Genomic DNA, 288,358 nt, shown 5'->3' on the forward strand with positions numbered 1-288,358 from the left:
GTTCTTTCTGTCCAATACAAGATGAGAACACAGCGCCGACAAAGTGGCCTCTCGCTCGCATAATCAACACGCATCCTGGCGCCGATGGCCAGGTTCGAATTGTCACGGTACGCACCGCAAAATCGATTTACACGCGACTAGTCGTTAAGAATGTCCCGCTGCCAATTGACGACTTCGCCGAAAGCACTAAAAGTTAATTACAAGAAAAAACAATATTATGAACCCAGAAATAGGTTAAGTTAATTTTGTCCCTCGCCCGGCGAAGAGGACGAAATGTTTAAAATTTAAAAACTTATCGTACAAAACCTTTCTAGCGTAATGCAATATTAATTTTCGCCTGTTACGGTTTGGGATTCTAACTGCAGCCAAACTGTTCGAGTAAACAGTTCTGGCAACTCTTATTTAAGCACGCACTCGATATAATAATTAATACCAGAACGTTTTAGAAGCCGGGAACGTTTCATAACCCTATGCCTTTGTCCTCTACGAAAAAGAAGCTTGACAACGGCTGACGCTTCCGGAGTCTGTCGCAATCAGGACCTTAGAGAGAAAACGTTAACTCCTAAGTTCCGTTTGTTAAAGTAACAATCGCGCGCCGCTGCTTTCTTAATAGTTTTATACGCGTACCATCGCGCTACGTATTCGCGAGCTTTCGCGAAACCTCCAAGGAATCAGTGTAACAGCGTGCTATCGCTACTTTTCCACTTGGTTTACCGTTTGCATGCGACGGCACCGAGTTTGTATAAGAACTGAAGTAATAAATAGTTGAGTGTGTTTGTTTTGTTTTCAAAAAGTGATTTTTAACTTGAGTGCTACTTTCCTTTTCCCACTGCTACTGCATTCTTGAACACCCTGTGTGCTTACTTCCCCGTGTAACATCAATACCCTGTGCCCTAGGTCATACAGACACACACAAAGTGATCCAAAACTTAATACTGTACATCTATTTGGGTTATAATAAGAAGTAAGCGCGAGTATCTGGGAGTACACAAAGAATGAGAACGATTGCAGGAAATGACCGGACATAAACGCAGCAATATGACATTACATAACATATTTTATTACTTTTTTAATTAAATTGTCATTTATTTTATTTTATTTGCTTGTTGAAGTATTCACAATACAACAAATATTTGATGGTGTCATTATCTTAAACCCACCCCCATAAATTTTTTTTTTTGGTGCTGAAATATCTGGAAAAATGGTTTTGTATGTAGAATTTAAAGTTTCTTTTTTTATTTTCAGAAAATTCTTGTTTTGTGTATGATATTTTTTTTTTAACTTGAACGTTTCATTAGTCATTGTTGTTATATCTTCTTTACATTCGGTAACTTGCGACTCATACATATTTAGTTCTGCGACGAGACACTGTAAAAAAAGTAAACATTTGTTTATTTATTACAAAATTGTTAAGCATTTGAGAACAAAAAATTTTTTATGTAGATAAAATTTTAAAACTATTTTTTTATAGTTTTTGAATTGTTCTTTGTAACTTTGAGTAAAAAATTTTTAATATTTTACATTAATTATAGCAGATTATATAGTAATGCAATTTACGTGAAAGCGGTTGAAAGTGAATTGCACACATCGAAAATTTTTAATTAACGTTACTAAATCTATTCTTTATATAAATAATATTGTTTACGCGTGTGAACAATGTGCGAGTCACGACCCAAGAGAATATTCATCGGTACCGATCAACGTTAATCGTCGCCGTGTTCGAAAGTTATAGAAATTTGCATCAAAGGTTGAGCGAAGTTTAAAGAGCAAGATGCCGAGGAAATTCTTCTAATAAAACATAAGGTTTTTTTAAAACAGATCACGTCCCGGAGTAGGGTGGCATTGAGTATATTTATTGATATGTTCTATGCCTTCAACATTCTACCCTAAGATTGAATAAAGAAGTCGCTTCGGCACCACTAGATACCAAAGTATTTTCACGCTGTCATGAGCGATTATATAACTAAAAGAAGCATTATATATGCAGATTGCGAAAGAGCTTTTAGAGAAAGAGCATTGTGCCGCGGGGTGCCCCAGGGTTCCGTTCTAGTTAAATTTAAATTATTGTTTTTTCGCTAAAACTATCGCTAGAACTTACTTAGAACTATAGATCTTTCAAAATCATTTTGATACTGTGACGGAAGCTGTCACAGGACAAAGTGATACGCTGCGTGAAGTTGGCGTCTCACTTTGCACTATGTGATTTTTTGGTTTTAAAGGCTAAAACTATTTGTATAAACTTTATAGAACTCTAGAATGATCAAAAAGGAACTCAAAACTCTCAATAGTTTGTAAGTTTCCAGTAAATGATATGACAATTTCACACACACTAAGACCTTTTCTATGGAACCTGGGGTACACGCGGTACTCAATACTGCTCTATCCTCCGGCTGCCACGTTATCTGATATGCAGATGACATAGTAGTTTTAGTTTAGGAGCACAGCTGGGCGGTGGCACAGGTGAAAGAAGAAGTTGCCGCACAAGCCATACTCATGGCGATCTAAAAGACGGCACTCACTGTGATGGCAGAAAAAACGGAGGCCTTGGTTCCATTGCAAGGTCACGTGTCGGCCGCCGCAAACAATTATTGACACTGCCTGAGTTAAGCTTGGGTCCACAGTCAAATATCTGGGGCTACTTCTGAATGGACAATAAACCTACAGCGATCATTTTCGGCAATCTTTTACCGTGTTAAGAAAAGTGCTAATACCCTAAGAAGAATTCTCCCCAACTTAGGTGGACCAAATCAGGTGGCTAAACGCCTACATGCTGGCACAGTGCGAGCCGTCGCTATGTACAGTGCACCCGTATGAGCAAATGATCTGGCAGCTAGTAAAAAGAGCTGTGCTTTTCTTGAAAAGACTTTTTATCCCGCGGTTATCAGGTCAATTAGGTCGTACCGCACCGTGCCACGGCGGCGGCAACAGTTTCATAGGTATTCCTCAGCTTAATCTTACGACTTGTACCTTTGTCCAATTTCGGGTTATAGATGAAAAGAGCGGCGTTTAGCAAACTATAGAAATGAAGATTCGGGTTAAACGTCTTCACCGAAAGACAGTCGAGAAATGGAGAAGAATGAATGGTAATTATGCACTTTAGGGGAGCAAGCCTCGATTACCTTGACCTTGACATATGTTGTCAAGGACACTCTCCTGAGTGACCTTGAAGAAGTTTTAGCCGTCGCTCGTTTTTTATTAAAAAGTTATAAACAATCAAAGTTTGGAAAATATTAGTGTTATTTGCAGTACAGTGACGGGTATAAGTAACGGGTATAAATTAATAAATGTCTTTTAAAGAAGCAAATTGTTGAGATATTAGAGTTAGTTTTTATTATTTCGTTATTTAAAAAAGCAAATTGTTATTACTTAATATAGTAGAAAAATATATCAGTTATTTTTAGTTTATTGCAGGCTCAATAGATAAAGTACTTTCAGACAGGGGATATAATGTTGCCATTATTTCAAAGAATTTGCATATTGGTTGGCGATACACATACTTACGTTCGAATATAAATTCTGCTAAATAATGTACATAATGATATTCGCGAGTTTCATATTTTGGTACTCCATGCCGAATATCACGCCATAAATGTTCAATGTTTTGAGTGTGAGCGCCTGTATCAGGATCCACAAAATTTTCACTTTGATTTACAACAAAATGTTCATAGTTATAATCCTTTAAGTTGCTGTATGATCTCCAGCAGTCACTACAAATAATACTACCCGGTGCAATAAAACTTAAAATGCAAAGAAATCAAACTGCCGCAGATATACAAAAAAAAAATTCTTTGCATTTTAAGTTTTACGTGGTTTAATAACTGTCCAAGCGTATCACGATTTACACATCAATTACAATGGGGTGGGTTAAGTTAGTTTTAACAATCGTGAGGTCCCCCGCAGGGGGGCCGAACCTCCTGTCTGCCATTTTTTATTATGGAGAAAATTATAAATTTAAAAAAGTATCGGTCAAGTGTCTGTGAATATAATAAATACCTTTATTAAACTTAAAATTGGAAAACGAAAGTTTAATAAAGGTATTTATTATATTCACAGACGCTTGACTGGAACTTTATTAAATTTATAATTTTCTCCATAATAAAAAATGGCAGACAGGAAGTTCGCCCCCCCTGCGGGGGCCTCACGATTGTTAAAACTAACCTAACCCACCCCATTGTAATTGATGTGTGAATTCTGATACGCTTGGACAGTTATTAACTCACGTAAAACTTAAAATGCAAATAAATCAAACTGCCGCAGATACACAAAAAAAACATTCTAAATAATAAAAACTAACTCTAATATCTCAACAATTTGCTTCTTTAAAAGACATTTATTAATTTTATACCCGTTATTTATACCCGTCACTGTACTGCAAATAACACTAATATTTTCCAAACTTTGATTGTTTATAACTTTTTAATAAAAAACGAGCGACGGCTAAAACTTCTTCAAGGTCACTCAGGAGGGTGTCCTTGACAACATATGTCAAAGTCAAGGTAGTCTGGGCTTGCTCCCCTAAAGTGCATAATTACCTTAGCCGGAAAGGAGACAAATACTCTGTCCATGTGACGCAAGTGCTGATTGGACACGGAATCTTTTCGTGTACCTGCGTCGCATTGAAAGGAAAGAATCGAAAGGCTGGCATCATTGCGGTGCTCGGCGTGACGACAGCCAGCATATTCTGGAGTAATGTCCGATGTGGGACAAAAAGCGGGCGTCTCTTATCAAAAAAGTGGAACCCAACCTCTCTTTTCCAGCAGTAGTACAAGCTACGTTAAAAGATAAAGAAAAATGGGAAGGTTTCTCTCAATTTTGTGACCGCGTCATGAGGCAAAAAGAGAATGTTGAGCGGGGAAAACAAGTACAGATCACTTTGTCTTTTCCTCTTCCTTTGCTTCTCGCCGTTACGATAACAAACAAAATCGGTAAAGACATGGTTTCGTCTACTCTATCTTTATAAAAAGCGGGAGGAAGACCCGTTACCAGGACGCATACACGAAGCATGGCTGGAGCAGTAAGAGGAAGATATTTGTTGTAAGAACAAGATTTTTAAAAATAGGCGCGCATCGAGCGCCCGGTCAGCCGGCACTGGATATTGATTGATATGAATTTTCCAGCACTCGGAAAAACATAAAAGAAGCTCGGTTTTGCGAGCTTCTCGACGTTCAGTTTTCTTGCACGAATTTGTGACGGAGCGGAGCTCGCATTACGCTTTTCTAATTATATCAGCTTATAAAATATAGTTATTGTTGTTAATAGACAAAAGTTATATCTAATATATATATATTCGCGGTCTCTAGTGCGGGGATAGTGGTGTGCCCGACGGGCCGTGATATTCACGTCTTCACGGCGTTTGTTAATACCCGAAACATCGTGGTATCACATCTTTTCGCCTATACGGCTTTGGAAGCGCGCTGTAAGGCCGCATTGCAATTATTCATTTTCCTGAAACGATACCGTCCGAACGGACTTTTCCTGGTGCCACGTCTTTTAGACAATTGTTGCTGAACAACGGCCAGCATTGCATAGAATTCAGGGTCATACCAGCATTGACCGTAGCCGCTAATTTCCCAGATTTATTTCAGCGTACATTTGCATATTTACGCACGAGTAAGGACAAAAATATTGACGGAAAGAAAGGCGCTAATTTATTTAATTAATAATTTCCGTTATTCTATAGGTTGTGAGTACGCTCATTATTATATTTTTTCCTTCGTGTTTCTTTAACATAATTGTATTAATACTTTATTCTTTTCAGTTTTTGCATGAAATTAATATCGAGATTTGGAAACCCCGAATAAGAGCCAGAGATGACGCTGGAATTATTTACAATAAATCTACAGTTAATTATTCATACATTGGTCCTAATTATTTACTATAAAACTACAGTTAATTATTCAAACAATATTTATCTTTTTTCTTTCCGGTTACTCATGCTGCTATAGCGGCAAATAAAAAAGCAAATCAGCCCATACCTGCGGGCAAAACCTAGTGTCGAATTTAAGATAAAGGACAAGCAAGCCCCTTCCTTTTTTCACGTCTTTGGTGCTTCTGCCTGCTCGGTAAGCGGAAATATATTTCTGGACTTCAACTCGCTAAGATGATGCCAACGGGTGAAAAAACGAAAGTGCCTTAATAACCGCTCGCGATTCTGCAGTGCGCGAAAGCCTCGCCTTCCCACCTGACGCAAGAGAGTGGCAAAAAGCAAGTGGCTGGAGAACCAATCTCTGCACACTTCTAGAGATGGAGTCATGACTAAATGACCTGTTGAGAATGTCGGTCCTTATAAAAAACAGGCGCTGCCACTCTTAGTACAATGGGCGACAGTATGGGGAGCCTATCCAAATTGAGTAGGTCGGTTTCGGGGCCGGGGAAAGTAATGTGTTCCCTTGCTCGCGATTCCTTGCTTCCCCATTGAAGTCCAAAACGCCATGCAACCCAATAGTAAAGTTTTAGCGAATAGTGGGTAAGCAAAAAGTCGTAAAATTTGAATCCCGCATAACCCTCTCTCTTTGCCAAGAAAGAAAGTATGCGTAAATGCAATTTCCCACTAAAAAAAAAGCTTTCCACAAAAGTCTAAACTTTTTGTTTGATGTTTTTCATTATCCACACCTGTACAGTTTCCCAAAAGTTTGTAATGTTTCAAGCGTAACTACGTCTCTTTCCTCTTCCCTCCATCCTACTACATCTGGGCAAATTTGTGTTTACGCTTGTACAGTGTCGAGCGAGTTAACAACTTTTCAAGCGTTTCGAGAATCACGCATATCAATATGTAACAATCGCCTCGTTTTCTTGGACATCGTTTAGTGAACGACCGGCGCCGTCTATCGAATAGCGCGGGTCCGACAAATGGGGTAGAGAAAAGTCGCGTGCGGAGAACAAAATAACTGACGTACGTGTTGCTTACAAACCTAGTTTTATTATTAAGATATTGTTACGCCCGGTATACGGAGCAGCGTGAAGCTGCCGGCCTACTCCGAGGTTTCGGTTCCCCGTTGCTAGGGAAACGAAGACGATTGTTTATTATTATTAAAATGACAGTTCTGCCCGTGACTTAATTCGGTGCGGATGTATTTGGTTAAGTCTAATTAAAACCCTTGTCTTTCCTTTTTCTAAATCCGTCTGCTTCTCTTTCGCGGAGCTCGAGCGCCGCGAGTGTGAGTGAGTGTGAGTGTGAGAAAGAGACGCGAACGCGGAGACGTTCGCCGACCCGTTCCCGGCGTAACAATATGTTCAAAAGTAACACAGCGTAAACGCGACGTCGGTTATATAAACATGACTCTAAATCTACGCTATTTACAAAGAAAATGCGACGCAAACGCTACACAAAATTTACAAATTTGGTTTTGAATTTGCACTTTATATGTATTGTGTTTATATACAATCGAACCGGAATTCTGTCGCGGGCCGCGAGGTACGTCGGCTGGGCACGCATGTGTGCGCACAGCACGGTAGATATTGCGTCTGAGACCGATCAGGGCCTAGCGCGTTTCTGCGTTGGCGGTGTACGAGACGCAGGACTCGATGAAAGATTGAATAGAATTAGATGCACGTTCGGGGTGGTCACCAGGAATTTTTTGGCAGAGACCGGAAACACCCAGTCCTGAAAATCACCCGTGAAAAAAAAAACGGTCTCAAGAGAGACAAACTCCCTTTAAAAGGTTTGTCACGACCCGAAAACCTTTATTCGGTAGCCAAGAACGCTAGGCCGAGGTACGTTTAGCCCCGCGATGCAGAGATACCTGAAGTCGATCAGCAGAAAGAGTCCAGAACGCGGCCAAGAATGGATGGCAAAGGCTTAAAACTCTGAACCCTGGTTATTGCCTTTCCTGAGAGTCTTTGGAGAGTGAGCTCCGGTGGCAGAGTAGTATATTGATCGATAAACGTCACTTGAAACGGACTACGAGAAACGATCTCAAGATCTCCAGTGCTCGCCTTTTTATATAAAAAAAGAGACAGTGTGGTACTCGAGTCAGTGTAGTGTAGTGAGTTTTTCTCTTAGATGGTGGCGGCGGGTATCGTAGCGCGCGTTACTGATCTAGGACAAACCACGCTTGCCGTCATCTGTTAGCGCTCGTTTACCTTCGAGTGCTTTTGGTCGGACCCAATTACGGATTTAGCCGCAGCGACGACTCGCTTGCTCATCGCCGGACTTCTTTTTTAATGTTTAAAAGAAGATACGGGGCATCTTATACCCAGTTGTTCTTCCGGACAGAAAGCCGGTTCTCGGCAGTCGGTCGTCGCCGTGTCGATCGCAGAATAATTCGCGGATTGTTACAATTTATATTTTAGAAACATGTTATATACATTATTATGTTATATACATAATATACATTATTAAAATTTAAAATTTGCCGAGTAATTAAATTAAAAAAAAATTAATATGGCGACAACAATTCCTGTAAAACTCTTTTATTTTGCACGAATGGCAACTTTTTGGAAGCGGGGTAATTAGAAGATACAATGTTCTACTGTTTATAAAAAAAAAGCTATGGTGAGCGTAAGATTTTTTCAATGTAATAATCTATTGATTTATAATAAATTTTTTAACTTTAAATTTTAATCAATAAACAAAATTTTGTATAAATTGAGCTCTTTCCACAATTTTCAACAAATGAAAAAAATTCTGCTTTACATCATAACCCTTTTCTTTATAAACAAGTAAAAAATATTTTTCTGATTAGTCCCGCGTTCAGAATGTTGTCATCTGTACAAAAAAAAGTTTCACAGAAATTGTTGTAGACACTATATTAATTTTTTTATATTTTTCCTTCTCGGTAAATTTTAAGATTTAATAATGTATAACTTGTTTCTAAAATTAAATTAATGTAACGCGATTGTTTATTTAAAAAAAAATGTATGAAAAGCCACTGATTTTGAAAATTGTCAGAATAGGCAAACCTCTTAAATAAACACGTGCAAGTGAGAGGAATGTAATATACTGCTAGAAAAACTACTTCTTCTATAGCGATCTTTCCATCGCACGTTTTGCAAAAAGATGGAACATCAAAACGCGTCTTCATTGAGCGGTTTGACACAAAATACGTTAGCTTTTGTACGTTAGCAGTCGTCGCAACAAAGAAAACGCTATATCTGAACGTTAGTGTACATCTTGTTTAACGCTAATACCGGCAATATTGTACATTTAAAGCTTTATAATTAAAAAAAAAGTTTTTAAAAAAAATTTGATTATAGTTTTTTGAAAAGCTATCACGACATGCTACAAAAATATGTAAAAATTAATAGGATGTATCTTTTAAAAATTTACGGTGATTTTCGTGTAACCTTCTAAAAATTCTTCAAGATCAAATCAATAATACCAACTTATGACACTCTCAAAACAACTTTTGTATGAAACATTTTTCTGTAAAATGATTTAATGTTTAGATATTCAACCGCTTTCAGTCGTTTCTATTTAACAACTTGTATGTGTAAAATAATTGTGAATATCATTTTTGTTTAAATTTCAGTTACACTACTTACATTTATTTTCTGTTTTCTTTTACGTAACAGATTTTGAATCTTGTTCATGTTAATTATTTCCAAATTTGGTTGTTTTGACAAAACATCACAAAGGTTAATGCATAATTTTTCAATTTCCTTTAGCTTTCTATCTTTATTAATCATGCCTGTAGACATTTTTAGAATTCGTTTTTGCAAAATGTCTGTCTTCTTAATAAGTTCAAACGTAGTAGGATCTGTACCCTGTCACAGAAAAAAACAACGGTTACAATAAACTAATTAATTAATATTACAATAGCATTTTAATTAATTGTTGTGTCGTAAACTTCACAATTTTTTTTTCGACACATAAGTAATAAAATACCGTGGAGAGTATAAAGTTGGTATTGTTTACCATTAAGCAAAAATTAAACTTTTATCGAAATTTTAAACTTTTGAAACTACCTGTCATTAATGAGTATCAATTTAGTAAGCGGGACTTTACGTATCTTTTCAAAAAGTTACTTGTAGAGATGTAGAATTTTAATAGGTTGGTTTAAGAAATTTTGAAATTGTATTTGTATGTATAACAATCACAATTTATTTTACTTAAAATATGTTACAATTAACAGTGTTTTGAAAAGTGACGACGATGATAACCCAAAAGTTTAATACAGCAAAAACGCGCGGCCGTAGAAAAACGCGTTGATGTTGATGACATCGCGATACTGTGAGACAAACGCGGCGTAGCAATTTGGATTTGGCTGACGTTGTGCAACTATTTTATCGTATAGCTTATGTGATTAATTTAAACATTTTTTATAAAAATGTTATTATTTTTTTGCTACGTAACCTACGAATGGAGATATCATAATGTAAAGTTTTTTCTAAAATTAAAATAAGATTAAGAAATGTCGTTAATATTGTCGTTTAGTCCAATGTACGATTTGCTTTTTTGCCAGCGCTTTTGCTTTTGGCGCTGATTTTTGTATTTGTCACTTTATGGCAGCAAAAAAACGCTCAATTTGCTTATAATTAACATCTATAAGCTCAAATATGTCATACATCAAAAATATTTTTTTATGATTATCGATCGATTCAGACTTACACGATTTACGTTGCGTGCAAAAATTTAACATTTTAGATTCTATATTGTTATATCTTAGCTTTAACTTTGTAGATAAAACGCAAAAAAAATTTATTTTACAAGTTATACCTAATTATTTCTATTAAACGGACTTAAAATTGAATCCAGCTTACAAGGAGAGGTTGTCAAGTGCCAACGGAGTTTTTGAATGAGCTTTGGTATGGTAGTTGACAATAAAAATATAAGATCACGTGTCGAAGATTAGGTGTAGATACGCAGTCGTTTTCGAAAAATCGAGGTTTAAAGTTGTCAGGAATAAAGCCTTGAATCAACGAACTCCCCTTTGTTAGTTATCTTAGATTTTGTTACCCGTGAGTCACGTATATCATTATTCGCGCTACGTGACTTCTCGGCCGTTCTTTTGCGATCTTATCCTTATTATCTATTCTATTGTTTCATTCCGTTCCGACCGCTCTACCGAGACGGATGTATTCTATTAAATAAAACTCATGTATTCACCAAGTTCCGCGGCTCTTTATTGACAGACCTTTCAACAAAAGTTTAGCAAGCGCGATATCTACCTAAAAGTTAGACACTTTTTCAACAGCGTTTGGTATGTTTGGTCTGCTGCTAAACTTTATGAGACAAAAGAGTTTTTCAGCAATGTCAACGCTGTTGCATTCCCTGAGAAATTAAAGAAGAAAAGGTGTGAAGATTGCGATGATAATAAACTAGCATTTATTCAATGTTCCCATTACCGTCAATTTTTATGTTTTAATTATTTTCATAATAAACTCTCACGCAAACGGCATATAAAGTTTATTCAGCAGTACTGGCAGAAAGATTGAGAAATAAAGTGGAAAAAAAAGTATTCTACCGGATAGCCAGGCGGACTTTAGAAAGAAAATGGGGACAATAGATTTATATTTTGATCAGATTTATATTTTGAATTACTTGATAAATAAGAAGATAAATGAGAAAGAAGGAAAAATGGTAGTAGCATTTATAGACAAGAAGACAGCGTTTGACTCGGTGGATAAGGATAAATTGGTAAAAGCAATGAGAAAAAGAGGAGTGAGGGAGGATCTTGTGGAAAAGTGTGAAAAGATTTTAGAAGAAACAGTAAGCAAGGTTAGAATTGGAAAAAAAAAAAGGTGAAAAATTTTGGACGGCAAAGGGAGTAAGGCAAAGTTGCCCTTTAAGCCCGAGTTTGTTCACACTGTTGATTGCGGATTTGAACGAGGAATTGAAAAAGGGAAAATGAGAAGAAGTAAGGTTAAAAGGGAAAAAATTTTATTCTTTGGCTTATGCAGACGACATTGCATTGGTGGCGGAGAATGAGGAGGTATGATAGGAATGCTGAAAAATTTAGAAAAATACACAGAAGAAAAGAGACTGGAAGTGAACGTGGAAAAGACAAAGACAATGAGGTATCGAAAAAAAGGGGAAAGATGGAAAAAGATATTTTGGAAATGGAAAGGAAAAGAAATAGAGAAAGTAAAAAGATTTAAGTATTTGGGATATACATATAGTGGCGAGTGGTGATCAGAAGGAACAAGTAAGAGATAGATGTAAGAGGGCGACGGCAGTAATGGGTAGAGTGTGGAGCATAGGAAAAAGAAGATTTGGAAATGATTGGTCCAGAAGGTTACGGCTTTTTAATAAACTAGTTTGATCGGTTGCGAGTTATAAGGTGAAAATTTGGGGATGAAAATAGAGAGAAAAATTAGAAAGATTGCAGAAAAGATTTTTGAGATAAGTTTTGGGGGTTAAAAAATATGTGCCGGGATATATAGTAAGGGAGGAGTTGCAGCGGGATAAGTTAAAAGAAATAACGGGAAGAAGGACATGGAGATATGAGAAAAGACTAAAGGTAGGTAAAGGGGAGGTACTGGCAAGATGGTGTTGGGAAGAGATGAAAGAAAAAGCGAAGGTAGAAAAAATAGAAGGAAAATGGGAAAAAGAAAGAAAGGAGTATTTTGCAGGATTGGGGTGAAAAGTGGAGGAAATAGAAGATAAAAAGGATAAAGGAGAAATGAGGGGAAAGAGATAATGAAAAGGGATAAAAGTTTGCAAGGGAAGATAGATGGAAGAAAATTGGGGAAGCAAAGTGTAATAAGATATATGCAAGGATAAAAGGAGAAGAAGTTTCAGAATATTTGAAAAAGAGATGGAAAGAGGAAAGAGGGCAGAGAATAGCCAGGTTTAGGTTAGGGGATGGTATGAGAGGAAATCTGTACTGAGATAAAGAGGATAATAGAAAATGCAGGATATGTGAAAGGGAAGCATGAAACGTGAGAGCATATCTGGTTAAGTTGTGTGAGCTGGGGGATGAAAAGGGTTGAAAAGAAGCGGTGGAAGACATTTTAAAGGAAGATGGGAAAGGTAAAAGTTGGTTAAGAAAGTTGGAAGAGGTAAGGGAAGGGGCGAGTATGTATGAATGTAGTAGTGAAAGTGATGTCAATGGTATCCCCAAAAATAGACCATAAAATGTGTACTTTAATAACAAATACTCTTCATAAAATTAATGAGATCAAATAAATGCGCTAAAAACCTGAAGAAAATAGAAATTATATTTAAACAAAATTAAAATTCCCCCCAAAAAGACTCCCCCAAAATAGAACATAAAATGTATACTTTAATAATAAATACTCTTTATAAAACTAATGAGATAATGTAAAGAAAAAAAAAAAACTTGGCGCTGCAAAACCAAATCTTTAAAATCTCAAATTATAAATTTGTTTTTTGCGTTATGCTATGCATCAGATTTGATTTCGCAGCGCAAAGATTTTTTGTTTTTTCTTTCTTTACATTACCACGTTATATCATTGGGACAAACCTAGGTCTATTTTTATACGATTTTACATGGTTTGTAATGTTTAAAATTTTCTAGATCCTTTAGGTTCTTGGCGCAATTATTTGATCTCATAACTTTAATAGAGAGTATTCAATATTACAGTACACATTTTATGTTTTTTTGGGGGGATCTAATTTTAAGGGTAATTTTATTCATTTTGTAATTATTTTAATTTCGCGCGCTTATACTTGGCGCTTTTTTATACCTTTTTCTTAAAAAAGGTAATTTTGGGGGGATTTCATTAATTTTGTAGTTGTAATATTTAACCGAAAAAAAGTAATTTTAATTGTTTAAACAAATTTTTTTGCAAAGGTCGATATCTATACAGTTGATAAATTAATTACCATCTAGCGGTGCGAAAATAATAACACACCACACACCTCCCTTTTTGAAATAACATAATATTTTAGGTTAATATACAGGGTGTCCCAGACCAACGTCACTTTTTTTTAATGGTAAGTAGAAGTCGTCGAAATAAGACGAAAAGTCTTATATCATTTTTTAAAATTTGCAACCGTTAACGAGATATCAATTAAAATGTAAACGTGTGCGAGCGACAAGAAACCGCAGACTGAGCAAGCGCGCGATAGACAGCGGCGAGTATCGCTTAAAAAGAATGGGCGCAACTAGCGCGTAACGAGCGAGACAAGGAGACAACGCGCGAGCGAGACGATGCGACGACACGCGAGCAAAATAAAGCAACAACGCGCGTTGTCTCTTTGTCTCGCTTGTTACGCGCTAGTTCCGCCTATTCTCTTTAAGCGATACTCGCCGCCGTCTATCGCGCGCTCGCTCAGTCTGCACTTTCTTGTCGCTCGCACACGTTTACATTTTAATTGATATCTCGTTAACGGTTGCGAATTTTGAAAAATGATATAAGACTTTTTGTCTTATTTCGACAAGTTCTACCTACCATAAAAAAAAAGTGACGTTGGTCTGGGACACCCTGTATATGTCATTATAACTATCACCAGAGTCGATAATAATAAAGTCAATAAATTTATCTGCGCCATCTAGCGATGCAAAAACGAAAGGGACATTTTTCGAGACGTAAAAATGACGACTGAGAATCTTAATAATTTTACTCTTGTAACCAAAATTAACATCGCGATATCTTTATTTATAGACAACGCAGCGAAATAATAAAAACACTTTTATTATATAAGTCGACCCTAATCTATACAATAAGCCTATTAAGAAAGCGATTGGTTGAGTCGTTATTGAGATCCGGTAATCTACGGATTTCTCAAAACGTCGTCTCGCGTATAAGAGGCACGGCAGTGTCTCGCTGCGCCTATACTTGGCGCGAGGCACTACTGTACCTCTTGATTGTATTTTACGTGCGTTATTTCTTTCGCGTATTTTTTTATATTTTGCGTGCGTTAATTCTTTCGCGTATTTCTTTTGTATTTTGCGTGCGTTATTTTTTTCGCGTATTTCCTTTATATTTTGTGTGCGTTAATTTTTTCGCGTATTTCTTTTTTTATTTAACGTGCGGTAATACGAGTGATGGTCAATTGTGTAATGCTTATGTTTCTTTGCTTGTGGCAGTCTGTCGGCGTAATTTTAATGCGCGTAACAGTTTTTTAATCGCTTGCACTTTTTTAGATTCCCCGTTCGCGTGGAGCTTTGTCGAGTTTTTTTTTTCTGCGAAATAGCTTTGTATTATTTTTACTTTTGCTTGCAAAAATACTTTGTTCAAACACGAGTACAGAGATTGGTGCGGCCGCATAATTGGTTTAATTATGCAAATTGGGTTACCCTGAATTTTGTATAAATGTCCATAAGAATAAATATATTTTTGTTAAATATTTGTTAAAAGAAAGTATTCACTAATATCATTCCTCTTCGATGAGTTCGTGAGATTCCTTCCCACACTCGAAATGGGGTTTCCGCTAAAGAATACATAAGTATCTATATTGTACAGAACTTAGTTATAAAACGACTAATTTAGCTGTTATCGAGATGTGAAAATCTACGAATTTTTCAAGCGGCGTTTTGCATAAAAAAAGTCGGTAGCACGTTTTGCGGCACATCATGTGCCTATACTTGGCGCGAGGCACTGTTGTGCCTCTTAATTTTTTCCCATATATTGTAAATTATTTTTTATTTCCTTGCAAAGTTAAATTCAAGTCATTGATATGTAAGAAAATATCGCCCGAAAATATATTTTAACAATATTAATCGTATTATAAAACAACTCAAAATAATCCATCTTAAATTTTGTATTTTAACTTTCAAAGAAATTCAAAATATTACTTACAAGTGTTACATCTACAACTCTATGGTTTATTTTCTCGTTACGCAATGACGTAGTAAGAGATAAAATAAAGAAATATGTAAACTATCAAACGTCAATTGAATAAAATTAAAAAACACAAACACTCGAGCTTTTCTAAACTCTTATCGAAAAATTAAAATTATCAAATATAAATCTGATCTGGCTACTTTGCAACTCGAATAAAAAGAAGCAAACATTTCAGTAAATGATTCCATATACAAATCTTGAAACCAAGAATAACCAGATCAATATCTATTTAACCATACAGTTTATTTAAAGACTAGAACAATACAGGCGCGCGCTGCGCGCGCGCATTAATTCAAGAAAATAGCAATTAAGTCGAACCTTGAAACATGCTTCAATATTAATTAATTGTGCGCGCGCAATGTTTTACTTCAAAAAACCAAACCTCAAAACCTCTTTTTTGACAGCTGACATTTTCTTTCGCTTGGCGAGAAGCAAGCCAAGCAAGAGAGAACCAATCAGCGCGAGTTTTAAACGGCAACAATAGATTCGAGATTTCGAGATTCAGCAAATTCAGACGTAAAACACCCTTTTTTAAATAGGAAAAAGCGTGACATGTTCTAAAATAATAAAAATTGAAATTTGAACTGTTACCTTACAATAAGGCATAATTTCTTTACAAATATAAAACAGATGAACCATAAAGATGAAATCTCAGAGCAATATTCTGGAAAGCTCAAACTATCTCGTCATGGACGAAACCTTTCTTTAAGATGATAATTGAAAGATACTAATACGCGATGTGTACGCTCTAATCGATCTTAGAGAAAGTGTAACCTTACCAATAATATTAATTAACTTTAAGATCCAGCAAGAATAAAATTAACCCTACTAATCAAAATGTAAGTTCTAAAAAAAATCAATGAAACGGCAAAAAATCATACAATTGAGATATAACAGTCGAAAAAAAAAGAATATGAAAAGATGTATGAATGGTGGATAAAGAAATGCTTTCTTTAGCAGCAGACTAATAACATGCGTGGATAGAATGGCATGTTTTTTAGTTTATTTAATATTCACCCCTACTTGTGTTAAAAAATTCATAATTTTTTGAATTTTTAATTTTACGATATTTTCTTGTTAATGATATAAATTATATACAGGGTGTCCGAAATATTATTAGCAATATTAAAACTGTGGGTAGAAAGTTAGATTTGGAGACGAAAAGTTTTTTACGAATTTGTAAAATTCGTAACCATTATTGAAAAAAAAATTAATTTGTCTAGCGCAAGAGCGACAAGGAAACTGCGCGTGAGTGAGCGCGACAGGCGAATGGTTAGGAATGGCGCCGTCGCCTGTCGCGCTCACTCACACGTGGCTTCCTTGTCGCTCTTGCGCTAGACAAATTAATTTTTTTTTCAATAATGGTTACGAATTTTACAAATTCGTAAAGGACTTTTCGTCTCCAAATCTGATTCTTTACTCACAGTTTTAATATTGCTAATAATATTTCGGACACCCTGTATATGTAAAATATATCTTCAAAAATTAAATCTTATTTTTTAATGTTTTTTATCTTTCTATGTCATTAGTAAATTTTTTAATTAAAAAATTCCTAATTCTTAAAAAATATACTTACTTCAAGTTTTCGCCATCTATGAATATTGAACGGAGTTTGAGTTTCTTCCTCAAGTGCAATAACTTTAAGCTTTTCTTTTATCAGATTCCGATTTAGATGAAAAGCTTCTTGACGTAAATTACTATTATTAAAAATATTTTTTGCTAGTAACATTTTTTCGGTTTTAAGTTTTTTTACTTCAAACTTCAGTAATCGAATATCTTCTTGTCTTTGACTGTACTGTATTTCTCCACATTGTAATGTTTTATTTAAGACCTACAACATACAAATACGTAAGTACATACAAAACATGCTATTTAGTTACATTCAATATACATTAAACTTTTTTATATAAAAAGTCCCATAATTTTTAATTATCTAATTACGTTTGTATTTTTTTTGTTGATTGTAAAATTAACGTTAAAACTATCAGTATTATTTTGATGCATTTATTACATGTATATGTAATAATTGTACAGGGTGTCTCACTTCTTATGACAAAGATTTTAGAGATAGGAAGAATTTACCAAGACAAATAAAAAAAAACTCTTACCCTGTTGGTAATGTGTAACTGTACAGTTTCTCATAATTCTCATGTAAATGTGGTTTGTTATCAGTGCCATCTACAATATTCTTTAGTTACTATTTACTCTTTTTGACTTCTTACTTTTTGTAAGAAAACCGTTGAGTGTACACTCGTGGTCAGAATGGTTGCAACACATGAAGTTGCAACAAGATTTTTAGAAACAGAAAATGCGAACCGCTACATTCGTTCATGTGCAATACATAGATATGACCAGATCTATGTATTGCACGTAAACGAATGTAGCGGTTCGCATTTTCTGTTTCTAAAAATCTTGTTGCAACTTCATGTGTTGCAACCATTCTGACCACGAGTGTACACGTGGTTGTTTCGAATAATAATAAAGTACTTTCTAAAGGATATTCTTTATAGTTACAATTTATTTAACAACGTCGTAAACCTACATACCCTATTGCAATCTTCACAATTACTACCGAAAAATTAATTTTTGAAAGTTTCACATTTTAGATTTCGTACCTTAATATCTTAATTGCTAAACTGTGTACAAAAAAAATATATATACCATTATTAATAAATTCCAATTCTAAGTAAACTGAATAAAAAAATTAAGGTCAATTTCAATGATAAAAAAAATCCGTTTCAAGAATGTTTTGTTATGTCATTTGTATAAAACTAACTTTATAAAAAATTTTTTTTTACAAAAATAGTGGTATAGAATAATTGCGTCAAGTCTAAAAAATTGTTTTAAGTACCGTAAAAATTGTTTTATAACTTTGTTTAATCAAGAGATGCGGTAGTGTTTTGAGTTAACTGTACACTGACTGGACAAGATAGGTATTACACCGTGGTACGGTGCGGTTGTGGGTCCGTTCGCCGCAAAGTTGCCACAGGAAAAGCCGGGTGTTGTTAAATAAAGACTTCCACAGAATCGCTGTTCACACTTGTTTATTCTCTTGCTTCCTTGATATAGTATTACAGATTACGAACATATACGCGTCGCGTGACTTTGTGTTAGGAAATGCCCGCGACGGCTTCCGTGTCGTCGCTCATATACTTCACCGAGCTGCAACTTCAGCGAGTTTTGGCCGCCGTGGTTAACCGAAGAGGTTCATCAACCGTGCGGACTTATTTTAATTGTCGCGTCAGTTGCCTATGGTACTTGTAAGTTCGTCGCCCTGTTTCGACATCGGGCGATAATCTCGAGGTCCTTGCCCGATTGCGAAAGTACCAGGGCGATTTTAGAAATTGTTTGCAACCAAAGCGCATTCTTGTGCTGCTTAGGTTACAACATAGGGTTCGTTCTACGGCAACAGCGACTAGCTTGCGTGAGCTAGTGTGGTGTGCATAAAGTTATACAACAAATCGCGTACGTGTGCTGCGGAGCGTTGCGAAGTTCGAGAGGACAAACTCGTGCAAATGAGAAAGTTATAGTACACTTCTAACAACGTTCGAACTGGATTAATTTTCTTCTTTTACTCTCTATAACGAATGGGTGCGTGTGAAAGAAGTATTGCACGTCTTTAGCAAGCAAACGCGCGTCTCTCGGTCTTCCCGTCGCTTTGCAGCGTTTCGTTGTGCGTCTTGATGTACACCATGCTAGCTCACGTACGTTAGCCGCCGTCGTCGCAGAACAAACGCTATTGCAGCCGATCAGTGTACGTGCAGCGAGACCGACAGCAAAATCATTCGTGTATTTTAGCGCTAATCGCCAATTTGGCGACAAGTAAGTTGATCGAACTCTAAATGGGTTTAATAGATAGATTTGAGTCAATTTTAATAACAAAAGTGTTTTTACATATATTATACATAGTTTATAAACTAAGATATGACGATCCAAAATCAAAAATATAAATTTTAAATTATGATACGACGTCGTTGTTATCATTACAGAAGAAAATTAAATAAATATATTTTTTTGTTTTTATGTTGTTAGATGATGCGGATCTAATGTGCATACGTAACAACTATGTGCAGTGATAAGCGTAATTAAAATCGGGGGAAAAATAAAAAATGTGTAAAAGTCTAACAGTAAATCAAGAATACAAGTAAAGAAAACGACCGTAAATTTTAACACAAATAACGGATTTGACGAGCAAATATTAATAACGTATAAGTTGATCAAGCTCTAACTGAGTCGAATGGAAAAATTGAAGTTAATTTGAAAACCGTACACCATTACTCGAGTGCAAAAAAGACTTTATTACAAACCTAATATAAAACATTTTTCAAAACAAATGAATAAATTCCGTACAAAAAATGTTTGCACAATAACAAAAAAAAAAACACAAAAAGAGAGGGATAGAAAAATTAAGGCAATTTTTAATGTCATTTAGTTTAATAGTTTAAAAATTAAGTTTTGCAATTGTTACATCCTTAAACTTCACATCTTTTTTCGACACAAATTTGATAAAATAGATACGGGGAAGTATACTGTTCGAGATGTGTCTAAGCACTCCTTGTGAGCACGATAATATTAATTTCGGCGTGTGAATTAATTTTGGTCGACAGCATGCTGCGAGAATTCGTGCTTTCACATCTGTTTTCAATTTCTTTGCCCGGCATTGTTGACGTCCTCGAGTCCTCGCTGTTCTGTTGCTAGGCGCGATGTACATGTACATTCCGTTATCGAGCTAGCCTTGTTTTCGCGGTTTTTCAGCGTCAACGAAATTAGCGGTCGAATTCGTGGAAACATTGAGAAGTTTCCCAATATAAAAGGCCCGGCTCTCGGAAGCCGGGAACTTAGTTGTCGAGCACTCAAGGCTTCATAGCATTCTATTTTCGTGCGGTTTTTTCCGAGATACATTCTCGTGCGTTAAATTGCTTTCGTCGCGTTGCTTGCGCGTGCTAACGATTGTGTGTATTATCATTTGGTACTTTTATATTAAAGCTATAGCATATTCAGAAATCTGCGTAACATTATTTCTTCCACGCGCTTTCATAAACAATACCATGTAACGGTTGGGTTTTGCCGTGCCGCGGAGGTTGCCGGATTGAGGCTCGCCGGAGCCTGAGTTCGTTGAGACGACGACAGACCGAGCGGTTGGTCGGGGTCTGGGCCGAGGTTGCTCGGGCTGGCCCGAGGGGCAGCGGTCGGGAGCGCCCGACCGCGGCAGTGCCGGCGACTAGTTGTCGCGCGGCGGATCCGTTGCCGGACGGGAGCGCCCGTCCGGGGGATCGCGTGAGGGTGCGAAGCGCCCTGGAGGTGGCGGCCGTCGGGAGCGCCCGACGGCGGCGATGCCGATGACTGTATGTCGTGCGGCAGGCTCTAGGCTTGGACGGGAGCGCCCGTCCAAGAGAACCAAAGGTGGCCCGGAATGATCCGGAGAGCGGCAGTCGGGAGCGCCCGACCGCGGCGGTGTCGTCGGCAGCGTGCCGTACGACGGATCCTACGGCCTGGACGGGAGCGCCCGTCCAGGGGATCTCGGTGTGGCACGGGGTGCCCTGGAAGCGGCGGCAGTCGAGAGCGCCCGACCGCGGCGGTGTCGTCGGCAGTATGCCGTACAATAGATCCTACAACCTGGACGGGAGCGCCCGTCCAGGGGATCTCGGTGGCCCGGCCTAGCCGGGGGCGCCGGCGGTATCCGGTCGCCTCGGTGGTGGAGCCTCGGGAGCGCCCGAGGTCTCCAGGAACCTGAAGCTTTACTCTGCCTTGGGAGCGCCCAAAGCAGCGGAAGACTCTCACCGGGAGCGCCCGGGGACGACTCGGGAGCGCCCGAGTCGGAGAGTACTAGAGAGGGCTTCGGGAGCGCCCGAAGCCTATCGGATCTGGAGGACTGGTGTTCGTGACGAGGAGTCGGAACGGACAAGGTACTTGGTCTGCCGCGAGCTCGGTTTATATAGTCGCCGAGATGAGAGTGGGGAAGTTCCCACTCTTACCTCGGCGGCGCGCGCCATCGTCGGGCCGGTGGTCGCCCGTCGAACCTTGCTTGGCGCGTTCGGTCCTGTTCGGGTCGGTGTTAGCCCTCAGGGACGGCGTCTGCCGTCTAGTGGCGGGGCCTAAGCCCTCGCCACAACCATATCTATTTGGAATCGAAAGAAAGCACTTCTAATCTTCCAGAAAAATAATTTTACAATCAGAAACATCTTGTTTTGCCAGATGTATACATAAAAAAAAGAGAAACTTGCAACAAATAATAAAGCAAAGGGCCCAACGAAAAACTAAACTGTAGAAAGTTTTCAAGATTAAAAAAAATAATTAAACTTTCAAGGCCCGGCAATGTTTCAAATAAATATTGAATGTCTGGCAGCAGGTTCTGAAAGAAAATAACTTTTAAGATCGCAATTGCGGCATAGATCTAAGCTTTAGAAAAACAAAAAAGGGGCGTGAGAGCCCCGCAATTAGAGACACAGACGGAAACAATAAAATTCAGGCAACAAATGTGACCTGCCGACAACAAAAAAGGGTCTCTAAACCATTTTTCTAATTTGTTAATAATGTTCTGGAAGGTTGGAAAGGCTGAAGCCATGTGGGGGAAGTCTCTTATAAACATTTGCTCTCAAACCAATAGATGTCAGGAACTCCTCACCAAAATTTAGAAACTATGGGCGAAAATTTAGAAATCTTAGAAAATCGGAGAAAGGATGAGGCGCGAGTGACCAATAATTGTGAAAAGGAAAAAGTGGAGAAACATGCTTAGCAAATGAGAATAGTTGTATAAAAAATGAGTTGTTACAAATTAAAAGTTACGCCGCGGGGATAGTGACGCGGTCGTGGCCGGTTAAATTAGAACGAAAAGGCGAATGTTAATCCCTTCGTACAAACTAATCACGCGGAGACACGCGGGAAGCACGTGGCCGGTAAATGAGATCCGCACTGAGTATTTCTATGAGTTGTCACTAAAGAGTTTTACTGAGGTTAAGATCTGTCCGTCTGAGTATATTTTAGAGTCCGCAATGAGTTTAAACTGAACGCACAATTATATTAATTATGAGGCCAAAACGCTGCGAAGTCCGGTGAGCTACTGAGCATGAGATTCAATACGCCTCGTGCTGCAGGATGATATCTTCCAGATGATTGTTGGCGTGTTGCACACGGCGAGGATGATCTGGATGAGTTGCACTAAAGACAAAGCGATGAGTGATCCGATGAGTGATGAGATGAGTAAGAGATCTGCGAAAAAGCACACTGCATTTCGATGCACACGAGGTGATGCTTGGCACAGCTGAAACGACAATGATAGGACTCAAGCCGGCAACGCCTTCGAGAATCGGAGGCAATAATCAAACGACGGATCGATATCGATCCGTCGCCGGCGATCGACCACGAGGTACTGCCCCGCGGCGGTAACAACAATAATTATCTAATCTTTTAACAATATTGATTTTTGAAAAATAAAAATTTGGTGATAGTCTTCCCCTTTTCCGAGGTTATAAAACCGCGTGTTTCGGCAGGACTCTCTCGCGTTGTTCTCGTACCTTTTGGTCGCAAACAAGTTATCGTTGTCGTGAGTGTAAAGTATCAAAAGAGTTAAAAGGAAGCCTGGGAAAAAAAGGAAAGGAGAATCAAGATCAACAAGTAGTAAGTCTCAGCATTCATTCATTCATTCATTCTTATTTGTTTGATTCCACTAAAAGAAAATATGTCAATTACTCTCAAATTAAATTTCGAGAAAAGTGAGAGGGTGCCATGCGCATATCGAATTTTCGGGATCTCATCGAAGTCCTCTGAGTTTTCTGGTAATTTGCTTTGCGTGGTTGACCTCCTCGTGATAAACGGTTGCGATAAGCTGCCAACACCTGGTGACTATCAGTAGCTTAAAACTCGAATGAGGCTCCATGCATTCAATTGAACTAAGAGAATTTTAGACGGACGGATTGAAGGTTCCGGAAGAAAGAGTGCAATAAGTTGCCGTTAAGCGATTCTCTTTTAAGAAATTTATATTTAAATCAAATTAATTTTTTTCAGTGGAATCTTTTAATAAAAGAACGATTAAGAAAAGCCAGGCGCGCCGAAATAAGAAGATCCGGGATCTGCGGGAGCTCATACGCACTTTTTTTTGTGCAGTTTTTGTTCGCGGCGCCGCCAGGGGAAGTTCCGATTGATACCAAAGCGAGAGGAAAGGTCATGGTCTCTACAGCCACCTGTTCCTCCCCCTTCTTCTATACTCGTAGAACTCGAAAATCTTGATTTATATGAGACTGCGCGGCCACAAACGCCACCGATTTGTAATTCTTCAGTTGAATTGACGGAGCCGGAGTCGGAGGAATTCCGCCCTATATCTCAGTCCAATACAACTGATCTTTCCCCTGTTCCTGAACAACATTTCCCGGAACCTATCCCTTCCCCCGCCCCAAGTGTCGAGTTTCTCGGGGAGCAAGAGAAGAAACCGAGAGTGATCATTGATTCTGTCCTCGAGCTCCTGCGGAGAACTTGCACTCCGTGGACGGATCCTGTTCCGGAAAGGGTGTACACTGTAGGCCCTGACCATTTTGATATTGATGAAATCAGAAAACATACGAGTCAGTCACCTCCTGATGCCAGATTTTTCATTTACTATCCTGGGATGGAAACCCCGTTCCTGGCTCCGGTTAGTTTAATTGACCTGGCGTTCCCAAGGTCATCGGTGAAACTTACAGAAATCATAGAAATAAATTTAGAATAAAACCAATTATGAATAAGTATATTAATATTTATTGTTAGCTTAAAGATAACCTTTTATACTCTAATTCATAAAGATTTGTTTTTTTTATATATTATACTTCAATTTACCCACTCTGGGAGCCACGAGACCTTGCCGTTGGTGAGTGTGCTTAGCCGAGAGGCCAGAGGGGATCGCGCCCGTCACCAACTAGTTTGGTGATGGACGGGATCCCGTCGCCTGCCTCACGGCGAGTAAAAGAGCCAACGGGGCGTACTCTGCTGTATCGGCTTAGTCCGCCCCGAGTGTGACTAAAGAGGAACCCTATAAACGGGCTCTTCTCTGTGCGTGGGACTCTCCGCGAGGAGAGTATGAATGAATGTGAAGACGTGGGGCGAGTTGTGCTACCAGTGACCAAAGAGTGGCTTACTCAAGCCAAGGTGTTCGGACCGTGCCGAGGGCTGCGTAGCGCAGGGGGAGCTGCGTCTTGAATGGTCACTCCTGGACACCATGCGAAATCCAGGAGTAAATAGTCAAGCCCCGGACAACGCGGTTCTGCCCGGGTAATACCGCGCTTCCGCGACACTCGTGAGAACTTTATGGAACCAATGGAACTGAACATTAATTTAAATAGCACCTTCCAGGGCGAGGCCTCTGAAGAGAGCCCTCGACCGGAAAAAAACCTTGGGGATGGGGCGGGACCCTCGGGGGACTGTCTTAAAACTAAAAATAAGCAAAGCGGGGCTGCAAAGCGCCGCTTGAAGAAGCAGCTGCAGGGGAGAAGGGGGGGCAGCAAGTGACTCCCCTGGATCAACCACAACTGCTCAGGAAGGGGGTGGTGGAGCCCGGTCTGAGTCGTGCAAACGGACCAGGTCGGACCACACGACTCCCAGTCCCAATGACTGTCAGGACAAGAGACCTAAAGTCACTAACCAAGGATCATATGCCCAGGCAGCCAGGGGAATGTCAGGTTAGCCTTCGTATTAGAGGGCTATCCTGACAAAAAATTGGGGGCTGAGGAGTGGTACACCGTGGTACGGTGCGGTTGTGGGTCCGTTTGCCGGAACGTTTGCCACACCAGAGAGGAGCCGGGTGTGGATGAATAAAATCTTTCTTTACAAATGTGATGCACTTTTTATTTTCCTGTTGATACAACTGATACGCGTTGCGTTACTTCTGATAAAAAGAATGCCCGCGACGGCTTCCGAGCCGTCGCTCATATACTCCGCCGAGTTGCAACCTCAGCGAGTTTCGGTCGCGGTGGTTGACCGGAGAGGTTCGTCAACCGCACGGGCTTATTCTAATTATTATATACAGGTTTATCGCCCTATTTCGACATCGGGCGATAATCCCCAAGGCTTTGCCCGATTGCGAAAGTACAGGGCGATTTCCGAAATGGTTTGCAACCAGAGCGCATTCTTCAAAATGCTGCTCAGGTTACAACAAGAGGTCGTCTGGATCAGAAGAGTGATCCAAAAGAGCATCTTCCAGCTTCCGGAGGGCACAAGGGTCCCGACCTTTTCCGGGTCATGGGAGAGAGACGGGCCCTCGTGTTCGCCTGCACCGACAAAAAGACCGGGAACTGGCTGAAAAGCCAGGCCTTGGGCTTCAAGTTGGAGGCGAGACCTCTGCGTGTGCTGCCGGCGGGGGAGCATCCAAAGCGCCACCGCCTGGTGATGCACGTAGAGAAGCCGGGACTGTCTGTCCAAGGAGCCTTGAGGCTCCTGGACAAACAGAACAAGGATCTCGGGGCCGGGAGGTAGCTCGTCACCCGGGGAAGCGAGAAGGGAGACGAAACAGGCTCCCATTTCGCTTACCTGGTGGGCGGGACATCGCTCGAGGCACTGAGAGCCTGTGGGTTTAAGCCTTCTGCGAGACGGGTCGGGCAACTGTAAAGCTGCTTGACAAGGACCGCAAGAAGGGTCCTGACGAGGAAGGAAAGACGGTTGGGGAGCTGGACCGGCTTAGAAGTGGCCGGGCTCGGCTTCTCAATAACCCAATTTAACTTGCACCACAGCAAAGGCGCCTCGGCGATCTTAGCCAGGAGCATGGCTATGGTGCAAACAGGTATAGCATTAATACAAGAGCCTTGGCTCATAAATAATGCTGTAAAAGGTTTGGGAGGATGTGGCAAATTATATTATGCCCGCTCAAGCACCAAGCCGAGAACTTGTATTTTGGTAAAAAGACTTAATGCAGTTTTAGTTCTACAGATCAGCGACGGAGACCAGACGGTGATACGAGTCGGACCTTGCATCATCGACGGGAGGACCAGGAAATTGTACATTGGGCCAGGTTTCATGCCCTACAACCTCCCGGAACCACCGCCGCAGAAAAGCGTGAGTAAACTGGTCGAAATGGCCAGGATTGAAAAATGCGAAATACTCTTGAGTTGTAACGCAAACTCCCATCAGTTAAGTTGGGGAAGCACGGATATCAACCCAAGGGGGGAAAATTTACATGAATTCATTGTTAGATCAGAGCTGATCATCCTTAACCGAGGCAATGACTTCACTTTCATGGACTCAAGGAGACAGGAAATTATCGATATGACGCTTTGCACGGGTGATCTGGCGGGCTTGGTGAGAGACTGGAGGGTCTTAAATGAACCTTCGGGATCGGACCACCGAAGCATACGCTACATTCTGCAAGCGGAAACGGAGATAACATGAGGAAGAACTCAAGGTAGACCAGGTGGGAGAACTACAGGGCGGAATTAACTGCCCGAGTAACCAGAATTTCAACCAGATTTCACACAAAAATAATTTAGACGAAGCAGCACAGAGCCTTGGGAAAGTAATAACCAAGGCTTATGAAAACAATTGCCTGGAGAGACAAAAGAGTGTAAGACTAGGGTCCCATAGTGAAACCAGGAGCTGGGAAAGCTCAGGTCGACCACAAGATGTCTCTTCAACAAGGCAAAAAATACTGGACAAGCTGCCCACTGGGAGAGCTTTAGGCAAGCTCAAAGGGAATACAGCAAAGCCATTATCAAAGCTAAGCGCAAAAGCTGGAAGGAATATTGTGAAAGTATCAAAGGAACAGCAGAGGCCTCGAGACTAAGCAAAATCCTTAGCAGGAATGATAAATCACATCTGCGCTGTATAAAGCTACCAAATGGCGAATTTACGGATAACGTTTAAAGCACATTAACACACTTAATGGAAGTCCACTTTTCGGGCTTCCAAACAAGTATATCAAAATAAGGCAGGCTGCACGGGAGAGAAGCCTAGAGACATCCACAAGCCCAGGGAATGGTCACTAGCAGCCAAGATCGTGTACCCTAAGGGAATAGAATGGGCAGTAAACTCATTCGGCCCTTATAAAGCAGCGGGACCAGACGGCATATTCTCGGCCCTATTACAAAAAGGTCCGGGGGTGCTGATGGGACCACTAACAAAAATACTCAGAGCTACTATAGCTCTGAGATATGTTCCAAAAGCATGGGGAGGAACTAGAATAGTTTTCATACCCAAGCTGGGGAGAATCGGGCACATAGTAGCCAAAGACTACAGACCCATCAGCTTGACTTCCTTTGTTTTAAAGACACTGGAGAGGCTAGTTGATGGATATCTGAAAAGAGGGCCATTGATCCAACACCCGCTAGCCTCCTGTCAATACGCCTACAGGGAGGGCAGGTCGACGGAAACGGCACTGCACCGACTAGTGAGGCGGATACAGGGACAGCTAGAGAATAAGGGCTACGCATTGGGAGTTTTCTTGGACATTGAGAAAGCTTTTGACAGCACCTCATATAAAGTGATACAAAAAGCACTGACCAAACATGGAATATCAGAAGCACTGATTGACTGGACTCAGAATATGCTTGCAAACAGGAGACTGAACGTTGAGCATGGGAGAGTATCAGTCCAAGGAACATTCACAAAAAAATGCCCACAGAGAGGAGTGCTTTCTTCACTGCTGTGGATCATTGTGGTAAATGAACTGCTGAGCAAACTAGAAGCAGCGGGAGTCCTCACCTATGGCTATGCAGACGACATAGCCATAATAGCAAGAGGGAAATTTCTACCGATCTTTGGGGAGCTTATAAAAAAAGCACTCAAGATCACACAAAACTGGTGTCAGGCTAAGGGACTGACGATTAATCCCGAGAAGACCTCAGCCATAATATTCACCAGAAAATACAAACCGAAACCCATCAGGTCTTTAAAACTGTGGGGAAAAGAATTAATCTTCGTAACTTCGGTGAAATACCTAAGAGTTTTACTAGATACGAAACTAAGCTGGAAACTTTATTTGGAGAACAAAAGGAAAAATTCTACACGGCCTTTTGGGCCTGTAGAAGGGCACTAGGAAAATCCTGGGGCCTCAAGCCGAGAGTGGCATTATGGTTGTACCAAGCCGTGCCATTACCCAGGCTTACATATGCAGCAGTGGTATGGTGGCCCAGAGTGGAAAAAGTGGAGACGAAGAATCTATTGAAGAGCTTACAGGGAAGTTACCTGAGGGCTGCAGTAGGGACTCAAAAAATGATACCCACGGCAGCGCTACAAGTGGCGCTGTGTATTTACCCTCTGGACCAGCTAATCATTCACAACGCCAGACAAACGGCATATAGACTGCACTGTTAGTGGAGGGATGCTGGGATTGGCCATACGGCGCTCGGCTTCCTGAACAGCCCTCCTTTCACGTATAAACAGGACAGAATCCCCAGGAAATACCAAGAAGGGAGAACCGCAGAGGTAATCATACTTTCCAGGGAACAATGGAGGAAATCAGATTTCCTGAACGGACTGGGACCTGATGTATGGTTTACAGGCGACTCGGAAAAGGATAACCGCCATGGAGCAGGAATTTATGGACCCACGAGGAAACATAGATCTAGCCTGCCTCTAGGAGATTACGCCACGGTTTTTCAAGCCGAGGTAAAAGCAATCGCCGAGTGCGTGCGAATACAGATTGTTGACGAAACCAGCAGCAAAAAAATATACATCTGCTTAGATAGCAGAGCAGCAATTAATGCCTTAGTAAAGCAAAGCACGGATTCGATGACGATCTGGAGCTGCATGAGGGCAATAAGCAAGCTGGGGGAGACTAATAAAGTCACCCTAGTATGGATTCCTGGACATCAGGGCATACATGGTAACGAGGTGGCTGACGAACTCGCCAAGCAGGGAACTTTAATGGAACCTGCAGGGCGGGACGTTTACGTCCCTTTTGTCATGGAAAAAAGAATAATCAGAGAGCTGCTTGAGAAAAGGTACCGGGAGTCGTGGAAAAACGAACCGGGATACCGGCAGGCAAAGCTCCTGATGAAACAACCCAAACCAGAGAGGACGAAAGAACTCCTGGCAATAAGCAGATAAAAAATGAGAATAGAGATCGGCCTATTAACAGGACACGGAACCCTCAGGGCGCATCTGCATAACCTAGGCATAGTGGAGCATTATAAGTGCAGGCTATGAGAGGAAGAAAACGATGACAGTATACACATTCTGTGTCACTGTCCAGTACTGGCAATTAAACGATATCTATCCTGGGGAAAAATGTTTACAGACCCGGAACAGCTCAAAGAAGCAAGGGTGAACAGTCTGATAAGCCTGGCAAACCATGCTGGGCTGAGGACAAAAATACACCCTTGATGAAACAGTGGGGAGTCACAAAGGATCCAAAGGATCTAGGTGACCAAAAAGGACTCACGCAGTCACACCCACTAAATTTAATACTACTACTACTTTAATTTAAATCAAGTAATTACTATTTTTATATTAAGACTTAACCTTTGTACCAACCTAGTTAATTAAATTGTTTTTTTATATTTTTATTTTTACTTATAATATTTTTTTTTATTAACCCCTCGAATCCATTCATGGCGAAAAATCATTTCCGGTTTTATCCCAGGGAATAAGAAATAATTTTCTTTCCTTAAAAAAACCAAAAATACGCGTTTAATTAAAATCTTGTGTGATTCAAACCCACCCCTAGCGCGTTAAACGCGCGACACTCCATCGATCGTGTCACGCAAGCATCAATCGTTACGTCTGTCCCGTTCCATTCTCCAAAATCTACCTGCTCTCAGTCCATTTCCTTGGCTTCCCGTGAGCAATGATTATCTTTCCATTAATATTTCCATTCTTGACGTAACACAATGTCAATTTTTTTTTCTTTTATTCTTTTATAGTTCTATGTGGTTTTAAAATGTTATAACTTTTTTAAAATTAGGGTAATTTTTTATGGGTTTCTTAGAGTTAAAACTTTTATTTGATAACACTATTTTTATAGTTAAAACTTTTTTTCAATAACAATAATATTGTATATAAGAAAATTTATTAAACACTTCTTTTATTGTTTTAATATATACCAATTTGTCCGCTGTGTGTACCCTTGATATCTTTATCATAATTTTTTTTCTTTTTTAAAGAAACTTTTTACGATTTATATATCCGTTATAACATTCACCAAACCATTTTTTTAATAAAAAATTATCATCAATTCTAAATTGTAAACAAAATAACAGTGCAAACGAGAAACTTTTATGCACTGAGCGTGAGAGAGCATAGAAACTTAAGCGAGAGCTTTTAGAAAAAGTATGATATCAAAAAATTAAAAAAAATCAGTTAGTAAATTAATTAGGTAATCAGATAGTAGGTCAGTCAGTAGGTCAATCAGCAGGTCAATCAGTGATGTAAAAACAATTTTGACTATAATATATATTCCGGAAAATATTTTTTATTAAATACTCTTCGTTATACAGAGTGTCTCAAAAAGTCTTGGGCCGACTTCGACACAGCGTCGATCGGGTTTCGCTGTTACGATTGCTTACAGCTGTAAAAATTATTAAAATTAAGCTCTGGCTTTTTTAACCAAATTTCAAACACAGTGTGATATACAGGGTGTCCCATAGTAAAGTATCGTAAATGCAGGAATAGGTAGGGCTTATCAAGACGAATAGAAAAGTCTTATACCATTTTGTAAAATTCTCAACCGTTATTGAGAAACAAATTTATTTGTCTAGCGCAAGAGCGACAAGGAAGGTACGCGTGAATGAGCGCGACAAGTGACAGTCCCATTTTTAGCTACTCGCCTATCGCGCTCACTCATGTGTGGCTTTCTTGTCGTTCTTGCGCTAGACAAATTAATTTTTTTCTTAACAACGGTTGAAAATTTTACAAAATGGTATAAAACTTTTCTATTCGTTTTGACAAGCCTTACCTACTCCTGCAATTACGATACTTTACTATGGGACACCCTGTATAGTGCGAATGATATCAAGCAGCTTGTAGAATTATATGTGCTGTACTGCGTGGAATACCTAAATCGCGTTTAATATTACGTAAACTAACATGAAGATTTATGTGTGTTATTGCTAAAACAGCAATATTTCGAGAATTGTCCAAGTTGAAATCATAATAAATTTGATGTTGACTAATTCTTCCTTGTCGACAATTTGTTTTAATTTGGCGAATTACTTTTAAAAAAGAATAATGCTGCGGATCTCAAAATCGCTTTGCATATAAATAATTGCAACACTCTACGATACAATCCTCGACTCTCACCCAAGATCAGTAAAATATTTACACATTCATTAGGTGGATAAATCATTTTAAACTAGTACTTAGAATGTAGATGTAAATGTTATAATAATTATTATTGTACTGTTGTATGAAAATACACTCTAATCACCAAAATGTTATTAACGTCCCGAAAAAAATGCCAATACATACACAAAGTAAACAAAATTAACTTTCTGAGTTTATTTTATGTTTTAATTAATTTTCTTTTATGTGTATTTCTGAATTAAAATCTGTAAAATAAAAATAGGAGATTTTATTTAAAAAATTATAACTTGACCTTTAATTATGCTCAACAATGACCTTAAGGTTAACTTATAGGTCACCATTATGTGGCTTCTTTTGAACTTTAATACTTTTATTTAATCTATTTTTGCCTCTTTATTTCCTGAAAAATTATTCAGCCGTTCTGTTTCAAATAAGACACCGTGTATATGGCACTGTTCGAAAACGAAATCACGCTCACGCATTAGGAGATCCAAGTAAGATTACTTTTTTATGCACTAGAGACAAAATAGAAGACAAAGAAATTATATCCTCTCACAGCAACTTGATTAAGCACGAACTTAGCGCAAAAAGTTTAATGTCCATGGCATCCCAACTCCTGAGAATAGATCATAAAAAGTAAAAAATAATTTTTATTACGGATTTAGATTTTACGCAAGAAATCATAAAACTTTTGTCTAAAACATTTTTTCAAAAAATGTTATTTTATGTCTTTAAAATTATCTACAAAATAAATTTTGAGAATATTTTAATAACTTAAGATGGCAATTTTCGAATAAATGTTTCAAGCAAAAGTAACTTACTTTTCGATGAAAAATAAAAATCTATAATAAAAAATTGGAGTTTTAATTTAAAAAATTGAAAGTAATTTTTGTGTAACCTTCAAACAACTATTCAAAGTCAAACCAATGATATTTTTTTTTCTTTCGAAATCGTGACATGTCTGTCAAAAACATTTTTTTGTATCTTTTTTAGGTTTTTTAAAATCAACTGTATAAATTAAAATGAGTCACCCTGTACATACCGTTTAATAATATTTATTAAATGATATATATTTATTAACTTAATTTAAAAAAAACGGTATTTAATTTACAGCAAAACGCAATTTGCCTGTTAAAAGATACACTGTGGCGTCTCATTCAGACTAAATGTGCGTATATGACAGATAAAATATACTTAGTTGAAACACTACCGTGTTTCATGGTGATATATGTAACGTAATTCCAAAATTTAAATGTATTAATAAAAAGTTGATCAGATTATTCAGTCATTGCTTTATCTTGATAAAAGTGTTTCCCTAAAAATACCTTAATAAATTTGTAATTTAAAAAGAAAAAAATTTTATCCGTTATTGTGTTAAGAGTTGGAGTTTTAATGTTAAATTTTAGAGTTATTCTAAATTTGCTAATTTACTAATTATATAAATTTGAATTACATATTTGAAATGTAAATAAATTTCAAAATAATTGAAAAAAATGTAAAATAAATGAGTTATAATTTAAAAATAAAGTATCAATAAATGTAACAAAATATATTGTGACTGATATGATAATCAAACCTTTATCCTACTGTAATGAAGTCCAAGTTCATCATTTCTTCGGACTAGTTGTGCACCAAGTATGTCACGCTCGTTCATAACTTTATCAATATCTTTCTTCTGACGCTCAATATCTACATCCGCTTGTTGTACAATCTGCTGAAGGTTCTTTTCTTCTTTCTTTGCTTCTTCAATTTGTTGCCTCAAATTATAGATCTCTGTGCGAGAAGCTCGTAAGTCAATATTGAGTTCTTCTTTTTCCTTCTCAATTTTCCCTAATACTAAGAAAAACATTTTTTTAATGTATTATAAATTTTAATTAATTTCTGAATTATTTTAATATTTTTTAATGACTTGTTATAATCAAACATTATGTTAACAAAGTAAATCAATACCAGATTTAACTAGTTGGAATCTGAAATCTTTAAAATACTGAACAACTTTTCATTGTTTTTTAAATTAATTTTAATTTATAAATTAATATGTAACATATATAGGGTATCTGACATAAGATGGAATTCCCAACATCTAGGAGTAAACAATGGAAATACAATTCCAAAAGTCATGTACCATATTACCAAATTCGTAATTGTTGTCGAGTAAAGAAATAAAATCTTTTAGCAAACTAGCGCAAAGAACACTATGAGTTGAGCGCAGTCAACGAGGTTAAGTGGAGCTTTAAGAAGAGATAAATGTAAGCGCCGCACGGTAACAATTGTAAAAGTATTTATAATAAAAGTCATGACATTAATTATTTATTATAAACACTTAATTAATTATTATAAATACTTTTATACTAAAATTGCACGTAATATTTCTTGCTTTTATAAAGTCTTCCATGTTCTTATTTGCACATTTTTCAAGTGAATATATTCACTTGAAAGAACATATACAGGGTGTCCCAGATCAGTGGACGATGCCGTAAATATAGGTAGATTTAATCGAATTAAAACGAAAAGTCCTTTACCATTTTAAAAAATTCTTAATAGTTTTCGAGAAAAAAATTAAAATATATTAAATGTATAAGCGTAAGAGCGACAAGAAAGCTGCGCGTGAGTGAGCGCGACAGGCGAATAACTAGAAATGGCACCGTCGTCTGTCGCGCTCACTCAGCCCACGCTTTCTCGTTACTCTTACGCGTACATAAATTAATTTTTTTCTTGAAAACTATTGAGAATTTTTCAAAATGGTACGGGACTTTTCGTTTTAATTCGATTAAATCTACCTATCATTTTCGGCATCGTCCACTGATCTAAGACACCTGTATGTTATCACGATATTTTTCTCTCCTGCTCGCGGAGGAAAGTCGCGAGCAAAAGAAACGGCCGGGCACGGACGGAAAATCCGCGCGCCGCCGTGACACGAGGGGAATGAAGGAAGGAGAGGTCGCGGTTCCTCAGCCGTATCCCGGCGCGGGACGGCGTGATCCCACAGCGATATGGTTTTGGGCGCCAGGCACGGGCCCAGCCGTGCCGATTTTATTCACGAATTAATTATCTTTTCCCCATAAAATAATAATGAACTCAAACTGCCGTCACGCGCGGGGGCTAGCTCATCCAAACGGAGAGGGGCGGGGTATAACGGGCGGAATTCTCGGACAGACGGAAACGACAGCACAAAATAATTTGTACGCGAACGAAACGATAAGTAGTTTTCAGTCCGTTTATTGCGCTCAACGGAATATAACAAATACGAAAAATAATAGATAAAAAAAAAGAACAAAAAGAAAATTGGAATCATAAGAGCGCTCGATCTTCGCTCGATCGCCTAGATCGTACTTTCGACTTAGAACAAATATTAAATCGCGAACGAGTACCTCACTTAGACCTCGTTTTCCCGGAATTCTCGCGTCGGCCCTGTCTGTTGTGGTGCCGGCCACGCGCCTCCCGTGCACGCGGCGTATTTTCGCGGGACACCGCAACACAAAAGAATTTACGCGTACGATCGCCCGTTGCAAACGAGATCGCGAAATTTCTGTCTCGGCCTCGGCCGCTGCCGAGGGGCTCTCTATGTGGACGCGACCACTAAAAACTCGCAAATATTATTATTGCACGGATCAAATAACCCGTCTCGTTATTCCCCACGGGGTCCTGCTGACGACATTCAGACGTTCGACGGTCGCCACTCACTAACGTTACGGCCTTGCCCCGTGACAATGATCCACAATCAAGCTATCGGGCCCGAGTGCCCGTTCAACGTAGCCGGGTGTCGTCTGAACCCGCGACTGTCTCCCCGAGAAGCGGAGGGCTTCACAAAATAATAATTCCGCAAGGCGGGTGGAAGATTTCACCGATGAAATGCCTCCTGGGCCTCGCACGGTCCTTGCTTTTGCGCTCTCGCTCGCTCTCTTTCCGTTGCTTGGTCGCTTGCTCTCACTCTCACGCTCGGGCTATTGTTCGCTTCTCGCTCTAAGTATCACCATCCACTTGGCTTGCGTGTCTACACGGAAGAGAGCGAGGACCGCGCGAATTTTCGGCACGAGGCCCTGCGTATCTCCACTCTCGTGTCTCGCGGATTTTTTCGCGCGCTACACTGCCGATTTCCCACGGGAGTAGCTGCCCTCATAGAACCCTATCGGTACTAACAGGTTGGCACGAGCTTCGGATAGTCCGCGGTCGCGTCAATTCCCCCGCAGGTTACTTTCGGCGCCGAGATGCGTAGACGGCTGGCCTCTTCCAAGGCTCTCGAGATGGGTGGCCTCCCATACCGGGCCCGTATCCGGTCATCTTCTAATCCGGACGTTTGCGCCTTCGCGTATAATCCGCTGCTCTCGTTCCTCCCCCGGCAAGGACGGCCCGTAGTCTCGATGATATACGGTAGCAACAGAATCAACCAAAGCGCGATCGTTAATTACCGCCTTGAACAATTAAAAATATACCCTCTGGAGATTTCCGCGACCCCTTTTCGCTCTCTTCGCTACCGCGATTCGTCCGGAGCCGCTGCGTTTTGTGACGTGAGTGGAGAGCTGCGATGAAGCAGCAAAAGCCGCCACGTCACAATGTTTATTTTAAAATGTTATATGACGTAATTTTTTATTCAAATCATTTAACATATCTATTTTTAAATACATATCTATTTTCCTTTTATTACTTCTATTATAAACATACATATAAATAAATGAATCAAATTAATATAATAATTCAATGTAAAGTTAACAAATAGTCAAAGTAATGTCAGCGAATAAAAATAAAACATAAGAATAAAACGTATATGTATAATTAATTGGCAAATATTCTTTCCTACATACTTTATCTACATGAAACTATAACGTGGAGATTGTGGCCCTAAGCCACTAAACTAGAAACTCAGACCCCGCGCCGCGACCACCACCGATCGCCCAGAGAAAATCGCGCGGCCACCGTCAATTACTTAGATATCGCGAGCCAGCCAACCACCCGCAGCGTGTAGCGCAAGCCACCGCGGCTAGTAACGTGGGCCGCCCAACCGCCCACACCGCGCACCGCCACCGACCGCTCGGGAGTGGGAGATCCCCCACTCTCGGGCCCACGGGTATATAAACCGCCTCGAGCGCGGACGAGGCACCTTTTCCTCGCTGGAGAGCACTCCAGCATCCGACCCTCCAGGTCTTGGGCGCTCCCGAGCCTGTCCTCGACCGGGCTCACCCGGCCTTCGATACCGCTACCTCCAGGACTCGGGCGCTTCCGAGCCTGTCCTCGACCGGGCTCACCCGGCCTTCGATACCGCTACCTCCAGGACTCGGGCGCTCCCGAGCCTGTCCTCGACCGGGCTCACCCGGTCTTCGATACCACTACCTCCAGGACTCGGGCGCTCCCGAGCCTGTCCTCGACCGGGCTCACCCGGTCTTCGATACCACTACCTCCAGGACTCGGGCGCTCCCGAGCCTGTCCTCGACCAGGCTCACCCGGCCTTCGATACCGCTACCTCCAGGACTCGAGCGCTCCCGAGCCTGTCCTCGACCGGGCTCACCCGGCTTTCGATACCGCTATTTCCGAGACTCGGGCGCTCCCGAGCCTTCCTTCATCCGGGCGCTCTCGGACCTCCCTCGCCACAGTCCGAACGGCCCACCCTGTACTTTGCGCCGCTGACTCGCGACCGCGGGGATTGTACGACCGCCACGGCCCGAACGGCCTACCTTGTACCCTGCGCCGCTGACTCGCGACCGCGAGGCTTGTCCGACCGACTCGGCCTGAACGGCTTACCATGTAACCGGCGCCGCCGACTCGCGACCGCGAAACCTGTCCAACCGTCACGGCCTGAGCGGCCTACCTTGTACATCGTACCGCCGACTCGCGACCGCGTATTCCTGTCCGAACGACACGACTCGGAGAACTTATTATACACACCACGTCGCCGACCCGTGACCGCGCCGTTCCGCCCGAATGATACGGCCCGGAGGGCTTGCACTACACGCTGCGCCGCCGCCTCACGACCGCGTAATTCCCTCCGGACACGGGGCCCATTTTGGACCACGCGCAGCCGGCTCGCGGCCGTGTACCGTCACCCACGGAACGTAGCGCCGATCGATCTGACACTTCGGCAACTAGCGTAATAGAGGCTGGTCGTGTACCGTTCCGCCGAGCGACTAGTAGTATTTTTGTTTGTTTTCTGCGTAACTTTAGCATTAGATTTACTTTGTGTTACAGGTTTATTTTGTGTTACCATTTATCTTTAAGTTTATAATAAAGTAGAGTTTACTTCCTTTTCACGTTTAATCACTTCTTACTCGTACCCCGGTTCCCGGCGAGCTTTCTACCGATAAAATTACCGCGTTACAAGATTTTATTTAAGAGTATTGTAGAATTTTTTGTTATTGACGGAAAAAAACGTTGAGCATTCAAGAATTCAGATTTTGATTAAACTTTGTACACATGTAAGAGTGGATATTAGGTAAATTAAAAGAACAAATATACAGGGTATCTCATATCTTATGACGCACCCTGGAGAAATAGGTAGGTCCAATTATTAGGGACAAGAAAGTCCCATACCATTTTTTAATTTGGGCGTTTATTTGCGAGAAATCAACGTTTTAAAATGTATTATATCTGACCGAGAGCGAGACGATGCGATAACGCGCGAGCGAGCGGTGCGGCGATACGCGAGGCGTGGTTAAAGACATCATGCGAGCGAGACAATGCGACGACGTACGACCGAAACGATGCGACGACGCGTGAGTGACACGATGCGACCGAAACGATACGTTTACGCGATTGTTTTAGTTATGATATTAGGCGCTTTGTTACAAAAGCAGCACAGATAATATTTATAATTTTAAATTGTTGTTTCTTTTAACAGTCGAGTGCTTCTTTGTACGAACGTGTTGCGAGACATTAAGTGCTTTCAATTTTATATTGAAAAATGCGGTATACAGCTAGTGAGTACACAGATATGTTAATCTGTTACGGGATGGCTCACGAAAACGCGTTAGAAGCAGCCCGTATTTATCGCGAAAGATTTCCCAACCGAGCCCATCCAACGGTTGGGACAATTTTAAGATGCGTTCGGCGTGCGCGAAATACGGGTTTTGTCAGTGTGCAGAGACAACAGTTAGTGCAATTTGATCGCGGTGTTCGTCGGAACATTAATCGTGAGGAAGCAATTCTAAACGAGTTCGAAAATGATCCGACGAATAGTGTGCGGCGCGTGGCTGAAAATGTGGGTGTATCAAGACAATTAGTGCACCGCGTGATACGAGAGGATGGATTGCATCCGTTTCACTACCAACGGGTGCAACATCTTCTCCCACGGGACCAGATGCAACGCGCAATCTTTTGTCAAGGTATTTATATTTTTTCATTTCTTAAAACTCATTGTTTTGACAAAATACATGAAAAAGCGAATAAAACGATCGACGCGCAAACTCTTTTGTTAAATCTAATTCGAGCAATTCGTTGTTTTATTATCAGAATCGTGAATCTTGCAAGTAATTTGATTGTTTTCATTTAATTTGAAAAAAACATTTAATCTTGTTAGACAAGCAGATCGATGTAAACGTTATGTACGTACACAATCGACGCGACAACATTTAGTTGACCTGCTTGACTCTAAATACGTTGAGAACGCGTATACATACATTTGTCTAACGTGTACATATGTATGTATACTTTGTTATAACTGATACTTATAATTAATTTAATTTCTCAATTAATAATAATTAATAATGTATGTTGACAGTCTTTTTAGCTCAATGTCGTCAAGATGAGACGTTTCCTAACAATATTTTATAGAGCGACGAGGCAATTTTTACTCCAAATGGAATTTTTAATTCTAAAAATTTCATTATGTGGCAACATCAAAATCCACACGCTGTTCGTCAGTGTGCCTTCCAATTTAGATGGAAGTTAAACGTCTGGGCAGGAATAATTGGCAATAGAGTAGTAAGTATTTTTCTTACATAAAAATTATAATAAAAAACCAAATTTTAAATATTTGTATTATTCATTTGCAGATTGGTCCGTACTTTTTGCCTCCGCGCCTCGATGGGGACAGATACGCGCAATTTTTGGAAAATCATCTTCCAATTTTGTTAGAGAAGCTTCCTCTACAAATGCGGCAAACGATGATTTTCCAGCACGACGGAGCACCACCGCATTATTCACGTCGCGCGCGAATAGTCTTGGATCGACACTTTCCGGATCGGTGGATAGGCCGAAATGGTCCAATTTTGTAGCCAGCAAGATCTCCAGATCTTAACGTCCTCGATTATTTTGTGTGGGGATACATAAAAAATCGAGTGGAGAATGTGCGCGATCGTAATGTAGAAGAGGTACGCGAAAACATCATAGCGGCCTTCAATACAATTACGCCGAACGTAGCACATCGCGCTACTCGTCAAATTATTCAAAGAGCACGATTATGCATTCAACAACAGGGCAACCATTTTGAGCAGCTAATGCACTAATTTTTAACAGTGGATTAGGCCTATTGGGGACACCACTAAAAAAAAACGCGCCAAGCTATCTACCTCGCGAGGTGGTGTGGAAACGATAGCGTTTTTATACCGCAATAATAGAATTTCCATAGTCGAAACAATTAAAAAATAATACTTTATTCATCAGGTTGCTTATCTATTAAAGTTATAGTAATAAAGACATTAAATCAAGTAAATAATCGCGAACACAAATAGAAAATAAACCCTACAATTTCCTTCGCGCATTGCTCGATGCTTGAATAGATAATATACATTAACGCGATAATAGCGTAAGCTGTGATTTCGGACGGCCAAACCTCTTCCCTCACCATGCGTCGTCGCTTCCCTTACCCGCGCACCGTCCTCCGACTCGCCTAAGAACCGAACCGCCCAATCTATGATTTTTGTAAAGTCGCGTGGGATGGGCCGTACTTCCAGCGTCTCGGTAGCTTTCAGCGGCGCGTTCTTACTCGCACGGGGGGCGTCAAATCTTTACATGTTATTTTCTCGGTTATTTACGCCTAACTTACAAAACCGTATAGGACTTTTCTACTTATTTTTCGAAGCCCAACCTACAGCTAAGAACTTTTTTATATCAACTGGGACACCCTGTATACCCGATGGCCCGAGAGAAGGAAAAACCCCCTCCCGCGCATTACGATAGCGGTGCGCGGTACGGGCGGCTGGTCGGCCTGTGTTACCGGCTGCGGGCGGGTGGCCGGCCCACGCTACACGTGGTAGAAACAAACTTAGATCCGCGCATTGTTTCTTTATGCCGAAAGATCTCGATTCGCGGCGCAGAACTGCTCCTTACTCTGTCTCGTTCGTGACCTCAGGCCACATAGGTTATGGGCCAAGGTCGCGCGTAAGGTACGGACGATAGCACGTGCTCAAACTTTCGCGAATGAGAGAAAGTGCAAAATGATAAACAAGAACGTAAAATTTAGAGATTTTGTCATCTGACCAATTCCAAGAACAAATCAAATCAATTTCACACTAACAAAAAATGTCGCATAATACTATAAATTTCACGCTCATTGAACTGCTGTCTAAAAATAACTACGACACGTGGAGGATTCAAGCAGAGGCGATACTCATCAAAAACAACACATGAGGATATGTTTTCAGAGAAATAATTAAACCTGAACTAGGATCGGCGACTTACCAAACATAACTCACGGAAGACCGTAAGGCAAAATCAGATATAATATTGTTACGTCCGGTATGGAGAACGGCGCGAAGCTCGCTGTCTTGGAGCGGCGCGAAGTCCGAGTTCGGCGACGTTCGGCATGAAGAGTTTTAACGTGAACATTCCGCGAGTTTTGAGTTAGCTGTCACCCGTTGCTAGGGGACAGCTTGTTGTTTTAAAAAAGAATTGTCAGTCTTACCCATGGCTTTGACGGGCGATGTATGTCAAGAGGCTAATTAATTAAATTCGTTTCTTTTGTAATATCTGAGTTTTCCTTACGGCGGGAGTGACGCGGAGTGTGAGAGTGAGAGGGAGCGCTGTAGCGGGGAACGATTGTAAGTGAGTGAGAGGCTGCTGCCTAAGTTTCGCCGTCGTGCGTAACAATATTATCTATTAGTCCCTCCGAATTAAAGCAGATAAAAGCATGTATGTATCAAAAAATGTTTAAAACAAACTAGAATCCATATACGTTTCCAAGGAGCCCGCCCGCAAAGCCACTCTCATCAAAAACTTAATGCTACGTAAGATGCCGGAAAACGGTGATATAAAAGATTATCTTAACAATATATTCGACACCATAGATAAGTTACAATCTATGAATGTAGAAGTGAACGACGATATGCTAGCCATAATTATTTCATACAGCCTACCTGACAGCTATAATACTTTTAGGTGCGCAATGGAATCGCGAGACAATTCACCAGACGCCGAAACATTGAAGATTAAGATAATCGAAGAGAGTGAGGAAAAAATGCGAAAGTCATCGGAAAACGAATCCGGCGCTTTATACGCCAAACACCAAGCACGTCGATCATCTCACTTCACCGGAAATAAATTCAACAAAAATAGCAAAAACGCATTATTCTCAAAACGAATAAAGTGCAATTATTGTAATGTTACGTCAAGAAGATTATATTTTTATTAAATGGTTAATTGAAGGAAATCCTCGGGAAAAGTATTCGTGGGTAAGGTAGAGAGATGACGTACCACCAAATTTTACGTGGGATTCGAGATTCGAATCCACGCTGTTTTACGCGCAGATTAAATTTTCTAGAATTTTGGATTCAGATTGAGCGCGTAAGTGGTTCCTTTTTAGAGAAAGGAAGTGAATCCTTATTTTCTGGGATAGAACCCAGGCGTGATTATTTGCTTATGGTGGATAATTAGGGTAATTATAAAATAATTAACTCATAATTTTAATAACACAAAATTAACAAATTTAATACTAAACATGATGTTTAAAATTACAAAAGAAAACTGATCGTTAAAGCAGGCAGAATTAACAATTTTTATTATTTAGCTGTTTCGTTTGAAATATAAAAATAAAATTAATGTTCTAGCAGAAAAAATCAAGTAGTAAGAGAACGGTTGTAATCTGATAAATAAGTATAAGTTTAACATTGCAAAGAAACGAGAGTATTTACAAAATGTGTGTGTGTGTGTGTGTGTGTGTGTGTGTGTGTGTGTGTGTGTGTGTGTGTGTGTGTGTGTGTGTGTGTGTGTGTGTGTGTGTGTGTGTGTGTGTGTGTGCGTGCGTGCGTGTGTGTGTGTGTGTGTAAATGTATAAACGTCTTCAGTCCAATGTGATCTCTTCGATCTCTGCCACCCTTACTGTGGATCTCGGGAAGACCAAGTCGATTAGTCGCATCGGGGCCAGGAAAGGAAATTTCACCCCGGAATAGTATATAAAAAAAATGAGAATCAGGAGCAGAACGAGCTGCCTGTCTCTTGATCTCTTCTGGCTCAAAATGGTCAGGGCCGATGGAGAAGGCTCTTTCCGGAACAGGATCTGTCCACGGAGTACAGGCCCTGCGTAGGAGCTCCAGGAGAGGGTCTCTAACCTCTCTTGGTTCCGGATGCTCCTCGAGAACTTCAATACTCGGGACGGGAGATGGAGGTTGATCGGGGAAGTCTACTTCTGGGAGAGAAATGGATTCATCTTCGCCCAGAGACTCGGCTTCCTCGGGTTTGAACGGAAAAGGAGGCGGTGAGAGAGGAGAGGAACAGGCTCGTGGCTCACCTCCGGGAAAACGTGGTTGAAACGACCGTAATTCTTGGCCGCGAATGTCGGGCCGGCCGGAGTGCCCGGATATGCTCGCCGGGCGGACAGGATTCGAGAGAGAATAAGTAGGTCCGAAAATACACGAGACGTGGTTTAACGATTAATTGATGGTTTATTCAATTAATAAGAACACTTTACAATAGAGCCATCTGTGACGAACGCGTGGTTGAGACGTCGCCGGACAGAACACGAATATAATAGAACGCTTGCGGTAACGCGGTAATTGGCGTGTGTATGTGCCGGATCGGTACGGCGGTGATCGATACGCGGATCTATGACGGGCGGGCCGTTACAAGTTTTCGGCAACCGCCTAGATAACGCCCTAACGGATCGCGGGGCTAGCGGCGCGAATATTCCCCAGTGTCGCGGGCCTGGGCGGAGCCTGATCGATGCACGCGACGCGGGACGCGGTGGTCGAACTAATTCGTATATCGCGACGCGAATGCGGGTTTTCGGATGTCGTGGAGAACGGAGCACCTGTTCGGTGTTGCAGTAGCCGAGAGTACTCGGCCGAGGCGGAGAGCTCTCCACCCCGGGTTTGTGCAACGGTGCGAAAGGATATTTCGCCTTGGCAAACCGAATGTAGATCCGGGATCGAGATCACTCGAAGGAGGCGAAGTGCGCTTCACCCCACGAGCCGGTCTTACGAATCGAGAATTGCTTTCGGCTGCTAGGAAGATTCCTATGCGGGCAAGCGTCAGGAGTGCCTGACCGAGGCGGAGTTCGCTCCACCCCGTTGTTCTGCTTGCTCCACGAGTCGGTCGGTCCGGATGTTCGCTGTGAGGCGAACGGAACGAGAACGGTGCGCGACTTTTCCGAATTCGCCTTTTTATCTAGAAAAGGCGACGTCCGGGGGTATTCTGGTACGTGGCGCCGGCCGCGGTATTCCGCGGTACCGTGCGCGTCGCGCTCGTTTGGACGAGCTCGGGGCCGCTCGTGTAAGTCCGTTCCGCGGGACTTTGCGCGTTACTCGATACTTGTACAATTATCGCGCCGATGATCGGTTTCTTCGGGAGCCCCCGCGCTCCCCTTCCTGTCCGAGAGGATGGTCGTCTCGGCCTCCGGTGGTTCTTCTCCGGGAACGATGCTTTTGCCGGGGCATCGTTACATGGTTCGGAGATGAGGGATGAATTCGGAGTATACGATGGAGTCGTGGGGCGGAATTGTTCCGATCCCGGCTCCGTGGACTGGTTTGAGAAATTAAGATCGCCGGCCGATGTTTCGAGTTGGATGTTATGAATTTCCTCGGGCGGGATATATCCGAATAAAGGCTCCGGGTCTAGGTGGATAGGCGACGGTGGCGGAGGGCCTGGACGTGGAGACCACGGTTTCTCTTTGTTGCGCGCAGGAGAAACAAACACCTCCTCGCTTGGCGCCGCCGCGAGCAGATATTGAATAAAGAAACGGCGAACCAACTCCCTCAGATTCCGTATCTGTTTATTTCTTCGCTCCCGGCTCTTCTTAATCGTTTTCTTATTATTGGATTCCACTAAAATTCATAATTTAATTTTAATTTTATTTGAACAGAATTTTACAAGATTAACAAAGAAAGGGGCGAAGGAGACTCGTCACCGACGATTTCTAAAGCTTTTGACCCGTCAATGAATGAATCCTCGTAGTTCATCTTTGGCGAGAATCGGTTGCCGATTCTTTAACTGTGGATAGTCGCCAAACTTCCAGCAATATTTTGCGGCGCAAACCACCGTAAATTACTGGTTATTCGACAGCGTATCTTAGCCGATATTCATAAGCAGGCATTCTTACTCATTCGATAGACCACAGGAACAAACGGACAGAATCAAAACTTCGGAACTCCGACTCGGACATTCCCTTCTCTCTTTGATTAAAATTAAAGAACAATTGATTTGAACAATAACATTTAGTGGAATTAATTTTCGCGACGATACATAATGAAACGTTGAGACTTACTTTTAGGTGTTACACCGCGAGGGTGCCGTGGGGTTCGTTCTCCGGAGAGAATTGTAGTCTTTTTCGGAATAAAATCGTCTTCTCGTCATATTGATTAATTTCTTTTATTTCCTTCTTCTTTTTACAGACTTACACTTGCACTAAATATTCGGTATTATATATTCCACGCGAGATACTTGTTAGCGACTGACTGTCCGGGCCGCGGCTGCCCCTGTATATCTCCTATTGTTGCTATGCCAAAATTCATAGCAATCAGCGGAATCGCGGGTGGCAACCGCGACTGTCCTCGGACTTCGCGTCCCAGCCGGAAATGCCGGGTTACCTTGATCGGCGGTATTCTGCCGATCAAGCTAAATGGTCGCGCGCGTGCGACATTCCGGCGTTATTCCCGAGCCTCTGTTGCTAAGGGCTCAGGATATAACATAGGAGATCTTCTCGATGCTTCTTCTGCAATCTTACACTAAGTAACACTCACGTTAATTTTAGTAAAACTTATGCGGCTGTAGCTGAGATGCAAGAGAGCGTGCTCCGCCAAAACACAAGATTTTATAAGCTCGGAAAAGGGGAGAGCTATTCCCGAATTTTCACTTTTCTGAAATTCTAATCTTTCATTTGCAGAGCTTGTTCTTCCACTTTTCCTATCTTAAAATTATTGGGCATTCGCACCCCATCCCTTCTCTATTTCTTAAACTTCTAAGTTTTCGCCCTTAGTTTCTAGATTTTGGTGAGGAGTTCCCGAGATCCATTGGTTTTTAGTAATAAGATATCTACGAAATACCCCCGCTTTAAGGAGTTATCCCTTCCGAGCCTTCCAGAAATTTATTATTATTTTTAAAGAGAGATGGTGGGGAAACTTCTACCATCCGTACGACGCATTGTTAACCTGACTTTATTGCCTTTGTCTGCACCACATACTTCGGTAATTACGGGCCTCTCGCGCCCTTGGTTTTTCTAAAGCTCAGGATCTATGCGCAATTACAATTTTAAAGAAAAGTTATTATTTCTTTTTTTATGATGGACAGGTTATCAGAGTTGAAATATTTATGAGCCCTTCAGGTTTTGATTTTTTGTATTATGTCTAGACAAATTCTTTTGTCTGATTTTCGTTGGCGCCCGTTTACAATTTGTTGCATGTTTTTTATGCTTTCAGGCAACAACTTGTCCCGGAATATGTTAGTGTTTTATGAATTGTTTTTCTGAAAGGTTCTGAAGTTTTTTTTTGTATTGCAATGGACTACGGTCTACCTCCCTCCTTAACTAAATTTTCTAATTTATGTCGAAAAAAAGAGACGCGGAGTCGGAGACGTAACAGTGAAAAGACTAGAAGCAAAGCGGTGGACTGTTATTATAACAAGAAACACACTGAACAGAAAGCAAATCATGCAGATGAAACGGCCCGATTGCAGGCAACGTGAACGACATCACAGGTTTGTGCTTAGACAGCGGGTGCACAGCTTATTTGTGTGGAGATAAAAATCTCTTTGTATACACGAGAGTCATCTCAAGTGGATTAAGGTTAGCCAACAACTCTTCTACCAACGTCAACACCGTGGGCAACGTAAAAATTACTGCTGCAGTACATGAGAATGACAAAAACATAAAGCTGACAAACACACTATACGTACCTGATTTGCGTACAAATTTACTTTCCGTGGCTAAAATCGTCGACAACGGACATGAAGTGTTGTTCAAGAAAGATAGGGCGATAGTAAATGATAATCGAAGTAATACTAAGATGATCGCAAAACGTATTAATAATCTCTTTTATCTACAGAAAGGTGCAAAAAAGGTCTGTATTGCAACCGATACTAAACTATCACAAACACAAGTGTGGCATAATAGAGAAGTCTATTTGAACACAAGAGACAAGACTTAATGAAGATAACACAAGCGGCGAATGGTTTTAAAATAAACGCAATTTAGCCATGGAACGATTGCGAGTTTTGCGCAGCCGGTAAACTAACCAGCAAACCCTTTTTTAAAGATAGTGATAGAACCAATGGAGTGTTAGACCTGATTTATACAGACGTCTGCGGTTTCATGAGGACGAGATCGGAAGGAAAAGCACTCTACTTCCTCACCTACATCGACGATTACTCACGATGGTGCTAGGTATGCTTCATGCAAAGTAAAAGCGAAGTAGCTCAAAAATTCAAAAAGTTCATACTATATACAGAGAAACAAACTGAACGAAAAATTAAAGCCATACAATCAGACAACGGAAAAGAGTTTTGCAATTCCGAGATGGACGATTTGTTCAAGAGATACGGAATTCGACGCTGCTTAACAGTACCTTATACGCTGGGACAAAACGGCTTAGCTGAGCAAAAAAATAGAACATTGGTCGAAGCGGCAAGATGCCCAATAATTCATTCGGGCTTACCAATATCTTTCTGGGCTAAAACGATATCAACGGCTAATTACATACGAAATAGATGCAGCACAAAAAGTTTGACTTCAGCTACTCTGTTCAAAATATGGACCGGACGTCGCTTTAATATCGTTCATCTAAAAACTTTCGAGTGCCAAGCCTTTATTCTAAACAAATCCCCTGGCAAAGGAAAATTCGATCCTAGAAGCATGAAAGAGACCTTCGTTGGATACTCGGAAACTTCAAAAGCTTACAGAGTTTGGATACAAAAGGACCGCAAAATATACGTTTCAAGTGATGTAAAATTTTTGGAAACCAACGTAAATGGACCGACAAGGGACACCACGATACTTGACTCCGACGCGGACCGCTCCACTACTGTGAGCAAACCTAAGAACACGACCATCTTGATAAACACTCAGATTAGACCAAATCGACCAGCAGACGAATCGACCGTCACACAATCCACTGAAAGCACGGCAAGTCAGTCTGTTACAGATGGAAAAGTCAGAAACAGTGGAACTACCAAAACGGGGTCCTGGATGGCTAAGAGGAGTCACCACAAAAACGCACATACCAACAAAGCAATACAATTTGAGGAGCAAGGAACAGACAGAAAGCGATGTTCATCGCGGAGATACAATGTCAGACGACGACATGGAATAGCACAAAGTCGGATACACCTTGATCGCAGACGAAATAAACTTCTTTCGGGCCATTACAGGGCCAAAGGCACACGAATGGAAAGACGCCAAATATAAAGAAACCAAGAATTTAGTTGGAAACTCGTCAACGAGCCCGGCGATAAAAATATCGGATGTCGCACTGTACTGCGAAACAAATATCGAAGCAACGGAGAACTAAAGAGACGAAAAGCTAGAGTCGTAGCGAAAGGGTACCTTCAACAACCGGAAATCGACTTTGTTGACACCTTCGCACCAGTAGCACGTTTAAGCTCACTGAGAACCTTGTTGGCAATGGCCGCACAACATAGAATATTCATCTCACAACTGGATATCACGGCAGCCTACTTACACGGGGAAATGGATATCCAAACGTTCATGAAATCACCGGAACTTCTTGAAGAAATGCTTGAGCGAATTCTAGAAAACGAAACCAACAATCTACGTAAAAAAGCAAGGACTATGCTGTCGGACTATCGCCAAGGACGTAGGACCTGCCTGTTAAATAAAGCAATTTACTGATTACGTCATGCCGGGAGACTGTGGCATTTTAAATTTAACAAAGCCCTAAAAAACGCAGGTCTGAATCGCACCAACGCTGATCTCAGTTGACGCATGCTAGACAAAACATTTAAAAGTTTATAATTACCCTTGAATTAAACACTTGTTAATTATTATTAATAATAATTTTTTTCCAATAACATAAGAAGTCTAATAATTCTCACTTGCAACGTCATTCTAGCTTTCTTTATTATTTAATAGATAAATAATGAAAGAAAACCGAATGACGTTACGAGTGATAATTATTAGACTTCTTAATGGAAAGACTTGTTAATGGAAAGAAATTATTATTAATAATAATGAACAAGTGCTTAATTCAAGAGTAATTATAAATGTTTAAATATTTTATGTAGCGTGCGTAAGAGGTCAGCTGAGATCGTCGCGGGTTTTTCACGTCTCATGCAGAGTTACGCCGTCCCTGCCTACTATGTATAACCGTCCGGTGTGTAGCTAGTTATTAAATGTAATAACTCAAAAACAAAACTTCGGAAAAATTATTCGAAGAGGAAAAATCTTCATAAAATTACCTGAACAACATGTCCTTTCACGGAAACTATAGTTGTTCTGAATCACCCTGTATAAACGGTTTATTAAAAAAAAAAATTAAAAAAAAAAGATTAACTGAGAAAGCAACGGCCCTGCCAAACAATACGTCTAGAACAAATAGCTCTAGCTTTCGTGGAGCTACTGATGGCGAACAATCTCACGAACATCAAATTATTTAATATAATTTCGGTCCGGGTTCTTTCTAGTTTACGAATGTCCCTAATTGTTTTGGCGCCGGCTACGCGTCTTCCGAACACGTGGCACGTCCGCGTACAATGAAACAACACAAAAATTACGCACAAACTGTCACAGGTCGTCGTCGATCTCACGCATCCTAACTACCAACCTCGGCCGCTGCCGAAAGCTCTCCGTGCGAGCGCGGACGATAATTCTTTTACAGGCGTAGCAAACAACACCAAAATTTTACACAATGCCAGCTTTTCGCAGGACTAGACTAGCCAAATTCGGACGCCCAAAAAATGTCACACATTAACTGTAATTACTCGCCTCGTGGCGAGTTACCAAAAATTATCGGGCCCGGATGCTCACTCAAAGCGGCTGGGCATCGCCCGGACGTGGGAGCCACCTCCCCAAGAAGCGGACGGCTGTACAAAATAGTTATTGTTGCAAAGCGGAAAGAAAAGCTCACCGAAATTTGTTCTTCCGAGTCTTTGCCCCCCTCTCTCTCTCTCTCTCTCTCTCTCTCTCTCTCTCTCTCTCTCTCTCTCTCTCTCTCTCTCTCTCTCTCTCTCCCTCTCCCCTCCCTCCCTCCCCTCTCTCTCCCCTCTCTCTCTCCCTCCCTCCCTCTCTCTCCCCTCTCTCCCTCCCTCCCTCTCTCCTCCCACCCCTCTTTCCCTCCCTCCCCTCTCTCCCCCTCTTACCCCTCTTCTTCTCCCCCTTTCTTCCTTTCTCTCTTTCTCTTTCTATCATTCGCTCGTTCTAGTCGCTTGCAAGATTCGTTTGCCTCGTTCGCACGCCAACACGGAAGAAAGCGAGGACCGCGCAAATTTTTGGCAAGAAACCCGGTTTATCCCCACCCACAGAGATTTTGCGAGTTTTCCGCGCGCGATGTCGCCGCTAGTTTTTCACGGGCGCAGCTTTCCTCGCGGGGCCCTATCACTAACCAGTCGATCGACACGGATTTCGTACGGTCGGTTGCGGATGTTTTTCCACGTTGCTTCCGTCGTAAATAAATCCCGACGACGTGGTTTGTCCGTGCGGGGTGGCTTTCCTTTCGTAGATCATCTCTAGCGCTTTCAAGACGGGTAGCCTCCCATCTCGTACATCCTTCTCACGTCGTTGTCCTCAGCGTAGTCAGCGTGTCGGCGCCTTCTCTCATGCGCTTTCTTATCCGGGTGTTTGAGACGGAACGGCGATGGTTTTATGCCGATGTATGGAAGGATGGTGCCAAACGATTTGGCTAAATAAATACATCTCGTCTCATGGGAATTGTACGTTCCGTTTTATTTCTCTCAATAATAACAGAGAGATTGGCGCGATCGTGATTCGTGAAATGATGGCCCGTCGTAGATGACCGCGCGCGGAGACCAAAACCGCCTTGTTTTACAAATAGCGTTTAAATTGTACCAAACTGATATTAGATTATCGCGAGAAACAAGACGTCTGATCTTAACCGCTTTCCGCTACATTTTATATTAGGAGTCCCCCCCCTTGTCGCACTCCTCATCTCGCCGCTGATTTGAATTTCGCGTTTTCTCAATGTTTCTGTAGAAGGTTATACGCGTCTTACAAACATGGATATTTATTTTTCGACGGGCATCGAGTCTCTGTCAGATGCTGCGTTAGCCTCTGTTTTTGTCTTTCAATTACATCGCTATTCGGTTTATAAATTTAACTCCGCGGTCGCCAACACCGGGTTTCATGTTTTCACGCTCCCCACCTTAGTGTGAATATCCTGTAGCACTTACCGATATACGATATCGATAAACATAATTCGCAATAATTAAACAACGGTTTTCAAACAAAAGCAACCTCCTAATACTCCTCTCCCCCGACCTCCCACTCTCCTAACTACGGCGGTCCGCCGGGTGCCGCTGCACCTTGTAACGGCCGCGGGGAGCTGCAACGAGGCAGCGAAAGCCGCCACGTCATAGTACAAAATAAGAAGTATTTAAAGGGTACTGACAGTGAACCATCTGTTCCAATATCCTTAGAGACACATTACATAATCTCTGAGATCTATCTTGAGGACTTTGAAACAAATAAAAACATTCACGACAGAGATAGTCAAGTAAGTCTTGAATAAAAATAATATATAATAATATATAAATATAAGAATAATTAAAGTTCGGTAACATAAATTTATATATTTGTTACAGAAATGCAGCAGTGGTCCAGATAATTCTGTTGAGTGTCAGGATGACGAATTACAATTGGACCCTGCTACTGGGTAAGATTTATTTAAAATAAGTTTTAAAATTTTATTGTAAATAGAATGTTTTTATTGTTTTTTTTATATTATTAAGAAAGTGACATTATTTGTTTGAGTACATTCATCTATCTGGAAAATATTACAGAACTATTGTTCTCTTTCAGCATTTCGGCAGAATATCAATTTGAAAACGAGCCAGGTCTCTCCACAAACCCTCAGGAGGGCCACTTTACGGCGCCATCTACGAACAGAACACCTCAGCCGATTAAAAAAAAAAAGAAATGACTGCCTAGAAAGAGGCCTTGTTCTCTTTTCAGAAGGAGCAACATCTAAAGACCATGGAATTCATGAAATTAGAATACAAAACAAAAACTGTGGGATTTTTAGCAGAACAAAATTTTAAAAAATTACATGAATTAATGGAAATACAAATTAAGTCGTTCCGTTTTTACAAGACAATCCGGGTTGAATTTCTAAGGATGGAATAGTTCAGGCATGAATCACATCTACTGACTGTTACGAATAAATATAGTAACAGCTAATTTCGATAAACTTCAGAGAGATGACATCTGTCAACAATATTCAATACAATTTGCTTAAAGTTTTCGCCAAGAACCTTGTTTCTTACTCTATTGAATATGGCAAATTTTGCACTAACTAAGCAGCATTTGCGGGAGGTTTTAGTTTTCTGCTTTAATTTGAAAAAAGGGCAGCGGAAGGGCATCGAATGATTGTGGAATTCCATTACGGGCGATTGGTGTAGATTACAATTAATTTATTTGAGTCGTGCACTAGAAGAAAAACGGTTGGAATACGAGCAACCACATGACAAGATTTTTCTTCTGCATGACAACGCTCGACCTCGCAAAAAGTGTAAAAAGATATTTAGAAACGCTTGAGTGGAATATTTTACCGCACCCGCCGTATTCTTCGGATATCGCTCCTTCTGATTACTGGTTGTTTCGAAGGATGCAACATGATCGGCTGGCCACCGGTTCACTTCTTTCAAAGAAATTGAAAATTGGTTCTTAACTTGGATCGTCTCAAAAGAAGACACATTTTATTACGATAAAATTCGAAAATTACTTGAGAGATAGGAAAATGTAGTATTCAATGATGGGCAATACTTTGATTAATCTATTCTGTTCTGAAAGTTCTGAAATAAATGCATTTTTACCACAAAAAGCGGACCAAACTAATTTGTACTCCCAATACATTCTCAGTAGAACCTTTGGAAATACACTTGAATGCAAAACTGAAATGGAAACTCCATTTAGAAAAAAAAAAAAATTCTATACTTTTCTATGAGCTTGTACAAAGCTGCTAAAAAACCTGAGACCTAAAGCCGAGTGTGTTACTGTAGATGTACAAAGCAATACTCCTACCTAGGCTAACTTGCACAGCAGTGGGTTGGTGGCCCAAAATAGGAAAAATAGAAGCAAAAATCCTAGTAAACAGCCTATCTTAGGTATGAAAGCTACCTAAAAGCTGTAGTAAGGATTTAAAAAACGAAACCTACGACGGCACTACGAATGACCCTGTGTTTTTGCCCTCTGTACTAATAAATCATATATAAAACCCAACTAACAGCGTACAGACTGTATTGTCAGGGGGAGTGATAGGATTCTGGATCCGGCCACGCAGCGGTCGAATTTCTGCAGTTTTTTTTTTACATACGTACAGAATAGAACGACAATATACCAGGAAGAGAGGATCGTAGATGTACTCATACCATTCAAGAACAATTAGAAAAACTCAGAATTCCTGAACAAAATGGGACCAGATGTCTAATTCATAAATGGCTCAGGAAAAGAAGACCGGTATGAGGAGGTCATTTATACACGTACGAGGAAACATAAATCAAGCCTGCTCCTTGAAGAGCTGACTAAAGTTTTTCAGGCCTACGTGACAGCAATCTCCAAATGCGCAAAAATACAAATTATTGAAAAGACCAGCAACAAATAATTTTTCTGTTTAGACAGTAGAGCAACAATTACTGTCCTTACAAAAACAGCACAGTTTATTACGATCTAGAGCGGCATAAAGCCTTGCTAGGAGTTACCAACAAGGTCACACTGGTACGGACTCCTGGATACTAGAAAATGTATGGCAATAAAATGGTGGACGAGCTTGTCAAGCTGAGAACCTTAGAGGACCCACCAGAGCAGCTAGTTAGGCGTTCTCTATGCCACAGGAAAAACAATTATTAGAGAGATGCTAGATAAAACTTACCGAGAATCGTTGAGTAACGAACTAAAATGTCGCTAAGCACAGCTTCTTATGAAACTACGTAAGCCAAGTGAAACAAAAGAACTTTTGGCAATAAATAGGAAAAATTCGAGAATAGAGATCAATTATCTCACAGAACATGGAATCCTCAAAGTACACTTATACAATTTTTATAAAGTTGAACACAAGAAGTGCAAACTACGCGAGTCAAAAAATAAAGACAGCATTCACATTTTGCGTCGCTGCTTTGTCTTAGCCGTCAAAAAATAATGATCTTGATATTGTAGGCATTATTAGTATTTAGCGACCGCGTTCGATAGAAGACGGCATGTGTACATCGGTACACATGTCTACATAACACCGCTGTTCGAGATGTTGTGACCGATCAGCCTAAATTATAAATATTAGTTCTTAGTCTTGAAGAGCGGTTGTTGACACAAGCGGCGAACGTTACAGGTAAGAATTAAAAGCGATTGGGCGATTGTAAAAAAACGGGGATATCGGGAGACCGGATAAAAAGGCCCACACCGGGAAAAACGGGGCTTTCTCTGTAAAGTTTCAAATAAAGCTACGTATCTTTGTGACACCCGCGCTTTCTCATTTTCCCGCCTACAATATAGAATATTCACTAATTATAATAATCTCAAAGGCGAATGTGAATAGTCTAATTAGTCTAGTAAATCATGTTTGGCTTAGACCAATTAACCACGTTTGGTAAACAGTCACAGATGATCTACAAATCTAGATGACTACAGAAAGTTTACTTCTTTATAATAACAATAGTATAAAATAGTTAAACCCATAAAAAACTGGTTTAAAAATTGTTTTAACATCTAAATTAAAAATGTCCTCTCTACAAAAATAATGGCATTTAATAATTCTTTCAACTCTAAAAAATCCATGCAAAACCACTTTAATTTTCTATACAAAAATTGTAATATTAAATATTTACGCCATGTTTAAGAAGTTCGTGCAAAGTTACTATTCTTAATGTTTATAGTGGTACGAAATAATTAATCCAAGTCTAATATGAAAATAGTGATATCAAATTGTTAAAAACTGCGCTCAAGTGCAGCGCCGAGTAATGACGAATCGATTGACGAATCGATTTTTGACGAATCTTTTGACATGGTCGCGCAGCGATCTTGCTGCTTTTTTTATGCCGGTTCCGGTACCGGCAATTATACGTTAAGGCTCACTTGTGACACATGTACGCAATATTAGTAATTGATATTGTGGTAATATAATTGAATTGCAACGAATAAGCTGTTCTTGTGACAATTCTCAACGACCAAAGGACAATTTGTTATTCTCAACAATTGAGAAACGATTCGGAATACAGATACAACCTCACGTCATCTCCTGCTTATCGTGAGGTTTGCCAGATCTCTTGGGTGACGAACATATTCGGACATCTTGCGCGACCTGCCACGAGATTTATATAATCTCGTGGCTTATTACATAAAACAACTCGACGCTCAGTTATGGACATGACATCTCACCTACAACTCATTTGAAGACTGAACAAAACATTTTAGTAACTTGAAGATTACGATCAGACAACACGTAACAGACGAGTGATAAATGCGTCACAGCTCTACATTTTTTTTTAACAAAAAGGATTGATTAATATTAAGAACAATTTCAGGTAGCGTTAAGATTCGCAGTGACCTCCACAAATATCTGTTCATGTATACAGTGTAAATAATGAAATAAAATAACTAAACTTTTGAACACAAATAATTGTGCCAAGTCTAAAAAAATGTTTTAAGATTTGTTTTAATACGTCTAAACAAACAATTCCTTTTTATAACATTAGTGATATCAAATAATTACATTAACGTTATAAAATCTATAAAAAATTACTTGTGTTTAAATGTAATTTCTTTTACAATTAAATGAGATAAATAAAATGTCAGTATATTGGTATGTGCATGATTTTGAAGCCACATAGAACTGAGAAAAAAGCTTGACTTTGCGAAACTAAATCTTAGAAATCTTAAACTATATATAATGCTAATAGCTTTAATCTTTTATTTTAAAAGAAAGAAAAAGTGGACAAAAGAAAAAAAAAAGATAAAGACGGAGAAAGAAAAAAAATTAAGACAATTATAATTTTTATGCAAAAATGTCCTCAGAGTTAGAGTCTATTTACATTAATGATTGCAGACATAAATAATGAGCTAGAAAAAGGAGAGTGGGGAGGTATAAAGGTAAAAGAAAAAAAGATATTTTTATTAGCGTATGCGGACGATGTAGCCGTTATTGCTGAGAATGAGCCGGAAAGATAGGACTGTTGAGAAATATGGAGAAGTATGTAAAAGAGAAAGGTTTAGAGATAAATATAGAAAAAACAAAGATTATGAGATGCAGGAAAGAAGAAGGAAGACAGAAAAAGATAACGTGGAAATAGAAAGGAAAAAAACTAAAAGAAATTAAAAGGTATAAGTATTTAAGATATATGTATAGTAACGGCAAACGGAGACCGGAGGGAACAGGTAAAAGAAAGGGTGAAAAAGGGAACAGCAATAATGAGACAAGTCTGGAGTATAGAGAAAAGGAAATTTGGAAAAGACTGTGGAAAAAGAAGATGGTTATTTGACAGACTAGTATGGACAGTGATTAGTTATGGTATTGAAATATGGGGTGGAAGAAAAGAGAAGAAATAGATAGAATACAAGAAAGATATTTGAGATGAATTCAGGGAGTAAAGAAGTTTATACCAGGATATATGGTAAGGGAGGAGATGCAAAGAGATAAACTAAAAGGGAAGACATGTGTAAAGGCATGGAAATATGAAAGAAAACTAGGGGAAGGAAGAGGAGGGAAGTTGGTAAGAAGATGTTGGGAAGAATTGAGGGAAAGAGTAAAGGAGGAAAAGTTGAAAGGAAAGTGGGAAATAGAAAGGAAGAAATGTTATAGAAATTTTGGGTGGACATTAAAAAAAATAGAAGAGAAGAGGGAAGAAGCGGAAATCAAAGGAGAAGATATGATGGAAAAGGAAAAAAATATGCAAAAAGAAAAAAGATAGAAGAAAATAAGAGAATCAAATTTTAATAAAGTATATGGTAGAATTAAAAAAGATGGGATACCGGAATATTTGAAAAAGGAGTGGAAAGGAAAAAGGTGGCAAAGGGTAGCGAGATTTAGATTAGAAGAGGAAACAAGAGGAAATAAATATTAGGAGAGTGAAGAGAAGAAAATATGTAGATTGTACATGGAGGAAATGGAGACGTGGAAGCAAATATGGGAAGGATGTATAGATTGGAGTTTGGTCAAAGGATGAGAGAAAATGACAGAAAAGGTTATATAGAAAATGGGGAGGGAGAGAGATGGATAATATAGAAGAAATAAAGAACAGAGCAATGGTGAATGAATGAGGAAATAAAAAGAAAAAAGAGAATGGAAAGAAATGAGCGGAAGCGGAAGTTCAGATTGAATGAATTGGAATAAATCTGAGAAAGGAATAGAGTGGAAGAATGAATGTCTGTTATGTCTTTTTCTCTCTCTCACGAGTATCGTTTTAATGGTAAATAAGATAAGTAGAATAAAGCTTTGTGTTAAATGATTACGTAATAGTTATAAATGAACCCGCCGCGGGGCAGCACCTCGTGGCCGATCGCTCCGGATTAATATCGATTCGGCCTTCGATTCTCGAAGGCGATTCCGGCTCGCGTGTCACTTTCTTCCAATCATAGTACAAAGTTTATCAAGTGTACCTCGGGTGCATCAAGTGTGCAGTGTGCTACTAATTTCTCATTAACTTTTATTCTTCGTGTGCGACTCATCGTGCTCACTTATCAACGACTAAAATCACCGTGTGCAATTCAAGAAAACTCACCGATCAGCACGCAGCATGTTAAACCTCGTGCTCAGTAGATCGGCAGCTTCCTACGTGCACGTCCCGTAACAATTAATAAAATTGTGCGTGTTAATCATTAGTCCGTTGTGAAGCAAGACACTTAAAAGTTGAAACTCATTTTGAAGAAACATTTTCTAACTCATTAGAGACACTCAGGGTGCGATTCATTATGCGTCCACGTGCGCGAGCACACGGTGCCCGCGTGACTCTCCCTCGTTGAAGGACTTGTCAACTGCCTTCTCGATCGTAACGGTCCGGCCACGCTTGCACTTACCATCTCGCGGCGTAAATAATTATTAAAGTAGATAATTATACAGCTTTGTATTGATTAATAGGTAAAAATGGGCTTTATGTTATGTTATGCGGCGTTTATTTTTTGTGTTGTGTTACGCCCTTAAACTCTACGTCTCTTTTTTTTCGTCACGTACTTAATAAATTAGACAAAAAAGGAAGTATATCATATTTTATTGAAGCACAAAGAGAGGATTTCGAGTCTTCCAGAAGAACAATTTTAAAACTAAAAAAATCCGGTACTGCTTATTGCGTGAAAACATAACAAATTGTAAACGGGCGCCAACGAGATTCAGACAAAAGAAACTTGTCTGGACATGACAAAAAATCGAACTTAAAGGCTCATAAATATTTCAAACTCTCATTAGAATGTCCACCGTAGGAAAGGGTTTTAAGAAGAAAAAATAACTTTTTTTAAAAATTGTAATTGCACCGTGGATCCTGAGCCTTAGAAAAACCAAGAGCGCAAGAGTCCTGTAATTACCGGAATGTGTTGTGCGGACGAAAGTAATAAAATTCAGGCAACACAATATAACATACCGATAGTAAAAGTTTTCTAACCGTTTTTTCTAAAAATGTTAACAACATTCTGGAAAGTTTGGAAGGGACGACTTGCTAAGGCGGAGCCTCTTATAAATGTTACGTCCACGCCCTTTTTAATTTCTTTCTTTCTAGAATATTCTGAATCCACAAAGATGACTAATAATAAATGAAAGATCAAGTGGATTGTTTTTAAGAAAAGAGTTTTTTTATCTATAACAACGGAAAATTCGGAAAAATGATTCAGACGGCCCTATGATAAGCGGTGCGCACGGAACCCGTAAACAACGCCCTTTTGAATTGTATAAAAAGCACGAGCGGGCGGAACGGGTATTCATTCTCAAAAAGTCTCTTGGCACCTGGCATTATTTTACCCGCGATTCGTGTGACTATTCCGAGTGCTCCGAACTGAAGGACGAACAAACCGATCCGCTAGCCGCTCAAACTAGCCGATCCACTAGTCGCTCAAACTCACCGATCCTCCGGACGCACTAATCCGCCGATCTCACAAATTCGCCAATCCGCCAGAAGGACGTTTAGACACCAAAACCATTTCGAAGCTTCATCCGTTTTTATTAAAAAACCGCCTAAGTAGTAAGTCCAACACTCATTTTCTCGAATTTCCGTTTACAGTTGTTAAATTAAATCGCTCATTTATAGTGAGCCAAACGCGACCACGCTCTTCCGCTGAGTCTAAAAACCATACGTCTGACTACGATTATTTACTCGTCGCGCTTAAAAAAAGGTTTCCTATGCTATGCGGCGGAAGCTACGATTGTAAAATTTGCTATCCCGAGCTTCGACTTTACGCAGATTATTGTGAGGCCCAAGGCCCGTCGTATTCTCCGACTCCGATCGAATCACCGAACCGCCTTCCTTCATTCAGCTCTCTTATTCCTCCACCGGTTCTTCTCCCGAGTTTTTTGCATTTTTTCTTTTCCCCTTTCTCTTTTCTGCCTAATTATCACTACTGACATTTCCTTGACCAAGTAGCAGACAAATATCCTTCTCTGCCTCAAGAAACCTCTAAACCTCAATCCTTTCCTCCTCCAGCCTTTAAATCAGAATACAGGATTTCCGATAACGATCCCGTCGTCTTTGTCTATCATCCCGAACATCCGATTCCTTTCATTCTTCCGGAATCTCACTTGGTCAAACTTTTATTCTCCTCCCGTTTCGTAGCGTCTTTGTGGATTCAAATTATAATATTATACTATTAATCAAATTTGTCAATAACTTTATTTCTCTTTGTAATCTTAAGGAAATATATTTGTTTTTGTTTTTTTTTATAAATCTGACTTCTCTAATTATTTTAGTTTTAAGTTGCACCGGCCCCATCCCTGATAACAAGTGATTCTTCTATCACCTTATTAAAATAAGTGGCCACCGGTCACGCAGCTTAAATAAGACGTCTTAATGTCTCTCGAGACATTAACTCTTATCGTAGCTTTTGGTGTGAACGGTATCTCGAGTACACTATTTGTAGCGTATCTCGAGATTTTAAGGTCAGTTACCCAGACCTGCCTCAACCTTTTCCTTCTATCTCTAATCATCAACGGCCTGGACGTAACATAAACATTTATTTTAAAAACCAATAGATATCGGGAACTCCTCACCAAAATTTAAAAAATAAGGGCGAAAACTTAGAAAATTAAAAAACAGAGAAGGGTGCGGCGCGAGTACCCAATAATTGTAAAAAAGAAAAAGTGGAGGAACAAAATCAGTAAATAAAATTTTAAATTTTTGAAAAATGAAAAATTCGGCAATAGTCCTTCCCTTTTTCGAGTTTATAAAATTTTGTGTTTCGGCGGAGCACGCTCTCTTGCTCCCCAGATCTTCTGACGTTCAAGTTTATTTTAAAACGAAATTGCGTGTGCCTGTTGTGTAAGACTTAAATAGAAAGAAATTAAGAAGACCCAAAGAAAGATCTTCCAAAAGTAAGTCTCAACGATTAATTATCTATTCTCGCGAGTTCCTGATTCCACTAAATTATTAACAATTTCAAAGTGTTTCCTTTAATATATTCGAGAAGAATGAAAAGGGATCGTCAGTGTCGGGATTTCGGAGTATCAATTATGTCCTCTGAACTTCGTGGTCATTTAATTCCGCAAAGTAAATTGCTGCCGAATATTGGTTGTAATATGCCGTCGAAAAACTGACGACTTTCTGTGGCTAAGAAGCAGTTTTGTCAGCCTTTCGTCATCGCGCGCTATCAGCAGAAGGCAGTAGGGTACGCGGCCACTTCCTTTTGCTATTTCGCTGACAAGACCGGAATTAATAATATAAAATGCACGAGCTCCAAAGCTCATGCAAGTCAGTTCGAGAGTATGAGGTAGCGACTCGTAACTCTATCGCCGAAACACACAGGAAGAATAAAACGCAAACTCACATATTAAACAATTGAGAGTTATTATTTATTATTCGCCGTCAACCTCTTACACCGATAAGTGTAAAACCCCGGAGGACGGACCCCGTGCACCGCTCCGGTGCAACAGTAACAAAATTTTTTAATTGACCAGCTGATCAATCAAACAATATGATTGGTCGACAAACACTGCCCCTCTTCTAATCACAACAAAGAGAAGGGGAAAAAAGAGGTATATAAGGACCACTAAACAACAAGCAAGCTCAGTATCAAAGCTTTTGCTCTGATGATGCGAACTGTAATGTTTACGAAACGTCGGCACAACGCTGTCTCTTAACGCGGCTCTCCTCCGGAAACCTTTATTGCTACAAGGTTAACGAAAACTTACTACAAATATTTGATTTACTAATTGTTCTTAAATTAAAATAAAACGTGATTTACTATTGATTAACTGATAGATGTTAATCTTGTAAAAAATGCGAATTGGTCGTCCGATTTTAACTCCTGAGTTATACAAGTATGATCTTCTAACGGTGGAACTAGTTCAACAACAGATACAACAGTGTTTTGGTCAATATAGAAACTCAACAATACGTAAAGTCTTGCAAAATCACGGGCTTTATATATTTGTTGTTTTTTCTGCGAAAGAAATGTGATTCAGTGATGTAATTTATGCCAAAAAAATTGTTTAAATATTTTATGAGAGCTTGCGGTGTCGTTTTTTCTGTATTAGTCACGAGTAGAATGCATTCTCTGAAACCGGGTGTTTCTTATCAGAATATGAGTTCCATAATTTTTACGAATGTGTCTGAAATAATTTGGAATTTACAAATCAAGAAATGAGTTAACTGTTTGAAAATATAATATAAACTTTCTATAATTGGCACTCAACATTTTTAGGATGGTAAAAACAGACCTGCAACGGTCAATGTCATTGTCACCACACTTGTAATGCGATAGCAATAAAATTTGCTCTGTTCGTGCCTAATTGCGCTAGGCGTCGGAAGATCCTACGGGAAGACCCTGCGCCTCGAAGTCTTTGTTTAAGAATATTAAAACTATGACTGCAATGTCCTGACCAACTCGCTAGTCAGTCGTCTTTCGGCAGCCGCTTCAAAAAGTACTCTCTCGCTTTCGAAATATATCAAGTCTTTTTATTCCTTGTGATAAAACCAGAATATTGCGTGGAAAAGCAATCGCGTGCTATCGCGTTAAGCTTCACAGAAGCATTTTGTTACTTTTTAAATAGTCGCGTGCAATCGTGTGCATTTAGATTATGTTTTAAACAATTATATCATATATTGTGCTAAATAAAAACCATCTATAACAAAAGTGAACTATAGTGTTGTGAAACATTCTTTTAATTCTCACTTCTTGTTCCAAACTATCCAAACGATTTCATTAAATTCAACACTAACGATACCCATTAGTTTTAAATTCTTTGCGTTTGCTCTTTATCAGAGTCAATAGGCGACTCATTACTTCTGTCGCATCTGCTTGGAGCAATAAAAAATTTTTCTAGCAGCAGCATGCAAAGAAAAAAATTAGTGAAGTGTGCTCTTTGTAAATAACCTGATTACGTGATCTTTCTAGAAAAAAATATTATGAAATCTGCAAGATGTACCACATTTGTAGTTTAATTTATTAACCGCAAAGAAGTATTTTTAATTTGATCACCATAAATTGTAGCAGTGGCTAACATCTTGTTATAACATTAATGTACTCAACCGTACAGAAATATTTCTCGTGTAAAAATTCATACAAAGTAACATCTTTATCTACTGACGCTGAAAGAATAAATCTTTTTTTCAAGAACTACATCTGTTTACATCAGTTTTCTTGCTTTCTTAAGCAGGTGGTCTCTCATCTCGAATAATTCTAGTCTATTTCTGAAATTTCTTCTCCAAATTTAGCCTTATACTTCGTTGAAAATTGAGGCCTTCTTTGTCCATTTCTAATTCTCCGCCTTGTTGCTACACATATACTCCGACGTTTCTTTCCACTACTACTTTGCATGTCAGCCGTCAATGTCGGGTTGGCGAAGAGTATCCGGAATTTAATTAATACAAAAATAATTTGATAAGATCCGAATGTAAACACAAATTTTAATCTTCTAAAGATTTTTGTTCTTAGCCCGAAAATCAGCAGTTTATTTGGTTCCCCACAGCCCCTTTTAACGGTCGCAAAGGACTGCCGCATAGCATCAAGAGTCATCTTGGTCACATCAAATACTAAAAAATTTTTACTAATGTATAAGTGCCAAAACTAAAAAAAAGAAAAAAATATTTATGCACTAGATGCCACATTTAACTCACATTACTCAGAAACATTCCATTAGTATTGTTGTTATAAATGCGTAATACCTATAAGTGCGTTATGTTAAAATAAAATACAAGGCTTTCTGTTTTTTTTGTTAATGATTGTACATTACCAATTCAACATATCGTTACTTTTTTCTAAGGAACAATCTTATCGCTCTTTTGTGTGTGTTAGTTAGTATAAAAATAGGAACTAATACTCACTACTGAATGGACTACCGAGCTGGTCAGTTGTCACATTTATTTCTTAATAAAATTATCAAATTATAACAATTGTAATCAATTAATTTGTTTGAACAAATCAGCCACAAAGTTGTAAAGCAGACATGAGTGGCAACGGCAAACATTATCTAATGCCATATGTCGCTTATCTATTGCTGTTCTTTTTTTTTAACAAATACCATTTGTTTATCGTCGCTGCCCATACGCAGCGTATAGCTTGCTTATCGTGCTTGACCATTTCTGCTTTATTTTTTACATAATACTTGTAATCGCCTATCGCGCTTATTTTACAGTTTTCATAATGCATATTTGCACAGACGTTAATTGATTACTTAAAAACAATGGGTCAACCACTACCAAAAAATGTACAGTGATTGCCGTTTTCGGCAATACGCTACATTATATTGCCATATTACTATTGTATTGCCAATATTGCTTGGTATTGCTCAGTATTGCTCGATATTGCTAGGTATTGCCAGGTATTATTAAGTATTGCCCGGTATTGCTCGATATTGAAAACGTATTTCTACTATAGTACATGTATACGTATTGTGACGTGGCAGCTTTCGCTATCTCGTTGCAGCTCTCCGCGGCCGTCACAAGGCGCAGCGGCGCCAGATGGACCGCCGTAGATAGGAGAGCGGAGAGAGATCGCGGAAACCTCCGAAAGGTCATTTTCGTGTTTACAATACGATATTTAACGGTCCCAATTTCTTGATTTATTGCTATCGTATGTCGTCAATGCTGCGGGGCGTTCTCATCATGCGGGAAGCGAGAAAAGCGTGGACCACAGACGAGGAAACAAATTTTTGGATGGCAAGACGAAAGGATAAGTGCCTGGAATGGGAGGCCACCCGTCCCGGGAGCATCAGAGGAAGCCCGCGACGAAAGAGAACCACACCACCACAACTCGTCGTCGGAGGTCGTCTGCAAAGGAATCTACGCGAGAGAAAATCGATAAAAGATTATCTCAAAATCCGCGCCGATCAATTAGTTATCGTTATCGTTAGGGCCCTGCGAGAGCAGTTGCACCCGTGGAAAATTAGTGGCGACATCACGCGCGGAAAATCCGCGAAACCCGTGGGTGGGAATAAGCCGGGTCTTCTGCCGAAATTTCGCGCGATTCTGGCTCTTTTCCGTAATAGCGGAAGAGAAGCGACCAAGCGAGAGCGAGAGACAGACGGGGAGTGCGAAAATCGCAGGAGGCCACGACAGCAAAATATCGGTGAGGTCTTCCTCCCGCCTTGCGGCTTTTCTTATTGAGTAAAGTCTTCCGCTTCTCGTGGAGGCGGTCACGTGCTCGGACGGAACCCGTCCACGTTGAAGAGGCACCCGGGTCCGATAGATCTTGGTGACTCGCCATGGAATGAGCGAGTAAAGAATTAACGAGTGGCTGTCGACGAGCGTCCGAGCGTCGCTGGCCGAGCCCCGCGGGGGACTGGCTTTAGTAAAATTAAAGATTATTTTGTATTACGCCCGTAGAGAGTCTACCGTCCAAGCTCGCACGGAGAGCTCTTGGCGGCGGCCGAGGTCGGGAATTAGGGTGTGGCAAGGGCATAAGCCTCGCCACTAAAGGGCGAAGACCCGCCCTGGACGACATAGGACCGTCCGCCAAAGCAATCCGGGCAAACATCGGCTCAGGCGGCGCCGGACACGCCGCATATAGTTTGCCGGACGACCACCGATCCGGCAATAGCGCGCGCCACCGAGTTGAGAGTGGAAGTTCCCCCACTCTCATCTCGGCGGTTATATAAGCCGAGCTCGCGGCAGAGCAAGTACCTTGTCCGGTTCCGATCCTCGACCCGAACACATCCTCCAGATCCTAAGGCTTTGGGCGCTCCCGAAGCCTCTCGCATACTCTCCGTCTTGGGCGTTCCCGAGTCGAACCCGGGCGCTCTCGGTGAGAGTTCCGCTGCCTTGAGCGCTCCTAAAGTAGAACATATCTCAGTTTCATGTGAACCTCGGGCGCTCCCGAGGTTTCGCTACCGGAGCGACCGGATACCGCCGGCGTTCCCGGAGACTCCGAGCCACTGAAATCCCCTGGACGAACGCTCTTGTCCGGCACTGGATCCGCCGCGCAACAGCCAGTCGCAGGCATCGCCGCGGTCGGGCGCTACCGACCACTGCTCTCCGAGTTATCCCGGATAACCTCGACTTCCCCGACGGGCGCTCCCGTCGGATCAAGCCATATCTAACGATGAACATTTAACTCGACGTTCTCTAGAGTCAGTTGGGCGCTCCCGACTGACTTACGATTCGACTCAAATACCGCCTCCTTTTCCAGGATCCCTGGTGTAGTGGCAATAAACGGTCTACCCTCTGCCCGGCCTAACTCTCGTAGCCCCTCGCGGTGTACCAGCTTGGGCTCCGCGCAAATCCTGGCTCCGGCGGGTCTAACTCCAGCAAACCCCCGCCACAGCAGGAAAGTTGCTACCGTTACAAGGGTTTGCGAGTTCGGTGACGACCGGCAACATTCTGCAGGATAATTCTTTGCGTTACGGTGTCCCGCGAGCACGAGCGGCGTGCTCGGGAGACGCGTTGTCGGTATCAAAACATTTAAAGCCGGCGAGCGATTTGACCCGTATCAGAATCGCCGTGAAAATAATTGTTCGAGAATCGATTTGTAGAAATCGGCTATTGATTAAGGCGATCAGACAAAGATCGACCTCACTTATTCTTTTCTGTCATTAATGTGCTTTTACCGTAATAAACGGCTTTGTTGTTAATGTTATTCGCGTCTCGTGTTAGATTTATTTGGTGTCGTCAATTTATCTGTTCGCCTGCGAATTCCATTCGCCTAATTCCGCTTCTTTCCGTTCGGTTAAGCTAGTCCCCACGCGCGACGGCTGCTAGACTTATTGATAAATCCCGAAAAGTAATTAATAATTTGCGTAGGATATTGGCACGGCAAGGCTCGTGCCTGACGCCCAGGCTTGATTTTGTAAGAATACGCCGTCTCGTGCCGGGATACGGCTGAGAAACCAAGACCTTTCCTCCCCCGCTACCCTCGTGTCGCGGCAGTACGTGAATCTTACATCCGCGCCCGGTCCTTTTATTCGCAGCTTTTTTCCGCGAGGAGAAAAGATACGAGACAGTATACTATACAAATTATTTTAATTTTTTTATTTAAAACATTAATATTATTAAAAACATTAAGTACATAACCACGCACAACGCAATTAAACTTTACAAGTTTAGAAACGTAACAATGAAAAAAACTTTTTTATTTCTGTTATTGAGGCATTATTTAATTTAGATGTTGATTTAATATTATCATATCCTGTATAGTTTAAAAGTAATTTTATATAACTTAGTAATTTGACTTGATAATACTTTTTATAATTTGCTCCATCTATCTCCGCCTATCTCGCTCTTAAGACGACTTTTTATTTAACGATTGCTTAATAACTGTTGGCTATTACTAAATTGTTTAAATAAAAGACGTCCTAAAAGAAAGATAGACGAACCATGAGAACTCTAGTGCAGTTTTCGTCGAGCTTTACTTCAAGAGCTGGAATCGTTAAAATTGTTTTGTGTTGAACACTCAGTTAAACGTTTCAGATTATAAAAATTGTTTAACTGTTATTAAAAATGTTGCACCGGAGCGGTGCACGGGGTCCGTCCTCCGAATATTACACGTTAACAGTGTATATAAGTGACGGCTCAATAAATAGATATTGCTATCGTTGGTTTTAAATATATGCGTTGCCTTTATTCCTCCTTTCAGACTTCGTGTATCGGTGATAGAGTTACAAGTCGCCAGCTCGTACTCTCGTACTGACTTGCACGAGCTTCGGAGCTCGTGCATTTTATATTATTAATTTCGGTCTTGTCAGCGAAATAGCAGAAATAAGTGGCCGCGTGCCCTACTGCCTTCTGCTGATAGCGGGCGATGACAAAAGGCTGACATGACTGCTTCTTAGACTCAGCAGATTCCAACGGTTTGGTTGACAGCAATCTGCTGAGTTGTATAAAAAATGTAGCGCACGCGGTGGTCAATAACCGGCGTGCGCTGACGGGTTACAACAACAACTAATAGTTACTAAGCAACTTGTCAAACAAAAGTCTTTTTAAGAGAGAAGGAGATAAGCGAAGAGGAATATAAAAAAAAGTAATCATATTGTTACGTCAGGAAAGGAAAATATTAAAGATAGTTTGATTACCGCTCATGGAAAGCCAAGGATGTGGGCCTGAGAGCAGGTAGAGTGAAACGAAGTGTTTAAGGAGTGACGCAACCACTGATATTTGCGAGACACGATCGACGGAGTGTCCCGCATACAACGCGCTAGGAACGGGTTTAAGTTGGTGGAGAGATTAAACAAGCGCGTATTTTTTTAGGGAAAGATTCTTTTTAGGAAAAAAAATTATTTCTTATTCCCTGGGATAGAACCAGAGGTGGTTTTTTGCAATGAATGGATTCAGGGATTAATTGCAAGAAAAGAGAAATATCAAATTTAAAAATAAAATGACAATTTAATGAATTAGATTAATACAAAATTATACTTAACATAGAAGTAATAAGAAAAAGATTCGAATAAATGCAAAAATAAAAAAACAATTTTTATTAAAAATAAAAAACTAAAAATAACGATTGATAATATGGATTTGAGAACATAGGTGTGTGTGTATGAATGTATATGTGTATGTAAAAAAAAAAAAAATAAAACGAGTTATTCTAAATCTATCTCTATAATCTCTGATATCCTGTAACGTTATATTTATTTGTAATTATTAGGTGTACAAATAAATTTCCACCGTTTTTTATAAAAAAAATTGGGCATTTGTTACAAAAAAACGGTACCTGTGTTTCAATCGAAGTATTATCCGTCGTTTAACATTACCCTTTACCATTTTTCAGGCAGCATACGAATACTGCGTCGGAAGAATTCTTCACTTTTTGAGTTTATTCACGAATCGATCCAGTTTTTCGTATCTTCATATGATGTGAAGTGCTGTTCAGACAAGCCATGCGCCATTGATCGAAACAAATGGAAATCAGATGGAGCAATTTCTGGCGAATATGGCGGGTGGAGTAAAACTTTCCTATTAAGTGTTTGCAGATAAGTATGTTCAGGCGTTAGTTCATGTGGAACCCAATGTCCTTGTTTCTGAAATATTTCCAATGATTTCAACCGATGTAAAACTGCTTGTTGAGTCACTTTTAATGTAAGTGCAAGTTTTTCTTGCCTTTGGCACGAATTTTCAATTAGTAATATTTCCAATTCCGCGTCGTCGTACACTTTCGGCCTTCCGCTACGTTCTTTGTCGTCGATGTTAAAATCACCATTCTTGAACTTCTGAAACCACTCACGACAACTTCTTTTACTTAAGGCAGCTTCATCGTATACTTCTATAAGTAATCGATGCGCCTCAGCTGCAGATTTCTTCAAATTGAAAAAATAAATTAATAGTTCTCGCAAATGACGCTTGTTTGGTTCAAAACTTGACATTTTTGCACACAAAAGAATATACTATTTTGATAAAAATTAACTATTATGTCAAGGTTAACTTGTTAACGGGTTTTCAACCTTACAACGACGTTATAAATAACAATTTTAACCGTAACTTAGTGGTGGCGCCAACTTTGATCAAACGGCGGAAATTGATTTGTACACCTAATAAAAATAATGTTTATTGTCACGAAGATATATTTTAGATTTAAAATGGAAATTGAAGATGTTATATTAAAATTACTAGAAAATTATTAAATTAAATTACCAAGTTATATAAAATTACATCTAAACTATACAGGATATGATAATATTATATCAATATCTAAATTAGATAATGTCTCAATAACAGAAATACAAAAGTTTGCGAAAGAAGATTTGACGAAATTTTTGAATAAAAACAAATTACAGGAAATATTTGGCATATACTTGTAAAGAGAATATGTGGACGTTGACGGTGTCCAGCCGGTGCTACAAGAGTTAAGGTCACAATTTAATAACAGAAAGGCAAACACTTGACAGTAAAAAGGAACAAACTAAATATATTTAACAAAAATATATAAGAAGTAACAAACAATAAGAAATAAAATAAAGAGCAAAATACAAATGATAAAGAAAAGTGATTCTCTCATTTGAGGAACCAAGAGCGGATCGTTATAGACCGCGTTGGACTTATCTGAATTCCGCAGGGGCGGAATGATGCTAATCGGCAGCAAACGCAAAAGGGCTCGCAATTCGCAAGTGGCCTGGCCAGGCTTGGGTACGCAGTGTTAGCACGGATGCACTCGACGCACAAACTAGTACGCGGTAACAAGACTAGCAAGTGTCGTGGAAGACGACAGCTCAGCGATGCGCTCGCTATGAAAATCGGAGGGACTCTGAGGGCTCGACTGATGCAATGAGCCTACAGAGCCGTTGTCTATAGAAAGTAAATCGGGAAAGTTTCGGGAGATTAGCCGTAATCAACCGGGGAAGTTCCGAGATATTAGTTGTTGTCGGGCGATGACCACGGAGTGACAAATGTTAGAAGAAAGGCCGCGGGATTAATATTTGTTTTCTCTTCCGGACGGCCGGCAACGTATGCGGTGGCGTCATCCGGCCTGTGACGTCGGAGGAATCCGCCACAAATATACTCTCTTTAAAATTGGCGCGTTAACTATACTCTGGGCGCGCGGCTACGATATCGGGCAAGCGCCACGTCAAGGAGATGATAAGAACAAAAGAGAGATGATACGGCAGAAACAAAAGTAATGTGAATCATTAACGAAGTTGCATACCCGACATAAGACGTTAAATAAGATGGATTAAAGAATGGATTAAAGAAAATTAATAATTGTCCTTAATTGTCGTTTTTTGTGTTTACAGGTAAATTGTAAACTTTGTATTTATTATAAATAGTAACTTTAGTAATTATATAATTCTTGTGTTTACAGAGAAACTAATTTGGGTTCAATTATTGTTCGCCACTCTTATTAAATCCAAATCCTAATATAAAACATTATATACTATCGAAATTTTTCACTTTTTAAAATTATTGATGGTCATAAGAAACTATTAATATATTTAAAAGAAATATGTGTCAAAAAGGTTGAAAAGATTTTTTTTTAATGTTCACAGTTTAGTGAGGAAAGTAGTATTTGATAGAAGTATTTGTAAAGAAATAACGAAAAAAGTCAAAAGAAAAGAAAATATCACGATTTACAAAAAGAAAAAAAAGATGTAGTTGAAATTAATAAAGAAAAAAGTAATATTGCTAAAGAACATGTAAAAAACTAAAAAGATCTAGATGTCATTTAAATACCCGCAGGCAACTGGCCGCGGGGCAATCACTCTGATTGTGAGATAAAGACGCTCAGCGACCGACGCGAACATCACATTTGTAACGTGAACTCGAGCGCGTGTTGAACGACGATACCGCGCGGAGACCAGGACGCGAATAAATAAGTATAGTGCGGAGTGTGGTGAAGGTGAAGCATCAACGAAATGTACGAAAACTATTAAACACTTTATTAAAAATCAAATTATATATATATATATATATATTTCTCTTCGCCCACTCGACCCCTTTCAACGGTCCCGAAGGACGGACCCCGTGCACCGGCCCCGGTGCAACAGATTAATAGATTAGTAGACAAAGAAAGTAATATAGCCGATGGAATAGTACGATTCCATATGGCACGCAATAATTTTTTTTAAATTATGGAGAAAATAGCTAGAAGAAAATAACTACAGCATAGACAAAAATTTTATATCTTCTAATGCTTACACATCTGTAGAGTTAAATGCACACGGATTATTAATATTAATTGAAAAATTGTGTAAAAATCTCGATGAAAATAAACAGTTCACAATTTGATTATGCAGCAGTCAACCATGTAAAAAAATTTTTAGACAAATAAGATCGATGACATCAACTTACTCAACAATAGTTAATTTCAACTTGTTGGGAATTTTAAGACGGTTAAATCGAGTGGAAATTTTAAATGAAATAAGTACTGATTTAAGTAAGTATAATTTATAATACTTTAATTAAATTGACAGATAATTATAAAAATTTATTTTACTTTAATAATATATATTTTTATTTTAAGAAGGTGCATTCCAATTTCCACAGAAAGAAAAAAACCGATTAGGAACCTCTCTGAATAAAAAATAAAATTATAATAGTATTCCGTCAGTAGAGGAAATTTTACATATTTTAAACATAGCTAAAAATAATGCAGTAAAATGTGCAATAGAATTAAATATAAATTTAAGTATAGAAATAATAAAGGAAAGTATTGAAACAGTTAACATTCGATATTTAATTGATAAAGGAGAAAATAAAAAAGAAATGGAAAATAACGATATTATTATAGATAAAAATAATAAAGATTTATTTGAAAATGCTAACAAACATTCCGACGACGATTTGGAAAATTTACAAAATAATATTTTAATATTCCAAAATCAAACTGAATTAAATTTCAAAGATTACGCAACTAATCGGACAGAAAATAATAAAGGTTCATTTTTAGATGTTAATGTTAATGGTAAAAAGTATGTTGTAAGAAAATCTTTACTTTGTTGTATCACAATAAAAATAATATATCTAGCGACAGATTACATCGAGTTCGAGGAATAAATGTAAATACCGAAATAAATGTCGCAAATATAAATAAAAAATCTGGTGAAGAATTCGGTAAAAAATTAAAACTAAACCTTGAAAAATATTATTGTGTTTATTATGACACAGAATGGTATATAGGAAGGATACTACATATTGAAAAAAACACATGTCAAATTAAATTTTTATATCCTAACTTACAAGGAGAGCCCAGACCCACTGGATCACCGATTTTCTTGAGATTCAGCCTGTATATTATATTAATACAAAAGTCTCCTATGTTATTCGTAGACGATGCACTTCTCAAGCATTTACGAAAAATCGCGATTTAAAGTTTTGCGTGTCCCTTTACTATCACTGCGTAAGAACGAATTTTCAAAGCACGGCGTAGTGCACAGAACTAGGCGACGAGCTAGAAGTCTGCACGTTGCCGGTTCGCGTCCCATTTTTCCATATTTTTTTTTTTTTTTTAATATATTTGTGTACGTTGCAATAAAATTTATAAATAAATAAGATATATAGATATAAGATATAGATATAAAATATAAAATCTATTAAATAAATGAAAATGTAATAAATAGATATAAATAGATTTTATATATCTTATTTATTTTAACATATCACCGAATTATAATACCGAGTTATACATAATATACATATATGTTCATAAACCGTTTATTAAAAAATTGTTATTTTTTCTATAAAAAAAACTCAAATATGTATTATAAAATGTATTTTTAGACGCACAAATTAAATTAATAATAAATTTTATTGCAACGTACAATAACATATTTAAAAAAAAAAAAAAAAATGGAAAAATGGGACGCGTACCGGCAACGTGCAGACTTCTAGCTTGACGCCTAGTTCTGTGCACTACGCCGTGCTTCGAAAATTTGTTCTTACGCAGTGATAGTAAAGGGACACGCAAAACTTTAAATCGCGATTTCTCGTAAATGCTTGAGAAGTGCATTGTCTACGAATAACATAGGAGACTTCTGTATCAATATAATATACAGGCTGAATCTCAAGAAAATCGGTGATCCAGTGGGTCTGGGCTCTCCTTGTTAGATGAGTTTAGATGGCCAAAAAAAAAAATGATATTCAAAAAGTTGACATAAAGTTTATATTATGTGGACCCATAACTTTAAATGGCGTTAATTCTTTCACAATTAATAAGCAAGAGCGTTCAAGAAGGCAAAAAAAATTTAAAAAGTTTAAAAATACTTAATTATTATTTTCTGTGTAAGCCTTCATAGTCTTAAGTATTCTTCTTATTATTATGTTTCCGTGTTTTTATAAAACTTGTATGTTTAATTACGTTGTACGTATTTATGTACATGTTTTTAACAAAGTGTTAATGTTTTGAATAAAATGGAGCGTACTGCCAAAAACGGTAATCACTGTAAAATTTTTTTTGTAATAATTGACACCTCAATTATATCAGTATCAAATTAGATGATGCCTCAATAACAGAAATAAAAAAAGCAGCATTGCTATTATTGCAAATTTATTGCTAATGTATTGCCACATATTGCACAGTATTGCTAATGATTGCCAAGTATTACCATACATTGCTACGTATTGCTAATGTATTGCCCGTATTACTAGTATTGCCCGTTTTATTGCTGTATTGCCGCAATGTATTTACAGAAAATATACAGTGATTGCCACCAGTGGTTGACCCCTCGCTTAAAAACTAATTCTTTGTGTACATCTGGTATTATTTTAAATTAACTTACAAAATTCTTCTTTAGCAAGACTAGCTTCTTTCATTGCAATGCTTTCTTTCAGTTGCTCAATCTGTTGATTTGTAATCTTTAACTTGCTTTTCAAATCTCGCACTTGTTCTTGTGCTTCAACCAAACTTTTATTACACAGATTTTGTTCTGCACGTGCCATTTCAAAAAAACTTTGATGCTGGCGGTATTTTGTTTGGGAGTCTGCCAAACGCTTTTTGTAATCAAATATCTCTCTTTGTTTGTGTTTGTTTTCGTATATATAAGTTTCTAGCTGTTAACAAATCATTAATTAAATTTGTCAAACGTATTATTTTTCAAAATTAGTCAAAAAATATAAGAACATTATAAATGAATATAAATAAACAGAAACAAAGATATTTATTTAAAAAATTAATCTGTAAATTTTAAATATATGTATGTTATTAAATATTTTATAGCGCACGTTTTAAACGCTTTATTTACTTTTATTTTAATTAATTATTAAATTTTCTACATTAAAATAATTAAAATGTTATACCTGAGATAAAAATTTAACAAAAAACAATATGCAAATGTTCCTTACCGATTTTAATAAACTTTGGATGAGCTTGTAGAACATAAGAAAATATTAAATTTATATTTTTTTATTAATTTATCTCAACGTTTAAGGCTCGAAAAAGTTTTTTGTTTGTTTTGCTAAATATTTTAAGAAAATAAGATAACATCGTGCTATATGTGCCACATCGTAGATAAGTTTTACGTTATTGCTTTTCAGTTAACGTATATGAAATTAGTCCCGATTCTTTTGAGAATTAGACAAGCGGATATAAAATATTGTTATGCTCGAGGTCGGATAGGCCACACTTTAAGGTCCACCGACGTCTCGATAGCTTCAAACGGCGCGATCATACTCGCACGAGAGCGTGAAATCTTCAAATATTTTTATCTCGATTATTAACCCCCAAATTCCAAATTTGTATAGGATTTTTCGATTTATCTTTGGAAGCTCAACCTACCATTAAAAACTTTTTACTTGATTGCGGATACCCTGTATAGTGAAACACAAGAGACAGAAAAAAAGGTGGAAATAGATGATAGAAAGAATAAGAACAGATGGAAACGTATTAAAAGTGGTAAATTTTGGGAAAAATAGGAAAAGAAAAATAAACAAAAATAAAAAAATAAAGGAATAGGACAGATACTTCAGAAAGAGGTTGGGTGGAGTGAAATAGACGGTGAACAGTGAGGGAGAAAGAAAGAGAATGAAAAAGAAGGGAAAATAAAGAAAAAAAAATAAAAAAAGTAATCAAAATATTAAAAAAAAGTAAAGCTCCAGGGGAAGATAAAATAAGAAAAGAGGTATGAAAATGAGGAAGAGAAGAGGTGAAGAACTGGCTGTGAAAAATATGTAACATAGTATAGGAAAAAGCGAGATCTCTGCGAAAATAGAAGGAAAAGGTTATAGTCCTTATAGTAAAGAAGAGAAGAGAAAAACAACGGAAAATTATAAGGGGGTCACTCTGACGTAAACGGCGTATAATATGTATGCGACGGTGCTCATAGAAAAGTTGAGAAAAAAGATGGAAAACTAGGGGATCTTGCCATCGAGTCAAATAGGATTTAGAAAAGGGATGAGAACAGTAAATTAAATATATGTATTGAACTACTTCCTTAACAAGAGAAGAGCAAAAAAAGTAAGTAAGTATGTAAATTAATAACTTTTGTGGACATGGTTGCGAAGTTTGACTCAGTAAACAGGGAGATACTGATTGAGGCAATAAAAGAGAGAGATAAGGGAGGATCTGGTGGTAAGGTACACAAAGTTGCTAAAAGAAACAGTAAGCAGGGTAAAGGTAGAAGAAAAGTAGAGAGAAAGATTTTGGACAGAAAAAGAGGTGAGACAAAGATGTTCACTAAACTTGACACTTTTCACACTGCTATTGGCGGATCTGAATAACTAGTTGGAAAAGAAAAAATAGGCAAAATAAGTTAAAAAAAAATGGCTTTGTTAGTGTATGCGAATGACGTGGAAGTGTTAACAAAAAATGAGGCAAAAATAGTAAATTTGCTGAAAAATTTCGAAAAATACGTAAAGAAAAAAAAATTAAAAGTAATCATGAAAAAGACAAAGGTGATAAAGTGTAGAAAAGAAGGGAGAGGACAGCAAAAAATTATTTGGAAATAGAAAGAAAAAACGCTGAAAAAGGTGAAAAGTTTTTAATACTTGGGGTATGTGCTGATGGAAAATGGGGACCAAAAGGAACAGATAAGAAGGGAACGGCGGTAAGTTGAGTTTGGGGGATTGGAAATTTGAAAAAGACTAGACGAGAAGAATTCCCCTCTCGTTGTGCGCCACCTTGTCATGGTGATAGGGTTTAAGGGATCGAATCATCGATCCGCTGGGGCAGTACCTGGGACTTAGTCCCGGGGAGGGCCCGGCGGGGAGGTTCGGTCCTACTAAGAGCGCACAGTATCCCCTGGCATTGCACTTCGAGTACACCACGTACTTGAGCTGGGGGGGAGGGGGTACAAAAAAACCCTCAGGGGCCACAAGAGCCGTCTCTTTATTAGGACGGAGTAGATCTGTGGTACGAGACTTGGCGTTCCGGAAGATTCCTGAGCCCGATGACCACTTTGCCGAGAGAAGCGGATTATTCCCTCCAAGGTGGTAAGGGAAGATAACCCGGAATTCAAATCCCAGTCGGCTGGGGTTGCAGAGGAAGTGGCTTTTCCACCATGCCACCCGGAGGGGGATTGGGTAGGGGGCTTCCCGTTCAAAGGAAGAAGATCCCTTCTCGAGGCATTGCACGCGGGTGCTCCCGCACCCGAAGGAAGGGATTACCTCTACTCGTTCCAGGACGTATGTAGTGCGTTTCCGGGCGGGTATGAGAATACGCACTGGAGTTGCACACCAGGGGTGTGACCCCACGGTACTGGGGGCGTAGGGTGTTTCGGCCTGCGGGCTGGACACCCCAGGGATGACGCAAGGGGTGTTCCGGGCCTCTCGGACGTTTCCAAGGCGAGGCCGGACACTCCGGGGAGGTTCGACCGCTACGGGGCCGCTCGGACGTATTCCGAGGCGGGGCCCGTGGCGTGTCTCTAAATAGAGTCGGCCAAGCTGGGGTCGTTAGGGTTGGTACCCCACCGCCCTAGGGGAGTAAACCCTAAACAAATCATTATAATGATTTTTTTTATGGGTAATGTCAGTAAAACAGCAGTTTGTTCTACCGTCTCAGGGGGGTCGAATCCTCAGGGACCGGCGAGAGATGGGTACCATCCCGGCCTCTCTCCCGTTGTCATTGTATGACGAGATACCAGCTGCTTGCTCCGCAAGGGCAGCTGTCGAATATACGTCTGCGAGGAAAGAAGATGTCGAGAACGTTGGAAGTAATTCCCCCACTCTCTCATTAAAGAGCGAGGCTAGGAGCGACTATGGCTCCTTTTACCAGCGACACTGATGGAGAATTCATGAAACTTCCTCGTGTCGTTGATATGAAAATTGTAAAGAAGGCGAAACCTGAGTTACCTGCTTCGAAGGGAAGAATAAAACCTTGGCTTAAAAGCAAGAAGAAGCAGATGTAGAACCAACCGGCTCCTTTTGTATACATTAGGCCTATTTTAAGATCTCCATTACCAACGCCACAAGATTCTTAGTCAACGGAAGCTGCTCCTACTCCCACGGTAACGGAGGATGATAAACAAAGATTCTCACGGTGGTCGTCGGACGCAGATATAAACAATCCGGATAATCTAAACAGGACAGACTCTTTAAATGCCTCTATTAAGACAAACGCGTCCGGTGCAGCCAAGCGCACCCGAAAACAAAATGAGAGGCAAACGAAGGCAGCACGGAAAATAACGCGAAGGAGTGATTTGTCCTCTTCTGAGGAAGATTTCGCTATCCTTGACATTCTCGATCCAGAGAAAAACAAAAAGAAACGGGGCCGCCCGATAACAACAGTCAAAGATGTGGCAATTTAGGCCATACAAGAGAAAACAAAGGAGCTTCAATCCCTTAAAAAGGAAATTGATGTAATAAAAAAGATTGCCGAGAGTGGTTACAACCCGGCAGATTTTAAGGGAAAAAAGCGTTCCGTAATGGCCGAAAAACTAGAGGAAGAATCCGCCGGCATGCCAGTTAGAGCATTAATTACGGATATATTGCAGTCCGCAATAAAGGTTAAAGAGGTAGCTCTAAAGTCGAGCAATCTGAAGGGCGGTTTTATCCGCTCCCTAAGAGAATCGGCACTTAAAATAGAAGTAGGAATAGACGCCATCTCCAAAAAGATCTTCCTGAAAACGACACAAGTGCGCAAGAGGTTGAAAAACTACGTTTAGAAATGCAGAACCTCAAAGAAGAACTGCGAAGAACCAAAGAGGCGGCCATTATGCCTTCTCCTCCATTTCCCTCTCCATTTAAAAGAGAAGAAAATTTAGCTGGCCAATCCATGGACATTGATACTGCGCCGAATGATTTCCTGTCGGTGATCCTCCCTCCGAGAGAAGAATGGCCGCCAGTGCTTAGACCAGCGATTCAAGGCAACCGCCGAGTTTTAACGGACGATGAGGATGATGAAATTGTGACGAGAAGCAATACCTCCTCTTTTCACACCACAAAAGCAGAAGCAAAGACGTAGAGAGCCTCATCGATGAAAATCCTTTTCTAAAATCATTAAGGCCCATATACAGGAAATGCTCAACACATTCAAAGAGCAGCTTATTTCCTTCGCCTCCCTCAGCGGGGCTCAGAAAAACGCCTTCGCCACGCCTACCCCGAAGGGCGACGCAGTGGGGCGCCTGGTTCCCGGGGAGGAAACACGAGAGGTTAGTGCCTTGAGGAAAAAGAAGGCTAGTGCGTCAAATAAGAGAGATGCCAGCACGTCTAGCAGGAAAGAACCTGCAAAAGAAAAGCTAGAGGGCCAGAGGCCTATAACCTCTGCTCTCACTTCTTCGAAACCAAGTAAAACTTGGTCATCGGGAAAAAAGGAGTTACCGCCGACCCAATCTGTGACCCCGTCAACCTCAAATAAGAAAGACGGGATCTCACAGCCCGCTGACACACCGTGGACTAAAGTCCTTGGCCGGAAAGCGGCTAAACAGACCGGGAAGAAGACGGCAAAACCCACTGCCTTCTCGACGCCTGACAACTCTAATAAACAGGCTTCTGGAGCTGGGAAAGTAAAGGGAAACAACAAAAAGACGCCACAAGTAAACACCCTTCCCTCCTCTAAAAAGAAGAGGAGGAGAAATAGAAAGCGCGCTCCTAGAACCTCTGCGGTGGTACTGTCGTGCCCTCAGAAAGATATGTCTGCAATCTTATTGAAAGCTAAGAGCAAAATCTCTTTGGCCGATATGGGCATACAAAATACGATTAAAACCCGTTTTACTGCAACGGGTGCGTGGCTTTTTGAAATTCCCGGAGGAGACAGTAGTCCACAGGCGGACGCCTTAGCCGCACAATTGGATACCCTACTTAAAAACCGGGAAGGAGTACGAGTGAGCCGCCCTGTAAAAACGGCCAAAATTCGTATACGTGGCCTGGGGCCTTCGTTATCCGTGGCAAGGTCACAAATGTCGTTGCCCAAAAAGGAGATATCTCTGTCGCTGAGATCCAGACTGGTGATATCAAAAGACTTCCAAGAGCAATGGAAAGTTTATGGATGCGAATCCCTCTCGTGGCTGTTAAAAAAGTCACAAAAAAGGTAATTATTAAAGTGAGTTAGACGCGGGCTAAAGTGGATCTGTTATATCCACGGCCCCTTAGATGCTACAAGTGTCTTGAAAAGGAACACGTAGCGAATAGATGACCGGAGCTCCAGGACAGATCTGGACGTTGCTATAGGTGTGGCAAACAGAGGCACTCTGCTAAGGGATGTACTGCCCCATCGAGATGCCCCATTTGCTCCGATCTAAAGAGGAAAGATAGCTATGTACTTGGCAGTTCTCAATGCACCACACAAGTGCGAAAAGGAAAAAGGGAAGCGCCGAGAGAGAAAAGAGTAAATCCACCCCTCTACCGCAGCGCACCAAGAAGCCTGTCGCGGACAAACGGATCAGCAAAGGTCAAATGGAGATCGATCCTCTGGAGGAAGGGCAAGTCGGTTACATGTAATGGTCTTACGCCTCTTACAGGCAAATGTGGGGCGCTCCCGAGGCGCACTAGATTTGCTTCTCCAAACAATGGCGGAGCAAGGCGTCACTTTTGCGGTGGTATCCGAGCCAAACAGTGTCCCGCGAGCCCTTCCTTGCTGGGTTGGCGATGTACTCGGCTCAGTGGCACTTTTCTGGAGGTGGATACCTGGTACTCCTCCATCATCCGACGACGGAATTCGATGAGTGACTTTTTTGCAAAAAAAATTGTTTAAACAATTGTTTAAACAATTAAAATGACTTTTTTTAACTTTTGAACAAAGTATCGGTAACCCCGAGTAGATAGCAACAATCGTTACTTGATAATTTGCGTTTTTGTAAAAGATATGAATTTGTTAATTAAAGATCTTTTACGAAAATGCTTGTTTTGATACTCGCTTTCCCACGGAAAGTCTTTCCGTCTCACCACGCGTTGGCCCCGCTTTCCCCCACCGCGCGACAGTAGTCGCGCGGAGCTTGCCCCCACTTTCTCTCCCTATCGCCCACGCACCCCGCTTCCCGCGCCCCCTTCTCCGCGCTTTTTGTTAAAACTTTGTTATGTTCTTACTCGGTAACTATTACGAATTTCGGAAAATGGTATTGGACTTTTCGACTTGTATTCTTCCCATCTATCCATGGTTTACGGGAAGGACACCTTATACCGGACACCCTGTATAAAGAGGCTAAAAAGGTTTTACGAGATGCCATTTGGAAGGCAAAAGAAAAGTTTTGGAAGGAGTTAATACAAGCACTCGACGAAGACCCATGGGGTCGTGCATATCAAATCGTGTGCAAATAACTAAGATCCATGGCGCCCCCTATAACCGAGGTGCTTAAACCTCGTTTTCTAGAAAAAGTGATTGATGCACTCTTTCCATCAGACATCCGCGAACAAGGTCAGGTCTGTTCAACAAGACTTCAGACAACACCAGATTGGATTGAGAATCTGGAAATAAATAAAGAAAAGCTTTTGTGCGCGGCTAAACGAGGTTTTAGGGGAAACACAGCCCCGGGCCCGGACGGCCTGACAAAAACCGTCTGGAAGCTTGCGCTGAGAAGTCTCCAGAAAAAATTAAGACGGCTGTTTAACAGCTGTCTTCAGCGTGGCACTTTCCTGTCGATCTGGAAGAGGGAAAAACTTGTCTTATTGCGGAAAAAAAACAAGACCAAGACTTCCTCTTCGGCCTATCGTCCAGTCTGTTTGCTGGACGAGGCGGGAAAACTCTTTGAAAGAGTAATAGTCAACCGCCTCGTCCAGCATCTGGAGGTTGAGGGACCAAACATTAGTTGTTCGCAGTTTGGCTTTAGAGCCGGCATGTCGACTGTAAATGCCATTATGAGAGTGAGATAATTTTCCAAGGAATACATCTCTGAGGGAGGGATTGCGCTTGCCACATCCATTGATGTATCAAATGCATTCAACTCCCTCTCTTGGGAGACCATCAGAGAAGCCCTCAGACGCCATTGTGTCCCTTTGTATCTCAAGGACACTTTGGAAAGCTATCTGTCTGATAGACGGATTATTTTCACGGATCATCAAGAAAAAATGGTAGAGAGAAAAATACAGCGTGGCGTACCCCAGGGTTCGGTTCTTGGACCGCTATTATGGAACGTGGGGTACGACGCTGTTCTCTCTTTGGCTCTCCCTCCCCACAGCGGTATAGTCTGCTATGCAGATGACACGCTAATCCTGTCGGGAGGGAGAAAATGGAAGGAAGCGCAAATTAGAGGAGAGATTGCGGCGGACTTGATCCTCCGGTCTATTTGTGGAATCGGCCTGCGCGTAGCTCCGGAAAAGACAGAAGCTATACTTCTGTCGGGTAAAGTTAGAGGTCTCCAACTATCTCCTTCCTCCATAATATTAGTGGGCACGGCAAGAGTTAAGGTGAATCAGATACTAAAGTACCTTGGACTAATACTGGACCGCGGGTGAACTTTTGGCCCACACTTTAAAGAAATTGCGTCCAAAGTAAAGGACAAATCTATTTCTCTTAGAGGAATTCTTCCTAATATTGAAGGCCCAGGCAGCGCAGCGAGGCGATTATATGCAAACACAGTTCGCTCGATCGCACTGTACGCTGCGCTTGTCTGGGCTAAAGACTTGGCCAAAAATAAGCAAGGCCAAAGGCAGTTGGAATTTGCCTTTCATTTAGTGGCGGTACGTACAACCAGAGCGTATAGGACCGTTGCCCGCTCGGCCGCGGCACTTCTGGCCTGCCTCTTGCCGATAGATATTACTGCTGTGGAGTTCCTTCATGTATTCGAGGACCTTCAAACCCTCAAGTCGAGAAGAATCGTGCCCACAGCAAGTATGAAGAAGCGCATTTGACAGCGCCACAGGACACAATCTATGGAAAGAGAGATTCGATGGAAGAGCTCGATGGAAAGAGAGATTCACCGGCTCATCCAACTTCGGACAACGCACACTGTCGGCCATCCTTCCAGTTATGGAAGTTTGAGTGGACCGGTGTGGATGGTAGAGCATTATCTCTTTTTGGACGACACAGATAATTACAGGCCATGAATGCTTCGCTTCTTATTTATATAGGATCAAGAAGGAGACATCCATAGTCTGTCACCACTGCGACGACAACCTTACGGACAACGCGCAGCATACCCTGGAAGTATGCGCGGCATGGGCTGATGAAAGGCGAGCATTAATTAACGTGGTGGGACACGACTTGTCCCTACCATGCATCATCAGGATTGCTGTAGATAAGGAGAAGGTATGGTCTGCTTTTATGACCTTCTGCGGCACGTTTATGCGCCGTAAAGAAGAGTCCAAAAGGGAGAGAAAGCGGCAGCCACAAACTGCCGGAACTCCAAATCATGGAGTACGTATGAGGGGTGGAATACGTGGTGGCGGTAGCGGTAGGGCTGTTCAAGTCGCTCAGACTCTACAGACTCCGCCCCCTGCCTCCGCTACAGTCTCCACTAGAGCACATAATGTGCAAATAACTACGCGGGTTCTGCGACCCCGCTCAGATTTGACGCTTTCCGTGCGAGTAAAAACGCGTTGTTTGAAGCTACCGAGACGTTGGTGAACCTAGAGGTGTGACTTATTTTATTCTATTTACAAAGATTTGGGTAATCTATGAATCTCTGTAAATAGAGTAGTGGTGTAGCTTATTCCACTCTATTTACAGAGATTCATAGATTACCCAAAATCTTTGTGAATAGAGTAATATAAACCACACCTCTAAGTCCACCAACGTCTCGGTAGTTTTAAACGACGCGTTTTTACTCGCACGGGGGGCGCCAAATCTTTAAATATTGTTTTCTCGGTTATTAACGCTTAATTTACAAATCCGTATAGGACTTTTCTACTTATTTTCGAAAGCTCAACCTACCATTAAAAATTTTTTTACATCAACACGGACACCCTGTATATTTTGCATATTGTAATATTATTTTTTATTGCGTAATATTTTCTACGTAATTTATTGAATATCTAACACATTTAATTTGATTTCCTTAAATTACAGAATTTAAATTTTTTTTATAATTAATATAATTTCAAAATAATAATTATCAAAAAATCGTTTTTGTGTTTATTATTATTTTTAATCTTTTGTAAATACTTTGTATTTTACCTGTTGTTGTAATTCTTGTACCGCCAAAGTATATCTATCCCTTTCCTTTACCACGACTTCCGTTTGTTTTCTCATATTGTCGATGGTTTGGGTCAGCGTATCCACTTCAAGTTCAATTTTTTTTTTATTACGTCCGCATAGGAACAACTCATGGCTTAAATGCTTGATTCGTTTAAGAGCTGTTTCTTTGTTACGAGCAATGGTATTTTTCTCTCGCAGTAGAATTTCAACACGTTGCTTATTCTCAAATTGTTCTTTACGACAAATTTCAGCATTGTGCTCAATATCTTTGATGTTGATAACAGCTTGCTTTAATTTGTGCTCCAACCCGGATCGTTCAGATTGTGCTTTTACTAATCGCTTATCTATTACATTGTTTCTATGTTCACATTTGGCATTATCTTCTTTTGTTCTGAAATATTTGTAATTATGACGTTATATGTAACAATTTTTTGTTATAATTAATTAATATTTTTAATATATTGTTATGCCCGGCTTGAAGCTTGTCGAGATTGACCTGAAGCTAGCGACCTTCGCACAAAGATTTTGCGAGGATTTCAAGAATCCATTAATCCTTTCTCCGTTGGTAGGGAGCGTGTGGTTGTTTTAAGAGACTCAGCTGTTAATTTATCGCGGGATTTTTATAGAAACTAACGTGTTTATCTGTTTACATTATTTTTGTCTAAATAAAGGTTTTTCTACATTTGCAATTTGTAAGTGAATTCTTTTTTACAACGCAAAGATTTTACGAGGAGTACTAGAAAAAGTGCAGTATAATGTGCGCAACTACAAGCCAGAGCTCAACAATATAAATTGCTCGTACCTATTAAGATCATATTTAATGTTTTTTATTGCCTTTTCTTTATCAGTAAGCTCCTTTTCTAATTTATTTATCTCATTTATTGCGTTATCCAGATCTGTTTGCAGATTAATTTTATTAAGTATAAGCTTGTTTATCTCTTTTTGCATTTTATTATCTGCTACTTTTTGGTCTCCTATTAAATTTTCTAATCTTGCTACGTTATTTGTTGTCGCCTTAATAGATGTTTTTGCAGCCTATATATAAAATGTATTTTATTATTTTTATTATGTTAAAATAATAAAACAAATATGGGACTAAAATAAAATTTGTTCAACGCAATTACATAGTATATTTTTAATGTCTTCGAAAAAATTATCAACAATAGTGTCCACTTACAAGATTAACAATGTAAAAATAATATTCCTATAATAATTACTTGTAAAATTATATCTACACATATTTTATTGCTGTGTAAATAATAGATTTCAAAGTTGTTACATAATAAATAATTACATATTTTTTTACAATAATTGGTACAAATGAAAAAAATTAGTAATTCTTATCAGTCATAATGAGACTTCTGTTTCTGGTTGTGAGTGTGATTGAGGTATGAATGTGATCGCTAAGAATAAAAAGAGTTTTAAGGAAAAAAAAACTGGGAAAGAATTAGTAGGAAGCAAAAGAAAAGAAAAAGAACAAAAGGTAAAAGAACAATTGAGAAAATAAGTGAAATAAAGGGATATGGAAAGGAGAAGGCAAGTAAACAAAGTAGGTTGGTGAGGTATGTAGGTGACAATAAAAAATTTAAGCATAAAACATAGATAGTATAGAAACGAAAAGAAATAGAGATTAGTGAAAAAAAAGTGGTGCTACGTGACAAGACAGGCGGGAGATCGATTCAGAGAAGAAACGAATAAGAAGATAAAGAAGGAAGGTAAAGAAAAAAATGATAAAATTGGAAAAGGTAAAAAAGTAAAAGAAAATGAGTGAGAAAAAAAGAAAAGCCGAAATGAGGAGAGAGAAAATGAAGTTAATGTGAAAGTTAAAGAAAGAGAGAATAAAAAAAGATAGGAAAACTGACGAATGCAGAAAGTCTCATAAGAAATAGATCAAATAATATGCCGATTATAGATTCTTTTAAGAGAAGAGCGAAGAAAAAGGAGAGGTAGATGAAAGAGAAAGGTTTAGAAAAGTCGGAAGTGTTCAAGTACAAAAATGGTGAGAACGCCGAAGAAATTAATGAGGACAGATAAAAAGAAAAGACAGGAGAAATAACGGGAAAAATGGTCAGAGATTATAAAAGAAATGAAAGCAGGATAAAGAGTAATTAGAAAAAAAGTAAATGATAAAGAACAAAAAGGAAAAGAGAAAATAGTTTGAAAATTTGAAAATAAGGTCAGAAAAAAAAAGAAGACGTTGATAAAGAAAGTAAAGAAACTGAAAAAAAGAGTAAAAAGATGTTGTGACAAAGTCACTAGCAAATTGACTACCGTTCGACCCCGCGCCGCGACCACCAGCAGACGACCCGAGATAGTCGCGCGGTTCTACGATAACGGTAACGCGGGCCGACCATGCGCCCGTGTCGCGCACCGGTACAGTTTGCTCGGGAAGGGATTTTCCCTCTCTCGAGCTATCGGGTATACAGAGTGTCTGTCTTGTGTAAAATCTTATACGGATAGGTACACTAAAAAAAATGTAGTTCTACGAACTAAATACATTTAGTAAAGTATAGATTTAGTTAATATAGCAAAACTTGATTAAATTTAATTATATTATTGCCTATATAACAATTTAAACGGTATTAATTGAACAAAATGGCTGAACAAAACCAGTTAATTGACGGAACTGTTTATTTTTGTTGCCTTTAACAAATCATAAGTTGAAATGCCTTTACACTTGTTTCAACAAACTAATAGTGGTAACTCAATTAATTTTGTTAAAATTATTAAATTTAGTGTTTATTTAAATTTAAGAATTTTGTTATATTACATAACAACGTTGTTAGACATTATATATAATATACAGGGTGTCTCACCCCATGTGTCGAATCCGTTAGGAATAGACAGAACTCGGGTAGACAAATAAGAAAGTCCCACACCATTTTGCAAAATTCTCAATAGTTATTGAGAAAAAAATTAATTTGTCTAGCGCAAGAGCAACAAGGAAGCTGCGGGCAAGTGAGCGTGACAGGCGAATGGCTAGGAATGGCGCCGTCGCCTGTCGCGCTCACTCACGCGTGGCTTCCTTATCGCTCTTGCGCTAGACAAATTAATTTTTTTCTCAATAACCATTGAGAATTTTGCAAAATGGTGTGGTTTTTTGTCTACCCGAGTTCTATCTATTCCTAACGGATTCGACACATGGGGTGAGACACCCTGTATGTGTATTCAAGATAACAAAATAATTTGTTAAATGGAGGTACATTAAGGTTAGATAGTAAATGTAAATTAAATTGGTTTGACGTGTGATATTCAGTAAATTGAACACATATGTATGTGTTCATAGTAATTCCGTCATCAAGGTATAATTTTTACTGCAACTAAATATTTTTTCAATATAACCAAATTATTTTGTTGAGTCTAGTAATGTTCATATACGTGTGCTAGCTTTATTGTGAAGTTTGACACACACCAAAGTTAGCTCACGTACGTTAGCCACCGTCGCTGCGATGCATTATGTACGTGTGAGCTAACTTCATGTATTGCTTGACGCACACCAACGTCAGCTCGTATACGCTAGCCACCGTTGCCGTAGTTATCTGTTCGGCAACGACGATTGTTTTTTGTCATCTCTATGTTGCCTATGTTTCACGAAACAACAAGAAGTTGCGCGTTTTAGTACACGTTCGCACATGTCTCACGTAAGAGACAAAAACTTAAATAAATTTTGTGGTATTTGTGGTTGCAGTAAATATAAAACTCGCATTAACATTTTAGCATACGTGACAGTGACCAATGACCAGTATGTGATATTTTATACAGTTGCGCAAAAAAAATTCCTCGAGTATACAGGGTGTCCCAGATCAGTGAACGATGCCGTAAATGATAGGTAGATTTAATCGAATCAAAGCAAAAAGTCCTTTATCATTTTGAAAAATTCTCAATAGTTTTCGAGAAAAAAATTAAAATATATTAAATGTATAAGCGTAAGAGCGATAAGAAAGCTGCGCGTGAGTGAGCGCGACAGGCGAATGACTAGAAATGGCACCGTCGTCTGTCACGCTCACTCAGCCCACGCTTCCTCGTCGCTCTTACGCGTACATAAATTAATTTTTTTTCTTGAAAACTATTGAGAATTTTTCAAAATGGTACAAGACTTTTCGTTTTAATTCGATTAAATCTACCTATCATTTTCCGCATCGTCCACTGATCCACTGATCTGGGACACCCTGTATAACAATGCATATATGAAAACAACTTTTTTTCAGTTCCTAATAAATTTTTACAAATACTTTACCTCAAGCTCTTTATTTTTTACAATTATTTCTTCTTCAAGCTTTTGCATTTCTGCTTCCGCTTTTTCACGCTTTTTCTTTTCTCGTAAAATATCATTCAACTGCATTTTAATAGTGCCTTGCATTTCAATAACTTGTTGTTTAATCTCATTGTTTTTCTTTTCAACTTCTTCTGCGTAAATAGATATGTTTTTTATACGTTGTCGCATAGTTTCCATTTCACCAATGAGTATTTCTTTTTCTTTCAGTAAATTCTCCCTCTTTTTAGTAACAGTAGTGCTATAATCATAACATTTTTGATAAGAATAATAATTAAAAAATTAATACAAATATTTTTAAGTACTATTTTTAAATATGTTACCTAATGAACATTATTTGTTGTGTTATAATCCGAAACCCATTACAACAGTAAGACAAAATAAGTAACACGGAATAAGATCTCGCAACATAATTAAAAAGAAGTCACTGTAAAAATTATTTTTGGGCGCGTGGATAATTTTGTAATAAAAACTCTTTATTTCACAAACACTGGTATATATATTTAACTTTGGTTTTACACACTCTTTATAAAATAACATAAAATAACATAAAAGAATATAGAACTGTATTTAAGGAGGTTTCAAAATGTGACACGTCTGTACCCGACGACGACTCTTTTTCAAGTGAGGTAGTCCCGATATTAGTTTTATCTTTGGGACAGAAAGGGGCTTCCCGGACCTTTGTCTTAAGAGGTTTATTCCCTTGCTTATCTAATTGACACAAAGTCACGTAGCGTATCCGGTCTACTAAGAATTATTTATTTGTAAATTGATTCAATCTTATTTAAAGTTAAATTTATAATTATTGTTTTAAAGCGCATATATTTTAACACTCCTCCTTAAATTTATACTTTAAAAAAAGAAAACGATTATATAATTTTTAACAAATTTCTAAATTTCTTAAACTTAGTACTACCAAGAGATTTAGTGAATATATCTGCCAAGTTATCATCCGTATTTATTTTAATAATATCAATTATTCCCTGACTATAGTTTTCATGTATGTAGTGTGAATGTACTTCTATATATTTAGAATTTTTAGTTAAATTTCCATATTTTGCTAATGCAATTGCTCCTGTGTTGTCTTCATAAATTTTTACTGGTTTATCTATAATTTCTCCTAAATCTCTTAGTAGATTTATTATAATTTTAATTTCGCTTACAATTTCTGATAACGCAACATATTCGGCGGCTGTGGATGATTTCGTTACACTTCCCTGTTTTCGGGATTTCCAATATATAGTATTGCCATAAAACTTAATCACATACCCAGTTGTGGATTTTCTATCCACTATGTCTCCAGCCCAATCAGCATCAACAAAACATTCAAGAGGTTCATATGTTATACCCTTTTCAAACGTTAGTTTCAGATTTTTTGTTTGGTATAAATATTTTAAAATTCTCAAGGCATATTTAAAGTGTGTTTCTGTATACGAATTTTGAAAGCGACTAAGATAATTAACGCTATAGCTTACATCAGCTCTTGTTCCGGTACTTATATACAGTAATGCTCCAATTATATTTCTATATTTAATACTTGTATTTACTGATTGTGCTGGTTCTAACTTTAAGTTTTGTTCCATTGGAGTTTGGAATGTTTTTGAGTTTTCTATATTATATCTTTTTGCAAGTGATTCTATATAATCAGATTGATCTAGAGTCATTTTATTATTATTTAAATCATATATAATATTTATTCCTAAGTACATTTTTATTTTTCCAAGATCTTTTACCATAAATTTTTTAGATAATTCTTCTTTAATTTGATTTATTTTAATTAAGTTTTTTTCCGCAAATTAGTAAATCATCCACAAACGCTATTAAGTATATCTTATCACTATTACAATTTAATATATAAAGACAATAATCATTGTTGCTTTTTTCAAATCCTAGTTTACTTAAGTAATTATTCAAGCACTCATACCATAATCTTGGGCTTTCTTTTAACCCATACAAAGCCTTATTTAGTTTGCATACATTTTCTGTTCCGTCTTCATAACCTTGTGGCTGCTTAATATATACTTCGGATTTGATATTACCATTTAAGAAAGCTGTTTCAACATCCATCTGAAATATAGATAATTTATTTTGACAACAATAGCTTAATAGAAGTTTTAATGTTTGTATCTTTGCAACGGGTGAATATATGTCTTCTAAGTTTTCTTCCTGTTCAAATCCTCGAACTACTAGCCTAGCCTTTTTAAATTATTTGGTTTTTTGTATATATCCATTTTACACTTAAAATTTTTTATTTGTTGGTGACGAAACTAAATTCCATGTTTTATTTTTCTTTAAACACTCTATTTCTTTATCCATGGCTTGTTTCCAGCCGTCTGCTTCCTTTGAGTTTATAGCATCATTATAATTGAGAGGACTGTCCGCACTTACATAATTTACATATACAAAATCTGTCGCAATATTGTCACCATATCTATCTGGTCTTTTCCTATTTCTTGATGATTTTCTTACTTCATTCTGTCTTTTAAAGCTTTGATTTAAATCCATTTCTTCATCGGAACTAATTATAATTGTGTCATTACCTAAATTATTATCTTCTTCTTCGCAAGCAACGTTATTCTCTTCATTACTAAATCCAATTAAATTTTCTTCATCTTCTATTATATCTACGTGTCTAGCAATTGTTATTTTATTATTTATTAAAACTCTGTATCCTACATTTTCGTATCCTAATAATAGACCAAGGTCTGCTTTACGGTCCCATTTTGAGTTACGCTTTTCTTCCGGTACCCTTACAAAGACTTTACTTCCATATAAACGCAAATTTTTAATGTCTGGTTTTATTCCCGTTAAAATTTCATAAGGTGTCTTTTTAATTTCTGTATTTGATAAGATTCTATTTTTCAAATATGATGCAGTTCTAACTATTTCAGGCCAAAATTTTTTACTTAAATTTGATTCAATTAACAAACATCTTGCCATATCCATTATGGTTCTATTATAACGCTCAGCTGTGCCATTTAATTGGTGAACATATGGTGGACACGGCTCTATTATGAATCCTTTATTTCTTGCAAAATTAAATATGTCTTTATTAATATATTCTTTTCCATTATCACATCTTAATTTTTTTATTTTTTTGCCAGTTAAATTTTCAATATTATTTACATAGTCAACGAAACAATCATATACTTGCGATTTAGATTTAATTGTATATATTCTTGCTGCTTTACTAAAGTCATCGATAAAAGTTAGAAAATATCTTTCTCCATTTATACCTATTGTCTGGTGAGGACCATTTAAATCAGAATGTATGATTTCTAATAAATTTTTGGCTTTTGTTCGTTGATTTTCAAAGGGAAGGTTATGCATTTTATTTTTAATACAGGTAGCGCATTTAAATTGATCAGATTCTAATTTTTCCGGAATTCCATTTACGTATTTGTTTTTACACATTTCCTCTAAATATTTAAAATTGACATGTCCTAGTATTCTATGTAGTCTTTCTTTTTGTGTGATAGCATTATTTACTCTTGATGTAATGTTTGATTCATTATTTATAAAAAAACTTTTCAATTTATACAATCCATTGTCTTTATATGCTACGGCAATTAATTTATTTTTTTTATTGTAAATTTTTGTTGTATATCCAGCTGCTATTACTGTAAAATTATTTGTTATTTTTGCTACACTTAGTAAATTTTTGTCCATTTCTTTTACATAATATACATTTGTAATTAATATTGGTACTTTTGATTCATGATTAATAAAGATTGTTTTAATATTTCCAATTTTTGTTGCCTTAATACATCTTCCGTCGCCTATTTTAACGTCTACCGGTTTTTGCAAAGTTACAAATTCATCAAAAAATGTATCATTATTTATAATATGATCGGTACAGCCGCTATCTGTCACCCAATTAATTTCTTTTTTGTTGCAAATATTTACTTCCGTATTCATAATTTCTATATTTTGCTTACCTTCGTTTATTTCGGTTTCGAAGACGCTTGATTCGCTGGTATTTGTTTCGCAATTACTGTCTCTATTAAAGTTTCTATTTTGATTATATCTTCTGATGGCTTGCATGATTCTTCTTCCTCTGGGGTTGTTTATCTGACGTGTATTAAAATATCCTCCTCTTCCTCTCGGAAAATATCCTTGAGTGTTGAAATTGTTTCCTCTGTAGTTGAAGCTGCCCCCTTCTTGTGGATACACTTGTTCTGTTGAATTCTGAGTTTTATAGCTTCCTTCCTATATTCTTTTTTTCTCCTTTAAAAGCACTTGATTTTGTCACATTCCTTCCTTGTTCAGTTTTATCGCGTATTTCCCACATCTTGATTTTGTTTTTGACAAATTCACATGTCTGGTCTTGCTCTCTTACTGCATCAATTAAGTCTCCCACATAACTTAACGACTCGGGTAACGTACGTAGCATATAATTCAATTTTTCCTTTTCTGTCACTGTGGCACCTGATGATTTTAGTTCATTTATTAATTTTTCAAAGTCTGTAAAATATGCACTTGAATCATCATAATCCATTAACTTTATTTTTTCCAGTCTATTTTGCACACAAATTTGTATCGCAGTAGATTCTCTGGAATACATTTCATCAAATTTTTTTAGTATATTGTAAGCCGTTTCTTCATTGCTCACAAATTCGAGCTGTTCATTTGATATGGCGCAATAAATGTAATTCATGGCTTTAAGATTACTTTCAGCCCATGTTGTAGAATTGTCAGACGATGGCATTGGTCTGATTGCCACCTCATCACATTTTTTCAATTTTAAATAAAGTAGTATCCGCTTCTTCCATAAATTGTAATCTTGTCCATTGAACTGTTGAATTTTAATTTCTTCAGCCATTTCTTCGTCTTCTTGTATTCCGAACTCAGTGTTTGATTTTTGTTGAATGTTGTTTTTAATTTTAACTATTTTTGTAATAGTTCCTTTGGTTATTTTTTTAATATCGTTCCAATCAACTTCGAAGCCAAGTTGCATTCACTTTTATTGTGGTAAACACCTTTTGATTTTCCAACCACGCTCTGCTACCATGTAAAAATTATTTTTGGGCGCGTGGATAATTTTGTAATAAAAACTCTTTATTTCACAAACACTGGTATATATATTTAACTTTGGTTTTACACACTCTTTATAAAATAACATAAAATAACATAAAAGAATATAGAACTGTATTTAAGGAGGTTTCAAAATGTGACACGTCTGTACCCGACGACGACTCTTTTTCAAGTGAGGTAGTCCCGATATTAGTTTTATCTTTGGGACAGAAAGGGGCTTCCCGGACCTTTGTCTTAAGAGGTTTATTCCCTTGCTTATCTAATTGACACAAAGTCACGTAGCGTATCCGGTCTACTAAGAATTATTTATTTGTAAATTGATTCAATCTTATTTAAAGTTAAATTTATAATTATTGTTTTAAAGCGCATATATTTTAACAGTCACATCACTAACCCACTTTAAATTGACAGAACTAATAAATAATTATCGTTAAAATAAAAGGTTGCGAGACCTTATTACCGAGAATAACAGATCATCGAGATTGCATTACCCCAGTAATCAAGTTACGACAATGTAATCCGCTGACGCCGAAAAAGCGCCTAAGTTAAATACCCGGGGATCGACAACAGCGGGCTGTTGCTAATCACCTCACGTACGTAACGTAAGATTTGTCGCGTGTCGATCAAAATACACACCTCGCTGAGACGAGGCAGCGTAATAATACAGTGTAGTGGAGAGTGGGCAGGTATCTACGATAAACTTAAGTGTATGAATAAAAGGAAGAATTATTATATTTTGAAAGAAGTACATTCTAATTTGGCCGCCCTTATCTTTTAAGTTCCCGAAAGCCCCGAAGGACGGACCCCATGCACCGGCCACTGTGCAACAAATTGGTGGCAACGGTGGGATCCGCCTTCCAGGACGAGCAAGGCCAATTACTCTTTCGCGCTCGGGATAATTACTTCTGCAACAAAGAAATTAAAGTTGTGACTAAACAAAGACATTATCTCCACAAATAATCAGTCCGGAGAGACTGAAAAAATCCAGCGCGTCAGCAATAAGCCCGACACCAGATACCCAGAGCAACGAAGCTACGACGCCAAGCCGCCAACGGAATTGCAAGAAAAACAACTAAACGGAGCGACTGAGAGGACAACAAGCAGCCAAGCAAAGCAACAAAGACAGCAACATAGCAGCCAACTACACACGTGCAACGAGAAGAAACCCGACACAACAAGCAGCGCTCAGCACATAGTCGGATGACTAACCATGAGAATCACTGCGTTATTGTAAGTTTTAATTGTATTGATTTTAAGCGATCTGTCCATGTCCAATATCAAACTTCTCAAGAAGAACAACTCTTGGGATTGGGGGATTGCTCAAAAAGCGGCTTTTGAGCTAGTTAAAGAACAGATCACCACTTCGCCTACACTCGCGTGCTCAGATTTTTCGGAACCGTTTGTATTGCAGACGGACGCGAATTCTGTTGGTCTCGGCGCCGTGTTGACGCAAAATATCGACAGTATCGAGCGGGTGATAGCTTTCGCGAGCCGTGCGTTATTGAACGCGGAAACGCGATATTTTACAATCGAGCAAGAGTGCCTCGCGGTTGTACGGGCGATTAAGAAGTTTTGTCTGTACTTAAAAAGGTGCTCTTTTCGTGTAATAACGGATTATAGCAGCTTCCGGTAGTTGTACAATTTGAAAAATCCGACAGGAAGATTAGCGCGATAAGCTTTAGAGCTTTTAGAGTACGATTACGTTGTAAAACATCGAAAGAACGCGATGCATCATGTACCGGAAGCACTTTTACGAATCTCGGAAAAAGACGGAGAACTTTGTGTTGTCGCGGTAGACGCAGATAAGTGGTACAATACAAAAAAAACAGAGGTCACAGAAAATCCACAGAAACATGACAGGTGGCAAATCGTGGACGGGGAATTATACTTTCGGAAACCCCGCGCGGAATTATCGCAAGCCGTAGCTGATCTCGACCAAAGGAAATGATAGTACCTCAGAAAGATCGAATCCGTTGCAAGCCGAACTTTTAGAAATTGAAAAAACGTACCGCCGAGTAGCGACACGATATTATTGGCCTCGAACGCACAAGGCGATTGTAGATACGTGCGCAGGTGTGATACTTGTCAGAAAACGAAGGTCAAACAAGATATACCGGCCGGATTGATAAGGCGACGCGTTATCGAAGCCCCGTGGACAGTAGTCGCCGCGGATATGATGGGACCGCTACTAACTAGTACATCCGATCACGCGTGCTTGCTCGTATTACAAGACCTTTTTACGAAATGGGTTGTGTACACTGACCGGCAATAATGGCCTGACGCACTGCGGCGACGGCAGCTAACGTGCGTGAGCTAGCGTGGTGTGCGTCAGGCCACACCGCGGAGCGCGTACGTGAGCCGTGGAGCGCCGAGAGAAGCGAGAGGACGAGGGAAAATTTGGTGGGAGGCGTTCTCATGCTCTATCCCGCTCGCGACCCATGCGTTTGAGAGAGAACGCATGAGTGGTCGCTAAAAAATTGTTATAAGCGCACCTTCGTTCTCTCGCTTGCATGCGTTCGTGTTTATACGGACGCGCAAGAATAGAAATAGGTCGCAAAAGTACGCTATTAATTCTAGCGTATACTTTAAAACATTTCGCGATAATGACAACCGAAATTGAATACCCGTGTTACTAATATTATTAAATATATAATTCTACGTTACATGTAATTTATTTTTGCAATAATTTTTTGACAAATATATAAATAATATATCGAGAAAGAACGCATGGGAGGACGGTGCGAAACTGTTAGAGGTGCATCTCCGATCTCTTGCTTGCACGCGTTCGTGTTTATACGGGCGCGCAGAGATAAAGATAGATCGCAAAAGTACGAATTATAGCGTATACTTTAAGATTTTCGCGACTAATGATAACCGAAATTAAATACCCGTGCTACTTATATTATAAATATATAATTCTACGTTGCGTGTAATTAATTTTCGTAATAATTTTTTGACAAATAAATAATGTCTTGAGAAAGACAATTTAAAATTCCGTTTTCTGTCTTGAGAAAGACAATTTGAAATAGCGTTGTTTTTAAAAATAAGAAGTTGCATTATGCACACAAAGCCGCCTAATTGTGTTACGTTCCTGTCGCGATTTTCATTTGTTATCGTCGAGAGTATGTTGTTTTTTCTTCGAGCATTACTTTTCGTGGTGTCGTAGCAGTGCGCGGATATATCATCAAATAGTTTTTTGCGAATTATGGCTCCAATCTTATGCTCTAAGATACGAGGTCACATCATCGGACAGTGGCAGGCCGGAAAATCAGTAGCAGAAATTGCTGCTGATATTCCGTGTTCCGTGCAAGCAGTTCGACGATGGATACGACGATACAATGAGGGCGGAGATCATGCTTTGCATGATCATGAAACGGCTGAGGACCTGTGAATAAACTCCTCTCCCGCTATCCCTCGTATCACTACGGAGGATGGATCCTAGATCCGCGCCCGGCCTTTAGCTTGCGGCTTTCCTCCGCGAAGAGGGGAGTTACGAAACAATATACAGGGTGTCCCAGTTGATGTAAAAAAATTCTTAGTTGTAGGTTGAGCTTCCGAAAATAAGTAGAAAAGTCCTATACGGTTTTGTAAGTTAGGCGTTAATAACCGAGAAAATAACATTTAAAGATTTGACGCCCCGCGTGCGAGCAAAAACGCGCCGTTTGAAGCTACCGAGACGTTAGTGGACCTAGAGGTGTGGCTTATCTTACTCTATTCGCAAAGAAATGAGTAATCTATGAATCTCTGGAAATAGAGTGGTGGTGTGGCCCATCCCACTCTATTTACAAAGATTCATAGATTACTCATTTCTTTGTGAATACAGTAAGATAAGCCACACCTCTAGGTCCACTAACGTCTCGGTCTTCAAACGGCGCGTTCTCGCACGCGGGGCGTCAAATCTTTAAATGTTATTTTCTCGGTTATTAACGCCTAACTTACAAAACCGTATAGGACTTTTCTACTTATTTTCGGAAGCCCAACCTACAACTAAGAACTTTTTTACATCAACTGGGACACCCTGTATACAGCGTGTCTCAGCCCATGTGTAAAATCCTATACAGATAGGTAGTTCTTGGGAAGATAAGTAAAAAAGTTCTTTAACGTTTTGAAAAATTCTCAATACTTATTGAGAAAAAAATTAATTTGTCTAGCGCAAGAGCGACAAGAAAGCTATACGTGAGTGAGCGCGATAGGCGACGGCGCCATTCCTAGCCATTCACCTGTCGCGCTCATTCACGCGCAGCTCCCTTGTCGCTCTTATACTTATACAATTTATACATTTTAATTTTTTTTCAATAACGGTTGAGAATTTTGCAAAATAGCACAGGACTTTTCTACTTGTCTCAATCAATTCTATCTATCCTTCCAGTATCCTTCGTTATGTCTGAGACACCCTGTATAGTAAATTTGTTGTTGTAATAAATGGTAGTTGGACAAGAGCAAGCTTTATAATAGTAGTTATTTATGTTTACGTAGAAATATTAGTTATAGAATTATGTGGTATGGAATTAAATAAAAAGAATAACCAAGATTGTAAGCAGAGCGGAGGTCCGCAAAATGTACTCATCTAGAGCATTTACATATACTACTACTTACGTGTTAGTGTTAATTTTATATTTTTAATAAAAAGTTTTTTTGAAAAATGTTGCACAAATATATAAATTAAAACAGTTCTCAAAACATATGTTTAATATATAATGTTTAACGTAAGTTTTTAAACTTGATGCAATTAACTTACTCTTTTTCCGATGCTAATTGTTTGTTTTTTTGCTCAACCTCTAAGTCCAATTTTGTAATATTTAGTTGCAGATTCTGAAGTATCTCTTGTGCATTTTGTTCACGCGCGTGTGCCACATCGCTCAATTTTGTTATTTTAGTTATTTCTTCTTTTAAATGAGTCATCTCATTCTCATAATTTTTTATTTTTTCTTTCATTTCTAACATTTTATGTGTATTCTCTACAATTTCGTTCTGAAAAAGTATATTTAATGTGTGTTTTAAAATAAATTTGTATATTAGTAAAAGGTAAAAAAAAGAAGTAAAAGACTAAATAAGTAAAGAAGAAAGAAGAAAAGGGATCAACGGCACTCAGGAGAGTAACCTTGACAACATATGTCAAGGTCATTGAAATTGCAGAGGATATCCTTTTTATGCATTATTACCGAAAAAGAGATTATTAGGAAAAAAAGAAAAAAAAAGGGAGAAAAAGATAGAAAAAAATAGGGAGAAAGGAAAAGAAAAGAGAGATAAAACGAAGGAAAAATAAGGAAAAGGGAAAAGGAAAGCGAAAGATAAAAGGAGAGAAGAAAAAAATAAGAATGGAAGGTAAAAGAAATACAGGAAAATAAAACGAAGAATAGAGTAGTCTGATAAAATTTGATCCCACCTTTAACAATGCGCATTGTCCTAATATTTCCTTTTCATTTTTGTGCGCCTTGTACAAGGATTCATAAAGCTTTGTATATTCGGCTTCAAAGGGAGCTAATGCCTCATTAGAATTCATTTCAGTTTTTATCTAGAAATAAAAGAAAAAGTTTCTGAGTTATTACAATTTTTGTGACATATTTTTCATGTTATGTCATGCCCGATAGGAAACAAATGAAATGGGACAGGGTAATTAAAATAATTTGTTTCTTGACAGTATAAGTGTACAACTGAGCCATATACATTAGAAAGACTCGCGTGAGGGTCAATGCCTTAAAGAAACATTGTAACGTTCGTTTGAACCGTGCAAACAGTGCTCCTTATTAAAGATAAAGAACGGATGTTCGTGTTATCTGGAATGGAGCCGGTAAAACTTTTGGCAAAGCAATAAAAATATTACAAGTCAGAAATTTATAAAAGAAATATAACAAAAATTTATTTAACCTATTATCTTTACAAATTATTGTATTCCGCTTATTAATTTTGTCACATGCTGACTGTTTGTAAAACTAGGTCGATTTTATTTTACATTTATTTTACGCTATTTACATGCACGGAAACAAGAGGAGGTCATTCAGATTTAATTAAAAATTACGCAAAATCACATTTTACAATGGAATGTTCGCCGCTCACACACTGTTCACGTGATGTTGCATGTGTCCGCCAAATACCGCACTGGATGTAAGCTCAGTGGATTCGAGAAGTACAATGAGTCCACAAATAAAAGAATACGAAATTGTATTAATCGCGTGTGAATCTATTATCTGAACTTGAGTCTATTCTGCCGCGAGTATCACTTAAATTCTTGGCATTCATGAGATGACAATGATGATGTACAGTTATTGACAGAAAGATTGCAACACTTGAAGTTAAGGACACGATTTTAGAAATAGAAATGCGATGCGAACCACTGCATTCGCTCAAACGGCACTTCATACATGTCAAGTTTTTTTTTTGTATGTATGAAGCGCTGCATGAGCAAATGCAGTGGTTCGCATAAAATTTCTATTAAAAAAATTTTGTCTTTAACTTCAAGTGTTGCAACCTTTCTGTCAATAACTGTACCTGTAATTTGTGCTGAGTTGCTTTTTCACAAGTTAAGAATGTCTTCAAATATAGCTGAGCAGCTTCCCTTGAGTCGTCTAAATATTCTGATGTAACATTTGAGTCACACAATCTGCGCACGTGTTACCACTTTGAGTGCCAACGTACAATTACCGGCACTGGAACCTGCATCGAGCGAGCGGAACACGGAAGCGCCGCTAATCGATCAACGGATTGATTAATAACAATAGGCGCTGTCGTGCACCCGCGAGGTGCTGCCGCTGGTGGGCGCGGTGCATTCAAACGCATTAATAAATACTGACATACATATGTCTTTTAAATTATTTGTTCATTAACAAATTAAACATCATGGAATGTAATAGAATTAAATACTAAATCTATTTTTAAATTCATATCTTAAAGAACAATAACAGGAATAAAGTTTGCTGTTACAAGCCAGTATAGACTAAAGTTAGCTATATGCACTTATCGATATTTACGTCGCTAGTTGGGACCGTCGTGAGTTGCTATATGAATTTATCGATTTTCATGCCATTCCTCCTTCATTAGCAACTCACGGTAAACCAAGTTTCTAACGGAGAACTTAGAGGTACCAATTTATAAAAGAGCAGTGGAATCGTCACGAACGATTCCCATCAATAACTATAGTAGTATCTGTTCACTCATCACAAAAGACAGAGTCATTTAAAGTTAGTTGTGCAGAGCGGTTTGAGATAAGTTTAGTTTAGTGAAAGCAATTTAAGTTGTTCCAGAAAAAAAAAAAAAAATAAGTTCTAAGTTAAACCGGAAACAAGGAATTATAATTAAAAGAAAATTTTTGACAAATTAGCAACCGAAAAGTTTTGAAAGGAAATTTAGAGTTAATTGTTTCCACTTAACATTAGAGTAACTTAACAACAAGTAACATTAGAGAAGTATCATACAGCGATTTTCCTGAAACTTGGCATACAAGTAGTTCATGGAAAACTATTAAACACGTATTTTTTTATATCGGCCCAAAAGCCGTTTAGAAGGTAGAAATCACTCTTATTGATTTTGAGGGTTCGTTTGACTATTTTATAGATTATTTTGCAGTTTGTCACCCTAATTATTCTTGAAGGACACAGTTTATCATCGTTTATTTTTCTTAAAACTTTGAGGATGGTGGGCCAAGTGTGCAGCGAAAATTTTTGTTAAGTAGTTTTTAAGTGATCGCGAAAAAAATGTAATTTTTCATTTATTATATAATTTAACATTTATTCTCTGACAAATAAGTAAATACCTGAGCGGGTCGCTAGGTAGCAACTAGGTTATTAGATTTTGCGCTAATAACTTCAGAACACTGAAAGGTTAAAGGCAAGGCTAAAAATCAATTTGTCACTCCGTCATATAATAGTTTACCAACCAGCATAGAGGGCATTTACAATTCTTTTTCATTGATTTATCTAATTCTGACTCGCTTTATGCGCTACGGTAAACTACTTTTATCAAGACTTGAATTTTTGTTTTTTAACAGCTGCGGTTTTATTTTTTATGATTTATAAATTTAAAGTATCTGCAAAGACAATGGCTCACATTCTGAGCTCACTTTTAGAGGCGCCTTTAGTTAAAAGCGCCTCTAAAAGTGGTTTTATAAAAGTGGTCGTATTCTGAGCTCACATTTAGAGGCACCTTTAAAAGTGACAGTCACTTTTAGCCTAAATGTGCGCTTTTATCTCGAAAAAGCTATTCTGAATCCACTTTTATAGCACATTTATAGACTTTCGCTAAAAGTGCCGCTAAATGTGGTCTGTAACACATTTATCGGCACTTTTAACGAAAATTCAATATGGCGGCACCCATGCGATTTGACAGGTGGACCCATATCGCGACTTAACTAATTAATGGCAACGTTAATCAATTAAATTTGTTCAAAAAAACTATATACGTGAAGTTTTTAGGAGTAAACGAAACTCCAAGTAGTAAAATTAATCGTATTGGAACAATTAAAAAAAATTTCAATTTTAAAAATGCGCGTTTGTATAAAAGGTGCCTTCAACCTATGGTGAGTGTCGTAAGATTAATTTCAATCATCTTAAGTTTGTTTTCAGTCGCTGCACTACTGAATTGATGCACACTAGTGCAATAAGTTGGAGTAAATCAAATATAATTTGTTTTATTCTAACTTACTGCACTAGTTACAGCGTGTAGCGACTAAAAATAAATTTTTTAATTACTTTAAACATGTTAACCGTGGATATTATTCACGAAATTAATTATGTGATCGAAGTTCGGGAAGTAAATGTAGTTCGTGATTGTGATCCGCGAGATTTTTGGAATAAAATAAACTCGTTTGAAAGAGTGACGGCAAACGTGACTTATTTTTTTGAATTTAACATTTAAAACTTTTTTTATGCCAAATAATATTATATGGCTAATATTCATAGTCCGTCCTTATTTTAAAGATTGTTTTAAGTACAGTTTTATTTGGTTTTAAACCAAATACAGAATCGTATCATCGTTTTAAGACATTGTTTAAAATAATTTTGAAATAAGTAACTATAAATACCAATCTACAGGGTGTCCTAGATCAGTGGACGATGCCGAAAATGATAGGTAGATTTAATCGAATTAAAACGAAAAGTCCTGTACTATTTTGAAAAATTCTCAATAGTTTTCAAGAAAAAAATTAATTTATGTACGCGTAAGAGCGACGAGGAAGCGTGGGCTGAGTGAGCGCGACAGACGACGGTGCCATTTCTAGTCATTTGCCTGTCGCGCTCACTCACGCGCAGCTTTCTTGTCGCTCTTACGCTTATACATTTAATATATTTTAATTTTTTTCTCGAAAACTATTAAGAATTTTTCAAAATGTAAAGGACTTTTTGTTTTAATTCGATTAAATCTACTTATCATTTACGGCATCGTCCACTGATCTGGGACACCCTGTATAATGAGATATTAATCCCAGTAAAATTTTAAGACAAACATACGCATGGTTCCAAAGTTTTAAAAAAATGAAAGTGATATTTTCTCATAATTCATCATTTTTCACATTTTTACAGGGATTAATATCGACCCATCATTTAAAAAATAAAAAAAAAACAAGAATTTTTGCCGTCACTCTTTATAATAAACGGAAAGTTTGACAGAAATATTGGTTAATTAAAGAAAATGTGCGTTTTTTGATCGCGTTAAAGAAAAAATAATTAACTGGTACACATAAATGTACCTATATCTTAAAAGCGCTTCTAAATGTGTGCTTAGAATACGGGCGACTTTAGCAGCGCGCCTTTAAAATTGTTCACACTTTTAGAGGCGCTTTTATAAAGGCGCCTCTAAAAGTGAGCTCAGAATGTAAGCCAATGTCGATTAATCCGAAAAACATTGTTCTTTTATTACAAAGAAATTTTAATTCTCCTAAATATGATGTGGATTCTGTTATTACAGACGAAGAAAAATATTTTGCAGCTAATTTGGAAAATTTAATTAAAGATGCTATAGATGCACAGATATATGTTGAAAGCATTGATACTTTGAGCTTTAATGAAGAAAGTGTATATCCTGAAGCAATTCCTTTAGAGGAGGTTTTTGAAAGTGATTTTGATGAATTAATAAAAGATTACAAGAAAATTATATTTGATATTGATATCGAGTATACAGGGTGATTCAGAACAAGTATATAGTCCCTGAAGGGACGTGTTCTTGAATCAAATCTGAAACGATTTTTTCTCTATGAAAATTTTATTTGAGGTCTAGTTTTCGAGTAAATTAATAAAATATTTAGCTACTTACCGGACGGATACAAGTGGTAGCCAGGGACGTACGTGACTTATCGTCAGAAAGCAAAGGGCCCCACGGTGACAAGCACTCGCGCATAACACTTTTAACATAAAATTGATAATAGATCTGACACTCGCGAATAAAATAATTGATACTATTAATTAATTACTACCGGTAATAATTATTTTTTTTATACATTAAATTTCTAAAAATTCAAAAAAATATGAAACTTTGTGTACATGTAGAGTAGTTCATCCGTGACACAAAACTATTTTTTGTTTGTGCTAAATTTCACTTTAAAGGGGTGAAACCACCCTTTACAAATAGAAGAGTTATTTGCTTTTTTCGATATAACTCAACAACTATTTAAAATATCAAAAAAAGGTTTATACAAAAGTTTTACAGTAAAAACAACTATATTTTACTGCAGTAACAGAATTAAATAAAAAAAATTTTTTAACAAAATTGTTTATAAAATTACAAAAAAATAATTTTTTTTTTAAATTTTATTATTGCAGTTAAACGGGGGTGTTTTTACCATAAAACTTTTGTATAAAACTTTTTTTGATATTTTCAATAGTTTCCGAGTTGTATGGAGGAAAGTGAAAAACCTCTACATATGAAAATACTTTATTTCCGTAAGAATTATTTTTGAGCCGCAGCTAAAAATTTTTAATTTATTTGTTACTCTATATGCGTAAAACTTCTCATTATAAGAACAATTTAATCAGGTCAATAAGCTCAATAATAATAATAAAATTTCCACCAAAAAAAGTTAGAGAATCTTTAAATATTCAACATTGTGAAACTTTGTGTGCAATAGTTTTTCTTTAATATAAAACTTTTTTGTTCCAGCTTCAATTCGAGTGACTGATTGTGAAATTGAAAGTAAATGTGAACTTTGCGCGATCTGTCAAATGACGAGAAATAACAATAAAAATGAAACGGAGTCAGGTTGTGTAGATAACCTTATCAAACTTTCCGATTAACTTGATGCGGATGTTTCTGATTTTTGACTACTTCAAACGTTTACATTCACTGTTTGTACATACGTTTCATAATTATACATTGTAAGAAATGTTCAAGTGTAAAACGGTAGATATGCTAAAAATTACAAATTATAATTAGTACAATAATGGTATTCTTCATAAAAATGTTTCAAACAGAAATATTCACCACACCATGCACAGCGTATAAAAACATCTATTCCACAAATTTTACATTTAATTATATGTTTTTCATTTTTAAAGTAACAGAAATCCACTAGATTTTGAAATTCTCTAGGATACGTTTCAACATATCCGCTTTTAAACCAAGCATATTAAAAAAATTTTTGAACCTAGGTGAAGAAAGCTGATGTATTGGTGATTGCAATTATATTATTTTGTTACGGGAATGCAAATTGACATCTCTCTCTTAGAAAATTACATTATCTGAAAATGTGCGTATAAAATTTTTCCAAATCCGGAATCCAAACACATCTAAATGTTGAATCATACCCGTCGTCAATTTTTAGAATGATTGCAAATTGTACTTCTTTTTCTTTTGGAATCAATTGCTGTAACTGGCTTGGACAGTGTCCCGTCCACGAGTCAAGTAGTAGCATGCTTTTACGACTAGTATTCGGTAGGTACACTTCGCTAAACCAAGTTTTAAAATGTTCAGATGTAAGTTTCCCTGATTTCGATGCTTGAATATAGATGTTAACTGGACGGAAAAGAGATTCTTCCACTCTTGGACCAAATGTTCCAGTAGATTCCTTTAAAACCAAGTATAATGGTGAAAGAAGACTTCCATTTGCTGAAATAATCGGCATTATAGTGTAACTGTGTTGTAGCGTAGCTTAATAGTACATAGTAGAGAATAAAGAAAATTCAAAGGGTAATAAATCGCGGGGAACAAAAGATCGCTCGAGCTCTTTGTGGCGTCTACGTAAACAGACTGAAAGACTGTCGCCATGATGACGGCATGCGATAATTGGGTAACAATAGCGCGGTAGGCGATAGCCGCACGACGAATTTGGCGCTGGCCACTATTGGTTTTTGGCATTTATTTGAAGATCAATCACGCGATTTTGACCGCCCACCAAGAACCCTGCGACGAAGTCTCAAGGAAGGGAACTTCACTTGCTCACTAAGAGTCGATCAAAGAAGACGTACTGTATTCTCAATAAAGAGTTAACGAAATCATAACGTGCTGTTAAACTTTTACGTTATTTCCACAAAACATTTTGGTGCCTCCTGTGAGGTCTAATTGACGACCTCACTATAAATTTCGATCGAGTCAGTGAATAATTGAGAAAGCAACCAATAAAACCGGCAAATTGGTCGGTGAATAAGTCGACGGACAATCTCCGAGAAGCTACAGACTAGCGAAAAAAGATTAGCGGCCTACAGAGATCCACGGTCATCGTCCTGGTAGGCAGAATATTCATCAGACTGGTTAAAAGACAGACGGGAAGTTCCGAGCACAATCGTCGAGACAATTTTGACACGGATCCGGACAAAGGCGAGACAAGGACCACGAGAAGGAAGTCAGCGGAATAAACACAATTCACCACCCAGACAATCATCAACGCAGATCAAAAATTTAAATTTATAAGCGGCGATTTATAAAACAAGTAAGAGCGTATCGTTCATTCATTAGTTGTTGCTTTTAAACACATCATGGCGGATCGGATTAAAATTCTTATACAAAAACGCACAGCATTAAAGACACAAATTACGACTATAACAAATTTAGTTGAAAAGAGTAAATTAGACCATACTAATTTAAAATTGCGTTTAACTCGCCTCACTGAATTGTATCACGCGTTTGAAGAACACCATAATGAATTAATGCTATTAGATTTGAATGATGAACATCAAACGGAATTCACAAATTTGCAAGAAAGATATTATGACATTGCTACCAAAATACATAATATGCTATCTCTCGCGAGTACATCAAGTATAAGTAGCATTAATAATGATAGTCGATCGATAGAATCACCAATATTAAGATCTAATAAGGAACGTCGTGTAAAACTTCCCGAGACACCGTTACCGATCTTCCACGGAAAATATGAAGAATGGTTAACATTTAAGAATAAATTTCGCGATTTAATTGACTCTCAATCAGATTTATCAGAATTAAGCAAATTAAATTATTTGAAAGCTTCATTAAAAGGTGAAGCGGCAAACAAAGTAAACATTTTTACGATTGACGGAACCAATTATTCCAAGGCATGGGAAATTTTAGAACGTGCGTACGGTGACAAACGCATCTTAGTTTCGCGACATTTATCTTTGCTAAGAAACATGCCTAACGTGGATAAAGAAAATTCGAGCAATCTATCAAAACTCGCAGATGAAACCCAGCAACACATTGCATCATTAAATGCATTAGGCGTATCTGTCGGTTCGGAGATGGTGGTCAATATTCTCGAATCTAAATTGCCAAGAACAATTCTTGACAAATGAGAAACGTCTCTTGAACGAGATCAATTTCCTTCACTCGACGAATTTTATGAATTTTTATATAAAACAGCAGTGTGTGTATCAAAGCGCGAAAGAAATCAATTGACAGACTTAGAACGGAATAAGGGAGAACCCGTGACAAAAAGAAGACGAATAAACAACTCTCATAACGCTTTCACAATAAATTCGTCGCGTAATTGTATTGCTTGCAAGAATAAAACACATCCCTTATATGTATGTGATAAATTCCAAGCATTATCAGTACCCAAACGCATTGAATTAGTAAAACGGGCTAAGGTTTGTTTTAATTGTTTTCGATCGCATTTAGGATTGCCATGTAAATCTGGTAATTGTACGGTTTGTCACAAAAAACATAACACGCTTTTACACTTAAACCACTCGCTTGCGATAGAAAATTCCGAAAAATCCGAACCTAAAACTTCTCAAACAATCAAATCAGCATGACTCGCGTCCAAGGCGGTAAAAACAATGAATCTCGCAACATCATCTATTAATTTTACACCACAATTGATTACTAGCGCATTAGTATACGTACTTGATAAAAAACGCAAATTTATAAAATGTCGTGCATTGATGGATACATGCTCTACTACTAATTTTATATCGCAATCTTTAGTAAAAAAATTAGATTCACATATTAATGCACAATCAATTCCAGTCACCATGATCAATAACACAAGTTCAGTATCCGAAGGTGTTGCACAAATTACTATACGCTCGATACATAACAATTTTCATAAAACATTAACTTGTCTTACTATCCCGACAATTACAGAAGCCATTCCATCAGATGTTTTTCCGCGAGATTCAATTACAATACCGCCAAATATTAAACTCGCCGATCCAGAATTCCATCTACCACGGTCGGTAGATTTATTAATTGGTTCGAGCGCGACTTTATCGATGTTATCTGTTGGACAGATTGATTTATCTAATGAAAATCACGATTTGTATCTCCAAAAGACTAGATTAGGATGGATCGTAGCCGGTAGTACAGAACCACGATCACCAAAGATGGCAGCGTTATGCCATTTAAGTACATTAGAATCACAATTAATGAAATTTTGGAATATTGAGGAAGTTTCGTCTCAATTACTAAAGTCAACAGAAGAAATAAAGTGCGAGAACCATTTTGTTGAAAATACCATTCGCGAAGATAGCGGTCGTTATACGGTCCGTCTTCCATTCCGCGCTCAGAATATTTCAATAGGCGATTCACGAACTGGTGCTATGAGACGTTTTTTAAATTTAGAACGTAAATTAGATCGAGATCCGGTATTAAAACAAGAATACACGCAAATTATCGAAGAATATAAGACCTTAAATCATGCGTCAGAAATTACCACAACTAACGACGACGGTTTTTATTTACCACATCACGCAGTGATTAAAGAAGGTAGTCATACTACTAAAATAAGAGTTGTCTTTGATGCATCCGCGAAATCGATTACAGGCATATCGTTAAATGATGTCCTTATGGTAGGCCCCACCATACAAGAAAAACTATTCATACATCTATTACGCTTTCGAACATACAATTACGTCATCACCGCCGACATAGAAAAAATGTATAGGCAAATATGGGTACACAAAGATGATCGCAAATATCAAAAAATTCTATGGCGCGAAAACGGAATAATAAAAACTTTGCAATTAAATACTCTTACATTTGGAATTTCTTCTTCTCCTTTTCTTGCTATTCGCACGGTACAAAAATTAGCAGAAGATGAAGCACACAATTACCCTCGAGCCGCGAACGCGTTAAAAAATCATTTATACGTGGATGATTTGCTTACCGGTGCGAATTCTATAACTGAAATTCGGAATATTAGAGACGAAATAATAACGTTATTAGATCAAGGAGGATTTAACATTCGACAATGGGCATCAAACGATAAGCGAGTAATCGATGATTTACCTGATAATGCTATACATGCCAATTTTACGATAACAAACGATAAATCATTAAAAACTCTGGGCGTTACATGGAATGCTCATAAAGACGAGATTTGTTACGTCGCACAGACAATTGACGATACTAATTAGTTTACGAAGAGAAATATATTATCTCAAATTGCAAGGATTTATGATCCATTGGGATTGATGGGTCCCGTGGTCCTGTATGCCAAATGTATAATGCAAGACATTTGGAAATGTAGGACACACTGGGATGAATCAGTACCACAAGCAATTTACACGAAATGGTTCAAATTTAGTAATCAGTTAAAAAATTTAAACGCAGTGTCATTTGATCGTAAATTATGGTTAAATAAATCTCGCGATATCCAAGTACATGGATTCTGCGATGCTAGCAATGCAGGATATGGCGCCTGTATTTATATACGATCTTTAGATACACATAATCTGATTGAGAGTAATTTAGTATGTGCTAAATCGCGGGTAGCCCCACTAAAGCCTATTACAATTCCGCGACTCGAACTGTGCGGAGCATTGTTGTTAGCAAAATTATATCATGAAATAAAGGATGCATTGGGCGTAACACCAAATCGTATAATTTTTTGGTGTGACTCAACTATTGTGTTACATTGGTTGAAAACATCTCCTCATGCGCTAAAGGTCTATGTCGCAAATAGAGTCGCGGAATTACAAGATCTTACAAATGCTATTGAATGGCGACACGTAAAAACCGAGGAAAATCCGGCGGACGCGGTGTCTAGGGGACAATTACCGTACACTTTCTTACAAAATAAATTATGGCGAACGGGACCATCATGGTTAAAGAAAGGCGAACAGTATTGGCCACACGAAAATCCAAGTATTCTTGAAATACCAGAATTAAAAGGAAACAGTTGTTTTTTGATAACATCTGTTGATATTAGTATGTTTGAAAAATATTCATCACATTCCAAATTGTGCAGAATTATGGCTTATTGCCTCCGATGGCGAAAGGGTAATAATTATACGGGTCAATTAACTATAGAGGAGATAAAAAGGGCAGAAATTCAAATAATCAAGGCCATTCAAACAAATAAATTTCCGAATGAATTAAAGGAATTAAAAAATAACCAGACAATAAAATCAAATAGAATTATTAATTTAAGTCCGTTCTTAGATCAAGATGGTTTAATCCGAGTTGGAGGAAGGCTTCCTTCATCAAATCTAAATTTTCAACAAAAATATCCAATTCTATTACCGAGTAAAAATCATCATACCGACCAAATTATTCGCGAAATACATGAAACCCGTTACCATACGGGCATACAAACAACTTTATATCATTTGAGACAGAAATTTTGGGTATTAGACGGTCGAAATCAGGTCCGTAAAATAATACGTTCATGCACGCGTTGTTTCCGTTTTGATGCCGCGACAATGAAATATAAAATGGGCAATCTTCCTCCAGCTCGTATAAAAGAAGCAATACCGTTTGAAAATACAGGCGTCGATTTTTGCGGTCCCTTTTTCATAAAAGAAAAGAAATTTCGTAACCGCAATAAAATAAAGGCATATGTATGTATATTCATTTGTATGGTTATAAAGGCAGTACATTTAGAAGTAGTAAGTGATCTTTCGACCGACAGTTTTCTCGCTGCTCTTAGGCGATTCGTAGCACGACGCGGAATTCCGAAACATATATATTCCGACAATGGAACTAATTTTGTAGGAGCTAACAATGAGTTAAGAGAAATCTATACGTTGCTTAATTCCGACAAACACAAGAATCTTGTTAACAATTATGCTAACAAGCATCATATAACATGGCATTTTATACCACCAATTGCGCCTCATTTCGGTGGACTTTGGGAGTCCACCGTAAAACAATTCAAACACTATTTCAAACGCGTTGTAGGTAATTGTTTACTTACATTTGAAGAATTAAGCACGTTTAGTACAGAAATAGAAGGAATTCTAAATTCACGCCCTATAACTACATTATCATCTGATCCGAACGATACGCTCGCTATAACTCCAGCACATTATTTAATCGGTAAACCATTAACAACTTTACCTGAAGAAAATTTACAATCTATTCCATCTAATCGATTATCAATTTGGCAACACATTTCCAAAATCCGACAGGATTTTTGGACACGGTGGCATTTAGAGTACCTAAATGAACTACAACATCGTGCTAAATGGAAAATTAACGATCAAGAGCCGAAAATTGGAATGATCGTCCTTATTAAAAACAAGAATACACCTTGTATGCAATGGTCACTAGGCAAAATTATTAAATTGTATACTGGAGAAGACAACATTACCAGGACAGTTGACGTCAAAACATCTACTGGTATTGTAAAACGAATAACTCGGTGTTTATGTCCTTTACCTATCTGGGAGTAAACCACGTAAGTAAAGGACAACAATCGAATTGCGTTAATTGTTAAGCTAAACTTGCTATGTGTTAATATTCTATATTTAAAATAAGTTTGTTGTATCTTTCACATGTACAATAATAGACATAAGTTACTCTATAACCGTTTATCTGTTGATCGTTGCTCTCTCAACGGGGGGAGTATGTAGCGTAGCTTAATAGTACATAGTAGAGAATAAAGAAAATTCAAAGGGTAATAAATCGCGGGGAACAAAAGATCGCTCGAGCTCTTTGTGGCGTCTATGTAAACAGACTGAAAGACTGTCGCCATGATGACGGCATGCGATAATTGGGTAACAATAGCGCGGTAGGCGATAGCCGCACGACGAATTTGGCGCTGGCCACTATTGGTTTTTGGTATTTATTTGAAGACCAATCACGCGATTTTGACCGCCCACCAAGAACCCTGCGACGAAGTCTCAAGGAAGGGAACTTCACTTGCTCACTAAGAGTCGATCAAAGAAGACGTACTGTATTCTCAATAAAGAGTTAACGAAATCATAACGTGCTGTTAAACCTTTACGTTATTTCCACAAAACATGTGTGTCGTAGCAGATACCGATTGAACCGTTGCTTCAACTGTTTTCATTTCTATTTTCGCTAATGTTCGCCCAGAATGTATTTCAAGGTTGAAGCCACTCTCATCTGCATTATAAATTTCTTCAACTCCAATAACTGGAATGCTAGATTTTACGTTTGAAATAAACGATTCTGCAATATCTCGTAGATTTTCTATACTTTCAAGCGTAACTCGCATTCTGAATGTTGTTATCTTACGGGAAACAATTCTATGTACATTCTTAAATTTCCAAATCCACCATTTACTTGTCTTAAATTCAGGTAAATCCACTTGATCCTTTGCTTTCAAGGCCCATAATCTTAAATTCATATCATGTATAATAGTTTTTCTATCACAAGCTTCTTCAAACTTTTGCAGTACATATTCCGTTATAAATGCAAATTTGTATGCATTTGTTCCACCATTTTCTATACTCATTTCCCATCTATGTAGCTGTTGTAACGATTTAACTTTGCGAAAACGGTTTTATACACTACTTAAAGTTCAACGTGTCTTTTTTCCGCTTTTTCAAAATTCAATAGCTTGTCTTTTGTAATGAAAACCGATCGTTTTACCTTTATCATCAATAATGCATTCTTCAGATTTAAATGTGTCTTCTTCTCTTTCTGCTGGTGTAATATACTCTACAACTTGTACATCGTACGGTTCTGATGGATCAGCGAAATCAAGCATGTAATTTCAAATGGAGTTAATGGTGTTTGTGTGATACTTGCAATTTGAAATGTCGTTGCTAACATATTAATTACGTTTGCAATTATGAATGATGTCATATTAAAGAAAATTCTATCCAGAAAAGATCACAAATTTTTCAATATAATAATGACAGATAGCTGTCTTAAGTGAAACTGGGAATAATATTTCCGACATATTTATACATATCAAGAGACGCAATAAAACTCATTTTTATTAAATAACTTGATATCATTTTTGTTTGCAATAATGTAATATTGTGTTATTCATGTGATAAATAAGGGAGTGAAAACATCCGCATCAAGTTATTCGGAAAGTTTGACAAGGTTATCGACATAACCAGACTCCGTTTCATTTTTATTGTTATTTCTCGTCATTCGACAGATCACGCAAATTTCACATTTACTTTCAACTTCATAATCAGTCACTCGAATTGAAGCACGAACAAAAAAGTTTTACATTAAAGATGAATTATTGCACACAAAGTTTCACCATGTTGAATATTTAAAGTTTCTCTAACTTTTTTTGATGGAAATTTTATTATTATTATTGAGCATATTACCCTGATTAAATTTTTGTTTTTATAATGAAAAGCTTTACGCATATAGAGTAACAAATAAATTAAAAAATTTTTATTTGCGGCTTAAAAATAATTTTTACGGAAATAAAGTACATATTTTTGTTACGTCTCCGACTCCGCGTCTCTTTTTTTCGACATATATTAGAATTTTAGTTAAGGGGAAGGTAGACCGTAGTCCATTGTAACACAAAAAAAAGGGAACTTTAGAGCCTTTCAGAAGATAATTCATAAGACATCAACATATTCCGGGACAATTTGTTGCGTAAAAGCATAAAAAACATGCAACAAATTATAAACGGGCGCCAACGAAAGTCAGACAAAGAATTTGTCTAGACATAATACAAAAAATCAAAACCTAAGAAGCTTATAAATATTTCAACTTTGATAACTTGTCCGTCACAGGAAAAGAAAAAAATACTTTTTCCTAAAATTGTAATTGCGTATAGATCCTGAGCTTTAGAAAAACCAAGGGCGCGAGAGGCCCGTAATTACCGGAGTATGTGGTGCAGACAAAGGCAATAAAGTCAGGTAACCATATGTCATATGGAAGGTAAAAGTTTCCCCACCATCTCTCGATGAAAATGATAGTAAAATTCTGGAAGGCTCGGAAGAGGTAACTCGTTGAAGCGGGGGTGCTTCGTATGCATATTATTTTCTTAAAACCAATGGATTTCGGGAACTCCTCAACAAAATTTAGAAACTAAGGGCGAAAACTTAGAAGTTTAAGAAATAGAAAAGGGATGAGGTGCGAATGCCCAATAATTTTAAGATAGGAAAAGTGGAGGAACAAGCTCTGCAAATGAAAGATTAGAATTTCGGAAAAGTGAAAATTCGGGAAAAGTCCTCCCCTTTTCCGAGCTTATAAAATCTTGTGCTTTGGCGGAGCTCTCTTGCATCTCAGCTACAACCGACTCAGTTTACTTGAAATTAACGTGAGTGTTAGAGTGTGCAAGACGAACCACCAGGTATCGAAGAAGCCGTTAGAAGATCTCTTACAAAGTAAGTTTCAACGTTTCAATATGTATCCCCGCGAAATACGATTCCACTAAATGTATTTTTCAAACGAATTGTTTTCTAAGTGTTATCAAAGAGAGAAAGAAATGTCCGAGTCGAGGTTCCGCGGTTTTGATTCTGTTCGGATTGTTCTTATAATCTGTTAAATGTGTGAGAATGCCTGTTACCAAATATCGACCAGGATACGCTGTCGAAATACCAGCAATTTTCTGTGGTTTTCGCCGCGAAATACTGTTGGAAGTTTGGCGACTGTCCACGGCTAAAGAATCGGCAAGCGATTCTCGCCAAAGATAGATTACGTGGATTCACTCATGGACGGGTCGAGGCCTTTGGAAATCGTCGGTGACGAATCTTCTTCACTCTATTTTTGTTAAACCTTCCAAAATTCTGTTCAATCAAATTAAAATAAATTATAAATTTTAGTGGAATCTCTAAATAAGAAAACTCTCAAGAAAAGCCGGGCGCGACGGAATAAGCAGATTAAAAATCTGAGGGAGCTGGTCCGCCGCTTCTTCATCCAGTACTTGCTCGCGGCGGCGCCAAGCGAAGAGGTGTTCGTCTCTCCCGCGCGCAACGAAGAGAGACCGTGGTCTCCTCGTCCGGGCCCTCCGCCACCGTCACCTATCCACGGCGATCCGGAACCGTTACACGGATATATCCCGGAAGAAGTGACCCTAAACGTCCCGACCGAAAATTCAACTTGCAAAATCAACTTTTCAAATCAGTCTACGGAGCCGGGATCGGAACAATTCCGCCCCACGACTCCTTCGTATACCCCGAATTCTTCCCTCATCTCCGAACCACGGTTTCCCGGAGGTGAGCCAAGAGCCTGCCCCTCTCCTCTCTCACCACCTCCTTTTCCATTCGAACCTGAGGAAGCCGACTCTCTGGGCGAAGATGAATCCATCTCTCTCCCAGGAGTAGACTTCCCCGATCAACCTCCATCTCCCGTCCCGAGTATTGAGATCCTCGAGGAGCATCCAGAACCGAGAGAGGTTATAGATCCTCTCCTGGAGCTCCTCCGCAGGGCCTGTACTCCGTGGACAGATCCTGTCCCGGAAAGGGCCTTCTCCATCGGCTCTGACCACTTTGAGCCGGAAGAGATCAGGAGTCAGGCAGTTCGGTCTGCTCCTGATTCTCATTTCTTCATATATTATCCCGGGGTGGAATTTCCTTTCCTGGCCCCGATGCGACTTATAGATCTTGTTTTTCCGAGATCCACAGCAAGGGTGGTGGAGATTGAGGAAGTAACATTAGACTGAATCATTATAACAAACACACACATACACACTCATGTACATATTGTAAATACTCACTCGACCTCCGTTATGTTAAATTTATACTTGTTCATCCGGCTTCAACCTTTTTCATACTACTTAATTTTTACTGTAAGAACTTTGACATTATTTTTATATCTAAAACGAGCTGACTAAAATTTTCTAAATTGTTTTACTGTCATTTTATGGATCAATTTTTTTTATTTGTAATTAGAGTCATTATATTTAGAATTAAATTATTAATTTTGCGTTACTTAAATCATGATTTAATTATTTCATTATTACCCTGAATTATCCTACTTAAGCGAACAATCACGCCTGGTTCTATCCCAGAGAATAAGGATTCATTTCCTTTCTCTAAAAAGAACCACTTACGCGCTCAATTGAAATCCGAGATATTAAAATAAATAATCTCCGCGTAAAATTGTGAAGATTCGAATCTCGAATCTCACGTAAATTCGGTGGTACGTCACTTTTCTACCTTACCGTCAAAGTCCATTCCCGAGGATTCCTTCCAATTAATTAATTAAACTAAATTAACCTTCTTGACGTAACATTTTCATATGTAGAGGTTTTTCACTTTTTTCTATACAACTCGGAAACTATTAAAGATATCAAAAAAAGTTTTATACAAAAGTTTTATGGTAGAAACACCTCCGTTTAACTGCAATAATAAAATTAAAAAAAAAATTTTTTTTTGTAATTTTATAAACAATTTTGTTAAAAATTTTTTTTTATTTAATTTTGTTACTGCAGTAAAATATAGTTGTTTTTACTGTAAAACTTTTGTATAAAACTTTTTTTGATATTTTAAATAGTTTTCGAGTTATATCAAAAAAAGCAAATAATCCTTCTATTTGTAAGGGGTGGTTTCACCCCATCAAAGTGAAATTTAGCACCAACAAAAAATAGTTTTGTGTTACGGCTGAACTACTCTACATGCACACAAAGTTTCATATTTTTTTGAATTTTCGGGTTGCCTAACCTTCCTTGTAAGAAACAATTGTCAAAGAAAAAATCATTACAAGCATTAAGCGAATTTATTTCTAAAGTAAAATTAAAGATTATGTTGGTAAGAGAAAACAATGTTTATAATTTCGATCAATCGAGGTTCAATTTAGAAACGCATACAGGTCGCACGCTTGCTTTAAAAAGGTCATTGAAAATCGAGTCTTTAGCGCAATGTTTGAATTCTTTAACGCACAGCTACGCTTTTCAACCAATCATTTCTGCCAACGAAGATTTAAAGTCTTCTTTATTTATAGTCCTATAAGAGACTAGTGGTAAATTTGGACCAATCATTGAAAAAACTTTGTACAAAGCAGACAATATTATCGTATTTGCATCAAAATCAGACAAGCTAACATCCCACCTTGCCATTAATTGGTTTACAAACGTTTTTTTACTAAACACTGGAGAAAATTCTGTCTTTTTGTTAGATTTCTGAACTGGCCGAATTGATCAAATTAATAAAACGTCCAAATTTTTACAATTCTTGCTGGAACTACTGGTTTAATTCAACCGCTGAATGTTTACTTTTTTAAACCTTGGAAGAATTTTTTAAAACAATTTTCGGATATTGTTATGCAGTATAACTATGATTTAAATTTACGTTTAAGAAATAACATTCTCAAAATACAGTTTTTAATTCATAACCAGTTTTCCTCCCACAGATTTAAGAATATTTTTCGATACGCTTGGTGAAAGTGTGGGTACATTGCAGAAAAACCCGACAAATACAAAGCTTCTACAGATTTCTGTTTAAAAAATTGCATTAGCACATGTGCAATAATATTGCAATAATTAAATGTGGTTGGTGTATGATATCAATGTGCATGCAGCACTTTTTGCTATAACAAACGTTAACTTTGCACATTATTGCACTAAATTTAAAGTGTAAGTCGAAACGTATCCCAACTTGTGAGAGGCAAGGGGACTGACGTTTAAAAAGCACCCCAATTTGTGAGAGGCAAAGGAAATCACGTTCAAAAAACACCTCAATTTGTTATATCTGCACGGACTTCTCGCTATATTATATCCGCTATTTTAAATTTATAAAAACGGGCTTCAAATTCGTTATCAGCGACCGCAAAAACCTTTAGAGTGCTTTCCGAAATGCGCATAGAGCACGTAGACTGCATGGAAAATCGTTCCGATTTGGTCAATGCGCGCATTGGTAGCGCTTTGGTAGCGCACAGAATTCCCCAGATTGTATTAACCATTCTGAATTTTTAGCATCTTTCTAACGCATTGACTGCTTCTAGTTTGACTTGAAACAGCTAATGTGTTTAATGCGTCTCATGCAATCTATGTGCTCTATGCGTATTTTGGAACGTGCCTTCGTCGATGAGGAGCCATTATTGATAACAAAAACATAAAAAAAAACATAAAAATTTTGGAACGTGCCCTCGGACGATCGAAAAGGACGACAATAACAGTGTATCATTCGAAAATCGAGTTCTCGTGGACACAGTACATCTCTACTGAATTAAGTACCAAAATTTTTAGATTTTTTCGCAACATTCTGTACATACGGTTTGTATAATTATACTAATGTGCTTGTATTTCTTTCTAGATTTCTACGCATTGCAGTCTTCAATATTAGTGAAGTAAGTCTCCGAATTAATCAACAGTGTCATCGATTGTTATATAGACAATAACTCAGTTATAAGAGTTTCCAGTTTTAATAGAAGAGACGAATAAAGTGCTCACTTTATTTCTAAACGAAGAAGAAATTGAGAAAGCAAACCAAGGTTATATTTATATAATTAATATTTCATGTATGAGTTGTATTATTTTACTTTAATGATTATTTTTATTTTTTATAGACTCAGCATATTTGCAATACCTTGTTAGAAAAGCACTAGAAAAAGATATAAACTCAATTTTTGAATAATAAACTGAATGATACACCGAATGATACATATATCGTCCTTTCAGATCGTCTGAAGGCTCCTATGTATTTGTTGACAATAATAACTCCTCATCGACTCATAGTATGCTTTCAAAACCGTTCCGAATTATTATAGTGCTTTATGCGCATGGACAAAACAAAACGGTTTTGAAGCGCTGCGCAGCAATAATGCAGTCTATGTGTTCTACGCGCATTTCGGAACGCACTTTTAGTTACCTAATTTTGCAACAATCTTAAAAATAATTTGTAAAATAATTGAACCAACCCTCAAAATCAATAAGGGTGATTTCTACCCTCTAAACCCCTTTTGCGCCAATATAAAAAAATACGTGTCTAATAGTTTTCCATGTACTAGTTGTATTCCAAGTTTCAGGAAAATCGCCGTATGACACTTCCGTAGTGTTACTTGTTAGTGAAAATAACTTATACATTTTTATTCTTGATATTTTCTAAATAAAATGTTATTCTGTGTTTAATTTAATTTATATTTATTTTTAAATTTGGTTTTGGCGCTAAATTTGTTTATTCTCAAATTTTGTTCCTTAATTTTTAAATAAAATTTTGTTTGTTTATTTAAGTTTAAATTTGTTTTGTTGTAACCCGTACCCCATTACAACAATTAAAGTAGAATGGATTAGGCTCTCACAACACAATTCGATTAAAGTCGCATCAACAACTTACATTTAACAAAAAATATGGAATAGATCATAATTGAGAAGAAAAGGTTGCGAGATCCTATTGCCGAAATCGCTGAGGTTGCATTGGCCCGGTAATTGAGTTACGACCATGCAACCTGCTGACAAAGAAGAACGAGATATCATACAAATACCCACAGGCCACTGGCCGCGACAATCAGTCAGTCACACTCTAAGATAAAGACGCGCGGTGACCGTCGCGCGTAACGTGATTCCAGGTGCGTGCCGACAACGATACCTCGCGAAGGTGAGGAAGCAAGTAACTTAACATAGTGTACAAAAAATAATTAAAAAACTTTATTAAAAACTGAACAATTATAAAAATACTTCCACTTCGCCCTCTCACCTTTTCCGACGGTCCCGTAAGACGGAATTCGCGCACTGGCCCCGGAGCAACAGTTTATAATTAATTATTTCGGGTCACCCTTGAAAGTGTTTTTGAGAGACCTCGCAAACAAAGAGTATTGCGTTTCATTATCACTGCTCTATGTAGCGCGCGCAGAAAGATTGCTAAGTGTTTCTGCTGCTGTCGCTAGCGAGCGTTTCCAATTCTTATTTTTTTAAATAAAGAGACGCGCCAGTAAGCGTATTCAGATTAAAAAACTCCAAAACCAAATTAAAAGAGTCCTTAAATTTAATCAAAATCTAATTTCTTTTACTTTAAATTAAACAAACAATTAGAATTGTAACGGTAGCATCGCGTCCCAGCGTTGCCGGAATTTTATTTGTCGAAGCTGGGTTTTGCAAGAGCGCAAGCCGGACCGCAAGGTCACGTTAGTTAGATCGGCCGTAGAACGGGACGAGCAATACATTCGGATAACCTTATCCTGGAGAAGGACTCGATACTCCAGGTGTGCAAAAAGCTAGTCGGACTGACTTATCGACGTCAGTGGCGGAAATTTCGGTCACTGTCTACAACGGTCCGGACCGACGGGAGCGTCCGTCGATGGGACTAAAATTGCCCGGAGCAATTGGAGAAGCAGCGGTCGGGAGTGCCCAACTGCAGCGGTGCCGGCGACTGACTGTCGCGCGGTTAATTCAATACCAGGACGGAAAAACCCGTCCGGGGGATCACGGTAATTAAAAGTGCCTTTAAAGACAGCGGCGGTCGAGAGCGTTCGACCGCGGCGGTGTCGGCAGTTGACTGCCTCACGACTGATCTAAAGGCCTGGACGGGAGCGCTTGTCCAAAGGATTGCGGTGGCTCGAAGTCTCCAGGACCGATGGCGGCCGGCGGTATCTGGTCGTCTTTAACTCATCGATTCAAACTGGGCGAAGCTTGAAGCAGCTCATGATGCACTGTGCAGTCAACATTGGTAGGCCGTTAAATATCATGTGTTGCACCACAAAGGTGCTGTGGAATCCGTTCTCCCGACTTATGTGCGGGAAAAATTGATAAATAAAGAGACGTGATAAAACGTTAATTATTCCACAGTTTATTCTTTTTGGTACAGCGTCTTTTCTTATGCAATTTCCTTACGATTAGAGAGGTAACAGACGGCGTTAGTGCGTACCGCGTTATATTTTGCGAATATCCGCGGGCGGCCCGTGGTCGACCGCTAATATACCCGGCTATTACTATGTTAAAATTGCTAGTATTCAGCAATTCGCAGGTGGCAACCGCGATGGTTCGAGAACCGTCGCGTCCCGGCCGGAAACGCCGGGTTACCTTGATTGGCGCGTATTCTGCCGATTTTGCTGTTTTGTTTTGCGCGCGTGTAAAACTTCGTCGTTATTCTCGAGCTTTCTGTTACCAGGAACTCGGGATATAACACATGATATAAGATATAACACATGACTATATCAAAGATGATTTTTACGGTCTCGTGGAGAAAGCCTATACGAGTCAACATGCCGCTTTTCTTAATCATCTTGAAGAAATTAATAAAAAGAATGAGGAGAGAACCGAAGCGACTACTCCAGGCTCTAATTCGTCTTCCCATCGGCAATTGCCTCATATCCAGTTGCCCACATTTTCGGCAAATTTGACGAGTGGCCGGCCTTCAAGGATCTGTTTCAATCTATTATAGCAAGAGACACGTCTTTACGTAATGTAAAAAAGCTTCATTATCTTCGGAGACCAAACAGATAGTTCAAAATATTCCGATCATCACCAAAAATTATAAAAAAAGTTTGAAAAATGCTTGAAAATCATTACGCCAACAAAAGACTTTTGGTACGTACGTGCCTCACAACTTTTACTTCTCTTTCAAAAATGAAGACGGAGTCCGCCTCAGAATTATGCCACCACTTTCATACTATGCTGCAAACTATTGGTGCCCTAGAAGGAATCGATCGGCCCATTATAATAACTCTGATATATTTGTGCATATTGTTATCGAATTACTAAATCCCAGATTCCGCCGGGGATGGGAAACACTCATTGGCTGCTCAGCTGAACTCTCTACTTATGATGATCTGAAAACTTTTCTTGAGAGGCAGATCCATACCCTGGATGCACTAAAATCATCTGCTCCGGAAACTGCAACTCAGTCTTCAAAATCAGTGATTCGCACTTCTCGTTCTTACGAGACAAAAACAGCACCTTCACCCTTGAGCAGAACTCCGCTGTTTTATTTGCAACGGAGCTCACTACATTCTGGGATGTTCAGATTTCCAGAAGAAAGGCCCCTAAGCCCGTAAAGATTTTGGTTTATTTCACCAACTATGCCTTAATTGTTTCGGTTAGCACAGAATCAACAATGTCCCTCCACCAAGAAATGCAACGTCTGCAAAGAACCTCATTATACCACTATCCACAAAGTCTGCGAACGATTAGCACCAGCCGAGCGTAAAGCCTCAGAACCCCCTGCCGAAAGCTCTACTTTGCAAGCCAAGCTAGGGTCAACAGCAACGTCAGTACATTTGTGTTTTCAGCTAAGAAATATCATTATTTTATTAGCTGCGGCTCGTGTTAACATTAAAAATAAATATGGCGAGAATATTCTTTTACGAGCATTAATTGAACCGGGATCAGAAGTTTCTATCACTTCAGAATTTTTTGCACAGAAATTACTTTTACCGCGAAATCTTGATACAACTCCAATTTTTGGTGTGGGGAATAGCAAATTTGGTCATGCGCACGGACGCATAAATCTTGACATTACTTCTCGCTTCAATAATGATTATCATTTGCGTATTTCAGCTTTAATTTTGCCACATGTTTCATTAAATGACCGTCGGGTTATAGAAAATTGTAAATTGTGGCCGCATTTAAAAGAATTAAATCTAGCAGATCCAGAGTTTTTCGATTCCAATTCCGTAGAATTAATATTAAGACAGATGTTTATGCTCTTATAATCAAGAATGATGTAAAAAAGAGAAAATTAAATACACCCACAGCTTTACGAACTGCGTTAGGATGGATAATTTTGAACACGGCGGGCGGTTCAGAACATGCTGGTATTACAACCGTCTTTCACAGTAAGGCAAATACGGATCTTTCTCACTTGGTGCCTCAATTTTGACAATAAAAAAAACTCACTCCTGTTAAAATCCCTCCGAAACCAGTGGATCTCCGCTGTGAGAACCTTTTTAAGCAAACGCATAAACGTTTAGCAACCGGCCGTTATAGTATGGTGCGCTTTTCGCTGGCAAAAAATTATTTTGATTTTTCTGGATCTAGAAAAATCGCCAAAAATGTACTACTTGCAATGGAACGTAAATTCCACCGATCGCCTGAATTTCAATCTGCTTACATTGATTTTATGAACGAATATTTAAACTTAAAGCATATGTCTCTTGATAAAACACCTCAGTTAGAAAATAAATCCATTTGCTATTTACCGCACCACGGGATATTTAAAACAATCGGCACGGAGAAAAAATTCGAGTTATTTTTAATGGTACGGTCCTGTTGCATAACGGGGGATTCATAATATAAATGAAGCACTTCTTACAGGTCCAAATCTTTTAACTCCGTTAACAGATGTCTTACAAAACTAGATGTGGTATCAGATTGCAATTACCTCAGACATCGAGAAAATGTATCATCAAATTATAATTCATCCAGGTGATCAAAACTTACAAAAAATTTTATGGCAATAATTTATCAAAATCAATCCAAGAATATTAATTAAATATAGTTCTTACGGTCTTTTTCCCGTTCCTTTCCTAGCCACCCGAACATTGTATTAGCTAGCTGCTGATGAACAACAACAATTTTCTTTGAGTTCAAATATATTAACAAAGAAAACTTATATGGATGACATTTTAATCGAGGCAGACGATCCTGTTCTCGCCCGAGCAATTATTGATTAATTAATAAAAATTAGTACGGCGGGCGGATTTCATCTGAGGAAAACAAACTTCAGCTATCAAGAATTATATGATACAGTTTTGATAATACAGCAGCAAATCATTGAGTGGAATTTTGAACAAGGTTATTCAATATTAAGATTAAATTGGAATCCGGAAAAAGATGTATTGTTCTTCAATGTTAAACTTACTCATAATAATGAGCCAACTAAACGTAGGATTTTATCTGAAACAACCAAATTATTTGATTCCTTGGGATGGCTGGCACCAGTTATTATTAAGGCCAAAATATTATTACAATCCTTTTGGTTGAAGAAAATAGATTGGGATCAACCCCTTACACCCGAAGATCGGCAAATTTGGACGAATTTTCACTCCAAACTTCCTATTGTAAAAAACATTGCCTTACCACGCTGGCTTCAAAGTCCAGGATCTAATTTCTGTATTGAACTTCATGCATTTGCAGATACTTTGAAAAAGGCTTATGCTGCTGTGGTTTTTCTACGTATAACCACATTTGCAGAGGATGAATTTATTACTATAGTTGCTTTCTTTCAAGCCAAAACCGAAGTATTATCTTTAAAAACCATCACTCTTCCTCATCTCGAACTGTGCAGTCACATTACATACGAAATTAGTTAAAAATATAACTCAATGGCATTACATTTCTAGTAATGAAAATCCTGCTAATTGTGCTTCAAGGGAACAATCTCCCAAGGAATTTATGGATCACCTGCAGTGGTTAACCGGACCGTCCTGGTTACAATCTACGGACGAGACAATGTCACGCCTTGTGATAAATCTTCAATTAACCACCGAAAAAAATCAGCAACCAGTAAAGGTACACGCAGCCTGTGCCCTTCCGATGGCGTGCAAAATCCTACTAAGATTTCCAAAACTTCAACAATTAATCAGAGTAATCGCGTGGTGTCGTCGATGGCTTCTCTGAAAAACACAAACATTAACGGATAAATTATCAACAGAAGAACTTAAACAAACTCACGACCTTTGGTTAATTTGCACACAAACTCTTCGGTTTCTTCTCGCATGAAAAACAATTTCCGAAAAAAGGTCACTTCCTCCGCAAAATTCTTTGGCACGCTTAGCTCCCTTTTACGACAAGACAAAAAATTATGCGGCTAGGAAGACGATTGTAATCAGCATCAATTGCAAAAGACCAGCGTAATCTCATTATTTTACCACGAGATCCATATTTATCAAAATAAATTATAAAAGCTTGTCATCATCAAACTCTCTATGGAGAAACTCAATAGAAATTTGCAATTCTTCGTCAACAATATTGGATTATTGGTGAGCGAAAAATTATTAAGTAATTAATATATCAATGCGTCACTTGCATACGCAGGCAATGCATCTCACCGCATCCTCTCATGGAAGATTTGACGCATAATCGAATTTTCCAAGCTCGCCCATTTCTAAATACAGGCGTCGACTATGCTGAACCAATAATGATTTAAGCATCTAAGGGTCGTGGGTACAAACTTTATAAGGGTTTTATTGTCATCTTTGTGTGTTTCTCAACTCGGATTATTCACATAGAATTGGTCTCAGATTATACGACTGATGCATTTCTAGCAGCTCTTAAAATAGTCATCTCTCGCAAAGGACTACGTAAAAATTTGTACAGCAATCGCGATACAAGTTTTATCGAAGTCGATAACAAATTACGAAAATTTTTCGGTGATTTAACTTAAAAATAACAGGTTGCAAATACCTCAGCCAGTAATAATATAAAATGGCATTTTAATCCACCCTCAGCTCCCCATTTTGGCGGAATTTGGGAAGCTGCAGTTAAAGCTACCAAGTTTTATATGTATCGTGTAATCGGAGATCATACCTTAATCTTTGATGAAATGTCAACGCGTAGTTACTTTAAAAACTGCCTCGCCCACTCTCACACGGCCTACAGTTAAAACTGTGCCTCTCGAAAAGATCAATGCTCAACAATAAAATTTATTTTTATTTAAGACTTAATTGTTACCTAGCTTAGGCTAATTTCATTTATAATCATAGCTAGCGTTTAATATTTTGTCTTAGTCATGACGAGGCGGGCGGAATGTTTGAGATTTATCGAATATTTTTAATAAATTCGAATGGAAAATGCGTTGCATTACAAATCTTTTCAAAAACTCATGTTACAGGCTGAGGTCGCATTACAGATCTTGAGCGTGCTCTATCTCAAACTGTCGCTAGTTTTATTCATGCCATAAAGACGTTCTGGAAACTCGGAGTCTCCCGTAATTATACTCCTATCAATCATCGGAGACAAAAGAACCAGCCTAGCAGCAAGGATCTGGCTTCGATTCTTTGCATCAATGCAAGTTAGTTGGGTTTAGAACGAGCTCGCAATAGCATCGTCGCTTCGGCTAAAAAATCGAAAAGTCTCCATCGTGCAGTTGATATTTATATTTACTGTCTCGCAGAAGACGTCGTTGCCCATAGCCAAGTGTAAATCGAATATTCAGAAAGTAATGTTTTCTTGAGTGAAGCTTGTGCATAAGTGTTTTTATCTTTTCTAACTATTGTTGCGCTTGTGTCTCGCGGCAAGTACAAAATTAAACACGCATATTAATACTTCGAGAACTCTCGCAGAATGATTTTAATATAACAATCCAGTACAGCATATAAGCTCAAAATAAATTACAAGATAATCGTAACGTCTTTTAATTTGTGTTGTAGTCAGATTAAGCAACATTTAATAATGATGTAACTGTCAATAGACATAATTTGCATTATTGGAATGCAGTTAATCTACACTGGATGTGAACTGTAAATTATCAACACCGATAAAGTATTAATCTTTGGGTAGGAATTATTGGCATTCAATTAATTGACCTACACATTTTTTTAGAAATTTCTACCAGGCGCGAGGTTCGTTCATTTTCTTCAAAATAGTTTTCAAAATTTAGTGAAAAATATCACGTTGAAAGCTAGAGTCTAAATGTGGCTTTAGTTCGATGGTGTTCCAGCCTACTTTGCGGTAAGTGCGAAATAAAAGATCAACAGAATGTTTCCAAACAAATGGATTGGGAGAGGTGGATTTACGTTATTTTTTGCGAGATCGCCTGATTTAATATGCTTACACTATTATCTTTGAGAAATTTTACAAAATGATATAGGACTTTTTCATTTGTTTTAATAAGTTTAACCTACCACCAAAATTACTATATGTTGGTTAGAGATTCTCTGCTTTCAAACTAAAAACGTTTCTTAGCTCTTAATTTTCACTATTTTTCGTGTTTATTAAACCTAAGTGCATTAACTCTTTGGTCATAAGTTCAAACTTAATTTATAATTGATAGATTTATCTAAGAAAGTTTACTTTAATTTATCAGAGTTTTTAGTAAAAGAGAATAATAAAAAATTTAAAGAAAAATAAATCCTGGAAGACCGTGGGAAGTAACACTTTTATTATCTTTAAGAAAATAATCAATATATCCACCTTTTATCTGAATACAAGCATCAACTCGTTGTCTCTCTGAATCGCAAACAAGTTCTTAAATTCCTGGCATGATATATATTATTTGAAAAACTGCTACAATTTAGTCGCAAAGAATTTTTACGTAATCCTCTGCAAATGAATGCATAAAGTCTTTACATAACCCTGCAGAAAGAAGTCCAATAAGTTTAAAATTGGTGAGCGTATATACAAAACACTGCAATAATATGAAAATAAGCCAGCGATTACTGGAAAGAGATCGTACATGCCTTCTAACGGGCTTTTAGAATGATATGAGAATTGTGTCACAAAATTGTAATAACTCGGAAACTAATCAATTCCAAACATATGTTGATGTCTTTTTTTTTTTCTTATTGAGGCATTAGGAATTTATTCCTCAAATTTTGCCGCACACTTGAAGAACACCCTGTATAGTAATATTGGTTTAACTATTCAAGTTATCTAAAAACAACCTTAATTATACTCTCTAGCCTTGTCCGATTAAATAAACTATATAGTCGTGCTTTTTGTCGACATTTGTAACTGTTAAAAATTAAGTGGCCCTTCCTGCCTAAACATCGTACGGAATTCACAAGGTGTGCCTCGTGTTCTTCTCGTGTCTAATTTTGATATTAATTCCCATTACGTTTACTTATCCCGTTCGACTTATCGCCTAGTCTCATCGTAATCTCTCAACGAACAATAGTTTGCTGACTTAATTGCGTGCAACTCACAAGGAAGGTTAAGCAATCCAAAAAAAAAAATGATACTTTGTGTGCATGTAGAGTTTATCTGTAACAAAAAACTATTTGTTGTTTGTGCTAAATTTCATTTTAAAGGAGTGAAACCACTCCTTATAAATAGAAGGGTTTTATACTTTTTTCGATATAACTCGAAAACTATTTAAGATATCAAAAAAAGTTTTATACAAAAGTTTTATAGAAAAAACAACTATATTTAATTTCAGTAACAGAATTAGATAAGAAAATTTTTTCAACAAATTGTTTATAAAATTACAAAAAAAAATCTTTTTTTAATTCTATTATTGCAGTTAAACGGAGGTGTTTTTACCATAAAACTTTTTTTTGATATCTTCAATAGTTTCCGAGTTGTATGGAGGAAAGTGAAAAACCTCTACATATGAAAATACTTTATTTCCGTAAGAATTATTTTTGAGCCGCAACTAAAAAATTTTTAATTTATTTGTTACTCTATATGCGTAAAACTTCTCATTATAAGAACAATTTAATCAGGTCAATAAGCTCAATAATAATAATAAAATTTCCACCAAAAAAAGTTAGAGAATCTTTAAATATTCAACATTGTGAAACTTTGTGTGCAATAGTTTTTCTTTAATATAAAACTTTTTTGTTCCAGCTTCAATTCGAGTGACTGATTATGAAGTTGAAAGTAAATGTGAAATTTGCGTGATCTGTCGAATGACGAGAAATAACAATAAAAATGAAACGGAGTCTGGTTATGTCGATAACCTTGTCAAACTTTCCGAATAACTTGATGCGGATGTTTCTGATTTTTGACTACTTCAAACGTTTACATTCACTGTTTGTTCATGCGTTTTATAATTATACATTGTAAGAAATATTCAAATGTAAAACGGTAGATATGCTAAAAATTACGGATTATAATTAGTACAATAATGGTCTTCTTCATAAAAATGTTTCAAACAGAAATATTCACCAAACCATGCACAGCGTATAAAAGCATCCATTTCACAAATTTTACATTTAGGTATATGTTTTTCATTTTTAAAGTAACAGAAATCCACTGGATTTTGAAATTTTCCAAGATGCGTTTCTACATATCCGCTTTTAAACCAAGCATATTTGAAAAGATTTTTGATCCTAGGTAAAGAAAGCTGATTGTGCGTTAGTGATTGCAACTTTATTATTTCATTACGGGAATGCAAATTGACATCTCTCTCTTGAAAAATTACATTATCTGAAAATGTGCGTACAAAATTTTTCCAAATCCGGAATCCAAACACATCTAAAAGTTGAATCATACCCGTCGTCTTTTTTGGAATGATTTCAAATTGTACTTCTTTTTTTTTGGAATCAATTGCTGTAACTGGCTTGGACAGTGTCCCGTCCACGAATCAAGTAGTAGCATGCTTTTACGACCAGTATTCGGTAGGTATCCTTCGCTAAACCAAGTTTTAAAATGTAATTCAGATGTAAGTTTCCCTAATTTCGAAGCTTGAATATAAATGTTAACTGGACGGAAAGAGATTCTTCCACTCTTGAACCAAATATTCCAGTAGATTCCTTTAAAACCAAGTATAATGGTGAAAGAAGACTACCATTTGCTGAAATAATCGGCATTATAGTGTAACTGTGTATCGTAGCAGATACCGATTTAACCGTTGTTTTAACTGTTATCATTCTTATTTTCGCCAATGTTCGCTCAGAATATATTTCAAGGTTGAAGCTACTCATTTGCATTATAAATTTCTTCAACTCCAATAACTAAAATGCTAGATTTTACATTTGAATCAAACGATTCTGCGATATCTCGTAGATTTTCTATACTTTCAAGCGTAACTCGCGTCCTGAATGTTGTTATCTTACGGGAAACAATTTTATGTACATTCTTAAATTTCCAAATCCACCATTTACTTGCCTTAAATTCGGGTAAATCCATTTGATCCTTTGCTTCCAAGACCCATAATCGTAAATTCATATCATGTATAATAGGTTTTCTAGCACAAGCTTCTTTAAACTTTTGCAGTACATATTCCGTTATAAATGCAAATTTATCTGCGTTTGTTCCACCTTTCTCTATACTTATTTCCCATCTATGTAGCTGTTGTAACGCTTTAACTTTGTGACAACGGTGTTGTACTCTACTTAAAGATCGACGTGTTGTTAAGGATAAATGTAAAAATATAGAAGACAAGACGGTTAGAACGCTAGAACAAAGGAATTATAACAAAAAAGAAATTAAATGCGACGTCACTATTTTGACAACACAGTTCAAGGGAACGATAGCGGTAACCGACGCGAGATCAAGTATAGGCTAGGGATTTAGCGAGAAGGTGTGCGGAACACCTATAAATAGATCCGCGGTTGTCTAAAGAGCGTTAGTGTTAGTTTCAAGCCGTAAAAAAGGGACGATAGTTTTTGACGAGTTTCTTTAATTATTCTGATTTCAGTACACAGGCGTTTAACTTTGTTTCGATCAAAAAATTGTTAACTGGTTCGCATCATAGTCTTGCCTTGCAAGACAAAAAAGTAAAGACGGTCACAAAAAACGATCTCTAATTAATTTACAATAAAAGTTATAAATGAGCCGTTTCTATCTATCCACGGACGGACTTGTGTGCTGTCAACAATTGGTCCTTCGAGCCGGATACTTTTGGAAAAAGCGACCAGGGACTGACGAGACGACCGGACAATGCCGGACAGCAACCTGAGGATCAACCTACGCCGGGAAAAGACGGAAACTCGGATCGGCGGGTACCACGGACACAGAGGAGATGACAAACGCAACGCAGCCAAGTCACAGCTGAGTCACGATCGACGAGGCAACGGCACGTCGGAGTAGGGTAAGCTGTATGGGAACTGCGCCAATTGCTATTTAAAAATTTGACATTTGTACAGCATAACGCTCGGGGTTAGCGGAATTACAGTAGATTTGAACGAAACGAGCAACGGTAATTGACGGAGCTATGTCGACCGCTACGAGCAATCGCACCGGCGGCTCGGCGTCTGACGCTTCTCCGTTAAAAAATGCGAATGTTGCGCGGGCGTTAGCGCAGTTGAAAAAGCAACGTGGCACTTTAAAGGGTGCATGTACGCGAATAGAGTCTTACGTAAATAGCGTTCAGGTTGTCGACGATGATGTGCGAGCGCAAGCGAGAGAGCGGCGTGCGCGTTTATCCGGATATTGGAACGAGTACCATGAATTACAATTGAAAATCGAAGATTAGACGCGGCGGAAGACAAGGATCGAGAGCAGTTCAAAGGTGCATATTATGCCTTAACCGCGAAATTAGATAGCTTGAGTCGACCTGCCGGGTTGGCGACGTCCGCGCAATCGACTCCGACAAACGGCGAAAACACGGAATACGGTGGTGAAGCGGTGGGTCAGGTGCGGCTGCCAAAAATTAATATGCCGAGCTTTTTAGGCAAGTACGAGGAGTGGTTTTTATTCCATGACTCGTTTCAAAAATTACTCCACGACAATCTGGCGTTACAATATTCAGAAATTTCAATACCTGAGGGCCGCGCTTACCGATAACGCAAAAAATGTAATCAAAAATTTAGAAATCTTCGAGCTAAATTACGAATTAGCATGGACTATGTTACGCAAGAAGTATAATAATAAGCAGGTAATCGTTAACACGCACATTCGCGCGATAATCGAGCTGACACGGATGCTCAAGAAAAATGTGAGCAAGCTTCGTCGCATCTGCAACGGCTATTCGAGACATTTGCGGGCACTTAGGGCACTGGGGCGTAGCTCGGAGCATTGGGACGATATTATCATTTATATTGTTAGCGCAAAGCTAGACAGAGTGACGCTTGGCGAATGGCACGCATCGTTGACTGGGTCAGAGCTACCAGTTTTAAAAATATTGACAGAATTTTTAATACGGCGAATTCAAATGTTGGAGTTGGTAATGCCAAGAGATGCGGTCCCGTCCCGGCGAGGCGACGGGTGCGCGCAGGGGCGCAGCGATAATAGAAGACATGCTCTGCACGCGACCGCGGTCGAAAACAAATGTGGATATTGCCGCGGTGATCACACAATACATGTATGCGGAGCATTTACCGCTCTGCCGGTTGAACAACGAATTTCAAAAATTCGGAAACAAAGGATTTGTTTGAATTGTTTGCGCTCTTCGACTAATCATGCGGCGCAGTGTCCGGCCGAGACGTGCCGATTATGCAAATTAAAATACAATTCGGTCCTGCATTTGAATCAGAGGTCACTTAATAGCGCAAGCGGCGGTCAGTCGCCTTCAACTTCGGCGGCGAGCGATGGCGCGGGGCCTTTGGGCGAAGTGATCGCTATGTTAGCGCAGAAGACGGCCAGACGTCGTGGCGATTGCGTGTTTTTGTCCACCGCGATCATTTATGTTGTCGATAGGAATAACGTTAAAAAACCGGCGCGCGCGTTACTGGACGGGCTCAGAGGCAAGTATTGTAACAAAGAAATTCATCGAGTCGTTGAACTTGAAATTACGGCCTGTAAACATATCGATAACGGGTGTCGGTGCGGTGACGACCCAAGTGAGTCAAATGACACGAGTCAAAATTCGCTCTCACGCGAACTCTTATAGCGCAAATATGGAATGTGTTGCACCGGAGCAGTGCACAGGGTCCGTCCTCCGGGACCGTAGCTCGGCAATGGGTTGATAAATTGAATAAACGTAATTTTTTTGTATAATACTTTTTGTTTCGTTAATTTATTTCTCCGTGTCGCGTTTATTATAATTGTCGATGGTCGAATTACGGGTCGCTAGTTTGTAATTCATTGACTGCACAAGCTTTGAAGCTTGTGCATTTTATATTATTTACTTACGTCTTGTCAGCGAAATTACAGAAGGAAGTGGCCGAGTGCCCTACTGCCTTCTGCTGATAATGCGCGGTGTCGTAAATGCTGACGAGACTGTACCGTAGGCTCAGCAGATTCCAACAGTTTGGCAATCTGCTGAGTCTTCGTAAAAATTGGTGCACGCAGTGTGTCAATCACTTGCGTAGATGCGTCGGGTTACAACATCCTTCCTCTCTAGAAGAAAGAAAAAGATTGAGTTGATTTTAGAACAGCTCATTCTTTTTCTTTTACAATATTTATTTTGTTGAAACCTAATTTTATATTTCGCCGTTCTCCATCGCAGCGGAGTATCTAATCGTTGTTTTCAATGTCCGCGGTAAAAGGGCGGTTTTTTTTTTAATTATATTTTCTTACTAGTAAAATATGATTATAATAATACTTGTAAGTTTCGATATCAGAAACTTAATCCGTGGAAGTATTGAAAATAATATTAACAACAAATGATGTAGTTACTGAAAACTATTTTAATAATTATTAACAGCATTATGTTGAACATAACATAACAATAAACGAGTACTTAATTACCTACCTAAATCAATACAATTGTCAATACTTCTAATATTATTAGTAATCGGATCGCGATGCTTCAAGCTCGGAGCCATATCTTCTACTGTCTGTCTCGCTGACAATGCGAAGTGAATCATATGGTCGTCGTATAATCGACAGTATCGTATGATAAAGTTTTTGGCGCTAGCGCTTTAAACTTACATACTTAATATGATTACAATTGTTCCGCCGCTGCTAGTATACAGGGTGTCTTAGACATAACGAAGGATACTGGGAGGATAGATAGAATTGATTGAGACAAGTAGAAAAGTCCAGTACCATTTTGCAAAATTCTCAACCGTTATTGAGAAAAAAATTAAAATGTATAAATTGTATAGGCGTAAGAGCGACAAGGATGCTGCGCGTGAGTGAGCGCGACAGGCGACGGCGCCATTTCTAGCGATTCGCCTGTCGCGCTCACTCACGCGCAGCATCCTTGTCGCTCTTACGCCTATACAATTTATACATTTTAATTTTTTTCTCAATAACGGTTGAGAATTTTGCAAAATGGTACGGTACTTTTCTACTTGTCTCAATCAATTCTATCTATCCTCCCAGTATCCTTCGTTATGTCTAGGACACCCTGTATACAATTACTTTATGTACAGGGATCTCGTTTGTTTTATCTATCTCATTATCTAACTCGTCGAGACTGTTAGTTAGTCGTTGCAATTCTCGCAGGTTAAAGATAATTGTTTCGCTCTGTATTTCGATTGCTTTTAATTTTAGATTACTCAGCACAACATTTTTTCGGTTGAGTGTCAGATTGTACGTTGGTAAATGTGTTATGATATGTGATTCGTGTACTGTTTTTGTTCGTATTGTTATGTCAGTTGTTGTTACCTGACACTCGCCGGTAATCGTCGTTTTCCGATATTATTTATTCTGTAACCTGATGTTCGCGTACATTCCGTTCCGGTGTCCACCGACTGGCTGTCACGACCGACCATCCGCCGGGTAGAACAAAGGGCGCGGTGCGCCCACCCTTTTTTTTTAAACTGCGAAACGCGGACTTAACGAGATCTCGCCGAAGAAACCGCTCCACCGGCTAAGTTCGCATTCGGGCAAACAACGAAAAACCGCGAGCGTACGCGAAGCCGCGGACGGGTTTTCGTCTCGAGCCACGCAAGACCGTAGCGCTTGCAAGAGCCCCCACTCATAACAAACTTTCCCTAGGAGGTGCCGAAAAACGGTATAAAAAGGGGTCATCTTCCGGTCTAGACACAACTCTCGATCCGTACCAGTGTGTACGACCGCTCTCCGATCCGCTGTCTCGCCTTTCCAATCTTTAACAAGTCGCAAAAGAGCACGGGGTGAACTATCGTTTGTCTTTGTTGAGGGTTCTCAGCCGCCGCTTCCTTCTCGATACCGACCGTCGAACGACCAAACTGCCTACGGGGTGAAGCGTCCTTCGTCTCGGCCGAGTGTTCTCGGCGGCCGGCCACTACGTGCAATCCTTGCCTCACCGACTCGCCAAGTCACGGGCGACGTTTATATTTTGCGACGCGTGAAAAAACCGCGTTAATAAAAAACAAGGCCTTGCGCGACTTATATTATAAACACCGAGAATAATACCTACGTCGCGCGACCGCGGTGATAAACATCGCGTGACTCCGTAGATCCAGCGCGTTGCCGCGAAAACGACCGAGAATTCCGCGAAGCCAGCGATCGCGTTAACACCGGGATTTCCCACCTATTGTAAATATTGACGGCACATCAAGGCGCCGCGACTATATGTAAATAGCGTTCTTCATGTTTCATGTATATCTATATCTATCTATCTCTGTAAAGCATAATAAATGAAATCTTGATTTCACTTGAAGCGTTGCGTATTTGTTTTTGCCCCGGCCGGACCCGTTCACACGTCAATTCGCCACTCGACAGCGGATCGCCAGGCCGAGTCCGGCCTGCTCGGATAAAACAAGGGGCGGTTTCAATTCTAATGATCTTATTTGGATGATTCACGCATAATATCTGGATCTCTTGCTCTTCGGTTGTCGGAAATATCTGTTTAAGATCGCTTGAAGTGGTAGGAAAAGGGTAGGATTTAAACAAAACTATAGCACTTTAAAAAAAAAGAAAGAGTCACTCAACTATTTATTAATAAAACGATAGACAGACTTTGCCGTCGCACGAGGACAGAAGCTTTATATCCAAACAGCGATAGCACGCTAATACGCCAAAAATTGTGACGAGTTCGCGAAGATTCGCGGATATGCAACACGATTGTACGCGTGTAATAATACAAATAAAGCGGCGGCGCGCGAATATCTCTAAGGAGTAAATGGCGCTTAGAAAGAATTCTGTTCTCTCTAAGATCCAGATAACGATTGACTCCGGCGACGTTAGCCGATACCTAACTTCCTTCTCAAAGGACAAAGGCATAAAGTTACCGGACAATCCCGGCTTCGAGAACGGTCGGGTATTAAATATCATTTCGATTGTGCGATGAGAGAATTGCCAGAACTGTTTGTCAATTGTTTATTGCGTTGGACGCCAGCTTGGCCGCAGTTAAAATTTCGAACCGACGCAGGCCAAAAAAGAGTAATCATCTTTCGCTTGAAATCTTAAACACGTATGCTGCCTGAAAGATGGCAAAAAGTAGTGTCAAACGACAGACAATACTTCGATTAAAAAACAGGTACCGTTTTAATGTAACAAATGCCCAATTTTTTATAAAAAACGGCAAAAATTTATTTGTACACTTAATATACAGGGTGTCTCAGACCATATTGACAAACTATTAGAAGTAGGTGGGTCTCGTGGATACATGTCAGAAAGTCTCCTGCCATTTTGCATTATTTCCACTAATAACCGAGAAAAAAATTTATGAAAATTAATAAAATAGAGCGAATAAGCGCGCGCGTTTAGAAACGGTTCTAGTATAGAAGAATAAGCCCTACCCATTCGACTCACGGATTCGTCGACACGTTAGTGAGACGAGGCGACAGCTCGACAGAGACGATGCGATAATGCGTGAGGAAGAACAAACGGCTACGCGCGAGCGACATGAGGCGACAGCTTGAGCGAGGAATGCGTTAGGAAGAATAAACGCCTACGTGCGAGCGACACAAGGCGACAGCTCGAGCGAGGCGATGCGCCAACGCGTGAGAAAGAATAAGCGGCGACGCTCAAACGATATGAGGCGACAATACGCGTGCAAGGCGATGCGACAACGCGTGAGAAAGAGTGAACGGCGACACGCAAGTAAATTTCTATTTAATTCTTACGGCACCGAAACGCTATCGTTTCCAAAACATCTTATGAGGTAGATAGCTCGTTGTGTCTTTTTTAATGTTGTATCCTCAGTGGGCCTAATCCACCGGTACAAGTTTATTTTATTATGTTGTCCTTTGCGCCATGTCAGGCGTGTTGTATTGAAGGCCGCTATAATAGCATCACGGACTTCGTTCAGCTGTTGTAACCTGAACAGCATTCTGAAGAATGCGCTCTGGTTGCAAACCATTTCCAAAAATCGCCCTGCACTTTCGCAATCAGGCAAGGATTTCGGGATTATCGCCCGATGTCGAAATAGGGCGATGAACTTATACGCGAAGATTAAAATAAGTCCGTACGGTTGACGAACCTCTCCGATCAACCACCGCGGCCGAAACTCGCTAAGGTTGCAACTCGGCGGAGTATATGAGCGACAACTTGGAAGCCGTCGCGGGCATTCCTATCAAACGTCACGCGACGCGTATTTACTGTAACTTAATCACAAGGAAAAATAAAGTGTACACTCGAGATATCAAAAGGAAGAATCTTTATTTCATCCAACACACGGCTCATCTCGGTGTGTGGCAACGTTCCGGCGAACGGACCCACACCCGCACCGTACTACGATGTAACACAGCATACGATCAAGCACATTTTTTATTTGAGCTTTAATGTAGTTTTGAACAAAATAATTCAACACGTTCATATGTATACGGAGAACGTGCTGGCCATGCAATCGGCTCCCCTCGCTTCTTAAAATATGTATTTAATATTTGCCGCAAGAATAATGAGGAGGAGCTTCGTCCTACTGGAAAATTAAATCTTGTCGAACTCGAAGCGGCAGATCTTTCAGAAGAATAAGAAGTTTGTTTTTTTCCGTTTTTTTACTTTATTTTAAGAATGAAGCGTATTGCTTTCCTTTTAAATTAGCTGGTAGAAAATAATTATTTGAAAATGATTGTTCAAAATAAGATTAATCTTAACGTTTCAATTTAACGCGTTTTTAGGTAACAAAAACACCACTTTATTATCAATAATTTCTTCCCATACATGCAGTTTCTACCTGAACTGAAATGAGCACTGGCGGACAGCAGGGGAATTTTCGTGCTTTAATATTATGAAATTTTTTAAATTAAAAATTTTATTTGGAGTAAATAATACTTTGTCGCTCTATAATATTTTTATAGAAAATGAAGCATTTCTTCGGCTATAAATAATGAAGAAAACCTACAATGTGTTTTAGTGGTAAAATATTCTACAATAAAAGTGGCGTAGTTTGAAGATATACGGAAAGAAAACTCGCAATATCCGTTTTTTGATATTGATGTTTCGACGCAATTAATGCTCAATATTTTTGTCGTCGCACTTCCACATATTTCGTTTCTCTAGTACATAGCACGCAATTGCTTATCGTGAACACCGTAGGATGCTTTCAATTCGCAAATTTTTGCACGTACAACGCATTGCGGTTAAAATTTTTTTTCTTTGTTATCCCAAAACAAATTAATTAATTACATTTATCTACTTATCGACAGATAAATGTGCGACAGTAAAAGTAGTTTGGTTATCGACCGATTGTTATTGAAGCAGCACGGCTAAGATTTTAGATTTTTAATTGTTTTAACTCGATGTTGCTACGTGCTGTCGAACGTCGACACATTGTCGTGTTTTGTACTGTGCAATATCGTACGCAAAAATGTATACGGCTCACGAGTATACAGACATAATTATTTGTGTCGAGATGGCAGGAGAAAATTTATTAGCCGCAAAGCGTTTATACGCTCAAAGATTTCCCAATCGAAGGTATCCAACGGCGTTTACAATACAAAATTGTGTGCGACGTGCTCGAGAGACGGAATGCGTGGAAATACGGCGACAAAATATTGAACATCCTTTACAGCGAAATATTCATATTGAAGAACGGATTCTTCAAATTTTCGAAGAAAACCCAAGAAACAGCATTCGGCATGTAGCACGCAACCTCGGTGTACCAAAATCTTTCGTACACCGAATTATTCGAGAAGATGGATTGCACCCGTATCATTACCAACAGGTGCAACAGCTTTTCCCGCGCGACCAGATACAACGCGCAATTTTTTGTGAAAATAACTTTATTTTATAATTTTGTTAAAGTTTGTTCATGTTTAATTATCAAATAAATAAAATACTCGTAGGCTTCCTAGCGCAGTGCCGACGGAACAATGATTTTTCAAGCCAAATATTGTGGACAGACGAAACATTATTTACTCCCAATGGAGTATTTAATTCTTGGGACTTTTTACTGTGGTATCACGAGACTCCACAAGCCGTTCGACCATGTATGTTTCAATTTCGTTAAAAGTTAAACGTTTGGGTGGGCGTAATATCAAGCAAAGTGGTAAGTAATATTAATATTACATATAAATTTGTAAAAAAATTTAATTTTTTTATTTAACTTTTTCAGATAGGTTCATATTTTCTGCCTGCGCGTTTAAATGGGGCGGAGTATTCCAGATTTTTGGAAAAGAAGTTGCCCGGATTTCTAGAGGATTTCCTCTAGGAGTACGGAGAACTTTAATTGTATTTCGCGCCTCTTCCTCAAGATCAAATTGTAGTACCCTCTGCCATGTTCCGATGTGACCACAAATTTTAAAGTTCAAAAACGCCGTCAGGTAGCGGATTCCAAGCCTGCACGGTGTTCGTAACTGATAACTCATTCTTCTTCTTTGTGCCGATGTCATCGCACGCTAGATTAAGTTACTAAATAATGGGGAAGAAACGTCGATATTCGGATAAGGAGAACGACCATCGCCTTCTAAAACGGATTAAGAAGTTAGAGCGAAAATTAGCAGATCGTGAATTAGTTTCACGAGGTAAGCTAGTAAACGATTCATCACTCGTTTTGATGTTTTATCTCTTTCTTAACCTTTTCGAGTTGGTTAGCTACCAACGGCGATTGCTAGGTGGAAAGATTGATACATCCAGCCAAATTTAGTGCTGGTAAAGAGAATATTTATTTCAAATAAAGAAATTGGTCTCCTTCCTAACCTTTTTTCGTGTTGGTCAGCAACCAACTACGTATGCCAGGTAGAAGGATCGATGACCTCTCTCGCTTAATATCAATTTGACCGTTAAAAAACAAAAACTTTTATTTTTATTGAATTAGAAATGTTTCGATGCTAACATTAACACAATTATTCAGATTCAACGTGTATTATAATTCCATTGTTTATTTCGATTCAGACAGAGAAAGAGGTTATTCTGGTGAGGATTCTCCAGAGAAGGAAAGACATCATCGTCGCTATGATTTTTCTAGTCAAGAATCTGTTTATGATGCCTCTCCTAGAAGAAAAAGTAAATCAAGATCGGTTTCTGTACAATCGGATCGAACGGTTCCTTTAATCCAGAATGTATCTAATCCATCAATCGATACTATAACAGACCAATCAGCTCCCCAAGGACAAGAGGCTGCACAACCATCTTCCTCTGCACAAGATAATCCTCTAGATGCAAAGATTCTAGAAATTCTCGGTGCCCGGCTAGAACCGGAGAAAACCTTTGCATCTGCTATTTACGAGGACTTGGCTATTCGTATTTCTGAAATCAGTCGGAGAGGATTACCGCAGGAAGAAAAGAAATCTTTACTGAAAAAATTTCTGCTACCGAGTAATTGTGCAACTTTAGAATCTCCAAAATTAAATCCGGAGATAAAAGTTTGTCTGCAGGAAGCTATCATTAAAAGAGATGATCGTATTGCAGAAAAGCAACAAAGTATTGCGGCTGCGCTAGCAGCAGTTATTGAAGTCTTAACAAAGATTTTTCAAATAGAGTTTTCAGAAAAGTTTGATTTCTTGGGAAGTCTAAATGGCGCAGTACGGTTGATTTCGGATCTTCAATATAATGAGTCCATTATCCGGAGGAGTTTAATTCTAAAAAATTTAGACGCATCCGTAAGAGATATTTTATCATCCACGGTAACAGATGAATGGCTATTTAGCAAAGATTTGGAAAATAGAGTCAAAGCAGCAAAAACTTTGGAATCATCCAGCAAAACGCTGAAATCAAAATCACAAAGTTTTTCAAACTCGGGTTCAAAAAACTCGAGGCGCCCGCTCCGGCGTTCAACCAATTCTCAGAACAAGACGTCTTCGAGCGGGCAGAAACCGTCATCGTCCCGTCGCTCGACTTATCATCCACGGGGGACATCGAAGAGCCAATACAAAGTCCAGCGCCATTACAGATCTCGGAACTAGAATCTGTAAGTGTTATAGGAGGTAGGCTCAGCTCCTTTGTTTCGAAATGGTTTTCGATTACCTCGGAGAAGACAATCCTTCAGTGGATTAACGGTTATGAAATACCATTTATAAACTCACCTCGTCAATACTCTTGGCCAGTAGAACCACATTGGTCTACTCAAGAGTTAATCACAATTAAAAACTTAATTTCGCAACTTTTAGAAAAAGGTGCTATAAGTCAAGTTTCTCGGGTGAAAGATCAATTCATTTCGAACATTTTTCTAATTGAAAAACCAGATGGTTCACACAGGTTAATATTAAATCTAAAGAAATTAAATAATTTTGTTCCTAAATTTCATTTTAAGTTAGAAGATGCAAAGATTGTTCGTCGCTTAATCTCTCGCAATTGTTTTATGGCCACAATCGATTTAAAAGATGCGTATTATTTAGTTGCGATAAAGAGTTCTTCGAAGAAATTTATTAGATTTAAATTCGAGGGCCAATTTTATGAATTTTGCTGCCTTCCCTTTGGTCTCAGTTCTGCACCGTATGTTTTCACAAAATTAATGAAGCCAGTTGTGGCATGGTTACGTCAATTAGGTTTTATGTCCTGTATTTATTTAAATAATATTTTAATTTTTGGAAATTCTTTTAATTCTTGTAAGAAAAATGTCCAGGCAACCTGCCAACTATTACAGAGACTTGGCTTCATTATTAATTACAAAAAGAGCAAATTAATTCCATCCACTAAAGTAAAATTTTTAGGTTTAATTTATGACTCTGTCCATATGACAGTAGAATTACCAGTTGACAAGAAATCAAAGATTAAAAAACTTCTTTACAAATTTAAGAAAATCAAAAGATGTAGCATTCGAGATTTTGCAAAATTTGTGGGCTCTCTTGAATCGTGCTGTCCAACGTTAAAATATGGGAGAGTCTACATGAGGAGTCTGGAAAGAGAGAGATATGTTGCTCTCACAAATAATAATGAAAATTATAACGCGATAATGACGTTATCGAATGAGATTTCAAATGATTTACAGTGGTGGATTGACCATATCAACTTAGCTCGTGATTCTATTTTAGTTAGGAATCCTGATTTAGAAATTTTTACAGATGCCTCTCTTTCTGGTTGGGGAGCGTTTTGTAATGGTAGACGAATTCATGGACACTGGAATGCTGAGGAAAAGAATTAGAGTATTAATAGATTAGAATTAAAAGCAGTTTCTTTCGGGTTAAAATGTTTAACGGATAATGTCTCTAATAGTAATATTCTATTACGTGTTGATAACACAACAGCATTAGCTTACATAAATAGAAAAGGTGGAACTCGATATCCTGATCTTCACACAATAGCGAAAGAAATTTGGGACTGGTGTGAAAAGAATAATAATTGGATTTTTGCATCCTACATTTGTTCAGCTGATAACGCTGAAGCAGATTTAGAATCCCGTCGTTTAGAACCTAAAACGGAATATTCTCTTGCACAATCAGCCTTTGAAAAAATTATTGATAAATTTGGTGTTCCAAATATGGATTTATTCGCTTCAAGAACAAACTTAAAATGTGAGAAGTTTGTGTCTTGGAAAAAAGATCCAGAGGCATTCGCAATTGATGCCTTTACCTTAAACTGGAACTCAGATTTCTTTTATGTTTTTCCGCCGTTTATTTTAATTCCTAGAGTTTTAGAGAAAATTAAACAAGATAAATGTAATGGTATTGTAGTGGTTCCTCAATGGCCAGCTCAGCCCTGGTATCCAATGTTCATGAATTTACTACAATCAGATTTTATAAAATTCGAGCCAGATATCAATTTGTTATCTTCTTTGGACAGGCTTCCTCATCCCTTGTGGAAAAGACTTACCCTGGTTGCCGGGATTTTATCTGGGTAACCTTCACGGAAAAACTAGTTCCAGCGGAAGCCATTGATGTGATGATTTCTTCGATAAGCGAGTCATCATTAAAGCAGTATGAGGGCTGTTTTAAAAAATGGTGGACCTTTTGTCAGCAAAAAGGTTTTGAAACACAAGCATTTGCTATTCCGAACATTTTACTCTTTCTTTCTGAAGAATTTAATAAGGGCGCATCATACGGTACAATTAATAGTCTTCGTTCTGCGCTTGCATTTTTTGCTGGTCCTGAGTTAGCTCATAACCAGCAAATTAAAAGAATTATCAGAGGGACCGCGAAACTTCGCCCTTCCCGTCCGAAATACGATATAACTTGGAATCCTAGTATTGTTCTAAATCTATTAGCGTTATGGGGTCCTAACTCTTTGCTTTCTTTAGAAAAATTATCTTTAAAATTAATTACGTTAATGGCACTAGTAACAGGCCATCGCTTGCAAACATTTTCCTTGATAGATATAAGAAATATTAAGTGTCTCAATGGTTCTTTTGAAATAAAAATATCAGATAGAATAAAAACTTCGGGGGAAGGACGAAATCAACCGGTCTTAATGTTACCGTTTTATTCCAATAATATATTAATTTGTCCTGCTAAGGTTCTAGAATATTATTTACAACAAACTAGTATGTTAAGAAAATCTAGTTATTCGTTATTTTTGTCTTATAAAAAACCTCATGGCAGCGTCTCTTCTCAAACGCTTAGTAGATGGATTAAAAGAGTCCTAGATTATGCAGGTATTGACACTAGTTATTTTGGTGCTTATAGCACCCGTCATGCTTCGATTTCTTGCGCTTTTAGAGGAGGTATTAATATTGATTTGATTAGAAGAACAGCAGGGTGGTCTAAGGACTCGAATACATTCGCAAAATTTTATAATCGTTCGATTACACAAAATAGAAACGAGTTTAGTAACGCGATATTAAAAACATTATATAAATAATGTTCTTCTAAATGTATTCTTAAATCCAAAAAATATATACGTTTAAATTTTTTCTAACTTAATCTAGTTTATCCGTAATTGCCGCAACAGCTTTAAACAGCTACATTTTGATCTTGAGGAAGAGGCGCGAAATACAATTGTATGATTAAACGAACTTACCTGTAAGTAAAGTTCTATCATAATTGTATGAGCGCCTTTTCCGAAAAGATCAGTCCCTCCCTGATTACTCTCCCCCTTTTTTCCCTAAAATGTTACGGCAATATTTTCAAAGAATGAGTTATCAGTTACGAACACCGTGCAGGCTTGGAATCCGCCACCTGACGGCGTTTTTGAACTTTAAAATTTGTGGTCACATCGGAACATGGCAGAGGGTACTACAATTTGATCTTTTCGGAAGAGGCGCTCATACAATTATGATAGATCTTCACTTACAGGTAAGTTCGTTTAATCATACAATCTTCCAACATGACGGTGCTTCTCCCCATTTCGATCGATGTACGCGAAATGTTTTAAACCATATATTTTCAAACAGATGGATGGGCCAAGGGGGGCAGATTCATTGGCCGACACGTTCCCCAAACTTAAATGTCTTGGACTTTTTTGTCTGGAGATACCTTACAACTCAAGTTGAACACGTGTGTGAGAGTACCATGGAGAAGATTTGCGATGAAATTATAGCGACCTTCCGTACAATCACGCTCGACATGGCGCATCGTGCGACGCAACAAATTGTTCGGAGAGCCGAACTGTGCTTACAAGCACAAAGGCAACACTTCGAACAATTGTTGTGTTGAACGTTACGCCAAGTGGATTAGACCTATTGGGGACACCACGGTAAAAAAAACGCGCCAAGCTACCAACCTCCGGGTAGTGAGAAAACGGTAGCATTTTTATTACATTAAGAACACGCGGTATTACGCGTTATATTAATTAATTTAATGTTGGGAACGGCGAAAAACGCAAAAATATTTAAATATTGTGACATGCCGCTGCCCTTTTATTCGAATTAGTTTTTGTTTGTCTTTTCACGCGTCGTTGCCTTTCTTTGATTTTGGTCCGGACCGGTTTATCTAGGCGGGCCGATTGTAACCGCCTGTCTCGTCCCGCGCGCCATCACTTTTCTTATCGATGATTGAGAACGCAAGGATTGAAAACTACCGATAGATAGAGCGTCTCCGCGCGGTGTGGGGGGCAGTAAGTTCCGCCCAAAAGACGTAATTTTCCATAATTATTATCTCGCTTAATATTACTCGAAATAAAAAATGATACATGACTTTTCGTCTTAAAATGACGAGATCTACTTAGTTCCAAAGTTTGTCTACATGACTATGGGACACCCTGTATAATATACATATACAGGGTGTCCGGTTCGTTTTGTCACTCCCGAAATTTTGGAATAGACAATAATAATTCAAGACAAAAAGTCCTATACAATTATGCAAAATTCGTCACCGTTGATTTTGTAAAAATTATAATGTCTCGGCGAATGAACGCTAAGAAATTTATGGGCTGGACGCGGCGATGGCATTGTTTCGTTTTCTGCAGAAAGTAGCCGAGTCGAATAATACTGATTGGCGAGCGGGTTTGGCGAATGAGCTCTAAGCAACTTAGGGGCCGGCCGCGGCCGCGGCGACGACGGTGTTTTTAAAGATATAATCTGAGTCAACTCAGAAAGAAACAATCACGTATTGAAGTCTTTGCGACAAAGATGAAACGAATGCGCTCGCGATCATATGATACCGTGCCGACAAACAATTAAATGTTTCCGCGCTTCCGAAAGCACGATATTAACATTAACATATTATGCTGTCTTTAGGATTTCGGACATCAAATAAAACGTATTTTTAATATTAGGAAATTATTAATATTAAAATGTGCTATCAATTCCTCACTATCTAGCGGTAGATAGCATAGTGCGTTTTTTTTATCGTGGTATCCCCGGTAGGCCTAATCCACTGTCATTGTTTAATTTAAAAATTGTTCAAAGTGCCCTCCTCTTTGTTGCACGCAGAGTGGGGCCCTTCGAACAACGTCTTGCGTCGCTTGATGGACCATATGCGGCGTAATGGTAGCGAAGGCCGCAACGATGGCCTCGCGTACCTCGTTTATAGTGCCGTTTCGCTGAGGCTCAACTAAGTTTTTTTATGTGTCCCCATAAAAAATAGTCCAGCGGAGTCAAATCTGGCGATCGTGGTGGCCAAATAATTGGACCACCACGACCGATCCACCTGTCGCGAAAGCGTGCGTCTAAAAGTCGGCGTACTCCTCAACTCCAATGAGCCGGTGCCCCGTCGTGCTGGTAAATCATGTTTCTCCTTGTTATCAGCGGAATATTTTCAAGAAGACCAGGGAGCTCGGTGTCCAAAAAATATTCATAAAATTCGCCGGTTAAACGTGGCGGAAGAAAATATGGACCAATCTAATACAAATAAAAAAAAATTTTTGTTACAGAGTATTTAATAAAATAATTGTTTTTTTCCGTTTGTACTTGCCACATGATTATCGATGAGTCCCGCCCATACATTTATGGACCATCGATATTGAAAAGCTCCCTGTCTAATAACATGTGGATTTTCATCCGACCAGTAAAGGCGGTTCCTTAAATTAATTACGCCGTTTGGCGTAAACGTCGATTCGTCAGTTCAGAAGATAGAGTCTGGAAAAGATGCGTCTCTCCTGCTCTGTGCGAGGAACCCTGCAGTACGAACATTTTTTGATAATTATTATTCCCTCAAATTATCACGAATATAACAGTTAATAAAAATACTTTTACAGAAATAGAACCGTAGATCGTTTATCATACTATTTACACTCAGTATTGTTTTGTTTTGAAAGTCATTTTCAGTATCCTTTATTATTATCAATTGTTAAAAAATATTGTAAATATTGTCGATAATGTATTATACATAAATTTGACAAAAGATAAAATGTTTAGTCTGTTTACGATCTTTGTAACTTAAACTGGCTTTTTCGACATCTGTCAATTTATCAAGTAAGTAACAAGTGTTGAACCTATTTTATTTAATTACTTATTAAACTACATATTGAATTTAAATGCCTAAAAGCGTTTACTGAGTGTAAATTTGTGTGTCAAACGAAAGGATGCCTCGCTATTATTTCTCGGAAGAATTGACGGAAATAATAATAGCGTATGGACGAGCCGGCGAAAACGCGAAACGTGCTGCCGAAATTTACGCCGAACAATTTCCCGGGCGTGCACATTACCCGTGTAATCGTACAATTTTACAGGTTGTACAAAAATTACGGCAAACGGGGTGTTTTGTGCATAACATAAATAATGCACCTGCACGTGTTCCGGTTGAAAATCAAGAACGAATACTTCATTTATTCGAAGATCAGCCGGACATGAGTATTCGTCGCGCGTCGTATCAACTAAACTTGTCAAGATACAGGATACACCATACTCTTCGGCAAAATGCGTTGCACCCGTTTCATTACCAGCGTGTGCAACAACTTTTACCAAGAGATTTCGAACCAAGGGTGTATTTCTGTGAAGGTATTTTTATTAACTGTTATATTCGTGATAATTTGAGAGAATAATAATTATCAAAAAATGTTCGTACTGCAGGGTTCCTCGCACAGAGCAGGAGAGACGCATCTTTTCCAGATTCTATCTTCTGAACTGACGAGTTGACGTTTACGCCAAACGGCGTAATTAATTTAAGGAACCGCCTTTACTGGTCGGATGAAAATCCACATGTTATTAGACAGGGAGCTTTTCAATATCGATGGTCCATAAATGTATGGGCGGGACTCATCGATAATCATGTGGCAAGTACAAACGGAAAAAAACAATTATTTTATTAAATACTCTGTAACAAAAATTTTTTTTTATTTGTATTAGATTGGTCCATATTTTCTTCCGCCACGTTTAACCGGCGAATTTTATGAATATTTTTTGGACACCGAGCTCCCTGGTCTTCTTGAAAATATTCCGCTGATAACAAGGAGAAACATGATTTACCAGCACGACGGGGCACCGGCTCATTGGAGTTGAGGAGTACGCCGACTTTTAGACGCACGCTTTCGCGACAGGTGGATCGGTCGTGGTGGTCCAATTATTTGGCCACCACGATCGCCAGATTTGACTCCGCTGGACTATTTTTTATGGGGACACATAAAAAAACTTAGTTGAGCCTCAGCGAAACGGCACTATAAACGAGGTACGCGAGGCCATCGTTGCGGCCTTCGCTACCATTACGCCGCATATGGTCCATCAAGCGACGCAAGACGTTGTTCGAAGGGCCCCACTCTGCGTGCAACAAAGAGGAGGGCACTTTGAACAATTTTTAAATTAAACAATGACAGTGGATTAGGCCTACCGGGGATACCACGATAAAAAAAACGCACTATGCTATCTACCGCTAGATAGTGAGGAATTGATAGCACATTTTAATATTAATAATTTCCTAATATTAAAAATACGTTTTATTTGATGTCCGAAATCCTAAAGACAGCATAATATGTTAATGTTAATATCGTGCTTTCGGAAGCGCGGAAACATTTAATTGTTTGTCGGCACGGTATCATATGATCGCGAGCGCATTCGTTTCATCTTTGTCGCAAAGACTTCAATACGTGATTGTTTCTTTCTGAGTTGACTCAGATTATATCTTTAAAAACACCGTCGTCGCCGCGGCCGCGGCCGGCCCCTAAGTTGCTTAGAGCTCATTCGCCAAACCCGCTCGCCAATCAGTATTATTCGACTCGGCTACTTTCTGCAGAAAACGAAACAATGCCATCGCCGCGTCCAGCCCATAAATTTCTTAGCGTTCATTCGCTGAGACATTATAATTTTTATAAAATTAACGGTGACAAATTTTGCATAATTGTTAAAGACTTTTTGTCTTGAATTATTATTGTCTAACTCAAAATTTTGGGAGTGACAAAACGAACCGGACACTCTGTATATTTATAGAAAAACCAGTTTTGTTCAATTGCGATGTAATTAAAGAGATTTTCTTGTTATTTTTGTGTTGTTATAAGAATTTGATTATCTGATTAAAATTGATTACCTATTTTTTTAAAAGAATTATTGTTTTTTTTTACTTCCCTTGAAAAATTAAAACCCTGAAATCCATTTGTTGCGAAACCACTTTTAGTTCTTTCCCTGGGAACAAGAAGTAAAATTCTTTCCCTCAAAAGAACAAAAATCGCGCTAAATCAAACCTGTTGTTGCTTAAATCTATTCCTAGCGCTTTATACGCCTGGCGTTGAACCACACGCGTCACGCAAGGATCGGTAGTTGCGTCTCTCTCTCTCTCTCTCTTTCCTAACTCGTTACCTGCTTTCAAACCATTTCTTTAACCACTGAGAAGCAGTAATCCTCCTTTATAGAATATTTCTATTCCTGACGTAACAAATCAGTTTGGTAATTACGCACGAATTGATATGATGACCCTAATTAAACAACGCTAAAAATAGATACATCGAAAGTTTTGACTCATCATGCAGTAAAAAGAAAAAGCAATCGCTGAATTCGCCCTACGTGTACATTAAAGAGCCGCCTACCCTGAATACAAAATGTTCTGTGATAGGATGCGTATCGAGCAATTATTACATGGCTTGAGATCTCGCGAGAGGTACTGTAACAATGCAATAAAAACATCCTAGTTGAGTCAACTTCATCCGATTCGAGCATTAGACTATGCTGTTGCAACTTGAGCCTTTAGGCAGGGTATTAGCACATTCTAAATGTGCCAAGTGAATGACCGAGGCCCATTAGATTCTCCAATTCATGGAATTTGTTGTTGCCACGCGGAAGATGTGTTCGCGCTTTTTTACAAGACGCACGCAGTTATCGGTTATCGCTTTCCGCCCGCAAATTCGGCTAACTGTTAAGATTTGTCCTAGCAACAGCAATCAATACAATGCGCAATCAATATAATGTGAGCTAACTACAATATCGCCACGTATATCTATATCACAAGGTACAAATGTAACGCAACACTCAAACGGGAGTGAATAAGAAACAAAAAATGAACGAAACCTTTTTACGGAAAATAGCGTCTTTATTCTTTGCCACCCTACATCTTGGGACGGTCCGGGAAAACAAACCCTGGCACTCGGCTGCGGTGCAACAATGCGGTACTCGATAAGGATTAAAACGCCCACATTTTTTAAAAGAAAACTAAAAATAATTTACAGAAACAATAGATCAACGCGCACGCACAATTCTCGATCCTACCCGGACGTCGTATCGCTTCCATAAATGATACCGGGCTCGATATGAAGAGCAGAGCGCGTGCTTCGAACACCACTCGCTTAATCCACACGATTAAACACGTACCAAACCACGATTCCGAGGTGGAAAGTACTCCGTCTCTGTCGAGCATGTTTTCGACAACTTTTGCCCGGACAAACCCAATCGCTAAATCAGATCCTTAAGTTCAGGACGCTCTGAGGTGGAGAGAACTCAATCTTCGTCAAATAAATTATTGACAGCGTCAACCAGGGCATTCCGACACGTTTTGACCGAACGACCAAATCGACGTTCTGAAGTGAAGAGTACTCCATCTCCGCTGAATAATTTTTGGTAGCGTCTCTCGGCCCCGTCGAGCCAAAACCCAATCTCCAGAATATCACTTCTTGGAAAATCGCCTTCTTAAGGAGAAATCTTCCCAGCACCTGTACCCTCCGTGTAAGGCCGGCCATCAACTTCGGAGAGTTCTTTACCTTTACCGAAGGTACTCGGAGGCTAACTTTATATTCTCCCGCGTCGCGAATGACCTATTATCTGCACTTACTACGTGCACAAATCCCACAACCCTGACGGACTATCTCGTGGGCCCCGTAGCACATACCTCCGCGCCGACCTTGAAAACTCATTGTGACAAGCCGCGTTGCTATGCAACCAAGAACCGTTTTTGCCGCTAATTCTCGGCACCGACGCACACGCGACAATGTATATATTTGTGAATATTTATGTATCTACTGATGTACATAATACAATACGTTTAATCTAGCATTCCGCTGGTCAATTTTTTGCGCTCTATCACCGTTTCTCTGCCGACCGAATCCACGATTCTGACGAGCATCCGCCGCTCGCTAATCCCACATTCGGCCCTAACAAAAGGACATTACAGTACGACAAAATTGTTATTAAGAAACTAGCTTCATTTGCGAAAGCATTGGACATCATAAATACGCTAGAAGCGACATTAAGAATAATCAGCGCAGTGAAGAACATCCAGCTAGAAGCAATGGAATCGATACATAAGCTTGGGTGGACGCCGCCCAAGGTCAGAAGAAATAAAGACAAGCTGCAACGCGCATCACCACGCGACTCAAGAAGACAAGAGAAACGAACAGTGTCAACGCAACGTGAATAGAATGAAAAAAGCAGCGGAAGTACATGCAACGGCTGTAAAGGGCAGCACAATCGGAATCAGTACCGTTTCAAGAACGTGTTGTGTAATTTGTTTGGTAAAAAGATCATATCGCGAGAGTGTGCAAATCAAATATTTACAACCAAGAACGCATGTAGTGGCAAAGTTGCAATCGACTTTGACTATCGACCAAGAGTATCAATACAATCCGTGCGTAAAATAAGATTAAATTAGTAAATGCGGTGCGTAAAATCGTAATCAATGTTTTCATAAAAAAAAATTTTTGTAATGTAAATACATAAGTGCCGTGCAGCATTATTAATTCAAACACATTTTGCACAATTAAATTTAATTTTTTACTGAAAAAATAAAACAGACAGTTCGTTAGTTATACAGGCCATCGCGTTCTTATCGGTCGAATTGAAGTCAAAGTTGTAACTGAACAAACAATTAGTAGATTAGATTATTTTATAGTCGCTGCATGTATATACACATATGTGTAGATGCTCATTTCTAAAAATCTATCTCTTGTAAAAGGCGCCTAATATAAATTACGGTCGTGCACGACAAAGGTTGAAAGAATGTTATTGAAAGAATGTATGCGGTAGAATGAAGACAAAGAGATCGCTCGTATAAGACGCCGCCAATCTTATCTTGTCACGAGAATTATCGTTCAGTGTTCGAGTATTCTTTGGGACTTGTCATTCGAGCGAGACAATAAAGAAAACCGCGAGAACCAATCAGAACGTTTTCGGTTCTTCCGAATATTCTGTCACTAACAGAACATGAGCTAGTTGCGTTAAAAAGTTAGTCTAGATTCTGCTAGCATCCGAGGCACACGTCTTACGAGCGATTCTCTGTGTTACGATTTACGACAATACCAACGTTGCTTCGACTGTCTCGACGGCATCTTGACAGATGCCAGTAAAACAGGCCTGAGAGTCGTCTTATCACACAGACTACACAATGGTCAAGAAAAACTTATTGCTTATGCAAGCTGTATTAATTCAGACAGAACAAAAATACCCTCAGATTGATAAAGAAGCATTAGCAATTATCTGGGCCACCCAAAAATTATTTTATTATTTGTATACAAAACATTTTATTTTAATCACAGATCATAAACCGTTGACATAGATCTTACACCCTGAAAAAGTTTTACCAACGCTCTACATTAGTAGAATGGCTAATTATGCAAATTATTTATCATATTTTGACTACAATGTGATATGTAAATCTACACAAGAGAACGCTAACGCAGACTACTGATCACAAATGCACTTACCAATATCTCAGACAATCCATCAAATTTCATGCATAAAGGTGGGAAGAATTGGCAAGAGATGGTTTCGATAAGTTTGTTTTGCATCAAATTAAGAAACTCGATCTGAGGAGATGATATTATATGTGAGGAACGGAAATACAATCACCTAAGTGAAATTGATTAATATTTGAAAGCAGTCTGAGAACTGATGCGATTGGAATACAAATTATTCAAAACTAATTTCACATGAAGTAATGGATGAATAATTATTAAACATCGAATTGTAATTTTCACCCCGAAAAGTCATTTTGAATAAGCTGCATATCGCGCATTTAGATATTGTGAAGATGAAAGTTAAGATGCGATTGTTTGTTTTTTGCTCCAGCTTCAATGTCGACATTGAAAGAAACATAAAAACATGCGTAGATTGTACAAGAAATGCACATGTTCTCTCGAAGATTGACATTCACCACTGGAAATATCCGAACGGTCCGTGGAAAAGATTGCATTTACACTATGCACGACTTGTAGCAGGAAAGATGCTTTTGATAATGGTAAATGCTTATAAACAAATGATTAAAGGTAAAAGTTACAAGCTCTACAACGTCGGTAGCGACGACAGTAATTTTTGTGGAAACATTTTCTGCTTATGCATCTCCGATCACTATCGTTACGGATAATTGGCCGTAGTTTATAGCAGCAATATTCGAATTATTTCTAAAAAAAAACGGAGTAAAGTATTATAAGAAATCAGCCTTGTACTAATCGTAAAAGACAATAAAAGACGCGTTAAAAAACATGGTTACAACACTAGCTTTTTTACAGTAAAATTTATGTCAGTTTTTAAAACAATATAAGAAAGCATCGCAACAAGACAATCGCCGTCGAAATTGTTTTCAGGATAAACCATACAAGCGAACCTAAATCTCGTCATACCTCAGGAAACGAGTGACAAAGTCGTGTATAAGCAACAAGCAGCAAGCAACAAAATTCTTCGAGAATTTTAACCAGGAAAAACCATATTTTTCCTGACAAGAAATATATGGTTTATCCTGTCTTCACGCTGATAAATAGTTGACCGGTGTAATCATTTTCCGTCTTGGAAAATTGCATTATGAGATCAATTATCTAAAAAAAGTAATCAAACGTCACGTAGACCAAATAAGAAGTTGTACTATTAAAGGTAACTTACAAGCATTATCGACAAAGTATAAAGAGCAATTCAAGAAGCCGCGCAGAGTACATTTTTATAGCATTAATGACAAATCGCAAACGCTATTACAACAGAGCGAGTCGGATATATAGTATATAGTTGCATCTTCCGTAAGAATGTGCAACTTTATGGCCTCGCCTCTAGGACATACAAAACATTCTTTCTCGAAGAACCGCTCTGAGAGTGGGCACAAGAAAAATTTATCAACGTCCATAGGCGGTTTCACGGAGACGATAACTTAGTTACGAATAATGCAGTTTAACCGTTAGGTATTCCTGCAACGAACGTGCCCACAGGAAACCATGGAGAGTTGTGACGTCACGTTTTGCCCGAGCGCTTGCATTGTATGTGGTGGAAATCTCAGGATAGATTTATGTAGGATATGACTCAAATCGAGTTATTGGATATTTAAGACGAGAAGCTCTGTTTCCTACTTTACGGTACCACGGCCAGATCTAGTTTGTCGCTTCCCGTTTTAAACCGTCAAGAGGTCGAGGTTCACTCGAGAAAGTTACGAGCTTATCGCCCTTATATCAGAAGTTTCCGACAGACTGCCGACTGTCAACCCCAGAATCTATTTTATCAAAAAGTGTCTTACAAAAGGGCAAATCAAGTACAGCCGGGTCGCCGCTAAGTAGTGTCCTCTCTGCAAGGTTCCACTCAACTCTGGTGAAACTATAGTACCGTGCCTTGTAATCATTAAATTAATTCATATTGTGGCAATATCTAGAAAGATCAACTACTGAGCGTCTTGCGGTCTCCCACATTGAAAACATGCCTTACTAGGAGATGCAGTACACTAGGCACTCACGAGGAAGAGAATTCAACCCTCAGATTTGCATGTTATCGAAATGATCATTGTTCGTGCTTTTTTTTGCTGTCGATATTTTATTTTAAATGCAAATTGAAGCTGCTCGTTTTGCCTCAATTTTCTCCTTGGCAACGCTTATTTATTTAATTTTCCTATTAATGTTATGTTCAGTTTATAAATAGATGTTGACGGAGTATAACGTATATGTAAAATTTTTTGTTAAATATTTAATTAAAATTGTAACTGTACACTCGGCGATGCATCGTTCCGGCCACAACATCGGTCGGCCGCCGAACATAACACTGTTCGGCGGGAACCCGGGGCGTGGTGCGCCTCGAACATTTTTAATACTTTGTATTACGCGTCCGCCAAAGGCAGCATACTTGCTGTCGTTCCGCAGCTAAGTCCAAGCGCGGGCTTAGCCAAAATATTCCGAGCGCCGCCAAACGCGCCAACGACGCCGAGGCTCATTGTTTCTGATCGCGTCGCTTTCCGGGGCCTCGGCGTCACGAGTCAGAAACGTCACAAATCTCGCTGAGCCCCGGAAACCCGGCATCATCCCTTTCCGGTATAAAAAGGCGATGTCGGAACTCAGCGGGACCGTTCTCGTTCCGTGCGCCGTCAAGCGAACAAGAAACCGATTCGTTTCCCGACGAGCACCATCCACGGGGTAAAGCGCACTTTGCCTCAATCAGGAACTCCTGACGTTCAAATCCAACCGATCTAGCTGACACTGTCGTACGACTTGCTCGTGGGGTGAAGCGCACTTTGTGTTCTTCGAGGACTTTCGATCCGACGTTTACGAACAGGTCGTCAGTTAGACATACGTTCCCGTCGTACCGTCGTGATTCTCGGGGTGGAGTGTTCTCCGCCTCGGCCGAGCACTCTCGGCTAAGCGACACCTGGCAAAATGCACCTTCTTCCTAGCCGCCGCGAACCACCACAGTTTAATAACCGCGCCTACATATCGACTTTGTTATCCACGTCTTCATCGAGTATCATCGACTCGCGCCTACCGGACCGCAGCCGGCTTGCACACTCGATTCCGCTATTGCACGCCTCGCGTCTCGCAAACCACGCCTATCGATCAGATGCCCGCGGCCCGCGTACCACCGGTTCTCCCGAAAAAGATCATCCGCCGATCCGCGCTCTACCGCGCTCCCGCCGATCGCCGCGCCCACCGATTCGCGATACGAAAGGATTGTAAAACAGGTTGCACCCGCGTGACTTATTGTAACCATCCGGATATTTTGTCATAGCGCACGCGTATTATCTGTCGTAATTAGTTTATTGTACCGACAGTGTTTTTCCAAACGTATGACATCGTTATTAATACAATAAATGTTCATTGATTGTTATTTAATCTAGTCTCGGTACATTTCACGGACCTATCAATCAAATCCTGTATCCCGACGAGCGCCCCGGGTATTCGCTCGCTAGACCGATATTCGGTTCCGCGAAGTTAACAGGTCGTTTCAAAATTAAACGCTTTTAATAGTGTAATAATTGTAAATGTGTTTTCATTAAAACGGAATGATTTAAATGTTTGAACGGGCTGTTCCCGAAACTTGAATGGCTGCTCTCAAAGCAGTAGCACGGGCTGCTCTCGTTTAATTTTCGGGCTGATCTCGAATTTCAAGCAAAACGGGCTGCTCTCATTCGAAAAGATGGGCTGCTCCCGCTGACTCGCGGTTTCCCCATGTAAGAAATGTGAAATGGGCCAACGTCGGTCCAAGCCCGGTCACCCAAGCTGCCAAGCTTGGCCGGGGATTGTTAGCCAGGACTGGCCCAGGCTTGGCTGAACAACGGAATGATAACGCCGGGCCGATACTAATGCCAGCGTCGGCCCAAGCCTGGGCACCCAAGTTACGGCCAGTCTCGGTTGCCGTTTCTCAGCCAAAATTGGCCCAGTCTTGTTTGTACGACGGAATAAAATCGGGCCGATACTAATACCAGCGTCAGTCCAAGCTTGGCTGTACGACAGGTACTGCATTTAAAAAATTCTTTGTTATTTTTTTTATTTAAATAACGTATACTTAATACAAAATTTATGTTTAATGTTATAAATATTTTTTATTATTTATTTTGTTTATAATTATTTATTATTTATTTTTTATTATTTATAATATTAATTAAATTTGTTATAAATACTATACAAGAGTCATAACATTTACGTATACAGGGTGTCCCAAACATACGTAAACAAACTTTTAGGGTAGATAGAACGTCTAAAAAGAAAACAAAAAGTCCTATACCGTTTTCTAAAATTCTTACTCGTTTTCAATAAAAAAATTAATTTATATACGCGCGAGAGCGACAAGAAAGCGTGGACTGAGTGAGCACGCGATAGACAGCGGCGAGTATTGCTTAAAGAGAATGGGCGAAACTAGCGCGTAGCGAGCGAGACAAGGAGACAACGCGCGAGCAAGGCGATGCGACGATACACGAGCGAAATGAAGCGACAACGCGCGTTGTCGCCTCGTCTCGCTCGTAGCGCGCTGACTCCGCCCATCGCTTTTGAGATATACTCGCCGCTGTCTATCGCGCGCTCACTCAGCCCACGCTTTCTTGTCGCTCTCGCGTGTATATAAATTAATTTTTTTATTGAAAAAGAGTAAGAATTTCAGAAAACGGTATAGGACTTTTCGTTTTCTTTTTAGACGTTCTATCTACCCTAAAAGTTTGTTTACGTATGTTTGGGACACCCTGTATATTTGTTTCCTGTCAGTAATAAGATATACAGGGTGTCCCAGTTGATGTAAAAGTTAATAGGGCTGAAAATAAGTAGAAAAGTCTATACGGTTTTGTAAGCGTTAATAACCGAGAAATAACATTTAAAGATTTGACGCCCCGTGCGAGAACGCGCCGCTGAAAGCTACCGAGATGTTAGTGGACCTAGAGGTGTGGCTTATCTTACTCTATTCACAAAGAAATGAGTAATCTATGAATCTCTGTAAATAGAGTGGTGGTGTGGCCCATCCCACTCTATTTACAAAGATTCATAGATTACTCATTTCTTTGTGAATAGAGTAAGATAAGCCACACCTCTAGGTCCACTAACGTCTCGGTAGCTTCAAACGGCGCGTTTTTGCTCGCACGCGGGGCGTCAAATCTTTAAATGTTATTTTCTCGGTTATTAACGCCTAACTTACAAAACCGTATAGGACTTTTCTACTTATTTTCGGAAGCCCAACCTACAACTAAGAACTTTTTTACATCAACTGGGACACCCTGTATAATCGTCTACGATCCTGTTCTAAAGTTTTTATTAAAAAATTCAAAAGAAATTTAATTTATTTATTAAAGAAACAAAACAAAAAAAAACAATAAAAATTAAAAAATATAATTTTAAATATTACCTGCACCAGTAATATATGTGAAAGGGACGCATGACCACGATTTTTCTGGACTTTTTAATTGTTTTAAATACTGGTCTCTTAAATGGTATTCCGCATGAGGTGGATATTTGCACATATTTTTTTTTCCGCGTTTTGTAAGCCACTTTTTCAGAACTAAGTCTATACATAGTTTTCCTTCTTTATCTAGTTCTTCAAATTGAACAATTGCGTACGGTTTGTTACAATGATGTGAAAAGAATGATGCACTTGCCATTTTTTAGGTTACGTTTAATGTATAGACTCACTAAATCAAACTGTAAAATTAATTCAACGGTAACTAACACCTGTGTGCACGAGCTACGAAATTAGCCACACTTTTGTCCAAAATAAGTTTCTTGTCGTGCTCTTGACGAAGAATAATCAGTTGTTTTTTTTTACACAACCTTTCCATATATGCGCGTTGACGGTTGTGTTGACGGCACTGTATTGACGACTGACTAAAATTTTTAATCATGTAAAAGTGTAACGGCATATTTTTTTCCGTTAATATGTAACAAAGCACATTTATATTTTATATTTGTTGCAGCTTTATATTTTGTCGTTATTGAAAAATTATTAATTAAGAAAATTCCTGATTTTATAGAAGAATTTGGAAAACTGAAAACTTCGTCTTTGTTAGACTCTTCCTGTCCCATAATATAAACATTGTCGAGGCTATTGGAATATTGTGATGTTTCTAATTCGATTAATATTTTAGATATGATAAAAACTTTTCCATTATGTAACTGTACTATATTATCTGGATGCTTTGTTTGCAGAGTGATGTCACGTATTTTAATTTTGCTTGCTGTTATATATGTCTTGTTACAATAAATAATTTCTTCGGGATTTTTGGAAATTATCCAATTATTTAATAAATATTTCTTTTTAATTGTCACTTGTTCACTATGCTAAAGTTCATCAAGTCGATTGACAATTTGTGTAAGAGGTTTATTCGTTGACTTCAAATATTTTTTAAATAAACCTATGTAACTTTTGCCCCAAAAACCCGAAAGTTTATTAAGTGGTATTTCATAATTTTTTGCATCATCAGCAACGTGAATAATGTTATGCCAACTTAAAACTTGAGTATTTTTTCCATACAGTGAAGGTAACAAAATAAAAAATTTTCCTAATAAGTCATTGGCATAGTCAGTTAAATTTAAAATGTGTTCTTTGTTGTTCAAAATGCGACTTGCAAACACAAGCAGTAAAAAATGTTGATAACACTCACTTGATAAAAAACGTTTCAATACTATTGCTCCACAATAATTGAGCATAAATTTAAATTGTGATGCCTTCCATCGATTAACATGATATATATCAAATTTCTTTCTTTGGAATTCGCATGGAATGTCATTAGTTAATTCTGTCATTATGATATGAAGTTGCTTTAAATGAGTCAATTTCATACGTGTTGGTTTATTTCTTGATGTCCATTTATCTAGCAACCATTTCATGTTATTTAAATAAAATAAATGCATAACCTCCAGCACTACGTGTTTAACTGAATCCAGGTTTTTTATTTAAGTTAATGGCGAGTTTTCATTATGGTGTTCGCATTGATGCTTTTCTTTAAACGACTGTTGCGTACGTAATTCAGCATTAGTTTCTGGGTATACTCGTTTCTTGGATTTTCCACTTCCTATTGTTATACCTTTCGTTATGCATCTTTCACAAGCATAAAATGTTCCAGGTGCTTTACAACATTTTAAAAATGCTCTAGCAGGAGAATCAGCTATTATGGCCATAATTTTAATCGCATATCTTTTTCCATGTAATCTAATTCCATTTTCAATTAAGTTATTTATTTCTTCTATAAAATCAGACAAATAATTTTGAACAGAAAAAGGTTTAGAATCTCCACAATAAATTGCTGCCACAAAAGGTTTTAAAATAAAATTTGGATGGTAAACTTTTACGGAAATGGGCCATACTTGTTTTAATGAGCTGTGGTATGTCTGCATTCCATCTACGTGTATTAAGAGTGAAATATTTTCCTCTGTAAATACATCAGGTGAGATAATTTTTTTCAGGCCTTTTTCGATACCTAAATATGTATACTCTCCAATAATATTGTTAATGCTTGGCATTTGTTTAAGAGTCCTACAGTGCTTCGTTTGTATTAAAGACTGGGCAGTTTTTGGCAATGACGTATATTCTTCACTTCTTAATACATTTAATAAATCGGTTACTGCAGTCAGTGTTACGTTAGTTCGATTACGTAATGTTCATTCGCGAATTTTATTCTCCATTCCATTTTGTAAAACTTGGTTAATAACTGGCGATTCAGGAGCAATAGTATTTGCATCACTAGATATATCATTCTCACTGATTATCAAATTCAAATCAAAATTCGCCTCAAATAAAACAGTTAAATTTTGTGATTCCAAGGATTGTCCACTAATATTATTACATTGCTGGGGCTCAACCACAATCTTATTTTCCACATTCGCTTCTTCAGTTGCAGTTACATTTTCTTTATCATTATTATCACTTATTTTTAATTTTTTTGCCTTTTGTATATATCGCCACTTTTTCACGCGTTTATAAGAATTTGATGACATATTAACAGCAAGCACGAAAAATAAATAAATAAATAAATAAATATATAAATTAATTAATAAATAAAATTATTCCACAAACGGTCAAAAACTTAAAACTTGTACTTTTACATAAATGAGAACGCGTTTTTTCTTTTCAATGCCGTCAAAACAGAAACTGGCGGGTATATGTTTCTATAAACAACCCGATAATAAACTAAAAATAATGGGTTAATAGTCTGACAAAGAAGTAACTTTCGCGAATAATACAAAGCAGAGTAGGGGAAACTTGCTTAATTCGTACCTGCGCTTTTTTTTTTTTTTCGTACCTACGAAACTCTTTATTAAGAGATTTTTTTTATTAAATATATTATAATATATTATTATATTATTAACATATTATATATTATATTATTATTTATTATATTATTATATTATATTATTATATTATAGATTATTATATTACGTTATATTAATTTTACTCTTTTTATTAATTATATTATATATATTTTTTTTATTGTTAGAGACTCTTTATTACAAGACTTTTTATCAAGCCGATATGCTCAGCCAGAATTGCACTGTATTGAGCGTCCAGCCCTGGCAAGCCGACGCTTGTGTCAATATTGGGCCAGTCTCGGGCGTCCAACTCTGGCAAACCGACGCTCGGGCCGATGCTGGGCCATTTCTCGAGCATCGGCGTTTCCTACATGGGGATCTTTGAGGGCTGCTCCCTTGAAAAACTAACAAACTGATTACAATAAACAGATCAATTACGAGGCAATCTTCGGATTATTGTAAACTTACATAACAGAAAAATAACTTGGCTGTACTTTCGAGAAACAAATTATACACACGTTTAAGTTTTTGAATTTTGGATCCGTAACAAATTTCTCTTTTTCCTTTTCTACTTTTCTTGTTTTCTAATTATGCATGCGTGTATTAACTTTTGTAAGATTTATATCTTTTTCTCATTTTGGCTTTTTTCCTCGTCCAACGTTGGGGGAGAGTTTTTTATGCTTATTAAATTCTTTTTTCTTTTATTCTCGAATTTGGATTTTTCTTTGAATTAACTTACGCTTTTTTCCTTAAGTTTTTCAGCTGCCTGGTAGATAATTAATTTGTTTACAGTCCATTTAAATTATTTCTTCCGTTTTAAAATTATACAATCATTGATGACACGTTATTCTCTCGGGCGTACGATCGATTTTGCTTTTATTAGACCTTCTACTCCTTATCGGGTAGCGAGTCGGACAGCAATATCAAATCAGAAAAATTATCACTCCTGTGACTATCTCATTGGACTCGTCAACTCCGTTAGATAGTCCAATAAGAGAACATAGAAATAAGACATCGCCATTGTTCATTCAAAGATTAATTCATATTAAACGTTCGTCGTTGAGGTTCGTATTTGGGAAGCGATAATGCAAGAGAAGGAGGAAATATGAGATAATCGACTATGTAGAGTTACCAATATTCGTTATTGCACTAAGATCACGGCGCCACATATGAGGCTTTTCTCCTTCCACCGGGTGTTCCGCCAGTTTTTTAATCTTATGCACACGTGTCGAACGATTACATCTCTATAATAAAGTATTATTTTTATATCAATAGTCTCGATATTATTTATCATACATATGTAATACAGACGGCTATTCTACTGTTAAAAAACGATCAGGTGTGTGAAGATCATTTCCTGCAAACTCATTTTCATCTTCCGTCGGTACGTTATGTCGTTCGATTATCTTTCTTAACCCAGAGTCCGTACTTTGTTGAATCGCGTCAAACCACGTTATGCATATTTTAAGGCGTCAAGCGTCGCCTTAGCAATGACCTCAAGCTTAAGTTTGATTAAAACTTCTTCATGCAAAAATATAAATTGATAAGACATGATTTATGTACAACTATTAAGCTAAAACTTCCGTTTGCCACCTATCATATCACGGAGTAATAAAAAACGCTAAAATCAGAATAGTCTGCAATGAATCCTACCTTCGGAACTGAGCGTTTACTAAATAATACGCTGCTAAGCAGTTCTAACTTATTGCTTTCAGTTGCTAACATTTTAATAAGATGGCGTACGCACTGCATTGCTATTCTGACATTGAAAAAATATATCGGCAAAGTAAAGTACAAGGATATAAAGCAATAAAAAAAATCTTAGGCCGAAAAACGTGACCTTTCCGCAGAAAGTCTATTTTTCCATTTTTTTTTTTTTTTATTGTTTTTTATTGTTGTTTATATTTTATATTATTTTAATTAACATTTTAGAAGATTCGTATAACCTAAACCCATGAGAGCAGATCTACAATTAATTATTTATTTTAAACGCAAATGGACATTGCAAAACTCCACACTTAAACTTAGAAGTACGAATACGTTTATAACATTTTTTTAAACAAACAAAGGGCTGAAGCCCAGGTTGGCCAATTGTCATAGAAGAAAAAGTGGAAGAGCGAAACTGACAAATAAAACACTAATTTTCGAACAATCGAAAAACTCAGTGATGATTATCCCCTTTTATAAATTTGTAAAACAAGGCGCTGTAGGAGAGTGTGCCATTTTTTCCACCGTCGTCTGGAAAGACAATAAAATTGTCGCTCTTGTTTCAAATTTTGTTGGTGACTTACTAAAATCACAAGTACGACGTTATGATAAGAAAAACAAAAAATTCATTACTATTAAACAATCAAATATAGTTGACGAATGCAATTGCCACATGAGTTGGGTTAATTTGTTCGATAGCTGCATGAGTAGATATAAAATATTATTGCAAATAAACGATGGTAACTTCATATGTTCTATCACTTCTTGGACCTTGCAATGTACAATGCTTGGCTGTTGCATAAAAAAATTTGCAAAGTAAAAAACATGTAAGGCACACAACTGGCGTAAACCAATTTTTGTTTGGAGGTTGCTATAGTTTGTGTAAATTGAGTATATAAACCAATGTAAAGTGCCGAAAGATTGAAACAGAAATTCAGGCTAAATAATGTAAGGATTAAGCTCAATACGTTTCTTCAGAGACGGCAAGACAGGATCAAGTCGAACATGGTCAGTATGCACTGAAGAAAAAAGAATGCGTTATAAGCGTCCAAGATGCAATAGCGTCTCAAAAACACTGTGCGAAAAATATGGTGAAGCCTTATGTTATAATAAACAAAACAATTGTTCCCAAGTATATTATACTTCTCAGACACTAAAAAACAATTTGTAACAAAATGTGACATAAATGTAACACTTCCTTTTTTTATTTTTTTAATGTTATTAAAATATTGAAAATCTAAGAAATACGTGTTTTATTTTTTTGTGGAATATTTTTAAAAACATCTGGTATTTCATCATTATAAGAACATGAGTTATAAAGGGATATATAGTAATAAATTCTTCCGTTGAGTAGTAATTAATGGCTTTAAGATGCACAGCAGATGTTGAGAGACACAGAAAAGCAAATTCATCTTTTTTAAGTCCTTGCACCTCGGTCTTTCAAAGTTTTGATCGTGAGCGGTCTGCCATAATCAACTCATTATCAAAGACCATAAATTGAGTCTGCCATATGTCACACTTCATAATATAAAAAATATTTAACAAAAAAATAGTTTATTATACTGTTTTAAAAAGTCTTCGAAATAAGTTACAATAATATCTATTGAAAAATAGAGGATTTTGTTTAAAAAAATAAAATTGACTTTTATATGACCTTGGCATGTTCACCCAAGATTAAACCAATAGCATTATTTTATGTAATTCTTCGAACCAACTGCTATTTGTCAAAAAAAAATTTTTTTTAACTGAACACAAAAAAAAATATTAAGGCTGAGAGTTTTTACATTGACACTCTATATATACTGGGCAAGGCAATTATTGCAGCAGATGTGAAAATTAGTTTGGAAAAATTAAAAAGTGTCTGAGCTTCAAAAATTAAAAGATTGCAGCGTTATATAGATGTAAACAAACATCATCTCGAACAACTCTTGTAAGATAATAATCATTATTTTACTCTTTTATTTAATGCCGAATTACTTTATATTATAGGTATATAATAGTCGTTATAATTATATAAATTATAATATAACGTCTAGATCGTTAAAATTATCTCAATATACGCTATTGAACTAATGATAAAAATGTATAGCTTGCCATTAAAAAAAATAGAGATAACTTTGAAATATCTCTTGATATAGTACAATATTTGTAATTACAATTTTTTCATATTTCTAAAAATAACGAAGATATTCAAGGTGGACAAAGCCTTATTTTGTACAATTATAATCAGCGTTACATTGTTAAATAAAATGTATCCTAAAGCTGAGAATATAATAAATTCAAAGGTGTTATAACAATATATTTAGGTATATTTCTTTTGTGTGTTGTTCTTGTGTATGTTGAATTTTGTATCATATTATAAATAAGTTTGTAAGAACATTGTAATAAAAAGTAAAACCTTGCTTGCATATTTTAAGTATAGTCTCAAAATGTATATTAATTATAAAATAAATAGAATATATTTAAATTATAAAAAGATTTTATATGTTATAAGTATAATACAAATTGAGAAAATAGTCAAATATTTTGAACAAAATATTGTAAATATATAAAAAAACGCATGTATGTAAAAATTATGAACGTAAAGTACATAAATGAGTTACATTTTACGTAATATATAATGTATATGGCAATAGACTTATTTATATACTTTTTTAATTTTTTTATAGGTTACATACATAATTTTAATAATTATATCATATAATTATAATTTAATAATCAGAATTGAGCTTATACAAGAAATAAGTATGTCGTTAATTTTTACAAATAAAAAATCTTACCTTTGCATAATCTTTTTCCAAAGTATAAAATGTGCTACTCGCCGAACTTCCATCCGAGGATGGTTGATTACTTTCACTTCCATCATCCTAAAGGCAATATTACTTTTTATTTAGTAAATATTGGAATGATTACATAAAGATAATATTATATTTCTTCTGTTCATGGAAAATTTATAATATAATAATTTTGATGTCATACAAAAATATAATATAAATTAATTTAATTTATATTGAACATTTTAATGAACATTATAATGAACAGCAATATGAAAATAAATTATTTATTACAGACATAATTATAATAAATTACTTACTCCGTCCAATTCAGCATTCATCTCCATTTCCATCATGATGTGTAAATTTTGTACTTTGGTACACTGAGTAATGTCATAAACAAATTTATTATTGTTTTAATGGTTATACCAGAAAAAATTGTCAAAAATGTATAGTTTTTAAATTATTAAATTAATGTAATAGGTTATAAATTATGTATAAAGGAATGAATGAAGGAACGTTTCTGTGCTTTCAGATAATTGTTGACTAGTCACTATGACAACACGCTCTCGTCTTTAGTCACACATTACGAAGTAATCGATAAAATTGTACCTTTAAAATAAATTCTCAGATTCTTACATGAATAATCTCTTGACAAATTTCTTATGCTTTATTTTAATTTTAAATTAATTCTATATAATGGTAAATTTTAAATTACAAAAAATGGTACAAAAATAAAAAGAACATTTTAATAATAAAGCTAATTATGTTTGTAGTACTTTTATTTATATTGGTTTTTGCAATTAAAAAAAATGTTTTTAAAAATTTGGTCAAATTTGTATAAAATAGACATAAAAAATTAAAAAAAATCACATTAAACATACTGTACAAAGTTATCTTTTTTTTCAAAAAAAAGGTAAAAAAAGATGTCAAGTGTACGCAAATTAGATAATCTGATATGTATTATTCTACCAAAAAATAGTACTGTTTAAAAAATGTTTAGTTATGTTTTCCGTACAAAATTATTAAAAAAGTTTTATTTACAAAAATAGTGTAATAGTATAAAATAAATTAGCCAAGTTTAAGAATTTATTTTAATTAGTATTATATAAAAAGCATTATTTAAAATATTATGCAAATTTATATATTTAAACAATATTTACTAAAAAGAACACGTTTATAAACTTGACAGTGCTACTTTTGCACAATCGAAAAAGCTTCATCTAAATATTTTGTACTTTTTTGTTGCTAATTAGTTACACTATTGCAGATTTTGTTTTTCTCGCTATTTTAAAAAAACCGATAATAGAGTTGACTTAAGATTAACGTAGTACAGCCACAAAAAAAAAATAAATAAATAAATAAATAAAACATAATCCATTGAGGATTTCTGTATAGAGTAAATGTGTAGCTAATTATCTGTTGTGTTTTCTTCTCAATTGTACTTTAAAATCTTGAAAAAAATTTATAAAAAGTATGAATACATAACTATCAAACCAAATGTATTATTACAGACTTTGTAGCTAAAAAAACTTTAATATTATATTTTTCCCGATTTAATTACTTGAAAAATATGTATATTTCGCAATTTGTTGCTTTTTTGTTTATCATAAAATACAAAGAAACGCTAAGTATAGGCGCATAAAAAGCGTCTTCAAAAATAAATTTTTGAACAAAACAATCGTGAAAATTTAATACTTTTTCACAAAAAGGTAAAAAAATCTTTGTGTACGCGAAACAAAACAATTATAATAGTTAAATTAAGAGAACGTAAAATAATAATTAAAAAATTTATTTTGGTTAATAAACATACTATTTAAATACTCTATATAAAAATGAGATTAAATAATTGCGCCAAGAATTTAAAAAATATAAAAAGATATTCTTTTATAACTAATAGCACAACACAAGCACGCGCGTAGCGCGCGCTATTTTTTGTTTATATTTGTTAAACCAACCTTGCACACATTTCTCTCTTCAATTTCTTTATAATTTTCTAATTCTCTCATTCTTTATGTGACTCACTCTTTATTTTTAATTCATTTTTTCTTCTAATTTATTTCTTTTTTCTGTTGCAAATTCTCCATCTGTGTCATGACTTCTAATTTAATTTTTCTTCTGAATAGATAAATTATAATAAATGTATTATCAGGCAAATATTATATACAAAAAATTTGTTAGCTTTTTTCTTACTTTTATTAAAAATTTTTTTTTTACTTTTTTCTAAAAAATAAATAAAAAGTGTTACAAATTGTTCTTTGAAACACAATTATATAATTTATTAAAACATAAAAATATCTGTAATCTTTAAATAACAAAAATTGATTCACATTACTTACTTCTGGAATAACTTTTTTAAATAGTGTGATAATAAAATCACATTCTGAAGTACGTTTATGAATGATCATAATCAACTATCCAGATATAACATAAATGTTGATAAAAACAATAATATAATGTTGTTAATTGATAAATTTGTATCTATTGTCACATGCTGACAAATTTAATACTTAAATTATTAAACTGTGGGAATAAACTTTGGAATGCAACGAAATTAAATACCAATTCTATTTTAAGAACAACAATAAGTGATTGTCACCGGGCGGGACCGAGCCGGGTTAGCTATATGAAATTATTGATTTTTTCTGTTACCATCGGGGATCGAGCTGAACGAGCTATATGCTTTTATCGATTGAATATCAACGGCGAAACAGTTACTAATTAGCTATATTTAATTATTAATTTTAAAATACTTTTCCTCCTTGATTTTGAAAGAGGTGGTGAACCAAGTCTTTAGCGGGGACAAGGGAATCCACATCTTATAAAAAGAGCGTGCGAAGAAGCGCGAGTGATCATTTGATCATTTGAACATTTGGATTATTCTAGTTACCATTGTCATTGCGAGTTAAGCGGTTGATTATCATTTCATGGTCAGAAAGAGTTTGATTGATTCCGATTGAGTTTTGAGGAATGATTGAGCGAGAGAACTGTAGAAATTGAGTTGAAGAATTTAAGAGATTGAGAGTTGAAAGATCCATTGAAAATTGTGAGAGATTTAATATTTTAATTTGGAATTTAAGGTAAATATTTTAATTTTAAATAAATTATTATTGTTATTTTAATTTCAATTTAATATTTTATTTTGATTGAATTTGATTTTGGTGTCGGACTTTAAATTGAAGGAAGTTGAGTTAATTTGATATTAGTTATTATTTATTGTGGTACTCTTTGGAAGTGTTTCTGTAGAACTTCGCAAACGAAAAGTGTTGCGTTTGGTTTGGTCGCTTCTTTATGAAGCGCGCGCAGAAAGATTTCCGGAGATTTTCTGCTGCCGTCGCTAATCAAATAAACTAAGATTTTGGTATTTTTAAATGAAGAAACGCGCCTGTAAACAAATTCAGATTAAACGTCTCCGATACCAAATCAAAAGAGCCCTTGAAACGAAACAAAATCTTTTCTTCCTAATCCAGAAATTAAATCAAATGATTGAATTTATTAAACCAAAGTATAAATTAATTCCGATTGATTTCCAGATCAATTATCCGAATTTTAATAATATTCTTAAAACAGATCCGCGTTTTGTTATTCACAGAAATTTTATCTTATCTGTTCAGATGATTAAAAATTAATTTTACAATCCCTGTTCGGTCCCAAGTAAAATTCTTAAATGAATTGACTCAAAAACGAACTAAATAATTGCGTTTATCAGGACGTGACAGTTATAAAATTTTTGATGACAGCGGTGGGATAGCAAAGGATTGTAAAAGAAATTTTGAAATTAGCTCAGGATAGTGAAAGGAATTTAAAAAAAAAAGTCAGTTTAATATACTCCTGCACAAATAAATTCAGGAGCAAGCACTAGTGCAAACGGGAAAAGTAAAAAGAATGGCACAAATGAGATAGTTGAATTACGGGCATTAATTAGACAACAGCAAAATACAATACAAAGATTACAGCAGAATGAATCGGGTCAAACAGCAAGTGAACATTCGCCTTAATCGGGAATAACTGAAGGAATTTTAGGAAATTATTTTCGCTTTTCGTTAAAAGACGCATTAGAAGCAGTACCAAGTTTTGACGAGGAAAATATTTCATTCGTATATTTTGTAGAAGGATGCGAAGAAGCACTTTCCATGGTCGCACCTTCTTAAGAAATGAATTTGGTTAGAGCAGTTCGAAATAAATTAAAGGGGGATGCACATAGATCAATATTAGGGAAAACATTTAATAATATGCGAGAATTTGTTGAGTTTTTAAGATCAAAATACGGACCGAGAGAATCAGTTTATGAAGCTCATGGGCGGTTAGCATATTTATGTCAAAAGAAAGATGAAAAGGTTGTTGCATACGCTAATCGAGTAAGAAAGTTAGGAAAAAGAATTTTAGATGTTCAGAAAAGAGAAACTGGAGAAATAAGTGAAGAATTTAAGAAATCCGTTGATGAACATTTTAAATCAAGCTTCTTACGAGGATTAAATAAAAAAATAATAATAAATAAAGAGAGATTGTTTGATTTAGTTGAGGGTTGCGCAATTGAAGCTGAAAAAGAGTTAGAGACATCGAATATGATAAGGCTGCTTGTGCTGGCAGAGAATACGCCTACAGAAAGAAAGGCATCAGCACGTCGCGTGGAAGCAGAAGTAGTAAGTTGTTAATATTGTCAGAAGAAAGGACACACAGCTGATAAATATTGGCAAATAAACAGACCGCAAGTGAATAGGAACGGTAACCGGAACATGTTTAACACACATAGAGATAACGCCATGAATCAAAATAATAACAATTTTAGACGTGAGCGAACGACATTTATAAATCAAAATCCGATCAATCGTCAACAAAATTTTAATACTTGAGGAAATAATTTTCCGAAACCTAATTTTAATTCTCAAAATCGAAACTTTAATAACGCAAATCAAAATTTCAATCAAAATGCTTTTAATCAGAATACAATAATTTGCATGTATTGTAAGAAACCGGGACATATTTTGAAGGAATGTCGAAAAAGAATTTATGATAATTCTCAGCAGAATTTTCAAAGTCAGGAAAACGGGCAGATTTCCGCGAAGAATGGGGCGACTCCGGGAAATATCAAAATTTGCCCTACGCGAATGATTACAGGAGAACCAGAATCTCAGAACGAACAGTAAATATAGCTCGAATGGACGATGTTCCATCAGTTAATTTGGAAAGCATTAATTTTACCAGAAATTTAAGACTACTTATTAATAGAGCGCCGGGCCGAATATAATCAAAAGAAATTTTGTAACAGCAGATACTTCCATAAATCGGAACAAAATCTTAAAACTAAGCCGAATAACGACGCATATTGTGACCACCTTAGGGCTGGTACAGATACACTGAGAGAAAAATTTATTTGAAGACTTTTTAAACACTTATTTGGATTTATTTATTTTATTAAAATAAAATTTAGTTCACAAAAGAAAATGTTATTTCGTTGTATTAAACAGGATTGTTTTAACAAAAAAATACGTTTATTTGAATCCATTTGTTTCAATGAAATAACACTTTATTTGAGTGCACTAAATAATTTTTAATGAAATAAATCATATCTTTAATTTATAAATTACTAAAAATATATTTGATTGAAAAATATAGTTATTTCTTTCAAATATTGTATTATTTGAAACAAAAATTAGTTTCATTAACGGAAAAGTCTTTGTGCCATCTTCTGCCATAATCTGGCAAATGGCAATCGCACTCATGCGACGTGCGTACTTCGAGTTCATTTGTCGTGCATGGCTCGTGGTCGTGCCTCGTGCGTGTCTCGTGGTCGTGTCTCATGTAGTTACTCATATGCGTCGTCAGTCTTGTTCGTTTCGTTTTGTCGATTGTGTTCTCGTGGTTCGAAAAAGGCAATTGGCCTCGTACGTGTTTTTTGTGTATCGTTAACGCGTCAAAGTATTCATCGACGGTGCCGTTCTCGCGGATGACGACACGCGTCGTTCCGCAGTCATTCTGACGGCCGCAAGTTGAATTGCGCGGTTGTGTATAATACACTTAGTAAATGGACACCGGAAGAATATAGCGAACGCGAACATTTGTTAGTGATTAATGGTGTTATTAATGTTCTATTTTTATAGTGAATTATTTCTGTATAAATGTTCGTTTTCACCGTTTGTTCGGTGTTTATCTGCTAAATTTATTTATTTTTTTTTTATTTCAGAAAATGTGCAATTCAGTCGAGTCTTTTTTAAAAAAATTGAAACTAGATCATTTGTATCCAGCATTTGCTGGTAAGTATTTTCTTAAAATTTTTTTTTTTTAATTTTGTTTCTATTTTGATTTTTTTTAGATAATAAAATTGACGATCTAACTCTTTTACCGCTGTTATCTGAAGATGAAGTAAAAGAACTAATTCCCTTACTGAGTACAAGAAAAAAATTCCAATTAGGAATACTGTCATTTAAATGTAATACTAGCAATTCGGATATTATATTAGACGTATTAGATCCAGTACCTATAAAAAGCATTAAAGTTGCAGAAGTACGTATTATATTTTACACATAAATATTTTTGTACAAAAATTATTTAAAAATTTTGTTTATTATTAAGAGAAATATTGGACTTTCGTTTCCGATAGCAGAGCGAACGGTTGTGTGTCTGAGCGAGTGCATGTAGAAAAAGGTTTCGGGGGAGTAAAATAGTTTTTCAGAGGTAAAGGGTTGGTTTGAGGGAAAGAGGGAAGGGTTTTTAAGGAGGGTAAGTGAAGGGAAAGAGCAAAGGTAAGAATAAAGGGAAAAATCGGGGAAGGTAAAAAGAGGAGTTCATTTTGAGGTTAGGTTGGCGGTGACGGGAAAAAACCGTGGGTAAGACAAAGGAAAAGAGGAAGGCAAGGGGGCAAAGGAGAGAGGTAGAGGTATTAAAGACAAAGGAAAAAGAGATAAGGAAAATTGAAAAATGAGCGAACAGGGAAAAGGAAATGTGGAGAGTGGAAATGAGGAAAGAAAAGAGGAAAAAGGAGAAAAAAAAATAAAAAAGAAAATGGGAAGGCCTGCAAAGGTAGAGATGTTAAGAAGAGAAAGGGCTAACAGCATGCCAATTTTGGAAGCGTGAAAGCAAGGAGAGAAAAGGAAGAAAAGACAGGAAGAAAAAGGCGAAATAGAGGGCTTGGAAGGATTTAGGAAAAGTGTGAAAGTGTACAGATCACCGGTGAAAGCAACAGGAGAGGGAGGTGAAGAGGGAATAAGCAAGGAAGGTTTTGAAGAGGTAATAAAGGAAATGAGAAGTGGATTTGCAAGGATTCAAGCGCAGATGGAGGAAGTAAGGGAAATAAAGATACAAATAAGAAAAGAAATAGAAGAATTGAAGATAATATGGAAAAAAGAGAAGATAGACTTAGAGAAAAGAATGGACGAGATGGAAAAAAGAATAAGGGAAAAAAAATATGAGGGAGGTAAACTGGAAATACCAGAAGAAATACAAGGAAAGGTTTTGAGTCTAGAAGAAAGAACGAGAATGCTGGAAATGGCAAAAGAAAGAGAAAAGAAAGAATGGAGGAAAAACAATAATAAGAAGTATAAAGATAAAAAGTGAGGAAAAAAGGCGCTGAAAGAACAAGTGGGAGAAATAATAGAAGCAACAGGAGTGAAAGCAAAGATAGAGGATGTAAATAAGATAGGAGGAGTAAATAAAGGAGGTTATGGTATGGTGTGGGTAAAGATGGAAAATTTTAAAGAAAAATTGGAAATATTAAGATGTAAGGGAAAATTAAAGGACAGGACGGAATGGATAGGAGACGATCTGACAGAATACGAAAGGAAAGTGGAATGGCTCATAAAGAGAGAAGCGGATAAATTGAAAAGAGAAGGAAAACAGGTAAAAATAGGGTACAAGAAGATATGGGTAAATAAAGAAATGTGGATATGGGATGACCTGAAGGAAGAATTGAGAAAATGGGATGGTGCGAAAGAATTTGAAAAAGAAGGGAATAAAAGGAAGAAGGTGATAGCAGATAGACTAAATGCAATTTTTTAAAGAGGAAGAAGAGAACGAAATGAGCTGGAAAAAGTGGAGAGAAAAGAGGAGGAAGGAGAAAAAGAAAAGGATGAAAAAAATAGAAAAGGAAAGATAAAAGGCAAAAAGAAAAAAAAAAAGGAGAAAAAGGAGAAAGGAAAGGAAAAGGCGGAGGTAAAAGACAGAAACGTGAGAATAGTTTTTTGGAATGTGGCAGGAATAGAAAACAAGGATGAAGATTTTTGGAAGAACATGGAGAAATGGGAGGTGATATATATGTGTGAAACTTGGTTGGAAGAAAAAAAATGGAAGGGGTTAAGAAGTAAACTGCCAAAGGGCTATAAATGGATAAATAAGGGGGCAGAAAAGAAAAATAAGAAGGAGGGCAATGGGGGAATGGTGATGGGATGGAGGGAGGAATTGGAAGGAGAGGAAGAATTAGAATTTAAAGATAGAAAAGGAATGATAGGAATAAAGATAAAAAGTGGAAAGGTATGGTGGAAAATAGCAGGGGTATACGTAAATGAGGATTTAGAAGACATAACAGAGAACATGAGAAATTGGATGGATGAAAAAGAGGAAGGAACGAGATATCTGATAGGAGAAGACTTTAATGTGAGGACGGGAGAAGAGGGCGGGCTATGGGATGAGGAAAAAGAAGAAGAAGACAAGGAAGAGAGAAAAAGGAAAACAAAAGATAAAAAAATTACAGGAAAAGGAAAAAAATTTTGTAAAGCTTTGGAAGAAGCAGGATTGGGAATAGTTAATGGTTGTACAAGAGGAGATGAAGAGGGTGAATGGACATATGTAGGGGGAAGAGGAAAAACAGTAATAGATTATGTGATCAGTAATGCGGAATCAAAAGGAGAAATAGTAGAAATGAAGGTGGGGGAAGAAGTAGACTCAGACCACTTACCGTTAATAGTGACGATTAAAAGGGAGGGAGAAAAGAGGAGAAGATGTAAATATGGTATAAAAAAGAGCACGAGACTGGCTTGGGGTGAGAAGGAGAGGAAAATGTTCAGGGAAAAATATAAAGAGAAAAGAGAGAAAGAAAACAATACGAAGGAAAATTGGAGAAGTTTTAGTAAGGAACTGGAGAAAACAAAGAAAGTAGTTAAAAAGGAAATGAAAAAGAGGAGGGGGAAAACCAAAAGAAAGATGGTGGAATAAAGATTGTAAAAAGAAAAAAGGTGAAGTAAAAGAAGAAATGTTAAATTGGAGGAAGGGGGAAGGGAGTGAGGAGAATTACAAAAAGAAGAAAAGAGAATATAAAAACTATGTGAGGAGAAAAATTGCAAGAAAAGGTGAGATGGGAGAAAGAAATAGAAAAGATTAGAACAGAGGGAGAAGTATGGAAAGTAGTAAACAAAGGAAGAAAAAAAAGGAAGGAAGTGGAGGAAAAAATAAAGATTGAAGAATGGGACGGATATTTTAAGGAAATGTTAGAAGGAGTGGAATGGAGAGTAAGAGAAGAATTAGGAGGAAAGAGAATAGAAGACAATGAGGAAGATATAAATAAAAAGGAATTTGAAAATGTAATAAGAAAGTTGAAAAAAGGAAAAGCTGCAGGAAGTGATGGTTTAGAAAATGAAATATGGAAATGGGGAGGGGGCAAGTAAAAGAGAAATTATGGGAAACGTGCAAAAGGGTATGGAGGGGGGAGGGGATGCCGGAGGAATGGAGAGAAGGTGTGATAGGTGCTAAAAAGAGGAAAAGGGGAAAAAGTAGAAGAGTATAGAGGATAACGCTGACACAGACTGCGTACAAAGTGTATGCATCTGTGTTAGCAGAAAGACTAAGAAAGGAAATAGAAGAAAAAGAAATATTACCGCAGAGTCAAGCCGGTTTTAGAAGAGACATGGGGACAGTGGATCAAATATATGTGTTAAATTATTTGCTAAATAAGAAGATAGAAGAAAAGGAAGGTAAAAAGGTAATTGTGTTTATAGATATGAAAGCGGCTTTTGACTCTGTAGACAGGAGAAAATTGGTGGAAACAATGAAGAAAAGAGGGGTAAGGGAGGGATTGATAAGAAGGTGTGAAGAAATATTAGAGGAAACGGTGAATAAAGTAAAGGTGAAGGATAAAGAGGGGAAAAGTTTTTGGACAACAAAAGGAGTAAGACAGGGTTGTCCGCTTAGTCCTAGCTTGTTCACGCTCTTGTTGGCAGACATAGATGAAGAATTAGAAAAAGAGGATGAGGTATAAGAATAAAAGACAGGAGAGTTTACTCGCTGGCGTATGCGGATGACATTGCGCTACTGGCAGAAAATGAGGCAGGCATGAAAGGAATGATTAAAAGTATGGAAGAATATGTAAAGGAAAAGGGATTGGAAGTGAATGTAAAGAAAACAAAGATAATGAGGTGTAGAAAGGGGAGGAAGATGAAAAAACTAAATGGGTATGGAAAGGGGAAGAAATAGAGGAAGTAAAAGTTTCAAGTATTTGGGATACACAATTATGAGAAATGGAGAGCAGAAAGAGCATGTAAAGGACAGAGTAAGAAGAGCGGCAAGAATAATGGGGCAGGTGTGGAGTATAGGTAAAAGAAAATTCGAAAAGATTGAGTAAAAGAATATGGCTATTTGATAAACTGGTATGGTCGGTTATTAATTACGGCGTGGAAATATGGGGATGGAAGGAAAGAGAAGAGGTGGAGATATTACAGGAAAAATACCTGAGATGGGTGCTGGGAGTAAGAAGATATGTACCAGGATATATGGTGAGAGAAGAACTACAGAGGGATAAATTGAAAGGTAGAGCAGGGATGAGAGCATGGAAATATGAAAAAGGTTAGAAGAAGGAAAGGAGGGGTTCTAGCAAAATGGTGCTGGGAAGAAATGAAGGAAAGAGCAAGGGAGGGAAGAAGCAAGGGAAAATGGGAAAAAGAAAGAGAGGAATTTTTTGAAAAATTTGGGTGGTCCGGAAAAGAGGTGGAAGATTTAAGAGAAAGAGGGAAATAAGGGGGAATATTTGGTGAAAAAGGATAAAGAATGGCAAAGAGAGGAAAGATGGAAAAAAATAAGAGAGTCAAGATTTAATAAGTATTATAAAAAGTGAAAGAGGAAGGGATACCAGGATATTTGAAATTGGGATGGAAAGAAGAAAAATGGCAAAGAATGGCAAAATTTAGATTAGGGGAGGAAATGAGAGGAAATAAATATTGGGAGGAAGAGGAGAAAAGAAAATGTAGAATATGTTTGGAGAAGGAAGAAACGTGGGAACATATATGGGAGGAGTGTATAGATTGGGGAAACGAGATTAGTTGGGAGGAAATGGTGGAGGAAATTCTGGGAGGGGAAGGAAGGGGGATAGATTGGTTGGAAAATTTGGAAAGAACAAGGGAGAAAAATAGGAGTGATTGAAAGTATGAAAGAAAAAGCGTCGGGGTCCAAAGATAGAATTTAAGGTAGAATTAAGGCAAAACAATGTAAAGTATGAATGGAAGTGTGATCTCTCTCTCTCTCGACGCGTAGGCAATAGAATAGGAAAAAGGCGTAGATATAAGTTTTTACTTTCAGGAAACGGCTGTAAGAAGAAAGAAGATTATAAAAGTAGAAATAGTTTAGAGATAAGAATGAAGTTTGAAAATATATTTTATGAAATTGTAAACAGAAAATTGGGGAAGCGAAAGTCCCGGTGTACCTCTGAGGAGAAATAAACACCTTATATATATATATTAAGAGAAATATTATTTTTATTTAATATTTTCATGCTTATTTAAAAATTTATAATTACATTTTTTTTAAATATCAGAAAATGTTGACCCTACATATGAACCACCTACTAAAAAACTAAAAGAAACATTACCGGATATATCTGATACAGCTTCAACATCAACAATTTCTAGTTTGAGTAATATCTATGATGATGAACTGAATAATAATAGTGAAACAGAGAATAACGAAATTGCGAAAATATTAACATCAGATTTAGTTAATTTTTTAAAAAATCTCCTTCAAAGTAATATTATCGGAAGAGCGATATTATTAAAATATCAGAAAACCAAGTTTATCGATAATAGAGATCGCAATAATTTATGCGATATTATTATATGTCATTTCCTTAACGAAGGAAAACGACTAAACAATTCTGCAATAAGTATTTTGTCAGATAAAATACTTGAAATATTTGAAGGAGAAAAAAGATCGACATATTATGTTAGTCCTATTGGAAAAAAAAGATCAAGATATAATAAGCCAGAAATAACCAGAGGCAAATTAATTGATAAACACAGAAACAAATTAAGTTTTATAAGAAAAAGTTTATTAATGTCAAAGACACCTACAGTTAAAAGAGAACCAGGTAAAGTATTGAGATTACTAATTTGTATGTTTTAAAACATTTATACATATAATTGTTTGATTTTATATATGTTTCATATTATTATTAATACTTTAAGATATACCAAAAGGGGTTAAGGACAGTCAATTATGGCTGAAACATAATAATGAACCCCATGACAACGTAATGTATCATTGGAAGTTCTCGTATTCAATTAGACAGATAGCAAATTTGTCGATATGTGAATGTTTTGAGCACTGGCCTATTCTTAAGACGCAAGCTGCAATTGATTTGGTAAGTCAATGATAATAATCTAAATAAATAATAATCTAAAAAAAATAAAAATAAATATGATAATACATATATGTAAAATATAATTTATATACTTATATATAAATTTTTTCAGATTAATTATGATTTTGAACAGAAATACAAAGTAGAAAACTACAATTTAAATGAAAAATTTGAAGATTTATTTAATTATGTTTATAATAAAAGAAAAACATATCTCAAACCGTCAGACGAGTCGTTATATCATTTATTAGAAGATGATATAACATCAGGTGTTTATCTTCATATTTTTTTTTTCTTTCATTAAAATTATTTATGTTAGTTTAACACGTGTATGTACATTTTTGTCTTCTTGCTTGCAGATTCTAAAATTGCAATACAGTTATTTTTATTAGCATCGTTAGTACCTCCCCGTCATAGAGCCAAAGGGAGTAAGACATTTTGGAAGCCGTCTATATCTGAAGTTAGAGATGGTCTTGTGCTACAAGTAAAAATACCAGGTGACATTGAATCGTCCAAATTAGAAAAAACTAACTTTATGTACAAAAAAGGCTTAACAGTTCAACCGTACATTATAATTGTTGGTCCTACTTTGACAAATGTGCATGCATTTTATGTTGTAATTCAAAACATAAATTATCAAACCAAAACACTTCTTGACGCTTTAAAACTTTGTTTCCAAGCATATTTTGTTTTGAATGTTAAATACCCGACAGAAAGCCAGCATCTCTGGTATCTTTTACAATGGGAATTGTTTAACATTATTTCAGATAAGGATATGCAGATTCCATTCATAAATGACATATTGCAATTTAAAAACTAATTTTATGTAAGAAATTGAATTATTATTTAATATATTTTTATTTTTTCTATAATGGAAAATGAAAATAAAATAGTTTGTTTTAAATGTCTAAGAACATTTATAAATGTTGAGATTTTAATACAGCATATCAGATGTTTACATCCCTTATTACAAAATTTCGTTTGTAAACAAAATAATTGTAATCGTTCTTTTCATTTGTTAAATGGACTAAAAAAACACTTAGTTACGACGCATGTAATACAAGAAGTGTCTCAAAAAGTAAATACAAAAATACATAATAAAAAATATAATTCTTTTAATTCTTTAAAATATATAAATGTTACGGAAGAAACTGATAGTAATATTAACGAGTTTCATGCTAGTGATAAACCGTTTAATAAAGAAACATTTGATAAAGATAACACTGAAGTTATTCAACATGCTATTGTACAATTTATACTTCAGTTATATAATAATTCCGCTTTACCACAAAACATTGTTAAAGTTATTACCAAAGACTTAAAATATTTATTTCAAACTATTATTGCTCATGTAAAATTGAAATTAAAAACATTGAATTCAGTTGAAGATATTTTTAATAATCTTTATATCCTTTTAAATAATATTAATGATACACTAGAAATATTAGGAACCGAACATAAGCGTCTTAAATTTTTGGAAGATAAAAATTGTTATGTAAAACCTGAAGCGTTTTTTATAGGAGAAAATTCATTTAGTCAAAAAAGATCTCACAAAGCTAATATGATTATCCAGAAATCAGAAGGTCAAATAATTCAGTTGCGTCAAACTTTAAAATACTTTTTAGAATTGCCAAATGTTTTTCGCGACATTGTTTGTTATATGCAAACAGAAGAATCTGCTTACGATGGAAACGTATGTACCAGTATACTACTACTATCTATATAAAATAGGCGCTGTTTACATTTCTCTAGCTTCTGTTCCTGTCGAGCATGCTTCTTCATTAGAAAATATCTTTTTAAAACAACTTAACTTTTCTGGCGATCGAACCCAATATGGAAATAAAAATACGTTTCATAAAATTATACAAGAGCTAAAGTATTTGGAAACGGAGGGAATTGAAATTGAAACATCTGGAAAAAATACTCGTGTATATTTCACGTTGTTATTAATTTTAGGAGACAATTTAGGATTGAATTCTATTTTAGGATTTAATGAAAGTTTCGTATCTAATTATTTCTGTCGTTTTTGCAAAATTCATAACAATGAATCAAAACATGAAGTACTGGAAAATGAAAAGTATTTACTCACTAGTGATAATTATAATAGTGATTCCTCATCCCTTTCATACGGTATTAAAGAAATATGCATTTGGCACGAATTACCTAACTTTCACGTTACAAATAATTTATCCTGTGATTTAATGCATGACGTTCTTGAAGGAGTTTTGAGATATGATATGGCCCAAATTATTAACTATCTTATAAAAAAAAAATACTTTTTACTTGAGCAATTAAATGAAAGAATTAAATATTTTAAATTTACCGAATCTGATACTGGTAATCCCATACCATTCATTTCATCAGAACATTTAAAAAAAAGATATATAATAATAAGTGCGTCTGAGATGTTAGCATTGTCAATTTATTTTTCTGTTTTAGTTGGTGATTTAGTGCCTTTATCTGAACCAGTATGGGATTTTTACATTCTTTTATATAATATATTAAGTATTTTATTTGCAAAAATAGTTTCTAAATCCTTGATATCTTATCTTAAAACTTTAATTGAAGATCACCATCAAAGTTATTGTACATTATTTAATGATACTCTAAAACCTAAGTTTCATTTTCTTCTTCATTATCCAAATATTATGAGAAAAGTAGGCTCTGTACGTAATATTTGGGTTATGAGATATGAAGGATTTCATAAACAACTGAAAAGTACAGCTAAAATTGTTACGTTTCGTGTTAATTTACTTTTGACAATTTGCATTAAGCAACAACTAAAATTCTCTTCTAGACTTTTAAACAGAAAAGGTTTTTTGAATTCTATACAATTTGGACAATGTTTCGGTCAATTAAATAATGTTAAGGACATTAAATTAATTTCTTTATTAAAAAATAGTAAAATTATTTTTTCGAAAAAAGCAATTGTTTTGTCTTCAATCAGAATTAATAATATTAGATATAAGTTAGAAAATGTTCTACAAATAAGTGACACTGAAAGTGATTGCTTATTAAAATTTGGACTTCTTCAATATATAATTGTTGAAGACAAAATTATTACTTTTATTTTGTTACCATTTACAACTTTATTTCACAGTCATTTTCAAGGTTACGAAATTATAATAGATAAAAATGTTTATTTATGTTCTTTAAACTGGGAAGATCTTCCCAATAAATTTCCTTATAACATACATGTAATTGGAAATGGAAAAAAATTTATTGTTTCTTTACAATAGATCTCATATATACGTAAGATATGTATACAACTTTAAAAAAAAAAAAAAGAAATATGTTATATAAATTAAAACTATTTTACGTGTATATAAATATTAATTTTTGTTTAAAAAAAAATAAATATATAAAAGCATGCAATTTAATAATTAAATATTTATTTGTAATATAATTTATGTTACATATTGTCTATGTTACAATGCTGTCTATGAGTTTAAAAAACTAAATAAAGTTACATATAAAGTACATTATTATTTTCTATTTTATTATATCTTATATACCGTCTGTTTCTATATTATGTTTAAACTTATTTTCATATTTTTATAAATAAAATGAACAATTATTAATATTTTGAAAGTTATTTTTGCGATTATGCTATGTATCTGCACACAGAGTGGTGTATACTTTAGATATATAGATGTTACAAAAAATATCATATATATACACTAAAGTTGTAACAGATTTAATTTTGTCACATCTAAAAAATTATTTGGGTGCGTGGATAATTTTTTATAATAAAAACTCTTTTATTCACAAAACACTGGTTTATATTTGGTTTATATTTTACACACACTTAATAGAAAAACATAAAAAGAATATAGAACGGTATTTAAGGAGGTTTTAATATGTGACACGTCTGTACTCGACGACGACTCTTTTTCAAGTGCTTGAGTCCCGATATTAGTTTTATCGTTGAATCATAGAAGGGGCTTCCCGGTCCTTTGTCTTAAGAGGTTTATTCCCTTTCTTATCTAGCTGTCGCAAAGTCACGTAGTGTTTCCGGTCTACTAGGAATTATTTATTTGTAAATTGATTTGGTCTAATTTAAAGTTAAATTTATAATTAATGTTTGAAGCGCATATATTTTAACAACGTCTTTAATATAAAATATTTTATGTAACTGTCTAATATATATCTAAAACACTCTGTGTGCAGATACATAGCATAATCGCAAAAATAACTTTCAAAATATTAATAATTGTTTATTTTATTTAAAAAAGTAATTTACGCAAAAAAAAACAACAAAATTGAGTTAATAAAATAATAACATTATTTAAATAAAACAAAGATATTTTTAAAAAAAGTAACAAATTTTATTGTACGTATAACATTTTTTATTGCAATAGAATAATATATGAAATTAATCTAAATAAAAAATGTATTAAAAGCAAAAAATACATTTATTTCAATAGTATAAAAATGTTCCGCCGAAATAACAAATTTAGTTTAATAAAGTAAATAATTTATTTAATTTAAACATATATAATTCTTTTAGGAAAAAAAATGTATTTGGGATAATGATATATGTTATTTGAAAAAACAAATAATCATATTTGTTAGTTCAAATAAACAGTTTCATTCGACTATCCCAATGCATTTATTTGTTTAACTTTAATAAAATTTTTTTAATTTAAAGAAACTTTTCTCTCAGTGTAGATATCCTAGGATGTCGAGTCAATTTTCACTTGGTAGAAAATGATTTTCCAATTCCACAGGATGGAATTCTGGGTTCGGATTTCTTTAAACAATTTCGAGTAAAAGTAAATTATGAATTAAATTAGTTAGAATGGAACAATGTTTGCGTACCTTTTGCTGAGACAGAAGAAACATTTGTGATTCCTCCCAAAAGTATTAAACAAATGCATATTAAAATGGCAAATTCAGAATTAAAAGAAGGATATGTTCCACGATTAAATGTAACGCAGGGAGTCTACTTAAGAGACGCTTTAGTTACAGTTAGAGATGCGAAAGCATATTTGCAAATAATAAATACAACCGAAGAAGAAGAAAAAGTATACATTCCAACAGTAAAGATTTATGATTTTGAAATAGAAGGAAAACAAGAAATAGAATTACATATTAACGCGTCAAGCTATTTAGGTAGCAATAATCAAAACTCAAGATCATGTTTTACAATTAAAGGAATAGAAAGGAAAGATAAAATAATTAAATTGTTGAGATTAGAACATTTAAATAAAGAAGAAAGATTACATGTTGAAGAATTAATTGAAAAGAATTCAGATTGTTTTCATTTACCAGATGAACCATTTGGGTATACGAATATTTTAAAGCATCGCGTTGCGACGGTAAACGAAATATCGATTAATACGCGACAATATAAATTTCCAGTAATACATAAAAAAGAAACAAATAAACAAGTAAAGGATTTATTAGATCAGAAAATAATTAAACAGTCAGAGTCACCGTATAATACGCCTGTGTGGATAGTTCCAAAGAAAGCAGATTCAAAAGGACAGAAACGCTGGCGCATGGTGTTAGATTTCCATGCATTAAACGATAAGACGGTAGGCGATGCATATTCATTGCCGAACATAACGGAAATATTAGATCATTTAGGAGGAACAAAATATTTTTCAATATTTGATTTAGCTTCGAGTTTTCATCAAATTAGAATGCATCCAAACGATAGTCATAAAACGGCATTTTCAACTCCACACGGTCATTATGAGTTCGACCGAATGCCATTTGGTTTAAAAAATGCTCCGGCAACTTTTCAGAGATTAATGTATTTGGTTTTAACTGGAATGCAAGGGAATGAAATTTTCGTTTATTTAGACAATATAGTTTTATATTCATGTTCATTAACAGAACATGCAATTAAATTTGAAAAATTAACTACGCGATTGAGACAAGCAAATTTTAAATTTCAACCAGATAAATGTGAGTTTTTAAGAAAAAAAGTAACGTATTTATGTCATATAATTAGAAAAGGTGGAGTCAAACCGGATCCTAAGAAAATTGAAGCAGTGCAAAAATTTCCAGTACCCAAAAATCCGAAAAATGTTAAACAATTTTTAGAGCTAGCAAAATATTATCGTAGATTTATTAAAAGATTTTCGAAAATCGCGAAACCATTAATAAATTTATTAAAGAAAGAAGAAGAATATAAATGGGGAGAAAAAAACAAGAAAGTTTTGAAATTTTAAAAGAAGCGCTATGTAAAGAACCAATTTTACAATATCTAGATTTCACAAAACCATTTCTTTTAAAACTGATGTATCTGGGATAGCAATCGGAGGAAAATTAAGTCAAGGAACAATTGGCAAAAATCAACCGATAAGTTATGCATCACGGGTATTAAATGATGCAAAGAAAAATTATTCAACAATAGAAAAAGAATTATTGGCAATAGTAGGTATATTGTGCGTACAACATTTCCGACCTTATTTATATGGAAAGAAATTTATATTAATAACAGATCATAAACCATTAACTTGGTTAAATAAATTAAAAGATCTTACTTCGCGACTTGCACGGTAAAGAATTAAATTATCAGAGTACGAGTATGAAATTATTTACAAACCAAGGAAAATTAATGCAAACGCAGATGCGTTATCGCGTAACCCTATAGCAGGAGTATATCCGATACAACCGGACTTTGATGCAATTGAAGAATGTCCAGAAGATGAGAAGGCTAAGGAAAAAAATGCGAATTTGAAACCATTGGTAACCTCACCTAGAGGAGGAACAATGGAAGAAGAACCAGAACCGATAACAACCGGAATGCAAACGCGAAATATGACAGAAGGTAAAAGTTTTCCTTTCACTAAAAAGGAATTAAAAGAACCACTATTTTATGAACAAACATTTCAAGCAGAAGTTCACAGAAATCCAGAAGAACAGATTAACATTGAAGAACGAGTTAATCCTGAGGAAATAATTAAAAGAACGAATTTGAGAAAATTAAGAAATAAACGAAATAAAGAAAAAAAAAAGAAATGAAATAGTAAATCAATTAGAACCAATTGAGAAAGAAAACTTAACTAATATACCTGAACAACAAATAGTAATACAACCAAATTTTCAACAAATAATAGAAAAATTATCTGAAGAATTAGAAGAAGAGGAAGAAGAATATAATCAAAAAGAAATGACGCCAAATGAATTAAACCAAGGAATAAATATAAACGAAGAAGATTTTGAAACTGAACAAGAATCATCAGAGGAAGAAAATCAAGATGAACAAATTTATGAAAATAAAGGGAATTATTTAAAAAAAATGAAGAAGAAAGTGATTCAGATTCAAATCTTGATATAGATTTTAATGAAATGGACATTGACGAAACAACACAAGAAATGGAAAGACAAATGCTAATTTGAAATCAAAAACAAAGTGTAATTAATAGTCGGGATCAAATTTTTATGCGGAAAAAACTGTTACGTCCTGTAACTCCACATCTCCTTTTTCCGACACATGGTAGATAAAGTAGATAATAAAAAGTATACCGAATGTATTGGCATCAAAGGAGACGGTTCTAAGTTTCCAGGAAAATAATTCTAACTGACGGAATATCCTGAATCGCCAGATGTATAAAATAAAAGAAGGAACCTAAAACAATTGTACAACAGATGTGGAATATAAAAAATCGAAACGAAAGGATTTGTCAAAATATTCATAAAACATTAATAGCTCGGAAAGATTTGGAATATCTTAAACTAACAATAAATGTCTGGCGGTACACAAAGGAAATTCTGGAAGAAAAACAATTCAGTAAAATCAAATTTCGCCGTGGATCCTAGGGATTAGAAAAAGGAGGCAAAAGCCTGTAATAATAAAAATGGGATACGCGGCCGGAAACTATAAAATTCAGGCAGCAATTGCACGCTGCCGATAAAAAAGAGTTACCTAAGCATTTTCGAATCTGTTATCTGGAAGCTTGGAAGGGCTAAAACCATGTAGAGGGGAGCTCATAAACATTTTCTCCTGGACCAATAGATATCGGGAACTCCTCACCAAAAATTAGAAACTAAGGGCGAAAACTTAGAAAATTAAGAAAACTGAGAAAAGGGCGACCAATAATTGCGAAGACGGAAAAGTGGAGGAATAAGCCTAACGAATAGAATTCAAATTTTGGATAAGACTAAGAATCTGGCGCTGGTCCTCCCCTTTTCCGAGCTTATAAAACCAAGCGCTTCGACGACGCTCGCTCTCATTCTGTTCTAAAAATCTAATTTGCTCAGTTTGCTCAGTTATTCTAAAAATTTTTAAGTGTTTGTGATTATCTTGTGTGGGCGAAATAAAGGAAACATCTCGAGAACTCATCCGAGAGAATTTGAAGACATCAAATAGTAAGTGTCATCATTTATTTATCCCCATTTTTCTTTTAATTTTGAAACGGTTCCACTAAATAGTTTTTATTTAATTCATATATATATATATTTATATATATAAAAATGAAAATTGAGGGAATGGTCAGAGTGCCGTTCACGCTTTATTGTTTCGCTATCTCTCTCTCGAATCCTCCCGTTTTTTCGGGTGCCTCGACCTGTCTAGCGGGCTTCCTTTTGTCGGGGGTTGCGATATGCCGCCAATAAATGGTGACTATCAAAACCTTGACTTGAGTAAGGCCCCCATTCGGCTAGAGGAACCAGAGAAACTTAAGGTGACAACGGAGAGATCCGATAGGAGCTGTGAGACGTGATGCCCAGGCATATTTTCCTCTCCATAATTCATTTATTAATTTAATTCATTAAAATGAAATCCTTTTAGTGGAATCATCGAATTTAAGAACCCTTAAGAAAAGCTGGGCTCGCCGAAATTGGCAAATTTGGAATTTGAGGAGCCTTATCCAGTGCTTCTTCGTGCAATACTTATTCGCGGCGGCGCCAGGGGAGATAAGAACCGCCCCTCCCCGAAGAAGAGGAGAGAGGTCGTGGTCGCCTCAACCCCCAGCTCCCCCGACTTCACCGGCTCCCGAGGAAGTTCCCCAGAACGTTGAGAAGCCCAGGGAACTTTCCCCTTCTCCGAATCCGCCGAGAACAAGCGTCAACGCGACCGAACCTGAGCCTGATTCGGAGCAGTTCCGCCCTACGACTCCTTCCTATTCTCCGGACATCTTGATTCATTCTCCAGGAGCTGCACCTAGAGCATGCTCCTCTCCTATTCCGTCCCCGATACCTCATCCTGGGGAGCCTGAGGAGGTCGACTCCTTTGCTGATGACGAAACTGTCTTTTGGCAAGAGTCTGACGGCCCAGAGCCTTCCCCCTCCCCCGCCCCGAGTGTGGAGTTCCTCGGCGGGCAAGAGGAACCCAGAGCGATCGTAGATCCTCTCCTCGAGCTCCTCCGGAGGACTTGCTCTCCGTGGACGGATCCCGTCCCCGAAAGGGCCTTCACGATAGGCCCTGATTCCTTCGATCCTGAGGAGATCAGGAGAGAGGCCAGTAGGGCATCTCCTGATCAGAACGTCCTCATATTTTATCCCGGGGTGGAACACCCCTTCTTAGCTCCGATCAGGCTGATTGATCGAGTATTTCCGAGATCGTCGGCCAAGATCTCGGAAATAATAGAAATCGATCTGGATTAAGCATTATTATTTTTAGAATTTTTATGTTATTTCCCGCGTACTTTTGTTAAATAAAAAAAATGTTTTCTTTTAACTTAGTATATTTAATTAAAATTTTTATTAGTTAAAATCTCTTTGTTTACTATTATTATTAATTTAATTATATTCTATCATCTCTATTTAGCATCAATTGGAAAAATAAAAAATGTTAAATTAAATCTCGCTAAAACAGAGTTCTGCAATTTTCTTTTAATGAACCTTTGAGCTCCATTTATTGCGAAAAACACCTCCGGTTCTTTCCCTGGGAACAAGAAGTAAAATTCTTTCCCTCAAAAGAACAAAAATCGCGCTAACTCAAATCTTTTGTCGTTCAAATACATTCCTAGCGCTTAATACGCGTGGCGTTGTCTCGCACGCGTCACGCAAGAATTGGTAGTTGCGTCTCTCTCTCTCTACCCTTTACCTGCTCTCAATCCATTTCCTAATCATTGAGAACCGGTAATCCTTCTATTAAAATTATTCCTAAACCTGACGTAACATACTACCGATTTTTGGGGGCTCGTCCGGGATAGTAAGCGTGGTTTTTCGCAAATGGAGACCAGAGCAAAATCCGATAAAGAAGAAGTAGATAAAAACTATAAAGTTGCGGTAGAACAATCGTCTAAACCAAAACAGACACAAACTCAGATACATACCTCGACACCTACTGTGTCCAAAAATCCACAACCTAAACAACCTATTCCTTTACAAACCATCACTGAAAGCGTATCTACTCCTTTGCCTGATATATCCGAGGTAACGGAGGGATCTACGATTAAATTAGACGATACCCAAATACTCCTGGCGCCAAAGCGACTACAAGCGTATTATAGCAAAGTTGAACCCGTAGTAGAACCTAAGAAAATGACGAATACAAATCCGTTCGCCACATTAAAATACGCGGTAGAGGCGGTTCCCTTCTTTGATGGCAAAAACATCTCCATAAATTATTTTGTGGAAGGATGTGAGGAGGCAAAGAATATGTTGCCTCCCGAAGCCGAGGAACAATTCGCGAAAGTGTTGCACCGGGGCCGGTGCACGGGGTCCGTCCTTCGGGATCCGTGAGGGAGGGCGAAATTATTCGTTTCAAATAAAAAACTTAGAAGTTTTATTCTGTTACAATGTTACACCTTTTCTATCTTCCTAAGTTCCCTTTTGTCGGTTCGGCACACGTCCTCGCGTTGTCACGCGTCCTCGGCTCCGCGAGGTCTCCTCTTACTTGGCACGCGACCAAACTTTGATTATCACCGCTCTCAGTTTACGGCACGGACTATGATGCGACTGCCCGTCCGTGACGGTTCGCGGTTATTTAATAGTGACGCAGGGCCTTGGCCTCATCGGGTTGCAATGCCGAACTTCGGTAGTTCGGCGAATGCAACCTCAGCGATTTCGGCAATAAGTTCTCGCACGTGTTTCTTTTATTATTTAATTTCTTAAGGAGGTTTGCTGATCTTGCATCCTCCGAGGTTATTTAATTACGAGATACTTATTCCGAAATGCCCTGCGTCATGTTTCGTGTTGTAACGGGGTTTGGGTTACAACATCCCTCCCCCCTAGGGGGAAGAAAAGATTGAGTGTGTTTATACACCTCAATCTTTTCTTCCTTACAATATGTTCTCTTATTCTATTTACAATTGTATCACCGTTGGTCGTGGTGTTTTTACACTCGGCGTTTCTTTCTTTTTTCTTCTTTTTATTTCGCTGGGTAGGATTATTTGTTCGGTTACTTTATTCTTTTTCTTTTTGTACAGTTTTACTATTACTATTGCTAGTACTATAATCGCTATTATAGCTATTATTGTGGCGCTTGTGCCCGTTGTATACATGATTATTCTATTTGTTATTATTGCATTTCCGTCTAGTTGCTTGTCCATTCTACTTAATTCTATCCCTAATTTATTTAATTCGTTCGGGTTTTTTATTACCTTGTCGCGGCTTATTTCTTCTATTTTCTTTATTATTGGGTCGGTTTTTTCGCCCTGTTCTGTTTCTATGTTTGTTAAATTATACGTCGGTACGTGTCGTTCTATTTTACTTTCTCCTATCGTGTTTCTTGTTTTTATTGTCATTTCTGTTGTTGTTAGTTTACATGCTGTTCTTAATTTTACTATTCCTGTTCTATTTATTTCTAATTTTTTACTCGGTCTATGTCTACATTGAATTTCTATTGTTTGCTCCTTTGTTGTGGAGTATATCCACTCTTGTGGTTCGCTTACTGCTATCCATACTGTTGCCCGTGATGCAACTTCTCGCGTTACGCACGTGTCCGGCTTTTTTGCTGGCTCGGTAATCGCTCTTACCTCGCACGGTGCGCTTGCCCTGGTATGGTATACCGGGATGCTTTGTTCGCATATATATATATTATTGTTATTTACGCATTGCCTGATATCTTCTCTTTTTAATGTTAAGTAATTATTGTTTTCTCTATCTACTGCTATGTATTCATTTTCTATTTCTATTATTTTAAATATGTTCTCGTTCGATTTGTCCAATACAGGAAACGGCGTTACTCTTTTTAATTCGTATCTTGCGTCGTCTACTATCGGGAATCTTATTATTGTGACTATCATCTGCTCGTCACTATATGCGCTTATTTCCGCATATTGTTCTATCGCGTTCCAATTTTTTGTATTTATTCTAAAGGGGAAATACGTCCCTTCTTCTAGGTGCGCGGTTGCTTCTTTTAATTCTTCGATTATTTTATTAACCGGTAACATTCGGGTGTTTTTTATCCCCAATTTCGTTTGTGCTATGAATTCCATCGTCTCTTGCACGTTTGTTAATAGATCTGTTATTAACATTCTTAATATGTAGAAATGTTCCGTCATTTCTACTTGTCCCGTTACCCCGTCTACTTTTTTGCTTAATAGCTTCGTCGCGTTTGTTATAACTTTCTCGTGGTACTTTATTGTTTCCTCTAATTCCTGTATGTGACCAATCGAACTATTTATTACTTTTAATTTATTTTTTGCTACATGTTGTAATGTTTGCTGTCTTTTCGTTAATATTTCTAACTGTTCGCTTATTACTTTTTCGTCGTCCGCGTCCATTGTTCCGAATAGTTTTTTACTTATTGTTCCTATTACATCTACTAATCCTCGCTTTGTTTTTTGTGCTTCATATGTTGTTAATAATTCTATCGCTGTTATTAGTTTTTCGTTTTGGGATCGTACTGTTTCTGCTAAGTATTTACATTTATCCTTAAGTAATTCTCCGCTATATGTTTCGCACGCTTTTTCTCCGTCTTTTACCCGTTCTTGTAGTTTTTCATATTGCGCTTTTAATTCTTGTGTTTTAGTTATTATTACTAATTTCCACGACGCGTCTGATAGCTGCAGTTGTCCCACGTTTTCGTAGTAGAGTCCGGGTTCATGTACGAACTGCGTTACCGTGTACGGTGAGCTTATCTCCGGCGGTTTGTCGCTTGCGCCCAGCGTCACGGTGATTATTATTCTGAAAGATGATTTTCTTTCAGATTGATTTTTTCGCGGTTTTAATTTTTATTTCTTTTCGCGTGTGTTATCTGTTATGTGCGTGTGTGTTCTTCGTGGGAGCGACTGTGTATTATGATACGAGGTAAGTCTTTATAACTTTTCTCTGCTGTGTTCGCGCGGTTTCGCGTTGCACTTCTCGAAATTTTAATATGCATTTTTATATCGCGTCGGATTTGTCTCTTAGTCTCGTTGTCCGTTCCGTCAGTCCGTCAGTTGCCTTCTCGCCGTTTTCTTGCCCTAAGTTTCTTTCTCGTAAAAAATTTTTTTATAATGTCGTACGTTTTTTTATTTTTTCTTTATTTCTTCGGGAACTATTGTGTTTTTTACTTATTCTTGTGTTATTTTCTATAGTTCGTCTGTTGATATTCTTTTCGACGCTGCGGAATCTTCTCGTCGGTGGGTGGCTTGTACCACTTGCCGGCGAGAATTTATGGCACTTCGTTGCCGTGATTGTCTGGTGCGGGATGTGTCTCCCGTGCGGCCGCGGGCCTACCGTCCCACCCCCCTGCCGAACTTGTTGATTGTAGTGGAGGAACGTCCTGACGGCGTGACTCGTGCTGTGTATCCGATGCACTCTGGTAAGTACAAATTTTTTTTTTTTTTTTTTTTTTTTTTTTGTTAGTGCTCTACAAAAGCCTTTAGCCTGTTTGCATGCACTCTTATGCTTCTTCTGCCTCCTTTTATTTTGTAATTTACTTCTCCGCATTTTTCTATTACCGTGTACGGCCCTATCCATTGTGCTTCTAATTTCTTTGATCTTCCTCTTCTCACTGTTTCATCGTGCAATAGGACTTGATCTCCTATTTTAAATTTTCTTTCCCTTGTTTTCTTATCGAAGTTTGTTTTCGATTTTTCTTTCTCTCCTTTTAAATGTTCCTTCGCGATTGTATTTGATGCGCGTAATCGTTCCCTTAGTTCCTGCGCGTAGTCGTCGTATGTGTACGTTTTTCTTGGTGCCGTTGCCAGTGCCGTCGGCAGTGTGGCTTGGTGCCCGTACACTAATTCAAACGGTGTGTACCCTGTTGCTGTGTGCGGTGTCGTATTATATGCAAACATCGCATACGGTACCCACTCGTCCCAATCGGTTTGGTCTCCGTTTATATAATGTCTTAGGTATTCTGCTAGAGTTCGATGTGATCTCTCTAGCGCCCCATTGCTTTCCGGATGATACGCCGTTGTCTGTATTTTCTCGATTTTCAATAATTTACATATGTTTTTGAACATTTCGCTTACAAAGTTTGTTCCTTGATCTGTTAGTATTTTTTCTGGGATTCCATGTTCAAAAATTATTTTTGTTGCGAATGCTTTTGCCACGGTTGCTGCTTCTTGATTTGCTACTGGTATTGCCTTGCTAAATTTCGTTAAGGCATCTTGAAATGTTAGGATGTATTTATTTCCTGCGTTTGTTACTGTTAATGGTCCTACGATGTCGAGTGCGCATTTTTCGAATGGCTTTTCCGGCGTGTCGGTTATTACCATCGGCATTTTCGTTTTTCTGCTTAGTTTGTTCTTTTGGCATTTTTCGCATTTACTGATGTATTCTTCCACTTCTTTGTTCATGCCTGGCCAATTATGGTTGAGTTTTATTCTATTTATTGTACGTTTCACACCCTGGTGTCCTCCCAATGGACAGTCGTGATATTCTTTTAATATTTCCATTTTTTCTTCTTCAGAATATTTTTTTGTTTCGTTTTCTATTTTATTTATTTCGGTTTCTTCGATCGGGTTTCTACTTAGTGCATCAGCGTTTGTGTTTTTTTTTCCGTCTTTGTGCACTATCTGATATGTGTATTCTTCTAATTTTAATCTCCAGCGTATCAGTCTTGAGCCTGGATCATTTACGTTGAATAACCATGTTAATGGTTTGTGATCCGTTATTATCATGAATTTTGTTCCGTATACGTATGGTCGGAAATGTTTTACCGCCCATACTATTGCTAGCAGTTCTTTTTCCGTTGTACTATAATTTCGTTCCGCTTTATTTAGAATTCTGCTGGCATAAGCGATCGGCTTGTCTTCTCCGACCGTTCCCTGTGATAGTATTGCTCCGATTGCATAATCTGAGGCATCTGTTGTTACCAGGAACTGTCTCGTGAAGTCCGGGTAACTTAACACCGGAGCTGTCGTTAGCTTTTCTTTTAATATTTCGAATGCGTTCTGCTGTTCTATTCCCCATTCGAATTTTTCTCCCTTTTTTGTCAGTTTTGTTAGTGGTTTCGCGATTTTCGAAAAATTTTCTATGAATTTCCGGTAATATCCTGCCAGACCTATAAACGCTTGTATATCTTTTACTTTTTTCGGCGTCGGGTAGTTTCTTACTGCGTTTATTTTTGCTGGATCTGGTTGTATTCCGTTTTCTGTAATTATGTGTCCTAGGAATAATACTTCCTTCCGTAGGAATTCGCACTTGTCTGGTTGGAGTTTCAGATTATTTTCTCTTAGTCTGCTAAATACGCTCGTCAGCCTTTTGTTATGTTCTTCAAGTGTCGGTCCGTATATCACGACGTCGTCCAGGTATACTAGACACTTGATACCTTGTAATCCTGCTAGTACTGAGTTCATTAGTCTTTGGAACGTTGCGGGGGCGTTTTTTAGCCCGAAGGGCATTCTATTAAATTCGTAATGCCCATGTGGTGTTGAGAATGCTGTTTTGCATTTGTGTTCTTCTTTCATTTGTATTTGATGATACCCAGATGCAAGGTCTAATGTGGTAAAGTATTTCGCGTTCCCTAGCTGATCTAGTATTTCGGTGATATTTGGTATTGGAAATGAATCACCTATTGTTATTTCGTTGATTTTTCGGAAATCCACCACTATTCTTAATTTCGCTTTTCCTGACGCGTCTACTTTCTTTGGTACTACCAGTATAGGCGCGTTCCATTGGCTGCTACTCTGGCGAATTATGTCTTCTTTCAACATTTTGTCTATTTGTCTATTTACTTCTTCTTTGTGTTTTTCTGGTAGCCTATACGGGCGACTATTTATTGGCGGATTTTCGTTTGGTGTATTTACCTCGTGTTTGACAGCTGCTGTGTACGTTAGTGCGTCACCTTCTAAATAAAATATGTCACAATAATGTAGGCATATTTTTTCAAGTTCTCTTTTTTCTTCTTTGTTTAGATGATTCGTTCTTAGCTGCTTCATTAGTTTTTCGCTGCGCTCCTGTATCGTTTCGTTGTCGGTTCTTTTATTCAGCGTCAGCACTTTCGCGGAGTTGATGGTTCTCAGTTCTTCTATCTCCACTTGCGGTGTATGTATTTCCATCGGTTCTTCTGTCATGTTGAGCACACTTACTGGGCACTCGTTATCTTTTGGTGCTACCAGGCAGTTTCCTATGAATACTCCTGGTTTTGTTTCTTCCGCATTAATTACTCCTACTTGATTCTAACTTGTAATTGCTCGGAGTATTGTTTCGCTGCGCGGGGGTAGTATATATTTTTCGTACGGATGTAATTTAAATTTTACTCCGTCTATTACTATCTGTTCCTTTCCGTGCAAGTAAGATGCTCGTTGTTTAGTCAGAAAGTCTATCCCTAGTATTCCTTCGTATTCTATCGGGAAATCATCTCTTACTACGTACATTTTCTGTTTTACGTTTTTCCTGCCTATTTTAATTGTTGCCCTTATTTTCCCTATCGTATTGATTTTATGTCCTGTGACACCCGTTAATGCCATTTTTTCCTCTATTATCGGTGTGTCTTCCTTTAAATTTCCTACTTTTATTAGTGTGATTGTTGCTCCTGAATCCACCAATAAATTTAATCTTCCCTTTTTCGCTTGTTCGACGTTTAGCGTGATGAGTTTTAATCCGTTGCTCACTTCTTTCGTCGCTATATTCGCAACTTGATATTCTCTTGCCGCTCTTATCACTCTTGGTCTCTGTCTTTCTTCTTCGCTCTCGCTTCCGCTTTCCTTGCTTCGGCTGGTTTCTTTTCTATTCCTACTTGTGCGAGCTATGTTTATCGCGGGTGATTGTCTTGTGCGTATTGTTTGTCTGTTGTCTTTTCTTTGCCATCGCGTATCTGGCCGTCCGTTCACCGACCAGCATTCGTCTCGTGTGTGTCCTGGCTTTCTGCAGTGTGTGCAGAATTTCTCTGTGTTATTAATTCTCGCACGTGTTTCGGCTCGCGGCAAGTTGAATCCGTTTATATGTTTGTTGCTTCGGCATTCGCGTGCTATATGCCCTGCTTTCCCGCATTTGTTGCATGTAATGCTTGATGATCGCGGTTTTTCGTGCGTTTCGTTTGTTCGCGTTTTCTCATACGTGCCTTTATATTTCGTTATCCTTATTTTTTCTTCTTCCACTGCGCCTTCTATCGCGTCTTTTAACGTCTCGAAATGTTGCGAGCGGACCATTGTTTTAATGTCGTCTGTTAGTCCCATGTGAAAATAATGTAACGCTTGTTGCTGAATTAATTTTAGAACCGTCCGTTTCTGTTCGCTGGTCATTTCTTCTTCATCCGTCATAGCTTCGTATAATTCCATCGCGGTTTTTTGTACGCGTAGTCCGTATGTAGTCGCACTTTCTCCGTATTTTTGTTTCAACGAGCTCATTTCTGTCTGTAAACGCGAAGTCCCCTTTTTCCTCAAATATGTTTTTTCGAATTCTTTTAGGAATTGGTCAAACGTCGTGATGTCTCTTGCGTCGAAATCTAATAGCGCGGCGCCTTTCAATTTCGTGCAAAGTACTGCTTCTAATAGCGTTTCGGTATCTTCGCGTGCGACATGTCTCGCGGCGTACGCGCATGCTTTTAAAAATTCTTTCGTTTGAGCATGATTTGTTCCGTCTACCGTCGGAATCATTGCTCGCGCGTTCTTAAGTTTAAACGTAGATACTGGTTCTGTCGGTCTATTTCGTACCTCTCCGTGCGGGCGTCCATTTCCTTCGATGAGTTCTTGATTTCCCCGCGTTTCTCGGCTTTCGTTTAGTCGACGTTCAAGGCGAACAATTCGAGAATTCATTTCTCGCAAGTTTTCGAGTACTTGTTCTAATAATCGTTCTTGTCGTTGTGTCGGGTTTGACGTCGCGGTATGTAACTCTCGCAACGCGTTTACCTCTCTGTCGATGAGTATCTCCGGTACTCCCCCAACCGCTCCGTCCAGCAATGAGTAGTTATGTGTCATTTTTTCACGGGTAGTGTTTAAATTATTTGTGAAAATTTCCGCGGGATCAAACACGCTACTATCGTATGACGTTAAGGAGAATTCTCCCCTGTCCGAAATACCGCTAATGTCGCTCGGGGTGTCTGCAAGTATTTGATTATGTGTACGGCGCGCAATATTTCCGTCTCCGCGGTTTAATAACGCGTCGTCTATTTCGCCAAAATCAAATTCGCGCGGCGTGATAACATTTACGGATTCCTCGCTTTCTGTCGCGGGGTCGTTTTCGTATTCTAACACGCGGCGTACCCTATTTCTAATGTCGTTTAACGCGTTTATGGCGACTCGCAATGGTCGTACAGGTGTCGGCTGTAACGCTCGTCTAGCCGCTTGGCTGTGTAGCCACGAATTGTTTGCAACGCGGCGTTGTAATTCTAATTCGCTATCCGACATGGATCGGTCGGTTACAAAATATTTCGGACTTACATTAACGCTGTGACTCGCATGTTTGATCTGCTTTGCTGCTGGCTGCTATACTGCTCTCCTTTTCGCACTGCTTGGCTGCTATGTTGCTTTCCTTGTCGCACTGCTTGGCCGCTATGTTGCTTCCTTGTCGCACTGCTTGGCCGCTATGTTGCTTCCTTGTCGCACTGCTTGGCCGTTATGTTGCTTCCTCGTCGCACTGCTTGGCTGTTTCTTCCTTCCTTTCTTTTATCACGGGTTCAGATACTGAGTCTACTGCTGACTCAATACTTTGTTCACTATGGTGTGTCCGTCTCGTCTCGTTAATAAGTTTTTGTACTAATCTTCGGTTTTTTCTTTGTTTCAGAAATCGTCCTCGCCGTCGCAGAGTAGGCGACTGCGCCTCCCGGAGGGCGGATCCCACCGTTGCCACCACTTTTGTTGCACCGGGGCCGGTGCACGGGGTCCGACCTTCGGGATCCGTGAGGGAGGGCGAAATTATTCGTTTCAAATAAAAAACTTAGAAGTTTTATTCTGTTACAATGTTACACCTTTTCTATCTTCCTAAGTTCCCTTTTGTCGGTTCGGCACACGTCCTCGCGTTGTCACGCGTCCTCGGCTCCGCGAGGTCTCCTCTTACTTGGCACGCGACCAAACTTTGATTATCACCGCTCTCAGTTTACGGCACGGACTATGATGCGACTGCCCGTCCGTGACGGTTCGCGGTTATTTAATAGTGACGCAGGGCCTTGGCCTCATCGGGTTGCAATGCCGAACTTCGGTAGTTCGGCGAATGCAACCTCAGCGATTTCGGCAATAAGTTCTCGCACGTGTTTCTTTTATTATTTAATTTCTTAAGGAGGTTTGCTGATCTTGCATTCTCCGAGGTTATTTAATTACGAGATACTTATTCCGAAATGCCCTGCGTCATGTTTCGTGTTGCAACGGGGTTTGGGTTACAACAAAAGTAATTCGAACGCGGATAACAGGCGAAGATCGACGAACGATCCAGGGGATGGAATTTGATACCGTGGCTCAATTAACCAAATTTTTAGAGAACATTTTTGGACAAGATAAAAATGTTTATCAACTACAGGGGGAATTGGGAAGAGTATATCAAAAAAACGAAGAAGACGTAATCACGTATGCTAACAGAGTGAGACTTCTGGGAAACAGAATAATGGACGTGCACAAAAGAATGATTGATGATTATGAGCAATTAGCTGAAATTAGAAACACTTTAGAAAAAGATGTATGCAAATGTTTTATACGAGGGTTAAAAGCAGAAATAGAACAAAGGGTAAAAAGGGATTTAGATGTGCATGAAACCGTCAATGATGCTCTAAATATAGAAAGAGAGCTACGTGAAATTACCGAAATACGACACGGTAAAGTCTCAGCCACCCCTAAATTATCGAATACAGATCGTTCTCGAGAAATTTGCCAGTTATGCCTCAAAGAAGGGCATGTTGCCTCGAACTGTAGGAAGTTAACGATACAAACAGGAAACCATTTAAATGCCCCAAACGAGATTTTAATTTGTCAAATCTGTAAAAAACGCGGACATAGTGCCGAAAAATGTCGGTTACGCGAAACCAATAACCGCCGGTTTATAAACTTAATTCAGGAAAATAAATTCAATTGTCAAATTTGTAATAAACCCGGTCATAATGCAAGAAATTGCAGATTTAATAATGGCAACCGTAATAATAACAATCAAGTCAGAACAACGTTAATCTGTCAATGGTGCGACAAATCGGGGCACACCGCAAATAATTGTTGGAGGAAACAGCAAGAGTCGAGAACAACTGAGCATAAAACACGAATAACGTGTCAAATATGCGAAGGATTCGGACATTCAGCCAAAGAATGCCGAAATAATGCGAGGCAAAACAGCTCTAAGGAGGTAGAGCACTGCCGCTACTGTAAAAAGGAAGGGCACATGTTAGATGATTGCGAACTAAGGATTGCTAATAACAAAAGGCGTGAAGCAATAAGTGCTGGAAACGCCAGTGGCCCCTCAAAGATGGGTGTGCAGCAGGGGTCCGGACGGATCTCACACCCAGTGGTAACTCTCCGGAAATGAGTCAAAGAATGGAGCTCGAAATTCGCCCGGTCACCGTAAACTTAGATAGGCATAGTCATGTACCCACGATTCAAGTAAAATTAAACAATCAAAATCAAAACGCGACTTTCATGTTAGATACAGGTTCAGGCCCGAATATAATTAAAGAAAATTTAATTTCAGATAAATTAAAAATCGATTACGGAAATATTTTGAGATTGAACGGAATAAATGATTATCCGGTGTATACTCTTGGAAGAGTAATAATGCCGTTATTTAAAAAACAAGTAATTTTTCACATTGTATCAAAAGATTTTCCGATTTCTCAAGCCGGAATATTGGGTAATGATTTTTTCAAACAAACAAATTCGCGAATAGACTATGCTGAAGGACATTTAGAAATATCGGGGGAAAGAATTTCATTTTCTACTCCCGAAACAATTACTGTTCCACCGCAGGGCGAATCTCTATTCTTTGTACGAATTTCAAATCCAGAGATTGAAGTCGAATATGTACCGCGAATGAAAGTCGTTCACGGTATTTATCTGGGAGATACCGTCGCCACCAATGAAGACGGAAAGGCTTATCTAAACATAATAAGTACACTGAGCGAACCTATTGAAGTTCAGGTACCTACAATACAACTACTACCGTTAAGCGAGATGCAGGTAGGAAACATCGAGAAGTATAATAAAGAATGGCAGACCGTTGAAATGTCACAAGACTCCGAAGTCAAGAAAATCTATGACGAAGAAAATCATGATAGCAACGATCTCTGTCATCAAGACTTCATCGATGGAAAATTTCTTGAAGACAAAATCCAAAAGAAAATTAAAAAGAGAGAGAAAAATAAAATAAAAATTACACAGGAGAAGGATGCGAAGACATCGCCTGGTAAGAACCTTAATGAAATAAATAATGGGGGAAATTTCCAAACCCCGTCCAAAGAAGAAAAATATATAAATTTAATTGCCCAGGAGAAGGATGCCAGGACATCGCCGGGAAATATAATAAATAAAGAGGTAAATTTCCAAGCCTCACAAATAGAATCTAAAATTTCCAAAGATTCAACTCCTGTCAATCACGAGGAGGGAAATTTCCAAACCTCACTACGTGATCTGACCTCCTCCAGTAATTCTAGGATGGATCCATTGAAAACGATAAAAGAATTAAAATTTCCGCGAGTCAGAGAACCCGGAAATAATGAAGATACTCTCTCTCACATTACCTTCGAAGAAATAGCGAAGAAGTTGCATTTATATGATAAATGTAAAATTAATAATAATAAAAATAAAATAACAGTAAATAAACCGTCTTCAAGAATATCAACCTCCATGGAAAAACAGTCTCAACAAATAATAGAAGAATCTACGACCTCCCGTTTGGATAAAAAGAAAAGGAAAGATAAAATTAGTGCGCAATGCCTAGCCATAATAAATGAGCAGGAAAATAAGCGCCTTTCTGAGATAATGAAATTATTACGCTTAGAACATGTAAACGCCACCGAAAAAGAAAACGTAACGGATCTCATTAAAAAGAGCCAGGATAGATTTCACATACCCGGAGAGAAGCTGACCTTCACTCAGGTACTGCAACACCAAATACCCACAACGGATGACCAACCTATTAACACCCGGCAGTATCGCTTTCCACAAAAACATAAAGAGGAAATAAATAAACAGGTGGACGAACTGTTGAAAGGAGGAATAGTAAAACCTTCGCAGTCACCGTACAATACGCCCATATGGATCGTGCCAAAGAAGGACGATTCACAAGGAAATAAACGATGGAGAATGGTGTTGGATTTTAGAAGCCTCAATGAGAAGACAATCGGAGATGCTTATCCATTACCCAACATTGTTGATATACTAGATCAATTAGGCGGTGCTAAATATTTTTCCGTCTGTGATCTAGCTTCCGGATTCCATCAAATAAAAATGGATCCGAAGGACAGCCATAAAACGGCTTTCACAACTCCGTTCGGGCATTATGAGTTTGAAAGAATGCCCTTCGGATTAAAAAACGCACCTGCCACTTTCCAGAGGTTAATGGATCTTGTGTTAATGGGATTGCAGGGCCGAGAATTATTTGTATATATGGACGATATAGTCATATATGCAAAAACATTAGAAGAACACGAACGAAAATTCAATCAATTAATACAGCGGTTGCGAGAGGCGAACCTGAAATTACAGCCGGATAAGTGTGAATTTTTGAAATCAAAAGTAACTTATCTCGGTCATGTAATTAGCAAAGACGGCGTAACGCCAGATCCGAAAAAGCTGGAAGCCGTCAAATCATTTCCACGACCCAAAACGCCTAAGAACATTAAACAATTTCTGGGTTTGGCGGGATATTACCGCAGGTTCATACCTAACTTCTCAAAACTGGCTAAACCATTAACCGCGTTATTAAAAAATGACACAGCATTTGAATGGACTTCAAATCAAGAGGAAGCATTCGAATCACTGAAGCAAAAATTATGTGAAGAACCCGTATTACAATATCCGGATTTTTCACAACCGTTCATCTTAACTACGGATGCCTCAGGAATAGCTGTAGGAGGAATTTTGTCACAGGGAATAATAAACAAAGATCAACCCGTGGCATATGCATCACGAACATTGACGGAGAATGAGGTAAAATACGACACGTACGAGAAAGAGGCACTAGCAATAGTCTATTGTGTGAAACATTTTCGACCATACCTATACGGTCGAAAATTCACTTTAGTCACGGATCATAAACCATTGCTTTGGTTCAAAAATGCGCAAGATGCAAATATGCGCATATTACGATGGCGATTAAAATTAGCCGAGTATGACTACGATGTAGTATACAAGGCCGGAAAAACGAATGTAAACGCAGATGCATTGTCAAGAAATCCTGTAGAAGAAAAGCAATGCAACATAATTAAGCCTATGAAAAAATTAAATCCGAACGATCCTAAAGATGCTGAATTAATCGCGCAAATGCTAGAAGAATCCGATAATGACAGTGAAGAAGACGACGATTACAAATTATATTTATCTGATGAGGAAGAAATAGAAAAGGAAATTAATAAAAATGAAATAAGCAAAAATGATTCAATACCATTTACGGAACAGGAATTAAATGAACCATCACAGGAAATTGTGGAAAAAGCGTTAATTCATGAACCACCAGAAGAGCACCGAATACAAACACGAAGCCTTACAGCAAAAAGGGCAAGGACAGAACTATTAAAAGACAAGGAAATCGGAAAGGAGGACGAGCAGGTAGATGAATCTGACAAGGAAAGAGAGAGCGACAGTGGAAGTGAAGATGAGAGTGAGACAGAGGAAAATAGAAATTTACCCGTTGTTACAGATATTCAAGATATACCTAACAACATAATTGAAACACGTGACTTACTATTCTTACGAAAAGATAATATCACATACTTCACTGACATTGAAGGAAATCCTTTGGATTCTGGTTCACAAAAATTATTTGAGAGAAATGAATTACCGAAAATTAAAACGCTTGCTTTAGGGGAAGCGCAACCGATTAAATACAAGAAATATTATCACATTATTTTACCAATCAGCGAAGGAGTCCGGGAAGGATCAACTTTAACTTTGCAATACATATCTACAGCCATAAAAAATTTGCGAATAATCTCCGATGAACTAAATTTGCAAACAGTTAGTATTGCGAAAACCGATCTAATAAACAATGTACCTTGGGGCGAAATTAAAAACTTGCTACATATAATTTTCTTAAACTCACCTACGAAATTAATAATTTGCAACGGAGCAATAAAATATCCTCCCAGAGATCTCCGATCGTCAATAATCGGAGAAATGCATTGTTCACCAACGGGGGGACATCGCGGAGTAAATAAAACATACAATAGAAATAAACATAAATACTACTGGGAAAATTTAAAACAAGAAGTTCAACTATATATTCAGCAATGTCTACAGTGTCAGTTAAAAAAATTAGTCAGGGTGAAAACCAAACAACCCATGCTAATAACTGACACACCGGGAGCATCTTTTGACAAAATTGCCATGGATATTGTAGGGCCTCTGCCAAGAACAGACAGAGGAAATGAATATATTCTGACCATGCAAGACCAGCTGACAAAATTCTGCATGGGCGTACCATTACAAAATCAGACATCCGAAACAATAGCTGAAGTATTTGTAGACAGATTTATCTGTGTATTAGGCGCCCCAAAGGCAATTTTAACCGATCAAGGAAGGAATTTCGTGAGTGAATTAATCAAGAAAGTGGCGAAAATATTTAGAATACGAAAATTTCGTACTACAGCATTTCACCCGCAATCAAACGGCTCGTTAGAGAGGTCTCACCACGCTCTTGGCGAATATTTAAAGCAATACGCCAATGAACAAAAGGAATGGGACAAATGGGTCGGACTCGCCATGTTCAACTATAATACTTGTGTACATGAAGCAACAAAACATACACCATACGAACTAGTATTCGGGAAAATAGCCAGAGTACCGACGGACGAACCACTCGGTCCGGAGGAAAAATTAGCCAATTACGATGATTATTTGATAAGCTTAGTTACACAACTCCATAATTTGCAGGTTAATGCCTTCAAAAATGTAACTGAAGCAAAAGAAAAATCTAAAAAACATTACGACAAGAAAATAAATCCGAAAATTTTTAAACCCGGCGACTATGTATTTTTATTAAAAGGGCCAAAGCCAGGAAAATTTGGCAATCAATATACAGGGCTTCACGAAGTTTTAGAAATCTTAAATAAAAACAATGTGAGAATAAGAATTAAGAAAAATACGAAAGTAGTACATTCAAACAGACTCCGAGTATCATATATAAAACCGAACGGATGAGAATAAAAAAAAATTATATTTTCAAATGGATTCGAGATTTAAATGGATTATTGTCACGGTCATCTTAGCACATATTACTAAAAAAGCATACGGAATAATCGGTTATGATTGTGGATCGGCGAATTTAAATATTACAACCTTATCGTTACTGGATGTTGAAAACTGCAATATACCGTTAACACAGCCTCAGGTAGACCGAACCTACATACAACTGCTGCAATTATCTAAATTCGAGGGAATACCTGTAATACAGTGTAAAGTTTCAATAAATCGAAATGTATACCATTGCGGAATGCACTCACATATTTCAACGGTAGCCAACGGGCAAGCCGAATATATTTTCGAGACTACAGTCGATCAATGCAAGAAGATGCACGCAACAGGATCATTCTCATTCTCAACATATAATCACGTTTACGGATTAAAAGTAAATCAAACGGTAATGCGACCGATTACGCTTGCAGGAACTGCAAGTACCGACGGACATTGCTCCGGCAGTTATTATTCAGACCCTTACGGAAGCTGGGACAATGTTGTTGTACAAGCCATAATAACAATTACTTTAATTACTCATCAAGCTACTGTTAATTTGGAGGCGAATCAGATTCGCCTAAGATCAGGAACTGTATGTACTTACACAGATAATAATTGCATCGATATCGATGGGGGTTATACATTCTGGCAAACATTACCGACCGATTATTGCAAATTTAATAACTACGATATTTTATATGAAGGATATGCAAACCGAATGCTCGATACACTCTATGAAAAACCGCAAATAGTATACTCATTATCTACGCATGATATAACATTTGCATTAACCAAGACAGGAGAAGAGCCGTTATGTGGATATACTTTAACAAAAACCGAGCATCCTAAATTATTAATTTTGGAAACCACGAAAGGAGATTCATTTGCACAAACGCGACCATTATCCGTCGAAAATTTAGACATATTTACTTATGTAAACTCAAAATTTGTATACGTAGAAAAACATATCCGCTCGCAAATGAATTCATTATATCGAGATGTACTAAAACAACGCTGCAATTTAGAACAACAAGTATTGAAAAATGCATTAAGTATCGCAGTAAATTCACCTGACGAATTTGCATATCAAATAATGAAAGGGCCTGGATATATGGCTGTTATCTCCGGAGAAGTAGTACACATAATAAAATGTACACCTGTTGATGTAAAAATTCAGCATATAAAAGAATGTTATTCCGAATTGCCAGTACTTAAAAATAACGAAACGTATTTCTTATCACCACGAACTCATATATTAACCAGAACCGGAACTCAAATCTCATGCAATCGAGTAATACCTCCTATGTATTTCTTAAACGACGGATGGTATCGAATGATACCCACACCGGAACGAACCTTACCCCCCACCACAATAAAACCTATGACTAAACCAACATGGCATTATACAAATCCAGGATCACTTGCAGCCAGCGGAATTTACAGTGAAAAAGATCTCGAACATCTAAGGGATCACATAATGTTCCCCGCAGAACGACCTGCGCTACTTAATACAGTAGCAAGGGGAGTAATGGGAGAACCTACAACGATACATGGAGGGTTAATTTCTAATCTCATGGACGAGGCATCAATAGAGAAAGTAGCAACCTCCGCATGGAATAAAATGTGGAGTAAATTTTTGGTTTTTGGAAATATCAGCGCCGGAATGCTAGGAATATTTCTGTGCATTCGCGGAGTTAAATTAATTCTCGACACTCTCGTTCATGGGTACGCGCTGCATACGGTATACGGATGGTCTCTGTATTTAATTGGAGCCATCTGGGACTCACTAACACAACTATTATTACACTTAGGAGAAAAGAGACAAAAATATGAAAAACCAAGCGCACCGAAAATGCCTGAGCCAGAGATTGAAAAACAACAAAAAAATGAATTGCCTCCTATTGAAGAACCTGAAATGAATCACGAGGAGGAACAGGAACGACATTATCCTCTTCTTCCAGCCCGAGAGAATGCAACGTATTCTCTACAACTACGACACTAAAAAACTTCCATTTAATCATATTACATGTAATACCATACATGCAACAGATTTTTCTTTACGACCGTATTTACTTCGTGTATTTCCGTACACGCAACAGACTTTCATTTTTTTTATAATTTATGTCCATAGAATCTTTAAAATAAAAATCAGAATATTTTTTTCTTTATTATTAAAGAAACATTTTGTTTTAGAATAAGAAGAAAGAAGTAAGAAAGAAGAAAAAAAAGAGTAAGAAGAAAGAAAAGAAAAACTAATATGGCAACCATTTCCTATATCGACACCCATCAGCTGACTCGCTCCCCGCTAGAAATGCAAGTGTTGGAGGTGGAGTCGCCAACCCTTTTCTGGGTGAAGATCAAAAATGGAGAGGGAGAGCTGAACGAGCTCCTCCAATACTTGTCGATTCGAATAAATCGTATAGGGAAGAACCTAACGCTGGCGCCGGATTGCGTCAAGGTGGGGACGACGGTCGCTGTCAAAGAGAAAAGACGGTGGCAGAGGGGGATCGTGACGGAAGTAACCTCGCACACTGACGTCACGATCCACCTACGAGATTGGGGGCGGAAAATTCACCGGCGAAAATTTGATTGCTGCCGCCTGGAAGAGAGGTTTATGGAGCAGCCGTGGCAAGCCGTACCATGCGGGACGTATGGTATCAGGCCCATCAACCCTTCCGGATGGACCGAGCGGGACATTGCCCTTGCTAGGGCCCTATTAGAGAAGCAATGGGGCCAAATCCGAATAATCTGGCCATCCTGGGGAGAGTTCGCAGAGGTGAAATTCTCCATCCAGGGCAAGAGCGATTTCCAGGACCGAGACCTGGCAAATGCGCTCGAACACATCGGGGTTGCGCACAAGAGCCCCGGAGTGATATTAAATTTTAAATCCGGGCCCAACAATGTTGAGCAACAGGTCAGCCTGCGCCGGCTAAGAATGGCGGGGCAAATCTAATTTTAAGTCACTATTATCACTTTTAATACTACCATTATTAAATCATATATACACGTAATTATAAGTTATTATAAACACATATATATATAATCGTATGTTACTCATTAGTAAGTTAAGGATTTTTATATTAGGCATATAATAATCATTTATAAAAAAAAAAAAAAACCCCTTAGTAAAAAAAGCGAACTATATAATAAGTATGTATTTGTTTTTTTTTTTTTATCATTATAAATATACAAATATTTTTTTTTTTTTAATTTGAAATAATTATTCTTTTTGAGAAACACCAACCCGTTATGAATAATCTTAAGCGTAAAATAGTTTGACTAGAATACATAAACGAACAATGAAAAGGTTGTTATTAATCTAAACATATAAGTATATATAAATATATATATATATATACAGGGTGTTTGATTCGAGGTGTCACGCCCGAAAAATTTAGATAGAGAATTAAATTTTAAGAAAAAAAGTCCTTTACAATTTTTTAAAATTCTTTACCGTTTTTGAGAAAAAAATTAAAATATGTTAGCGTAAGAGTGACAAGGAGGACACGCGGACTGAGCGCGACAGACGACGGCTAGTATTTTTAAGAATGTTAGTAAACCGAGCGGCGATAAGAGAGTCGCGGCGAGTCTTCGCGGCGAAGACAAACAAACGCGTTCGCACGATCGATATCATTCACACCGATACTTTAAGGTCGCATCTTATTTATTGTTCACAACGTTTTCAGTAATTGAACGTAAAATGAGAAGGAAATAATGCGCTATCATTTCCTCACCACCTTGCGGTAGATAGCATGGTGCGTTTTTTTTATAGTGGTATCCCCGGTAGGCCTATTCCACTTTTAGCGCTTAATGCAAAAGTTGTTCGAAGTGCCCTCCCCTCTGCTGTAAGCAGAGTTCGGCCCTTCGAACAACATCGCGCGTCGCACGGTGCACCATTTCCGGCGAAATAGTCGCAAACGCCGCAACAATAGCTTCGCGTACGTCATTTACAGTTTTATTTCGTTGGGGTTCTACTAGATTTTTAATATGACCCCATAAAAAATCTAGTACGGTCAAATCTGGTGACCGTGCCGGCCAGGACATTGGGCCACCACGACCCATCCATCTGTCGCCGAAATGCGCATCCAAAACTTCGCGCACTGCCAGGCAGGAATGAGCCGGTGCTCCGTCGTGCTGATAGATTATTCGCCTTCTTGTTTCCAGAGGCACGTCTTCTAATAGTCCCGGTAACACATTTTCTAAAAAATGCTGATAACTTTCTCCGGTTAATCGCGGAGGAAGGAAATGTGGACCGATCTGAATTGAATAAAAGAAAATATGCGTTACAAAATGTTTAATAAAATAATCTGTTATCTGTTTATACTTACCACTTGATTACCGACGACTCCCGCCCATACATTCACGGTCCATCGATACTGGAATGCTCCTTGTCGTACCATATGCGGATTTTCGTCCGACCAATACAAGTGGTTTCTCGAATTAAAAACACCTTTCGGTGTAAATGTAGACTCGTCGGTCCATAAAATAATATCGGGAAACGATGCGTTTCGCCGACATTTTGCAAGGAACTCTGTAAAATAAATGATTTTTTTAACAATTATTATTCTCTTTAAAATTAAAACAAATATAAATTATTAATAAAAATACCTTCGCAAAACCGGAGCCGTGATCCAAAATCCCTCGGTAAAAGCTGCTGTACTCGTTGATCGTGGTACGGGTGTAGCATATTTTCTCGAAGAGTATTGTGCACCGTGTATGTTGATAAATGAAGATGATGTGCCGCACGACGTACACTCATTCTCGGCTGATCAGAGAATAAGTCGAGCACTCGTTCTTCATCTTGCACTTGATGTCGCGCAGGTGCATTATTTCGATTATGCACAAGACATCCCGTCTCGCGTAATCTCTGCACTACGCGGAAAATTGTCCGGTTGCACGGATAGTGTGCTCGCCCAGGAAACCGTTCGATGTACAATTCGGCAGCACGAGTGGCGTCTTCACCGGCTAGCCCATAGGCTATTATCATATCCGTATATTCTTGTGGAGTATAACTTGCCATTTTAACAGATTGTCACACCACGAATACTAGATGACTAGTGACTGCTTTAGAAAATTTTGTTATCACAATTCTTGACAAAAACAATTGTACGTAGATTTTTTGATCGGAAAAATTTACACGTAGATAAAAAACCGATCAAAAAATTACACATTTTTCTACCCCTCAGTGGGGGTTGGTCACTGCCAGCAGCTTTGTCTAAGTTTTGCTGCTCTGACTGCTGCTGCTGTTGCTGCTGTGATTGTGGCTGTTGTTGCTGCTGTGGCTGTTGTTGTTGTATAACTTCCATTAACTTCTTTTGATTTTCCACCAGCTGCTCAATAATTTTTTCCTGATTTTTTAATTGAGCAGCCAGCAATTGAATCGATGTTGAGGAGCGCGGCGGCGTGTCATTAATGTTGAGATCAAGTAATATCTCTTCCTCGCTTAATTGTAGATCTTCTTCTGGACAAAAAAACAATAATTATAATTAAATAAAACATTTCTATTTAAAACCAGAAACGTTTAAATACTTTAATAAGAATATATAATAAAATTCTTACGCGACATTGTTGAACCACAAATATCTTTTCTATTCGACACTTTTAACTATAATTCGCGTTATAAAAACGATCCTTCTTTTATATAGAGTCGAACAAAGGGATCTGCTTACCCTTCTCTTTCCTCCGGGTGAAACGACCGTAATTCCTGGCCGCGAATATCTTGCAAGCGAGAGTGCCCGGACGTGCTCGCCGGGCGGACAGGATTCGCGAGTTGAATTGAGAGGTCCGAGAATGCACGAGACGTGGTTTATGTAACAATTAATTGATGCTTTATTCAATTAATAGAACAGAAATACATTTAAGCCAATTATGACGAACGCGTGATTGAGACGTCGCCGGACGAACACGAATTTAACAATAGATTCACGATGACGCGGTAATTGGCGCGAGTATGCGCTTGATCGGTACGGTGGTAATCGATACGCGGGTCTACGACGGGCGGGCCGTTACAGGTTTTCGGCAGCCGCCTAGATAACGCCCTAATCGGAGCGCGGGGTTAGCGGCGCGAGTATTTCCCCGAGTCGCGGGCCTGGGCGGGGCCTGATCTATGCACGCGGCGCGAGACGCGGTGATCGACCTAACGCTTAGATCGCGGCGCGAACGCGGTATTCGGACAGCGGAGAGGATGGAGCACCTCTTCGGTGTTGCAGTAGCCGAGAGTACTCGGCCGAGGCGGAGATCTCTCCACCCCGGTTTTGTGCAACGGTGCGAATGGATATTTTTCGCCTAGGCAAGCTGACTGTCGATCCGGGATCGAGATCGCTCGAAGGAGGCGAAGTGCGCTTCACCCCACGAGCCGGTCGTATCAGTCTAAGTCGCTTTCGGCAGGAAGATTCCTCTGCGGTGCAAGCGTCAGGAGTTCCTGACCGAGACGGAGTTCGCTCCACCCCGTTGGTTTGCTTGCTCCAGGAGTCGGTTCGGTTCGGATGTTCGCTGCGAAGCGAACGGCACGAGAACGGTGCGCGACTTCCCCGAGTTCGGCTTTTTATCTCGCACAAGGCGACATCCGGGGTATCCTTGTTCGTGGCGCCGGCCGCGGTATTCCGCGGTACCGTGCGCGTCGCGCTCGCTCGGATGAGTTCGGGGCCGCTCGGATACGCTCGTTCCGCGGGACTTGGCGCGTTCCGCGGTACTCGTTATAATTACGTATTTCGATGATCGGTTTCTTCGGGAGCCCCCCGCGCTCCCTTGCCTGGCCGAGAGGATGGTCGTCTCGTCCGTTCTTCACCGGGAACGATGCTCATTCCGGGGGCATCGTTACACGGGTATTATTTATTTCAACTGTTTAAACTCGTCGTTTATCGCTAACACCAATAATAATTAAAACCATCTAACGTTCGATTCTATCAGGAAAAAAATTAATATGACTTTTGTGAAGGCACGATCGTTTTGTTATAATACAAAAAAAACGTTATATCTTTTTGTGCAAAGAACATATGCGATTTCTGTACATTTACGATTTCGGAAAAATTAATTATTTAAATAAATTTAAAAAAAAAGTAAACTTTATTTGTTTTTTCTACATTTCAGCATCTTATTTTAATTAACCTTTATCTTATACATTATCGAAATTTACTTTCAATAAAAAACTGAATAATCAGCATGGGCAACAAGTAGTTAACAGCGGGCGGAGGGCGGAGGGCGGAGGGCGGAGGGCGGAGGGCGGAGGGCGGCGGGCGGCGAACAGATCGAAAAAGCAAAGTATCGGCTAGGCATTACTCGGCTAAGCGAAACGGCAACGGTGGACAGCAGCGAATTCGTTGAGCAGACAACGCCGCACGCCGCGGATTGATAATCCTCGTTTTTGCGGCATTTTACACGCGTACTAGGTCTAGGATTTTGACTAATAACAAGGAAATTATAGCAAGCTTTGCGAATTAACAAATTATTTTTATTCTCGGTTTCATATAATGCATCGCCGAATTTGAGTATTGCAATTTTACATCGTGAAAATGTTTAAACTGTTTAAATAATTTTTGCAAAAAGTCACTCATCGGATTCGGTCGTCGGACGATGCTGTAACGTTATTAAAAAAAAAAATTATAAAAATCGGACACGCGATCTCGGAGATATCCATTTGTTAACTAGCAAAAATGTTAATATTGAAAAAAAGACTATACTATGTCACTCGCAACATCGTCCGGCGATCGAATCCGATGAGTGACTTTTTTGTAAAAAATTGTTTAAACAATTGAAATGACTTCTTTTCAGTTTTTAAACAAAATATCTGAAACCCCGAATCGATAGCAACAACCGTTACCTAATAACGAGCGTTTACGTAGAAGATATCAATTTGTTAACTAAGAAAAGAAAATAGCAATTTAATATTTTCCTTTGGCAAATATTTAGCGATAAATAAGCAACAAAGCGTTATCTTGATTAAATTCCTTTGCGACTAACTTCATCTTCTTTTACTTGAACATTATTTAAAAAATGTATAATAATAAAAGCAGATGGTAACAAACTTTTTCTTTGCCAATTACTTTTTAACAACAAATTAGCTACAAATTTATAAAAATTAACTCTGCTTATTTCGTACTGCTAACTTATAAGATAAAAATGATTTAGTTTAAAAAAAGAAGGATTCTTTATGAATAACAATTTATTTATTTTCAATTTTTATTTTACATGGTAATGATGGTAACATGGTAAGTTTTATAGTACATGGTAAATAAAAGCAGCCGTTCGCATTCGAGCGGTTACCATCATGCTTGCGCGATACCGAAACTACCGAGTTACCGACGAGGCCGTGAAAGAGTAGGATAGATAGTGTATAGCTCTGGCCTTTTCCTCTATCCGACGGCAGTCGAAGCGCTGGCGTCACACGGACGAGCCTCTGCATCTGTACGCGTGGCCGGCCGCGATCGAAAGTTCAGCTCTCTGCTCGGAAGCAACGTGTCGCGACACGCCATTACGCGAACAGTCGCGGTAGAGAAAAACGACGGTGAGCAATACAACCGCGCAATCGACAATGGCTCGAGTGGCGAAGTTCGACTCCTTGAATAAGAACAATTACGACACGTGGAAAATGTTCATGGAAGCGCTGTTCGTGAAAGACGATTTATAGCAGTATGTAAACGGAACATGCCCGAAGCCACAATCAACGACAGGCGATACGGCCTCTGAGAACGCAGTGCGCATGTGGGAACAAAACGGTGCAAAGGCGAAGTCAAACATCGTGCTCTCGATCAGTTCGAGCAAATTGAAGCAGTAAAGGGGTGTACGACTTCCCGCAAAGCATGGCTAAAATTGAAGGACACGTATCAATCCGAGGGACCGGCGCAAAAAGCGGCTTTGCTGAGACAGTTGACCACGCTCAGGATGCAGAACGATAGTGACGTGCGCGCGCATCTTAACCAATTCTTCAACATCTTAGATAAGATTAACGAGATCGGTGTAGAAATTGATGGTGACCTTCTATCGACGTTGCTGCTCATTAGTCTTCCGAGGGAATTTGAAAACTTTCGTTGTGCAATCGAGGCACGAGATACATTGCCCAGCATAAAGAATCTGCGAATGAAGATCGTGGAAGAATCCGACGCGAGGAAAGGTGCTACAAACAATAACGCGTGCGACGCCATGTACACTCAAAGGAACAGACGAAGACCGCCGAAAAAGAGTAAGGAAACGGCGGAAAGTTCCAACGCGAGCACTTTTAAGTTCAAGTGTCACAAGTGCAAAATCTTTGGACATAAGGCTGCCGAGTGCAAGAATAATTCAAGAAAAGACTCTCAAGTGGCACAGCACACACCGGGGACGACGCTGTTAACGTCTGATTTTTGTATGACCGGAACGAGCGAGACGGATGGTTGGTACTTGGACAGCGGAGCAACGTCACACTTCTGTCGGAATGCCAATAGATTCGAAGGAGAAATAATCAAAAAAGACGAACGGCTGAATTTAGCCAGTTTAGGCTACACGCGAATTGAAGGAGAAGGCACAGCGCGTAAGAATACTAGCGTTCTGGGCGAGACAAGGTTAATCCGTCTTGAAAACGCGCGACTTGTTCCAGACCTCCGTATGAATCTCATATCGGTACCTAGAATCACGGAAAGCGGATACGATGTAGTGTTCAAAGAAAATAGGGCGCGCGTAATTGACAAAGACGGATACGTGAAGCTAATTGCGAACAAAGTGAACGGGTTGTACGTCGTCAAAGAGCAACTGGACGATGCGGCCGGTGCTGCTGGAGTTAAAGAAGCAGGTTCATTTAAGGAAAATGCAAATTGGCACGCAAGGTTCGGTCATCTAAATCAGAGGAATCTCATTGCCGCTCTTCGTCAACGAAGGATAAAAGGACTCGAGATGGGAACGCACGCAGACGGCGCATGTCGTATCTATCCGGAGGAAAAGATGACGAGGAGCCCCTTTCCCATAAAATCGGACCGATCTTCGGAGGTGCTGGACATTATACATATAGATCTGTGCGGGCCCATGCAGGTTACATCTATCGGAAGAGTTAAGTATATTTTACAATTCATTGATGATCATTCCAGATGGGAACAGATCTACCTTTTAAAAAACAAATCCAATGTTTTTCAGGTATTGAAAGAATTTGTTGCGATGATTGAAAATCAGACCGGCAAAAAAATCAAATATATCCAATACGATAACGGCAGAGAATTCGTAAACTCCTCCATCGACGAATTCTTGAAGAAAAAAGGGATCGTCAGAAGGCTTACTGTTCCATATTGCCCGCAGCAAAACGGCGTGGCTGAGAGAAGAAATTATACCATTATGAACATGGCCCGATGTCTTCTATTGCAATCCGGACTTCCGTCGAATTTTTGGGGAGAGCTGTCAATACGGCGAATCATATTCGTAACCGCTGCCCGTCAAGATCTCTGAACGGGGTGACGCCATTTTAAGTATTTAGCGGAATGATTCCGAATGTGACGTACTTCAGGGAATTTGGACAACCAGTTTACATCCGGAATACAAAACCTGGTATCGAAAAACTCGAACCTCGTGGGATAGGCGGAATATTCGTCGGATACTCGGATACTGCGAAAGGATATAGGATATGAATCCCGAATGAAAGGAAAACTATTATTTCTAGGGACGTGAAATTTCTTCCTATGTCCACATCCGCCGATACAACGAGTGACGACTTTCGACCACAGACGCTGAAACCTCATGAATCAAATGTCTTAGATCCTAATTTAGACGAAGATTCTGTTGTCGTGGAAATAACACCGAGCGATAGGACGAACGTTCCAAGTCACGAAGTCATTGAGGAACGCAGCACGGAATCATCAGATGAATATACCGAGACGATCGACGAAACGGATCCGAACGCAAGCGACGATAAAGAGGACGATCACCAAGTGAACGTACGAAGAGCGCCAGGAAGACCCAGAATCATTAGGACTGGACAAAGGGGAAGACCCGGAAAGGAATACAGATGTACAGTAGCATCTGGAGTAGAACATGTGGCTCAACTTTCCGAGGTGCCCATGAAGGAAGCTATGTCCGGCCCTGACGCCAACGAATGGCGAGCTGCGATGGTCGATGAATTGACGTCAATTATAAAAACGATACATGGACGATGGCCCATAGCAAAGATAACGCCACAGTCATTGGAAGCCGAGTTGTACTTAGAAACAAGACGAACCCTGATGGATCTATTCAACGGCGCAAAGAGAGACTGGTAGCCCAAGGGTTCACACAGAAGCCGGGTGTACATTTTAACGAGACGTTTGCTCCTGTGGCTTGAATGAGCTCTATCCGACTAATGATAAGTTTGGCAGCACATTATGACATGAACATACAACAGTTAGATGTCACGACGGCGTATTTCAACGGTTTTTTCAAGAAAGAGATATTTATGAGCCCTCCTAAAGAAAGTGTCGAATTGCTGAGAATTATTATCGAATCAAATGAAGATCGTACCGTTCAAGGCAAGGCGAAGAAGATGCTCCAAAAGCTGAATGCGGGGAAGAACGTATGTCATTTGAAGAAAGTGTTGTACGGTCTACGACAAGCAGGCAGAAGTTGGTATTCCAAATTCGACGAGATCTTGAGGGAGTGCGGAGCGACACCGACAAACGCAGATACTTGTTTGTATCGGATAGGACAAGGAGAAAACATCACACTGATAGCCGTGTACGTCGATGACGTTTTAATAGCTTCACGGAATAATAAGGAAATAGATCGTATTTGCGACAGTATATCGCGACGTATTTCTATAAAAAGACTTGGAAAAGTACGACAGTGTTTAGGCATAGAATTTACCCGAAAAGAGGGTAGTATTAATCTGAGTCAGGGAGGATATATACGTAAAATTTTGAAACATTTCGGGATGGAGGATTCGAATCCGGTGAGTACTCCTCTAGACCCCGGATTGAAACTAGACAAGGAGGAGCGTGAGTCGTCACTGGACAAGCCTTTTGTGCAAAATCCGACCGGCAACCTTCCCGTGGTGCACATCGGGTAATGCTAATGCCGGCGGTATATTGCAAAATGCAAGGGTTACTTTAAATTACTGTATCTTTGCGAAAAAAAATCGCCGCAACTTTTTTTTTTTTTTTTAATTAAAGAAAAAGGTTCAGACTTTATGTTTTTGCAAACAGAATCCATCCAAGAAAATGTAGCAAGTCCGTACGTTCCGTTAAACTTTGTTAGTTTTAATACATTAAACATGTTCTCACATATTAAGATGTTATAGTAGTGAAAATAAATCAAAATTAAAATCCAACTACAGCATCTTAAAGTAGAGATTTCAAGCTTTCATTAAAAAAAAAAATCATAATTTTACGATAATTTTTCGCGGAGTTACCGTCAGTCAAAGTTTGACAGTTTTTGCATAAAATTTTTCTATGCTATATTATTTTTGAGCAGTGTATATCAATATATGTTTATTTAATTGTCGATTAATTTTTTATTTATTTTTTTTTTTAAACATTGCTCTTTTATTTTAATAAGTTATTTTGGATTTTTAGTAATAACAGAAAGTGACAAAATCGTAAATAATGACGCGTTACTGTGGCTAAAAAATAGTTCTCAACCATGGTCTAAAGTTTTGCAGTATTGGCAACAAACTTCGAGACAGCGCAAAACCGAATTGTTAATAAAAGAGGCTTCTATCGGCCAGTATATAGCACAGTATCCTGCTTTACTTGACGAAAAGGACTATACTCTAGTTAATAACACAATTACTCTATAAAATGCACTTTTACAATTTGACAATTTTTATAGATTTTATATTTTCTTACAGTTAGAAATTGATTTTAAAAATAAAAATTCGGATAACTGTTTAAAATTATTTATTAACTGGCCCAAACTGTCCAAATTTCTTTTTATAAAATTGCAAAATAAAATAAAAACTTTTGAAACTAATATATTACCGGAAGGTATGTATCTAAAATATAGTGTATATACAGGGTGTCCTAGATCAGTGGACGATGCCGAAAATGATAGGTAGATTTAATCGAATTAAAACGAAAAGTCCTGTACCATTTTGAAAAATTCTCAATAGTTTTCAAGAAAAAAATTAATTTATGTACGCGTAAGAGCGACGAGGAAGCGTGGGCTGAGTGAGCGCGACAGACGACGGTGCTATTTCTAGTCATTCGCCTGTCGCGCTCACTCACGCGCAGCTTTCTTGTCGCTCTTACGCTTATACATTTAATATATTTTAATTTTTTTCTCGAAAACTATTGAGAATTTTTCAAAATGATAAAGGACTTTTCGTTTTAATTCGATTAAATCTACCTATCATTTACGGCATCGTCCACTGATCTGGGACACCTTGTATAAGTAAATTATAATAATAAAAAAATTTTAATAAAATAAAATATAATGTATAAAAATAAGATATAAAATATACTTCAGTTAACATTTATATTAAAAATAAAAAAAAAAACTAAATAAAATTAATAAATAAAATTAAAAAAAAATTAATTAAATGATTAATTGATTAATACAATTTATTTTAGGTCAAATAACTTTAAAAGTGTTATTTTCAATTGCACAATTATTTCCTTTGGTAAATGCGCAGAAGCAAACAAAAACGATTAAAGAATGGCGCCCGTCTAATATAGAAATGCAAGAAGGTTTTATTCTTCACGTAAAGGTAAAATAGTTTAAAAAATTTTTATTTTTTATGTAAAATAAAACGATGTAACGATTTTTCATGTAACGATTTAAGAAAAATACTTATTTTGGCTATAATTACTCCTTTGAATTTTCAGATTATTGGAGACTTAGAGAATCAACTCCGTTTACGGGAAGAAAAACTAGCACAATACGGTTGCGATCTTCAACCTTTAGTCATTCTCGTCGGTCCAGATTAAAAAAATATTACTCAAAATTTTGTGGTTTTGGGACAAAAGAATTATTACGAAGTAGAGACTCCAATTAAAGCTGTAGACGTATATTTTAAAGTATTTCACGCTCTTCATTTACAATATCAGCCCGAGTCAGCCCAAATTTGGCAATTTATTCAATGCGCTGCGTACGAAATGCCACGTAACAGACAGTACGATCTTCATTATAGTACTGTAGAAATTTTGTTAACAGTATTCTTAACAGAAAGCAGCATTTTATTGTAATTATTTTTTTAATTTAATTTGTTATTGTGTTTGCGCGTTAAAAATTTTTACTTTGTTTATATTTTATTGAATAAGTAATAATAAAAATGCCAACGTGCTTTTTATGTAAAAAAAATGTTCCTTCTATTCGAAGTTTATTTACCCATTTTATTATTTTTCATCCCAATTTGCCAACATATAAGTGTGGAGAAAATCAATGTTTTCGGATTTTTTTCTTCAAAAAATTCTTTTCGAAAACATCTACAAAATTTTCATTATTTTTTATTAACTTTGTTACGTCCGAAAGCTGGAATCGGAAAGCTAACGATGCAACGGGGCAAAATCTTTTATTCGCCGCTAAAAGAAGGAACGGTACCGCTGCGGCGGAGGCGCACGAGCTAAGGGGTCGAGTCGGGGGTCAACGCCTTAATTGGCGCTCTAACACTCCTTTCAAAACGCGTACGGCTTATGGCCCCATTTTAATAAAAGAATTTAATCTTATTTATAGGGACAGGGCCGCGCAAGTCTTAAGCGAATAAAAACCAGAGCATGATTGTGTTGAAAAATGATATTGGTTTATTAAAAACGGTTTTACAATTTTACGGTAGCTATTGCTTAGATAATTGTTACAATTAAATTCGTCCTTTGTTTTAAATTAATTATTGCAAGTGTTTGTGAATGTTCGCGGGTGTATAATTTTTCGGTATATGAGTATCTTTACATATGGTTCTCTTGATGAATGTGTGAATGGCAGTGTGCGCGAGAGTGTCGGCAGGGCGGGGAAAAATGGGAATAATGGGAAGTTCTAGGAAAGAAGGGCGGAGGATGTGTTGACCCGAAAGGACAATTGATTATCTCTGCTCTGTTATAATGAAAATGGTGAGAGCCTGGCCAAAGACAATTTCTTTCAGGCTGCTCGATTGGAAATGAGCATGACGAGCAAAGAATTGATGGACGAAATTCGGAATTCCTTCCGCTTTGATAACCACACATATGATAGCCACAGCGTGGTAAATGAGATTTGCAATTGTACAATTTTCGGTGGGAGGGATATGGGTAGTTTTCGGAGTGGCAAAAACGGGAAGCTGGTGGATTGTTATCCGGAGGGTAGGAAGAGAATTTTCTTCAGGGTGAGGAATAACGGTAGGTGGACGGGCTATTGAAGTAGGAAAATCTAAATCGGAGAACGGATGGTATGTTTCGGGCTTGGAAGGAGGTTGGGAATTTGAAGGGAATAAATGCGAATCTATTTCAAACTGAAGATAAATTAGCGTTCTTTCGCTAGATTGAGAGGATAGGGGAACAGATTCGCATCGGGATGCCGATTGAGTAATATCTGGTGTTGTATAAGTGATAGAATTTGTTAATAGACGCAAAGGGGTTGAATTAAGATGTGCTGATGTCCCGGATGGAGGAGGTCGCAGGATCTCAGCGGGTGGTTGTCGCGTCAGATTCATGGGATACGGCACTATAATTTACGGTTTGTTAAACGTTCCGATCTTTATGATCTGATCTTCAACTCACTTCTGCTGGTTGTAAGTTGCAGTCTAGCGGTCTTTGTTGCGGCTTCCTCTGGAGTGAGCGGCGTAGGCTTGACAATGGCTTCGTATTTTCGGTTCGAATAGGTTGGTGAGGGCGTCGAATCCCTGATCCAGACGTTCTGCATGGGCCACTTGTTCGATCGCAAGGAAATCGGACAGGGTAACGATATGAATACGTTGGATCTTAATTTGGTAGTCGTCTTCGCCCTAAAATCGCGGGCCTTATATAGCAGAAAAATTGAAGGGTGGGAGTATTGTCTCATCTCCCTATTTCCTGATTATGCTCCAATTCTGAGTCATCCTGCGGAGTTTTTATTACACCGATTGCCTTGAAGCTCCTTAGCTGTTGCCAGGCGCGATTATACATATTATTTCCTTTGATGATCGTTGCGAAATGCTTATTGTTTCGGCGCATCTGCCCATCGTATATCTTAATATTTCTTATTATAGAGTCGGCGTCTCTATTTTATCTAAGTAATAAAATTGAAAACGGAGGTTATAGGGTTCGTATTCTTACTATCCGGGGAGGGGGGGAGGGGGTTAAGTGCCAACGGCTGCGGGAGTCTTTGTCTTATTTTACGACTTTCCGTTGATTAATCAAAACCGTACTGCTCAAGGCGATATCATGGTAAGATCAATTTAGGTTTTACGACTGTATTATTGGCCGAAATGAGCTGTACGTTTCCGGCTACCGTACGGATTATCTCACGGGGTATGGGAATAGATTTTCTTCCCCCAATTTTTTGATTGGTGACACCTTCGCTGACTAATCGTCTCCGTGCACGTTGACCTTAGTTTCTGGTCAGAGTTATTAAAACTGTGCTTACTGAGGGAACGACTATACAAGAAACGGCTCGAAACGTAACAACTTAAACGAGGAAAAAGAAAGAGAAATAGAAAAAAATAAAAAGAAAAAACAATCAGAGAAATTACAGAGCTGTCAGAGGAAAAAGTTTCTTTTGACGAAAATTCTATTAATAATACAACAATCGAAGAGATACAAACTGTATCTTCTCAAGAATTTGAGTTGTTTTTTCAACAATCAGTTGAAATGTTTATATCAAAATTATATAGTAATCCTCGTTTTCCAAGAAACTTAATCCAGACAGTGACAGCTGATGTAAACTCATTGATTGGCAGTGAATATCTAGCACTTCTAAAGCAAAAAATAATGGATATTCTAAAAACCTCTAAGTGTACTCAGAATGACATCCAAAAAATAGAAAATATGTTTAATACTTTGGAAAATTCTTTTAAAAATTTTTTGTCAGAATACATTTCTTTTAAACATTTTGCAAAATCTAGAAATTATATTGCCCCTGTTTCATATGAAATTGGCGAAATTTTCCGTAATAAAAAAGAGGACTGTTACAATTGAGAATGAGAAAGTACTCACGCACTGGACAGTAAAAACAAAAGATATATTTACAATAAAAATTTACAATATGTACACTTTCGCCGTATAATCGCCCGCACGGAGAAACGCGGTTTCCTCTCACGCAACTTCGCTTCCGCACGCACGCCTTTTCTCGCCGAGGCACTTGGACCTGTATTTTTCGCGCGATCGCTCGGAGCTCCCTGTGGTAACTAACTTCCAAAAAACGTTCTCCGAAATAGACTGTCGGTTCCAAGATCCCACCGACCTCCTCGTGGAATTACCTGTTGGCTCGAGCGAGCCGTGTTGTCAAAATATCGCAGACCCTGGGACGCTCGCAGGTGCCAGAAACAAAAAGCCGTATTATTCAGAAAAAATGACAACATGCCGCGAAGCAAGCAGGCCGATCGCGGCCCGCCTGGCAACACGGATCCGCGACGCTCGCTCGCGAACAAGGACAATATCATGAAAGGAAAGTATGCTGCAGTATACGGTCAATATGTTCCTTTAGATATTGTATTAACTAAATTTTTTGAGTTACCTAATGCATTAAATGACACTTTGGCTTATATCAACTATTTGAATAAAGAGAATTCGGGATTTCAAAATTTTACTCAAGAACGTTTATGGATTAAAAAAAGAAATCAATATTCAAAGGAAGATATTGTTTTACCTCTCTTTGTGAACTTTGATGATTTTGAAATTAATAATTTACTTGGATCTCATTCTGGCAAACTTAGGGCCGTGTACGTTTCACTGTCTTGTTTACCTCTAGAGTGTCGTTCTTTATTAAAAAATATTTTTTTAGTATTATTATTTGAAAGTTGGGCTAGATTTTATTTTAAAAACAAAACAACGCTTTCCCCTTTGATCAAAATTTTAAAATTATTAGAAAGCGAAAGTGTTACGGTTTAAACTAATATTGGATTAAAACGTATTTATTTTGTTCTTGGTTTAGTAACAGGAGATAATTTAGGATTACATCAATTATTTGGTTTAGTTGAATCTTTTTCTGCTTCTTTTTTTTGCAGATTCTGTAAAATGCATAAAAAAGATACGCAGAAAGCATCAACTGAAAATCCTAGTCTTTTTAGAAATTTAATAAATTATAAAAATGATATTGAATTACACAACATTTCTGAAACAGGTATAAAAGAAGAATGTGTATTTCATGATATATCCTCTTATCACATAACTGAAAATTATACTGTAGACGAGTTGCACGATGATAGAGAAGGCTTATGCAATGTTGATATGCTTAACATTTTAAGAAATCTTACTAATGGAAAATATAAATGTTTTAATCTCGACATTTTAAATAATAGAATGCTTTTTTTTTATTATGGACTTAAAGATTCATTAAATAAACCGCCAAGTATAACTATTGATCATTAAAAAAAAAATAAATTAAAATTTACTGGTTCAAAAATGTTGTGTTTTGTCAGACTTTTTGGAGTATTTGTGGGTGATTTAATCTGCAAAGATAACCCATACTGGCAACTGTATTTATTAATGCGACAAATTCTTGATGTACTCCTTGCAAAAAAATTGTCAAAGGTTGTAGTTCTTATTTAAAAGTGTTGATGTGGCGAACACGACCGATCATATAGAACAGAATACGTCCCTGGCGTGAAATTTTTGTGTACACGGTTGCTAAGCAACGTAAACAAAGTCTAGAGAAAATCCCGCGCAGAAAAGAACCAAGGATTAGTATCAGCCAAACCTCGAACCGAGCGACACGCATTTTCTGTTGTTATCCTCTCCTTTTTCGATAATAAATATCTTGACATTGAAGTGAACTCATTTGCCCCAGACAAGGGCAGAATTATTATATCCCGTGGTTCCTGAAGTCGCGAGTAAGGAAAACCCGCGACGTAGTAACAGTTGATACAAGAACATCGCAAACTTTTTATTTCATTAATAGGCGAACCACATTAAGAAAAATATTTTACTGATATTATGTTATTATAACAAAACACAAGTATCTACAACAAATTTTTTTTGTAGCTATAGTGATAGCAAATAACATTGTTCTGACAACAAATATAATCTGTAACTTTTGATTTGCTACAGTAGCAATACATAATAACATTTACTGATATGTTGATTTTACAAATCATTTGTCCGTCTAACTTTTTATTTGCTACTGTAGCAACACTTAACAACATTTGGTTATTTGTTGTGTTTACAAATCTTTTGTTATTAAAATTTTTTATTTGTTAATATAACCACACATAATAACATTTGCTCATCCGTCAATTTCACAAATTATTTGTCGTTTTGAATTTCATAATTAGTTTTTACAGCAAACTAAATTAGTAAAAATTGCAAATACTATTTTAACAAATTATTTGTTTTATTAACATAATATTTCTTACATTTATTTACATATCTAAATTTTACAAATTGGAATAAAGTATAACATATTTTTCCCCATTTGCCATTGCATATACTTGTGTGGCCTGAGGCCACGAACTTTCAGACTCCGCGCCGCGACCACCACCGTTCGCCCGAAACGTCGCGCGGCCCCGTCCATAGCCTAAGTTACGCGCGGGCCGACCAGCCGCCCGCGGCGAGTAGCGCGGATCTACGCAACAGGGAACATGGGCCGCCCAACCGCCCACACCGCGCACCGCCACCCGACCGCTCGGGAGTGAGGGCCCCCACTCCCGGGCCCACGGGTATATAAGCCGCCTCGAGCGCAGACGAAGCACCTTTTTCGCGCTGGGGAGCACCCCAGCATCCGATCCTCCAGGACTTGGGCGCTCGCTAGTTTTCCTCGACCGGGCTCACCCGGCCTCTGAAACCGACTTCGCTCCGCACGACTCGGGCGCTCCCGAGCCTTTTTTCGACCGGGCGCTCCCGGCCGCCCTCGACGCCGACATCTCCGAGACTCCGTCGCTCCGGAGCCTTCCTTCGACCGGGCGCTCCCGGCCGTCCTCGATACCGACATCTCCGAGACTCGGGCTCTCCCAAGCCTTCCTTCGACCGGGCGCTCCCGGCCGTTCTCGACACCGACATCTCCGAGACTCGGGCGCTCCCGAGCCCTCCTTCGACCGGGCGCTCCCGGTCGCCCTCAACACCGACATCCCCGAGACTCGGGCGCTCCCGACTCTCTCTCTCTCTCTCTCGCCGACACGGCCCTAGCATTCCGACGCATAGGCAATTCAAGTCGCCGACTCGCGAACGCGAAACCTGTACGACCGATACGGCCCGAACGGCCTGGCTTGTAATCCGCGCCGCCGACTCGCGAACGCGAAGACTGTCCGACCGATACGGCCCGAGCGGCCCATCCTGTAACCCGCGCCGCCGACTCGCGACCGCGGAACCTGAACGACCGATACGGCCCGAACGGCCTAACTTGTAATCCGCGCCGCCGACTCGCGACCGCGGAAACTGTCCGAACGATACGGCCCGCGCGGCCCACCTTGTAACCCGCGTCGCCGATTTACGTCCACGGTAACCGTGCAACTGAGACGGCCCGGACGGCCGCCCCGTATCCGTGAAATTGACACTCGGAATACGTCCCGAAGCGACCCGAACTAGCTTCTCTATTAAATCCAGCTCCCGGCGAATGTTTTCTTTTGTTCAGTTCGTTCTTAGACTATTATATTATTCGTTCCTTTTGCTTTAATTCATTCTTAGACTATTGTATTATTTGTCTTTACATTATTTCTTTTTTTAAGCAAGTATAATAAATTTTTTATTTTACGATAACCACGTCTCGGTTTTTTACACTCGCACTTTGGCTTCCGACGAGCTTTCCGGACCCGAAATTACCGTGTTACATGGCGCCCGAACAGGGACCTGACCGAACCGAGACTTGAATTATCGCGAATGAAGAGCTGGATTTACAAGTTGTCCAAAAACGATTTAGCCGGGGAATTGGCGCGAATTCACATCGATAATAACGGTCCCTGCAGTCAATTGCGGCACCGACTCCGAAGATTTGTGGAGGCCAACTCCGAATATAAGCCCCCGATGGCACTAAACAGGACCGACCCACCAAAACCGCAGTGTAAATCGCAATCAGCTATCCTCATGGAGGTGCCAGACGACGAGCTACACGCTTTGAAACAACTGGACGCATTTGCGGCTGGCACGCCGCGGCATCATCCGCTCCCAGCATTCAGCCACGAGGAGGAGCTGTTACCACTACACGCCCCGGCACCGGAGGCTCGGATGGAGGGTGCCGCCATCAGTCGGGCCGAAACGAGTCCTCCTCGTGAGGACGAATCCGTCAGCCTAACCGATCACGCGAAAATTATTAATCAAATTCGAAAGTGGGGCGTCCACTTCGATGGTAGAAACCCGTTCGCATTCCTCGAGCGTATTCAAGAACTGCAGCGAGCGTACGGCTACCCGAAGGACCTCTTGCTGCTAGGGCTACCTGAGATGTTAAAAGGAGACGCTTTGCTCTGGTTCCGAAATAACCAGGACCAATGGAAACGTTGGGCCGATTTCCAGGACAGCTTCCGGAACTATTACTTGCCCCACCGATACCGGACCCAGCTCACACGAGAAATACACGGCCGAGTACAACGGACGGGAGAACCATTCAAGCAATACGCCACCGCGCTGCTAACCATGGCCCGTCGGGCTGGGAACCTGTCCACCGACGAAGTCCTGGATCGGGTTTACGAGAACATGAGGCCCGAATACAAATTATACATCCGGATCCGAGACGTGAGCAACCTGGAGGACCTCACTAACTGAGCAGCCGAGTTTGAAGATATTAAGCGCCAGGAGAGGGAGCATGCCGAGAAACAGCAAGCCAGTCGGCCACCGGCAGTGGCCGCCGCCGCCGCCTATAGTCGAGAAGAATGCTGCTGACGCTGCAAGCAAAGAGGCCACACCCGAACCGAATGCCGGCGCCCCGCCGTCAAGTTTTGCTCCCGTTGCGGCAAGGACGGCGTCCTAACGAGAGATAGCCACCCGTTTGCGGGAAACGCACAGCGGGCCGGGGGCGTCGACAGCGCCGACCGGCCCAGCACCAGCCAGAATTAAGGTTTTGGCCCTGGCCGCACCTGCCGATCCTGCTCGGGAACAGCGAGATTGAGGCATTGATCGACTCGAGATCCGAGCTGTCATGCGTCAACGCCGAGGTAGCAAAATTGGCCGAAGATCTGGGCTATCATCGCCAGGCGGACTGACAGCAAGTCAGATTGGCTGACGGGGAAACCACGGAGACCGCCGGTAGTCTGCTGCTTCCGGTCCGGTACGATGGGAATACTTTTCGGCACAAATTCACGATCATGCCACACGCCCGCACCCCTATGATCATAGGGGTAGATCTCTGGGAACTGATCGGTTTAACTCTGCGGATTCCACCCGGCAGTACTCAGCTAAAACAAGTATGCAGCTTAGACGATGCCGGATTAGCTACCAAATCACCGGAAGAGCAGGACCGCCTTAAGCATTTTCTCGAGATAGAACTCAGTAAATTCCAAGACGTACACGGGCCCACCGATAAAATTACTCACCGTTTGCGCCTGAAAACCGATCAGCCGATTAAGCAGAGATACCGCCCACGCAACCCAGCCATGCAGGAGATCATAAATTAGGAAGTCAACCGGATGGAACAAGGCGGAATCATCGAGCCTTCCCGCGGAGCGTGGAGCTTGCCAATTGTACTCGTTAAAAAGAAAGATGGCCGGTATCGGTTCTGCATCGACTATTGGAAAGTCAACGAGGTCACCGAGAAGGACGCGTACCCATTGCCACAGGTTAACGCCACGCTCGACAAATTGCAAGGAGCGCGATACCTAACCACGCTGAACCTGAAGGACGGCTATTGGCAGGTACCGTTGGAGCCAGAAAGCCGGCCAATCACTGCGTTCACGGTCCCCGGCCGAGGCCTGATGCAGTTCAAAGTCATGCCGTTCGGACTGCTCTCAGCGCCGGCCACGTTTCAACGGCTCCTGGACGCGGTGATCGGACCCGAGCTCGAACCATGGGCATTGGTCTATCTCGACGATATTATTATCCTTAGTCGTACGTTCGAAGAGCATCTAGCCCACTTAAGGACGGTTTTCAAGCGCCTGCGTGACGCAAAGCTGCGTCTAAACCCAGAGAAATGTTATTTCTGCCGACCACAGTTAAAATACCTGGGGCACATAATTGACCGCAGAGGTATACGCACAGACCCAGAGAAAACGTCAGCCGTAACCAACTGGCCACCAACAACCCTCCGCCAGGTACGACAGTTTTTGGGCATGGCCTCATGGTACCGCCGATTTATCGAAAATTTCTCCAGCATCGCTGCACCGTTATCACGACTTACCAGGAAACACGCACGGTGGAGTTGGGGGCCCGACGAGGAAAAAACATTCACCAACCGCACCAACCAACATTAAAACCGCACTAACGACCGCACCAGTACTGGCCTGTCCGGATTTTACCCGCCGCTTTGTGCTTCAAACGGACGCCAGCACCAGCGGCCTGGGGGCAGTATTGACGCAACACTTGGCGGAAGGAGAACGGGTTGTCGTGTATGCCAGCCGCACACTCAACAAGACTGAAAAGAATTACAGCGCCACGGAACTAGAGTGTTTAGCGGTTATCTGGGGCATACGAAAGATGAGAGGATACCTAGAGGGCTATTCTTTCACCGTGATCACCGACCACCAGGCATTAAAATGGCTGCAGCGCCTAGAGGAGCCCACCGGACGACTGGGGCGATGGCTGTTCGAGCTGCAGCAATTTGACTTCGACGTACGTTATCGAAGAGGGGCGGCAAACCAAGTAGCCGACGCGCTCTCCCGACAGCCGATCGTGGCTAGCACCGAAGCATCAATTGCAGACAACTGGTATCGACGCATCCTCAACGGAGTTCGGGAAAATCCGGCGGGCTTCCCCGACTACAAAGAGCATCAAGGACGTCTGTTTCGTCACGTTCTACACGACGTAGATTTTAAGAAAATCGACCCCTCATTACAGTGGAAGCAGTGCGTACCGAAACCAGAGCGACAGCAAACAATAGCTCGGCATCATACGGATATTAGTGCCGGTCATTTCGGCACCGCCAAAACCATCGCGCGAATGGCCCAATTGTTCTATTGGCCGGGCATGTTCCGGGACATTACTCGCTTTGTGAGACGCTGCAAAAACTGCCTCGCTTACAAAGCATCGCCTACCAAGCCGGCCGGAAGACTACACACCGCACCAGTAACGGCACCATAGCAACAAGTCACCATGGACCTGGTGGGCCCTCTGCCACGCTCACGGAAGGGCCACACATGGCTACTTGTCATGCAAGACCGATTTTCAAAATGGGTGGAGCTCCATCCTTTACGGAAGGCCACCGCGGGGGCGGTCACCGTCGTCGTGATCGACCGAATTCTGTATCGACACGGGTGCCCCGACCAGGTTATCTCAGACAACGGTACCCAGTTTAAATCTCATTTACTGAAAAACTTACTGCAAGCCTGGCATATCCAACACCGCACGACGCCGATTTACACACCGCAGTGCAACCCAGTCGAACGAACCAACCGCACGATTAAGACCATGATCGCCCAGTACACACGGAAAAATCACAGGCGGTGGGACAAACAGCTCGGACCACTTCAGTTCGCTTACAATACGGCGCAACACGATGCAACGGGATACACCCCCGCTTTTCTCAATCACGGTCGAGAATTAGCGTTCGCTCACCCCGATAACCGTCGACACGCCGTCCCGACAGCTCTACATCAAACCCAGCGCGCACTCCAAGAAGCATTCCAGTTGGTTCGAATCAATTTGGCTCGAGCATTCCAGCGTCAAGAAGCGGCATACAACTTACGACGTCGGGATTGGCGACCCCAGATCGGCACCTTCGTCTGGAAAAAAGAGCGTCCACTGTCGCGGAAAACCGACGGTTTTAATGCGAAACTGGCGCCAAAATATTCGGGCCCGTTTACAGTGGCCAAATTTCATTCACCAGTGATAGTGGATCTCCGCGACGGCCGAGGGCGTTGGCAGCGGCGCATCCACATTCAAGACCTCAAGCCGGACCCCCCACCAGTAGAAACCGACCAATCCGCGGCTAAGGCGGCCCCGCAGTTAGGGTATATAAAGCGCTCACGGCCACGGCCATCATCAGTCAATCGACCGAACGCAGCAATGGCGAGACGAGAGAAGCTACACGAACTCTTCGGGAGCCTCAGTGAGGAGAGCGAGTCGCCACCGGCTAGTCCACCGCCAGGGGCCTGGCCCCCGCCGGTCGACCCAAGCCGCCGATATCCGGTGCCACGTGTAGGGACGAGCGTCCAGCGAGGAGACGGCGGCCAGCGGGGTCACACCCGCTGGTTAGAAGAGCCACCACCCGCTCTTCCAAAAGCGCTCCGAAAAGGCCAAGGGCGCCCTCGGGCTCCTCAGGATCCAGCCGCCGTAGCGACCGAGACCACCACCGCCGTCTCAACCACCGCCCAGTCGAGAAAAAAGCCGGGACAAGCGACCACGGCAGGCCCGCAAGGAACGACCGAGAAGATTCAGCCCGCCAGGGCAGGCTCCACGGCCACCTCTGACAAACACAGGACCGACGGCGGCCCAGCCAAAACAGCGGCTTCCGGAGCCCATCGAGACGAGGCAGAAGATCCGGACGCGGTTCGACTACAAGCACGCCCGCCAAGACCATCGGCGGCGCTGAAAGAGCCTGCCAAGACGCCGACGATACGCAGTCGAAGCTCGCCGCCACGCTGAGGGCCAACAATACGGGCCATGGAGATCCTCCAACCAGCCCGGCCTGAGCCGAGAAACATTGCCGGGATCGAAGTCAGCGTTCCCGACAGAAGCCAGACTGGGCCGATTACCACACCAGGGGGACCGCCAGCTCGCGACGGGGCTGCCAGGCTGAAGGCACCACGCATCAGGCCAGCCACCGCAGCCACACTGGCCAAACCAGCGACGACCAGGGCACGGGGAGGAACAATGAGCTCCTCAGCAGCGGCCAAGATTCCGACCGGACTAGCAACAGCCGGCACGCCCGCGGTTCTACCATTGCCGCCATTCGCGTTAGAGCTAAGGCAGACCACGGCACCGCCAGTGGCTCCATCGCCGATGCCACCAGCGGCCCCACCGCCGACGTCACTAGCGGCTCCACCGCCGACGCTACTAGCAGTTACATCGCCGACACCACCAGCCTACGTCCGCGAGAAAGGATGGATGTCGAGGCCGGGCATCCCACTCGCCGTACCGGTCCAACTTCCGAACGGCGAAGTCACATCAGTACCGATGTCCGCTATCCGCCACAATCGGAAGTGGCGGGCCCGGACCGCAACCGGAAGATGGTTGCTGCGCTTCGCCCCCGATGGCAGACTCACGATGTGCCGGAAGATTCAGGAGGAGACCTCCGAGTAAAAGAAGGGGGTGATGTGGCCTGAGGCCACGAACTTTCAGACCCCGCGCCGCGACCACCACCGTTCGCCCGAAACGTCGCGCGGCTCCGTCCATAGCCTAAGTTACGCGCGGGCCGACCAGCCGCCCGCGGCGAGTAACGCGGATCTACGCAACAGGAAACATGGGCCGCCCAACCGCCCACACCGCGCACCGCCACCCGACCGCTCGGGAGTGGGGGCCCCCACTCCCGGGCCCACGGGTATATAAACCGCCTCGAGCGCAGACGAGGCACCTTTTCCGCGCTGGGGAGCACCCCAGCATCCGATCCTTTAGGACTTGGACGCTCCCAAGTTTTCCTCGACCGGGCTCACCCGGCCTCCGAAACCGACTTCGCTCCGCACGACTCGGGCGCTCCCGAGCCTTCCTTCGACCGGGCGCTCCCGGCCGTCTTCGACACCGACATCTCCGAGACTCGGGCGCTCCCGAGCCTTCCTTCGACCGGGCGCTCCCGGCTCTCCCCCCCTCATCGACACGGTCCTAGCGTTCAGCCTCGTAGGCAGATTACGTTGCGGCACCGCTGGCTCGCGACCACGGAGCCTGTACGACCGATACGGCCCGAACGGCCTAGCTTGTAATCCGCGCCGCCGACTCGCGAACGCGAAGACTGTCCGACCGATACGGCCCGAGCGGCCCATCCTGTAACCCGCGCCGCCGACTCGCGACCGCGGAACCTGTACGACCGATACGGCCCGAACGGCCTAACTTGTAATCCGCGCCGCCGACTCGCGACCGCGGAAACTGTCCGAACGATACGGCCCGCGCGGCCCACATTGTAACCCGCGTCGCCGATTTACGTCCACGATAACCGTGCGACTGAGACGGCCCGGACGGCCGCCCCGTATCCGTGAAATTGACACTCGGAATACGTCCCGAAGCGACCCAAACTAGCTTCTCCATTAAATCCAGCTCCCGGCGAATGTTTTCTTTTGTTCAGTTCGTTCTTAGACTATTATATTATTCGTTCCTTTTGCTTTAATTCATTCTTAGACTATTGTATTATTTGTCTCTACATTATTTCTTTTCTTAAGCAAGTATAATAAATCTTTTATTTTACGATAACCACGTCTCGGTTTTTTACACTCGCACCCTGGCTTCCGACGAGCTTTCCGGACCCGAAATTACCGTGTTACACTTGTACCGTGTTGACTTTGTGTTACCGCTTTTTGTCTCAAGAAGGTTTAATACCTTATGTAGAAACTGGTCCAGGGCACATGATAATATTGAACGACACTCTACCATTTACTAAAACTTTTCCGCCTGAACTTAAGGGTACTGAGTGCATGAGTTTTAAATGGGTTAAATATAAAGGAACTACATATAAATTAAATATGGTGGTAGTCGTAGGCGCTGAAAATTTGTGTTCATTGTTTGGAGAGGTGACTCAAATTATTGTAAATAAGAGCAAATGCCCACTTTTTCTTTGTAAAAAATTTTTAAACATCGGTCTATATGAATACATATTAGGATACGAAATAGCAACAACAAAAGATTGGATATGGATCAGTATAAGCGATTTACTTGATCCATATCCAACCTACGCATATATTATGTCAAATAGGGAAAAATATGTTATTTTAAATTCTAATTTTTTAAATTTAAAGTTTAAAGAAAATGTAAAAAAATGTAAAAAAATGTAAAATGTAAAAAATGTAAAAAAAATTTAACTTTTAAATATAATATTAATTAAAAATAAGTTTAATATGTTTGATATGTTATTAATAAGTTTAATAAGTTTATTTATTGAAAGTAAAAATTTAATTATTAATAATAATTTTAATAATAATTATAATTATAATAACTATTAATTTAATAACTATTAATAACTATAATAACTATTAATTTAATAACTATTTATTACTAATAAAATTTTGTTAATAAAACAAATAATTTGTTAAAACATTATTTGCAGTTTTTACTAATAATTAAGTTTGCTATTAAAACTAATAATAAAAGTTCGAATAACAAATAATTTGTCAAATTGATAAATAAGCAAATGTTATTATGTGAAGCTATATTAGCAAATAAAAAGTTTTAGTAACAAATAATTTGTAAAAACAACAAATAAGTAAATGTTGTCACGTATTGCTACAGTAGCAAATAAAAAGTTAGAAGGACAAATGATTTGTAAAATCAACTTATGAGGAAATGTTGTTATGTATTGCTACACTAGCAAATCAAAAGTTACAAATCATATTTGTCACCACAACAATGTTATTTGCTGTCACTATAGCTACAAAAAAATTTTGTTGCAGATACTTATGTTTTGTTATAGTAACATAATATCAGTAAAATATTTTTCTCAGTGCAAATATTCATACTGTTCAAGAATTGGCAAGAGAATGTTTAATTGCATCCAAAATGAAATCAAAATTTTATTATAATAAGAAAATTATTCCACAAATGTTTCAAATTAATGATCAAATTTTCCTTTTAAATAAACCAAAGAAAGGAAAATTGAGTGATTAATATTCGGGACCCTATACAATTTTGGATATATTACCGAACGGAAATATTAAAATTTGCGTAAAAGGAAAATTAAAAGTAATTTATCCTAATAAAATTAGAAAAATAAAAAATTAAGAGATTTAGTATGTGCCGCTAAAACATATTCAATCTCAAATTAATTATTGTTTTCATACAGATGAAGACAATTATTAGCGTAATGATCATCGGAACATTATTAATAAACGGAACTTACGGAATTATCGGATACAACTGCGGAACAACAAATTTAAATACAACAACAGTGTCGTTATTAGAAATAGAAGAATGCGATATACCAATGATTGAACCACAAGTGGTAAATGTGCCAATACAATTATTACAATTATCAAAATTCGAATCAACAAATGTTATTCAATGTAAAATAATAATTTCAAGAACAGTCTTTTATTGCGGAATGCACTCATGTATCAATAGTAAATAATGCATTTGCAGAATATATACTTGATACTTCGATTGATCAATGTAAAACTATGCACAAAACAGGAACATTAATAGTTAATACAAATAATATTATAAGTGGATTAAAAGTAAATCAAACATCAACACGACCAATAATTTTTGCGGGATCAGTTACTACAAATGAAAAATGTTATGGAATTCAATATTCAGATCCTTATGGAACATGGCAAAATGTAGTTGTGCAAGGAATAATTAAAATAACGTTAAGTTCACAAAGAGCAGTAACAAATATTGAAACAAACTAAATAAATTTAAATTCGGAAACGGCTTGTCAATATTTGGAAGGAGAATGTATAGATATCGAAAGAAAATTTTTATATTGGGAAACAGTACCTCATGATTATTGTAAATTTAATAATTATGATGTTTTATTTGAAGGAAAAGCAAGAAAAATGATTAGTAAAATAAATGAAAAATTGCAAATTGTTTATTCCTTGACAACTCATGATGTCACTTTTGCACTAACACAAATAAGCGAAGAATATCCTTGTGGATACACACTAATAAAAATAGAACACCCAAAATTATTTATTTTTGAAACAAATAAAGGAGAATTGTTAACACGTAAAAAATCAATTGCGGTAGAGAATATAGATATTTTTGCATATGTAAATTCAAAGTTTGTTTATGTAGAAAGACATGAGAGAACACAAATTATTTGTATACGGACATTATTGAACAACGATGTGAATTAGAACGTCAAGTATTAAATAATACGCTGAGTCTCGCCACACAAGCACCAGATGAATTTGCATACCAGATGATGAAAGGACCAGGATACATGGCAACGTTATCGGGAGAAGTCGTACGCATAACAAAATGCACACCAGTCGAAGTAATCGTTCAACATATGCAAGAGTCTTATCAACAGTTACCGGTATCGAGAAAAAATAAAACATTTTATGTCACCGCGTACTCATATTCTTTTCAAAACAGAGACGCAAGTTCCATGCAGCAGAATTTTACCAACAATGTTTTACTTGCACGACGGATGATATAGAATAACGCCAAACGTTGAGTATAGTAAGACACCAGAAACAATTAAACCAATGACAAAACCAACTTGGCATTACAACGATCTACGATTTTTGGCAGCAAGTGGTATACAGGGTGTCCCAGTTGATGTAAAAAAGTTCTTAGTTGTAGGTTGGGCTTCCGAAAATAAGTAGAAAAGTCCTATACGGTTTTCTAAGTTAGGCGTTAATAACCGAGAAAACAATATTTAAAGATTTGACGCCCCCCGTGCAAGCAAAAACGCGCCGTTCGAAGCTTCCGAGACGTTGGTGGACCTAAAGGTGTGGCTTATTTTACTCTATTCACAAAGAAATGAGTAATCTATGAATCTTTGTAAATAGAGTGGGATGGGCCATACCACCACTCTATTTACAGAGATTTATAGATTACCCAAATCTTTGTGAATAGAGTAAAATAAGCCACACCTTTAGGTCCACCAACGTCTCAGAAGCTTCGAACGGCGCGTTTTTGCTTGCACGGGGGGCGTCAAATCTTTAAATATTGTTTTCTCGGTTATTAACGCCTAACTTACAAAACCATATAGAACTTTACTACTTATTTTTGGAAGCCCAACCTACAACTAAGAACTTTTTTACATCAACTGGAACACCCAGTATATACATTTATATTTTAAATTATACCATATTATAATATGGTTATACTTTAATTAATTAATGGATATACTTTAATTATACTAAATTATATCATATTATACACATTTATATTTTATATTATATCAGATTATATACTTTGTTTAGAAAATAAAGAAAGGGCATAAACTTTTTTATTTTTAACGCCTAATAAAACCTAAGCTAGCCTGCAACAGCTCGGGTTATCGTCTTGGGTGTTGCTAAACCGGCTCTCTATCACTTCGTCACTTGCAATCAGTGCGTGCTCTATCTTTTATCGATACCAGGAGAAAGCCCGAAATTCGAACCCCTTTGTCTTAAGGGACAAAGGCTTAAGCGAGCCTGCTTAGCGACAGCCAATAGGCAGTCAGTCGCAATCCAGAATGCGTGCTTACCGCTCATTCCGGATTCTCCAACGCTTTATAATCGCTCTTGCTTGAGCATTTCCTTTACATAGGTCCGCGCGCGACTTGTGCGTTGTACAAGCATCATTAAATAAAGTTCGGCATCACTTTCGTTAAATTGATTTTTCTTGTTAACTATTCCCTCGAAGCCTCGCTCTTGCGCGATTATACTTTAATTATATTACTATATGCATTCATATTTAAAATTATATATTACATTATACACTTAAATTATCATCAAATACATTTATTACATTATATATAATAGTGTTTATTTTCCTTATTTGGAGTACACTTGACTTTTCGTTTCCAGTCATTTCGTTTACATATTTACATTTTTCTACTTCTACATCTATTACTTCTACACCCATACATTCCATTTTTTATTTTTCTTATATTCTTCCTTATTCCCTTTACAATTTACGCCTAAAACCTTTCCTTCCATTCTACTTTCTTTATACATTCTTTATGCCACTTATTTTACTCCTAACAATTTCTAGACCCATGCAAATATTTCCAATTCACATTTTACAATTTTTTTTCTTCTTTTTATATTTTCTCTTCTTTTTTCAAGCCTGCTTCTTCTTCCTTTACCTACAAACCTTACAAAAAATAACGCCTCTTTTTCCGCCTTTTCGCACGCTTTTCTTAAAACTACGCCAAAAACGTACGAGAGAGAGAGAGAGAGAGAGAGAGAGAGAGAGAGAGAGAGAGAGAGAGAGAGGAGAGAGAGGGAGAGGGAGAGAGAGAGAGAGAGAGAGAGAGAGAGAGAGAGAGAGAGAGAGAGAGAGAGAGAGAGAGAGAGAGAGAGAGATCGCGTTTACTCGCTCCTAGAAATCATGCCACACTTTTCTCATTTATTCATCTTGGACCCTCGCTTGCGATGCTTTTTCTTTTTACCTTTTTCTATATTTAATTTTGTCTTCAATTTTTTTTTTATCTATTCATACTTTTATTCATACCCATCCCTTCCCTGGTTCTTTCCAATATTTCCAACCATTCTTTCCCCTTTCCTTCCTCTCCCAAAATTTCTTCTACTACTTCCTCCCAATTTCTCCCCTCTCCCCAATCTATACTTTCTGTCCATACATGTTCCCATGTTTCTTCCTTTTCTCCGCACATCCTGCATTTTCTTCCTTCTTCACTTTCTCAGTATCTATATCCCTTTATTTCATTTCCTAATCTGAATCTTGTTATTCTCATCCATCTCTCTTCCTTCCATCTCTTTTTTAAATACTCTGGCACCCCCTCTTTCTTAATTCTTTTATAAAACTTATTGAATCAAAATTCAATTAATTTTTCTTTACTCTCATTTCTTTATCTTTTTCAATTAATACTTCCTGTAATGTATTTACTTATTATTTCTAAGTAACTATATTCTCGCAATTATATCTTATCACTTGGTGCTTCCAGTGACTCTGTAACTTTATATTTGGCTAACCTTCACTGGAAGGCAAGGCTTTGTGCTTGCGAATCTGCGGTCCAGACCGCAGAGATCGTTCAGCCGTCGAACTGCTTATACGAAATAAATATATTAAAATTACCGTGCTTAATTATTATTACCGGACATGCCAGTTCCCCCCACAGCTCCCCCTTTATTCTCTTTTCCTCCACTTCCTTTATCGACCAACCCATTTTTTTGTAATATTCTTCCCTTTCCTTTTTCCATCTTCCTATTGCCTTTCCCTCCCTTGTTTTTTCTTTAATTTCCTCCCAACACCACCTTGCTAATTCTCTTCCTCTTCTTTCGTCCAGTCTCATCTCATATTTCCATGCCCTCATTCCAGCTTTACCTCTTAACTTTTCTCTTTGTAATTCTTCTCTTATCATATATCCCGGTACTTGCCTTTTCACACCTAACAGCCACCTTAAGTACCTGTCCTGCAGGCTCTCCACTTCCTCCCTTTCCCTCCACCCCCATATTTCTACCCCATAATTTGCCACAGACCATACTAGTCTATCAAACAACCATATTCTTCTACTCCAATCTTTTCCAAATTTATTCTTCCTTAAGCCCCAGACTTGTCCCATTACCTTTGCCGCCTTTTTAACCCTTTCTCTCACATGTTCCCTCTGGTCTCCATTTCTCGTGACCGTATAACCAAGATATCTAAAATTTTTTACTTCTTCAATTTCCTTTCCCTTCCAATTCTACTTTACCTTTTTCCATTTTCCATCTCCCTTCCTACATTTTAATATCTTTGTTTTCTTTACATTCACCTCTAAACCCTTTTTTTCCACATATTCTTCCAAAGTTATTATCATGCCCTTCATCCCTGCCTCATTTTCTGCCACCAGAGCCACGTCATCCGCATATGCTAATGAAAAAATCTTTTTTCCTTTAATTTTAATTCCACTCCACCCCCCTTTTTCTAATTCCTTATCTATATCTGCCAATAAAACTGTAAACAAACTCGGGCTCAGCGGACACCCCTGTCTCACTCCCTTCCCAGTCCAGAAACTCTCCCCTTCCTCATTTCTCACCCTTACCTTACATACCGTTTCTTCTAATATCTCTTCACATCTTTTTACCAAACCATCTCTTACTCCTTCTTTCCTCATAGCTTCCACTAGCTTTCTTCTGTCCACGGAGTCAAACGCTGCTTTCATATCTATAAATGCTATCACAATTTTTCCTTCTTTCTCTTCAATCTTTCTGTTAATCAAAAAATTTAATATAAAAATCTGATCTAACGTTCCCATATATTTCCTAAAACCCGCCTGACACTGCGGTAATATACCTTAATCCTCTATATCTTTCTTTAATCTTTCAGTTAACACCGATGCATAGACTTTATACGCCGTTTGCGTCAGTGTTATTTCTCTGTAATCCCCCACCTTTTCTCCTTTTCCTTTTTTCAGCACGAGTACTACAATATCCTCTCTCTATTCCTTCGGCATTCCACCTTCTTTTCATACTTTTCTACAAATTTTCCATAATCTTTCTTTCACTTCCTCTCCACCCATTTCCATATTTCATTTTCTAAGTCATCACTTCCTGCTGCTTTTCCTTTTTTTAATCCTCTTATCGCTTTTTCAAATTCTTCTTTTTCCAGCTCTTTTTTTTCATCATCTTCTTTCCGCTCTTCTTCCAGATCTCCTCCTATCTTCCATTTCACCCCCTAGCTTTTCTTTGAAATATTCATCCCATTTCTTTAATTCAATTTTTTCATTTATTTCCTGCTTCCTCTTCCTTCCCTTATTTATTATTTTCCATACATCTCCTTCCGTCTTTACTGCTTCTATTTTCTTTTTCCATCTATTTTTCTCGATCCCCTTTTTCTCTTAACATAACTTCTTATATGTACTCCTTGCCTTCCTATACTTTTCCCCATTACTCTCTTTTCTTCTCCATTTTTTTAGTTCTTCCTTTACTTTCTTTTTGCCTTTTCTGCATTCTTTATCCCACTATACTTCCTTTGCTTGTTCCTTCTTATCTTCTTTTCTTCCATTTATTACTTTTTTAACCACTTTTTTAACCTCTTTTATCTTTTTACCTAATCCTTCCCAGCTTTCTCTATTTTTATCCTTTTCTTCTTTCACTTCTCCATATTTTTCTTTAAACAATTCTCTCTCCTCCTCATCCCAGTTTAATCTTATCCTTTTTCTTTTTTTACCTGTTCCTTCTCCTTTTTCCCTCTTCACACTTTTTCCTAAGTTCACTATTAACGGAAAGTGGTTCGATTCTATATCCTCTCCCACTTTCACTTCCCTTATCTTACTCTTTGATTCCACATCACTTATTACATAATCAATCACCGTGTTACCCCTTCCTCCCGTATACGTCCATTCCTCCTCTTCATCTCCTTTGATACATTCATTTAGTATTCCCCACCCCCTTTTTTCCAAAAATTTACAAAACTTCCTTTCTTCATTTGTTATCTTTATATCTTTTGATCTCCTCTTTTTTTCTTCTTCATCATTTTCTGCTTCCTTGTCCCATAAACCCCCCTCCTCCCCTGTTCTTAAGTTAAAATCTCCTCCTATTAGGCATCCCACACCTTCCTCCCTTTCTTCCATCCACGTTACTATCTCCTCCAGTATCTTATCCAAGTCCCCATTTACATATACTCCTGCAATTTTCCACCATCTTTTTCCACTTCTTATTTTTAATCCCAATACTCCTTCTTTCTTGTCCCTTCCTAAAATTATTTTCCCCTTCCTTTCTCCATCCCATCACTATGCCCCCTATTGCCCTTCCTTTTTTATTAATCTTCTCTGCTCCTTTTACTTCCCATTCATATTCTTTTGGCACACGCATTTTCAACTTACTCCAACTTCTTGACTATATCCATGTCTCACATAAAAAAATCACATCCCACTCCTGCAATCTTTTCCAGAACTCCTCATCCTTATTTCTTAACCCCGCCACATTCCAGAATCCCACCTTCATTATCCTTTTATCTTCCACTGTATTTTTATCTTTTTTTCTTCTTTTTCTTTCTTCGTCCTCTTCATAATTTGATCCCTTTTTTTCTTTCCCCACTTCCTATTCCTCTTTCCTTATTTTTTTTTCTCCGCCCGTTTTTAAAAACTCATGTTTGCCTTGTCTTCCCTTATCCTTCTCCCTTTCCCCTTTTCCCCTCCATTTCTTTTACCATTTCATATAATTTTAGTTTCTCTTTTAAATCGTCCCACACCAAAAAATATTTTTTCACTCACAGTTTTCTATAACCTATTTTTACTTTTTTTCCTTCCTTTTTATATTTTTCTGCTTCCCTCTTAATGCACCATTCTACTTTTCTTTCATGCTCCGTTAAATCATCCCCTATCCATTCCGTCCACTCCTTCAATTTCTCTTTTCCCCTCATTATCTCTACTTTATCCTCAAAAATTTCCAATTTTACCCAAGCCATACTGTAACCCCTTGTTAACCTCACCTATCTTATTCACATCCACTATCTTGGCCTTTACCCCAATTTTCTCAAAAATTTATTCCACCTTTTCTCTCAATGCCACTTTACCCTTCTCTTTTAACTTTAGTCCTCTAAAGATTACATTATTTTTTCTCCATTCCTTTCTTTCTCTCTCCTTACCCATTTCCATCATTCTTACTCTTTCCTCCAGGCTCATCATCTTACAACCAATTTCTTTTACCGTATCTTCTGTTCCTTTTCCCCCTTTTCATTCACTTTTTTTTCTAATTCCTTCAATCTTTTATCCAATTTTTCTTCTAGCGCTATTTTCTCCCTGTTCCACATTCTTTTTAATTCCTCCATCTCCTTCTTAATCTGCGCCTTACATTCCTTCACTTCCTCCATCTGTTTATTTAACTTTTCGAAGTCATTCCTTACCTTTTTAATTACTTCCTCAAATCTATCTTTACTAGTACCTTCTTCTTCATAATCTCCTTCCTTCTCTTTTCCTTTATCACCTTTCACTGGTGGCCTTCCAATCTTGCAACTTTTCCTAAAACCTTCTATCTCTATTCTTTCTTCCTTATTTTCCTGCCTTGCTTTCCTTTTTTCACCCATCCTAAATGCCAGTTTAATTGGCAAGCTATTCGATCTCTCTCTTTCCAGCATTTCCACTCTAGAAGGCCTTCCTAGCCTTTTTTTCCTTTTTCCTCACCACCTTCAGTTTCCTTCTTCCCTTCCAACTTCAATTCTATTTTTTCTTTTTCCTCTATTTCCTTGTTTTCACTCATTTTTACTTTATCTTTCCTTTTTCTAACCTACTCAATTTAACTGCTTTACTCTTTCCTCTTTTATCCTTCCTTTGTTCCTTTGTTCTTCTTTGTCTTACTGTCTCAATTCCTCTGTCTCACGATCGTACACCTAACCTCCAAATATTCACACCCTTTACTTTTCTATCTAATTTCCTTTTCCTTCCCCGCCCTTACTTCCCTTCAACAGCCCTTCTACTTTACCCATCCCTCTACCTTCTACACTACAGCACCCCTTCGAAACACCCTTTTATCCTATCGTTTCCACCCTCAGAACATACACTCACAGAATCTCACGTCTTACTCATACGCTATCGGAAACGAAAGTCGCGCATTTATTACATTATTATATCAAATTATACAATTTTTTTAATTATTAATTAAAATTTATTATATTTAAATAATTAGAAATTTGAAAATATAATTTTAAAATAAGCATCTTATCCTAAAAATAAATAAAAAAAAAAAAAAAGTGAACGTCTAAAGAGCGAATCAAAGGAAATAAGCGTTTAATAGCGATTAATTAAGGAAAATATGTAAATTTTATAAAAATTTTTCAACAAAAGAAAATATTAATATACTTGCCATACGTAGTAACATAATGTACTACGATGACTTAAGGGGAAAGGTGTCACATGCTGACAAATTTAATATTTTAATTATTAAACTGTGGGAATAAAAACTTTGGAATTTGATGAAATTTAAAACCAATTCTATTTAAAAAACAACAATAACCGATTGTCACCGGGTGGGACCGAGCCTAATAACTATATGAAACTATCGATATTTTCTGTTACCATCGGGGACTGAGCTGAATAAGCTATATGATTTTATCGATCGAACAACGACGGGGAGAACAGTTACTAATTAGCTATATTTAATTATCGGTTTTTAAAATACCCTTCCTCCTTGATTTTAAAGAAGGTGGTGAACCAAGTCTTTAGCGGGGACAAGGGGATCCACATCCTATAAAAGAACGTGCGAAGAAGCGCAAACAATCAATTGTAAATAATTTTTGGAGTAATTATTGTTATAGAGCATTTATCAACGAAGCGGTTGATGGTCAGAAAGAGTTGTTTGATTCCGATTGAGTCTTGAAGAATAATTGAGCGAAAGAACTGAGGGAATTGAGCTAAGATTTTGAAAGATTGAGAGTTGAAGAACTATTAGAAAATTGTGAGAGATTTTATAAATTGATTGGGAATTTAAGGTAAATATTTTATTATAAAATAAATTGTTATTGTTAATTTAATTTCAATATTTTATTTTAATTAAATTTGATTTTGGTGTCGGATTTTAAATTGAAGGAAGTTGAGTTAATTTGTTTATAGTCATTATTTATTGTGATACTCCTTGGCGGTGTTTTTGTAGAACCTCGCCTCGCGAAAGAAGAGTGTTGCGTTTGGTTTGGTCGCTTCTTTATGAAGCGCGCGCAGAAAGATTTTCGGAGATTTTCTGCTGCCGTCGCTAAACAAAAAAGCTAAGATTTTGGAGTTTTTAAATGAAGAAACGCGCCGGTAAACGAGTTCAAATAAAACGACTCAAATACCAAGTCAAAAGAGGCCTTGAAACAAAACAAAATCCTTTCTCTTTAATCCAGAAATTAAATCAAATAATTGAATTTATTAAACCGAAGTATAAATTAATTCTGATTGATTTCCAGATCAATTATCCGAATTTTAATAATATTCCTAAAACAGATCCGCGTTTTGTGATTTATAGAAATCTCTATCTTTTCGGTCCAGACGATTAAAAAATAAATAACACAATCCTTGTCCGGTCCCGGGTAAAGTTCTTAAATGAATTGATTCAAAAACGGACTAAATAATTACGTTTATTAGGACGTGACAGTTATAAAATTTTTATCAATCGGAAAAAGTTACATAACCCCATAGAGTGACCTTGAATGTCGGGGATATAAGCTTTTGGAAATTTCACAGCGAAGTTTCATGGGTTTTTTGCGTCTAACACCATAATATGGGGTTTCCGCCAACTTTGACCTTGATATTCGTAATCAGGGTAAAAAGTTACATAACCCCCCTGAATATCTTTGAAATGAAAGGGGTATGCGCTTTTTGGAACTTTATTTTTGATGAAAAATTTTCATAAAATTTACATATTTTCCTTAATTAATCGCTATTAAACGCTTATTTCCTTTGATTCGCTCTTTAGACGTTCACTATTTTCTTGAGAAAAAAATTATAAGAAAACAAGAAGACGATAAGCAGAAAGACATCAAGGAAGAGATCAACCAAATTAAGAATGAACAACAGGAAGATTCAGAAAAACAACACCAAGAACAACAATTAACAGCGTGTTACATCATTGAAGATGAGAGGAAACCAGCAGAAAGGAAGATTATTAATGAACAATATAATATTTATCCAAGTTTATAAATTCAATAAAGGAAAAATAATAATATGGATTTATTTTAATTCAAAGAAACCAAAATTAATTATATGAATTTTTTAAAGGAAAATAAATAACAAATTATTTTTCTTATAAAAATGGAAAACTATATCCAAGTACATGATTTAATGAGGCTATTGAAAACGGAACAAGAAGTAAAAGTAATCAAAGTGGAATCATCAAGTGCAATATACAGAGTGTCCAGCACCATGTGTTAATGCTTCTAGGGATAAGTAGATATTGGGAATACAAATTAAAAATTCCAATGCCATTTGGCAAAATTCTCAATGGTTATTGAAAAAAAAATTAATTTTTCTAGCGCAAGAGCGACAAGAAAGCAGTGGGCAAGTTGTTTTATTATCAGAATCGTGAATCTTGCAAGCAATTTGATCGTTTTCATTTAATTTAAAAAAAACATTTAATCTTGTTAGACAAGCAGGTCGATGTAAACGTTATGTACGTACACAATCGACGCGACAACATTTAGTCGACCTGCTTGACTCTAAATACGTTGAGAACGCGTATACATACATTTGTCTAACGAGTACATATGTATGTATACTTTGTTATAACTGATACTTATAATTAATTTAATTTCTCAATTAATAATAATTAATAATGTATGTTGACAGTCTTTTTAGCTCAACATCGTCAAGATGAAACGTTTCCTGACCATATTTTATGGAGCGACGAGGCAACTTTTACTCCAAATGGAATTTTTAATTCTAAAAATTTCATTATGTGGCAACACCAAAATCCACACGCCGTCCGTCAGTGTGCCTTCCAATTTAGATGGAAGTTAAACGTCTGGGCAGGAATAATTGGCAATAGAGTAGTAAGTATTTTTCTTACATAAAAATTATAATAAAAAACCAAATTTTAAATATTTATATTATTAATTTGCAGATTAGTCCATACTTTTTGCCTCCGCGCCTCGATGGGGAAAGATACGCGCAATTTTTGGAAAATTATTTTCCAATTTTGTTAGAGGAGCTTCCTCTACAAATGCGGCAAACGATGATTTTCCAGCACGATGGAGCACCACCGCATTATTCACGTCACGCGCGAATGGACTTGGATCGACACTTTCGTGATCGGTGGATAGGCCAAAATGGTTCAATTTCGTGGCCAGCAAGATCTCCAGATCTTAACGTTCTCGATTATTTTGTGTGGGGATACATAAAAAATCGAGTGGAGAATGTGCGCGATCGTAATGTAGAGGAGGTACGCGAAAACATCATAGCGGCTTTCAATACCATTACGCCGAACATATCATATCGCGCTACTCGGCAAATCATCCAGAGAGCACATCTATACATACAAGAACAGGGCAATCATTTCAAACAGCTGATGCATTAATTTTTAACAGTGGATTAGGCCTATTGGGGACACCACTAAAAAAAAACGCGCCAAGCTATCTACCTCGCGAAGTGGTATGGAAACGATAGCGTTTTCATACCGCAATAAGAGAATTTCCATAGTCGAAACAATTAAAAATTAATACTTTATTCATCAGGTTGCTTATCTATTAAAGTTATAATAATAAAGACATTAATGCAAGTAAATAATCGCGAACACGAATAGAAAATAAACCCTATAATTTCCTTCGCGCATTGCTCGATGCTTGAATAGATAGTATACATTAACGCGATAATAGCGTAAGCTGTGATTTCGAACGGCTAAACCTCTTCCCTCACCATGCGTCGTCGCTTCTCTTACCCGCGCGCCGTCCTCCTACTCTCCTAAGAACCGAACCGCCCAATTTATGATTTTTGTAAAGTCGCGTGGGATGGGTCGTACTTCCAGCGTCTCGGTAGCTTTCAGCGGCGCGTTCTTACTCGCACGGGGGGCGTCAAATCTTTACATGTTATTTTCTCGGTTATTAACGCCTAACTTACAAAACCGTATAGAACTTTTCTACTTATTTTTCGAAGCCCAACCTACAACTAAGAACTTTTTTATATCAACTGGGACACCCTGTATAGTGATGTATCCGGATAACGTACAAAAGAAATTGACTGAATCATTTTTTTTACAAAACATTATATATTTCTCTTCAATGTTTTACATTTCTAGTTTAATAAATTTTTGTATTTATTGTTTAATAACAATATAAATGAAAATAAGTTTATTTGGTACCTTACAAAAGTATTCGGACAGTTTAAAAAATATTTTTTTTTTATAAACTGAAGTTAACATTAATATTTGGTGGCATAGCCTTTTTGTTTTAACACTTCTCTTAATCGTTTGGGCATATTTTTAATTATTATTTGTAAATAATTAACACTAATTGTACGCCATTTTTCTATTAATCGCTCTTTTAATTCTTTTTTATTTAAAATTGGTGTTCTACAGATGTTACGATCGAGTTCTTCCCATAAATTTTCAATTGGATTTAAGTCCGGAGATTGTGGTGGCGGATGTAACACTTTGGGACAGTTATATAACAAATATTCTTGTACAATTCTTGATTTATGTTTAGGGTCGTTATCTTGATAAAACTTAAAAGTCCTTCTAATATTTAAATTTTCTGCGGATTTTAACAAATTACTTTTTAAAATGTTTAAATATTTGTTTTTATCTAAAATATCATCGATAAAAACAAGCTCACCGACTCCAGAATTTGTTATACAGCCCCAAACCATTACACTGCCGCCACCGTGTTTGATAGTTGGTTTTAAATTTTTCGGATTGAATTGTTCATTTTTCTTGCGCCACACCGTTCTTCTTCCGTCACTTCCATACAGGTTAAATTTGCTTTCATCGACAAATATTACGTCGTTCCACCATTCAGGTTCTTTTAAACTGTATTCCTTTGCAAATAATAGTCTCTTCTTACGGTTGGCTTCATTGATGTACGGTTTTCTTCGGGCAACACGTCCATGGTAGCCGCTTCTATGCAAAGCTCTTCGTACAGTATTTTCATGTACTTCTTTATTCTGGTATTTAAACAACTCCGATTTTAATTGCGAAGCACTAATTTTCGGATCTTTTTTTACTTTACGTACGAGCCATCGCTCATCGTGTGCATTTAAATGTCTTGGTCGTCCCTCTGATACTTTAAAATCAATACGATCTTTCTTTTCGTATCTTCGAATAATGTTCGCAACTGTGCTTTTAGTCATACACAGTAATTTGGCGATCTCTCGATATGAGAGACTTTTCTCTCTGTGATAAATCACTAATTGTCTCTTATCAAAACTGGTATTTCGTTCTCTACGTCCCATTTTGATAATGTTGCTGCTTGCACTGTGACTAACAATCGCAATATACGATGTCTGATGTCCGAATACAACACACTTTGCAAACATACACGTAATGTAAACAATGTAGAAAAGTTCGACCAACTTTACGTACTTTATTGAAGTTGGAGTCGTAATAATCGAGGCAAACTTCAATAAAGCACGTGAAGTTGGTCGAATTTTTGTAGATTGTTAACATTACGTGTATTTTTACAAAATACGTTGTATTCATGTTAACTTAAGTCGTTTAGTCTATAAAAAAAAATATTTTTTAAACTGTCCGAATACTTTTGTAAGGTACCAAATAAACTTCTTTTTATTTATATTATTATTAAACATTAAATACAAAAATTTATTAGACTAGAAATGTAAAACATTGAAGAGAAATATATAATGTTTTGAAAAAAAAATGATTTAGTCAATTTCTTTTGTACGTTATCCGGATACATCACTATATAGCAAAATTTTATTAGTGTCCGAATACTTTTGGGAGTAACTGTATGTATTATTGGTGCACACACAATTTCAATTAGTAGATGTATATAGGCCGGTTCTGGACCAACTCGTGTCAGTGTGTCCGTGTGACCTAGGGCGAGGGGTAATGACGTCACGCGGGGAGGGGTGTTTTTCCAGGAATCGCTCCTTCGTCTGCGATTCTGGGGAACAGATTGTTTATAAATATAACAATAACATAAAAGTTATAAAATTTGATATTTTAATTACGTAATTTGATATTTTTCAAAATAGATAAGTGCGTTATCGCGCCGCGGTATTTTCCTGCGGCATCACGAATTTCAAAGGGTTGGAATTTTTTCAAAAGGGGAAAGGGGGTGTCTTATTTTTTACAGGGGGTAAAGGGGGGGGGGTGATCACGCGAGTCTTAGTCATGGCGTCGGCGGCGAGCGGCGGGGTGGCGACGGATCGCAAGGATCGCGCGCCCATCGTTCCCTCTCGCTCGCACCCGTTCGCGCCGCCTATCGTTCCCTCTCGCTCGCTCTCGTTCACGCGTTCGTCACCATCGACTACGACTCGCTCGCACCCGTTCGCGCCGTCTATTGTTTATCAACAATTCTTTTACACGCTCATACGATTCGAATGCGGGTGACGCTGCACGTACACCCCCGGCTAATCGCTCCTCCTTCTTATCTTATTTCTCTCTCACCCAGATACGTATGTTGCATACGAACGAGGCGGGACTCACGCCTCACAATTATAATAAAATGAAGGATGGAATTGTTACACCGCAAGGGTGCTGTGGGGTTCGTTCTCCGGAGACACTTATATTATTTGGGATAATAAAGTCGCCTCTTTGTTATTTTTTGTTCACTTCTTTATTTCCTTCTTCCTTTTTTACACTTGTCGTTTAATTAAAGATTCCACGCGAGATACTAGTTGGCGACTGACTGTCCGGGCCGCGGCTGCCCCTATATATCTCCTACTGTTGCTATGCCAAAAACCATAGCAATCAGCGGAATCGCGGGTGGCAACCGCGACTGTCCTCGGACTTCGCGTCCCGGCCGGAAATGCCGGGTTACCTTGATCGGCGGTATTCTGCCGATCAAGCTAAACGGTCGCGCGCGTGCGACATTCCGACGTTATTCCCGAGCCTCTGTTGCTAAGGGCTCGGGATATAACAGAATAGAAGCGATTAAAAAAATGATACGTGTCGATTACAAAAGTATATATTTATTATATGAATATGCGTTATAATATATTACACATTTTTTTATACATTTATTACAAGCGCAAGTAGTTCGCAATCTACAATTTGTTGTTCGTCGAAGGAATCGCTGCTGCGTATAGCGCTCACCGCCTCGGTGTGATTTCTCGATGCGGAAGCGATTTTGCAAAATCGCTCGTATTTGTCGTCGATCTTCGGTAGGACTTTGTTAAGTACGTTGAACGTCAAAGAGACACAATCATCGAAATCCAGCATTCGCGTGAACGTAGCTTCGGTCATGGCCATACGTGTGTCGACCGATTCGAGTCGTACAAGTTTCATTTCGTTCATGCGGCAAATTCGTACTGTGAGCGAACCTATGTTCGCAACGTCGTACGGTTGCTTCGGTCGATCGCGAAGCATATTCAGAATTGTCCATCGATGCTCGCACAGTTCCTTCCAGGTGTCGAGCGACATAGTTAATTCATCTCCTCGATTATCACCTATGATGATCTCCGCAAAACAACGCGTACCAACGTTCACGCCGATCTCTAGATATTTGTATCCCGTTTGGGTCAGCGGGTATCGCCGGCAGAGTAAGCGCGTCACGTATAGTTTTGGCGAGATGCTGGAAATTAACTAAACGCAATTATGAATATTAATATATTAATTAAAAGTAATTAATTTTATAAGAATGAAAAACTTACTCGTTAAATTTTTTCTCGCTAGATGAGGCTTCAGCACCGCAATCATTTCGACGCACTTCGTAACAGTTTCTCTCGTTGTAATACATCGTTGTATTCGCAGTCGTAGACGTAGTCGTAGAGGAAGTCGTGTAGTCGTTGCTGCGGCCAAAGCGAAGAATGTACTGATCGGTACGATCTGAGGGTACCTCGAATCGAGGACGGTTGCGAAAATCCCCTCTTTTATTTATTAAAATTTGCATAGAGTGGGGGAATATAAAACGCAGTAAGAAAAATTTTTGGAGAGAGTAATTAAGAGAGAGTAAGTAAGAGAGGTTGATTGGGAGAGGGAAAAACAATCGAAAAACGTACATGTATAGGTATGTGATACAAAAAAGTTTTATTAAAAAAAAATTATACGTCATCATTTTGATGGTTACGCCACCAGATGTACAATTTAAATACATTTTGTACGGCACAATTTTTGCAATGTCTTCTACAGCGGAAAGTATTCGAATCGTCCAAATCGTTGAGCGATTCAACGTTTTCAAAATCATCTTCGATGTTCCTGACGATCAGATTGTCTGTGTAGAATTTGATATCGTCATAGTCGTCGCCGTAGTAATCCTCTTCGAGCATATCTCGCAGCCAATCGCGTTTTTCGAGTCCTTTAACGTATACGATGGCGTGATCGTAGCAGTCCTCCTCATTCTGTAGGGCCCTGATGATCAGACGTTTAGCCCGACTGTACGGAACGTCCCCATCTTCCCACGCTATGCCGTGATGATTTCGTACCAGCCAGGTAACGAGGCGTCTGTCGTCTCGCGATACTGCACCCCACGACATAGGAGTCGCAAAGACGTAATGCGCGAGAACGGCACCACCTCGCAGCACCGCCGCTTCCTTCACGATGAAACGTCGTCCAATGGGATAACCTTGCAGATCGACGAACGTTGGCGTGGCCATGATGAGATGAAGAGAGGGATGATGGCGTTTGACGATGCGACTCAATCGAAGGAAGTTACAATACTGAACACGCGCGAGCAAATTCATTGATCTTGTTAATTTCCCCTTCCTTTCCAAATCGCATTACTTTTTAAATGCTTCGAGACAAAATCCGTCACGCGTTCTTGAAGTCGTTCGGTTCGCGACTTCTTATCCGTTTGCGTGAATGCGTCAACCACTGTGTTTCCCGAGGGTGTCACTCGATACGTCATTTCTCTGTTCAATAAGTGATCCGTCGGTCTAGGATCCGTTTGCGTAGTTTTATCTTCCTTCATGCGACTCGCGTTCTCGCACTAACAAGACGGTTGATATTTTGATGGTTTCATGACGACGATGACAATCTCTCTCTGTCGTTCTCTCTATCGACGTTACGCATACGACGGAAGGAAAGCGAATACGTAACGTTCGTCGATTCACCGCTTTACATACACACGTCGAAGATTGTTTCTACGTGATCTTACGTACGACGTTGGTCAACGGATTGTATTGAACCAAACGATCGTGTATGATGAGACAGTAAGCCGTGGTATTCGGCGCTACATTGTCCTTGCACTCAAACTCTAATCTCACGTCCACGGTAGCGGTTTTAACCGACTCGTTTTGACGCGAGCAGTCGATGATGACGAACGGACCGTTGAGCAGAAACGACGTGACGGTGAGATTTGGTTCGAGATACTCGTAGCCGTAATACTCTTTGCAGAAACGCGCGTACGCGTCGTAGAGAATCGCGTATCTACGTTTGCTAAAGTCGAGGTTCATATCGTCGTACGAGTAGCACTCTGAATTGAGATAGAGCTTCACGTTGGTCAGTTTGCAGTCGTCGAAACGAATGTTGTCCTCAGACATGATGTTCTTTCGACCCGTCTGCAGAGCGAAGACGACGTATCGAGGTTTCTCGAGTTGCGTGGCGGTCTTGATAGCCCATGAGTGTTTGGTCGTGAGTTACAGTAGCGGAAACTCGTACAGATCCCATGAGCGAAAACCCATACTGACGAATCGACCGCTCTCCAAGGTGCGCAACATTGCCAATTTCTTTACCTCGTTCAAAAGTACATGAGGCATACGCCATTGTATCTTCAGCAAGTCAACTTTAGGCTCGAGCGCGGAACTGCCCACTAGACAGTTGTTGTCGTTGCGCGCTCGTATAAGAATCAATTCGTGACGAGCGTTGATCACGACGAAAGTAATCGTTCGGATTAATCGTGGGACTGAGCCATCCCGCGTTCCGCAGAATCACGCTCCTGTCGGATGAAACGGTCGCGTAATTTTTCAGCGTGCTGGTTACGCCAACGTTTCGGTTACGATCGATCTCCACACCGTCGAGCTCGTATCGTATCTCATCGAACATAAAGGCGATGCAGTTGTCCCCGAGGATCACATCGGATTCCGCAACCACCTTGCTCTTCGTTAATTTTCCCTCGATGTAGAGAAAACTCTCGTGCGGCAGCATGTACAGATCTTGCTGCTGTATCGGTATTCTTATCTCATCGCTGTATCCGAACGTCGTATTGGCAAATGGATTGTAGGCGTGAGTCTCGATCTTGACAATTCGATCGTCAAAGACCGGTTCGTCTTGAATATTCAGAATGTCGGTCATCGTTCAGATACAATTATTTCGCACAGCGAATCTGAGCGATCTCAGAAATTCAACGCTTGTTTCGGTTAGTCTTCTTCTTTTTATCCTTCCAACGCTATTTACAGCGATATGTTGTCGCGGTTCAGGCTGCTGAATCGTACCAGTACCGAAACTGATTGTCGTAACGCGTCTCGTTTCGTTCGGTATTAACATGCCATGTTATCGTTGTCGTTGTAATCGCACGTGCAATCTGACAATGATCTCCTCTCCGCGAAAGTCGAGCGATCGACCGTTCTGGTTGGTTACGCGTATCGTGAGATCTGTAACGTATCGTACGATGATCGGCAGGTAAATGACGTGCGTGGGCGTTTCCGTGATCTTATATCCTGGTAGCACTTTCGGCAAAAACTCGTGAATCGTGTGCACGCGTTCGCCGTTGCAGTACGCTCCCGCGGTTACGTTACATTCGATGCGGATAATATTCAGGTTGATTATATTGATCGGTAAGTCGGACTCGTGCCATTTTCGCGGCTGCAGTACGCGGTGTGGCGAGAATCCGAGAAGCGGTCCCAACGAGTTTGGTTTCGAAAAGTTCACCGTGTACGCTGATTTGATCTCACTCCTCATAGTGTTGAAGTTGGCGCGAATCGCTATCGAGAAATCATCGTTTTTCTCGTTCTTCTCATTACGATTACCATCGACGGTGTCGCGTTGTCGCGGCATCGCATGTTTCAAAAATTTGTCTATTGCCTGTATCTCGTACGATCCCTCGGGAATCGTAATTTCCTTGCCGTCCGTGCCGTAGTAGAATTTATTGTTTGTAGAATCGACGTTCGGTATGGTGTTGTAAGTCGCAAAGTCCGTGAGACCGAGCTCGTAATCACCGTCGCTGAAATCCAACGCCGGTGAGTAGCTCGAATGAAGAACGCTGCTCCTACCGGTCAACGTGAGCGTGATCGACATGTTTGAAGCGATACTGAGACGAAGTATGTCGCGACGTCAGTTTTTAAACGTAATCGCGTCGATCGTACTTAAAAATCGCAAACACAGCTGGCCACAGATACTCTGATCGTACGTTTGATAGGATTGTCGATTATACTCTATCGACAAGACGTCGACTCCGAGATATCTCACCAATTTTATGGGCGGTCGGAGATTACCGAAGCCGTCAAAGTACGCGACACGATCTCCCCTTTTGGCGTACGCTACCCAGTGAGTCCCCGGACCCGTCACGTTGTCCAGATTCACGATACCGCTCTCGTTTGTACGCGCGCCACTCGTAGGTAAAGTGTCGCGCATAAAGACGCCTCTGAAATAAGGAACGCGCATACGTCTGGCCAGATTATTCAATTGCACGTTTGTAGTCGCACCCAAAGGCATTTTTAACGTCTGCTCGACGTTTTTTTTTTCTTCCTTTCTTCGCAACAGTCGTACCTCTGCCGTACCTGTACGGCTTGAGAGAGAGACCCCGTCCACCGTTGTACGGGGCCAGATGTACGCCGGATCCACCAGCTGCCGCGCGCGCAGCTTTTCTCTCGTTTACGGCTCTCGCTATACTCGCGGCTCCACCGACAAGCGATCCGACTGCGCCGAGAATCGGAATGATCGGCAGCATGCCACCGCGCTTTGCTGTTGGAAGCATGCGTTTTTTGCGAATCGTACTTTTCCTTCTCCTCTTCGTAATCGTTCTGCTTCTCACAGTCCTCAACCTGTTCTTTCTAGTCGACATACCAATGCCAATTTTCGTTTTAGCTTTCATCGCAGCCCACACTGCTGCTGCGGCGGCTCTCTCGCGTGAGCCTGAATCTCTCGCTATAACGCGTTTTTCCGCTTTCTTGGCGAGTTCTCTGTCCGCTGCGTGTCTATCTGTGAGATCGTTGCTTCGCGCGTACGCCAAGTCGTGCTTGCGACACGCTTCGTCCAACGGATTAACGCCTCGATCGCCTCTCGCTATGCGTTCCTTCAATCGAGTTCCCGGTCCACAAAATTGATAACCGGGGATGTGCAGTTCGAAAGGGAGGGCGTTTATCGAGCGATTCAACAAACTCTTGCCGCAGCACTTTACCTCCGACGAATCGGTAGACGACGTTGACACTCGCCGCACTTTCGTATTAACGGAGCAGGTCCGTCGATGTGCGTTTCTTGCCAGGGTTGATTGTAATGCTCGAGGCACCTGTGGTAGGTTCGAACCTCCGGATCTTCCCTCAAGTGCACGGGAAGTTTATCCCACACGTGATGAACGTAATCGCCGCAGACGTTCAGCAAAACGGCCTTTGGTACGATGCTCAACTGTTCCGCGGTTAAGTTCAACACGTCAAAGGGATGTTTCAGCGCGAGATACATATCGATTAATGAGCTATTCGCGGGTTCGCGCGACTATAAATAGGCGCGCGAGTGATCGTCTCCGTACAGCGGGTACGAGATGCGGTTCGTGCGACAACCGCAGACGATACGCGTCGCGAATTGCGACGACAGATTACGACTGATGGACAGTCTCGAGAGGGAGAAAAAACGCAGGCATGGTGAGATGCTGCCAAACACCGTGCGCGCGATCGTGTGCGATCCATCGAACTGCGGCAAAACGAACGTTCTGATCAGTCTGTTGGAGAGTCCGCACGGTTTGCGTTTCGAGAACGTGTACGTGTGCTCGAAGTCGCTGCAGCAGCCCAAGTATCAGTACTTGGAAAGTCTGCTGGCGCCGATCGACGAGATCGGCTATTTCACGTTCTCCAACAACAGCGACGTCGTTCCGCCGAGCGAGGCGCTTCCGCATTCAATCTTCGTCTTTGACGATATCGCGTGCGACAAGCAAGACGCCGTGAGAGAATACTTCGCGATGGGTCGTCACTCGAACGTAGACTGCTTCTATCTGTGTCAGTCGTACGCGAGGATAGCCAAGCATCTGATACGCGACAATGCGAATCTGCTGATCCTGTTCAAACAGGACGGAACCAATCTGAAACACGTGTACAACGATCACGTCAACACCGACATGTCATACGACGAGTTCAGTGCGTTGTGTCGCGAATGCTGGCAACGCGATCACGGTTTCGCGGTGATCGACAAGGACAGTCCGCTCGACAACGGGCGATACAGGCGAGGATTCGACGTGTTTGCGGTACCGTCGAGTTGATTTTTTAACAGATTGACAAAATCACGCGACGATCAGTTGTCGAAGACGCTTTGTCGAGAACGGATCGCGCGATACGTTCGATCGATATGACGAGGAGAAACGATAACCATGACGCGCGCGAACGTGAAAAGATTACGCGGGAGATCGAGAAGACGAGCGAGGCGATTCGCAGGAAGCATCGAGCCATAAAGACCGACACGATCGACGCCGACATCGCGTCGGAAAAGCGCCTCAAGCCCATCGTCGAACCTCTAAAGCGGATGGCCGAGACCGTCGAGGAATCCGGTATCGCAGTATCGAAGTTGGAGTCGAAATCGGAGCATTTGACGCCGAAACTGGAGCGACAATTGTGGTCGACGCCAAAACCCGAACGGCGTTTAAACGTCACGTTTGACGATTCGTTGTCGTCGGCAACGTTAAGCGATACGATCGTAGCTAATCCGTCATTGATTGATACGACCGTCGATTCGTACGTTACGACCAAAAACGTTGAACTTCCGTCGACGCCACGGTCCCGCACATCGACGCCGCGGTTCGGTGTATCGACGCCGCGATCTGGCGTATCGACGCCGCGGCCCAGCGTATCGATGGCAACAATGTATCTGGAAGCGGCGAGTGGTGACAGAAGAATAAATATCGATGACGTTTTTGGTATATACTTTGACGCGAACAAAGTAATGCTTGGGAACAAGCACGTCGAATTCGACCATAAGAACGACGATATAATCATCGCTGGTAAGAGATATCCTGGAACGGAAGGTCTGTATGAGTTGATTTTCAAGAAGGTACCCGACGTAACTGCTTACACCGAGGCGGATAAACGTCACTACAAAAGCATACTCGAATCGACGAACGCGCATAAAAAAAATTTCAGCGACGACGGTCGCGTCATGGGTAACAGAGGCTCAAAGTATTTGAAGGTGATCGCACCGCTAATGTCGGGCGATTCGGCCAGGAAATCGAGAAGAAAAAGTTCCGGTAAAGGATTACCTCACCTCATGACGTTGAATGATCACGCGATCGACTACGTGCACTGGGACGATCCCAACGAGCTCGTGGATCGTCTTAGATTGCTGGATGCTTCGCGTCGAGCCAGTCACAACGCTCACGACAACGAAATTTTGTCGATCGTCGAGGAACTGCGCGAGGCGGGTTTGATTATAAATTGATCGATCAGAAGAATCGAGCGACAGAATCGATCATGTCTAGATCGCGCAAGTCGAGCGACGCAGGTCCCGAGAGGAGGCGACTCGTCGACGAGTTGCACGCCCCGGCAAGAAGAAACTTTCCGCGAAGACGCGTCGTGGTCAAGGGATACGACGATCTGTGGCAGGCTGATATTCGTCGAGATGCAACCGTACGCGCGTTTCAACCGAGGCTACCGTTATATTCTCACCGTCATCGACGTTCTCGGCAAGTACGCGTGGGCGATACCGCTCAAGAACAATGGTGGCAGCGAGACGGCTGACGCTTTAGCAGAGTTGATGCGAAAGAGCGGGCGATGCCCGAAAAATATGCAAACCGACATGGGAAAGGAGTTTTACAACACCGACGTGCAACGACTTTTCGCGAAACGCAGCGTCAATCATTACTCGACGTACTCGGTGATGAAGGCGTCGATAGTCGAACGATTCAATCGCACGCTCAAAAACGCCATGTGGAAGATGTTTACACTCAACGGTAATTATGAGTGGTTCGACGCGCTACCGCGTCTCGTAGACGAGTACAATAGGCGCAAGCATCGAACGATCGGCATGCGGCCCGTTGACGTGACACCTGATATCGCCAAGAAACTCCTCGACACCGTGTACAGCGCTATAAAGATAGCCGCTCCGGCCAAATTCAGGGTCGGTGATAAAGTACGCGTGAGCAAATTAAAATGATTTTTGAAAAGGGATACACTCCGAATTGGACCACCGAGGTTTTCACGATCGTCAAGGTGCAGCAAACCAATCCAGCTACCTATCTACTGGAGGATTATCGCGGTGAGGCGATATCTGGAGCGTTCTACGAGCACGAGTTGCACCGCGCAACGCATCCGGACGTGTATCTGGTGGAGAAGGTTCTGCGCAAGAAGGGTGACAAGGTCTACGTAAAATGGCTAGGATTCGATGGATCGCACAATTCGTGGATCGACAAAAACAGCATCGTTTAATAAAGTTTTTTTTATTTCACACATGTGTATGTGTGATTCGATACAAAAATGTATAAAAATGAGAAAAATATATAACGTACGCATTGTACAATGTTTTACTTCATTTGTATAATTACATCTATAATACATACTATATACTGCTTACTGCGTACTGCGTACATGTGTACTGCTTACATGTGTACTGCATACTGCGTACATGTGTACTGCGTACATGTGTACTACGTAAGGGCATGCTAGCGACTACTAACTCAAACCTGTACATCATCGCATAGTAATATAAAACATGACCGTTTCGTCGGTCGTTTCGAGAGTTCTGCAAAATACTGCTTAAATTTGAAAAAAACAGGCAACCATGAACGCCTTAATCAACGCATCAATCAACGCATCAAACACCACAAACACCACAAAATAAATTCAAACTAAGTTTAAACGACATAAGCAACCAAGAACATCACATACACCGCATACACCGCAAAATAAAATATGCGAATGTTAACCCATACATTATATCGCAATTAACCGGTAAAAACCAAAAAAGAAAAAAAGAAAAGAAATACCAACTATTGTATCGTCAGTAAAAAATAAAAGGGTAAAGGGGTAAAGATATATAAACCGGTAAAAACCAAAAAAGAAAAAAGAAAAGAAATACCAACTATTGTACCGTCAGTAAAAAATAAAGGGGTAAAGGGGTAAAGATATATAAACCGGTAAAAACAAAAAAAAGAAAAAAGAAAAAAGAAAAGAAATACCAACTATTGTACCGTCAGTAATAAAATAAAGGGGTAAAGATACGAGTATAGTTGGAGAATATGACAGCGCTAGGAATAAATATTGAAAAAAGATGCAATCATGAACGCCTCAATCAACGCATCAAACACCACAAAGTGAAAATCAGATTAAATTTGAAAAAACATTAGCAAACAAGAACACCTCATACACCGCAAAATAAAAATTATTTTGTGCAATCCAGCCCATTTGCTAGCTGCAAAAATCTGACATTTGCAGAACTTTATTACAAGTAATACAATAAAATATGCGAATGTTAACCCATACATTATATCGCAATTAATCGGTAAAAACCAAAAAAAAGGAAAAAGAAAAGAAATACCAACTATTGTACCGTCAGTAATAAAATAAAGGGGTAAAGATACGAGTATAGTTGGAGAATATGACAACGCTAGGAATAATACATATAATTTATGTTATTCCACGCATGCTTCATATAACGAGCTCGAGAGTTTTATAAAATATTTTAAACCAGATAAAAATACAGTTCCGCAAAATTCAGACTAAATTTTGAAAAATGAGGCAATCATGAACGCCTCAATCAACGCATCAAACACCACAAAGTGAAAATCAGACTAAATTTGAAAAACATTTGCAACCAAGAACATCTCATACACCGCAAAATATGCGAATGTTAACAATTACTCGAGAGACCTTGCATCAATCGAAAGTATAATACATCTATAATACATACTGCATAAATGTATACTGCATACATGTATACTGCATACATGTATACCGCATACATGTATATTGCATACATGTATACCGCGTACATGTGTACTGCGTTTTTATCGAGGTATGCGATAATGACCCCACGGCAAGGTCTCGGTCGAGTTCGGCACGAGATATCGCTTGTCGTCGTACGGACTCAAAGCGATCTTTGTCTCGGACACGGTGTACACCTCATGCAATTTCGACCTGATGCATGATTGGTCGCGAGTCATAGCGATCTCGTCCTCGAGACACCTCACGTAATCGTCGAACGTTATAGTTCGCGCCACGACTCCGCTCTTTACACCCTTTGCTTTTTTGGTGTCTTTTCTACCGTCTACCCTGATCGCATACATCTTAGCTCTGAGTCCGACGAACTCTGTGACGATCGCACCGTTACACTCATCCTTCATTAAGCCGGGTATTTTTTTGTTCGCGAGAGGTATACCATACGCGTTATCGGGCGGATAGTCGCTCGTGTCGAACCTCGCGATATCGCGTTTCATCATCTCGTATACGTCGTCGCACTCGACGCTGTACACAAGACTGTCCGTGTCGGTATACATGACGCTACATTTGTCTCCGAAAGTCGGTATCATATACTCGTGATGAAACTCGTACAAGCATACTTTAGATATGTCGAGTATAGACATACCGACGTATATCGGCTTGGCGAATTTCACCTCGAGTTTACGTAATTCAACAGCTACTAAATTTTCCGCAAATACGCTTCTGCTGTGAAAATTCGGTTTGGCGATCATCGCCTCCACACCGCACCGTCCGTCCCACTGCGAGAGCAAGCGAACGTCGACGCGATTTCGTACGTTCTCCATCGTTTTACCAAACACCGCGTTGTTCATCAGTTTAAACAAATTTTTCTCAAAATCGTTGGTCGCGCGAGTTCGATGTCGCGTGTTGAGCTCGATGTAATCGCGCAACCATGCCGATTGAGTGAATCGCAGCACGCGGTAAACCTTGGTGACGCGAAGACCGTGACGCGTGCACAGCTGCAGATTGCGATAGTGGATGACGTATCGCTTTTTATCACACAGCGTAGCCAAAAGTTTTACATCGTGTTTCGCCCCCGGTGGTTTCTCTCGCGTGGGACAGAACGGCAGATCGGAGTGCGCGTCGTGCACGCTCGCGGGATACTCGAGATCCACCTCGAGAATATAACCCGTGGGCGAGTCCGCGGCGATCGCGTCTACGTCGAGGTTCGCGAGGTCGTTGTCGTCGACCCATTCGAAGTCCGCGTACGGTAACGGCTGACACATGGCCCATCCGTACAAGTTATTTACATCGTAATACACAATGTACGACGAAGGTTTCGACGAGTCGTAACCCGATCGCATGTATCTGTTATTGGCTCGCGCGTATCTGTTGGAGCATTGACTTAGACCGCCGCGTATACCGCGTTCGACGAACATCACCATGTCGATGTCGGTCAACAATTCGAAATTTATGCGCGTATGCTTGAGCATCGCATCCCACGTGAAACCGGGTAAGGTGTAGTAATGCGCGGGATCGAGTCCGTAACTCTCGACGCATCTGTCGCGAAAATTTTCAAATACGTCAGCCAATAACAGTACATCGGTCTTGAGGTACAGATCGCTGTACTCGTCCAGAGTTCGAACGGAGAACCGCTGCCATACGGTCTCGGCGTGCGCGTAATCTGTCTCGGTCACCGTGTCACCGGTCAGCGAACTGAAGAATGAGTCGCGCGACGGTAAGCTTGACTCATTTAATTTTTCGACGCTGTTGACATACTCGTACGGAAATACACCTTTTCGCGTCAGAAGATTGAAATTTTCTTCTGAAAGTGTCGCAAATTCAGCGCGCAAGATTCGCAATTTGTCTTTGGCGAGTAGAGACGATAATTTGTCGAGGCTAGCGTTCAAAAATTTGTACGAGTCTATAAAGCGCAACTTTATCGCAGTTCGCAAGTCCTGTCCCTCAGCCGTATCGTTAACGTGTTTCGTAAAGGAGATATATTTCTCCTTCGTTATCGGTAATAGATTAATTTTACCCTCGTACGCTGTGGCGATCTCCTTTATAACAAAGTGTGCATCGTAACCCGACAGATTGTGAAATACGACGGGGATGTAACGCGTGTCGCGGTATTGCAGGTTACATTTTGAGTGCGCGGGACCTCTATACCGACCGGTCAAATGACAATGATCGCGCACACGCTTCTCGTCCGCCGCAAACGGATTTTCGCATACGTGACACAGCGTCGCGTTCTCGTGCACCTCGAGCTGCGCATTCGACAACGTCTTCATTGGGACAACGTTTGAGATGACGGTTTTTACACGATGAGTTAATTTCACTAGCCGCTCGACGAACCACTGAACGCAATCGGGTTCGCGACGATATTCGTATCTTGAGAGCGACTCGTCGTATGAGCATCGGACGTAGTATCCCACGCTGAATACTTCGTGATGTTGATAATTAAACGTCGTTTGTTCGGGCGATGATGGTGGATCGATATTTCGCAGCACGCACTCCAGATCGGCATATATGATGAACGGCACGCGCTCCTTGTTGTCGTGATTGGAAAAGCTGAGTCATTTGTCGTCCTCGCTGGGTAGTCGTATAGCGCAGTCGTTTAAGATTCCGCAATCCATGACGTGAGCCTCGAGCTTCTCGCTCGAACTGAAGTAATGAAGACACCTAAAAATAAAATATTTTTTTAAAAATAATATTTAAAAAAGAAAAAATCAATTATATATTCAAAACCCATACGTACCGATCACAAATGTGTTTACGATGCTCGCGTCCGCTTAGTTGCGAACTGACGAGGCGTGATAGATTATTGATACACGCAAAGTGTCCCACTTCCTGGTTATCGTTGTCATCGTTGTTGTCGCGTTGCACGTACAATAAATTTACGTGTCGCTTTTTCTTCTCATTGCTGAGGCGTATAGGTAGAACGTTTATTTCTTTTCCACGTGTTTTTGTGACGTACACGTTGATCGAAATATCATTCAATCGTTCGAGTTTTGCAACGTCTTTAAGAGTCGCGGGAAACTGCACACCCTTGACGTTTAGCACCGTTGCGTAATGCGGGTACGATTCCCGATCCACGTGCTGTTTCACGATACAGATCCGCTACCACCGACCACGCGAGACACTTGTCGTCCATCGATTTTACGCATATTAATGCTTTTTTAGCGACTATCTTCCGCGATAATGTAACGTGACATCCCGCACGCATCGGATTGTACTTATTTACGTTGATCAACAAGTTCAAAATTCGCGACAACGCCCATCCGCTGTCGCGCTCCTGAAACTCCTCGAGAGAAGCCAGCGTGGGTTCGATAACATGTAGTCGGTACCACTCGCGTACATCAGTATCTCGAAAGATCTCACAGTTTTTCGTGGTTATACTTTTGTTGGCGCGTTTGTCCCCAGCCGTGAGTTCACCGTTGAACGCGGTGTTCACTTTCACGCAATTATTTTTACGCACGATGTCCTGTACGCGCTCGCACACCGCGTTACCGGCGTCCTCCAGGAATCGCAGCGGCTCGATGTAGTTTTCGTTTATTACCACACCCGTTGCGATACGACTTTTGAACGCGGTCTCGATCTCGCGCCACTCGAGTTCACCAGCTGCGTTGTCACCATCACCATCGACAACCCTGGTGCTCGCATACTCGTCACCCTGGTGCACGTAACGTCCGTACAAATGTTTCCTGGCACCCAAGAGTCGCGCGATACTCGCCATCGTGGATTGCGCGCACCCGACGGATACGCGCGTTCGCTTGGCGCGACTGCGTTCCTCGAGTCGATTCACTAGATCGTCACATCTCTCAAGCCACACGAAAAATTCTGCCAGGGTGGTCACGGCGTCAGCCTGCACCAGGAGTTCGCGCTCTTCCTCGAGAAAACTTTGATCCATTTTTAAATGATTCTCGCACCGATGCTCGCTTTTTAAATGATTCTTGCACCGATGCTCGCACGTTAATGTTGAAAAAACGACACTAGCAATAAATACAACAAAACAACGACATTAGCAATAAATACAACAAAACAACGACATTGGCAATAAATACAACAAAACAACGACATTGGCAATAAATACAACAAAACAACGACATTGGCAGTAAATACAACAAAACAACGACATTAGCAATAAATACAACAAAACAACAACATTAGCGATAAATACGACAAAACAACAACATTAGCGATTATTACAACAAACAACGACATTAGTACATTGCTCACGCAGTTGTGCATACCGGACACATATCGCACGAAATTACAACAAATGTTGCGGCTCTACAGTTCAAGCACCACGTACCATTGAGACTTTCGTAAGATCCTACGACGTGTTTACGAATCTTGAAAACGGACTCGTTGAAATCGTTTCGCATCAATACCAAACAAGAAGCGCACACGTTGTATCCTCGCCCGTCATCGTAATAAAAATATATGGCACAAAATTTCGTACGCAGATTAATCGCGGTCAAATTCCGTAAATTGATCGTTTTGCGCGTAGTATTTTCAACCGTTTCATCGTTGTCATCGTCGGTTTCGCAAGCACTATCCTCCGACAGGGGATGAACCTCGTCGATTTCCTCACCGATTTCTATTTCTATTTTTTCACCGATTTCTTCACCGATTTCTATTCTCACGTCAACGTTCATTATCGTCGATCGCTCGATCACTAATGAGATTCGCGCGCGTGGTTACAAGATAGGCCTAAGGAATGCTTTATATTCTACCCCTACTCCTGATAATCATGTGACACATTTTTTACCCTCTCTCAAATTATAATGAGTCATTTAATAATAAGTTTCACTTTGCAGTATTTAAAAATTGCTATCTTATCTCTTTCCGATAAAAGAAATGTACACCCGCTAAATAGCAACTACCCCGTTTGCAGAGTCTTTGAGTTTAGCCGCATAGTTTTTGTTATCTGAGCAGTCTATTTTCAAAGATGTGGGGGAATTAAAATCGTTACCTTATCTTTTTCCGAGAAAAGAAATGCACACCTGCTAAATAACAACTACCTCCGTTTGCAGTCTTTGAATTTAGCCGCATAGTCTTTTGTTCTTTTAGCAGTCTATTTTTCAATGATGTGGGGGAATTAAAATCGTTACCTTATCTCTTTCTGAGAAAAGAAATGCATACCTGCTAAATAGCAACTACCTTCGTTTGCAGTCTTTGAATTTAGCCGCATAGTCTTTTGTTCTCTTAGCAGTCTATTTTTCATTGATGCGGGGTAACGTAAGTGGCAACGTGAGTGGCAACGTGAGTGGCAACGTGAGTGGCAACGTGAGTGACAACGCGAGTGAGAACGATAATTTTTTTATCAGTATAAAACAATTTGGATCGAGATGAGTTCTTCAACCGTCGAGCGATCAGTTCCTTGCAACCAGGCATCGGTAACTGATCGTCGCCAATTAACAAGTAACAAAAAAAATGTAAGTATCTTTTCTGATATTATTTTTAATATCTTTTTTTAAAAATTTCCGCTTAATATAAAATATTTTTTCAGATGATTTCCGACATCAATATAAGACAACTTACCCGCTGGTCGTACGAAGTACGCGTGATACGCGTACAATCACCCACGCTATTTTGGGTAAAGTTAATAAATGGAGAGAAGGCTCATTTGGAGATGCTTGAACAATTGACTGCATTTATGAGGATTGCAGCAGCCAACCTCATGCTGTTACCACATGAAGTTACAGTGGGAACCCTTGTTGCTATCCGAGAAGGTTTAAAGTGGCAAAGAGGAATCGTCGATGATGTTAGTGCTACATTGATTACGGTACATCTTCGCGACTGGGCTCGCAAAACCTGTAGACTACCTTATGAGTGTTTTCGACTGGACGAACGATTCTGTGAATTAAAGTGGCAAGCGATACCGTGTATTCTAGACGGAATCTTGCCTCGGCGAGGCCAGATATGGACGGAGCAAGACATAACGCTTGCTAGAATTATCATGGAAAAAGCGCGGGGGTGGATTACCATCAATGATATTTTCTCTGGCGATGCGGCTCTTGTTTCGTTAATCAGAGTCGGGCAAACCGAAAATGTACACCCGGTAGATATGTCAACCTTATTCATACACCTGGGTATTGCAAAAAGTTTCATCATGTGGATCGATACGCCGGCTGAATGAATTACACCGAAAGAGCCTTAAGTCCGTTCGTATATCCGCTTCTTTAAGCATCATTCATTGTGCATTTACGAACACACATATGGAAGCGGATAGAAACGCAGCACGTGATTTTCAGTCGGTCGCTCGTCAATCGGTCGCTCGCCAGTCGAGGAGTACAGATCTCAACATTGCTTATATTGTTTATTATTGCTTGTGTTGTTTTTATTATTACTTGTGTTGTTTTTTATTATTGCTATTGTCGTATTTTATTGCTGTTGTCGTTTTTGCTGTTGTCGTTTTTTGCTGTTGTCGTTTTTTTGCTTTTGTTGTTTTTTTGGCAAGATCTGTTTTAAATTAAAACAAAAAAATTTTTTTGCAACATCCTACTTTAAAAATGAGTTGCAGAGATTATTTGATGAAGGTGTGCGCCAGGAGTGACTGCAAAATGTTCCACGAGGTCCGGCGGTGTACGAAGTCGGTGTGCCTAACAGGCAGCATTTGTAAATTCGTCCATTTTAACCAGGATGAGGTGGACGAAATTAACAACCATGTGCGGCCGATGTCAGAAACGGCGTTTGGCGAATTAAAACGCCTAGCGTACCTGCTACGCGAAACGTACCCGCCGGATCAGAGGCCTCACACATGCACGAATAATTTACTGGGAGAGTGCATGTGAGAGTGCCTCTCTTGCGAGAATGGGACATTTCCCAGTAAGTTTTTTTTTTCTTTTTTTTTTATTTTATTTTATTTTATTTATTTATTTTTTTTTAAATTAATTAATATTAATTTTTAAATTACAGAGGATAACACGCCGAGATGCAATTTCTGCCTGGTGCAGCACTTCAAGGGGATCCAGGCATTAATTTGCGGACACTCCTTTTGCACACCCTGCATAATAGTGATACCATTTGCCATGCAGGGCCAAGTGCCCAAACATCTCTGCACGGTGTGCAAACAATGGAAGGTGCAGATAAATTTATGTAAGTATATTTTAAATAAATTTTATTTATTATTTTTAATACATTTTATTTTATATTTTTTAATAAATTTTATTTTATATTTTTTAATACATTTTATTTTATATTTTTTTTAATAATTTCTTTTTTCGTTTTAGACAATGATTAAAGACTCCAGAAAAAGAAGAAATAGACGGAGGACGCAAAAAAAAAAAAAAAAAAAAAATTAGTTCATAAGTTTAAGTTAAGTTAAGTTTCATTTTTATTATTTTCATTTTTATTATTTTCATTTTTATTACTACACTTTTTTTAGTTTATAAGTTTAGGTTAAGTTTTATTTTAATTTAATATTTTATTTTTATTATTTTTGTATTATTTTCTTTATATATTCATTTTTATATTATATAGTCACTTTTATATATTCATTTTTGTATTATATTTTAAAGTAATTGTACACAAATTTATTAGTTGTAAGTTTTTTAATAATTAAAATATATTTTATACATAAGAAATAAAATATGTTTTTAATATAATATTTTCAATCTTATTTACTACCATATACCAAAAAAACTTATCATACAACATAAAAAATTCAATTAAATTACATTAAAAATTAAATTAAAAATTTAAAAATAATACAAGTATAAAAAAAAAAACATAATCATGAAAATACTACACATATTACTTCCATATTCTAAAAACATTTAATATATATAAGCAAAAATACAAAAACTAATCATAAAACATAAAATTACATTACAAATTACATTAAAAATTACATTTAAAAATACATTTAAAAAATACATAAAAAAAATTACATTAAAAATTATACAAGTAAACAAAACATAAGCAAGAAAATACGACACAAGCAAAAAACAATATAGGATAAAACAATAAACGCAAAAAAAAAACGACACAAGCTACAGCAACTGTTCATAACTTGCAACGGATCGGCATACCGGGCACACAACTGTCAGCATTGTGTACGGACGCGGGGGCCCTTAGCACTTAAGAGCGCATGTATAGCAATACACGTGCCCGCAACTCGACGCCCCGAAAGTGTCCATCACTATTTCACTACAGCACACAATGCACTCTAATTTTTCTTCGTGCCCGATATGCCGACGTTGGCAGTCCGTCCTCGTGCACCTGCCCGCCTTGTAATCCCCGCAAATGATGGAGTTTTGCAGGGTGCGTCTGACTTCATACCGCAATTTCTCCGATGTCAACCCGGTAGCCTCGTAACGAGCCTACTCCACGCTCGTTAAATGCAAAAATTTGCATTGCGCGTTTGTGCACTTTTTGTTTTGATAACTGTAGCAGTATCTGTAAGTGTGCACAAACGCGCAATAACTGTTGGAGCAGGTGCCTCTTTGAAAATCGCGGCAGAGCTGTTGTTTTGCTAAAACAGAAAAAATACATATTATTACATGATTTAATAACATATTAAATTATTTTATAAATTGTATTATAAATTGTATTATAATACATACCTTGTTCTCCAAAATATGCCATTTTTTATTATTGTGCTTTTTGGTATTTGCTTGAGATAGATCCTGCAGCTATGGATGTGAGACTGAGAATGAGGCATGGTCACATCGTCGTCGTCGTCGTTGTCGTCGTCGTTCTCATCAATAAACAAAGAAAATAGACGCCGGGCCAACGAAAACGAAACGTGATACAAAAGATTCAAGACGCCAAAGATTTTTGTCGCATAGGCGTGTAGAAAGAATCGTCCATATCTAACGAAGGCATCTTGAAACGATTACTAGAAAAGCATGAACGACACTTGACCAAGAGAAAAACGCAAAAAGATTTTTTACAACGTTTGAAGTGCATAAAAAACGCAAAAGATTTTTGACCACACGGGTATATAGAAAAGAATCTAGCGATAGCATGTTACGCATCTGGAGACGATAACTAAAGAATGCGAGTGAGAGCGTGAAAGGGTGTGAGCGAGAGCGCGAATGACACTTGAACGCGATACCGAACGAGAAAAATACAAAATAGGAGTGAGAGAGATATAACGCAAACGATACACGGTGTTCAAAAGAAAATTTAACTAATGGGGATTTTTTATTAATTATATATTTTAACGATATTATCTTATACAATCGATATGATGCGAGCAACGATGACGATGACGACGATGATGATTGCAATGAAGACGCCGGTGACGTTGGCTTTACGCAAAATTGTCTCTCTGTAATATTAAAATTTTACGGCTACTATTCGTACGAATAAAAATATTTTTTATTTATATTTATACTTACCATTTACGGATTACATGAATCGCACAGCTCTTCGATGATTGTCTTGGGCAAGGAATCAATACCACATGAGCGATTGATAAACACGATATTAGCGATTGATTAAAAAAACGATACCCTCTCGGTATAAAACTCCAACGCAACCTATTAAAATTTTTTTCTTATCGTAAGAATAATAAGAAGAGGAAAATACACTCGAGCCCTGGGCCCACAGTTGTGCATCCTCATAGTGTCAACTTTTGTTTAATATTATATTTCAAAGCGGCATACTACGCATGAAAACTGCGAGTCGTAGTCGTTGGTGACAAACGCGTGAACGAGAGCGAGCGAGAGGGAACGATAGGCGGCGCGAACGGGTGCGAGTGAGTCGTAGTCGATGGTGACGAACGCGTGAACGAGAGCGAGCGAGAGGGAACGATAGGCAACGCGAACGGGTGCGAGCGAGAGGGAACGATGGGCGCGCGATCCTTGCAATCCGTCGCCGCCCCGCCGCTCGCCGCCGACGCCATGACTAAGACTCGCGTGATCACCCCCAACCCCCCTTTTCCCCCTGTGAAAAATAAGACACCCCCCCCTTTCCCCTTTTGAAAAAATTCCAACCCTTTGAAATTCGCGATGCCGCAGGAAAATACCGCGGCGAGATAACGCACTTATCTATTTTAAAAAATATCAAATTACGTAATTAAAATATCAAATTTCATAACTGTTATGTTATTGTTATATTTATAAACAATCTGTTCCGAGAATCGCAGACGAAGGAGCGATTCCTGGAAAAACACCCCTCCCCGCGTGACGTCATTACCCCTCGCCCTAGGTCACACGGACACACTGACACGAATTGGTCCAGAACCGGCCTATATACATCTACTTCAATTATTTCCGACAAAAGGAGTAGACACTGCCATATTTCATGGTCCTTATCTTCTATATGATTCAATATGATTCATTATTATTAAAGGAAATAATCTTAGAAATGTCCAGATCTGCCATGCATCACCTCTTATTTTTTCAAAATTTGGTTTTAAGCGGAGTGGTTTATCGTTTCGATCTTCTTTTGAGTACGGAAATTTATCAATCATATTATTTAACTCTTTGAGCGTAAACCAACTCTGATTTATAAAATAAATAATAAAAAGTGCAAAATCATATGTAATTACTCCCTCCATTAGATCATGTCTTAAACATGGTAGAAGACCAGCATTACATACGTGATAATACAATAAATTGTTAAAAACGGAATTAAATTTTACACCATAATAAGACGTGATTTCTCCAGTTTCATTGGCAATTTTTACTTTTGTTAAACAATTGTTGTGTAAATCAACTGTTCTGTTTTCAAAAATTTTGCATTTACCATCTTCATCATAAAATTTATATTTATTTAAATGACAGTATCGATAAAAATAAAGCGATCGACTAAAATTGTCAACAAATCCGTGTAATATGTGACTCCCTAAATTATCTCCTGCAATAAACACAAGTAACTCTTTTGAGGCTGCCGTTACATGGAGCGTAACGTGCGTTAAGCGTAGCCTGCGTATCTGGTAACTTTTAAAATACGTTGCGCTGTTTTAAGACCCTACTTTTACATGGAGCGTACTTTGTCTATAAAGCGTATGCGGCGGAATTATTACAGCCAATAGCTGCTTAGAGTTTCTGTTAGAGAAATGTTAAAGAAATTTTTGACTAGGTCCCATAAAGTTACGCGTGTGCAAAATACGCTCCATGTAAAAGAAGAATTCTGTACAGTTGTGTATGTGAACGGAATGTGTGAGCAGTGTTTATTATCTCATTGAAGAGAGCGAACATGGCGAAGTGCTGATAGAAAAATTTTTTAAGCGGTAGCGTTGCCATTCAAGGTAAGTAATCTCTTAAATTGCTCTTTGTTATCAACGTTACTGATACAATATTAATTTGGTACATTTTAACAGGTATACGAAGCGTACTTCAATATCAACAATAGATTCAGTAATATCCAGCACGATATTATTTTTAATATGGAAACAATTGAGAATGTGCAGAAAGGAAATATGTTATAAACAAGTTGACAGACGTCAATTAATAATTTTAATAACATTATGGAAGTTATTAAAAAAAAATAAAAAACATTCTCGCAGAACATGGGTACGCCCAATTTTTACAGTGAGACAAAGATTTTTACAAGGTTCCAGCGATAATCTGGTCAAAGAAATGACATTTAATGATCCTGAAATGTTCTACAATTATTGTAGAATGTATCCAGAAACCTTTGAGTTATTACTTAGTATTGTTGGACCACACATAGAAAAACAATATTGTTCAGGATTAAGTCATTGTTTTTTTTATACGATTCACAGAGCAAACGGTACTTTTTATCGCGTGGATAATGCTCCAAGTAATTGAGCGTTTTTTTTGGTATCGAAAGAAGATTACAGAACTCTGAGTCAGTTCAGTATCGCTTTGTCCTGCCGGATTATTGTCACTGCGCATCCGGGACAACTCATGCAGTTATCAATTTATATTTTAATACGTGCTATATCGCGCCCAACAACGGGAATATCCCATCGAAAGGACCTAAGTGCAAAGGTTCTTCTTTGTCAAAAGACAAAGGCACTAATTATTCCAGCCTAATAGCGCAGCCGATCCCGGCAGTCTACCGCTAGCACTCATCGAAAGCGCATCGCAGTATCGCGTACTTAGCCTTCCCGGTTTTAACCCGCAGAGGTTTTAACTATTCTTTGCTAAGGATAAACTCGCCGTAGTTTATCCCTGTTGTACATATATACATAAATACAGTCCACTGTTTAAAAATAATTCGGCCAAAATTATTTTTCCAACTTCGCGTGCAATCGTGAACAAATATTGTATTCGAGATCCAATATCAAGTCGTACTAAGCTTCTAATATGCCTACGTTACCTAGCATCTGGTGATAGTATGACTTCGATATCTTATTCTTTTCGAGTCGCAGTATGCACAGTATCAAAAATTATTTCGGAGACGTGCAAAGAATTGTGGAACACTTTACAGAAATTAGTTTTTTCTGATGTAAAAGAAGAAAACTGGCTGAAAATTGCAAATAATTTTGCAATAAAGTGGAATTTTCCACACTGTATAGGTGCGATAGACGAGAAACACGTACAAATTCAGGTGAGTTTAAATATAATATACTTAATATTTATAATTATTGTATAATATGTAAATAATTTAATTGTTTTTTATTTCAGTCACCTCCCCACTGTGGCTCAACTTTTTACAACTACAAAGAACATCACAGCATTAATTTATTAACGGTTTGTGATGCTGATTATTGTTTTACACTAGTAGATATCGGTGCAGAAGGACGACAGAGCGATGGCGGAATCTTTTCAAATTCAATTTTCAAATTATATGATGCGGCCATATCCACGAAGCAAACATTTAAACCGTCAAAAAAAGGTATTAAAGACGTGAAAAACAGATATTTTGAACTCTTACATGCATGTATTATTGTATTTTTAAATATTTATGTACTTATTAATATTTATATTTATACAGGTATTCAACTATCGTCTCAGTCGAGCACGGAGAGTAATTGAAAGTGCGTTCAGTATATTGGCAGCGAAATGGCGAATCTATCGTCGAGCCATAATAGCATCCGTCTCCACAGCAGAAAAAATTATTCAGGCAACTGTTGGCTTACATAACTTTATTATTTTAAACGAAAACAAATTGTCAAATCACTACAGACGTTATACGCATGTTACTACTAAGGATCAAATTGTAAATGGCGCTTTGCAAGAGAACACTCGTCCATTTGTTTTAAGGAACAAAGATAAATCTGCTTATCAAATCCGAAATTACTTTACTACATATTTTGAGAACGCAGGAGCATTACCCTGGCAATGGGAAAAAGTATTGCAAAATGACTTTTAATCGAGTTTTACGTTACTTATGTGAGTATTTTATTAATTTCTTATACATCACTATATTATCACTATATTATCACTGTAATATCACTATGTTATTATTATTTATAGCAGCGACGCAAACTGAAGAAGCTAGAGCAGAAGCATTAGTTTTGCTAGCGATAAATTATTTCTAATTTAATTATTAAATTATTATTATTATTATTTTACGTTTTATTACGTGACTGGGGTGAGGATGTTGCTATTACAGCCATGTGGCGTTTAACCAGAATAACAAATTATTTTAATTTTGAGAGAGAAATTTCTCTCGGTATTGGGGATCTTATACCAAGTCAAGGCCTTCTTCAAACTAAAGAAAAAGCGTTAAACACTCAGTATGAATAATTTCAAGTTTAATATTAACTCTGTTTTAAACAAGTAAGCAATATTTCTAAATTAAAAATCTTTTATTTTAGTTATTCTACATGCAACGAATATATTCAACAAATGGAAAAAGATCTTCTCGTTTGCCAACCCGGATGTTCAGAAGAAGAAACATTAGAAACGAAAATATTGAACGAACGTTCAATAAAGGTATAATTAAAATATAAACAATAATAAACTTAATACTATATACGTCATAATAATAAATGCAAAACTTTTTACTTAGTACTAGTAGTTACTGCAACTTTCTAATTTATCCGCAACCAATTTAAAAATATCTATTTCTACCCGCATTCTCTCGAGAAGAGGCAACTTCTGCATCATCTCTCCCAAATGTAACAAGAAAGTGTTTGGCGGATCAATGGTCTGTGCAGGTGGTAGCACTTCCAGGGCTTTTAAAAGAGCTGCTTCTAACTGCCCTTCACTTTTATTTTCTGAAACATAATTATTTGTATAAAATGTATATAATACAATGATCGCTGTGAAAATAATTTTCAAATAATATATTAGACATTTTGTAATGGAATAAATCAGAAAGACTTACTTTTCGATTCTCGGCTCGGCCATTTGGGTTCATCATTATTTGGCTCGGCTCGGCGAAATCGTTATAAAAGAATGTTAAGTAATGTTTTTGTTAGCGACACGTATTTTACTATGTGCAAAACTTTTATTGTATTATATTTAGTAATGTAATAGTAATGTAAATATATTTAGTTAAGTATCTACTTGTATTTTTAACTGGTATTTTAGATGTCTCATTGATATTTTGTGAAGAACTGCTGCTTGTGGAAATTTCTTGAACAGTTGGACTTAACATTGATTCCTGAAATGATTCCTGAATCGTAATACGTGATTGAAAAAGATCTGCATTTTCTTCATGTGGCGTTTCATAATTCACGTTTGTCAAATCTGACAATGAACTCACAGTTCTGAAAGAAAATCTTATCATTAACATTTTAACATTACAACAAAGATATAAAAGTTTATATATAAAAAAGAACTTACTGTCGTGTTTCCAAAACATCGCTTAAAAACGCCATCATATCATAAAATCTAAATTTCGTTTTTTTTACGTTAACAGCTGCAGAGTCTGACCCACTAGGAATGTAGCTTTTCATCTTTTTGCGTGCTTTCAAATAATTGTCCCTCAAATATTTCCAACGAGCTTTTGCTTTTTCGGGATTAAGAGCTCCTAAAAAATTCAATTATTAAATTAATAATACATTTGTAACATATGAAATATCTACACATAATGTGTATTAAATATTTGTACAATACCTCCTAAAAGATTAGAAACTTCTTTCCATAAAGAGTTTTTTCGTAAATTAGTTCTGGTTGCTGCAGGTAATCTAAAATCGTACAGCGCTTTTCTAGTCTTCACTGCACCAATTAAAAGTTCATCCAAACTATCATTTGCCGGGCTTTCTGTGGCCTTTGCTCCATCTGTAATTATTAAATATAGATATTCAATTATTAAATAATATATATGTGGCTTGAAGCCACGAACAGGTAATTAACTACAGACCCCGCGCCGCGACCACCACCGTTCGCCCGAAACAATCGCGCGGCCCCGATCATATTTAAGTTACGCGCGGACCGACCAGCCGCCCGCGGCGAGTAGCGCGGATCTACGCAACAAGGAACATGGGCCGCCCAACCGCCCACACCGCGCACCGCCACCCGACCGCTCGGGAGTGGGGGCCCCCACTCCCGGGCCCACGGGTATATAAGCCGCCTCGAGCGCAGACGAGGCACCTTTTCCGCGCTGGGGAGCATCCCAGCATCCGATCCTCCAGGACTTGGGCGCTCCCAAGTCTTCCTCGATCGGGCTCACCCGGCCTTCGAAACCGACTTCGCCCTACGAGACTCGGGCGCTCCCGAGCCTTCCTTCGACCGGGCGCTCCCGGTTTTCCTCGACACCGGTATCTCCGAGACTCGGGCGCTCCCGAGCCTTCCTTCGTCCGGGCGCTCCCGGCCGTCCTCGACACCGACATCTCCGAGACTCGGGCGCTCCCGAGCCTTCCTTCGACCGGGCGCTCCCGGTTTTCCTCGACACCGACATCTCCGAGACTCGGGCGCTCCCGAGCCTTCCGTCGACCGGGCGCGCCCGGCCATCCTCGACACCGACATCTCCGAGACTCGGGCGCTCCCGAGCCGTCCTTCGACCGGGCGCTCCCGGCCGTCCTCGGCACCGACATCCCCGAGACTCGGGCGCTCCCGACTCTCTTTCTCTCACCGACACGGCCCTAGCATTCCGGCTCATAGGCAAATTACGTCGCGGCACCGCCGACTCGCGTAACGCGAAGCCTGTACGACCGATACGGCCCGAACGGCCTAGCTTGTAATCCGCACCGCCGATTCGCGACCGCGGAGCCTGTACGACCGATACGGCCCGAACGGCCTAGCTTGTAATCCGCACCGCCGACTCGCGACCGCGGAGCCTGTACGACCGACACGGCCCGAACGGCCTAACCTGCAATCCGCGCCGCCGACCCGCGAACGCGAAGACTGTCCGACCGATACGGCCCGGGCGGCCTATCCTGTAACTCGCGTCGCCGACTCGCAACCGCGGAGCCTGTACAACCGCTACGGCCCGTTACATAGGGTACGTCCCAAAGCAACTCGAACTAGCGTTCACTTTGAATCCAGCTCCCGGCGAATGACCGCTTTCGTTCAATTCATCTTTAGTTTATTATATTGTTTGTTATTTTGCTTTCATTCATTCTTAGACTAAGTGTATTATTTGTCTCTACATTATTTCTTTTCTTAATAAATCTTTATTTTACGTTAACCAAGTCTCGGTTCTTTACACTCGCACTCTGGTTTCCGACGAGCTCTCCAAACGCGAAATTCCCGTGTTACATATATTTAATTATTATAAGACAATTATATTTAAATAATAAATAAAAGAAGAAAAACGTACATAATGTTACAACATAGTTCTCATCAACAAAGATTTTGTCTTCACCTTCAATGTAATGTTTAAAACAATCATGCTCAAGAAAATTAGTAGAAAACCGAAAAATCCATCCACAATATCCACATTTATGCTGAAAGTGTTCAAACATGCAGCATTGAAAAAGAGAAAAAGCAAACAGTATAAAAAAATGCAAGCAGCATAACCAAAAATATTAATATAAGCGATAGTGTTTAAGATAAATTAATAAATTAAAAAAACTACTTTTTACTTACTCTTATTTCGTCTTTATTTATATATTTTTTTTTTTAAATTAAAATATATCTTTGAACAGAGTCTATTCTTTACTGACAGTTACGTTTTTCACTAATACATGCACAGACACGCTGTTACGCAGTTTGTGCAAACTTTGGCGTATGAATTTTGGGCGTAAAGCGCGAAAAGTAACTAGCAAGACGTGATTGGTTGACGATAGGTACGCAGAATACGCCATCACGCAAGTTACGCTTCATGTAACGGCAGCCTGACAGTACCATAATCAGAAATTGTTCGAGACGTGCCTATGTACTCCAATCGAGCGATGTAATTTAATTTCAGCTCTTAAAATAATTGTTTTGACAGCATTCATATAAAGACTCAATGCTCGCACATCTGTTTTCGGTTTTGTCTCCTAGCGTTTGTTGATGTCTTCGCGTTCTCGCGGCTCTGTTGCTAGGCGAAATGTAGACGTATGTTCCATTGTCTAGCTAGCCTCGTTTTCTCAGTTTTTCAAAGTCGCCGAATTAGCGGTCGAATTCTTCGAAGCATCGAGAATTTTCGCAGTATAAAAGGCCCGGATCTCGGAAGCCGGACACTTAGTCGTCGAGCGTTTCAACGCCTCATCGCGTCTCTGTTTTCTTTGCGTTTTTTCCGAGATACGTATTCTCGTGCTTATAATTTCGCTTTCTTCGCGTTGCTTGCGCGTGCTGTGAATTGTATTCACTTCGGTGGCTTCACATTATAATCTGTAAATTTTATATTAAACTATTCCTTATTCACGAACATTTTTGTCGGATTATTTCTTACACGCGCTTCCAGACAGAAATTGTCTGAGTTCAGACGTGTGAAAAATGAGGATTCAGCTTTGAATCTTTCGACGCGCGTTAATTAATGGAAAATGCAATAGAGATGACTCGAGGTTTGTAACGAAATAATATATTTTTCAACGACGTATATCAAGTAGCTTATAAGTGTATAACCAGAGTATTAGTGACTGATAGCTCGTGCTCGTACGCGATCGCTTTTATATGCTCGCACGAGACTAACGGGAATTTAGCGTTTCGAGCAATTTGAATTTATCGAAGGAATTCGGCGACAACAGTGCAAAACCGAAAATAGGCGAGTTAAATACAAAGCCACCGTAAGTTAGGTGTAGCGCTTGCGCCATCTTGGAAATAACGAAGCGTTGAGTATGAGCCTTAAACTAAGTCTTTATTTACACTTATGTACAGTTTTTAATTTTGGAGTTCGCTCAAATCGCACCGCTAGGGTGCTTCCCACCAAAAACCGAAGAAAACGGGTTAGACCCGACGTTCTCGGTAGAATATATGGGGTGCCGTTAAAGTGACTTTAATCGGCCCCCCATTTCTCGTCCCCCGGGTAGGCGATCGGCTCGGAATCCGAAGCGGACGTAGTTGCCCACGGGTCGGTTTGCGTCCCGACTTCCGTGGTCCGCGGCGCGTGCTGGATCGCCGTACGGGTCCCGCTGGTCTGAGTCCCCTGTGTGGTCGGCAGAGGCCTCGGCGTCGAGGGAAGCCGGTACCGCGGGCTCGTCAAGCGGTAGGCCCGGATGTCGCCGGGGATCAGGGCCGACAGCGGAGGACGCGTCAGCTGCGGCGGCGGTAGCCGCAGTGGACACGGGACCCAAGGCCTTAGCGCCACTGGCGGTAGCCCTCGTGGCAGCAGCGGCAGCACCGGTTGTGACTGTGGAGGTCCGGTTGCTCCGACTTCGGCCTCACGATCAGCAGCGGCTGCCCCGGCGGAAAAGTCTCCACAGCGATGACCCTGGGTGTTAGCGGCCCTGTGGTGCTGTCGGGAGAGCTGGCGTTTTTCGGCTGAGGCTTCCGTCTCCCTCGCTTCACCTTCCGCCTCTTGGGTAGACCAGGGTCCTGGCTACCTACTTCTGCGTTCATGCAGAGTTTGATCGAGACCGAGCCTCTGCGATTACAATTCAAAAGCGGCTAACTTGCGGTGCTTATCTGGCACTATCGGTTAGGATGTGCTCTAAACCGGCTTAATGCAGGCTGAAGCGAAATCCGATCGTTATCTCGCTCCTTAAGTAGGACCTGTGGAGTGATCTTACTTCCGAAAGAGCCGCGCCGCCTAGCGGCGAGCTTTGTACTATTTGGCTTTTCTATGCCTGCCGGGTCACTATCCGGCAGGTGCTTGTGGCGCACTTGCATGGTCGCTGTGGCGCATTTGCATGGTCGCCACACTAGAAATAGAAACGTGACTGATAAATACATTCGTTATGGTATTCGTCGAAAACATACAGAAAGATCGGGAAATAATGTGTATATTCCCTGAATAAGATATTTCGGCAACCGTCGTCCTAATGGTAGACGAAACAGAAATATTTATCCTAACACTTTCAAGAATTTTTTAATCTTTCATTATTTTACCAAATACAGTTTAATGATCAAAATTTTTTTTGCACAATGCCACTAGATAAATAGAATTTTTTTGAAATCGAACATAATCAGGAAGATTCCCAATAGCAAGGTACACACCATTAAGTACGTGTTTACCTTTTGCAGATCCAATAGGTGTCACAACTTCAAAATCATCCTGATATAATATTAAACGCAATGCATTTGGATTTTCTTTAAAAAATTTATTGGATTTAAAAGCTTTACCATCAGTAAAATTTTTTAACAAATCATCTTCATGTTTTATAGGCATATTAATGTCGAAATCCAGCGATTTATTGTGAAACAATGTCTTTAAAGTTTCTAAAATAGGTATATAGTGAAAGAATTGACCGTTTAGTAAAAATTTCTTTTGAGGTCAAATAAAATAAAAGTGTGACTTATAAAATTATTTTCGTAAAAAAGTAGTTTTTAGTTCTTTAGTATTAATAAAATTTGTATTATTTCGAAAAACATTTTTTTTAATTTGTTCTACTTCTGGAGAAAACAAATTACTTTTTTTAAAATAGTCTTTTAATTTTTGTTTAACTCTTATTTGCTCATGCTCATATAAAATTTTTAACTTCTCAACAATGTACTGAATAGTACTCTCCGGAATAAGATATTGACATTCCAGTTTAAGATAAAAAGTAGACAAAGCCTTAATAAATAATTCATCATCATCATCATCTTCCATAATATCTTCCTCATCACTTATACCATTTTTGTTTAGAATTAAATTTTGATTTGTTTCTTCAAAAAATTTCAATTGTAATATATTGTCAAGATTATAGTTTAAATCGTCAGTTTCAACCAAAATTCTATGTTTTTTCGTCAAATGTCCTGTAAATGAGCTTACTCTATTATATTTCTTGTCGCAACCGTTATAAGGGCAAGTTACTTCTAATTCATTAACAATATGCTCTTTCAGGTGCTTTATTAATGCCTTGTAAGTGTTGACTTTTTTTTTTTACAAATTTGCACATTGCATATAAATTTTGTCTCATTATCAGACACGCAGAAAGTACATTTATCTTCTACCCGGCTAACGTAAATTTTGTGCGATCGAATAAGATGGGAACGAAGGCTACTCTCGGTTGAAAATCTAATTTTACAATTTTGATACCCACAGTAATAAACAGAGGTAAGGTGACGATGAGATTTTCGATGTCTTAGATGATTTCTGAGATTTTCAGTTTTGTATGTACAAAAACAACAAGAAAACATTATTACAATATTAAATACAGAAATAATTTATTGCGTCGCGTGTTTTTTTCTGTTATTACATGCAAATCTGCAGAACAAAGAAATTAAAAGTTAATAAGACTATTATATGTATGTATGTTTAACACGCATAAAGTTTGTTTAAGCGTCAGATACAAAAAAATATATAAATATAATACAATAGTTTATTCCACTTACCTTATAATTGTATTTGCATACACCATAAAACCGCAGTCGTCTCGTTTGAAAACATTCCACTAATATTATTGCTTCACTGATAAAAGTAACACGAAATATGCACACACGCGATGACTGAGATTTCGCAAGCGAATACATCAAGATCTGCCATCTATAGATAACATTACAATGTGAATATCACGAAAAGTGCTCCGGTTTTGTCTTGTTGCCTAGACACCCTAATACTCGGATGCCTTCGGTTGATTTCACGTCGTCACCAGTCCTTCGTTTATACGACCCGGCCTTGGAGACCGAGTTCCACATTGACGCGAATTCGATAGGGCTGGGCGCCGTGCTGATGCAGCGGGCGAAAAGCGGCGCGTGGGGCCCCATAGCTTAATATAGTTATAAAATTCCCTGGAGAATGGGCTCAACACGTCGATAGGACGCAGTACGTAAATAATAACACCTATCTTTTGGTTGTAAAGGCTGCGTAGGTGGAATTGATACTCGGAATCACCCGAAAGAATCACGCGGATACGCCCTAGACGAGCTTCACTAAACGGCTGATGATGATCAATTCGAGCTTACAATACAAACGGAACGAGGCGCGAGAGACAGCAAAAGCAGCCACGGACGCCGTCTGCACTCATAATATGACGTACGTAGACCAAACGTACTGCAACCCACGAAATATAAAGAAGGTGAATACGTGCTCGTGAGAAATACTCGGGTAAAAAAAGGAGAAAACGCGAAATTAAAGGCCAAGTACAAAGGGCTTTACCAAATTGCGAAAGTCTTAGGTAATAACCGCAACGTAGTTAAAGATTGCCACGAGTCTTTTCTCCTTGCGGAAAAAAACCGCGAACAAAATGGCCGGGCGCGGATCTATAATCCGCGCTCAGCTGTGATACAAGAGGTAGCAGGGTCGCTACCGAAATAGCGAGCCTTTTTTCCCGGCCTCGGCCGCTGTCGAGGGCTCTTCGTGCGAGCGCGGACGTCGAATTTTTAACAGACGTGATACGCGATAACGTTGATCTCTATCAAAGCCGGTTCCCCGCGGGGCTCGGCCAGCGACGCTCGAACGCCTGACGAAAGCCACTCGTTAAATCTTTACTCGCTTACCCCTTGGCGAGTCACCAAAATCTACCGGGCCCGGCTGCTCCTTCACGTGGCCGAGTATCGTCCAAACACGTGGCTGTTTACCCGAGTGGCAGAAAACTTTACAAAATAGCAAAAGCCGCAAAGCGAGGTGGAAACCTTATCAAAAATACGTTGCCGTGGCCTCTTGATGTTCTCTCTCTCACCCTGCTCTCAATCTTTCTCTCTCTCCCTTTCTCCCTTCTTCCCTCTCTCCCCCCTCCCTCTCTTTCACTCTTTCTTTCCCTCCCTCCCTCCCTCCCTTTCTCTTCCCCCTCCTCACCCTCTTTTTGCGGTTCTATATGCATTCGTTTACAGCTCGTATGCGCGCTTATTTTAAATCAACGCGCTTATACTTAAATCTTTTTTTTTAGAAAATACCATAATATGGAGTTTCCACCAACTCTAATCTTGATATTCGTAATCAGAGTGAAAAGTTACATAATCCCATGGAGTGACCTTGAATGTCGGGGGTATGGGCTTTTAGAAATTTCACGACGAAGTTTCATGGGTTTTTTGCGTCTAACACCATAATATGGGGTTTCCGCCAACTTTGACCTTGATATTCGTAATCAGGGTAAAAAGTTACATAACCCCACTGAATATCCTTGAAATCAGGGGTAGGCGCTTTTCGGAACTTTATCCAAAACCGCTACCGTAGACGTGAGATTAGAGTATCTTTCTCCCTTTCCCTTTCTCCTTCCCTTTCTCCCTCTCTTCCCCTCTCTTTCTTTCTCCCTTTCTCTTCCCCCTCTCTCTCTCTTTCTTCTCCCTCCCTTTATCTCTCCTTTTCTTAACCCCCTTCTCTCCCTCTTTCTCCCTCTCCCTTTCTCTCTCCCTTCCTCTTTTCCTCCCTCTCTCTCCTTCCGTTTCTCCCTCTCTCCCCCTTTTTTCCTCCCTCCCTCTCCCTCCCTCTTCCCTTCCTTCCTCCCTCCCTCTCTCCTTTCTCCTCTCTCTCTCCTCCCTCCCTCTCTCTCTCTCTCTCTCTCTCTCTCTCTCTCTCTCTCTCTCTCTCTCTCTCTCTCTCTCTCACTCTCTCTCTCTCTTGGCCGCTTCTCTTCCACTTCCTGGTAGACTTTTCGTTCGCTGGATAGCTCGTTTGTCACGTCCGTTTTCTACACTCGCTACCACGGAGGAGAGCGAGAACCGCGCTAAATTTTTCGCGCGCAATGTTGAGCTCTCCGCTTTCGCATTCTTCGTATGGTGAGAACGTTCCGTAGGCTCGACGACATACGGTAGCAACAAAAAATGAAGATTTCGCCCACAATTAGACCACGTCTTCTAGACACTCAAAGGTCCTCCGGAGATTCTTTGACCTCTTCCTGCTCTCCTAAACACAGCGGTCCGTCCGGCACCGCTACGCCATGTAATGGCCGCGGGGAGCTGCGATAAAACAGGGTAAGCCGCTACGTCACAAGATGTACCGAGAATAAATTACGCGGCGACTTCGCTAGATACGGTTTGGTCTGCTGATTGGATAAAGCTGTGGGTTCGCGCGCTAGTCCCCGTGAACCCCACGCGCGACGCAGACGATAAAAACGACTGACATGTTAAAGCGGGACCTAATATTGTATGTATAACACTTAGGTTCTAAGAAACACTGTACATAGATGTACAGGGTTAATCAGAGTGGATGGAAGCGTGACTTACCATACAAGATGGGTTACTGATTGCGACTTTAGTTTTAGCTCCGCTCCATAGATTGCGGCGCCGTAGAAGACGACTGCGTAATCTGCAATTTCAAAAAATTAAATTAATATTATTTATTTGTGGGCTTCAGTGGACTTCCACTCTACCCTTGAAGTGACACTTTTGACGCGTTAAGTTTTTTTTTAGTGGACTTTTGCCTGTAGCCATATTGTACCACATTTTACGGCCTATTTTGTCAGTATGAAAGCCAAATAGATAAATTAAAGTCATATTGTGTAAGAGTATATGCAAATAAAAACTTTCATTTACATGCAATTGTGCTCAACATGTCCACAATTTATCTATTATTTCAGCAAATGCTCAAAGTGAGCCCCTTTCATTCTCTCATAAAATACCGCTCTTCTTAATATTGCGCTACGTACCGAGCACAAAATCTGCAGACTTATTGCGCGACATGCTCGCACAATCCTGTCTTTCAGATTTTCTACGCTTTTCGGTCGCGTAACGTACACTTCTTGCTTAACGTGACCCCACAGAAAGAAGTCTAACGGTGTAAGGTTTGGTGAACGCGGCAGCTATTCGTGTGGACCATAAAGACCGATCCAGCGATTACCGAATTTTTTTTTCAACAGGGCTCTTGTTTTATTGGCCGTGTGCACAGGATGGTTATCTTGTTGGAACCACATATTAATACGTGATTTCAAAAGCACATCGTCCAATAAATTAACAAGGTCCCGTCTAAGAAACCTTCGGTATTGCTTGCCATCAATCTTACCATTGATGAAATAAAGTCCAACGATTTAGTTTCCAAGAATATCCACCCAAACATTCACAGACCACCGGACTTGTGAATGCGCTTGCTGCATTCAGTAAGGATTCTCGGTGGCTCAATAATGTAAGTTATGACGGTTAACTGTGCCATTATTATGAAAAATACATTCGTCCGAAAACAGAATGTATTTTACAAAATAATAGTCTTGCTCACTTACATTAAGAAGCCGTCAACAATACTGCATTCTGCGAACGTTATCGTTATTACAAAGTTCTTGAGTTAGACTGACCTTATAAAGATGGAAGCAAGCTAACTTTAAAGCTCTGCAAACCGATGCCTGACTTATTTCGATTTCCCAGGCCACGGCTCGCGTACTGACAGTGGGCTCGTTGGCCACTGCCTCTTCGATCAAAGCCGTGTTGATCCGCCGTGCTTGGCCTTTACAAATATGAAAATAATGTTAAGAGATTAACTTATTTTAACAAAAGCAATTTAATTAAATATTTACTTGTGATCTTAATAGGTCGAAATTGTCCATCCCTTCGTAGTGTCGTCACCAGTCTACCGAACAATTTAAAATGTGGTTGTCTCCGCTCGGGGTATCTTTGAAAATACTCCATGGTGGCTACGAAAGGTTCTTCGTTACATTGTACGTACATGAAGATCATATCTAGCAATTCACTATTCGAAAAGTTGCGTGCCATGGTTTCAGCCTCAGTGAAAAATGCTTGTATATACCTGAGACTTAATGATAAAAGAAAGATAAAAAAAATAGACGAACAAAAAAAACATCTTTCAAATTTTTTCGTTTATCTGCTTTTTTTTAATTGTTTATGTTTTTTTTGTTCGTCTATTCTTTTATATATGCAATAATGCGAATTTAGATAGTTAAGTATGTGTTGCGTAACTGTAAGAGATCTCTTTGTATTGTAAAAAAAAAAAAAAATAGGGGAAAGATAATATACAGGGTGTCCCAGACATAACGAAGGATACTGGGAGGATAAATAGAACTAATTGAGACAAGTAGAAAAGTCCTGTATCATTTTGCAAAATTTTCAACCGTTATTTAGAAAAAAATTAAAATGTACAAATTGTATAGGCATAAGAGCGACAAGGAAGCTACGCGTGAGTGAGCGTGACAAGCGACGGCGCCATTCCTAGCCATTCGTCTGTTGCGCTCACTCACGCGTAGCTTCTTTATCGCTCTTACGCCTATACAATTTATACATTTTAATTTTTTTTTCAATAACGGTTGAGAATTTTGCAAAATGGTACGGGACTTTTCTACTTGTCTCAATCAATTCTATCTATCCTCCCAGTATCCTTCGTTATGTCTGGGACACCCTGTATACAGAGTGTCCCGCCTTATATTGATAAACTCTTAGAGTTAGATAAGTCTTGTGGATACAAGTCAATAAGTCCTATGCTATTTTGTACAATTTTCAACCATGTATTGAGAAAATAATTAAAATGTGTAACGTAAGAGCGACAAGGAAGCTGCGGACGAGTAAGCGCGACAGGCGAATGACTAGGAATGGCGCCGTCGCCTGTCGCGCTTACTCGTTTATTCGTAGCTTCCTTGTCGCTTTTACGCTAGACAAATTAATTTTTTTTTTAATAACTATCGAGATTTTTGCAAAATGGTAAAGGATTTATTGATTTGTATCCACGAGACCTATCTAACTCTGAAAGTTTGTCAATATGAGGTAGGACACACTGTATGTAGGTTAGCAAATGGTTATTTCGAGGGCGAGAAAAATTGCAGGATGGCCGAGTTGTAAGACTGTTATGATCGACACGCAATCGATCCGTGATGCCCCGAAAGAAAGGGAGCGATAGAACAGAAAAGCCGCGATCGATTCGCCGAAATAGCACGCCGACACGGGGAAAAAGAAGAAAAACGGATCTGAGCGCGAGCAGGTGCGGCGAGACAACAGTCAGTCAGTCGGTCGAATTAGATTTTGTTGGAAATAGGTTTCAGCACATTACCGACTATTCCGAAAAATTATATGCAGGAGAAGATAATATTAGATAATAGTATCGAGGAATCCCTTTTGTTCAGTTGTTCGCACTGCGACGTTCTTTAGTCAGTCTGCCCTGTTGTAAGCCAAGCGCGCAATGCGCTCTGGTTGCAAAGAATTCTTCAATCGCCTTGGTACTTCGCAATAGGGCAAGGAACTCGGGATTATCGCCCTATGTTGACACAGGACGACGAACTTATAGGTACAATAATCAGCTGACGCGAGAGCAAAATAATTCCGCATGGTTGTTGAACCTTTTCGATTAACCACCGCGGCCGAAATTCGCTAAGGTTGCAGCACGGCAAAGTATATCAGCGACAACGCGGAAGCCGTCGCGGGCACTCTTAATACAAGTTCACGTGATGAGTATTTACTGATGGTTTGTAATAAGATATCGAGACGCAAGTAGATGTATATTGAGCGGTTCTGGATCACTACGTGTTAGTGTATCCGTATGACCTAGGACAAGGGGTAATGACGTCACGCGGGGAAGGGGTGGGTATTTATAAATCGCCCCTGTGTCGGCGATTCTAGAAACGAATTGTTTAGAAAATAATAACAACATCGAAACTCTGAAATGTAATATTATTTTTTAAAATGATAAGCGCGTCGTCGCGCAGCGGCATGTTTATGCGGCATCGCGACTTTCAAAGGAATCGCGATTTTTTCAAAGGAGTCGCGATTTTTTTCAAAGGGGTCGTGTGGCGTCGCGGCGGCAACGGGCGGCGGCGGCGGCGGCGGCGGCAAGCGGCGGGCGGCGGATCGCAAGGTATCGCGCTCATCGTTCCCTCTCGCTCGCACTCGTTCGCGCCGCCTATTGTTCCCTCTCACTCGCACCCGTTGAACGCAAAGTATCGCGCGCCTATCGTCCCCTCTCGCTCACACCCGTTGAACGCACAAGTATCGCGCGCCCAGCGTCCCCTCTCGCTCGCACCCGTTGAACGCAAAGTATCGTGCGCCCATCGTTCTTTCTCGCTCACACCCGTTAAACGCACAAGTATCGTGCGCCCCATCGTTCCCTCTCGCTCGCACCCGTTAAGCGCGCAAGTATCATCCTCCAACTAAAGATTTTTTAAATAATATTCATGTTGATCCGTTGCAACGGATCACGCTGTGATCTAGAAAGCAGGCAACCTCACTCATCTTATCGCTCCTCCGTTATCTTTAAATTCCTTAAGTGTAACTCTCTCGTTCGTTCACCCTCAAATAAGTTTTTGTTCGCTTGCTCTTGTTCACGCGTTTGTCACCATTGACTACGACTCGCGTGATCCTTTTGCGGAGTATCTCGCTTTGAAATATAATATTAAACAAAACTGTAAACTATGAGGATACATAACTGTGTAGGCTCAGGGCTCAAGTGTTTATTCCTCTTCTTATTTTAACGATAAGAAAATTTTGAAGATGTTGCGACGTTGCGACGTTGCGAGGAAGTTTTGTGCCGAGATGCCAGTACGATTCAAACGTTCGCACAGTTTAGTTCCAATTGACAGTGAAAAGAATATTTTGAAAAATGGGGAAAGAAAGAATTTCGGAAGGACTAGACGAAGATATTAGTGAGGACGACTTCAGGCCTTTACGCTTCTTTAACATTGTGAATGATGACAACGGCAACGATGACAATAACGCTAATGAAGTTTGGGGGGCTCGTGCAAATCATATGGATGAGGTGGAAGAGGAAAATGAAAATAGAGAAAATCCTGAGGGGGAAAATGAAGAAGAAGAATCAGCGCCTGAAGGAGATTTTATGACGGAGATGCAACAAATGTTCGACCAAGTGTTTAGTGAAATCGGTGATGATGTTGTAATAACTGAAGTCACCACCGAAATCACCAATCAGACAATACATTTCCGCATCTTTTTTTATTACACTAACGATTATCTATTTTACTGTATACCATGCTTTATGGAGGAACAGTTATTAGCGCATGAAGATTTTAAAATGGTGAGATGTCACCGCACTGAGACGTATGAACTTCTTATGTCTGAACAAACCATCTTCTGTGATAAGTGCCAAAATTCATTGGGTATTATCATAAATACAGAGATGTGTCAGACATGTAATGTGTAAACGTCACCAATGCCTTTGTCGTCACCGCCATCGTCGTCGTTTGTCATCATAGCTCATGTTGTTTTTATCAATTGCTCATGTCGTTTTTTATCAAAGCTCATGTTGTTTTTTTATCAATTGCTTATGTTGTTTTTATCAATTGCTCATGCGGTAGTGATTTCTTGCTCATGTTGTTTTTATCAAACTGCTCATGCGGAAGTGATTCCTTGACAAGATCATTAAAGAGCTGCACGATTTATAGAATCCGTAAAAGTAGATGTATATAGGCCGGTTCTGGACCAATTCGTATTAGTGTGTCCGTGTGACCTAGAACGAGGGGTAATGACGTCACGCGGGGAGGGGTGTTTTTCCAGGAATCGCTCCTTTGTCTGCGATTCTCGGAATCGATTGTTTATAAATATAACAATAACATAAAAGTTATGAAATTTAATATTTTAATTACGTAATTTGATATCTTTTAAAATAGATAAGTGCGTTATCGCGCCGCGGTATTTTCCTGCGGCATCGCGAATTTCAAAGGGTTGGAATTTTTTCAAAAGGGGAAAGAAGGGGGGGTCTTATTTTTTACAAGGGGTAAAGGGGGAGGGTTGAGGGTGATCACGCGAGTCTTAGTCATGGCGTCGGCGGCGAGCGGCGGGGCGGCGACGGATCGCAAGAATCGCGCGCCCATCGTTCCCTCTCGCTCGCACCCGTTCGCGCCGCCTAATGTTTATCAACAATTTAGTACACGCTCATACGATTCAAATGCGGGTGACGCTGCACGTACACCCCCGGCTAATCGCTCCTCCTTATTATCTGATTTCTCTCTCACTCAGATACGTATGTTGCATACGAACGAGGCGGACTCACAATTATAATAAAATGAAGGATGGAATAGAAGCGATTAAAAATGATACGTGCCGATTACAAAAGTATATATTTATTTTATGAATATGCGTTACAATATTGTTACGCCGGGTACGGGTCGGCGAACGTCTCCGCGTTCGCGTTTCTCACACTCACACACTCACACTCGCGGCGCTCAAGCTCCGCGAAGGAAAGAGAGACGATTTATAAAAATGAACAAGAACGATTTAATAACAGAGCATGCAAGCGATACAACGTCTGCACCGATTCGAGACACGGGCAGAACTGTCACTTCAATCATAATCAATAATCTTCGTTCCCCTAGCAACGGGGAACCGAAACCTCGGAGCGAGCCGGCAGCTTCACGCTGCTCCGTATACCGGGCATAACACTGCCCCCCCCCCTTCCTCCAGATTGTCGCCCCAACAATCAGGGGGGGGCCTCCGTAGCTTCCTGTTCCACCTTGGACTCCTGTCCAAGTTCTTGAACTCCACGAAGCGACGCGAAGAATCTTCCTCAGCGCGAAGATGCTTCCGTCCTTGGCCCTCAGCTCGATTCCGCTGCTCCTCTTAAAATCTTCAAACAAGGGGGGGGGCATAACTTTCTGTGGACCCTCCGACTCAAGGTCTCCCCAAGTTTCTGTTCCAGCATTAGCCCTTCGTCCCATGGAAAACCACAGATCAAAAACCATGGGAAGAACAGTCTTCTTAACGAAAAATCTTCCTTCATCTTGAAATGGAGCGGAACACGTTTCTCCTGAAGAAAATTCTCCTTCCTCCCCGTCTAGTTAAACTCCTTCTCAAAATAGAAAAAGAAGAAAAGCAGTATCTAAAGAAAAATCAAAATGGGCGTAACAATATTTTACACATTTTTCACGCGAGTCTTAGTCAAGGCGTCGGCGGCGAGCGGCGGATCGCAAAGGATCGCGCGCCCATTGTTGCCTTTCGCTCGCACTTGTTCGCGCCGCCTATCCGTTCCCTCTCGTTCTCGTTCACGCGTTTGTCACCATCGACTACGACTCGTAGTTTTCATGCGTAGTATGCCGCTTTGAAATATAATATTAAACAAAAGTTGACACTATGAGGATGCACAACTGTCGGCTCAGGGCTCGAGTGTATTTTCCTCTTCTTATTATTCTTATGATAAGAAAAAAATTTAATAGGTTGCGTTGGAGTTTTATACCGAGAGGGTATCTTTTTTAATCAATCGCTAATGTCATGTTTATCAATCGCTCATGTCGTGTTTATCAATCGCTCATGTGGTATTGATTCCTTGCCCAAGACAATCTTCAAAGAGCTGTGCGATTCATGTAATCCGTAAATGGTAAGTATAAAGATAAATAAAATAAAAAATATTTTTATTCGTACGAATAGTAGCCGTAAAATTTTAATATTACAGAGGGACAATTTTGCGTAAAGCCAACGTCACCGGCGTCTTCATTGCAATCATCATCGTCGTCATCGTCATCGTTGCTCGCATTATATCGATTGTATAAGATAATATCGTTAAAATATATAATTAGTAAAAAATCCCCATTATTTAAATTTTCTTTTGAACACCATGTATCGTTTGCATTATATCTCTCTCACTTCTATTTTGTATTTTCTCGTTCAAGTGCCATTCGCGCTCTCGTTCACACCCTTTCACGCTCTCACTCGCATTCTTTAGTTATCGTTTGCAGATGCGTAACATGCTATCGCTAGATTCTTTTCTATATACCCGTGTGGTCAAAAAAATCTTTTGCGTTTTTATGGGCTTCAAACGTTGTAAAAAAAATCTTTTTGCGTTTTTCTCTTGGTCAAGTGTCGTTCATGCTTTTCTAGTAATCGTTTCAAGATGCCTTCGTTAGATATGGACGATTCTTTCTACACGCCTAGGCGACAAAAATCTTTGGCGTCTTGAATCTTTTGTATCACGTTTCGTTTTCGTTGGCCCGGCGTCTATTTTCTTTGTTTATTGATGAAAACGACGACGACGGCGACGACGACGATGTGACCATGCCTCATTCTCAGTCTCGCATCTGTACGTGCAGGATCTCTTTTTTCAAGACAGTCGAGAATAGTGAACCAACTTTTTAGTAAAAATGGCATATTTTAGGGAACAAGGTATGTATTATAATAGAATTTATAATACAATTTAGAAAAATAATTTAATCTGTTATT

At 38.8% G+C, this 288,358-nt stretch overlaps 7 protein-coding genes and 4 pseudogenes across 8 annotated transcripts; 6 read left to right on the plus strand and 5 right to left on the minus strand.

Annotated features, from left to right (window-relative positions):
- Positions 1-285: 285 nt before the first annotated feature.
- On the minus strand, positions 286-165,194 carry LOC139113574 (cilia- and flagella-associated protein 58). Of its 2 annotated transcripts, XM_070674807.1 has the most exons (12): positions 164,828-165,194; positions 164,514-164,600; positions 98,605-98,733; positions 97,957-98,189; positions 88,149-88,425; positions 84,714-84,946; positions 83,891-84,302; positions 74,190-74,460; positions 33,467-33,726; positions 17,270-17,524; positions 9,484-9,705; positions 286-1,368 (listed from the first exon to the last, which is right to left on the minus strand). In XM_070674807.1, exons 1-12 carry the CDS (start codon positions 164,861-164,863, stop codon positions 1,096-1,098), a joined length of 2,688 nt encoding a protein of 895 aa, XP_070530908.1. In that variant the 5' UTR covers positions 164,864-165,194; the 3' UTR covers positions 286-1,095. The 2 variants fall into 2 exon arrangements, with proteins under 2 accessions (XP_070530908.1, XP_070530909.1); XM_070674808.1 differs by lacking the exons at positions 164,514-164,600; positions 164,828-165,194 and adding an exon at positions 123,934-124,237 and having other exon boundaries at positions 287-1,368.
- LOC139113778 (uncharacterized) lies at positions 71,131-73,678 on the plus strand (annotated as a pseudogene).
- Positions 104,524-112,613, minus strand: LOC139113907 (uncharacterized; annotated as a pseudogene).
- Positions 128,227-129,653, minus strand: LOC139113576 (uncharacterized; annotated as a pseudogene).
- Positions 165,195-168,661: 3,467 nt separating the features above from the next.
- LOC139113833 (golgin subfamily A member 6-like protein 7) lies at positions 168,662-174,693 on the plus strand. Its single transcript, XM_070675255.1, has 6 exons — positions 168,662-169,150; positions 170,692-170,761; positions 170,821-171,011; positions 171,585-171,921; positions 172,699-172,973; positions 174,394-174,693. The coding sequence occupies exons 1-6, from the start codon at positions 168,662-168,664 to the stop codon at positions 174,691-174,693; spliced, it is 1,662 nt and encodes a 553-aa protein (XP_070531356.1).
- A 27,967-nt stretch (positions 174,694-202,660) lies between these two features.
- Positions 202,661-204,645, plus strand: LOC139113834 (uncharacterized). Its single transcript, XM_070675256.1, has one exon. The coding sequence runs from the start codon at positions 202,903-202,905 to the stop codon at positions 204,643-204,645; it is 1,743 nt and encodes a 580-aa protein (XP_070531357.1). The 5' UTR covers positions 202,661-202,902.
- A 23,707-nt stretch (positions 204,646-228,352) lies between these two features.
- Positions 228,353-228,991, plus strand: LOC139113837 (uncharacterized). Its single transcript, XM_070675258.1, has one exon. It carries the CDS (start codon positions 228,353-228,355, stop codon positions 228,989-228,991), a length of 639 nt encoding a protein of 212 aa, XP_070531359.1.
- Positions 228,992-237,449: 8,458 nt separating this feature from the next.
- Positions 237,450-238,897, minus strand: LOC139113838 (golgin subfamily A member 6-like protein 22). Its single transcript, XM_070675259.1, has 2 exons — positions 238,717-238,897; positions 237,450-238,114 (listed from the first exon to the last, which is right to left on the minus strand). Exons 1-2 carry the CDS (start codon positions 238,895-238,897, stop codon positions 237,450-237,452), a joined length of 846 nt encoding a protein of 281 aa, XP_070531360.1.
- Positions 238,898-241,683: 2,786 nt separating this feature from the next.
- LOC139113839 (uncharacterized) lies at positions 241,684-243,474 on the plus strand. The gene is made up of 4 exons (XM_070675260.1): positions 241,684-241,732; positions 241,879-242,094; positions 242,748-242,950; positions 243,022-243,474. The coding sequence occupies exons 1-4, from the start codon at positions 241,684-241,686 to the stop codon at positions 243,472-243,474; spliced, it is 921 nt and encodes a 306-aa protein (XP_070531361.1).
- Positions 243,475-268,365: 24,891 nt separating this feature from the next.
- On the plus strand, positions 268,366-270,603 carry LOC139113905 (uncharacterized; annotated as a pseudogene).
- Positions 270,604-270,769: 166 nt separating this feature from the next.
- On the minus strand, positions 270,770-273,866 carry LOC139113840 (uncharacterized). The gene is made up of 6 exons (XM_070675261.1): positions 273,639-273,866; positions 273,354-273,397; positions 271,994-272,207; positions 271,721-271,907; positions 271,394-271,644; positions 270,770-271,149 (listed from the first exon to the last, which is right to left on the minus strand). Exons 1-6 carry the CDS (start codon positions 273,781-273,783, stop codon positions 270,944-270,946), a joined length of 1,047 nt encoding a protein of 348 aa, XP_070531362.1. The 5' UTR covers positions 273,784-273,866; the 3' UTR covers positions 270,770-270,943.
- Between the last annotated feature and the right edge of the window lie 14,492 nt (positions 273,867-288,358).

The sequence above is a fragment of the Cardiocondyla obscurior genome, linkage group LG03 (assembly GCF_019399895.1).
Source record: "Cardiocondyla obscurior isolate alpha-2009 linkage group LG03, Cobs3.1, whole genome shotgun sequence".
Taxonomy (NCBI): domain Eukaryota; kingdom Metazoa; phylum Arthropoda; class Insecta; order Hymenoptera; family Formicidae; genus Cardiocondyla; species Cardiocondyla obscurior.

What these genes read in the sequence shown, in the direction of transcription:
- LOC139113834 (XM_070675256.1), top strand. Translation starts at nt 202,903, where the DNA reads ATGCACTCACATATTTCAACGGTAGCCAACGGGCAAGCCGAATATATT.
- LOC139113839 (XM_070675260.1), top strand. Translation starts at nt 241,684, where the DNA reads ATGGGGTTTCCGCCAACTTTGACCTTGATATTCGTAATCAGGGTAAAA. An exon ending in ATTCGTAATCAGGGTAAAAA is followed by an intron (nt 241,733 to 241,878) that starts GTTACATAACCC and finishes TTCGCTCTTTAG; the next exon opens with ACGTTCACTATTTTCTTGAG. An exon ending in GAATAATTGGCAATAGAGTA is followed by an intron (nt 242,951 to 243,021) that starts GTAAGTATTTTT and finishes ATTAATTTGCAG; the next exon opens with ATTAGTCCATACTTTTTGCC.
- LOC139113838 (XM_070675259.1), bottom strand. Translation starts at nt 238,897, where the DNA reads ATGGCTTGGGTAAAATTGGAAATTTTTGAGGATAAAGTAGAGATAATG. An exon ending in AGGAAAAAAAGTAAAAATAG is followed by an intron (nt 238,115 to 238,716) that starts GTTATAGAAAAC and finishes GGAAAATTGCAG; the next exon opens with GAGTATATGTAAATGGGGAC.
- LOC139113837 (XM_070675258.1), top strand. Translation starts at nt 228,353, where the DNA reads ATGGAGATCCTCCAACCAGCCCGGCCTGAGCCGAGAAACATTGCCGGG.
- LOC139113574 (XM_070674807.1), bottom strand. Translation starts at nt 164,863, where the DNA reads ATGATGGAAATGGAGATGAATGCTGAATTGGACGGA. An exon ending in GACAATGCGCATTGTTAAAG is followed by an intron (nt 98,190 to 98,604) that starts GTGGGATCAAAT and finishes ATACTTTTTCAG; the next exon opens with AACGAAATTGTAGAGAATAC. An exon ending in TTCATTACAGTAGGATAAAG is followed by an intron (nt 17,525 to 33,466) that starts GTTTGATTATCA and finishes TGTATGTTGTAG; the next exon opens with GTCTTAAATAAAACATTACA.
- LOC139113840 (XM_070675261.1), bottom strand. Translation starts at nt 273,783, where the DNA reads ATGTTTGAACACTTTCAGCATAAATGTGGATATTGTGGATGGATTTTT. An exon ending in GAACTATGTTGTAACATTAT is followed by an intron (nt 273,398 to 273,638) that starts GTACGTTTTTCT and finishes AATAAACTAAAG; the next exon opens with ATGAATTGAACGAAAGCGGT. An exon ending in CGCCGGGAGCTGGATTCAAA is followed by an intron (nt 272,208 to 273,353) that starts GTGAACGCTAGT and finishes CGTGGCTTCAAG; the next exon opens with CCACATATATATTATTTAAT.
- LOC139113833 (XM_070675255.1), top strand. Translation starts at nt 168,662, where the DNA reads ATGAATTTGGTTAGAGCAGTTCGAAATAAATTAAAGGGGGATGCACAT. An exon ending in GTCGCGTGGAAGCAGAAGTA is followed by an intron (nt 169,151 to 170,691) that starts GTAAGTTGTTAA and finishes TTTTTATTTCAG; the next exon opens with AAAATGTGCAATTCAGTCGA. An exon ending in AAAGCATTAAAGTTGCAGAA is followed by an intron (nt 171,012 to 171,584) that starts GTACGTATTATA and finishes GAAGCGTGAAAG; the next exon opens with CAAGGAGAGAAAAGGAAGAA.